This window comes from Meles meles, chromosome 2 (genome assembly GCF_922984935.1).
Source record: "Meles meles chromosome 2, mMelMel3.1 paternal haplotype, whole genome shotgun sequence".
Classification (NCBI taxonomy): domain Eukaryota; kingdom Metazoa; phylum Chordata; class Mammalia; order Carnivora; family Mustelidae; genus Meles; species Meles meles.
Genome location: NC_060067.1, coordinates 86,652,076 through 86,940,433, shown reverse-complemented (window position 1 = coordinate 86,940,433; position 288,358 = coordinate 86,652,076). Strand labels below are relative to the sequence as shown.

General features: G+C 35.3%; 1 protein-coding gene and 1 pseudogene across 1 annotated transcript; both read left to right on the top strand.

The window, feature by feature from the left end:
* The first annotated feature begins 2,153 nt into the window (after nt 1-2,153).
* Nucleotides 2,154-2,546, top strand: LOC123937126 (annotated as a pseudogene).
* An 85,322-nt stretch (nt 2,547-87,868) lies between these two features.
* FAT4 (FAT atypical cadherin 4) lies at nt 87,869-269,002 on the top strand. The gene is made up of 17 exons (XM_045997091.1): nt 87,869-93,047; nt 167,865-167,996; nt 182,842-183,103; nt 184,638-184,988; nt 190,800-191,722; nt 192,376-192,550; nt 213,225-213,405; nt 224,014-224,264; nt 226,295-230,644; nt 241,183-241,287; nt 245,848-246,155; nt 252,346-252,431; nt 253,424-253,603; nt 256,489-256,613; nt 258,594-258,811; nt 263,415-263,676; nt 265,998-269,002. The coding sequence occupies exons 1-17, from the start codon at nt 87,876-87,878 to the stop codon at nt 267,860-267,862; spliced, it is 14,946 nt and encodes a 4,981-aa protein (XP_045853047.1). The 5' UTR covers nt 87,869-87,875; the 3' UTR covers nt 267,863-269,002.
* The last annotated feature ends 19,356 nt before the right edge of the window (nt 269,003-288,358 follow it).

The following is a 288,358-nucleotide window of genomic DNA, read 5'->3' as shown; positions in this document are numbered from 1 at the left end:
TTTCCTTTACAGACCATGAGCTTCATCCTACTGTTGTAGTAAGCAGCTGCTCCATTCAGTGGGGTGCTATTTAGCACAAGAAAAGATGGAAATGTTAACAAACACCCTCCCTCTCAGAGCTTCTCAACTAACCACTGACTGCTTAGGAAAACACTAAACTCACTTCACATTAAATTCTTAGGTTCTGTTCATCAGATGAGAGAAAAATGCAACATCAAACAATGAGACTAACCCTTCCTAGTTGGCTATTCCACTTTCTAAAATGGAATGAGAATTTACAATTTTCTAAAATGAGAAATCAATGTGCTTACATAATTAAAATGTGTTGAACAGAAAATGTTGAAAGGCTCGCTAGACACATTAATCATTTTGAAGTAAGAATATTAACTTAAATTTTTGAAAACAAGATTAAGTGGTAGAATTAGTCCTTTTTAAAAAATTTCTCCATTATGAAATCAAAGGTGATCAAAGAGACTTAATTGATAAGCAAATAAACCTCAGTTCCTGTATAAGTTATGGAAGATTAAGTTCCTATAGAAGTTACAGAGATTACAGACTGTTTCTACATCCTCATGATCCTTGGATGTGGACTGCTATGGTCGGGAGTAAAGAGCTCTACAGTTGAACACCATGGGAGTCCACCAAAAGAAATGAAAAAATTCAGTTATCATGATCCCTGGATAATTGTTGAATAGCAGCTTGTCTCAAGGATGAAAAAGGCAAATGTTATGAGATTTTATGGCATTATGCAACTCTGTTTCCCTAATCAAATCCAGAAAGTTGAACTTCACTTTTCCAAGCTTTAATTTCTGTTTTTAATTAAATGGAAATGGAAATAATACTATAGTTAATGACAAAGAGCATCTAAAAGAGTTTCATACAGTGGCCGGAAGAGAATTCATACTACCTAAGAGGTTGTAGTAGTCACAAGAGTAATTAACGAGTTCTGCAAAAGACTATGCTCTTAAAAAAGTATCTATTTTAGGGGTGCCTGGGTGACTCAGTCAGTTAAGGATCAGATTCTTGACCTCAGCTCAGGTCTTGACCTTAGTGTCATGAGTTCAAGACCCATATTGGGCTCTATAGAGCCTATTTAAATCACAACAACAACAACAAAAACAACAAAAAAGAGGGACACCTGGGTGGCTCCATTGGTTAAGTGTCCAACTCTTGATTTAAGTTCAGGTTATGATCTTAGGGTTGTGAGATCAAGCCCCCCATCAAGTTGCATGTTGGGTGTGGAGCCTATTTAAGATTTTCTCTTTCGCTCTCCATCTGCCCTGCCCCCCCAAAATCTATTTTAAAAACCTGTATGTTGACCCATCAAACACCCCCTAATGTAGACCAAAGGAAATAAATTTGTTTTAAAGGTTATTTAATATTTATTGCATGACTTCTTTGTGCCAAGTAGTTTGCTTAGTAAGTAAAACAAATTCCCTTCTCATTTGGACCTTCCCATTCAATCAGGAATAAAACAGTATATCAATGGTAAATGCTTAAATACTGTGAAGGACAAAGATATCTTGAAAGAGAATAGAAGGAGGACATTTTTATCACAGAAGGTCAAAGGTGATATTTCACTTTAGTCCAGTTATTTGACAACTGTCCAACAAGAATTAAAAACGAAAGTTTTTATGAGAGCAAAAACTGTATTTTCAAATGCACCAACAGGAGAAATAGCACATTTTAAGAAGTAACCAATGTCCAGGTAGTTGGATTGTGGACAGAGGGAAAATAACATAAAGACTGAACAAGTAAAGATCAGCAAGATGATTTAGGGTCCTGTATGCCAATATTAGAAATTCAGGGGCACCTGGGTGGTTCAGTTGGTTAAAACTTCTGCCTTCAGCTCAGGTCATGATCCCAGGGTCCTGGGATCGAGTCCCACATCAGTATCTCTGCTCTACGGGGAGCTTCCCTCCCTCTCCCATCTGCCTCTCTGCCTACTTGTGATTTCTGTCTGTCGAATAAACAAATAAAATCCTTAAAAAAAAATTCAGATTTTCTCTAAGTGAAAATAAGAAGCTACTGGGAAATTTTACTAGGATATCATATGGCCCAATTTGTGTGCATGTGTTTTTTTAAAAAATATTATTCCAGAGCAGATAGTGGTTCTCTTTTCCTCTCCAGCTGTTTGAAGTTCAGCCACCATCATGAATGACACAGTAACTCTCTGGACCAGGAAGTTCATCAACAACTGACTACTTGAGCAAAAACAGATGGTCACTGATGTCCTTCACCCTGGAAAGGCAACAATACTTAAGACAGAAATTCAGGAAAAACTAGACATAATGTTCAAGACCACACCAGATGTCATATTTGTATTTGGATTCAGAACCCATTTTGGTGGTGGCAAGACAACTGGGTTTGGCATGATTTATGATTCCTTGGATTATGCAAAGAAAAAGGAACCTAAACATAGACTCACAAGACATAGACTATAGGAGAAGAAAAAGATATCAAGAAGACAGTGAAAGTAATGCAAGAATAGAATGAAGAAAGTCAAGGGGACTACAAAAGCCAGTTTGGGTGCTGGCAAAAAGTGAGTCAGAGATTGGACAAAGGAAAGAGTAAAGATGCTGCAGTGGTTTCCTTTGCAGTGATTGTGCAGATTTTTCATAAGAGGATTAATAAACTATTAATATCAATATTTAATACTAATATTTAATGTTAATATTAAATATATTATAAAATATTAAATATTAATATAATATTAAATATTATATATAATATAATATTAAATATTATATATAATATAATATTAAAGAATATTAAAGATATGTTGTTCCAAAATTGTTTGGAATGGAGTTGAATAAAAGTGATAGAGGAAGACTGTGGAAACATGAAGAGTTGACCAGGGGCATACTGGGGAAGATGGAAAGAAGGGTACAAATGTGAGAGATACTTTGGAGGAAGAATTGATGGATTGTATGTGGGGATTAAAGTAAAAGAAAGAAAGAAAAGAATAATTCTCAGGAATATATATATTGGAACTGACTGAATGATAATGCTACTTGTGAAAAACAGTAGATGAGGCTTAATGGGTAAAAGCAGACATTTTATTTTAGAATTTTAATTTTGAGACTCTAGTCCTACATCTGAGGAAGCTTTCTTTCTTTCTTTCTTTCTTTTTAAGATTTTATTTATTTATTTGTCAGAGAGAGAGCACAAGCAGGCAGAGTGGCAGACAGAGGCAGAGAGAGAAGCAGGCTGCCTGCTGGACAAGGAGCCAGATAAGGGACTTGATCCCAGGACCCTGGGATCATGACCTGAGCAGAAGGCAGCAGCTCAACTGACTGAGTCACCCAGGTGTCTCCTGAGGAAGTTTTTAAGGGTACCATTATCTGATTCTGGACTACAGATATAAATTTGGGATTCATCCAACTACAGATGGTCTCTAAAGCCACAGATTAGGAGAAGAGGTATGGAGGCAGAGAAGAGACCTAGTGACTACTGATCCTGAGAGACCATCAGGGAGAGGGGAAGAGCAGCCAGAGTTGGGAGAAAAACTAGAAGAAAATGGTGTGCTAGGAACTGATAGAGAATAGTGTTCCAGAAAGAGGGAGTGGTGAATCCTGCCAAATTCTGTCAGGAGATTAAGAAAGATGAGAACAGAAAGAGAAACAAACCACTGAATTTGGCAACAGGAAAAGCAGTGATGATGTATTCAAGTCTCAGATGACTGTTGTGTAGTTTAGGCTCACTTTAGAGATACAATTAAAAACACAGTCGGGGAGGGGAGGCGAACCATAAGAGACTATGGACTCTGAAAAACAACCTGAGGGTTTTGAAGGGTCAGGGGTGGGAGGTTGGGGGAAGAGGTGGTGGGTGATGGGGAGGGCACGTTTTGCATGGAGCACTGGGTGTTGTGCAAAAAGAATGAATACTGTTACGCTGAAAAAATTAATAAAAAGGGAAAAAAAAAACACAGTCAAGTTACCAACAATAATTAATTGAACATCTTGAAGTGTAGAGGGAACTGGGTGGCTCAGTCAGTTGGGGATCTGCCTTCGGCTCAAGTCATGATCCCAGGGTCCTGGGATCAAGTCCCTTATCTGGCTCCTTGTCCAGCAGGCAGCCTGCTTCTCTCTCTGCCTCTGTCTGCCACTCTGCCTGCTTGTGCTCTCTCTCTCTGACAAATAAATAAATAAAATCCTGGAGTCCTGGAATTGAGCTCAGCAGGGAGTCTGCTGCTTCTTCTCACTCTGTCCCTTCCCCTGCTTGCGCTCTTGTGCTCAAAATAAACAAATAAAATGTCAAATAAAATCTTTAAAAAAACTTGAAGTGAATTTATATAAAAATAGTAAAAGATATCTAACTCATAACCCAAAATGAAAGCTCTTATAATCCTATTTCTCTCCATCTATACTCTCTCACATACCTGAACTTTCTCACATCCTCAAAATTTTCACTTAATGCTGCTCACTTTTGGATACTCTCTGTCTCAGTTTTTTTGTTTTGTTTTGTGTTGTTTTTACTATAATAGATGAAGTTAACAATTTCTGGATTTTTGTTGATATTTTTGTGGTGGTTTTGTATGGTTTACTTTTTCTATTCTTTGTTTTGAAAGAACAAAACTTTACTCTCTCTTATTCCTCCGTTTTCTATTCCCATTTTCTACAATAAAGAAGGCCTGGGAAATATTCTAACAAATAATACTATTATAGTCTTTCCAACTCTTTCTTTGATCTGATCTTTTCCTGTTTACATTTTCTACTTTCTGTCACCAAAACCTTAGATGATAAGCTGGCAAGAGCAGACTTTCTCTTAGGGAACAATGGATGGATAGTCAAATGAAAAGCCAAAGGTGCAAAGATGAAATTCACATTGTTACATAGATGGAAAACTGTAAATTTGTATAAGTTAACACATGTTATCTCTCTTCACATGACAATCATGGAGATTTACCACTCTCAGTTGACCCAGCTAATAAGAAGCATCAATGTCAAATTTGTTTGCAGACCAAATCGTTGCCAAATTCAAGGGGAGTGGAGAGATATATGATCTTTCCTTATAGCTCATTCCAATATAGAACAGATAATGCCTTATTACAGGAATAATTGTACAGTTAATGACCATAAGATTGAGTGAAGGCCTAAGTTATTTAAGAAGAAACAAAGCAGGAGTGTTGTAAACAATTTATTGTCAGGAAAGTACAGTATAAAAAGTAAAAGGAGTATATTTAGAGGGTGTTGCCTTGACTCAAAATTTAGAAATACAGCATTTGAAATATATTCAACAACTAAAAGCATCCTGGGATTTAGTTTTGGTTTTAGGTGTGTATTCAGGAATGAGAAATTCTCAGAGCAATGAAACACCACACTCCCTTGGAATATGATCCACCATCATAATAATGAGATTTACCCCTAGGACTCCAGACCACTAACCTCTGGACACCAACTAATTATCAAAAATTGAATCAAAAATTCAAAAAATATTGAAGTTATCAAGTAGAGTAAGCTATGGGTAATTTTAAATTTAAGCCCGAGTCCTATCAAATATCCCATTTTAACACAACATTAGAAATAACATATTCTCGGGCACCTGGGTGGCTCAGTGGGTTAAGCTCTGCGTTCAGCTCGGGTCATGATCTCAGGTTGCTGGGATGGAGTCCCACATCGTGCTCTCTGCTCGGCAGGGAGCCTGCTTCCTCCTCTCTCTCTCTCTGCTTGCCTCTCTGCCTACTAGTGATCTCTCTCTGTCAAATAAATAAAAATCTTTAAAAAAAGAAAAAGGAAATAACATATTCTCCAAGCCAAAGACCTAAAATTTTTGTAGTTCGATTTTTTTTTCATGACACAGATAAGAAAACTAAGACACATTGAGGATCAGTGACTTGACTTAGAAAACATATTTATAAACAGGAAAAATGTTTAAAATATTCAACTATTTAAAAATTATTAATGAAACAAACAAAGAAATTTACATGATTATTGCATTCTTACAGTCCTTACAAAAGGGAAGGACGAAAACTTGAGAAACATGGGAGATCTAGATTTATGATCTTTACACAAGTGTTAAGCACATTTTTGCAGGTAACAAGATAACCCATTAGTGATGTTCCCAGATAGGTAACAGCTCTTGTCATAAGATATTTCTAAATATCTACTATTTCATTATCCTAGTAGGATCTGAAAAATAAGTGTCTCAATTTTTTATCTATAAATCTCTTCTTGATTAGAGTTTGAAGTTCCTTTGGTCTTCATTTTCTTCGGAAGGTTTAAAAAGCAAAATGACTAACACTGACAGTGGTATGGATTTTATACATTGTAACTGTGAGTTCGTTCATTTAACTCAGTGAACGTTTTATCACCTGTAGCCTGTCTTTTTCATATACAAGGAAGAAATAAGGTTTGACAGCAAAAGTCCTATTTTAGGAAATAAATTGCATGTCACTTGAAGATTTATAGTTCTTGTATCATTAATAAAAATTTGTGGAAATGTGAATACCTGGGGAAAAAAAGACTGATAATTAAAAAAAGTAGAAGCAGGTCCAGGAGTAATACAGGTTCTGCATTTAATAGTCAGATATCTTAAAAGAATTATGACTGACATATTTTTTAAAATAGAGGAAAAATATACAAAATTAATGGAAATATTGAGAATTTCAACAAAGAATTGAAATTTATATAAAAAAATAAAATTGAATGGACATCCTAGAACTAAAAATTACAGAACCTAAAATTAAGAGCTCAGAGGAAGGACTTCAAAGGAGACTAAACAAAACAGAAGATAGAATTAGTAAACATATTGAATGGTTATAAGAGTGTATTTCACATGAAACAGAGAAAAGGCTAGAAAGATCCAAGCCTAAGAGATATGGTACTGGACTCAGTCAAATGGTCTAACATGTATTTAATTGGAGTTCCAGAAGAAAAAAAGAGAGAAAATGGGACAGACGCAATATTTAAAGAAATATGCACAAGACTTTTTCAAAATTGATGGAAGGTATTTGTCAATCCAGGAATCCAGAAGTTCTGCAAACCTCAAGCAGAATAATTAGAAAGAAAGCAACCTTAGGTACATTATAGCTAGACTACTAAAGCCAACTGTAACAGGAAAAAAAAAAAATAGAGGGGTGCCTGGGTGGCTCAGTGGGTTGAATCCTCTGCCTTCAGCTCTGGTCGTGGTCCCAGGGTCCTGGGATCAAGCCCCGCATCGGGCTCTCTGCTTGGCAGGGGGCCTGCTTCCCCCTCTCTCTCTGCCTGCCTCTCTGCCTGTTTGTGATCTCTGTCTGTAAAATGGATAAACAAAAAAATCTTAAAAAAAATAGAGAAAAGAGAAATGTTAACCTCAAAGAATCAATACTATGTGATAAATGATTTTCAACAAACAGCATGAAAGCCTAAGAAAATATTAGCATTAGCATTCTAAAAAGAAAGAAAAATAAATTAGTAAACACAAATTCTACAGCTAGCAAAAACACCCTTCAAAAATTAAGGTAACACAAATATGTTTCTATGCAAACAAAAACTCAGAAAATTCATTATGGAAAGATCCACAGCAGAAGATACATTAAGGGAAGTTATTCAGGCTGAAGATAAATAAACTTGGAAGGAAACACAAAACTTAAAGATGGCCATGCTGAGTGGGTAAATAAGAGAAGTGACTGCAGAATGGTCAGAATTGTAAGGTTGCTCACTTTCAAGGGGAAAGAAGATGGCCATGAGCCCGGAATTTGCGTGTCTTCCAAAATCTGCAAAAGACTAAGAAATAGATTGTCCTCTGGATATTCCCTCAGGAAAGGAATGGAGCTGACAGTTTCACCTCAGCCTGGTAAGACCATGTCAGTGCCAACCTACAAAACTGCAAGATAATAAACTTGTGAGAGTTTTTTAAACTACTAATTGTATTGTAACTTATTTGAGCAGCAATAGAAAACTAATATAGAAACACAAATTGAAAATGCAATGAGGGGGGCGCCTGGGTGGCTCAGTGGGTTAAAGCCTCTGCCTTCAGCTCAGGTCAGGATCCCAGGGTCCTGGGATCGAGCCCCACGTCCGGCTCTCTGCTCAGTGGGGAGCCTGCTTCCTCCTCTCTCTCTCTCTGCCTGCCTCTCTGCCTAGTTGTGATTTCTCTCTGTCAAATAAATAAAAATAAAAATAAAAAAGAAATGCAATGAGGGGTGCCTGGGTGCCTCAGTAAGGTAAGCCTCTGCCTTTGTCTCAGGTCATGATCTCAGGGTCCCAGGATCGAGCCCCGCATCGGGCTCTCTGCTCAGCAGGGAGTCTGCTTCCCTCTCTCTCTCTCTGCCTGCCTCTCAGCCTACTTGTGATCTCTGTCTGTCAAATAAATAAAATCTTTTAAAAAATGCAATGAAATACTGTTATACACTCACCACAACTGCTAAAACCACATTACAGCAAGAATGTAGAAATAAAACTATCCTATTGCTGGTGTGAGCATATTGTATATACTATTAAAAAGTTTGCCATTTTTCTCCCCAAACTAAAGCACACCCATGTTATGATTTAGCAATTTCTGTTCTGAGCATATATCAATGAAAAAAAATGAGTAAATAAGTTCACAAAAAGACATGTATATAAATGCTATCAATTGTTTATAATAGACAAAAACTAAAAGCTCATTAACAAAAGAATGGATAAAAATCAAGATATATCTATACAGTGAAACACTTCACAGTGATTACAAAGAGTGAACTACTGATGTACGCTATAGCACCTCTCTCTCTATATATATACATATGTTATATGTTTATATAACATACATATATGTTATATGTTTATATAACATACATATATGTTATATACATGTATTTACCCCAAAGATACAGATGTAATGAAAAGAAGGGCCATCTGTACCCCAATGTTCATAGCAACAATGGCCACATTGGACCATTTCCACACTGTGGAAAGAGTCAAGATGCCTTTCAACAGATGAATGGATAAAGATATGGTCCATATACACAATGGAGTATTATGCCTCCATCAGAAAGGATGAATACCCAACTTTTGTATCAACATAGATGGGACTGGAGGAAATTATGCTGAGTGAAATAAGTCAAGCAGAGAGAGTCAATTATCATATGGTTTCATGTACTTGTGGAACATAAGGAATAACACAGAAGACAGTGGGAGAAGGTGAGGAGAAGTGAGTTGGGGGAAATCGGAGGGAGAGACAAACCACGAGAGACTGTGGACTCTGAGAAACAAACTGAGGGTTTTGGAGGGGTCGGGGTGGGGGTTTGGGTGAGCCTGGTGGTGGGTATTAAGGAGGGCACGTATTACATGGAGTACTGGGTGATGCATAAACAATGAATTTTGGAACACTGAAAAAAACAACAACAAGAATCACAAAAAAAGAAAAAAATGCTTGGTCACAAAAAAAATAAGATGTATATGTAACATATATATAATATATATGTGTGGGTGCACATGTGTATGTTTCTGTGTATAAAATCAAAGTGAAAACCTAAGATCAGAGCATCTTATTACACCCTTATGTATTTTATTCTTCAATAAAAAATATAATAGCACAATGTCCTGTGCAATTATAACTTACACAGCAATAAAATAAATGGTAATAACATCAAAAAGGACAAGAGAAAATGAATGAAATTAAGTCATGATAAGTTTCTTGCATTTTTCAGAAAGTGGTGAGAATATCTACATAGGGTAAATTATAATAGGTCAGGAAAGTATATTGTAATATAAATTACTTGAAGAATAATAAGAGAATAGATTACTAAAAGGTTAATTCAAGGAGAAAAATAGAATGAAAATATTGATGAATCCAAAATAAGTAAAAAAGGGTGAAATACAGAAAAAGGGAGGGGCACCTCAGTGGCTCAGTTGGTTAGCTTCTGCCTTCAGCTCAGGTCACCATCCCAGGGTCCTGGGATCCAGCCTCACATTAGGTTCCTTGCTTAGCAGGGAGGCTTCTTCTCCCTCTTCCTCTGCCCCCCACCCCTCATGTGGGCTTGTGTATGCTCTCTCTCTCTCTCCAATAAATAAGAAATAAATAAATTTCTTTAAAAAAATAAAGAACAAAAAACAAAGTAAAAACAAATTGCAAGTCGAAAGACGTGAATTATCACATTATTACACAGAATGTAAGGAACTAAACAATCCAATTAATATTGAATACTTTCAAATGAGTAGAAACTGAAAGATTAAAGTTGAGATATAAATACATAACACAAGAAAATTACTCATATCAAGAAAAAAATGACTATCATCATTGCAAAGTTGAAGACTAGGACATTATTTTAGTGGTTTAGCAGGATAAGTTAAATGGTATTCTCTTAGACAAAGAACACATAATTAAAACAAGAAGACATTAGAGTTTTCCTTCGAAAGGATCATTCAACTGGAAATCAAATTAAAGTGCTATGAAATGGTAATTGCAGCTAGGCATCCATTATAGTTCCATTTCTTAAAATAGTTTCAAATACCAGCTCCAGCTTTCAGAATTACTTTTGTTGGCCTATGTTTCTCAATATTGCCTTTTCAAGAATAAAATCTTATTAGTAATATGAAAAAAAAATTACCCTCCACCTTATTCCATATGTCTCTCTTGAATGGATATTACATTAATCATAAATTGCTTTGACAAATTTATACTTTTGACATCACAGAATAGGGTTCCATCCCCTGGCGATAAGTTAAGCTCTACCTTGAAGAGGATTATTCTTAAAGTCAGGCAACCAATGTCAAATATTATGACAGAAAATTGAAACATACAATTCAGGTCTTATATACATAGTGAATGGACTGTATTTCTCTTCCTGAGACCTTTCTCTTCTGTTTAGGTTTTGAGGAAATGGCTAAGTTTCAAATGTCTCATAAGACTTTGACCATACAAGGGTGGTTCCATCCTGTGGGAGCTGGGCAGGATAGTATCATATAGCAGAAACCACGTTTAAGATTATAAAGCTTTATATTTAAGCTAGTAATTTTATTGTATGTTGTGTTCTGTGTTCATTTTTTGGGAAGTTAACCCTGCTAATATTTAGTAATAACTATTTTCTTTTCCAATTATTAGTCTTGTGTCATTTATGTCTCTGTTAGTACTGGCGGGAAGCACTAGGGTAGTGGCAGAAAGCCACATGAAGACTGGGATTTGAAAGTCAAGAGTTGGCTCTAAATTACCTTCCTGATGTGAAAATTCTCTGCCCATCACCAGCCACAAAAGAAGAGGATTTAATTTCATGTTTTGTCTTTTGGGGTTTTGTTGTTGTTTTTTGCAGAATAGGAAAAAAAAGATTTTAATTAAAGATTTACTATTTAATGAATGATTCCACTTAGCCCAAATCGAAAATCATATTTTTGAAGGAAATAGAGCTCTTCCTCTGAGTCATCCTGCGTAAGATCTATAAAATTGTCATGGATATAAAAGAAAGAGAGACTCAAACATAAAATATGGAGTATCTGAGAGCGTTTAGATTTGGTTTCTGCCATATCTATGAAACAGCAGGCACTGATGAAGATGGATGAAAGCAGGATACTTAAACTGAATTGTGAGTAGGACTGACACCTGTGCTATGTGAAAGCTAGTGGTCAATGTTATACCATTCACTTAGACAGTTTTTGGTGAGGGGAGTTAAAATAATTTTACCTTAAAAACTAAACGTCTTGTCTGATCACACTCTCATGCAAAACAAAACAAAACAAAACAAAAACAAAAACAAAAAAAAAGCCCTGTATACTCTGTAAAATCCAGAAAATAAGTTTACTAACTAAATGCATCTTTATGTACTCTATTTTTTTCCCTAAATAAACAGACGTACTTTATTGAGAGTGCTTTTGTTGCTGTATATAAAAATGTGTCAATTACAGAAATTATTAAGTGTATTTTGTGATTTTATAAATGCAAGATTTTGTTCAAAATATATTGTAAATTATGGGAAGTCAAGGGTGTGTTGGTAGTTTAGTAAGTTAAAGGTCTGCCTTTGGCTCAGGTCAAGATCCCAGAGGCCTGGGATTGAGTCTCACACAGAAGCGGGGAGCCTGCTTCTCCCTCTGCATGCCACTCCCCCTGTTTGTGTTCTCTCTCTATATATCAAGTAAATAAATAAAGTTAAAAAAAATAAATTATGGGAAATCAATTCTTTTCAAAATGAACATCATAGGTCATTATAAGATAAGGGGATGACTTCTAGAATAAGACATAGGTTTCTAAATAACATAATATTTCATTTTAAAATAAGGGACCTAAGATCTAAATAAACTACATGATTCATGAAATAATCAGAAACTAAATAAACTGTAACCTATATCTCCTGAATCCCAAACCTGGGTTTTTTTAAAAAAAATACTATACTATGTTACTGTGGCAAATCACTGTATATAAGTAATGTCAAAATAAAAGCTTAGTCTCCAGACGATTCCTATCTATTTCTCCCCACAGCCCTTAAAGCCTGACTATTCCTCCTAAATATTATGCTCAGACCTCCCTGTAATATGTCTCAACAAACATTCCTACCCTCCCAACTGATATCATCCCAGCTTGCTTAAGCTCATTCTTCCTTCCCCAAAATCTGCACTCTAAAACCTAAATGTATTTGTCTTTAATCCCCTCTCCAGATGATTTTCTCCTGACACATTTGTTGGCATATGGATGTCATCTTTCTCCCAGCCTTCTTTGACTCACAGCTCAACTCTCACAGCGTTGTCTGTCTTGGTTTAGAGCTCCCAAGTTCAACCAATAACCTCCTATGGACTCAGATAAAGCTTCCAAATCTTGGAAGAAGAATGTTAATGATAGCAGCAAGTGACTATTTAATGATTTAATCTGGTGCCATGGTACCTTGATAATGTAGGAATTCCTTTTAGATAACTTGTCTTTTCCACTTCAATCGACTCTCTTCTGTGTTTTTGCTGTTTTACCCTCAGTTATTAAAACGGGGTCCGGTAAATGTTCAATAAAATCTTCGTTGACGTAAATCTTCAGGTGTTACCATCTCTCCTTTGCACTTATGAGCCATGGAGAAGTTAGGTAGCTCACTTGAGCTCTCAAAGCAGCATTCAAATTGCAAAGCTATGCTTTTCATTTATGGAGTAGATGCGACGTCCTTCCAGAGACGTCCTTCTGGTTCTAGAGACAAGCATACAGTGGAGAATGAGACAAAGGTTTTGTCCTTGGGACTTGTATAAAGCAGATCAATTTGTATATGAGAGGATGCCTGCTAGTCATATGTTAAACCAGGGAAAGATAATAATAGAATAAAGGGTGTCCACTATAAACAGGGTGGCCAGGGAAGCCATGGACATGGTACTCTATATGTGTTCCCAAAATGCCCAATTAGCCGTACTTGCCACCCATGTCAACCAGTTAATAATTTTTTTGAATGTTTGTAATTAGTCCAAAATACAAGGGTTCAGTTTAAGAATTCCATCCTACCTTAAAGCATATATCAAAATAACTTGTTTTTAGTTAATCTCATGGATTAAACATCTACATTTATATGAATAAAAGTTAGAAATAGTGATTAAGGAACTTTACCAAAACATATTCGTCATGTTTCCAAAGGATTGATTTATATACTCTTTTTATTTAAACTATAAGTGAATTCATTTTAGATCTGCAGCAACTGTATACACACAGGAATCACTATATTGTGAAAGGAAAACAGTGACTTTTCCTATCTTGAGTTGGCACAATAAAAACTACCTACTTTGGGGATGTTTTACAAATTTATGGGTAAGTAGCATAAAACTAATGACCCTACAGTTAAAAAAAAGACCTCAAAAAATCAACTAGCTTTTTGTTGTACAAGTGTGAAGGATTTTGTCACACATTTGAAGTGATAGTCATTCACCCGGGGATCATTGAAAGGAGAGGGATACAGAGCCCAAGTTTCCTCTCTTTTATTGCAGGGTCCCAGAACATGGGTTGTCCAGCGCCAGCTGCATCAATTGGCAAGAAATTCTCAGGAGATATAATGAAAATTACTGCAAAAAATTAAGGAAGATGCATCCCTAAAGGCTTTTTTTTTATTTGTTTTTTGTTGTTGTTTGTTTGTTTGTTTTAATCTTTTTGGTTGTGCTGTGTTTTTGTACTTTTTGGTTTGGGTTGAAAGATTATAAAAAATCCTATTTCTCCCTTTGTTCAAGGACATAATGTTCAGGTGGCGCCTGCTTTAGATTCACATCCTTTCTTCCTCCTCTGCATTGTTCAAATTCAAGTCAGCATGTTTTCATGCTTAAGCAGTCTACTTATCAAAATAGCTCAGTGCTCTACTCAGAAAATTCTAATGCACATTTCTCAGCATGAAAAATATTTTTATTGTTTTTAGGAATCACACTGATCTCTGAAAAGTAGGATACTAGTTTTTACTAAAAAAGGGGGGGATTTATGAATTAAAATGAAGCTAGACCATAATCTTGGGTTTTACCATGTTTTAATGGACATTCTCTTTTGTTCATAGGCGAACTTTTTTTCAGACAAAAATACTCTATTTTGTAGCCCATTTTGTGAAACTAACCTATCCAAATGCAGAAAAGCCTTCACTTATTTATGTTTTAGTGAATTTGTGAAAATTTACAGAATCTCTTAAGATGGCCATTAAATGAATACTATTAAAACAAAACAAAACAAAACCCAACGTTGCTTTGGCAGTGTATTTACACACTTTGTGGAACATTTCCTTTCCAGCTACTTTTACTGCAAATTCGGGAATCCTTTTTCTGTCTCTGTATGGAGTCAGCTTTGTGTTGCGCTGGCTGGCATGGGGAGAGGAGGGGTTTCAGAGGGAATGGCTGAGAAAGCAGCAGCTGCCCCCTGCACCAGTTCCATCCCTGAGTGTCACATGTCAGGGTCTTGAACAAATAATGCACCATTGTCCGCACTCACAAAGCTGAGGGTCTGGCCTTGCGAAGTAGCAGGGCATTAGAGTCTACAGTATTGTGCTCACAGACATCAGCCCCCCTATTCAGCACTTCACTGATGGCTTCAGGGAGGGCACTGGGAACGGTGGGGGGGGGGGTAGAACCCCTTCTGAAGGTCCATTCTTGAGTTTCTGTTGTTACTTTCTTTGTCATTTGGCATAGTAATACAACATATTTAATACCAAGGAAGGCAGCTAAGAAACATCTGTTTTAAAATTAGATGGATTTAAACATTTTTTCTAATATTTGCAGGGTATTTTAACAAGCACAAGCTTTAAGATTGATCCTAACTAACGACTTTGTTCATTCTTCTTTTATATAGCTGTGTTCCATACACACTCACCACCACATGCATAGCTAGAGGATTGCAACGTCTATCCTTTTAAGAGTGGAATGTTAGCTGTTGATAATTTAGCGAACAGACCTTACCAATTTGAACTAAAAGTATCCCTAACTACATGACAGGAACTCCTGCTGACTGACGCTATGGTTTTAGAAGCATGTGCCACAATTATTTCTTTTGTTTTCAGAAGCTCATGCAAAATTTGATATTCACAGCTGTTAGGCATCAACGTGGTTGAGAAACAATCTCACCACGAAAATACAAAAGTGACTGATTCCAGATTATTGCCAGATCATGCATTGTAGTGCTGGAGAGGATTCAAGTTTAAGGGCTACAAAAGTAGCCATGACCCAGGTGGGCTCTAAGGTTTCAGAGAACCAAGCCAGACTCCTGTCTGCTGATAGTGCTTGATAACATCTAGGAATTCCTAGTAGTGGAGTAAGTAGGGTAGCTGTATATATATATATATATTATTTTTTTTTCTTCCTCCTCAGAATGACTATACTGAGGCAGACAGCTGATAGAGGAATTACAAGACTGAAACTAATACATGTTTGCTTGCTGAGAAACTCAATCAAAATTCCTGTTTACAACAGAAATAAAACCAAAACTGTGTATTACAACATGAAACCTATACATAAGCACAGTTTTTAAAACCTGATTTGGGCTACATTAGAAAGCCATATATAAAGAGGACCTGGGTACAATGTAAGAGCATTTTTTTTTATTTTTTTATTTTTTTTTCCATTTTATTTATTTTTTCAGTGTAACAGTATTCATTCTTTTTGCACAACACCCAGTGCTCCATGCAAAACGTGCCCTCCCCATTACCCACCACCTGTTCCCCCAACCTCCCACCCCTGACCCTTCAAAACCCTCAGGTTGCCCCAACCTCCCACCCCTGACCCTTCAAAACCCTCAGGTTGTTTTTCAGAGTCCATAGTCTCTTATGGTTCGGCTAAGAGCATTTTTTTATTAACATATAATGTATTATTAGTCCCAGGGGTACAGGTCTGTGAAACGCCAGGTTTACACTTCACAGCACTCCCCATAGCACATACCTTCCCCAATGTCTATAACCCCACTCCCCCTCTCCCTAACCCCCACCCCCAGCAACCCTCAGTTTGTTTTGTGAGATTAAGAGTCTAAGAGCATTTTTTTAAAAAAACCATCTTTATCATAATTTTAGCTTCATCTCTTTAAATATTACTCATTGAGTATCAGGACGACATTTTTAAAAGAAACAATCATATGATAAAATCTTCCTAGCCACAGGAAAGGATGAAAAGTCATCATGACAAACAAGAAAAAGGAAGAAGAAAGTATTTGCTGCACTTTTGTATAATAGAAATTCTTGTCAGTAATTCTTCAAGAATTAGGTCCGTGTTGGAGATTCTCATCTCTGTCCACCTGTATGTGTGTCATGTTTGTGGTACAAAAGACTTATTGTTATAAGATAGATTAAACATGCTTAAAATAATCAATGTACCTTAAAACATCGCATCTTTTAAAACTTTAAAATAACCATGAATTTATTTTTTTTTAAGATCTTATTTATTTATTTGACAGAGATCACAAGTAGGCAGAGAGGCAGGCAGACAGAGAGGAGGAAGCAGGCTCCCTGCTGAGCAGAGTGCCCCATGCAGGGCTCGATCCCAGGAGCCTGGGACCACAACCAGAGCTGAAGGCAGTGGCTTTAACACACTGAGCCACCCAGGCGCCCCAATAACCATGAATTTAAATGAAAGAATTGCTGTAAAGATTTCTACATATATATGATTCTGCTTTTGTTCAGTACGTGTCCTGTGCTCTTAAGAGAAGAGATCTGCTTCTCCATTTTCTGTCCTTCTGTTGTTACACAGAGCTCTATGTGCTATCAGTACCCTTCCCACACATGTGTGGACATTACTCACATGTATTCCTTGTGCTTCCCCCCCATTTTGGAAATGCATGGTGATAGTTATGTATCAGTGTGAGCTTGTACCTGTGTATTCTCACCTCTGCCAAGCAAGTTTTCTGTTTTAGCTAAATGAATGTTTTCTAACTATATAGGCTTTCTTTGCTATCTGCCTACCAAATGCAGCTATAGTAAGAATATTCAGAATAAAAACTATTCACAAACCTCACTGAATCTAGACTCCCAGACTTTGCTATGTTATGAGCCCCTTGCTTTAAAGTCAGAGCATATTTATTTATTTATTTATTTATTTATTTATTTATTTGAAGAGTACATGGTTGGATTTGAAGGAACAAAGAATCAGGAGCCAAAATTACTGTATGTTTTAAGTAAGTTAGTTTCCTTACTCAATCTTATATAACTCATATGTAAAGTGAGGACGAAAAATGTTGGTCTCTAAAAGCCTTTCATAATCTAAGATGTTGGCTATCTTCAGTTCAAGAAACATCTTTAGGTAACAGCATTATTGTGAGTTATAGAATTCAAGGATGAAAAAGAGTTGGTCCTGCATTCACCAGGTTTTCTATAGGGATAGATAACACAGAGAGATACACATATAGAGATAAAGATCTATCTTGTTTTGCCTTTCCCTGCTACTTTCCTATTGAATTTCCAGTCTTCCTTTGTTCGTTATTAACAAGACACAGGATGGTATTCGGTGCTGCAGTAAAAAATTTTAATTCCCTAAGCTTCCTTGCTGCTAAGTATAGCTGGTATGATATGCCTCTGACCAATAAGATCCAAGTTGAAGTCTTGCCAGATGGATTTTTCTTGAAAGCACATTATATTTCATGTTAAGGTGAGAGGTTCAGCTAGTAAATGGCACCATTTGTGATCCACTTTCAAACTGAGATATGGAATCCATGTTTAGAGATAAAGCAGACATTTTGCACCCATTTGCAGGGAGTTCATAGAAGCTGTATCTCAGCTACTACACTGCGTGCTGCCTAGCCCCAAGCTACCTACAATTCAGACTTCTATGAAAATTAAATTTATGGTTAAGTTTAACTTAACTTGTGGGTAAGACATTGCAGTTTTTATTTCTGTTATTTGCCCATTAAGTCAACCTAATTGATATATTTGCTGTTAAATTTCTCAAGCAGTAGTTCATGTTCTGTGTACAAGCAACATATCAGAGACCAATAGATTAAAATCCAAATAAATACAGCACAATCTTTATGCTTTCATCGAGTTAATAGTTTTTTTATTCCTCTAGAATTTTTCCTGTTTTTATTGTTAGTTGCTCTTATATTATTTATTATATTATTCTTTCATTCAATATTCATTTTAAAATTTCTAATTATCTTACCAAAGAATTTTAGTAAGAGAATTGTTATTTCATTTACACGTTTGCCAAATATACTTGTTTCCTTGAGAAACAGATGGTACCATACTGGTTATATTTTCAGTTATCTAGCATTTTCTTATTCTATTGATTTAGTATTCTACCTCACAAATCCATTTACTATTGATCCTAATCAAGGAATTATTCATATACATTTTATTTTTATTTCCTTGTGATTTATTTCCAACAGTTACAATCTTTGGCTTGTATTGCCCTAAATTACTATTTCTGCCCCGTGTAACTGTCATCTGTGTTCTCATCTCCCTTTGAAATGATCTCTTTGTGACTCTGATCATCTGCATATATGGTCACAATTGTCAATTTAACATTTTGAGTCCAAAATCTTATTAAAAATCCTTGATATTTGAGTCCAATATCCTTATTACATGTATTGTGTTTTAAGGCAGAATGTATGTGAACATTCCCCGTGGCTTATGTACTAGTGTTACTGGACAGAGAACCAGTTCTGAATTCAGGTTCAGCTGCTCGAAGCTTGAAAATCAATATGAGAGACAAGTGATGGTGGGACAGGAAGGTTGATTTATTCGGAAAGCCGGCAACCTGGGATGATGGTGGACTAACAACCCAAAGACCAACTTCCAGGAGAAGCCAGAGGGTCTTAAAGGGGAAGGTGAGGGAAAGGGGAGATGGCTTACGTGCAGGAGAAGTTGGTGTCCAGTCCGTTAGTCAAATGTCCGCACGACCCTGAACAGACTTGCTGGTGCCAGGGGCAGCTGTTTTCAAATGTCATCAGGCCTTATCTTATATGATAGTCTCGTCCTTCACTCCTCAAAGCCAGTGGTCTGCAAATCTCAAGGAAAGTAGGTTAATTCGGCTGCAGACCAAGGGGCTTAGGTCAGCAAGCAAGGAGTGCATAAAGCTGAAGGGAGTTAACTCTTAGGACTGGTTGGAGTGCTATTACCTCAGGAGAATGTTCTTGTTCATTAAAGACCTTCGGTGGGTAACATACTTTAAAAAGATTTTTAGTTTTCTATCTTAGAGATACTCCTAAAAGCTGTTTATAAGAAAGACAGGATGATCTAAGGTATATACTGTCAATAGTCTAGAAATCATGTCAAAAGTTAGAAACTGTATCCCTATGAGAACTACAACAAAATTCCCTCAAATGTATTAGTATATTTCAAAAGCAGAGCTCTTGATACAAATCGAGTTGGTATGAAGTAACCATCTGGAAAATTATTAGAAATTATTTTATTGTGTATATACATATATATGTGTGTCTATGTATATATATATAAAATATAGTATTTACTTTTCAATTAAATAATTTGTATTCAAATTCTTTTTTTTTAAGATTTTATTTATTTATTTGACAGACAGAGATCACAAGTAGGCAGAGAGGCAGGTAGAGAGAGAGAAGGAAGCAGGCTCCCTGCTGAGCAGAAAGCCTGATGTGGGGCTCGATTCCAGGACCCTGGGATCATGACCTGAGCCTAAGGCAGAGGCTTTAACCCACTGAGCCACCCAGGTGCCCCTTAAATAATTTGTATTAACTCCCCCTGCCTTCCAGGTGCTGTGCAAAACTCTGAAGTCCAAAGGGTAAGCAGGACAGATGAGGTCTCTGCCCTAAAGACACTTCAGTTGGTGAGCATATGCTAAAATGCTGTGATTGGTTTGCAAACCACTGCTCACACTCCAAGTACAACCTGCTAACTAGTTTTTGGTAAATAACCAAATTACTGAAACACAGCCATGCCCATTAATTTACATATCTTCTCTGACTGTTCACATGTTACTGTGGTAGAGTTGACTACTTGGGACAGAGATCTTATGGCCCACAAAGCTAAAAATATGTGCTTTCTTCTCCGAATAGGAAAAACAACAACAAGAACAGCTGACATCTATTCTAATCATATCAGTAATTAAATAACACTAACTGGCTGTTTTAGTCAGTTGTTTAAAATATAATCTGCATGTGTGAAACCAATGGGAATTGACAGTTTTAGTTAAACCAAAAGTCTCACCTGTTTGTACAAGAGCTTTTATTCACTGCAACTATTGCTGCCTTAATTTGCTTATAATTCTCTCCCAAATACACCAGGTCATCAATCCTACATAAATCTATGATTTATCTTCATCAATTGTATGATCCTTCCGCTCAGGTACAGATACAAACCACAGCTAACCTGATAACTCGTACTTACAATCATTATACCGGTTTCTCCATGATAAATAAAAGGACAGTATTCCTGTGAAAATTTTCATTAACCAAATGGCTTAAAGCAAAGAAGTAATTACCATTTACATGGAAAAATTCTGAGTGTTCCCAGACCCAAAAAACTACTTCTCAGGCTTTTCTGATACCTTAGGATACATCTCGCTAATGGATGAGCAAATAACTTGAGATAAAGTGCAGATGCCCACAGACACAGCTCAAAGCTCTGGTGGCTTGCTGCTGGGATGATGAGCGTAGTTCCTGAGGAAGGAGTTTGGTGGTGCCACTCTCACTGATCCCGGACTGGGCTGCCTCTGTAACAGCTCACTGCAAAACAGATGCTGAATCCTTATTTTCACTTTTTGTCATTTTTCGTGAAAGTGAAAATCCTCTTTGGATTTTTCTTGGTTAACGAATACAAGCAAAAAAACAAAACAAAAACACACACAGAAAAACAAATACAGGCACCAACATAGATCTTTCACAAAAGCAAATTTGTTTAACAACAACTTTTAAAAAGTGGGGGTTACCTGTAATAAATATGCTGGAGAAATATTCAAACAGGTTAGTGTATCAGTAGAACACCTTAAAAGAATTCATTTCTCTTAAAACTTACAGTGGCTTTGAGGTGTCTTACCTATAAAGATAAATATACTTGAAGATCTAGTCAAATCTTTTTGGCGGAATAAATTCGGTCATATTAATGGGATCCTATAGATTCAAGTTGTCAAATATGACTGTCAGGAAATAGCCCTTTTATGAAATAAACTCAAAAATCCCCTCACATTCCCAGGAAGTCTATAGTCTAAAGCCTGTTTTTCTTCCTTTTCTTAGTAATTAGCTATTTGCATAACACTGATAAAGCCTTCCGGGTGTTCCATCAACCTCCTACTTAATTTTACGGCAGTGGTTTTTGATAAAAAGTGTCGAGGGAGACAAACCATAAATGACTCTTAATCTCACAAAACAAACTGGGGGTTGCTGGGGGGAGGTGGGATTGGGAGAGGGGGAGCGGGCTATGGACATTGGGGAGGGGAGGCGAACCATAAGAGACTATGGACTCTGAAAAACAACCTGAGGGTTTTGAAGGGTCAGGGGTGGGAGGTTGGGGGAACAGGTGGTGGGTGATGGGGAGGGCACGTTTTGCATGGAGCACTGGGTGTTGTGCAAAAAGAATGAATACTGTTACGCTGAAAAAATAAATAAAATGGAAAAAAAAAAGTGTCTAGAGAAAAATGAATCTCTTCTTCCTTTTCAAAGGAATGCATGTCTAGCATTATTTAATCTTATTTCATATCAGATTTCTAGAGAAATAAACTTATGCAATCGATAGAAAACTTACAAGGGATAAACATAGTTTCATCAACATTAAATAAGAGGTGAAAAATCCATGCCTGAGAAGCAATAGATCTGCAATTGACCCTCTGCTCTTTCAAAGAAAGAAATATCTGGTGAAATACTTTTGAATTATGTTTATTGACACACACAAAAATTAACTTTTCATGAATACTTTAGAATAGACTAATATGGTTATAATGGTTATATTTATTTCTTTCATCATTTAGACTGCTGATATTTATTTTCTTAAAGTCTATATGCTTTATATATGTAAGAGTGTGTAAGATTATGCTATCTAATTAGCCTGGGCTATAAAGACATAAAAATTAATATAAGGGGGATAGCAAAAAAGAAAAAAAAAGTAACCAACATTGACTGATTTCTAGGCAACTTTCTAGGTTCTCTACAGTTATATCAGGTGATGAAGACAATTTTATCTGCCACACACCTGCACTCTAACATTTTAAGAATGAGAAAAATGGAGACAACTGAGATTCAGAAGGAATAAATAGCAATATTTTGGGTTAGTAAATGGCAGAGCCAATGTTGCAATGTCTAATTCTAAGACCCAGATTTTTTTCTCCATAGCATGTTACTTACTTTAATTTAAAATATGTGAATGAACAGGTATTAGTATACTTGTATTATATCCAGAATAATTTTGGGTCCACGTATTTGTGTAAGTATATAGACAATGTTCATATGCAAAGGATGGATGGCTACCTCATACATATACTAGCAGGCAAATCCTCCTTTCCAATGACAGGACTAGTGGAAAAACAAATCATCAAGGTGTCTGCTAACTACAAAATTCTATGGTTCCTCAAAAAAGTTAAGTTCAAAAGTTGACATTGAAAAATAATTCAAGAAATGAAATATTGCAATTTTGATAAAAAGTAGAAGCTCTTTCACTGGATACATGCATATTGATAAAATTTTCATAATAAAGGATAAATTCTCTTTACCAATATGTGTTAATTATATTTTTAAAGTCCAAGAAAAAATTCTTAAGGAACATTTTTTAAACTTTTTCCAGAATGGATGAAGACAGGAAGCATGACATGAAAAACTCCATGTCATGTAACTAATATTTGAAATTTGGGATTAAATCCTAGCATCAAGCTCACCAGAAAAAAATGATCAATTAGTATGGATTTAATTAACATATGGGTGTTATCAATTCCAATGTTAAGTTGCCACCATCCAGAATTTATGTTTTAATTCTATTCAATGATTTTTGCATTTAGAGGTCATTTAGAAGTCTATTTGTGAAGTTGGCTTTTTTATTGTATGATTTTCAGTGAAGGGTGATGTTATAAATGCTAAGCAGAATGTATGATAGATAGTAATATATAAAGCATTCTTTCTTTTGCAAAATTATTATAAATAATGATTTCAAATTATTTTACATTGAAAAGCACTTTTTTAAATTATTGAGAATAAAGCTGTTTTAAGAAAATATTACTTTATTTCAACAAATGGATAGCTACAAAATTTGAAGATATTTTGCAAAATAAAAACTTTAGTGGTAGTATAGCTGCTGATATTCATCAAATCAAGGAAAGAGTTGGTAATACAGTTTGTCTTTGATACATGGTCCTTGGTGTAATGTTAAAAAGAAAAATATCATTACCTTCTCATATATTAGATTTTTAAGAAGACTACCACAACCTTAAGTAATTACAGCAAATAAAATTTTTATTTTCAGGTAATGAACATGTCTTGACTCAGAAATTTTCTCGATACAAAGTGGGTATTGAAAAAATAAGGTATTTTTATTAAATGAATGAGAATGTAACAAGATAATGGGGGAGGGGAGGTAAATAAGCTGGAACTGCCAAGTGAAATGAATACAAACTACAAAGAAGGGACAGAAATGCAACTGAGGGAAATAGATTTGTCTTTTTCTTGCTTTTACACCACTACATGTATCGTTCTTCCCTCTGTTCCTCCAGAATCAAGGAGAGAGTCACAAAAAGTAAGCTAAACTAAGCTAAGCTAAGCTAAGCTAAGCTAAGCTAAACTAAGCTAAGATGATGGTGCCTGTTTGGAGAGGAAATCAGCCGTTGGTGTTTGGATGTTCTTGTTGGATAGTCTAAGAATTCAGAACGCTAACAGCTCTTTCTCCTAGCAATTCCTCAAGGTGTGACTTCAGTGAACAACCCTGAGAGACAGGGTAGCAGCTCTCCCTGGACTGATGGCAGGTTTTTCTTGTTATAAAATTAGTAAATCCCCCAGTTGAGTGTCTCTCTGCTCTAAAGCATTCACTACACATGCAGGCATCCATGGGATCTCAAGGGCATGGGGGAACTGGCATAAATATGAACCTCTGGCTACTGTTTTTGTTGTGAGTAATAAAGTCATTTATCTCTGATCCAGGAGTTTTGTGTTCTCTGTCAGCATATATAAAACAGTAATATGTTGATTTTCTTGCAAGTAGAATAAAATCTCAACACTGCATAGCTCTAAACAATGGCATCACTATCAAGATTATAAGTGTGTGTGCATAATTTATAATTTTACACATATAACTTCATATACACTTACATACACATGCATCTATACCCATATCTACTTTATTCTTTCTGGTAGTCCTTATAACATACAGTTAATGGCATATAATCTTGGGGCACTTATTTAAATTCTCTGTCCCTTAGTTTCCACAACTATAATTTGAAAATACCACAGGCAGATAATACACAAGACTGTTACAAGAATCAATAAGGTGTGTAATGTTCTTAGAATAATGTTTGGCATTTGGTAACTTTAACCATTGTACTTTACCTGGAATGTTTATTAGTGTCTTTTAAAATCAATCATTTCTCAAAGATACTTCACTGGAAGTACATTTATGATGCTTCTATAACTATTGAGGAACATAAGAGTTGGGGAAAATCTATGCCATATAAGGAGTTACATCTATATTTTTATATATAACACATATATATAAATGTAGTGATGTGATTTTTTTTTTAAAGATTTTATTTATTTATTTGACAGAGAGATCACAAGTAGGCAGAGAGGCAGGAAGAGAGAGAGGAGGAAGCAGGCTCCCTTCGGAGCAGAGAGCCCGATGCGGGGCTCGATCCCAGGACCCTGAGACCATGACCTGAGCCGAAGGCAGTGGCTCAATCCACTGAGCCACCCAGGCGTCCCTGTAGTGATGTGATTTTTAAGTGAGAAGTTCACAGTTTGCTTTAAAAGTACCTAAAAATCATTTTTCTAATATTTCAAATAGTCTGACTGCATAAAAGATAATACAAGTTTTTTTCTATTTCTAAAATTGATAGAGTTTGAGATTATTTAACATACTATTTAAAGATTTTCGCTGCTGTGAAATATATCTAAAAGACAACAGTGGCCTCTAGTGATGCAGACACTAAAATAACAGGACGGAAATCTAAACCATTCAAAGGAAAATAAATTTAAATGACTTACTGAAATGTTTAGTCTAATCAATGAGGGATTAATACAGTCTTTCACAGAAACTCCTCTCCCTCAAAAAAATGACTCCGAACACACTGATAAACCAGTATACAGACTTTATAACTGAAATAAAAACTAGCATCTTCACTTCTACTATTTATAAGGTACTATAGATTTATAGACAAATCATACATAATCACAGGAATACTAATCTATTTTTCAAATACATTTAATTAGGAATGAATTAAAACTTGCTATAAATACCAGGGTCACACTAGGATTTGGAAATTCACCTAAACGCTGACCTATTAGATTTGTTCAGAAAAAAGCAATGTCATGGAGATCCATTCGTTGACTAAATAAAAGTTTAAATAGATTTTAGAGACAAAGAAAGAAAAGTATTATTATTTCATCATGGATGTTTATACCTACATGCATCATGCATGTGTACAAACAAGAATCAGATTCTACATACTGAGTACTGTATATGTGCTCACATATGTCATATCTATACATATCCCCACATGGGTAAAATTATTTCATAATAGCTATAAATTGCCTTGTGACAATTAAAAAAAGTACTTCCAAGTTTTCTAAGAATCATACCACAAGATAGCTGGAAGTTAGCATTCATTCCTTCAGCTGCAGTTTCTAAAGGAAAAAAATAAAAATAAAAACCTATAGAAGAAAATGAGTATTTTATTTTTATCTAGTCAACAACTTGACCAAAATAATCGTTAAATTAAACAATAAATCAGCATTATAAATGTTTTAAAATTTTCCTATCATCTATTCCTAACTTTGATTTCCATTTTCCATTTTGTTGGTTAATTCTTCACTTTTTGCCTTCATATATTTCTATTTGTAGTTGTATCCAATATTATTGAAATTCTCATGTATAAATTGTTTTATGTTTTTAACTATTATTGACTTTTTTTGTCTTTCAACCTTTCTTCTATTTTCTTCCCTCTTCTTTATACTGTGTTAGTGGATCAAAGTTCCTATTTTTAGCTATCAGATGTGTGAATTCTGACTTTCAAACATTTAATCCAATTGTTTTGTGGACTTAATTTATCAAAAAGTGTGAAGTAAGATGGGAATCTCTTTAATCCTCAGAATTGAAAAAAAATAAAAATAAGTCTAATTTACTTTTCAGAAAGGGAAATTCTTACCTAAGAAAGAAACTGGACTTCTTACAACTTGAAGAAATAAAACTTCCAATGCAGTAATGAGAAGTTGAAACAATTTTCTATCAATGATGTACAAATAACCATCACAGAATGTTACCATAAAAATTAATAGGAATCAGACAAACCATAAGTGACTCTTAATCTCACAAAACAAACTGAGGGTTGCTGGGGAGAGGGGGGTTGGGATGGGGGATGGGGTTATGGACATTGGGAAGGGTATGTGCTATTATGAGTGCTGTGAAGTGTGTAAACCTGGCGATTCACAGACCTGTACCCCTGGGGATAAAAATACATTATATGTTTATATATAAAAAATTAAAAATTAAAAAAATTAATAGGAATCACTATACAAATCCATTTAGGACTAGATAGTGACTTCTGAAGAGTATAAAATCTGAAAGCAATTTTGAAGAGCAGTTAGTTATCAGCATGTAAGCAATTTCGCATCAGTTAACACATACACTAAGGCAGCAAGAACTTAACTATTTGCTCTAAAAGACCATTTGTAGGGAAAGTTAGTGAACAGAAACTCTATAAAATTTAAGGATAAAGTTGAAGGGTACTGTAATTTTTGAATCATTTAAGAAATTTTTATGGACTAGAAAGGATTTGGAGCACCTGGGTGGCTCAGTCAGTTAAGCACCTGCCTTCAGCTCAGGTCATGATCCCAGGTCCTGGAATACAACTCCAAGTCTGGCTCCCTGCTCAGTGGGGAGTCTGCTTCTCCACCCTCCACCTCTGCTATTCCCCAAGGTCATGCGTTCTCTCTCTCTCTTTCTCTCTCAAATAAATTAATAAAATCTTTTAAAAAAAGGAAGAAAGGATTTCTAGAGACATTTTGAAAATAATCATCATATCGCTTAAAAAAAAAGCAATATAAGCACAGTGATTAGTATTAGTTGGGAGATGGACTCTGAACCTAGACTCCCTAATTTCAAGGCATTGTTCTGCCAAGTGGTAATTTTGTTATTTTACCTCTATTGCTTTACATTCTTCATCTATAAAACAAAGATAAAGGTAATGGGGATTTAGTGAGGATTAAAAGAGTTCATAAAGAATCAGCCTATGTAAATATTTGCTATGACTATGAATAAGAAGATTATGAGAAAAGATCAAAGGAACATATATCTACAATTTCTTAGGCAGATAATAATTAGACTAAACAATAAATTATCCTCATTGATAGTTTTATTTTCCGTTTATCTGTTACGAAATTTATTTTCCACTCACCGTTTTTTCAAAAACTATTTCTTCCATTTTGGGGTCATTCTTTATCTTTGAAAACAACAAAATGAAATTTATTGAATTTATTCGCTAGCTAGACACAAGAGGTTTAAATATATAACCTGAATTTCATTTTGATAATCAATACAATAAATGTTCATCAGACACATTATAGTGTTTTTTACTGTTTCAGGAGCTAAATAGGTAAATAAGAGATTAAATGGAATAAGATTAGTGCAGTGGATTTCAATCACCTGGATGCCAGAACACCAACCAGTACAGACTGCTGAGCACCAACCCCAGAATTCCTGATTCCAAAGGTATGGGGACCCACGATCCCTTATGCATTACTAACAAGTTCCCATGCAATGTTGAATTTATTATTCCTAGGAAAACATTTTGAAAATAACTGATTAAGTGCATTATACTGTTGAGGTTTAGGAAGGATGCTATAAAACAGACCTGAAGACCAAATCTTGAACAATGGCAAATAAAGTCCGGTGAAGCTATGCTAAATCTGGTGCAGAAGCCCTGTTGTTAGCTAATCTTTAATAGCCTATCAATCCAGACGAAACCAAGTCTTCCACTGAGCTGGGAATTTTATTCACTTAAAAATAATAGCATTTATGCTTTTCTGACAACAGTAGTTTTCAGTGAGGTAAAAGAATGCCTGAGAGACATAAACAAAAATCTGACCTCATAAACGTTAACTAAGCTGGGGTAATTTTGTTCTCAAGGAAAATTTAATATTTAACTTTTTCTGAGAACTATAGCCCCAAAGATTAAAAAGAAAAGACTAAACAAGACACTTACATAGAAATTTGACCTTAAAAGTGGATGCTTTTTTCTTTTAGCAATAATTTATTCTTTTCCCTTAAACAAAGACAATGATCAACATAGTATTATTAAATCAACCATTTTTCCATGTTTGAGTAACACAGTATGTAGAACGTATACAAGTCACTAAGGCAAAACAGGTAGGAGTTAATATAAAAGCAAATTCAAAAATATGTAAGAACCAGGAATAAAAGAGAAAAGAATCAAGATTGACAGAATTATTTAGTAAATTTCTTAAAAATCTGTTCCTGGATCAGTGCTCCTAAAACACTTAATTTCCCTTGCTGAGAACAGAAAATTATCTTGTTATGTTAATGAAGTGACTTTGGTTTGCACGTAAGGACAAGATGCTGATTTCCTAGAGAACCAACCTATGATTAGAGTGTTAAAACTTTTAGTTCCATCTCCTGACTTCTGCAGAACTGGAGGTTGAATCCATGGCCAATGGCCAACAATCTAATCAATCATATCTTTCTTTTTTTTTTTTATTTTTTTTTTAATTTTTTTCCCCTCCATATTGTTTTCTTTTTTTTTCTTTTTTTCATTTTATTTATTTTTTCAGTGTAACAGTATTCATTCTTTTTGCACCCCCACATCGGTCCCTGCTGCCACACACATATTTCAAATACCAATGGCAAGTCTAGTGTGTTATGTGTACTTCTGACGAACTGACGAAACTGACGAACTGACGAAAGATAGATTATCTTTCTAATAAAACATCCAAACCCAGAAGAATGAGGTTGGAAGAGCTTCTAGGCTGATGAACATCTGGAAATTTGGTGGAAATAGTGAGCTTCTAGAGGACATAGAAACCTTTCCCCATACCTTGTCCTATGCATCTCTTCCATCTGGAAGTTTCTTAGATACATCCTTTTATAATAAACCAATGATCTAGTAAGTAAAATACTTTTCTGAGTTGTGTGAGCCACTCTAGCAAATTCATTAAACCCAAGGAGTAGTTTGTGGGAATCTCTGATTTACAGCCAGTTCGTCAGAAGTACACATAACACACTAGACTTGCCATTGGTATTTGAAATATGTGTGTGGCAGCAGGGACCGATGTGGGGGAGCAGTCTTACAGGACTGAGCCCTTCACCCGTGGGATCTGAAGTCACCTCCAGGTAAATGGTGTCATAATTGAGCAAAACTGTTACCCAGCTAATGGCTGGAAGATTGCTTGGAGGTGTGGCAACCCCTTTCCCCACACATCAGAACTGGGGGTAGAATCCTTACTTGTCTTTCTTATTTACTCATACTATCTAATTCTGAGTTTCAGAACTACAACTTCCCAAAGACAAAGAAGGCCAGGCACTGAGTTTAAACAACAGTCCAGGGTATTCCTATGTCAGAGGAAACTTGGATTTACTCTTTAAGTTTTTATTCAACACAGAGTTTCTGATTCTATCAATCACAACTTTCATAATTTCTATAATCACACATTTTTATTCTTAAATTACTCATAACACTTCCCACATATTCTGTTGATATAACCCTTCTCTTTATTAATATAAGAGTATAATTATACAGAGGATATTAAAAGGAAAATATCCTCAACATCTCAAACTGATTTCTTAGGTAAAACTAAAGTTTCTCAATTATTGGAATGGTTCTAGACCAATTGCACCAAAGACAAACAAAAATGAAGTATTTCGGCATGGCATGAATTTTTTTTTCAGATTTGTTTATTTATTTGAGAGAGAGAGAGAGAGGACATGAGCTAGAGGGGCAGAGGGAGAAGGAGAGGAAATCTGAAGAAGACTCTATGCTGAGCTTTGAGTTTGACACAGAGCTTGATCTCACAACCCTAAGATAATGACCTGAGCTGAAACCAAGAGTTAGATGCTTAAGTGACTGAGCCACCCAGATGCCCCTGGGCACGAATTGCTTCTAAACCCAAACAAATGAGTGATTGAATAGGGTAACATGTTATATAAATACCCATGATTAACATCTGTTAATTAATATAAAATAATCCTTACTTCATTTGGTATTTTGAGATGCTTGATCTGTTGCATTTTTTAATCTTTATATAATAATTAGTCTAAAAAATAATTGGTCTAGAAATATCCACTTGCTCATTTAAGGTACATCTGGAATAAAAACGTTATGAAAAGAATATTCTCGAAAAAGGTAAAGCCTATATATTCCTTTTTTTTACTGAGCAAATCTAGTGTGATAGGAAAGTAACCTTCTTCCTAAAAGATTCTCTTGAGTATGCTACTACTACTACTTTACAACTTTATCATGTATTAACCTTTCTAAAATACCTAAATAATTAATCTAATGGAATTGAGAGTAGACAAAAATGCACACACGCATACACACATACATAAGACCAAAATATGGCCTGATTTGACTCATTGTTTTAAGACATGTGTTGTCTAGAAACTTGAGCAAGCAAGTGTTTAGTCATCATCCATAAACTCTTGTCTCAAAAATTGTTATAACCTTCTGTTCTAATCTCCATGAAGCACATTTCTCTTAATACTTAGGTGAAATAACTAACACTGATTTTTAAAAATCATATCTGCATGTGAATTCTTATCCATTAAAAATTAATAATGTTATTTTACACGTCATTATTATGAGAAAGGGAAATACTTTCTATTTTGAGTTACTTCAGGTCTTCAATTTAGACATGATATGCTAATATGGTTGCAATTAGTTTCTTTACAGAACAAAGGAAATCAACATGTACACAGCTTGGTCTAAAGAAAAATAAAGTTTTACTAAGGAAAATTTATATGGTTATTAAAATTATACTTTCTTAAGACTCTAAGGAAATATAACACACAGTAACATTTGTATATTTCACAGCAAACATCAAATTTGTAGAGTTGTAGTGATAGTTATTTACTTAGTGACTGTTTGTGGTACTCTCTTTTTTGTAACAATTTATTCTTTGCTGTATGGCAGCTTGATTTCTGAGCAGGTCTTCTTATTTCCCAGTATTTAAGAGAAATAAAAACTGTTTTGGATTCTTCAAAGTACATGCATTCCATTATTTATCTGTACAGTTACTGAAAGCCTCTCTTATGTAAAACACATAGTAGTAGGATAATGGAAGTTTGCAGATATAAATTCTGTGGCTAAGGAATTTGTTCATCTAAGAGGAAATGTAAGCTACATAAGTAATTTAATACTGTAAAAGGCAGAAAGTAATAAATGCCAAAATAGAAGTATTGATAAAACGCTGGGAGAATTTAGAGGAGGGACAGCTAATGTTCAGAGGAAGTATCAAGGACAAGTTCACAAAGGCCATGATATTTCAGTCTGAGTCTAAAAACGGTGGTATTTACATACAACCATGTAGCTGGAACAAAGAAATCTCCAGGTAAAATAACAATGTAAGGAATACCAAGGATGAAACTGTTAAACAATGAAAAGAGAGGAGAACTACAACCCCTGAGTACAGCATGGCAAAAGTTTTACGTTGAGCATTAGCTTGTAATGATACAGTTTCAGTGCTAATGGTGACAGCTCTATAAAAAGGATTTAAGTGATTGTCAAGAACTCCACATATTCCTGCAGAGAAAAATTTTCCCTTTGCCTACCCCCATTGCTGCTACAATTACAGCTACAACTTTCTGCTTTGGGACAATCTGCCTTGAGACCATCAAGACCATATCTTTTCTTTTCTCCTGTTGTTGTTACAGATATCCTCATAATTTGCAAGTCTGATGAGTAGGATAATCATTTAACAGAATTTTTCTGGGACAGTCCCAGTGTGCACCTTTTTTATCTTGGCTTAATTATTATTGGGGCCTTTTTTGAGATATTGATAATAATAAATTATACAGTCTTATAAGGCTCTATATATGACATTTCTGGCTTTATTTCCTATATGCCCCCCAATTCCCAAACCTCCCTTGATACCTTCTGGATTAACCAATGTCAGTTACCTGAAAAATCTCCTCAAAACTTTCTCTGAAAATTCCATTCCTTTCCTTGATCTATTGCAACAAGGCTCTCCCTGAGTATATATTTCCATTAAAGTTCTTGCAGGTAAGAGTTATTTTAAAATCCGCCCATACTTCTCTATTCATATGGTGTTGAAGGCATCCTTCTTGGTTCTCATTGATGTTTCCAGAGCCTTCTCCTTTATTCTTCCTTGAGAACAAACATCTGAGAATTGTATCATATGGGATTAATAAAACAAAACTATCCCTTCTCTTTGCAGTTATCTACCAGCTCCTAGTCCATTCTCCCACTTTTCTTAAAAATTTAGTATTTTGTTTCCTTCTGCATTCCAGAGTTATAATTCAGGTGGCTAATCCTCCAACACTAGATCTCTGATTTGCTGTCCTTTGTCCACTGAGGATCTTGCTCTCCAACCTTAGCCACATAATCTCTTAGTTATGACCAAGACCTTGTCATTTTTAGTAGCTCCAAATTCTCCATAGCCACAATTCCAAATATCCTAAACTTCCGTCCAAACTTCAGTTCATTTTTCACACTACCCTGACTCCAATAATTCATTAGCTCCCTGGGGCTTTGACATGACTGTCTTTCCCTGTTTCTGATCCTTTCATTTTTTTTTTATATACCCCTTTTCCCAGTTTAAGTCTCATGATCAAGTATTACAACAACTATCTTCCATATACCCAAATTCATACTCAGCTTACTCTATGACTGTTCCTACACCTATGATGTATGGGATAAAGGAAACACACCTGCATACACAAACATGCTGACCTTGCCCATTTCAAATTTATTTATTTATTTATTTATTTTAAAGATTGTGTTTATTTCTTTGAGACAGAATGAAAGCGAGAGAGATCATAGAGGGAGAGGGAGAACCAGACTCACTGCTGAGCAAAAAGCCTGATGCAGGGCTCGATCCCGGGATCCTCGGATCATGACCTGAGTCGGAGATGGACTCCTGACCAACTGAGCCATCCAGGTGTCCCCTCACTTCAAATTTATAATCACTAACTCAGATTTGTCCCCTAATATTATGGTAATCAAATTAAATTTTCCTAATCTCCTCACTTTCCTGCTCTCCTAAACAAGCATTTCATATTTACTCCCCATTTCTCAGTTTTACTTAATGACCTTGCTTTCAGTTTTGGTGAAACTATGTGAAACCTCAGAAGAGAATTACCGCCATCAATTCTCTCCACCTACCTACATTCAGCCACATACACTTGCCATTTCTCTTGTTGCTATATATGAACGACTGATATTCCAGTTACAGCAAAACCTCCTTAGGTAAACTCTGTTAACCCCCACCATTCAAGGACATTTCTTTTGAAAATCACACTTTCTCCTTCCATCATGAGTTTTCCTTCTCTTGAATCTCTGTAGTATGCCATAATTCCTGATACCTTTAAAAGAAGAAAACTAAACAAGCTAAAATCGAATCCTCTCAACTTTATTTCTGTTTTCAAAGACCATTTCAGGTCTTTCATTCCTTTTAATAAAATTCTTCGAAACTGATGTTTATGTTCATTGTTTCAATTCCTTTCCTCCCCTTCTTGAAACACTTGAGTCAGGCTTTCACCATTACCTCTCTTACAGAGCTGCCCTTGTCGAAGCCTGGAGTGACCCTCCACACTGCCAATCCTCCTGTCCCTTCTCTTCTGCATTTCTTCCAACTCTCAGCAGTATTTGGTCACTACCTTCTCTGAAACACTCTCTTCTCTGGTTTCTAGGACACAACCTCCTCATGAATTTTCTTTCATCTCTGGCTGTGTTTATTCCCTTCTAAGATAAATAACCTATCTCCTTCACCTGACAGTGTTGAAACGGTCCATGCCTTAGTCTTAGACCTCTTCTCTTCCATTTACACTCAGCCTCTTAGCAATCTCATCCTCTTTCTGTATGCAGTGACTCCCAACTCTGTATCTTTTAACTGAAACTTTTTGCTGAACTGCAGGCTCATGTATCCAACCACTTTGTCAGTATCTGCATTTGGACAGGCATCTCAAAAGTAACATGTCAAAAAGTGAGCTTCTGGTTGCTCTCACCTTAAAGATCTACTCCTTTTAATCTATCTCATTTCATTTAAAGTCAACCTACTCCTTCATTTTGCTCAGTCAAAATGGTAAAGTCATCTTTGACTCCTCTGCATTTTTCTCATGTAGCAAATGCATATTGTGCTCATTCTAAGCACTATGTATTCTACGTGCTGGAACTACAATAGTGAACAAATCAAGACCAAAAATCTTAGTCTTGTAGGTCTTATATACTAGTTGAGAAAGTCAGACAATAAACAAAATAAAATTATAAACTATATAGTATTTTATAATGTTATTAGTGGTATTATGAAAAATTATCAGGGATGGGAGATGAAGAGCACTATGGGTATAATCTGAAATTTTAAATCAGATACCATGGAAGTCTTTACTAAGAAGGTAATGACTTAGTAAAGACTTGAAATATGTGAAAGATTGGAACTTGCGGATTTTTAGGAGAAGAACATTCCATTTGGAATTAATACTGAGTGTAAACATTCTGAGTCAAGAGTGGGCCATATGTATTCTTTGAAACAGTAGGCAGGCCGGTATGGTTAGAGCAGTGGGAGCATGAGGAAATGAGGGGAGTGGATTAGGTGAGGTCCAGGTCATATAGGGACTTACAGATCATTGAGAATTCTTTCATTTTTACAGAGTGAGATAGGAAACCACTGGAGGGTTTGAGCAGAAGAAAACCATCATTTGACAGAATTACTCTGTATCATCTTTGAGAAGAACTTGTTAGGGCAACGATATAATCAGAAAGATGATTTGAAAACACTACAATGATCTAAACTTTACATAATTAATTTTACTCTCATAACAACTCTTGAAAGGGATATTATTTTTCAAGATCCTTGGTGAAGGAATACTCATCATATTTAATGATGAGTATGTCCCAGGCACTTGCTAATTGTAAGAGTCACCAGTCTTAATTACCTAATAGAGCCCTACCCATGGAAATGAAATAACACCAGCCCTGCTCGGCTGAGTAGGGACAGGTACAACGTATAAACTCCTCAGTCAAAGAGATTGCAGCTCCTATTCTGTAATACTTACTAAAATATTTTTCTTGTAGGACCTTATAATATACATAATCGACTTCAGTCCACTGCATAAAATTGAACTTCTGAAACCATTTTATAATCTCTATAAACTCTAGAAGTTTTATAATCTCTAAAAGCCCATAAATGCTAAAAAAACTAAATTCATAACACAGAAACAAGGCCTTTAGCAAAATTACTAATTTTTAAAATTTATTAGTCACTTAACAAAGTTGGGATCCTATACTAAATAATGATGTAATATTTAGCTTAATTTAATCTACTCTATGCTATTATATATTATACATATTATTAAATGTTTGATAATTTTAATACACCATGATTTAATGATTTTAGAGAAGGAAGATTGATTCCTTTTAGGTTACAATTTCCTTGACCTAACTATCATTTTCCCATTCAGTGAAAAGAACTGGTCTTATCAGGAAAATAGATGCATATTTCTTGTACATTTTAATTGTTCTCTGCATTGTTAATTGAGTTAATATATTTTTGCATCTAAATGTTAATCAGACATTGGTGATTTGCTTGCCTCATCAGACAATTTAAAGCAACACTATGTATACTTTTGCCTGAAAACTATAAATAGCCAAGTTGCTCCAAACCAAGAATGAGCTCATTTTATGATACACTCAGCAAGTTCTACTTTGTTTTGTAACTTTCCTAGTATTCTGTTGTATTTAAAGATGACCATTTCACACCATTCACTGTGAAAATATACTTCAATACTTTCCCCCATGCTTATTACAAAATACAAGTAAAAACACAGATGTGATAAGTGATTCTTTTCTTTTTTCTTTTTTCTTTTTTTTTTTTTTTTAAAAGAAATGGGATTATCTATCCACACTAATCTGGAAAACTGTTTTATCCCTTTTCCTAATTTATCAAAGTTGTTTTTCCAGGTCAACACTTACAAAGCTAACTTAATATTTTAAATAGAAGCATAACATTTTCTATTATTCTTTTTTTTAAAAAATAATTTCATTATAGATCTACAATATCTCATTTGCAATTCTAAAATTAATTTTTTCTCACTCAAATGGGAAATCTAACCTGAAGCAATATGAGATTTTTTTTTTAAAGATTTTATTTATTTATTTGACAGGCAGAGATCACAAGTAGGCAGAGAGGCAGGCAGAGAGACAGAGATGGTGAAGCAGGCTCCCCGCCAGGCAGAGAGCCCGATATAGGGCTCAATCCCAGGACCCCGGGCTCATAACCTGAGCGAAAGAGAGGCTTTAACCCACTGAGACCCAGGCGCCCCAATAAGAGATTATTTATAATCTTTCTTTAAACTACTTAATTTGAAAATTCATACATTTTGCTGCAGAAACAGGGATGTGCTTGAGGAGCTGCTCCTGGCCCCCTAGTGGTATTAAAAATATATGAGGTACACTTCATATTGTTTTAAGAATACCAAACCATCAGAATTTTTAAACATCTCTGCCCCAAAGTTTTGGTTAATGGTTTGTATATCTGTATAAAGAATGCTGCAGTAAATATCTTTTTACCCTTCAGTTAGAGACTGGGACTTAAGTTTTTATAAACTAGATTTCTAGAAGTGAAATTTGTAGGTCAGAGACTATTCACATCTTCAATTCTGTAATGCCTTAAATTGCTTTCAGGAAATTGTAATTCATGTTTTTAACAAATGTGTGTTTATATCTATCTTTCTATTTCTCATAGTTTCACCAGCAAAATATTTGGACAAACTTTTAGTATAATAACTACATTGACTATCTTAATTTTTTAAATTTATTTATTTGTTTTTGCAGCGTAGCAGTATTCATTGTTTTTGCACAACACCTAGTGCTCCATGCAATACGTGCCCTCCCTATTACCCACCACCTGTTCCCCCAACCTCCCACCCCCGCCCCTTCAAAACTCTCAGGTTGTTTTTCAGAGTCCATAGTCTCTTATGGTTCGCCTCCCCTTCCAATTTCCCTCAACTTCCTTCTCCTCTCCATCTCCCAATGTATTGACTATCTTAATTTTTATACTGATATTTCTCATAGTGAATCTGCCATACTAGGATTGCAATTCACAAAGTTTTATAAATAATCCTGATACCCAGCAGACGATTTCAAGGAGTGGCTCAGGATGTATAAAGCATAAAACGTCCCTTGTAGTAATTTTATTACAGAGAGCTTTCTTCCAATCATTTCCAACATCTACTTGTTACCTCATTTCATTTACCTTTATTTCCTAGATTGCCATCATTTTGATGCTGTTGTCTGTTAACTGTACTATTAACAATAACTCATGTTAGTCTATTGTTCTCTTTTCCCTCATACTTCTCTCCTTTCAGTTTCATTGGAAATTACTCTTATTCTAAGTGCACTTTAACTTTTGATAGTCCCTTTTGGCTTCCTTATTGTTTTTCCTCAGTGAGCATTTTCACCTACTATGGTATTGAGCTAACATTCCCACATGTATTTCTCCACACTAAAATAGTCCCCCGGTTTCACACACATATTGCTAGAGATTGTGAAGTATAATATGTGTGCTATATACTTTATTAGAATGTCCTATATGCATTTCATACCCCCCTTTCCCTCAGCATCTGCTTTCTCAAAATGCTTTTTTTTTAATTAAATTTAATTTTTTACATCTTATATACTCCAGGAGCTAGTGCCTGGCATTTAACAGACTCAAGAAATATTTGATAAGTTCACGAATACAAAACAATAGTGCTTTAAATGTCTATAAAAATATTTTCATAGTCATTATCCAACATACACAATATCCAACACTCACAATAATTCTTTGATAAGAGCAGGATAATTTCAAAGAAGTTAAGCAGCTTTGTAAAGGGCATAAGGCAGAATCAGGAATTAAATCAAGTTTTCTGATTTTAAACCAATATCTCTATTTCATCAGAGAGATTTTAATGGATGACCCCTCATTTTATTCACTTTTATAAAGTACATATTAATTTTTTGTACTGTAGCTTAAACATATTGTAAAAAATATAAAATCATGCTGAACACTAAATAGAGAATAGAGAGTGGACGATGAATGTGAAACACCTAACATTTTACATTATAATGTATACAGAGATAAATGTATGGCAGAGCCCTCTGAGTGAGAACATGATGCCTTTAGTGTTGGTCTGCCCATGTAGTAGCCAGTGATAATGTGTATGGAAGTAGATGGATATGATTTTTCCAAAAGAATTTTTTTACTGTATACAGCATGAGATTACAAAGAAATATTGCCTGATTTCATGACTAGTACACATGAATCATAATCACTTCTCTGCATTCTTTCAAGGAGACCAAAAATCAATCCAAGAATACAACCTTTTCCTATGTTGTAACATTCCTGGAAGTGTGTGAGCAACAGATATGACTGTGCCTCTTTCTACATGTGGGAACACTGTGGCATAACCATTACCTAGTCGTTCCTTCTGCTTCTACCCCGTGCTGGCAGAATAGCATTTTCCCATACTGGTTTTCTTCGGATGACTCAGTAAATCTTTCAGCTCCCGAGTTGAGCTCTCTGCACACCACCCCCTTCCCAGAGTGTACAGAATGCACGCCTGTGGAGCGTGCATGTCAGGATTTGATCAAGAAGTTGAATATGGCTCAGTGCCTGGTTTGCATTTTATGGCCACAAAAGACACAGGGCGAAACCGTCATTCTGCAGATCTTTTACTTGCCTGGAGCATCATGCCACTTCTGAGAACACCGGGTTCCAGAGAACTCTCTGGCCTTTTGAACCGGCTTCCTCTGTGCTTTGTCCGGACCGTCATTTCTCAGTGCATTTTTTAAAAAGTTATGTTGCTTATTGACAACCTTTTGAAAAGGCAGGGAATTTTAAAGACCCATAATCTCTTCTGCAAGATATTATGAACTTGCAAATCTAACATGAACTTTTTGGAGGTAAACCCTAACCTGACTAGACATGAGGTTTATCATCATCTTTATTTATCTTATTTAGTGTGACTATGCATTCAGGTCCCTGCAGAAATATTAATTTGTTTGATTATTGGGTGCCACTCAAGACATAATTCATCGGAAATGCTATAATAGTATACAGTTTGTGTACTGTATTACATCTCCAAAACTAAAAAAATGAAACTGAATTTCAAATCACATCTGGTTCCAAGGGTTTGAAGTAAGAGAGTGCAGTACTATAAATATATCCTAAGTTACATCTATGCACTAGCCTGGAAAGATTACTGTGATATATTAGGTCTTAAAGAAAATTTTAAAGCATGGCATAATTCAATTAAAAACAAATGCATATATGTCTGTGTGCATAGGATGTATGTTTACATAGAAGTATAAATATAGAAATGACTAAAAGTTTATGCTATTCTAGTATATATTCTATTTTATATTGTTTTATACAAGTCAGTGTCTCATGTACAAGTACATGAATTTTCCTTGAACAGTTGGATCAGATGGGGGCAGAGTGCATGAAGGAGGAGGCAGTTGCAAAATATTGTTTTACTCCAAATATAATTATTTCTCGTTCTGCTATGATTAGCAAAAATTTATGTTAAGCTCTTACTATATGGCAGATATTTAAATAAGCATTTGTATTATTTAATGTTTAATCAAATTCTTTGAGGTAATAATAATTTTGAAGGTATTGAGTAATATTCAAAGGTAATAATATTTAAATGTTTACATTTATCACATTTATTTAATTTAATACACTTTGGGGTAGGGGGACAGAAGGAAAGGTAAGCCTGATATACTGCATTTGTCTATTTACTTAGTATAAATACTCCCATCATTGTCGATTTCAAGCTATCCCAATACAACACCACTGAACATGGGGTTGCAATGAGGTATATGTAATTGCTCTTGGGATTCAGTGTAGGCTGGCTCTAGTGACCCTTGGAAGGATAACTCAGTAACCCCAGAGATAATGAAATACATTTTAGAACAGAAATATAAATGTCGGGGCGCCTGGGTGGCTCAGTGGGTTAAGCTGCTGCCTTCGGCTCGGGTCATGATCTCAGGGTCCTGGGATCGAGTCCCACATCGGGCTCTCTGCTCAGCAGGGAGCCTGCTTCCCTCTCTCTCTGCCTGCCTCTCTATCTACTTGTGATCTCTCTCTGTCAAATAAATAAAATCTTTAAAAAAAAAAAAAGAAAAGAAATATAAATGTCTATGCTAAAATGTTTTAGATGTGCTCGGGACACCTGGGTGGATCAGTCAGTTAAGCCTCTGCCTTCGACTCAGGTCATGATCCCAGGGTCCTGGGATTGAGTCCCGCGTCGGCCTCTCTGCTGAGCAGGGAGTCTGCTTTGTCCTCTCTCTCTGCCTGCTGCTCTGCCTACTTGTGATCTCTGTCTGTCAAATAAATAAATAAAATCTTAAAAAAATTAAAAAAAATGTTTTAGATGTGCTCTTAAAAGAGGAAAGAAAAATAAAAGCAAAACAAAACAAAGCAGATACAAGCAAGATTATTTTAATTATGTCCATTACATTTTTAATATACAAATATGATTTTTAGCCCAGAGTTTTTTTAAAAGACAAATAAATAGCTATAATTATCTAATATAATTGTGTCTATCTGAAAGGTCAGCATGATTAACTATGCTGAGGAGTTTTAAGAAGCAGGGTTTTTTTGTTTTGTTTTGTTTTGTTTTGAGGTAACATAATACACTTCAAGTCACAATATTCAAGGAGTGAACACATGGAGACCACATTATTTAAACAGCGTGTTTCAGACCTCTGATTTCTTAAGCTATTGTTTAGAAAGCTCTGAAGAATGTCACCTAGTTTCTTCCTAATGAATATTTAAAGTCTCCTTTAGTAGAGTGAATGAGAGATTAGGAAAGAAAAGAAATTCTGTCATGTGGACTATCTGAAGTAAAGGTAGAATTACTGGATCTTTAACGCAGCATAGGTAGAATCATGACTTTTAGAATCCAGGTAAATTTTTCAATATAATTGTTACATAATTGTTAATAATATGCACGAGAAATAGAATGCCTTTATCAGAAGTTACTTGTGAGGCGGTAAACTAGTACATGCTCATTTTTTCTAAATAATAATTTAGATATAGAAATATTCATAAGGAATAACACTCGTGATGATTAATTTTATGTGTCAACTTGACTGGTCCATGAGGTGCCCAGGCATTAGGTCAAACATTATTCTGGGTGTGTCTTTGAGGGTATTTCCGAATGAGGATAACATTTGAATCAGTTGACTGAATAAAGCAGAATGCCCACCCTAGTATAAGCAGACTTCATCCAATGAGTTGAAGATCTGAATAAAACGAAAAGCTGAGTAAAAGAGAATTCTTTTTGCCTAACTGTGTTAGAGCTGGGACATTGGTTTTTCCTGTCTTTGGCCTCAAATTGAAATATCAGGTTTCCTGGATCTCCAGTTTGCTTACAGAAAGTCTTTGAACTTGTCAGCTTCTGTAACCGCCTAAGACAATCCCTTATAATATGTATATATGTAATATATACATATGATTATACATTATATGCATATACACACACTGTTTCTCTCAAGAAACATAATATTTATAAAACCACATTGAGATACCACCTTACACAAGTTAGAATGGCCAAAATTAGCAAGACAGGAAACAACGTGTGTTAGAGAGGATGTGGAGGAAGGGGAACCCTCTTACATTGTTGGTGGGAATGCAGGTTGGTGCAGCCACTTTGGAGAACAGTGTGGAGATTCCTTAAGAAATTAAAAATAGAGCTTCCTTATGACCCTGCAATTGCACTATTGGGTATTTACCCCAAAGATACAGATGTAGTGAAAAGAAGAGCCATCTGTACCCCAATGTTTATAGCAGCAATGGCCACGGTCGCCAAACTGTGGAAAGAACCAAGATGCCCTTCAACGGATGAATGGATAAGGAAGATGTGGTCCATATACACTATGGAGTATTATGCCTCCACCAGAAAAGATGAATACCCAACTTTTGTATAGACTTGGACGGGACTGGAAGAGATTATGCTGAGTGAAATAAGTCAAGCAGAGAGAGTCAAGTATCATATGGTTTCACTTATTTGTGGAGCATAACAAATAACATGGAGGACATAGGCAGATGGAGAGGAGAAGGGAGTTGAGGGAAATTGGAAGGGGAGACGAACCATGAGAGACTGGACTCTGAAAAACAATCTGAGGGTTTTGAAGGGGCAGGGGGTGGGAGGGTGGGGGAGCCAGGTGGTGGGTATTAAGGAAGGCACATATTGCATGGAGCACTGGGTGTGGTGCATAAACAATGAATTCTGTTATGCTGAAAAGAAATAAAAAAAAAAAGAAACATAGTATTTAACTAATTTTGTCTGAAGAAAATGAATGCTAAAGATTAAAATGAAGATGAAATTCAAAGTCCTTCCTATGACCAAAATGATTCACCCGCAGAGCCCTGTTAGCTCTCTATCTCACTCTCTCTCTCTTTCTCTCTCTTTTTCTCATTTGTTTCACTCCATCCACCTCGGCTTTCTTGTTCCTTGAATATGCCAGAGACATTATTGTTTCAGGATCTTTGCATTTCCACCCGGTATTAACCATCAGGTATCTGATTTTCTGCTAAATATTCACAGGAGAAACTCCAAATGCTTCAGATTTTTATTCAAATATCTTTTGTTGTTGTTGTAAGATTCTCCCTCCTCCTTCTATTTAATATTCCAAGAGACTAACCAAGAATTGACTTAACTGTAACCCCCTACCTTTGCTGCTTTATTTTTTCTCCTTAATATTTAACAGTATATAATATACTATGTGTAATATGTGATAACATATATAATAAATATTAGGTAGATACATAGACACATAGATTTTAGTGGAGGAGAGACAATAAACTATATTTACATCTACCTCAATCTATTTTATTTTCTTTATTGCTATATGCCTAGTAATGAGAACGGTGACTGACACTGAGTAGACGCTAACAAATTGAATAAATGAATGACTCCTCCATGTTGCAGGTGAGCTGTATGTAGGAAACTATGTACAAAAACTATATACAACAAACAACAGACATTTCAATAATTAAGAAACTAAAAGAACAGTAATGATGATATTGATTGAAACCAATTAATGTAATCCCATACATAAACAGTCTAATTAAGAAATACTAAATGATAATATCAATAGATGAAGAAAAATCTTTTAATAAAATCCAACACCCATTCATGATAACAACTCTCAGAAAACTAAGAATGGAAGGCGACTTCCTCAACTTGATTCAAAAAAATTTGACTGAAAAATATACAGCTAATATCATACTTAAAGGAGACAAACATGAAGCTTTCCTGCTTTAAACAAAGAAGTTCAAGGTAATGCAATAAAACAAAGAAAGGAAACAAATGGCATACCAATTGGGAAGGAAGATATAAAATTGTCTTTGGGCACAGATGACATAATCATCTAAGTAGGAAATTCAAAAGAATCAACAAAAAAATTCTTAGAATTAATATATGATTATAACAAGGTTGCAGGATATAAGTTCAATACACAAAAAACAATGACTTCCTATATAACATCAATAAACACTGGAATTTGAAGTTAGAAACACATTTAATTTAATAACTAAGTTTAATTTAGTTAAATTAAAATAACTAAATTTAATAACCAAAGACAAATTACAGGAGGACTCAGTATGTAGATTCTGACCATTCTGAAGAATTAAATGCATAAGGAAAAGATTAGTTATGTCCAAGTAGCATGCAATAGAAATATTTTTAAACCAACATGGTTAAGTGTTAAGATTTTTAGAAATCAAAATATTTATTCACATAATTTTAAATTGAAGTCAAAGGTAATAAATCTTCTGTGTTAATGATTTATTACCACATGTGGGGCTATTTACATTAGCCCCATAGAAATGAAATATTTTGATATAAAACTAATGAAATGTGTACAAGAACTATGAGGAAAACTACAAAACTCTGATGAAAGATATCAAAGAAGAACTAAATAAATGGAGAGATAATTCAATGTGCAAAAATAGGAAGATGCAATACTGATTTTAAGGTTTTTATGGAAAGGCAATAGACTGAGAACATCCAACTCAGTGTTGAAGGAGAAAAAGAAAGTTGAAGGACTAATACTCCCCAACTTGATGATTCACTAGGAAGCTATAATAATCAAAAGTGTGATATTAACAGTAAATAAATAGACAAATTGGACAATGGAACAGAAAAGAAAATCCAGAAATACACCCACACAAATATAAACAACTGATCTTTGACAACAGAGTAAAGACAGTATTATGGAACAGAGATAGTCTTTTCAAAAAATAATGCTGAAAAACTAGACATTCACATGGGAAAAATGAGTCTAGACACAGACCTCGTATCCCTCACAAAAATTGACTCAAAATAGATTGTAGACCTAAATGTAAATACTAAGTTATATACTATTGAAGATAATGTAGGAGAAAACCCAGACAATTTTGGTAATGGTAATGACTTTTTAGATACAACACCAAAGTTCTGGTCAATGAAAGAAATAATTGATAAGCCATACCTTGTTAAAATGAAAAACTTCAGCTCTGTGACAGACAATGTCAAAAGATTGAAAAGACAAACCATAGACAGAGAAAAAATATTTGTAAAAGATGCATTTGTTAAATGACTGCTATTAAATATAGAAAGAAATCTTAAAATCCAATAATAAGAAAACAAATAACCCAATTAAAAAAAATGGACCAAAGACTTGAACAAACACTTTACTGAGGAAGATATGCAGATGGCAAGTAAGCATATAAAAAGATTTTCATCATCCTGTGTCATTAAGAAACTGCCAATTAAAACCACAATGAAGTACCACTACAAACCTATTATGGCTTAAATCCAGAATGGATTTAAGTTTAACCTCAATGGCTAAAATGCAGAATGCTGATAACACTAAATGCTGGTAAAGGTAAAAGCAACAGGAACTCTCAATCATTGCTGTTGGGAATATGAAATGATACACCCATTTTGGAAGACAGTTTGGCAGTTTCTTACAAAGCTTAACATACTCTCACTATGTGATCCAGCACATGCACTTCCTGATAATTTGTTAACTGCCAAAAATTAGAAGCAACCAAGATGTCCTTCAGTAAGTGAGTAGATAAATAAACTGATACATCTGGGCAATGGAATATCATTCAGCATTATAAAAAAATGAGCTATCAAGCCATGAGAGACATGAGGAATCTTAAAAACATATTACTAAGTGAAAAAAGCCAATCTAGAAAGTCTACATATTCCAACTACAGGACGATCTGGAAAAGACAAAACTATGGAGACTGTAAAAAGATCTATGGTTACCAGGGGCTGGTTATGAGGGAATAAGAGATGAATAAGCAGAGCACAGATGACCAAACTATTGTGTATGATACTACAGGAATGGATATATGTCATTGTACATTTGCCCAAACCCATAGAATATACACAATAGTGAACCTTAATATAAACTATGGACTTGGAACGATTATGATTTATCAATACAGGTTCATCTGTTGTAACAAATGAACTACTGCGGTGTGTAATGTTGATACTGAGGGAGGTTTTGCTTGTATGTGGGTGGAGAGTATCTGCCCTTCTCTCAATTTTGCTTTAGCCTAAAACTGCTCTACAGAATAAAGTTTATTCACTAAAAAAGAGAGAAAGAGAAGACAGAGAGACACTATTGAGAAGCCATCAACAGAGTATCATGATTTTAGTTTCAAATGGTGACTCTGCTTAAAAATTTTTCTCTCTCTGTTCTTTTATTCTTGTTTCCTCATTTTCCATTCCAAGTGATCAGAATTGTTTGTAAGTCTCTGATATAGAATTTTAGAATATTGATAAGACTCTTATATGTAGAATCAATCAATTCCCTCCAAACTTTTTCCCATTTTTTCACAAATTCATCTATGTTGTATATAGCCTAGTAATTTAAACACAGTCAATATTTATTAAACTGTTGATTGATTTTATAAGAGACTGATATACTTGATGTGTTCACTAATTCTATTGCTCGATACTAAATTGTAAGTTAATACCCACATGAATTCTTTACTGTGATGGTCTTATCTCACAAAGTACCTTTTAAAATATCAGATTTAAAAATAAATCTTCACCAGTACCATACTGTTATCCAAAGATTTTCTTATTTCTTTAAAACAATCTCAAAGGAGGTCTTTGTTTAAATTTTCTAGGTCTCATTTCTAGAATTTTACATCACCAACTCCAAGATTGCATTTCGTGCTTTTTAAAGATAACCCTAGTTCCATAATGATATATTATTATTGTTATAGAACAGTTCAGGATCATTTTATTTGCTTGTTTGTTTATTTATTTATTTTAACAAGTTTTATTTGTTTATTTGTGACAGAAAGAGCGGGGCAGGGGGTGGGGGGCAGGAGAGGAAGAGAGAGAATCTGAAGCAAGCTTCATGCTGCACACAGAGCCCAATCTGGGGCTCCATCCTAGCCCTGGGAGATCACGACCTGAGCTGAAACCAAAAGTCCGACCCTCAACTGACTGAGTCACCCAGATTCATTTTATTTTTAGTTAAACAACTGAGTAATAATGATTTACTTTACAGGGCACCATACCAAGCTGCTGGATGCATGAATTCAAAACCGGTTCTTCGGCATACTAGCTCTGTTGGCTTAGGTGAATCATTTTACTTACTTCAGTGTGAGGTCCCTCATGTGTTGGATTGGAATAGGTTATTTCCAAAGTTCCTCCCAATGCTAATGCTCAACTATTCCAGTTTAAGAGAACTGACATTTCTCGATACTAATCTTCAAACTATATCAAAATACCATCAACCCAACATCATAATGTGTATTCACTAGGTTTAAACATACCAAAGTTTTCACAAAAGCATTAACAAATTTGGCCTGCAGCAATGTAAAAAAAATACCAGAGAAACTAAAAGTGTGTTTTAATTGAGCAATTTTCTTCCTTGGCTTGTCTGTTTGTCTTTATTTGTCTTGTGAAGAGCCTCACTTTTCTATCTTATTATAGACAAATCCTCTGTCTTCTGTTCCTAGTTTAATATCTTTATCTGCTAAATGTTGTTTTTTAAAATGTTTGCTGGTTCATTTTGGGGCCCTAAGTTAAGTAAGAATTGGAGAACTACAAAGTGTGGTTTAAATAAAGATGACTTGCTCTTGTACAAAATATTTTAACCTAAACATCTATAAATATTGTGGGTCTATAAACAAATAGAAATAAATCCTTTTCAATGCAGTTAATTGTTTTACAAAAAATTCCATTTCTAATAGAGAATGTTGATTAACTGGTATAACTGAATGCTTATAAACAGCATCCACTATTAATATATTTCTTATTAAAAATATATAGTGAGTTACTTTTTGGGGCATAATGTTACTCGACAATGTGCTAAAGAAAAATAAAATGACATAAACTCTTCCCATAAAAAGATATAACCTGCTTGACTGATGACAATGGTAAAAAATAACAATACATATGAAATGACAGAAAATGATTAAGTGCTGAATGAATATTGTAGATATATAATTTTAGGCATTGGGAAAGGAACTTTTCACAATTGCCTTGGCCTAGGTCCTTTAGAAAGCAGACCCTGAATTTAGATTAAACAGTGACACTTTATTTGGGAGATATAAACTAGACTAGGATGATGAAAAAAAAAATAAGAAAAGAAAAGAAAACAAGACTCAGAAAGATGAAATGCTGTGTGTGTGATAAGAGCCATGATGGTACTGGCTCTTTCTTCAAAACAATCTCTGAGATACAGTAGGTCACTGGGAGCCATGTTTACACAGCACAGGCAACATTAGTCATTTGACAGTGAGGGGGAGCTACTCTCAGAGGGATCCATGAGAGAGAGAAAGGGGAAGGAATTTATCTCCTATTTCACATCAGTCAAGGTTCACCCCATGGGGACTCAACTCTTCACATTTCTGGCTTCCATAATGGCACCCCTGAAAGCCTGCTCAGTTCCCAGTATCCCAAGCTCCTAGGGGTCACCCATGTCTGCAAGAAAGAGCAACTTAGCTGGGATGGTGTGCCAACTAAGAGAAAGAGTAAGCCAATTTAGGAAATAAGTCCGAGAATATAACAGGTTTGAAAGGTCAGGGAAAACTTGTAAGCTTTGGGATAGGTAAAATCTGGACAGAATTTTTTTAAAAAAGAGAATGTTCTGACAGGGAAAACACTGTAGGTAAAGTAGGAAAGAGAAGAATGCACATAGAACATTACAAACAGACTGAGTAGCTAGAGAGAAAGCTTTGGATAAAGAAGTGACTCAAGGGGCGCCTGGGTGGCTCAGTGGTTTAAGCTGCTGCCTTCAGCTCAGGTCATGATCTCGGGGTCCTGGGATCGAGTCCCGCGTCGGGCTCTCTGCTTGGCGGGGAGCCTGCTTCCTCCTCTCTCTCTCTCTCTCTCTCTCTCTGCCTGCCTCTCTCCCTACTTGTGATCTCTATCTGTCAAATAAATAAATAAAAAATCCTTTAAAAAAAAAAAAAAGAAGTGACTCAACAAAGAGTTTGGTAAAGAGTTTGGATAGGATTGATTGTTCGGCCAAAACATTTACATTTGACTTCTGCCAGGGAAGCTCTGCTAATCTGTGAGTTAACTAGGCATGCAATTGGTGTGGGATATTTAGAGCATCAATCTGATAGTAGGATAAAGGGCCAATTTGAAGAGTGAGAGTGGAGATGTCTTAAAACCTACCATTTATTAAATTAGCTTAATAGGATAGAAACTTTGTTAAGCATTTTATGTGTTATCTTATTTAATTCTATACCATAACAATTGTTTTTATTCTCTCTTAAAGATGATGAAAAGGAGGCCCTGAAGTTAAGTAACTTCTCACAGGTAATAATAATCCCATCCTGCACTCAGATATAGACCAACTATGACGTTTATATTTTAACTACTAAACAACTCTCTAAAATTTTTAGTGCACACTGTTTTCAGTTTAATAAAATCCAAATAGGTATAGCATAAGATTTAAATGTGACATTTACATTGTATTAAAGACTTACAAAAATCCCATCTGCTGAGGTCGATATATGAAACCCTCAAAACCTTCATATTCTAAAGTGAGGTAATGGGCCACCTATTCAGAACACTGTGATTTTATTTCTGTTAGCATCAGCGCATCACCCATACCCAGGTTACAGAAGAGAAGACCAGGAGCAGATTTGAAGTTGAATTTTGAAAAGCTCACTTGTCATGCCTTTCCCAGTACCCAACCCCCTCCACAGTTGTGAGTAGGACTGTATGCCATTTCACCTTAGGTGAAGTCAGAGGGAGGGTTTGCTGTGTGTGCTCCAGAATAAATAAGAAAGAGACAGATCTAGAAAGTCTGAGATTAAAGGGTTATTTATAGAGTGAGCATTTCAGGAGAAGTCCCTCTGGGATTGATCTATACGTTCCCTGACAGAGAGCCAGAGGTGTGACGGTCATGTGTCGTTCGTGGACATCTGGATGAAAGCAAGTATGCTCGAATAGGATGCATTCAAAAAGTTTTCCTGAGAAGAGGAAGACGACTTCAGCAGAGAGATATGGACATTAAGTGTGGTAATGGAATGGGGGGTTGTAAGCGAGCAGCTGGTAAAGGCAGCACCCACAGAAAACTTCCGCTGGAGGACCACAGCACAGAGTCTCTAAGAAGACCTGAGAAGAGCTATGGACATCTGTCCCCTCTGATTGCAATTCTGCCACTTAAGAAGACAAAAGAAAGCAAAGAAAGAAAGAAAGAAAAGGAAAGAAAAAAAAAAGATGACTTCTTTTTAAAAAAAAGATTTATTTATTTGAGAGAGAGACATCACGTGTTGGGGAGGGGCAGAGGGAGAAAATCTCAAGCAGGCTCCTGACTAAACAGAGAGCTAGATGCGGGACTCGATCCCACAAGCCAGGAGATCATAACCTGAGCCAAAATCCCAAGTTGGACACTTAACTGATGGAGCCACTCAGGCACCCCAAGAAGAAAAAGACTTCTGCCCTTCACTGCTACTCCTCCTCCCTATTCCTCAGTCTGGAGATAGAACAGCACAAATAGAGTAGCATGAAGAAAAGAGAAATTGTCAACCACTACCTTCTCATCACATGGCCAATGTACATATTTGAGGCAGACACAAGGTAGGGCAGTAAGAAGTGCTATAAAATTGGCAGATAGTCTGAAGATTTTATACTAAATTGAACTGTTTTTGAAAATACCCGAAACACTGCAACTCATCAAGATTTTATTCAAAGGACTGGAGAGAGAAAGTAGACTGTAGATGGAGTCCAAGGAGGCAGTAGACATGGAAAAAAGTGAAGTTGTTTTCTGCTACCTCTCCTCAGAGACCAGAACTTTCAGTGACAACTAATATCCTAATTTACTTTTCTTATAGCTGCTTTTCTAGTACTTTTAAAACCATACTAACATATAAAATGCAAATAATATATATCTTCAATAAGATTGTAGATAAGATTAAAATTAATAGAAATCCTAACATTGTAATTTCACTTTGAAACTTAGTCTGCTGTATTAGTTCCCATATAAGACAATGAGTATATATTGACATATATACTGTACTGTAACAATTTCCGTGTAAGACAATGAGCATATTGTATATTTTGGTGGGGGCACTGATATGTAATAGGAGAGAGAGAGGGCTGTTTTATACATATGACATGAAGGAAAATGGTTAGGAAAATTACTTGGAGTAATTTTCAAATTACTTTGAGTAAAAGGTAAAATCTAGACTAGTGGTGGACTATTATAATACATTGTGATACACAATCATATGTGAATTCAGCTTTTGAAGAAACATTTAATAAAAAGGAGACAATTTTTTTCCAAAAATAGGTAATAGTGAGTTTTTAGCAAAATGAGTTAAGGGAAAGAAGGTAAATGTTATATACTCTAGACAATTTTTTTCTAGTTTTTCGTGTTCATTCATCAAATGCTTGTACCATGGAGAAAGTGTTATGCTCCTTATAAATGCAGCTTAATTCATCCTGTGCCACGTAATCAGTTTATGAATTTTTGACTATAGATAATCCTTTTTATTATTTTATATAATTGTTTCAATTAATAGGAATTTCTGTTCCTTGTTGTATTGTTTAGTAATTAATATACGCAATGTGTTCAATTAACTTTGACCCTATTTCAGTTTTCCATTCTCCTAGCTTTTCCAGTAGCTAAACCACCACACCCGTGTTTGGATCCAGCACTAAAGCATCGCATCCATGTTTGCTCAAACTGTACACACAGACATACACTCAGAGAACCCACTGGCTTCTAAGTCACAACAGGGTCTCATACATGCTTTTTGTATGAATAGACAGATAAGTAAATTAATGAAAGAAGGAAGAAATGAACGTGTTTATATTTTAACTCTATGATAATAAAAAGGCCATTCTAATTTAAATTCTTAGAGTCCATCTCAGGTGGGATAAGAAAAATGGGACAAATGTATAATTTCAACTGGCCATCTCTGTTCCTCAATGGCTATTTTTTTGGTGGCTTTTCTTCCCATAACTTCTGGGCCCAACAACTATCTTTTTTTTTACCAATTATAGTGAATTCTGGGAAAGACAGAAAATTCTAAGTTCCACATTGATGTATTTCTTTCCATTCTCTCCATGCTGAGAACACTGAGTAGAAGTTGAGAAAAGAGAAGATTTGCTATAGTGGCATTTTTTTTCAACTTTCTTTTATTTTTAGCTTAGACACATGATTCAGTATCTCTAATGGACAACTGTCTTTGTTTTTAAATTCTCACCATAGTATTCTTATTCTTTGATGTTTCCAGATGCAATGCCCTATATTATTCTTTTTTCCAGCTGTTGTGTGCATACATGTGTGTCTGTGTGTCCATGAAGGGAGTCATGGCTGGGTGGGGTGGGTATGAATGAGGAACAAAAGAGCAGAATAATAACTTGGGAAGGTAAAGGGGAAATGTGCTGGTGGGAGCTTTCCAGACACTAAGCTGTTCCAAAATTCTGCAAATCAACTGTTTTCTATGACATTTTCCTAATTTTCAGGTATACGTGGTAAGTCTAATAGACCTTCATTCCTTCCCATCTTTTCGTTAATGATAATAACAGCATGCATTGTGTGTTTGCTTTGTGCAAGTATTTACTAAGTGTTCTGCGTGCATATTCAATTCCCACAACAAACCTTTGAGGCAATTGCTCTGTTTTTTTTGTTGTTGTTGTTGTTCGTTTGTTTTTGTTTTTATTTTTTTAAATTAACATGTACTGTATTATATGCCCCAGGGGTATAGGTCTGTGAATCATCAGGCTTACACACTTCACAGCACTCACCATAACACATACCCTCCCCAATGTCCATAACCCAATCACCCTATCTCTATCCACCCACCCCCCTCAACCCTCAGTTTGTTTCGTGAGATTAAGAGTCTCTTGTGGTTTTATTTTCATTTTACAAATAAGAAAACCGAGGCAAGAAGCATTAACAAACTTGCCTGAGGTCACTCAAGAAAGTTTACTAAAGAGTAAAGCCCGAATGAGAACCTACTAATTTTTGTGATTTTGATTTTTTTTTAAAGATTTTATTTATTTATTTGACAGACAGAGATCTCAAGTAGGCAGAGAGGCAGGCAGAGAGAGAGAGAAGGAAGCCGACTCCCTGCTGAGCAGAGAGCCGATGAGGGGTTCAGATCCCAGGAGCCTGGGATCTTGACTTGAGCCGAAGGCAGAGGCTTTACCCCACTGAGCCACCCAGGCGCCCTATGATTTTGATTTTAATAATCATGTTCTTAAACACTTACAATACAATTGATTTTTTTCTGTTAGGCAGAACCTGTCTCCACTTGGTTAAAAAAAAAAAAAAAAGTTTTGGAGGAGGAAAACTATCCGGTGACAGGAAATGAGTATCTTCTACCCTCCCGAGCAAGCTCTGGAACACCGGGAAGAGCCCGCTTCCACACACAATCTGATACCAAAACAGAATTCTCCTTAATACTTGAAATTCTCTTTTTACATTTTTGAACTATAAAGATGAGTAAAGATATAGCGCATGTTCTGGGTTTAATTTTACGAACTTTCGGCTTTTACAAATGATCTAAAGAAAAAGATGATATTGCAAATGGCTTTTATAGAAATGTCGTCCCTTTTTGGTTGAAGTCTGCCACCGTGTGGCTACTTTGAAAAACACATTTTTAGACGTTCTTTTTTTTTAAGCATGTACATCTGTCTGGACAGGAAGACCACAGGGTGTTAATTTAAACAGCGTAGAGAGCCTGTTTGTGGGAACATTATTACTGTGCAAAGCACTATTTATTCCTTACTACCTGCTTTTGAGGTAGATACATAACTTGTCTATGGCTTGCATGCACTGTTTCCCCCATCCGTCATTGAGTACTGACTGACACAAGCCCTGGGCAGGGATCTTTAGATTCCAAATGGGTCTCTATGTCAAACAACTGTAGTATCTGTGATCTGTAGCATCACATGACCACTACATGTCAGAATTAGATTTTAACCCACTTCTGCCTCACACTGAAACTATATATACTAACCTTTTTTTCTCTCAGTGCCTTTAAGTTTCTAGACATTTTTTAGTATATTAATTATATTTATCACATAACCAAAATTAGTTGACATAAACTAATAGTAGTACTAGTTTTAGTATAGTATAGTATGAATAGTGGAAGGATAAATATTATCATCTTATTAAGAGCTAGTATCTAAGGATTTCAAAATTGTTTTTTTTTTCACATTATGTCACACCACATCAAAACCAAAAGAAAATAACACCCATTTACCATATGAACTTGGTATCAACAAATATATATATTGTGTTTGTGTTGAGAACTTCCTACTAAAATAAGAAGTCATTTTCACTACGTAAAATAGTATCAATAATACAATGTAAGAACAATCCACAGCAATCTACATTAATTAAGGATTGTTACTGATTGTTAAGATTTATGTTTTGGACCCCCAAAACAAATCTTGTAAGGTGTGGTTGCATATTTCTTATCCTCAGAATTATCTATACCATGAACCACAATGGTCCCTCACATTTCATAGAATGACATCATTGAAAGATTCTATTTCTATAAGATCTAATTATATATGTTTTACTTTTCACTGTAAACATTATTTTAATTGTTGAACAATTTAGGTAAAGGATCAGTCAAGGAACAGATAATGTACTTTACCTAAAACTTTTCCTTTTTCTCTTCTCTTTCTTTTCTGAGAAATCTGCGTACTTTGTTTTTATAAGTCACACCAAAAAAATTACCAAATCTGAGACTTGCTGTTCTGATTTGATCTTCCACACTTTTAAGCCCGTGCTTAAAAACTTAATGTATGATGCTCTTAGTATTTGCTACACTCAGAATTAAAGTTGATTTGACACCAAAAATATCAACTTCCCTTGTTTTCTGTAGTAAAAAAAATCCATTTTTGTTGTACCTTTCCTTGTATTCAATTTATACTACAATTTTCTATAACTGTCTACAACCATCATAGGAAAGTGATCTTGAAAGCTGCTTACATTGCAGGTAAAGAAGCTTCTCACAATTCAGGTGGGGAGGATAGAATTAGTAATAATATACTTTGTGCTTATTCACTTGACATACGTTTGCTAAATATTTACTTTCCAATGGTATTGATTGTTCTAAGTACTAGGGAGAGAGCTTCATTATGTTACGGTTTTCATCCATATGAAGCTGCTGTTTTAGTGGCACAAACAGATGGTCAACAAGTAAACAAATAGAATAACTTCAGGTAGTGACAAGTGCATTAAAGATTATTAAGCAAACACTCTAATAGTGAATGCCTGTTGGAAGGCAACGTTAATTATGGTAATTATATAAGGGATTTCTGACCTGCTGGAGGATTAAATGGTAGGAAAGAGTGAGTTACACAAGCATCTGAGAGGAGGGCATTAAGCTAGAAAGAATTAGACAGTTAAAAGGATCTAATTTGGTTTGGGGGGTAGGAAAGGAATAAATGAAAGAAGATGGGATTGGGAGGGAGACAAACTATAAGAGACTCTTAATCTCACAAAACAAACTGAGGGTTGCGGTGGGAGGGGAGTAGGGAGAGGGTGGTGGGGTTATGGACATTGGGGAGGGTATGTGCTATGGTGGGTGCTATGAAGTTGTAAACCTGGCGATTCACAGACTTGTGCCCCTGGGGCTAATAATACATTATATGTTAATAAAAAATATGATTAAAAAGGGATCTAATTTGGGGTGGTTAGGGTTGTGGGGAGACAGGGTAATTGTATCAAAGAAATGAATAGTGCATACATTGGCTTAACATGTGGTTTTTTATTTGCTTTACTAGTCACTTTGTCATTGTTTTAAGAAATTCAACATTGAAAGACTGGACTGTCATTAAGAATTATATAGACCAATATATTTCAAGGTACTTCTCGAAGTTTTTCTCATACATGAATGTACTAGGCATCATATAAAAATGTAGTTTTGATTCAGTAAGTTCTGGTACTCAATTAGTTGCTTCAGGATTGTTTTCTAATGAAACTCCTACTTGCCAGTGTTACCACTCAGTGGATCCTTTTTGACTGTAGGCTCTGTAGTTCTCCACCTTTTATGTGCATTTCTTAAAGGTGGAGATTTGGGTTTCTGAGTTCCTGTTTCCATCAGATACAGAAATATGTATTTTAACAAAGAATTCCCGGTAATTTTGATAAAGATGATCCAGTTGAGTGTTGTGGGAAGCACAGAATTGAACATCATAAACTCTAGCTTTCATTTTATCTCTGATATTTATTTTCAGAAACATTTAGCAATATCATAAAGAACCACTTTGTCCCGGCCTATACCAATGAATATTCATCCAAATAATATTTATTGAATATTTACTCAATAAATATTTCTAGGTGACTTTTGCCTTCAAGAACTACACAGTTGGAGATAAGTAGCTCCAAGAATACAGCAGAATTAATAAGAATATGGATTTTAGGGGTGTCTGGGTGGCTCAGTGGGTTAGGCCTCTACCTTCAGCTCAGGTCATGATCTCGGGGTCCTGGGATAGACCCCCACATCGAACTCTGCTCAGCAGGGGGCCTGCTTCCCCCTCCGCCTCTGCCTGCCTCTCTGCCTACTTTTGATCTATCTCTCTGTCAAATAAATAAATAAAATATTTAAAGAATATGGATTTTAGAAGCAGACAAACCTACTAGCCGTGTGAGGTATATGAAGGTTACTTAAACTCTCTGATTACTCTTTTGGTATTCTCATCAATAAAATGAGTATCAATATTATATAATCTTATGTAAGGATATCAAATGGCATGATCTAAGTGAAGTGATCAGTAAACTGTTTACCATAAAGTGAGTACAGAAATAATATTGGGTCATTGGGTATTGGGAATCTGAAGATACTAAAGATTATTTTAAATTTTGTTGAATGTGGTAATGACAACCTGGATATGTAAAACTCAATAGCCTTTAAGAGTTAGAGATTAGAGGGGTAAATGTGTTGAATCTTATGAATGGAATGATATGGTAGACATTTCTACCTGACAAAACTTGAAAGAATTTTTTTGAAGAGATAGACAAGATTAGCAAAATGTTGATGATTTTTTCAGCTGAGTGACAGGTAATATCTATATTTTTGTGTACCTTTTTAAAATTTCCATTAAAAATTAAGAAAAGCATATTCAGCAAGCCAAAGTTGAATATAATAATTCTAGTACTTATTCACTTCTGTGGAGAGTAATATCAGAATTGAAAACTCTGTAAGAGCAAAGATAATGTCCAAAAATGAAGTATTTAATATTAACTTAAATTTAATAAAAATTTATTTAAAGAGGCGAACCATAAGAGACTATGTACTCTGAAAAACAACCTGAGGGTTTTGAAGGGTCAGGGGTGGGAGGTTGGGGCAACCTGAGGGTTTTGAAGGGTCAGGGGTGGGAGGTTGGGGGAACAGGTGGTGGGTAATGGGGAGGGCACGTTTTGCATGGAGCACTGGGTGTTGTGCAAAAAGAATGAATACTGTTACACTGAAAAAATAAATAAAATGAAAAAAAAAATTTGATTATATATGTATATATATGGTTTCCTATCTTTGCTTATAAAGTTCTGTGGGTTTTTTTTAAGACTTTATTTATTTATTTGAAACAGAGAGAAAGTGAAATCACAAGTAGGCAGAGAGGCAGGCAGGGATTGGGAGGGAAGTAGGTTTCCTGCTGAGCAGAGAGCCCGATGTGGGGCTCTCGATCCCAGGAACCTGAGATCATGACCTGAACCGAAGGGAGAGGCTTAACTCACTGAGCCACACAGGTGCCCAAGTTCTATGTTTTTGATGAAAAATTTAATTCATTTTATTTTTTAATATACAGATTCTAAGGGTACCTGCGTGGCTCAGTGGGTTAAGTGGCTGACGGGTTCAGAGCATGGTCCTGGAGTTCTGGGATCAAGCCCCACATCAGTCTCCCTGCTGAGTAGAGAGCCTGCTTCTCCCTCTGCCTGCCGCTCCCCCTGCTCATGATCTCTCACTTTCATTCTATCTCAAATAAATAATAAAATCTTTAAAAAATGATAAAATAAAATACAGATTCTGAACCTGTCCATGGAAAGAGCCTGGAGACAGTAACACCCAGAAGCAATGAGCACATGTACACAGAAACCTTTATTTCTAAATACATTTCACATTAAAGGGAGCCAGAGTTCCATGGGGAAATGGCAGATTGGGTGTCAGGAGGGAAAGTGTAAAGTGAAACTTGACATCTTGAAGTACCAGAAACTAAGGAAGCACCAAAGGAAGAATGTCAAAAGGACAAAGAAACCAGTTTAATGGGCTCCCACTGCCCAAATTTGGGACATTTTAAGCATAGAAAATAATAGTGAGTGTATTTGATTATAAAATATTCTACTATTTAAATGCATATGTTCATAATGATACTTGTAGACAGAGGGGAATGTGAAAGGGGTTGGGGGAGGGGAAAGGAGGGAAGGGAAGAGAAATCTATTTTTCCACCACCTAAATGGACTATTATAATACCTTAATATAAAAATTCTTAATTAATGACTAAGTACTAGCACTTACTTTGCCTTTTGGAAAAAATGTAGTACATCTCAAGTTGGTGAAGGAAAGATTTTATTCTAGAAGTATTCTCAATAAAACTTCTAGAAGTATTAGAAGTATTGAAAAGAGCAATAGACTTAGAAAAATCACTTTTAGTGACACCCAGTGAAATAGTCAATTCAGACAAGGATCATCTGTGGATACTGAAGTAGTTCCAAAATATTACTTTAAAGATTGCATGCTAATTCAAAAGGATAATTAACATTTTTTATAATTAACTTTTATAATGGAGGAATCTGGTAGTCAAGACCTTAACTTACCAAATTTAGCATCATTAATACCAAGAAATATCTGCTATTATGTGACCCCCCTATTGTGATGCAATATGATGAAACAGTCTGGAAATAATGAAACCTTTAATCTATTTTCCAGTAGAGGTAAAATAAAGGGATAGAGAAATAAATATCAACAACATGACAACAAACAAATCAGAAAAATATTCTCATCTCATTAGTGGTCAACGACTTAAGACTTTTAGTTTGTAATCCAAGCATGTAAGGATCTTGGAAGTCGCAACTTTGTCTTAACAAAAAGCTGAACAAAATGAAAAATCAACATTTCCTCTTGGATCCATCAGAAGTGAGGTCACAGAGCAAATTGCTGGCCTCAAAAATGAAAAGACAGAAGGGCTTGCAGATACAAAGAATCATAACTTAACTGAGCAGAAACTTACCTAGGAACCAGTACCAGGTAAAAAAAAAAAAAACTAAACTCTAATTGAGGAATTGTTGGAGGCTCAGTGTGGACAAGTCTGAGAGTTAAAAACTCCAGGGATTCCCAGTCATAGGGAGGTCCCCACTCACTTATGAATTTTACCTTCAGGGCTTGACCTGGTTCTCACAGTGAATATTGAAGAAAAATCTCTTCACCTTTGGCCGGGGAAGTGGAAAAGCAACCAGTTTTGAAATACACCAGAGCATTCTGTTCTTCTTAACAAAGCTTGCCCTCAAGATAAACTATTTTACCAGATCCCAACCGCATCAATTTTTTCAGTGCCTAACTGACCAGGAAAAAGGGACATAACTCAACTCAAGCCCTTTCTGACTATCTGTAATGGACTTAATGGGGTTCTTCTAAAATTCATATATTGAAGCCCTAATCTCCAATGTGATTATATTTGGAAATAAGGCTTTCAGAAGGTAATTAGGCTAAATGAGGTCAGAAGGGTTAGGTCCTACTATAAACTGAATACTTATGTTCCCCCCAAATTCTTATCTTGAAACCTAATCCCCATTTGGAGAATTTGGAGGTGGGGCTTTTGGGAGATGATTAAGGCATGAAGATGGAGTCCTCATCAATAGGATTTAATGCCCTTATAAAGGAGGCCCAACGAAGCTCTTTTTATTTCTGTCATGTGAGGACACAGCAAAAAGGTGATTTGTCTACAAACCATGGCAAAGCCTCTCATCAGACATGGAATCTGTCAGCATTTTGATCTGGAAATTTCCAACCTCCAGATTGTGAGAAATGAATTTCTGCTTATGAGCCATCCAGTCTATGGTATTTTTGTTATAGCGGTCTTAACAGACTGAGGTGGGTTCTAATTCCAAAGGCTTTTTGGTCTTGTAGGGAGAGGAAGAAAGAAAGAGATCTCTCTCCATGTGCATGCACTGAGGAACGGACGAAGTTGAAGACAAATCTTGTTTTCAAAAGGCCAAATGGCCTTCACCTGAAACCTTGGGACAGGACCACTTTATGAGACTTGGAGGTAGGACTACCTTGTAGAAACATGGGGATGGAACAAACTGGAGTCATGGGGAAGGGACCACCCAACAGCGCCTTGGGAGCAGGATGGCCAGGCATAGCTGCAGTGGCAGAACCCTCTCTCTCTCAGAGCCATGAGGTAATCCTGCCATCCCAGCTGGCCTAGAGTGCAGAGCATCAAACACAGAGGATTATTCTCAATTCTTAAGATCTAATGAAATTTGTCAAAAAAAAAAAAAAGGAATTTGATTGCTAGGTTTTAGAGTTGCTTGTTAACTCATATTTCTCCCTTTTGAATGTATTTCTATTGAATGTCTATTTTTTATGAATGTCTATTTTATGCCTGTCCTATCCTTGTATTTTGACAACACGTAACTTGTTTTTTACTTTCACAGGTTCACACTTGGAGAGGAATTTTGCCTCAGGATAAATTGTACCTCAAGTCTCAGCCATGCCTGATTTAGATGATATTTAGACTAGATGATACGAGACTTCGGAGTTTAGGTTCTATTGTTGATGCGAGAATGAGCTAAGACTTTGAGGGTTGTTGAAATGGAATGAATGTAGTTTACATGTGATGAAGACATGAATTCTAGAAGACCAGGGACTGAATGTTGTGAACCGAATTTTGACCCCCCATTCATATGTTGAAGCTGTAATCCCCAATGGGATCTTATTTAGAAATAAGGATTTTAGAAGGTAATCAAGGTTAAATAAGGTTGGGATCTCATCCAACAGAATTGGTACCTTAAGAGTAAGAGTATTCTCTTTCACTCTCATGCTCTGTGAGATGTGTGTCTGTGTGTACATGCACCAAAAATAGGCCATGTGTGGACATAGAAGGCAGCTATCATTAGGAACCAAGTAAGCCAGAATCTTTAATAGATTTCTAAGGCTCCAGAATATCCAGGGAACCAGGTTCAACCAGGTACCAGGAAGCAGGTTCAACCAGGGAAGTTCACCTGATCCTTATGTCCAAGGATTTTGTGGGGAGGTAAGTCAAGCAGGCATGAAACACTGCATAACTGACCCTAGCTACTCAGTCTCCAGGACCCCAGATGTCAGTCTGATACAGCATGACCCATGACTTCTGGCACACAAAAACCCGAACTTACCGTAAATCATATTGTTAGCATAAACTGATCAAACTTACACAGTGTGGTCCTAGACTTATAGCATACAAAATCACTATCATCATATAGGATATTATAAGCTCTTGAAGGTTATCTCCCAGTGGTTGGGTAACAACCAGGCCTTCTGAAGACAAACCTTTCTTCGGAATGTGCAGGGTTTTTGAATGATCTTTGTCTGCTCAGTTAACTCTTTACTGCATGGTTATTAAGAAAATGCTGTCCTCATTGAATATGCTAAAATATGTTCCATCTGCTTTTATTTCTGGAAGATACTTTGTAGAATTAGTATCATCTCTTCCTTAAATGTTTGATAGAATTTACCAGTGAAAACATCTGGCTCTGGGGTTCTCTTTTGTGTAAAGTTATTCATTATTGATTCTTTTTTTTTTTAACAGATATAGGCCAATTTATTTATTTCTTTGTATGAATTCTGGTAATTGGTATCTTTTAATGAGTTGGTCCATTTTATCTACTAAATAAAATCATGGACATAAAATTATTTGGCATTCTTTCGTTGTATTTTTGTCACTCACAGAACCAGTAGTGATAACTCCTATTTCATTCCTAATATTGATAATTTGTGTCCTCCTTTTTCTCTTTTAGACTGGTTGAACGTTTATCAATTTCATGAATTTTTTCAGAGAACCGGCTTTTGGTTATGCTGATATTCCTTATTTTGTCTCTTTTCAGTTTCACTGATTTCTGTGTCAAATTGTATTAGTTTCTTCTGCCTCCTTCAGTCTTCAGTTGCTATTCTTCCCCTAGGTTCTTAGGGTGGAAATTTAGGTTATTGATCTTATATATTATTTTCTAGTACATGAATTTAATGTTACATTATTTGTTACATAATGCTACATAAATTTTCTTCTAAGCACTACATATTTTGATATTATATTTTCATTTACATTCATGTCAAAATAGTTTAAATTTCCCTTGAGACACTTCTATGACCTATGTATTACTTCGAAGTACTTGTTTAATTCCAAATATTTGATAATTTCCTAGCAATCTTTTTATTTTGATTCCTAGTTTAATTTCATAGTGGCCTGAGAAGGATGTATGATTTCTATTCTTTTAAATTTGTTAAGATGTGTTTTATGACTAAGAATATGGTATATTTTTTACAAATGCCGTGAGAGCTTGAGAAGGTTTTTCAGCTATCATTAAATAGAGCATTCTGTAAAGTTCAATTTGATCATGTTGACTGTTAGTGTTTTTCAGGTAAACTATAACATTAGTGTTTTTATGCTTCTGAGATCTATCAACACTGGGAGAGGTGTGTTGAAGTCTCCAACTATAGCACTTGTTTGTCTGTTATTCCTTTCAGTTATATCACTTGTTGCTCCACATCTTTTGATGTTTTATTGGTAAGTACACACATGTTTAAGACTGTGATATCTTCTTGAAGAATTAATTCCTTTATTAGTACACAGTGCCCCTTATCATCTATAATTTTCCTTGTCCTGAAGTCTGCTCTTTCTGAAAGTGATATATGTATTCCAGTTTTCTTTTAATCAAAGCTAACACTGTATATACTTTCCTCCTGTAATTTTAACCTCGCTGACTTTTTATATTTAGAATGGGTTTCCTGTAGACAATGTGTAGTTTCATTCACTCTGACAATCGATGTCTCTTAACTGGTGCCTTAGGACCACTATCACTTACATTGATTATTGATAGAGTTAGAGTAATATATACCTTGTATGTAAATTTTTAATATTTCTTACATTTGTTCTTTGCTTACTTTTCCCCATCTTTTTCTGCTTTCTCAGGATTTCATTGAGCTTGTTATATAATTTGAGTTTTCCCTCCTTTCTTGGCATATAAATTATGCTATTTAAAAAATGTTTAATTTTAGTTAACAAAACCAAAAGACAACTGACAGAATGGGAGAAGATATTTGCAAACAGCATATCAGATAAAGGGCTAGTATCCAAAATCTATAAAGAGCTTAGCAAACTCAACACCCAAAGAACAAATAATCCAATCAAGAAATGGGCAGAGGAGATGAACAGACATTTCTGCAAAGAAGACATCCAGATGGCCAACAGACACATGAAAAAATGCTCCACATCACTTGGCAATCAAGACCACAGTGAGATACCACCTCACACCAGTCAGAATGCCTAAAATTAACAAGTCAGGAAATGACAGATGCTGTCGAGGATGCAGAGAAAGGGGAACCCTCCTACACTGTTGGTGGGAATGCAAGCTGGTGCAACCACTCTGGAAAACAGCATGGAGGTTCCTCAAAAAGTTGAAAATGGAGCTACCCTATTACCCAGCAGTTGCACTACTGGGTATTTACCCTAAAGATACAAACGTAGTGATCCGAAGGGGCACATGCACCTGAAAGTTTATAGCAGCAATGTCCACAATAGCCAAACTATGGAAAGAACCTAGATAAATGGATAAAGAAGATGTGTTGTATATATACAATGGAATACTGTGCAGCCATCAAAAGAAATGAAATCTTGCCATTTGCGACGACATGGATGGAACTAGAGGGTATTATGATTAGCGAAATAAGTCAATTGGAGAAAGACAACTATCATATGATCTCCCTGATATGAGGAAGTGGAGATGCAATGTGGGAGGTTTGAGGGGTAGGAAAAGAATAAATGAAACAAGATGGGATCAGGAGGGAGACAAACCATAAGAGACTCTTAATCTCACAAAACAGGCTGAGGATTGCTGGGGGGAGGGGGATCGGGGTGGGGTGGGGTTATGGATATTAGGGAAGGTATGTGCTATGGTGAGTGCTGTGAGGTGTGTAAACCTGGTGATTCACAGGCCTGTACCCTTGGGGCTAAAAATACACTATATGTTTATAAAAAATTTTTTTAAAAATTAACAAAGTTTAATTTTCCTGAGAGTTTGAAATATATATTTAAATTATTCGATGTCACTTTCAAATTGTACTATACCACTTCATGTGTAGGATGGCTTATCCTATGAAGAGTATTCACAATTCTTCCATCCTTCCCTTCCCTTCCCATTTCTGTCACTCATTTCACTTATCTAAATGCTATAATCATCAAATACATTGTTACTACTATTCTTATAAACAGTTATATTTTAGATCTACTAAGAAAAATAGAATATTTTATTTTCATTCATTCATTCATTCATTCATCCTACAACCTTTTTCTTTATGTAGATCTCAGTTTCAGACTCACATTATTTTCCTCTCCTTAAAGAACTTCTTTTAAAATTTCCTTCAGGACAGGAGTTTCTGAGGGTGAATTCTCTTAGTTGTGGTTGTGTATACTTGTGGTGTGTATGTACATACACAAGACAAAGACACAGAAAGTCTTTATGTTCTTTGGAAGGACATCCTTCTGAAGGGTAATCTCATTGGATATAGAATTCTAGACATTTTTCTTCCTTTCAATAATTTGAGTATTTCATTCTCCTCTTCTTGATTGTATGACTTCTGATGTGATGTTCATAATGATTCTATTTTGTTGTTGTTTTGTTTGTTTAGTAGGTAGGATATTTCTTCTCTCTCCCTTCTGGCTTCTTTAAAGATTTGCTTCTTTTTTTTTTTTTGGTTTTCTATAGTGTGAATATATGCTTGGGTATAGTTTTAATTTGTTTATTTTTTTGTTTTATATTGATCCTGTCTTATTCTCTGAGATTCTTGGATCTGTAGTCTGGTGTCAGCTATTAATTTTGAAGCTGTTTTGTCTATTATTACTTCAAATATTTCTTATGATTCATATTGTCTCTCTTCTTCTGGTATTCCTAATACATATATGTTAATTTTTGAAATGTCCCAAGTTCTTGGAGTTTCTGTTCTCCTTCTTCTCCTCCCCCTCCTCCCCCTCCTCACTCCCTCCTCTCCCTCCCTCCCCTTCCCCCTCCCCCCACCCCTCCTCCTTCTCCTTCTCTTCTTCTTCTTTTTTCTTTCATTTTACTCTTTGCATTTCAGTTTGGGAAGTTCTATTTTCCTATCATGAAGCTCACTGAATCCTTCCTCAGTGTTTCCATACTGATGAGAGCTTTTAAGAATGAAGAAGATATTCTTCATTTGTGTTATAATGTTTTTGATTTCTAGCATTTCCTTTTGAACTTTCATAGAGTTTCCACATGTCTGCTCACATTAACCATCTCTTCTTCAATATGGACTAGTGTTTTCTATTGGAGCACTTAACCCACAATTCATAGTTATCTTAAGTTGTTTTTCTGATAATTCCAAAATTTGTGTCATATCTGAGTCTGGTACTAGTGTTTGCTTGTCTCTTCAGATTTTTTTTTCTTGCCTTTTGTCATCCTTATAGTTTTTTGTTCAACATGAGTCATGGTGTATTGGGGAATAGGAACTGAAGTAAAGAGGTCTTGGGGTGAGCATGTATGCTAATCTGGGTAGAAGCTGAGCAGTGATTAATGTTTGTTGTGACTGTACATGCCAGTGGCTTTAAATTATTTTTATTATGTTATTATTTTTGTCTCCCTCCTTCACTTTGGGCTTCCCTAGGTACTCCCTCCTCAGAGTATGTCTGCAGCTACAGATCTTTCTTTTTTTTTTTTTAATTTTATTTACTTATTTGACAGAGAGAGAGAGAGATCATAAGTAGGCAGAGAGGCAGGCATAGAGAGGGGGAAGCAGGCTCCCTGCTGAGCAGAGAGCCCAACACGGGACTCAATCCCAGAACCCTGAGATCATGACCTGAGCCAAAGACAGAGGCTTAACCCAGTGAGCCACCCAGGTGCTCCAGCTTGCAGCTCTTTCAAATGTATTCTGCTGTCTTTATACTGGAATCCAGTGTGTGGGGGGCTAGAATGTGAGACAAGAGAACCATCCTGTCATCTTATAATTAAATCTTGGTCTTTCAGTGAGCCTGTAACTCTGAGCTAAGACCTTGATGGTGCTTCTGAAGTTAGCTTCTCCCCCACCATCTTAAGTTAAACTGGAAGGCAAGAGATAGCGGAGTGGGAAAAATTCCCTTCCTTTATCCAGGATAAGGTTCTGGGTAGTCTTTTCCTCATGAAAAGTAGGCCTTTATTATGAAGAATACTCTCCGCAGACTTCACAATGATTATTCTTCCCCTCTTTCAGCTAAAGTCACAAGGTCAGAGAGCTCTTATGTTCACTGTGCCAACCCAGTGAAGCTCCTGGAAATAAAACCTGTGAAAGTATGGGGGTCATCCAAGACTGAAGCCCCCTTGAGCTTCTTACTCTCACACTACCCTCCCTTAGCCTCCAGCAATTCTTCAAAATTACCATCTTAGTTCCTTCTCAGTTAGGGCTTCAGCAGCTTCTGCTCCAGGTAAACAGATCTCAGAAGTGACTCCAGATTTGCCAGTCTCTCCAGTTTTCAGAGCAGCAAGTTTCCTGGTAATCTTGGTCTCTGATGTGTCCAAGAAAAGTCATGATTTTCAGTTTGTTCTCCCTTTTCTTGTAGTCATAGGACTGACAACTTACAAGTTCTTTATACATTGGAGTTTGGAGTGGAACTCTCACATGAGCACATTTATGGTGCTTCTTTTTATGAGACAGAAGCATTTCTGTGAGTTCATCACATATAGAAGATTTCCATGGAGAAAAGCTAATTGCCTAGGGTCTTCTAATTTAGGTTTATCAAACAAACAGTGTACATAGAAGTGTCGTCAAACATTTTACATTCAGAAAGCTGAATATCTCTTCATCTAGTACTATAGCTTCTGGGTTTAGGAACTGTGCTGTTTCAATTCTCCATGGATTAATAAATACTTAACAACTACGTTTATGGTTCCACTTGCGTTTTGCGAATGTTCACTGCATATCTAGTTCACCCAAGTTAGGATCAACCGGCTGTCAATGAAAGACAGAAATATCAAACCCCTTCATGAACAGTCACCATCTGGGTAGTTATCACATAAACAGTGTAAACCGAAATATACCATCTTGATAAAGCCTATATGAATGTTACTCCAAACTGCACTAATGAAGAGCTATAGAATGGCTACACGTAGATACCAGGTAACTTCTCTGCAAGAAGAGAGTATTTCAGATCCAAGTATCTGTAGAAGTGTGTGTGGCATTTGTTTACTGCTGGAGCAGAAGATATAGCTTTAGTTGGGAGGCAAGCAGTTTTGAGAATAGAAGGCAGCTGTATTTTTGGAGCTGTGTGTGAAGTTCTGGTTTTCATGTCCTGTTGTAGTATTTTGCTGACTGCCAGATCATTTGCACACAGAACTTGTAGGCAAGCTCCAGAAAATGGCTCAAAACATGTTTCAAATAAAGAAAGTAAATGATCTGTGTCACCAGTTTCATTCAAGCTCATCAACCATTTTTCCAGTTGACCTATGCTGCACTTCATCTTGATGCCTTCAATACAGTGCTCTTGGCACTTGACGGTCCTTCCTTATAGCTTATCTGATCATAGAGCAAACCTGGTTTCCACCCACTCCCTTACCACCATTCCATTTGATATGAATTACTTTTAATTAACAAAACTATTTAAAAGAATGGCCAAAGTTGGGGCGGGAACATTGAATATATCAAATAAACAGCAAATACTGTAATTAAGTATTTACTTGGAACTTAATTCTGTTAAAATATTGAAATTGATATCACTTCTACCTTCCATTTTCTAGTCTGAAATAATAATATCCATAAATATTAATTTATTATGAACTCTAAAGTGCCATGCAAACCAAGATATTCACTCTTTCCAATGCTTTAGTACTGAAAAAATTTTTACAATAGAACTTCTATCCCTTCAAATGTTTTAATTAGAAAGAAATATTTCTCATTTTGAAAGGGTAACAAGAAAGATATTAGTGAATTTAAACAATGAAATACAGCTACTGTTTTGTGATTTTTGTTCTTATGGAATGTTGTAGGTAGACTCTAGGGTGGCCCTCATTATCCATGCCCCCTGATGTTCTTGTTTTGTCTAGTACTTTTCCTTCTAGTGTGGGTGGGACTTTTGAATTGTTTCTAATTAATAAAATATGACAAAAGTGACACGATGTGCTTACTAGATTATGTGTATATATTATAAAATACTGTAACTCATTTTCCTAGAAGATTCTCTTTCTGGATTTGAAGCAAGCTGTCATATTGTGAACTACCATGTAAAGGAGATGTGGCAAGAAGTTAAGGATGACCTCTGGCCTACAGTCTGGCAAACTACAAGGAACTGAATTCTACCAAAAAGACTGTAAGTTAAAAAGTTGGGCCTCTCGCAGTCAAGTCTCAAATGAGATCATCAGGGGCGCCTGGGTGGCTCAGTGGGTTAAGCCGCTGCCTTTGGCTCAGGTCATGATCTTGGGGTCCTGGGATCGAGCCCCGCATCTGGCTCTCTGCTCAACAGGAAGCCTGCTTCCTCCTCTCTCTCTCTCTCTGCCTGCCTCTCTGCCTACTTGTGATCTCTCTCTGTGTGTCAAATAAATAAATTAAAAAAAAAATGAGATCAATCACTTGGCTGACACCTTGATCGCAGCTTTGTCACACCCTGAGCTAAGCTGTGCCCAGAATCCTGACCCAGAGAAATTGTGAGGCAATAAATGTGTGTTGTGGGAAGCCACTAAGTTTGAGTACTGTCATTAAATAGCAGCCGATAAATAATACACCGAGTTTTACAATGTTCTTTTTAAAGACTGAATATAACTTCTGTGGATGATTTTATTCATTTGCTCTAAATGAACACTCTTGTCAAATTTTGTCATATGAATGGGAATAATAACTAACATTTATTGAACTCTTCCTAGGTACCAGCATGCACTATCCACGTTATGGGTATTGTCTCCTTCGTTCTGTTTTCCAGCATGGAAGATCTTCCTCTCCATCATCATCTATTAAATCAACCAATCAATCTGAAAATCACAGCGTACCTCCAATACAGACAGAAAAGAAAACACTTAATTCTAAGAACTATCTGGTGGACTGTAAGGATTAGAATTCACTGAGACAAAACCAATAATACAGAATTATTGAAAATGAACAAAAGTATCCATAAACTCTGGCAAAATTATGAAAGACATAAACAATTGAATCAGCATGATACTTAGATCATCTCATTCATCCTTCTTAATAACATCAATTGAATATCTTGAGTTATGAAATTACATGATAAATCTAATCATCAAAAAGGGATGAAAAACAAAGAGGCAGACTTAGCATTTGCAAACCTTAGTCTCCAATAAGGCCATAATCCAACCACCAAGAGGAAAAGATGAACTACAAGTTATCAAAGATATTTATGTCAAATCATAGTGTTCTTTTAAGAAAATGCTTTAAAAAAGAAACAAATAACATGTCACAGACCTACTGGGGATCAGAAAGTGTTTGGACCATCCCCTTAACATGCTTGATACAAACTTATTACTACCAATCTTCTGACTAAAAAGCAACAAAACAGTTTCATAAAATATTTTTCAAATTTAATATATAGATTATAAAAAGAACCTGGTGATATAATCATGGAGTAGTATTTTGGTTATATTCAGTGACATACTTGCTTTTACCGAAAATATTAGCATATTAGAATTTCTTCAAATGTATTTTTTTATTTGGAGACAAAACTTTTAGTTTTTTTCTGAAATGTTTGTCATATATAGCCTTCTGTTCAACTTTATACAGTTATTGTTTTCTTTCAACTAAATTTTATTAACATGTTGTCCTGTCTGAATCTACTTCATTGAGATTTATTCAAATTCATTTTAAAACAAATACATTTAATAATTATATTTCCTTTAGTATTTCGTATTTCCTTTCTCACAACCATATTATCATACAATTTTATTTACCTATAAATATTTCAATGTATTTATTTTATTTTTCTCATTTTGCTCCAAGTTTATAGAAATTTACTATAAATTCTAAAAATCTATATGTGTACATATGTTACTGTTTTTAAATTAATAGAACTGTTTCCTTTCCATAAAAATTAGAATTATATTTCAACTTTTCCCTAATAAAGGTAAGATTAATCATCTAGAACTTTTTCTAATTAAACTTAGGTATATCTCACATTCTGGCTGATGGTAACTTACAGTGACCACATGAGCTGATTTCTCTCATTTTACAAATGAAGAAGTCAGCTGTGGAATATTCAAATGACTTATACTTGATCCAGTAGAGAGTAGGAAGCAGAGTTAGGATTAGATCCAATGATTGTGAGATTCTTAAAATTCATCTTGAATTAAGTGCAAAAGTTAAGAGTCTTGACTGCAATAGTATCTCATTTGTGTTTGTCTATATTATTTTGGCTCAACATTGTTTTATAAATATAAAACTGTCACTTTTTGTTTGTTTCTCCAGAAACATTTCTTTAGTTTAACCACATGTAAATATTACAACTGAGAAGTAATTTTTTTCCCAGGTCTTGTTTGTTTACTTTGTGTTTACAGTTTTCTTGCATCTTGTTATGAGTTCATGGGTAGAGTGGAAAGGAAGGGGTTAATATGTTCTGCTACTCCAAAATTACTATCCACAACCAAAATCATAGCTTAGTTTCTTCTCAAAACACATGTTTGCCATTTTTAATCACAGACTCAGTGATTAAGAATGGAATGAAAAAAAGACATGACTAAGGAGCAATTCAAATAAACAGAGAATTAAGATGTTGTGATATGTTTATAAAGACCAGAGACATCTGGAATATTCCAACTAAATAGTACAGATAACACACTCTTTCTTTTAATAAGAGCTTTGAGTACTATAAAGTATCAAATTGTTTAAGTATTCCTGAATTATTTTTCCTTTGTCTTCTAGTGTATTCCGAGTTCCAAGTTTCTTCTTTCTTCCATACGTATTGTGTTCATTACTTCTGATTCAGGAGACTTGAAACTTCTTTATTAAAAGAGTCTATATTGTGTTCAAACAATATTATATTAATCAAATATTGAATTAGATATCCTTGTTCTGTAGGAAGATTCATTTAGACCACTCTATTCAAAAGGAAGATAGGTGATGTAAATAGGAGGTAAACATCCCAATACCATAGAATTTCTCTTTCACTTGAAAGAGAAATGAAGGTGGAATAGCTTTTATCACCTGTGATGGTCTCAGTCAAGATCCAAGTGCAGGAATTCTGAGCCAGTTTAGCTGTTTCAGTAAAGACAATTAGGGAATGAGTGACTTTCCGAATTATTGTGATGGTGATAGAAACAGAAATGTCCCACCATGGGCACTGTGACTTCTGCCACATCAATCAAAAGGTAGAAAAACAGAGCGCCACGTGGAATAATTAACTTCAATAAAACACCAAAGTAAATGTGATCCAGAGGTTTGGAATTAGCTCCAGCTACAAATGACATAATTGTTGCTTCTCAATATGCACAAATTAGATCCTGGCACACCAGTGTGAACATGCATCCATGGTTGTGTTGGCTAACAGATTCGATGTGCATGCATTTAAATAAAGGAACACTGTGTGAAGCACCATGGATGAGAGAGGGTCTGAAAAAAGGCCACTAGAAATGCATACTAAAGGTAGGCTGGAAGGTTTGAATGGAAAGTGAATGTCAAGCTATAATACCCATGCTAGTGTTTTGGTATTTTTGTTTTTTCTCATTTGTTGTACAGTTTAATATCGTCTTCTTTTTTTTTTTAAGATTTTATTTATTTATTTGACAGGCAGAGATTACAAGTAGGCACAGAGGCAGGCAGAAAGAGAGAGAAGGAAGCAGGCTCCCTGCTGAGCAGAGAGCCTGATGCGGGGCTCGATTCCAGGACCCTGAGATCATGACCTGAGCCGAAGGCAGAGGCTTTAACCCACTGAGCCACCCAGGCGCCCCTCGTCTTCTGAGACCCTTAGATTTATCTGTGAGGACCAACCTTTACCACATTTTAGAAAACAATGTTTTAGACTGTAGCATTAAAACAATTTATTATTGCTTTTTAAATTTTTATTTTAAATTTTAGGCATCCTCTGTGGACTGAAATTTTATAGGCATTTGTTGGAAACTACCTGAATTCCAGGCATCATCCTAGGTTCAGAGAAAACAAAATTATTTATTTTCCGTGCCCTGCCGCTCGATACAACATAATAAAGACAAAAAAAGTAAAAGGAAGAACAGAAAGAGGAAACTAGAATTAAAGGTTCATGAGCATTTATTTAGTCTCTGAATAAGGGAGAGAATTATAAATTTTAAAAAGGTAGGTATTTATAAAGGAAAACAAATAGATTTAACAATAGCAGCAACGACAACAACAAAAAATCTGAGACCCCCACTGATTAGGGCAACAAGCATGGATGATTTCATTAAAAAGGGAAAACAAATAGATAATATATAAAAATAGAATAGAAATAGATGTTGAAGGAAACCACACATTTTTACCTCTTAAATGGTCAGGATTTAAGATGCTATATTCAAATATACTTGTTTTTGCTTTTGCTGGGAGAAGAACTCTGATATACTGTGGTTTTGAATATAAATTGGCATATCATTTTTGGAAAGTAACTTGGAAATAAGTATTAGGGGTCATTAAACGTTCAGATTCTTGGGATGCCTGGTTGGTTTGTTAGTTAAGCATTGTATTCTTGGTTTTAGCTCAGGTTGTCATCTCAGGGTGTTGAGATCCAGCGCAGGACTGGGCTCTGTCCTCTCCCTCTCCCTCTGCCCCTCCTCCCTATGTGCATGCGTGTGTGCTGTCTCTCTCTAAAATAAGTAAATCTTTTTAAAAAAAGTTTAGATTCTTTTTTTATAATTTGACTCAACATGGTAGAAATTGTATATATGTTTTCTCATCTCTGTATCTTGTCTAGCTTTTAAAGTACCTGACATGCAGTTATTTTTCAATAAATTTTGCTGGATGAATGAATGATGATTTAGCAAAGCATAAATTTCAATAATAAGATAACCTAAAGAATTTCTGATTGTCAACATTAAAGGAAAAATTAATTTTTGACCTATTCGTATGGCAAGATGTTATCCAGCCAATAAAATAATATGCATATAAAATTATTAAAATGCCAAGGGAATGCTCATTAAGCAATAATACAAAATAAAGTAGTCTTATAGTAATCTACATTTCTTTTTTTTTTTTAAGATTTTTTTTATTTATTTGACAGACAGATCACAAGTAGAGAGGCAGGCAGAGAGAGGAAGGGATGCAGGCTCCCTGCTGAGCAGAGAGCCAGATGCAGGGCTCGATCCCAGGACCTTGGGATCATGACCTGAGCTGACGGCAGAGGCTTTAACCCACTGAGCCACCCAGGCGCCCCGAGTAATCTATATTTCATTATCTCAAATAAATTTATAATAGAAAATATGATAACATTTTAGCTGTGGGCCAAGGTTACCTGTGTTCTTAGAATCAGCCCTTCTGGAGGGAATCTCCTAATTCTCCACTTCCCTGCTGATAATGGAAATTACAGTTCAAATTGCTTAGTATTTTCAAAATTTTTCATTCACTAAAAGTCTAGTAAACCTAGATTGATTATCATATGATTCTATTCAACATTTCTTTGACAAGACAAATATATATAAATTACCTATAAATCAAAGACATCCATTGTTTTAATTCTATTGTTCATTGTTTTTATTCTAGCATGAAATTCAATGTCAAATTCATTTTAATATTAAGGCAGTATTTTTTACTATTTCCCATATTAATATATTTTTAGTTTGAGATAAACTGGCAGTTATACCTGTAAAGAAAAAATATGACCAACACTTGACATATTACATATTTCAACAAAAGAGTAGATTGTCACAAGCAGTTGTTGGACTGAACATTTTCTCCAAATTATGGTATGTAATTACTAGTTTGTGGCAAATGCCACAATATTGAGAAAACTAGTCTCACATTTAGTATAAGCAATTTCCATTCCAGCGGGTTTGCTCACATTCTCACATGCACTATATTATGAAGGATTTTAAAGCTAACCCTTCATTTTGCTTCTCCCATAAGTGTGATGCTAAAAAATATGATTTTAGTTTCCATCATGTAGTTTCAGATTTATTTACATACACTGGTGGTTCCACATAATCTTTGGAAATTGAACACTGGCCAGAATTTTAAAAAATGAGCAAACATACATATTATATAATTGTGTGTGTGTGTGTATGTATGTGTTTGTAAAACACAGAGATATAGATAATGGGAAAAGAAAGCTAAGTACCAAATAATATAGGCCAAAAAATTTATGAAAGACTAGACAGGGTAAGTGTTTAGAAAAAAATAATTTTTGTCTCTACCCTATGTTGACTTGAGGCAATTACTGCCTGCTTCTTACAGAAATTGGCAGCAAAAGCCTAGACATCCATGTCCTCATGAAATAAGTACAGACTGACCAGTTGCCTCTAGGCACTGAATATCCCACTCTATTATCTAAAAATCCATAGTGCTGTGGGCTACAATTTAGGGAGATTGTTACTTCCCAATCATACTACACCTCACAGTTTAAAATTCAAGACTACAGAGGGTCAGAAGGTAAAAAGAAAAAAGTGCAATTGATGTAAAACAGATATCAAAATTTTGAATCATATTCAAAATATTGACTTTATACATATACACACATATATATGTTAAACAAAAGATTACAATTGGGAACAATTAACAACAGTCATCTGGTGGAGTTTTCAGTACAAGTCTTATCTCTCATGTCCTAAAACAGTGGCCAGTAAATGTCAGCCTGCAGGCCAAATTGGGTCTACATCTTGTTTTTGTAAATAAAGTTTTATTGGAACATAGCCATACCCAATAATTTCTAAATTATCTATAGCTGCTATCACATTACAAAGGCAAGGTTAATAAGTAGTGTGACAGAAATTGTCTGGCTCTCAAAACCTAAAATATTTACTATCTTGCTTTTATAGAAAACTTTTGCTAATCCCTGCCCTAAACTCACAGACTGAAGCCTGGCTTTTGATTCCTTCTCAGCAAACATTACATGTTACACACACAGTCAACACCTACCAGAGCAAGATCTCACAAGCCAAAATGACTAAACACATGAGAAAAAGCAGTACCTCAGAGAAAGTCAGACTGGACAAGACAGGCCATAAGAAGGAGAGAATTTTGATATACAGAACAAGAATCTAAAATTAGTACATTAAAAATAAAAAGATAATTGATGGATATTGTCAATACCAAACAAGAATTAAAATTATTTTAAAATGAAATAGACAAGGGTCCCTGGGTGACTCAGTTGGTTAAGTGACCAACTTTTGATCTCAGCTCAGGTCTTGATCTCAAGGTTGTGAGTTCAAGACCCCTGCTGGGCTCCAGACTGTGCATGGAACCTACTTAATAAAAATTAAATAAAAATAAGTAAATAAGTAAGTAAGTAAATAAATAAATAAAATGAAGTAGACGATATTAGGTATAAAAATATGAGTTGATATAAAGAGAACTGAAAGTTAAATAGTGGTAGATTAGAAGGCTATATTTGAATAGTGAAATAGTGAGTTGGAACATCAGATTGAGGAATTTTCCCAGAAGGCAGCAAGAAAAGTTAAAGCTGACTTATGGATAAGCACCAAGAAATAAGATTTTTCTGAAGGAGGAAAAAAGTGGAAAAGGAAAACCATTCTAAGAGATAAAGGGGTTTGAGGGCATCTGGACAGCTCTGTCAACTAAACATCTCACTCTTAAGTTCAGCTCAGGTCTTGATCTCAGGGTCTTGAGTTTAAGCCCTGCATTGGGCTCCATGCTGGGTGTGGAGCCTACTAAAAACAAACAAACAGACAAAAAACAAGACAAAAAAACGTTTTTTGTTTTTGTTTTTATTCTATAATATGCCAGGTTATTATTTACTACTAAAATTATTTTTTAAATTATTAAAATTATAATATAAATTAATAATAATATCAAAAATGATTATTTAATAATTATTATTAAAATAATAAATAAAATAAATTATTAAAATAAAAGTTCTCAGTTGAGATAACTAGATATCTATACCTAGTCACCCCACCTTCTCCAAAACACTGAAAATAAAGATGTCTTGGAACTGACTGGAATAGGCAATGGAGAGAGAAACATCCGTAAGAGTTGAAGTGACAAGGCATCTCTTAAAATCACATGGTAGCATAGGGAAAAAACAAAACAAAACCCCAGGCAAGCAAGCAAGCAAACAAACAAAAAAGAACAATGATACTCAAGTTACGAAGTAACTGTATGTGTTTGTTCCAAGATTCACCTTTTACTGTTAGTGGGAGGGCAATCCCATTTTAACATTTAGCAGTTAGGATGTATATTGTATTTGCTAAAGGCCCAGCAGCAATTGTGACTTAATTATCATCAACTGTATAAGAACATCAAATGTGCAGTGCCAGCATGTTAGGAAAAAAAAAAATCAAAACAAAATAATGGAGAATTTTTTTCAATAAATAATCACTTTGAGCTGATTTTGAATGTGAAAAAAATCTTAAATGTATTTTGTCTGGTTTATCTTGCTTATCGCTTCCTTTTGATACATATAAAAGATTGACATATAACAACAATCTAAATTAGTTTAAAAGATGTCTTTAAATAAAAACCCAGTTATGGGAAAGCATTTTTTGACAGTATTCCTTAGCGATTTATAAAATACTACTGCTTTTTATTGCTTTTATTGTTTTATTTTAATTTTTTTTTAACTTTAGCTTCAATGAAAACAGTAGTGGTTAAAGTCTAATAGTAACCAGTGGGTTTTTTTTTAACCAGTGCTTAAAGACTAATAATAATCCACATGTAACAAACAGAAGTATAATCAGATCTTTGTTATAGAAGCACACCTATCATAAGCCTCAAGAACATCACAGATAATTTGCCAATTATAATGAACAGTTAAGACCCGAACTTAACTAGTTAAATAAAGAAACAATTTACTATGAGCAAAAACTGCAATAACAATGGAAAACAGAATGATGATTACATATTTCTGATATTGAAATTGACACATATTTAAAACAGTATCAAAACTATTTTCAATATATTCAAATAAATAGAAAACAAGCTTGCAAATATCTGTGGGGTATATTGAACTACAAAACACAACAGGATTTTAAGGTGTAAGAATTCAGTAATTAAACTGAAAAACAAATGGATGAGTTTGGAAGTAGGTTAGACACAGGTGAAAAGAGAATTGGCGAATTGGAATACAAGTAAAAAAAAATCACTCAGAATTAAGCATAGAGTAAATGAAAGAGAAAAACATTAAACTGATATAAGACATAAAAGATATCATGAGAATTACTAATATCTGTCTAAGTAGAGTTACAGAAGGAAGAACAAGGAGAAAGAATCCCAGAGTAATAACTGAAACTATAATGGCTGACATTTTTCAGAAATAATGAAAGAAAGATCTGTATCATGTAGACTTCAATTTCCAAGCAGGATTACAAACCACTTTATATCTATATATACCAAAATAAAAGTGCGAAATACCAAAAATAAGGAGGCATTTTAACAGTTTTAAGTAAAAAATATCTCTTGAACAAGAGATAAAAAGAAATTGAAACAAGATTGACAGCAAAATAGAAGTCAAACTTCTGTATAATTGAACTGTGTTTATAAATATGAATAATGATGATTTTGAGAAAAGAAGATTCCTGTGAATTGAGTTACCAATGTATGGTATTAGAAATACTCTTAATTTCTTTTTCTTTCTTTCTTTCTTTCTTTTTTTTTTTTTTATTTTCACTAGAATGGCATATGACAAAAAAATCTTTGTCTAAATGACTTTAAAATAATTTTTAATTTTGAATTTTATTCTTAAAGAAAAAGTCTTCCAAGAACAGGGGCACTATAAAGTATTTGTACCAGAGGCTTCTATTTTAAAGGAGATTCAAAAAGATAGATTTCAAACAGAATGCAAATGGCCCAAGATAGAATGCTTGTGTTAGAAGACAGATTGAAAAGAAAGAAATGCATGAGCTACATTATTGTCTTTTTAAAAACAAAAATCCTGTGAAAGGTTAAAATAAAATGAAGAATTGAAAAGCAATACCAAATTAAGATGTAAAATGGAAAGTAAATGAATGTGTATAAAATGTATTGTTCAAGAAGAAGCCTCTTTTTTCCTTAAGGTATTGAATTATTATAAAATTTGAGAAAAATGTATTTTATAATTTCTATAGGTAAAACAAAAATAGACAGAACATATATCAACCATTGTAGTAGAGGAAAGTGAAAGAAATATCTAATTAATAAAAAGCAGATAAGAAACACAGAAATAAGCAAAAATATAAAATGTGAGAAAAAATAACAAAATTAGATGAGATAGAAATATAAGAGTAATTATATTAAATGTAAATAGATAAAATGCTCCAATAAAAAACAATGATATCTAGAACGTTGATTAAAAAATGAACATAATTTAAAAAATAATGTTGTGCCAAAAGACATGTTTAAAACATTAGGGTACAAACAATAGTTGGTGAAAGGATAGAAAAAAATTTGCCATGATGATACTAAAGAATACCAGTTACCAGGCACCTGGGTGGCTCAGTGGGTTAGGCCGCTGCCTTCGGCTCAGGTCATGATCTCAGGGTCCTGGGATCGAGTCCCGCGTCGGGTTCTCTGCTCAGCAGGGAGCCTGCTTCCCTCTCTCTCTCTCTCTCTGCCTGCCTCTCTGTCTACTTGTGATCTCTCTCTGTCAAATAAATCAAAAAAAAAAAAAATAAAAAAAAAAAAAAAAAAAGAATACCAGTTACCTGTTCATATATTAGGCAAAAGTAGACTTTTAAGAAAGTACATTATTTGGAATAAAGAATCACATTTGAATTAGAAAATGTTTAAGTCATAAAAAATACTTAAAATTTTTATATATAATATACATATATGATGTCTTAAAATGCAGAACAATTCTTGTTCTGTATAGCTGTATAGCCATAAGGAGATTAAATTTTCAATCCAAAATACAGATTTAACATTCCTCTTTTAGTAACAACACATGAAGCAAGCAGAAAATCAGTAATGATATACAAGCTTTGAATAGCATAACTAATAAACAACTTAATGGTTGTGGATGGAACATTGCACCTAAGAACTGCGGAATTCACATTCTTTTTGGAGTGTTACCAGTTTATTTGAAGTCTTGAGACAGGATGAGATCACCAAGGCATGAGAGCTTAGAAAAGAGAAGGGAACAACTTTTCTCTTCAACTCTGGGGTGCTAATACTAAAACATCTGAGACTGAAAACTAGTGGTCCATCAGGCAGGATGGTGTCCTGAAAGGCAAATGAGTAAAGTTAATCATAGAGGAATAAGTGCTCATCAACTGCTACCCTGATAGGAAAAAATTCAGTAGGGAGCTTGGGTGGCTCAGTCAGTTAAGTGTCTGCCTTCGGCTCAGGTCATGAGCCCAGGGTCCTGGGATCAAACCCCTCGTTGGCCTCCCTGCTCAGAGGGGACCCTGCTTCTCCCTCTCCCTCTACACCTCCCCTTCCACTTGCATTCTCTCTCTCTCTCTCAAATAAATGAATAAAATCTTTAAAAAATAGCAAAAGTTAAATATAAAAAGAGAATCTTAAAGACATCAGAAGAAAGACAAATAGTCATATATGAGAGAAACTCTATGACTGTCAGGTGATTATTTACCAGAAACATTACAGGCAAGAAGAAAGTGGCAGGGAATGCCTGAGTGGGTCAGTTGGTTAAGTGTCTGACTGTTGGTTTCTGCTCAGGTCTTGATCCCAGGGTTCTGTGATCTCAGGGTTGGGTGTTCAAGCCCCATGTTGGGTGTGGATCTTACTTAAACAAAACAAAAAAGCAGCGAGTGGCAGGATATATTCAAAGTGCTGAAAAAGAAAAAAAAATTACAACCAAGAATAATTTACTTGGCAAGATTATAATTCAAAAGTGAAGGAGAGATAGAGTTTCCTAGAAACCAAACCTAAGGGAGTTTAACACAACTAAACCAGCCTTATAAGAAATGTTAAAGGATCTTTTTTAAGCAGAAAAAAAAAGGGCCATAACTAAACATAGGAAAATAATATGAAAGAAAAAAATCTCACTGGTAAAGCAAGTCTATAGTAAAGGCAAAGAATCAGCCACTAAAGAAAAAGAAAAGAAAAAAGGTAAAGAAAAAAGAAAAATTTCAATAGATTGCTTTAAGTAGGTTAGAAAAATATGAGAGGAGGAAAATTAAAGATTTCTTTCTATTACGGAGTATCAATTTTGAATATAACACATTGAACAAACGGTAACAAAGGGATATAGTTTCTATGTACCAAGGAAGATGGTGAAAAGTAGCAGTGCTTGCTGAAGGAGAGAGCTCTTAATTAGTTCTCACATATTTGGAAATGTAATTATATATTAATATATAATCTTGTCCTACAGAGGAAACCATAAAATAAATTACCAAATATTTAAAGGTGAATGATAATGGAATCACTACACATAATATTTTTTTAAAGATTTTTTTTTAAAGATATTTATTTATTTGACAGAGAGAGATCACAAGTAGACAGAGAGGCAGGCAGAGAGAGAGAGGGAAGCAGGCTCACTGCAGAGCAGAGAGCCTGACCCGGGACTCGATCCCAGGACCCCGAGATCATGACCTGAGCCGAAGGCAGCGGCTTAACCCACTGAGCCACCCAGGCGCCCCTACACATAATATTTTATAGTTAAACTTTGTATGTGTGTTTGTGTGTGTGTGTGTGTGTGTGTGTGTGTGTGTGTGTGTAGTAAGACTAATTTAGTTCTTTGAGGGAACTTTATAGCTTTAAATATATTTATCAGGAATTTAAAAATCTAAAATACTGAATTAAACATTTAGTGCAAAAAATTGGAAAGCAACAGAACCAAACAAAGAAATAAGAATGAGACATAATACAGGTAAGGACAAAAATCTTATCCACCTGTGTCAATGTTATCAAGAATTGGTTTATAAGTACCAGTATTAAGCCCATCCCAAACCATTGTTAAATTCACAATTGTAACTGTACATCTGAAATTCAGCCTATTTGTGAAAACTATAGTCTAGTAACTTCAGTTCCACAGCTAAAAGTTAACCAGTCTCAAACTTCTCCCGTTTCTCAAAGTTTGTCATCTCTGATGGCCATGCTTTACCAAACCTCAGATCAGTTCTCTTCTTTGCTCAGAAATACTGTGTCCTAAAAATGCAGTTCTCACTTGTTCAGCAAGTAACCAGCTATATATTTCAGATATGGAGTAGAAGCTTCCTCTTTGACATTATGTATCCCAAAGATATTTATTTCCATATGGGGACAATTATAAGGGTATTCATTGCAGACTAATTTGTGATGTCAAGGAGTTGGAAGTAAACTGGATGTCTACAATTGTGTAAGTAGGTACAGGTTAAGGGTAATGGATGCATTCCTAATAGTAAAAGGCAAAAGTCAGAAACAATAGTTTAAATGTACGTGTACAATAACAACACATAGAAATCTTTAGAGTGTAGTGTTTGGCAAAAAAAGATAAGAAATAGGATAAGACACATACAAAATATAATACAAGTCATCTATCTCAGTCAAAAATACAGGATAATTATATAATACATATTTTTCAAAAATATGGAAACAAAAAGATACACTTTTCCCTCATAAGAATATTTGCCTCTGGGAGTCCTGTAATGAGAGTGAGAGTAAGGTAGAATAGAATAAAGTAAGCCAAGTAAAGTGAAAAGTAAAGGGAGGGAAACAAGAGGGAGAAGAAGGGAGAGGAGAGGAGAAAAGAAAGCCTAGGGGAGAAAACGGAAGGGAGGGGAGGCAATTAGAAGGGAAGAGAAAAGAGTGGAAGGGAGAGGAGCAGAAGCAAGAGAGGGAAAGAAAAGGGAAGAGAACAACAGGGTGAGAAGGACAAGGAAGAGAGCGGAAAGGTAAAGGAAAGGAATAGAAGAGAAGGGGGAAGAGAGAAGAAAAGGAGGAAGTAGGAAGGAGAATACTTTTCCAGACAGTGTTGCTAATGTGTTACAATTTTAAATTTTTTAAAATTTATTTGACAGAGAAAGAGATCACAAGTAGGCAGAGAGGAAGACAGAAAGGGAAGGGAGAAAGGGAAGCAGGCTCCCTGCTTAGCAGAGAGCCTGATGGGGGCTTGATTCCAGGACCCTGAGACCATGACCTGAGCTGAAGGCAGAGGCTTAATCCACTGAGCCACCTAGGCACCCCAATTGTAAACATATGACTAACCTAGCTTTTACTTGGAGTCCAAATCATGAAAAAAAAAAAAATGCAGACAATTAATGAAGTAATGATGGCAAATGTGTGCAGATCAGAGTAACAAATCACTATAAAACTATTTGTTTTAATATATGTTCTAAGACTCAAATAAGCTGCATTCTTTAGTTTCTTTCATGCCTGGACAAAAAATATAATTCCCCATAGAGTCTATTAAAATTGATGAATATTTTCTCTCTTAAAAGCATCTATTTTCAGCTCCCCTATGACCCAGTGATCGTACTACTGGGTATATACCCTAAAGATACAAACATGGTGCTCCGAAGGGGCACGTGCATCCAATGTTATAGCAGCAATGTCCACAAGAGCCAAACTATGGAAAGAACCTAGATGTCCATCAATAGATGAATGGATAAAGAAGATGTGGTATATATATACAATGGAATACTATGCAGCCATCAAAAGAAATGAAATCTTGCCATTTGCGACGACGTGGATGGAACTAGAGGGTATTATGCTTAGTGAAATAAGCCACTCAGAGAAAGATGACTATCATATGATCTCCCTGATATGAGGAAGTGGAGATGCAACATGGGGGTTTGGGGATAGGAAAAGAAAAAACGAAAGAAGATGGGATCCGGAGGGAGATAAACCATAAAAGACTCAATCTCACAAAACAGGCTGAAGGTTGCTGGGGGGAGGGGAATCGGGAGAGGGTGGCGAGGTTATGGACATTGGGGAGGGTATGTGCTATGGTGAGTGCTGTGAAATGTGTAAACCTGGCAATTCACAGACCTGTACCCCTGGAGATAAAAATACATTATATGTTTATAAAAAAATTTTAAAAATTAATAAAAAAGCATCTATTTTCATGTTTCTTGAAAAGTTTCACTAAGTAATTCTTCTCTTAAAATAAATGAACTTTTAGTGGAAAAGCCAAGATAAACTAAAATTTATTTTTTCATACATATAGTCTCTATATGTCTTTATTTTCTTTTATTTAACTTTTTTGGGGGGATCTTTACTTTTCATCATGCACTATATTGTAATTTTTGAAACCCATAAGAATAAAATAAAATAAAGGTTTCATCCCTTGTCTTTCAGTATAACATTTTTTCTATATTGTATACATAGACTGTAATTTTATGGATAGGTGTTATCTGTAAATGAATGTGTTACTTTAAAGTAATTATCATGGAAAAGTTCCACTTATTGATAATACTCTTTCAGAATTGTTCAAAAAGTTATTTTATAATACTGAATATATACACATCTACAGAAATATTACTTAATTGTGCCATATCTCATTTTTTTAAAATTAAAAACAATATATAATCCACAAAATGAACACCCCCCCATTCCACAAATGAATGATTTTAACCTGTTCTCCCAAATTAAATCCACTTATAAATGACTAAATTTAAAACTATGGAAACTAAATATGAAGATTACTCCACAGGTTCTACAAACAAACAAACAAAACCAAAGTACCTGTTCTCTCACAACAAGTATCTGAATGTTTTCTTCTTTCCTATCTGAGTGATTGAATTGTGGTGCATAAGCAGCAACAATAATCAAACAAACAAAAAAATCCTAATATTCTTTTAAAATCATGTATCATAGCCATGGCTTGGTCCCACAAAGAAAAAAAGAAGCAAACGATAAAACAGACTCTTAATGTAGAGAACAAACTGACGGTTGCTAGAGGGTCACTTGGTGGGGGGTGAGTGAAAAAGTTTTAGGGACTAAGAGTAAACTTACCATGATGAGCACAGAGCAATCTACAGACTTGTTGAACCATTATATAATACACCTGAAATTAATATAATACTGTATGTTAATTATACTTGAATTTTAAAAAAGGGAAGAAAAAAACTTTTAGTTCTGCTTCAATTTATCTACAAATCTTTGTTGGCTTAATTACACCAGAAAAGTGGTATTTAGATTGTAATATGTTGGCAAAGATATGGGTTTGAGAAAAGGCTTAAAAATGTCTCTCTTTTAAAAGAAAAGTTTCCAATATTTTAAAAAAGGTTTTAAATCCTAAAAATACAAAAAATGTTGAAATTTAACTTTCTTGTCAGAAATGTTGTAATTTAACATTCTTAAATGTTTTCAATTCACTCATCATATATGCTACATATGCCATTATATATGGTAGTGGAATATGCAAAAGTGAATTTTTTTTAATGTTCTAACCTAAACAAAGGAATTGGCGAAGGTATTTATAGTCTTCAGATTTCCATGTATCAATCTCCAATTAGAGACTGTCTACATCAGAGGACTTGAACTTGCTGTCTGCTCTATTGCTCTTAAACTTTTTTTTTTTACCTTTATAAGGAAAGGCACTAGGAGATTCCTAAAGATCCTTTTTTCTTTGCCACTATCCCTAGGCAAGAAGGAGGAATTAGCCTTGTAACCAGATCTTTTTAGTCTCTGTATTTAATTTTAAGCAAGAAACCAGATGACTAAAGGTGTAAGGCTGACACAGAACAGCAGAGGGCAGTATTTACTCATAGCTGAATCATGTCAGGTCTCAAAAAGTTTTAAATTTGGTAGGGTCATTGTGGCAGAAATGTATGACATATGCCCTACATTTGCATTCCTTGGCTTAAATTTGTATTTTCTAAATGGTTTCCCTTAAAGGGGAAATAATACTCACCTGATTCCCAGTAACTTTTTTTTCTTTAGTGAAGCAATGTATGCCACCACAAAAATTAGGTACAGTAAATAACAGAATTAACGCGAGTGCAGTACGTGGCATGTGGACATTGAAAAATTTTAAATTTCGTTTTATTTATTCCTATTTTTCTCGTATCTATCCTTTCCCCAGCCCAAAAAGAGAGGAGAGAGAGAGAGGAAAGAAAGAAAGAAACACAACTTCATCAGGATTCCTTTGGCTGCAATATGTCAAGGGGGAAATACGCCAACAGAGATCAAAATTCCAAACTTTGCGACAGGAAAAGATCTCCATCTTTCCAAAGGCCTATCATTGTTATTGTTGAAACTGTAAGGTTTAGCTACTGGCACCTGGGATCCATTTGGGAAGGGTAACAAAACAAACACTGAGTTCCCTTGGCTTTTCCTATAGGAAGTCCAAAGTGGAATTGGTACTGAGGCCTTGGTGCCCCTAGTCACCTGGAAGGGCGGGGAAGGGACAAGTGTGTGCAAGTTTAGAGTCTGGCTCACTCTGGGCTTCACGGAGCTCATTCTGTAGACAGAGGAGGAACGAGGACGATTTTGTTTGGATTCTGTCGGGTCGAATTGTACAGCAGCTCTCTCCCTCTCCTCCCATCGAAAGAGAGGAGGCAGGAAATGGTTAAAGCAAATCTGCACTGTGCATTCCCAGACAGGCTTTGCTTAATCCTTCCTCCCCGCTCTAACAGACCCTCACCCCCCGCCTTTCTTTTATTTCTCTCGACCCCCTTACCCCTGAGTTATTACTAGCATAACAACCTAACGTTCTTCCTTCAGACCTCGCCACTAAAATTACTTATCTGCAAACCTGACCCCACCCCCATCTATCCTGTGGCAGCTTTTTGCTGTTATTGCTCTGACGCCGGCCAAGATTTGACCAAAAAGAAAGAAAGAAAGAAAGATGGGGGAAAAAAAATCATCCCCCTTCTCAGCGCCTCCGACTCGCCGGGCTCCCACACCCGACCGCCTACAGTCCTCCGGGAGGCTGGAGTGATTAGCATCCCGAGAAGCCAGTCGGAGGCCCAAAGAGCCGGAGAGCGCTCGCGGTAGGAGCGCCAGGCGGGCCTGCCTCAGCTCCGGCCCAATGGGGCTGGGGAGAGGGAGGGGCGGTAGGTGACAGGACTAGGAGCTAGGGGGAGTCCGGGCGAACTAAAGTGCGGGGATCAATGAGCGGGGAGCAAAGTTTCTGAGTCCTGCTCCAGCTCGCGGTCTTCCCTCCCCCTCTGTTTGTGTTTCAGCGACGGTCGCTGTGTGTGCGTGCGTGCGTGCGTGTGTGTGTGTGTGTGTGTGTGTGTGTGTGTGTGTGCGCGCAGCGGGGAAGAGGCGGGGAGTGTGAGGGACCCGCCGGAGGTTGCGAGCGGCTCGCTTAGCTCCGGCTCCACAGCGGTACAACCTTCATCCCGGGCAGGCGAGAAGGAGAGCGCTGACAGGAGCCGTCCCGAGCTGCCGCGGGCGCCGCCACAGCCCCGCGCCGACTTCCCCGCCTCCACCGCCAACGGTGAAGGAGAAAGGGGGAGCAACCGCCCCCCGCCCCAAACAAAAAGGCTTGTGGATTACAAAGTGAAACTGACACGGGACAATAAAGGCAAAGATAACGGGGGCAGGGGCGAGGCGCACTGGAGCGGGCTTCTGACGGGGGCCGCCGGAGAACGATCCCCCTGGCATGGTGAGGGGAGGGGACTCGGGAACCGCGCGCCGTTCCTGCTCGACCCCTGCGAGGCCGAGAAGAAAGAGGGACGGAACTGCACTCGATTTGGATGTACAAATAATGAGACTGCAGGCACCTCGGCAGAGGTAAAAAACCAAAACCAAAACAAAAATGCTGAGGAGCCCTGGATGGTGCCTGTGCGCGACCACCAGCTCGAAGCCGCAGCAGGGGCGGCGGCGGCGGCGGCTGGAGGAGAAGGGACGAAGCTGAGCGCTCCCGGGTATCGGAGCCTTAGCTCCAACGCGAGCGCCTGGAACGCAATCGCTAGCGGCCAGCGCGCAGACGCCGGCGCCCGGGCCTCTGCGGCCACTTCTGCAGCAGTGTCGAAGGGGCCTCGCAGCCTTATTATTGAGGAGTGAGGACTCGAGGAGATCCCTAGTCTCCAGCTTTTGGGAAAGGAATTCTATAATCTCCCGGGTCCCACCGCCCCCTCCCCCGTGCGCAATTGTTCTTGCCACACATCTCTGCCGAGATTCGTTCTTCCCTCTTCAGTTTCTTCGCCGTGGGTAAGTTCTAAAGTTTCTGGAGACAATTGTTTGCAATGATTCCTCATATACCTTAAATACTGGCAACCTCTCCCAATCCACACCCACCCAGACGAAAACGCTCGGACTTTGGATTCTAAAAACAAAGTGAAGGGGGAAAATGTAGGAGGTTGGAGAAACTTTTCTGGGAATTCATCAGCGCACAGGAGTGTCCCGCGGAATTCCTTGTGGCTTTTCGCCCGGGCATCTCTCTCGTACTGTAAGTCCAAATGGCTACCTGGAGCCTTTCTCTGACGCGATTTGCTTCTGCTGGGCTGGAGGTTCTTTGAAATAGCAGAGCTCTCAGAGCCATAGGCTGCACTTTTTGCTGGGGCTACTTAATCCCTGCTGTTATTCTTTTTGCTTCACTCTTCCTTCTTTTTATCACACCGTTCCAGGGAGCCAGGAACATGGACTTAGTAGACAGGGCGCCTGGACGCCCATGGCTCCAGCTGCCCCCTCTATCAGTATTTCAGCTTCTCCGAGTCTTTTGGCTGCTATCACAGCTCCCGGGGCCGGCCCAGGTCAGCGGGGCCGAGCAGCGCCAGGTGTTCCAAGTGCTGGAGGAGCAACCTCCCGGCACGCTGGTGGGCACCATCCAGACGCGCCCCGGCTTCACCTACCGGCTCAGCGAAAGCCACGCCCTGTTTGCCATAAACAGCAGCACCGGGGCCCTCTACACCACCGCCACCATCGACCGCGAGAGCTTGCCCAGCGACGTGATCAACCTGGTGGTCCTTTCCAGCTCTCCCACCTACCCCACCGAAGTGCGAGTGCTTGTGCGGGACCTCAATGACAACGCCCCCGTCTTCCCCGATCCCTCCATCGTGGTCGCTTTCAAGGAGGACAGTAGCAGCGGGCGCCAAGTCATCTTGGATACGGCCACCGACTCGGACATCGGCTCCAATGGTGTGGACCATCGCTCTTACCGCATCATCCAGGGTAACGAGGCGGGTCGCTTCCGCCTGGATGTCACCCTGAACCCGAGCGGCGAGGGTGCGTTTCTGCATCTGGTGTCCAAGGGCGGGCTGGACCGCGAGGTCACACCGCAGTACCAACTATTGGTGGAAGTGGAGGACAAGGGTGAGCCGAAGCGGCGGGGCTACCTGCAGGTAAACGTGACTGTGCAAGACATAAATGACAACCCCCCAGTTTTTGGCAGTTCCCACTACCAGGCGGGGGTGCCTGAGGACGCAGCGGTGGGCTCCAGCGTCCTCCAGGTGGCGGCGGCGGACGCGGACGAGGGCACCAATGCGGACATCCGCTATAGACTGCAGGACGAGGGGACTCCCTTCCAAATGGACCCAGAAACGGGGCTTATCACCGTGCGGGAGCCCCTGGACTTTGAGGCCAGGCGTCAGTACTCGCTTACGGTGCAGGCTATGGACCGAGGCGTGCCTTCCCTCACGGGGCGTGCCGAGGCTCTCATTCAGCTTCTAGATGTCAACGACAATGACCCCGTGGTGAAATTCCGCTACTTCCCGGCCACCTCGCGCTATGCCTCTGTAGATGAGAACGCTCAAGTGGGCACTGTGGTGGCTCTGCTCACTGTGACGGACGCAGACTCACCCGCGGCCAACGGGAATATTTCTGTGCAGATTCTAGGGGGCAATGAGCAGCGCCACTTTGAGGTGCAGAGCAGCAAAGTGCCGAACCTGAGCCTCATCAAAGTGGCCAGCGCCCTAGACCGCGAGCGCATCCCTTCTTACAACCTCACAGTTTCGGTCTCTGATAACTACGGGGCGCCCCCTGGCGCAGCGGTCCAGGCGCGTTCTTCTGTGGCAAGCCTGGTGATTTTCGTAAATGACATCAATGACCACCCTCCTGTCTTTGCACAGCAAGTGTACAGAGTGAACCTGAGCGAGGAGGCGCCCCCGGGAAGCTATGTGAGTGGAGTGTCTGCCACTGATGGCGACTCTGGTCTCAATGCTAATCTGCGTTACAGCATCGTCTCTGGCAATGGACTAGGTTGGTTCCACATCAGTGAACATAGCGGCCTGGTGACCACAGGAGTTGCCGGGGGCTTGGACCGTGAACTGGCTTCTCAGATCGTATTGAACATCAGTGCCCGGGACCAGGGGGTTCACCCCAAGTTTTCCTATGCCCAGCTTGTAGTAACTCTCCTGGATGTGAATGATGAAAAGCCAGTATTTAGCCAGCCAGAAGGGTATGAGGTGTCTGTGGTTGAGAATGCCCCAACAGGGACAGAACTACTGGTGCTTGGGGCAACTGATAGAGACCTGGGTGACAATGGGACAGTGCGCTTCTCCCTGCAAGAGGCCGAGACTGACCAGAGATCCTTCCGGCTGGATCCTGTGTCTGGAAGATTGAGTACTATCGCCTCCTTGGACAGAGAGGAGCAAGCTTTCTATTCCCTGTTGGTTCTGGCCACAGATCTGGGCTCCCCTCCCCAGTCATCAATGGTTCGCATAAATGTGAGTCTCCTGGATGTGAATGACAACAGTCCTGTGTTTTACCCAATCCAATACTTTGCTCATATTCAGGAGAATGAGCCTGGAGGAAGTTACATCACTACAGTATCTGCCACTGACCCAGACTTGGGTCTCAATGGAACTATCAAATACAGTATATCCGCTGGGGACAGGTCTCGGTTTCAAGTCAATTCTCAAAGTGGGGTTCTGTCTACCAGAATGGCCCTAGACAGAGAAGAAAAAACAGCTTACCAGTTGCAAATAGTGGCTACTGATGGTGGCAATTTACAGTCTCCCAACCAGGCAATAGTAACCATCACTGTACTGGACACTCAAGACAACCCACCTGTATTCAGCCAGGCTGCCTACAGCTTCGTGGTCTTTGAGAATGTGGCTCTGGGATATCATGTGGGTAGTGTGTCTGCATCCACCATGGATCTCAATTCCAACATCAGTTATCTCATTACTACTGGGGACCAGAAAGGTATGTTTGCTATCAACCAGGTCACTGGGCACCTTACCACAGCGAGTGTGATTGACAGAGAAGAGCAATCCTTTTATCAGCTGAAAGTAGTGGCCAGTGGGGGCACAGTGACTGGAGACACTATGGTTAACATAACTGTTAAGGATTTGAATGACAACTCTCCCCATTTCCTTCAGGCTGTAGAGAGCGTAAACGTGGTGGAGAATTGGCAGGCCGGTCACAGCATTTTCCAAGCCAAAGCTGTGGACCCTGATGAAGGTGTCAATGGCATGGTACTCTATAGCCTGAAGCAAAACCCCAAGAACCTGTTTACTATTGATGAAAAGAATGGTACTATTAGTTTGCTAGGACCCCTGGATGTTCATGCTGGTTCCTACCAAATAGAGATCTTGGCAACTGATATGGGTGTCCCACAGCTCTCCTCTAGTTTCATCTTAACAGTTTATGTTCATGATGTAAATGACAACCCACCAGTGTTTGATCAACTTTCTTATGAGGTCACCCTTTCTGAGTCAGAACCCGTGAATTCTCGATTCTTTAAAGTGCAAGCTTTTGATAAGGATTCAGGAGCAAATGGTGAAATTGCATACAGCATTGCTGAAGGAAATACAGGGGATGCTTTTGGCATATTCCCAGATGGTCAATTGTACATAAAAAGTGAACTGGACCGTGAACTTCAAGACAGATATGTTTTACTGGTTGTTGCTTCTGACAGAGCAGTGGAACCCCTTAGTGCTACTGTGAATGTTACTGTAATTTTAGAAGATGTAAATGATAACAGGCCTCTTTTTAACAGTACCAATTACACGTTTTATTTTGAAGAGGAGCAGAAAGCTGGGTCATTGGTGGGCAAAGTAAATGCTATAGATAAAGACTTTGGGCCAAATGGAGAAGTAAGGTATTCTTTTGAAATGGTGCAGCCAGATTTTGAGTTGCATGCTGTTAGTGGGGAAATTACAAATACTCGTCAGTTTGACAGGGAGTCTCTTATGAGACAGAGAGGGACTGCAGTGTTTAGCTTTACAGTCATTGCAACAGATCAGGGGCTCCCTCAGCCTCTCAAGGATCAGGCCACAGTGCATGTTTACATGAAGGATATAAATGATAATGCTCCCAAATTTTTAAAAGACTTTTACCAAGCCACCATATCAGAGTCAGCAGCCAACCTGACACAAGTTTTAAGAGTATCTGCCTCAGATGTCGATGAAGGTAATAATGGACTTATTCATTATTCTGTAATGAAAGGAAATGAAGAAAGACAGTTTGCTATAGACAGTACCTCTGGTCAGGTGACACTAGTTGGCAAATTAGACTATGAAGCAACACCTGCCTATTCCCTTGTAATTCAAGCGGTGGATTCAGGTGCCGTCTCCCTCAACTCCACCTGTACCTTAAATATTGATATTTTAGATGAAAATGACAATACCCCTTCTTTCCCTAAATCAACACTATTTGTTGATGTTTTGGAAAACATGAGAATTGGTGAACTCGTGTCCTCTGTTACTGCAACCGATTCGGATTCAGGTGACAATGCTGATTTACATTATAGCATCACTGGAACTAACAACCATGGAACTTTTAGCATCAGCCCAAACACTGGGAGTATTTTCCTTGCCAAAAAATTGGACTTTGAGACACAGTCTTTGTACAAATTAAATATAACAGCAAAAGACCAAGGAAGGCCTCCTCGTTCGTCTACAATGTCTGTGGTTATACATGTGAGGGACTTTAATGACAATCCTCCTACCTTTCCTCCTGGGGATATTTTCAAGTCCATTGTTGAGAACATTCCCATTGGAACATCTGTCATTTCAGTGACTGCACATGACCCTGATGCAGACATTAATGGGCAACTCTCCTATGCAATCATTCAACAGATGCCCAGGGGCAACCACTTTGGCATAGATGAAGTCAAAGGCACTATATATACTAACGCTGAAATAGATCGGGAATTTGCCAATCTCTTTGAGTTAACCGTAAAAGCCAATGATCAAGCTGTGCCTATAGAAACGAGACGCTATGCTTTGAAAAATGTGACCATCTTGGTCACAGACCTCAATGACAATGTTCCAATGTTTATATCACAAAATGCCCTTGCTGCAGACCCTTCAGCTGTGATTGGTTCTGTTCTGACAACGATAATGGCTGCAGACCCAGACGAAGGGGCAAACGGAGAAGTGGAGTACGAGATCATCAATGGGGACACAGACACCTTCATTGTGGATCGTTATAGTGGAGACCTGAGAGTGGCTTCAGCACTGGTGCCTTCTCAGCTGATCTATAACCTCATAGTTTCAGCAACAGACCTTGGCCCTGAAAGGAGGAAATCAACCACTGAATTGACCATCATTCTTCAGGGCCTTGATGGACCTGTTTTTACTCAACCCAAATATATAACTATTTTAAAGGAAGGTGAACCCATTGGTACCAATGTAATATCCATAGAAGCAGCTAGCCCTAGAGGATCTGAAGCCCCAGTGGAGTATTATATTGTTTCAGTTCGTTGTGAAGAAAAAACAGTTGGACGCCTCTTTACTATTGGACGACAGACTGGCATAATTCAGACTGCAGCCATTCTGGACCGGGAGCAAGGAGCATGTCTTTACCTCGTGGATGTTTATGCCATAGAAAAATCAACCGCTTTTCCCAGAACCCAAAGAGCAGAGGTAATGATTTTGTAGTCATTTATGAATTATCTGTTGATGTGCCTTTTAGAAAGATTGTTCTCACATATTTACTTTCTATAATGATTTACCTTCATTGTTTCTATTACTGACAGGACCATATAAAATGTTCTGTCACAAAAAGAACAAGAATCACATAAAACTGAGCTTTCATTCTGGTCAAAACCAAACAACAAACAGCTTATATGCTTTATCTCATAGCAATCATATGTATAAGGTCAGGGAGAAATCTAGCCATTTCAGAAGTGGAAAAAAAAAATCCATTTGTCTAAGCTGAATCAGTGCACTAACTAGACACCTCTTAGTAAGGAAGTCTGCTAGAGAATGGGCAATTTGAGACTAAATTTCTGTTCCAAAACCAAAAACTCTGGTAGAAATCAGCATTAGAGCAAAGCTTTCTGGGAGGAGTGGCAAGACAGTACCGACTGGCAGTTTACATGAGGATAGTATTAACTTTCACATCCTCAGCAGTCTTGGCAGTTTCTTTATAGACAGTGACTAATTTTAATGTGCTGAGCCAAGTTTGGGGAGATTCCTGATTTCATCTGCTTTCACATTTGAGGCACCATCTTCTGACTTAGGGTAATCCTTTCTCTTCCCTCTTGAAGGAAAGCATGTAATGTGCTATGAATTATCAGAGATTAGAGGGTGCTTCTTGATACAAATCTGTATTCAGTGCTATGGTAGAGGCACATGTTGCTCTGTCTGCTGATGGGCAAGAGATTAGGGTTTCTAGCGTATGTCTGAAACATTCCAAGCCTGGCCTTCCCTGGGCTGTACTTTAGGCAACTACCTCTGTGTTGGCATTTTCAGTGAACTACTTCCGGTGTTGTTTTGATAATCAACTAGAAATCACACAGCTAGACTCTGGAGAGCTCTTGTTCTCTGTTTTCTGAGTTCCGTTCTCCCTCCTCCTCCCCTCAAAGACATTCTAGTGTCACTCAGCCAAAAACACAAAATATCAAATGTCATTTGGGTTACTTGGCAGTAACCCAGACACAATATACTAGTGAGATTGAGGCTTACGTATTTGTTTTCTTGCTTTCTTTATTTGGGGTCGGGGGGCGGTGGAGGGTGAGCAGTTTTCTTCATTTAAAATATTCACTTATTATTACCTTTTTGAATCCCTTGTGATTTTTTTTTTCATAATAGCTAGCTGTATCTATTCTTCAGATAGAGCAGCATATTCATGGCCTGGAGGATATTAGAGATATAATTCTTAATAGAGATATAATTCTTAGAGATATAATGCTAACTGGAATTCAGTTTTATCTTATATACATAGCCCTGAAGGGACTTGTAACCCAAATGTCCTCTTTCCCTAATTAGATTTTTAAAGATCTTAACATGGGTCTTACATGTTGAGCTCTTTGGTTTAACTTAGGCCATGATTTACATACATTTTTATATTGATTTCTGGTTGTCCCTCATGTTAACTGACCCCCTATTTTTACCTTCCTTCTCTGGGATTATTTATTAAATAAAGAGATTTAATTAGTTAGAAAACTGAAATATTTATTAAAGATAGGCAACTAAGTCTTTCTAGACTTTAGGTAAATTTGCTAAACAGTGAAACAAATTATGTTATTGGTTGTGGCTTGGTTCAGTGCATTATATTTTATTAGGGCAACATGAAGAATGAGAATAAATGCCCATTGGTATCATTAGATTTATTTTCTCTTGCTATTTAATCATTAAATATGCGAAGATTGGCTTGGCTTAAATTTATTAAATAGTGCTGGCTCTGCAATAGGCATGAGGATCAAAAAGTAATAATTGTAAGTCATTTTGCTGGTCATAGGGGATAGTATTCCTGTTGCTTTTTAAATATCAAATAACATCAATATAAAAAATTGTTCATATTTACTATACCCTAGTCATCTAAAAAATCTGGGGATAATTCATTATGGTGATTTTTTGTTAAGAAAAAAAAAAAAAAAACAAAACAAAACTGCCAGAGTATTTTCTGTGAACTAAAGTGCTGAAATTGTAAACCAAGTTTGAGTTTCCAAGATCCAACCACTCCTATAATTAAAAGCAAATGTGTTTCTCCAAAGAATATTGAAAGCAGTGGTTGGGAGCTAGAATTTCATATTATTATTGGTTGTATCTTTCAAGTATATACAGTAAAGTTTTTTTTTCTCCTCCTGCTCAAACAATTAATTTACTGTGATTGTGCAAAAATAAGTTATGTTACCTCTGGTTGTCAGAGGTGATTTTTCAGTTGTTTTCAAGTGCAAACTTTTTCCAATACTTTTTTTGTTGTTGTTGTTATTCATGTACACTGATAGGGCTCTGGGTTGCTTACTCAGGTTTCTGGCTAGAGTCATAGCTGATCATTCCATGGGCAAGCAGAAGGTCAGTGGGTAAAAGAGAAATGATTTAATCTGCATTCTTTTTCAAGCTCTGACGCGTGTGGAGAGAGCAGAGGCCGGTGGCTCTGATCTTGCTCATTCCAGAGATCTTTCCAATTGTATACCTTCACTCGCTTTCCTTATCATATCTAAACCTTTGGCATGAATAGGAATTCCTCAAGGATGGCTTCTGAGTTGCAGATGCAAGGTTTATTATAGTTTTGTGTCTTTGAATGCTTGGATGAATCTTGATTATGTTAGAACAGCTAGAAACTGTGGATTCTGAGAAAGAAACTGAGGGTTTTGGAGGGGAGGGAGTGGGGGGGGTTGGGTGAGCCTGGTGGTGGGTATTAAGGAGGGCACGTATTGCATAGAGCAGTAGATGTGGTGCATAAACAGTGAATCTTGGAACACTAATAAAATAAAATAAAATAACAAAAAATAAAATGGAGAAAAAAAAGAACAGCTCATATAAAGTTTGTACCATTTTTCTAGGTTCAAGAAAAAATAGGGATGTAGACCTTCCAAAGACATTTCTTTTTTAATATGTGTTGTATAGAAACATGCAACTTAGGGACTTGGTTATACCTCAACAAAGCCGGAGGTTTTGTCTCATTGATCTTTGTTATCTCAGAGTCTAGTATATACCTGTGGTATAGCAGGTGCTCAGTACATGTTTGTTAAATGAGATGGTAGAAGAGGCCAGAATATGTTTTCTTTTGTCTCAGGAATAACTCAACAGAGAGAAACGGAGAGAACAGAGCAAATTAGTAAACTTGATTTTGATCATGAATTGAACTAAGGACATAAAGACATGACAATTATCTCTGTTGTACAAGTGAATTGAGAATTGTCAGAAAATTCAAAGAGGATAGAGAAACTTAGGTGGGTGGTCTTACATGGAACTTAGGGTTTAAATAGAAGGACATACTATATATGTGTCCAGCTCACAGTTCTCAAATTTGTCAGTCTTAGGACTACTGTATGCTCTTAGAAATTGTTAAGGACTTCAAAGAGCTTTTGTTTAGATGTGTCTTCTCTATCAAAATTTGTCATTTTGATCATAAAACTGAGAAAAAATTAAATATTTATTAATTTGTTTAAAAATCATATTAAACACACATTTTTACTTTATTAGAAAACTTTATTTCCCCAAACTTAAAAAATAATGAAAAGATACATTATTTTATACTTTCATAAGCACCTTTAATAGATGGCTTAAGATAACATAGCTGAATTCTCAAATCTTCTCTGTCATTCCATTCCAATAAATTATTTCAGTTAAAGTAGATGAAAAGAATCTATCCTCACTCAGATCTATGAAATTGGATAAGGGAGATATACTTTGGTATTCTTTTCAGATAATTGTTGATTTTCTTTTTATACTACACCAGAACTCCACAAGTGGCACTTCCTTAAAATTTACTTGGAATGTGGAATTTGAAATCCTATCAGTGAACTTTTTATACTTTGTTACATAAATATACATTGATCTATCTTGCATTTTGAATGGATCTGTTTTTAACTATTCATGATTTAGAAATATCAAGAATTGATCATTTGGAAAATATTGTTATTAGCGCTCAGAATCTTATAAAAAAACTTTAAATATATATTGACTCTCAACTTCATGGCAACGGTTAGAAGTTTTTCAAAATTTGAACTTTTACTCAAAATCTCAAATTTCATTATCAGTAACATATATTATTGTTTTCCTTCAAGTGTCAGGTGCCCTTTGTTCATTTGATAACAAACAACTATCTGCCACATACTCAAATCTAAAAAAATATAGTTTCCCTGTCAGTTGTTCTTTCAAACAAAAACTGTATTCCATAAGGAAAACAGCTGGTTTAGCTCGCATTTCATTCACATGCATGCTTTTCTTTGAGACAACTGTAGTCCTTAGGTAAAAATTAGTGGTTTAGGTACATTCTACTGTTTGCCACACAAAATATTTAAAAAATTCAGATTTAAGTGCCTAGATTTAATAAATTTAGTAATTTTTCTATTTCTTCAAAAGATTTTCTTCAGTTTTTAAATGAAACTGGAATTTTATTCTTACTGTGAGTACTTAAGCAGTGAAGAATACAATTACTGCTAGAATACTGGAGAGCTACTGTTTTAATTTGTGCTAAGGCACCAGCAGTTTTACCCATCATTGTTTTTGCACCTCTAGTGTACATGTCAATACAGAGAAAAAGGCAAGTAATGTTGTGCATTATTATGAAGATGGTGTTGACTTCCCAGGCCTCTTTAATGGGTCCCTGGTATGCCTCAAGCCCCATGTTGCACTGAAGAGAACCATTGGTCTAGGTAATGAGATTTTTACATCTCAGTTTAAGAAAAGCCATTAGAAATAGTCTATTAGAAGTGTGTTTATAGTATTAGGTGCACAGACTATGACAGTAACGAAATGAATTTTAGCAAGTGGGTAATAAATTAATTTATTTTTCACAGTGAACACCATCAAGATTTCTAAGAGAAATGAGAGGACATTTGTAAGATTAGTGCTGAATACCAAGTTTAGAAATGATTGTCTTCTAGAGGGTTTAGAATCAGAGTTAGTGAACCTTAGATTAAACATCTCTGTATCTTGTGTATCATCCCTCACAGGCAAAAAATAAGCAACAGAACTCAGTAAGTAATAATAATAATAATAATAATTACAGTAACATTTATCAACTATTGCTATGTTCAGTCATTGAGTTAAGTGCTAAGTTCTTGGAGAGTTTACCCTTTGAGCCTTATAACACTGTTAATATCATTCCCACTTCTTGGCTGTGGAAACAGCCTCAGAAAAGTTAAATGATTTGCTTAAATTCAGATAGATAGAAAGGAAAATCACATCCAGTCTGCATATGTCCACTACTTATACTCATATCTACTATTCTAGAAAGCCAGGGAAATCTGCGGTTTCAGTGAAGAGAATGGCCCTTTACTCTGTAGATATGAGTATGTATGCATTTAATAATCCTGTTTTCAAGCCCTTATTTATTGTTAAAAATCTTTGAATTACATATTGTCTGAACTAAGGGAAATGGTTTTTGCTTGCCTCAATCCTTGGCATCAGCAGATGCTGTACATTTTTATGGGTCAGTTAGTGGTGGTAGCAGTCCCCAGTTGGGACATGTGGAAGTGTTTCTAGAGCAGGAACGAAGGGTCAGAATACAAGAGAGGGGCTGGAGACAAGTGAAGAGCCCAAGTATTGGCAATCCCTCTTCTAACCCACAGTACCGGACAATTTGGAAGTAGTTGCTGTAATTTATGAAGGTGGAGAATCCATTTTTAGATGAACAGATGATAAATCTTACTCTCCTAGGGAATATGATAAAGTTGGAGTGGATGGCGAATGAAGATTCTATTAAAGGAGGAAAAGATTTTATTGCTCTTTCTTCTTTTGATCTCCAGTGTTCTTTTTAAAAAGCAACCTGATTATTTTCTGATTTTATTTTGTCTTACTGATATGTTTCCAAATTTATTAAACAAGATATTATGTTTCCATTTTCAGGACATGTACAAATGTGTATTATAGACAGCAATATTGATGGCCAGTTAAGCTTATGCTCCATATTTATATATGGCTTCAGGATGCTTGATTTGGTCTCCCTGTTTTGGTAATAGATTTCCATGGACATAATTTATCTTCTGATTAATTTATTCTTTCTTTTTTAAAACACTAATCATTTTAATTCCTTGTTGTTCCAATAGATTTTGAGGCAACTACTCCAGGATTATTTTGGAAAAGTATATATGTACTTAGCATTTTGTGGAATCAATTCTTCCTTATATTGTTTACAGCTTGCACTTTGTCATCATTACAGTGAAAAACTGCCTAGGAACCTCATTAGTTGTGAGGAACTGTTGAATTAGTGACTATAAAGGATTTCACAGGCCTGAAGGTGTGTCCTGTATTCCAAGAATTAATAAATCTAAAGTTCAGCTCTTTATAATACCCTTGAAAGTAGGTAGTATTCAGAATTAGGAGCATGTGAGTGAAACTAGGAAAAGAATAACCGGCATAATTTGGGCCAAGATGAATTTTAAAGTACTTTAAAGTCACCTAGATATAAAATGTGGTAATTTTCTAGTATTTTCAGCCTTTAAGCAGTCTGTGACAACAGTGGCCAATTTTAGTAGAAGGAGGAGGAGAACATATAAAGAATGAAGACAAGTAAAAGCAATTCTATTAGACAAGTATTTTTTTGTAAAATACACATATACAATATATTATTTATTAATATATATATAAGATCATATGTTAGCATATATGCAACCATTATACAAAGACTGTTGGATTTTCTCTGGTGTTAAGATCTGAGACAAAATGAGACAATAAAGTCATGGAGAAGAAACATAATCTAATTGGCAGATAATTTATATGTGGTAATCAAGAATTGACTACAGCTCCAGTCTTTTTCAGTTTCCAGACATATATCCATATTTAAGAAGCAATCAGTGAGTAAAAACCAGATTTCAAGGAACATTACGAAACATTGAGGAGGGATGCCTGGGTGACTCAGTCGGTTAAGTGGCAGCCTTTGGCTCAAGTCCTGATTTCAGGGTCCTGGGATCAAGTCCAACATCAGGCTCCTTGCTCAGCAGGGAGAGCCTGCTTCTCTCTCTGCCTCTGCCTGCCACTCTGCCTGCTGTGCTCTCTCACTCTCTCGCTCTCTAACAAATGAATAAATTTAAAAAAGAAGAAAAGAAAAGAAACACTGAGGAAATTTTGATGGACATCGACAGACCCTGCTGGACAACTGATAGTTGGGAATCATGGTGTTGTTACTGGTTATTTATTTCAGACTATTTGATATTTTTCTGAAATATTTTGTCATTTACAGAGATATATAAAGTGCTTACATTATGTCAGATAGTGGTAAGTACTGGATATTATCTTGCCTTCACAATATTCTTGGAGGTATAACAACATCTCATTTTTCACCAAATGACAGTACTGAGTCTAGTGAAGGTTAAGTTTATGGAGCTGGTTTACAGTGAAAGTAAGGTTTAAACCCAGCGGTCTGAACCCGCAGTATGTACTTTTAATCCCCACACAGCACTGACTAACATTTTAAGAATGGTTGATACTTTCTGCAGTCTCATAGGCATGCAATTTTTGCTGGGTAAAAAGTTGTTTTCATATTTCGATACTTCTTCATACTGGTGACTTAAGAAATACCGGGTAAATTTTAATTTAGGTAATGATCAAGTAGTAGCATTACTTTAGCTCCTTATTAATCTTTATTTAGGTTAGGCTTCAATGAACGGACCTACAATTTGTAAGGTCCTTAAACTTGGGGTGGGAATATATTTCCATTTTGATTTCTTAAACTTGAGATGGGAATATATTTCCATTCTTCCAGTTAACTGCTTCACTTAAATTCTTCCTTTTACAGCAAAATTTCTTGGAAAAGTTGCATATACCTGCTTTCTTTCTTCTTATTATCTCTTAAATTTGTCTCATCAGACTTAACTTCTGCCACTCCAATGAACGTTGCTCTTGCCAAGGCCACCATGATAGCCACATTTCTACATCCAATGGTCAGTTCTCAGTGCTCATTGTATACTTACTTCTAAGTCATCATACTGTGGATTTTTCATCCTATTTTTTGGAACAATTTCTTCTCAGCCTCCTTTACCAGTTTCTCTCCATGTCCTTAAATTCTAAATGTTGTAATGTCCATGGAATCCTTGAAAATGCTTCTCTTTCAATGCACACTAATTTTCCTGAGAATCTCAATCTTATGATTTTAAGTAACATATACATGGATGACTCCAAAATTTTGTCTCTACCCTATGTATTTCCCCTCAATCCCATATTTATATAACCAACCACTTACTCATTATGTTTAATTAGTTTCTTAATAGATATTTTAAATTAACATTTCCAAATTTGAGCTTCTGTTATCTTCCCCTGTAGAGATCTATTGCACCCCTAGCCATCTCCTTCTCAATTGATGGCAGTTCCAATCTTTAATTGTTCAAGTCAGAAAACTTGGAATCATCTTTGACTCCTTACCATCCTATATACAATCTGATTAGCTAATCCTGGATATCTTAAAAATATATCCGGAAACTGGATCATTTCTCATCACTTCTACCATTACTATCTTTTTTTTTTTAAAAAGATTTTATTTATTTATTTGACAGACAGAGATCACAAGTAGGCAGAGAAGCAGGCAGAGAGAGAGAGAGAGAGGAGGAAGCAGGCTCCCCGCCCAGCAGAGAGCCTGATGCGGGCTCGATCCCAGGACCCTAGGATCATGACCTGAGCCGAAGGCATAGGCTTTAACCCACTGAGCCACCCAGGTGCCCCCTACCATTACTATCTTGATCTAAGACACTTTCATTCTTTCCTTAGATCATTGAAGACATTTTCTTATTGATTTCCAATATCCTTTCCTACTATTTTCTTCCCCTGCTTGTCTGCTTTACCCATACTGGTGTCTTGCAATTCCCAGAACTTGCTAGGAACATACCTGTCTTGGAGCCTTTCCTTCTGGCCCTTCCTTCTGTATAAAATGCTCTTTCCTCCAGATATCTATTTGGATAATTTTATCCCATTTACATAATTTCCTTCTTTCAAGTATCTCACACTGTAATTGAGAATTAATCTTCCTTTACTAACATCACTGTAGCACCATCTCATCCTGCCAGATCTCCATTTCTACGCTATAGTTTTTCATATTCTTCCATAGGATTTAGCAATCTCCTGAACCAGCCTCTTCTTATCTCCCAAATGCTAAATGTTGGAATACCTGTGGAATCAGTTCTTGAAATTCGTCCCTTTCTAATCTACACTATTCTGTTGAGGAGCTCAATCAATCTCATTAATTTCAAGAATCTATCTGTCTACCATCTACAATACATGTGTAAGTGTGTGTGATATAATTTACTGATCTATAATTTTCATTATGTTTTACCTGTCTTTCTCCCAGTAGATCGCCCTACGTGACCAGTTCTTGTCAGTTACTTTTGACTTTTTTTCCCTCCCATCTCTCCTTACTGCACTTGCTCAGCAACCACAGTGAGGGCCCCAGGTCCCAGCCTCTGGTGTTCCTGGCTCTGAGTCTTTGTGCTAGCTGTGCCCTCTGCCTGGAGTGCTTGCTTCTTGCTTCCCCTCCATCTTTTCTTGAAGTCATCTTGCCCAATTCTCCTTCCCTTAACCTTCCTTTTTCTCTTTCCTTCTTTTTGTTTCTACTTAGACTCTGTCATCATGCAACATAACACATATGTTACTTCTTTATTTTGTTTACGATATGTCTACTCTCTAAAATATATGTTCCACGAGGGGAAAGGTTTTCATCTGTTTATTACTGCTGTATTCCCAGTACCTACAGTAGGGCTGGCTCAATTCAGACATTCAGTAAATATTTGATAAACTAAGGAATTACTGTTGAACACATTGCAAATAAACTGCTTGATGGCTAGGAACTCAGTCAGAGATGCATGCTGAAGTAAAGGAGTCATTTTTCATAACTCAAGCCAAACTATGGAGCTTCTTCTGAAATTAGTGAAGCTAGCTAATTGGCAAGGACTGATTTTTCTGGATAAAATGACAGTGACTGCAGGAGTTGACTGGCTAAGAACCTTGTAACCCAATATTCAGAAATCATTAGTGTCTGAAGTACAGTGAGATCGCTAATGCTTATTTTAGAGATATGTCAGTGAAGTAGAACATTTTTGAATATATATCACAATGTAGCTACACTATTACCATGTCTTCTCATTTTCTTGGAACTCATCTAATTTTGCTTCAAAGGGAAAAATCTGAACTTATCATAAACCATGTCGCTCTTGAGCAAACGAATGAATACATAGACACTTTAAGAAATCTGTACTTTCAATATTAATACATTTAGGTACTGTTATTCTTTTTTTTTTTTTCAAATTTACCATCCCTGATCAACATTTGACATCAGCAATATTAGTAAATTTGATTAATAAAATACAGCAGAGAAAATGTTGCTTAATAATTCATCTTGGCTGAGGGTTAGTTGGCAGAATGTATGTTCTTTATTTGGAAGAATCTCGATTCTGTCACAGCTACTCTCATCTTCCTCACCCATATTTTTTTTTTTAAGATTTTATTTATTTATTTGACAGAGAGAGAGATCACAGGTAGGCAGAGGGGCAGGCAGAGAGAGAGGAGGAAGCAGGCTCCCTGCTGAACAGAGAGCCCGATGTGGAGCTCGATCCCAGGACCCTGGGATCATGACCTGAGCTGAAGGCAGAGGCTTTAACCCACTGAGCCACCCAGGCGCCCCTCTCACCCGTAAAATTTTAATGACAATACTAATTTCACAGATTATTGCAAGGAGGGGTGGAAGATGTACTCAGTGAAGTTTGTAAGTTTCCTCCCCTTTTCTCCAAAGTACAGATATTCACAGACCATTAACATTAAGAAAAAATACTTTTATTTCTAAAGTGTTTTGGGGTGCTCCACTTCTTTTTTCTTTATTTCCCTAACAAGTCTGTAAAGAGGTAATTCAGACATTCTCTCCATTAAGGAAAAGGCACAGAGAATTTCATGATTTGTGTGTGGTCACAAATCTAGACTACATCTGGGTTTTTCTAACTTTGGTCAAACATGCTTGACATTAAGCCACATTGTCCAGTCTATGGTTAAATTAATGTTATTTACCCATCCACCATCTTATTGTTGTTGGCATAATTCAGTAATAGTTATATTCCCTTAAGTGAAGTAATTTATTAATCCAGAAACAATCCAGAAGCTTAGTTGCTTAAGAAACATTAAAATATTAGATTGTTCATTGTCCTTTTCATTTTTGAAGCCTTATCTTTGATTTAGATGGAGAATGTTGTCTCTCCATTTTTCAGTGATGGTAGTGAAACATCAAGTACAATGAAATTGTGTGTTTATTTGTGAATCTATTTTCAAAATAATTATTTTAGTCAACTACCTAATGCAGTCCTCTTAACTGAAGTAAAATTATCTTCATCAAATGAAGGTTAAACTACCTTTTATTCAAAACTATTTTGATTTTTATGAGACATATAAATTCTGGTAACTTCCTAAGTGAGAGTTTTATAATTCATAGTTAAAACATTTCCCTGAAAAGAATAATATTTTGCTACTTACTGAAAATTTCAAAATAAGCACATGCCCAGAGACAATGGGCTTCCCTCTTGGTTGTTGCAGTATTCTATTGTATATAACTCTATGGTCAAAATAATTACAGTTTATATTTATGTTTACCTCCAATTTACTCTGCAATAGATTTGAAGCAGTTTGCAAAAAAAGAAAAAATAAGTTAATGAATCTCTTATTTATGTATACGTATTTTTTTTTTCTAAAACTAGGGGCCTAAGAGGAATTTGTCTCACATATACTCAAAAAAAACCTTTTTTAAGAGATGATTTTTTAAAAATGGAACCTCACTAGTACAATGACAGATTTTCAACATCTTTTTACTGTGATATCTATTACTGTGGGTTTATAGCAAATTGTAATAAAAGTGTGATTCTAACAAATTATTTACTTATGTATCAGAAGAGAGTCCCATTGGTAAAGCACTTATGTTTGGCTTTATTTCGTGTGGTGAGTTAATATTTTATAGCCATACAAAGAACATTGCTGTTGGGGTTTTCACATTAACATATCTGCAGCCCATTCACAGGGAAAACCTGACTTACAGGGTTTTCAGTACAATTTTAACTTAATTTATGAGGAGAAGTATTTTTAAAGGCAAAATTTGTTAATTTAAGGCAATCATTTAAAACACTGGGCAGAGACCTAGCAATCTGTTTCTTGGATTGTGTCTGTTTCTTAGAAACAGATTCAGAGTTACTAAATGTTACTTGAATTGACTATTGCTTTATTGTAGCATTTTCCCTCAGCAATAGCCACATGTCCTTTACTTGCTACAGAAAGTTAATTCATCCTCTATCTTCTAAGACGGTACATTAAATTCTCCACTAAGAAGATTAAAATACTAATTCATGTGTACAACTAAGTGGGACAGAACTGCTCATATTGCAATGCCAACTGAGTATTTTATGACTTTGCATAATAAAATCGGGAAAGTTATTTGTTTATCCATTGAGGTTGTAATTGGTTACAAGTAAATAATGAGTCCTTAGTATTTGAAGACCAGAGCCTGGCAGATTTAGTACACCACTTGACCTCTGACTTTCTAGAAAATGAAGGAAGTGGGAGTAAAATTTTTCTTTATAGGACAAGACGATTTGGGATGGGAGAGACAACACAAGCTTGCCAAAAATTTGGGTCAAACTGAACACAGATGGCTGTGGCTGATAGAGGTGTCTAGTATTGTATCTTCTTCTCAGCATGTTTCTTTGTGTCAGGGCATTTATACTGAGATGAAGAATATTTTGTTGCTCAGCAACCAAGGGAAAATTCATTCAGAGAATCCATTTTTGTTAAAAAAGAAAACAAACAAACAAAAAAGGTTGTGATAGAAATTAGAGAGTAGAAGATGGGGCAGTATTTCCAGGAGATTATTCTGGAGGGAAGTTTTTGTTACACATGTCGGAAATTAAATAAATCACTCTGTACATTTTACTTCTTAGCTTGTCTCTACCTTCTACCTCAAATACTATTTGGAAACAATGGCCTAAATAAATGCTTATATTAGTCAATAGTATAAGTTATAATGCGCAGGGTAAACATTTGAAGAAGTAAAACTACACTTAAATTTCACTTTCATAACTTCAATTTTTCTATTTTCTTTTCAAACTTTGATTAAGGGTTTTAATGTTTATTTCACTTTCTGGAGGAGTTTTATGTTGTTCTTAATAATTGAGTGCAGTTGTGCATACATGGTTAAACACTAAAATAAACATAAATTTGGGACTCAGAATAACTATGTTCAAATCTTGGTTTTATCCTTTAGTGCTGTGTGATCTTGAGGCAGAGGCTAAACTTCTCTGAGCCACAGTGCCCTTGTCTGTTAAAGGCAGGGAATTCTAACCACTTACCTTATAAAGGGTTGTGACAAAAATGTCCAGTACACATAGCAGTGCAGATTTTCCTGAAAGACTGTTTGGCTTACTTTTATTGATGCTACATTCAGTTATGCCTTGTGTGGTCCAGAAGGCAATGATTAAAAAAAAAAAAAAAAAAAAGATAAACAGCTACTGGTATGTAAATAGCTACTGTTTATTCAGGAATTAGGGTGACATTTCTAATGCTACCAAGCAGAAAGGAAACAAAACTAAACTTCTAAGTTCTATTTCCTAGTTTTAGGAAAATTAATAAAGAAGCCTATTAAAAATTACCTCTGTGGTAACTTTCTTCATGATAATATAACAGATTGAAAAATAATTTTTAAGTGGCAGTGGCTACTGAGCTGAAAGGCATAACTAAGGAAAGAATGATTATTAAGTAAGACAGGGGAGTGATATAGTTTTCAAAATATCAAGTTGGCCCATGATTTAGGTAAATTGCAGGATTCTTTTAAAAATTTAAATATAATACAAAGCCAGATAAGCATTATCCAATTTATACACTATGTTCTGATAAAAGTATCAAATATTAAAGTCATTTTCTCAATCTTTGGAGCTTTTCCAAGCAGCTCTGCAAAATAGATTTCACAAAAGAGGACACTGATGCTCTCATACCTATTTCACAGAACTGCTTTGAGAAATAAAATAAATAGATGTCCACAGCATATTCCCCCCAAATATGTATTAGGTCACTTTTTTCATCTCCACAGATGGTGATTTTGTCTTTGAGTAGCCAAGATATCAAGGATATAGCATTGAGGACTGCATGAATGGAAACTCGTCTTTTTATTCCTTCCTTTAAATGAGAACAAGTTTGAGAGTTTTCTTGCAGTTTTTCCCAATAGAGAATTCAACCTACTTAGGATTTCTAGTTTTCTTCTAAGATGGAATATGGGCATAGAAACAGAAGAGATATGAATCTTTTCCCCGGCGATTTGCCCTGATGTATATGTCCACCTTGCTAAATCTTTTTCTGCACATTGTCACTTTGGCACTAACCAAGGACCTCTAAATTAGGACGTTGTTCTTATTTTTTTTTAAGTTTTTATTTAAATTCCACTTACTTGACATACAGCGTAACATTAGCCTCAGTTGTACAATATAGTGATTCAATACTTCTGTATGTCACCTAGTGCTCATCACAAGTGCCCTCCTTAATCCCCAATCCCTATTTCACCATTCCCCTGTCCCCCTCCTTTGTGGTAACCATCAGTCTGTTCTCTGTACTTAAGAGTTTCTTGATTAGGACCTTGTTCTTATTTTTCATAGTAAACAATTTATTTGCCTTTGTATTGCCTTGTTATTCTTAACTTTCATTCCAGTGTTCAATATGCCAGACATCCTGTTCAGTACAGGAGATTCAAATTTGCATTTTCCAGATGCGTGCTTTTAAGAGACAACAGTGTAAGAGGTAGACGATCATCACATAAAGAAAATGCAGAAAACTGCTATGATGAAAAAAAGTCTTGCTGTTAATTGTAGTAACTTGCTCCATGCAATTGAGATTATTTATCCTACTTAACCATTCAATTTGTGTACTTCATAAGGGGTTGTCTGCATATTTTAAGCTAGTTGAAGTAAAATTATTTTCATGCTCCATGCTCTGAGAAAACATCTGTGAAACAGCACCTACCATTGTTATTTTCTCATTTAAAAAAATATTTGATATAACACTACTTAAGTAAATGGAGTTTGAGTTAACATAAGCCCACCATTGGGCTCATCCCAGAGATCCTGTAGTGTTCCTGGTCTCTGGCTACTTCTCAGTCCTAATGTGTGTCCCCTTCCTCACAGTTTGGACAAAGATCCGTTCTGTGCCGCTACCATCTCTGAACTTAAGAGCTACCTTTGCTCTAAGATGCCTCTGCACGTGTTTATATTTGATGACGTATTTTCTCAAGAATTATATTTAATCATCTGTCTTCCACATTATTTCCATCTCTGGTAATGATTATTAAACAATAACAACATGTTTATTAACTAACAATTCTTGAACAATAATAACAACTACCTCCTAAAACAATGTGAATTATTTATTAAGAACAGATGGCTATTCATGCTTTTTAATTCAAACCTCAAAATAATTCTGTGAAATAGATGCTGTTGCTATCATTTTACAGATGAGAAAACTCAGGCTTAGGAAGGACAAATTTACTCACTTTGGGCCATACAATTAGAAAGACAGAGAGCAGAGACTGCAACCCAGGCATTAACTCCAAAACTCATCCCTGCCAATATGCAATTCAACTGAAGTTGCTGACCAAGATATCAGTTTGGGAACTTAAAAAGTTTGGGAACTTAAACATATCTATATATATATCTGCATATAGATATAGATATAGATAGAGAGAGATGTGTGTGTGTGTGTGTGTGTGTGTGTGTGTGTGTGTGTGTGTGTGTAATAGCATGGATGCTTTTTAAGGTATCACTTTAAGTCTTTTTGGAATGAGTCATAGATTTAAACAATGTAGATGCAGGATTTTAAGCAAATAAATCTGGAAAATATTTTTTAAAATATCGCTGTTATCACTGGATACAGGAATATATAAAAATATTATTTCCTTCATCATGTTTTTTGAGACCTTTTATTGTTTCTATTTGGAAATACTCAACTGAAGCAAAATTTAAACTTTTAAAATATTTTAATTTTTGTATGGTGATGTCTTTTAGTTTGATTAGTTCTCAAAACTTAATGCACATAAGAATCCCTTATATGGATAATTATTTAAGATGCAGATTGTTTTTCAGAAGATTCAAGAAAGATCCTTGGAATCTGTCTTTTTTTTTTTTTTCCTCAGTTCTGCAAGTGATTCTGATGCAAATGGTCACAGAACTCATTGAAAAACACCATTATTCTTTACTAGGTTAGGTTTTACACAAGCAATTAATCACACTTTTGCAAATTTGGAAAACTCTTCTCTGAACCAGCAGTGGTAGTATTATTGTAGAATCAACACAGGAGCATTGGTGTATAGATACATTTTCTAATTTGATATCTACTGAAAAATAGTATGACAATATGACAATAGTTGACAAGATATAGCAAGTATGTATAACAACTAGTGAAATAATATAATGTAAATTGAAATAAAAATGTACACGCTCTTATTTATTAATTAAGCTCGTGTAAATGTGTTATAAATAGCTACATGACTTTCAGTATCCCCTTACTGTCTTCTCAGAAATTACTTTTAAAAATATAGCTTTTATCTATCTATCTACCTTTAAATTTGTTATACATTTAGAAACAAGATGAGAACAATAGATTTTTGTTAGAATATGTCAAGTTGTAAGTGGTTAAAACTTCTTAGGAAAACAATATTTCACAAAGATACACAAGGAGAACAACAATATGGAAGAACTATGTAGTATTCATGTGTCCATAGAGCCATTCCTAGGACAGTATATTTAAAAGGAACTGAAATAAAGATCTTTTGCTGAGAACAGAATGTATGAAGTGTATTTAAAAGAACATCAGGTGGCCTGAGGTGGTAGATATATAGGAATTTATGGTAATATTAGAGATTTAAACTTTAAAAGTTAATGATATATTATGAGCTTTACTAATTTGAAGATGACCTCTTTGTTTTCATATTATACTTCAATAATTGTTCTATTACTATTAGTGTAGAGTCTCAAAGTGTTCCTTCTTTCTGAAGTTTTCTGAAAAGTGAAGTCATGGGAGTATAGAAAATGTACTTACGAGAAAATTGATTAATCATTAATAAAACTATTAAAGAAATTTAGGATCCATCATGTTCTCAATTAAATCCATCATGCTCTCATTATATTTTTATATTCTGACTTTTATACTGTGTAATGCATTTTAATTTTATGTATATTCTCCCTTATCTAAAAACATTTATGTTTATGAATAAGAGTATTTTTACCTCCAGCAATCAAGATACAATCAGTAGCTATACATGTAACATTCTATATGTAACAGAGTAAGAGAACACTTGAAAAAAAAAAGTAATTTCACTTAATTGAAACATGTGCCCAGCCATCTGGAACACTTCTGCATAATATAGAGACATTTGGCATTTTAAAGAAAGGATTTTGAATTAAACCAGAAATCTTTTGTGTCTTCAAAAGACATTGATTTATTGAGACTATGTGTGGCTTTCCCTCATATACAAAAGATTAATGATTTCCTAAATGTCCTTTCATTCTTTCATTTTATGAAACGAATATGTACAGTTAAGCAAAATGACATCTTTGCGGTTCTGTGAACAAAGATGACAGGAAATATTCCAAAGTATTTTGTTTGAAAAATTCATCACATGGTAACAAAATATATTTTTCCCAAAATTAAAAAAAAATGATCTTGACATTATTGAATGATAGTTGAATGAATGAATGGATGAATAAGTAAATAGATGACTATCTTAATATTACACATGAGTGATTTATATGAAGCACATTAGAGATTACTATAAAATCATTCTACCGTGTGATCTATAAACATCTTAATTTTCAGCATGGTGATTGATGTTGATAAGCTTAAACATCAAGCATATCCTACCAGTATGAAGTAGTTTATAGGAGATGTTTTTGAGAATAAAATTTATTTAAGCTCAAATCAAAATCTTGTAATTCAAGTATTAAAAATAGCTTAATGTTATCAATTATGAAATTGAAATTTTTGCTACATTAGCTCTTGGTATTCAAATTTTTATATTATTTTTTATTTTTATTTAGATTCTGTAAATGAAGTTATGCATGTATTATTTACACTTAAGACTTGAGTCCCCTCTTCAGTGGTCTGTTTTAATATATAATGTTCATGTGGAATGGTTACCAGAGACATAGATTTTGGTTCTTTCTTGTCCAGGACACACACAAATCTTCATAATCAAGTAAATTAAAAGATTTTATATAATTACATATATACAGGGTTGGTGAAAAGGGTTATATCAACAAAAATAGGAAAATAAATCTTAGGATCACCAAAGAAACCCTGAAAACTCACTTGAACATGAATAAATTTAATCAATTAGCTCTTTATTGACTGATCAGAACTCTGTTTCATTGACCGACATTTATATATTCTGAATTTAAAATATAAAAAGAAATGCCTAATTATGTGTGCATAAAGCACATCTTATGGTGTCTAAAATTGTTAATAAGTAGTTTATCTTATAAAGGGATTAATTAAGTTTACCAATAATTATAATTGTAATGATTTTAGATTTTATAGTTTCTTGATTTATCATTTTAAGATTCTCTATGTGAGAATTGCTGATTATCTCTTTCACTATATGTTTGCATGAGAAACACATTAACTTTGTAGAAAAATTAATAACTAAATTATTTTTAAAGTAAATAACTAAAATATTTTACTGGTTCTTACCTAAAGTAAATGCAGTCTAAGAGTAGACATAATCAAATAATATTCAGGTAATTTATTAAAGTATTATATGATATTTTATTTAGTTTTACAGTGTGCTTTGGATACTAATATAAATATATCTAAATTAAAAAACAAACTAAAAATAGTATTTTTAATTTGAGAGCCTGAGGTATGTTATATACATCTAAAAAAGTATTTTGGTTAGCATATGAGTTTTTATTCAGTGTGCAAAAGGTTTCTCCTAGTTTTTTTTTTTCATATTAAGAAATTCAGATTTTTTGTGTTCTCACTTTTTAAGGCTCTTTTCTATTCAGACCGCTATTTCTGTATCCATTAGATTATTATTACTGAATGATGGCCATATTATCTTCTTTCGATTTTTACTTTCTATATTAGGCAATACATTTCAATCTGTATTATAAATCATCTAGTTACACTTGCAAAATACTTCTTTTCTTAAGAAATTTATTTAGGCTGCTACTACAGAGAGCAAGATCAATGGCCAAGACTTGTTAGTCAAACTTTTTCATAACTGTTTCATATATATACAGTTAATAACTATACTGTTATGTTTTATAATGTTTATACATATACATCTACTAACCTAAAAAATATTGATGAGTCATTTGTGCATAGTTCATATTCTAAGCCAAATAAGCGTGTGTTCGCCATTGTATTTTATTTTAATTTAGGCTTCTGAATTAAAAAGTTGTTTTTTAAAAGACTTTTTTCTTTATTTTCTTATTTACTATGAATATGCCCTTAAATATTAAAAAATTCCTTAAACAATGTTTTTGTTACAATTTAATGTGACCATGACTAGCACTTAAATATTTTGTAGATGTCATCATACCCATATAATTTTATTCTTTATAATAAAAACAGTTGGTTGAAGAGCAAGACAAAATGTTGTATTACTCCATACCTAGAATACTAAAATGAAATCTGAAATGCCACTGTGTAAAAAACTTTGTTCATTCATTTTAATACTCTTTTTATTTCTTGGTTATTAAATTAAATCAGAGTTTTTGGTTTTTGTTTTTTTTTTTTTTTTTTGACAGAGAGAAATCACAACTAGGCAGAGAGGCAGGCAGATAGAGAGGAGGAAGCAGGCTCCCTGAGGAGCAGAGAGCCCGATGTGGGGCTCAATCCCAGGACCCTGGGATCATGACCAGAGCCGAAGGCAGAGGCTTTAACCCACTGAGCCACCCAGGTGCCCCTAAATCAGAGTTTTTAAAGAGAGAATGTTTCACCTATGTACAACTCTTCTGAGTAAATATCTAAAGCAAAAGAATCAATGCTATATAATTTTGAAACTGTACATTGGGTTATAATGAACTATACCGACTAAAATTAATTTTATGTGTGCTTTAGTTATGAGATAGTAAATGTTCTGCAGCATTTTTATATAATTTCATGTAGAAGCTACATAAGTTTTTTAAGAAATCAATCATTTTGCAGTTTTAAATAATATCCAGTGAGTACTTTGAAAAGCACCTGTGGTTCTTATATTTAGGAGTGTATATTTTCCTGTAAAAGCTACGGTATGTCTTTTAAAATCTGCAAGCTCTCTTCTGCATATTGATAGCTTACTCTCCTTTGGTCAGTGCAAATATTTTCAGAAACAAGTCAGTATTTTACTCTAGGTATGTTGTCCTGTATCTTCACTGGTTTAAAAACAATGATGAATGAAGCAGCTTCAGTTCAGGCCACGTTTGCTTTTCAGTTTCCCGGGTCTGGGGCTGGAATTTACAGCCTTAGGACCAGACCCCTCCCACTTTTCCACTGTGTAGTAATCTGCTGACTGTTCTAATGGACACCCGTAGTCAATCAGGAACTTTTATCTAATTTAGAATTCCATTTAGTTAGAAGATGAAACTTCAATTTTATCTTTTAATATAGTATTACTAGCAGTTCTTAATGATTTTATTTATCTCAGACTTTTGAAGATATTTTTTAAAATTTGAGTTTGCATACCAACTACCTAATAGGTGAAGGACTTCACTGCTTAGAAAATTAAATAAAAAAAATAAATATTGGCCCTTCTCTGATAAAAAGTTTGAGATGCCACAATATAGAAAAAAAGGAATGTAGCAACAATTTTGTGAGAGCAGACAGAGTAAATTAGTTGACCACATTATTAGGTATGTTAATTTGGAAGGGCTTTCAGAAGAAAGGTTTGACCTTGGACTTACAGGAATTGCTAAATGCAAGTGGGGAGGGAGAAAACACCAGGCATTTTCCAAAGGCAAACCCAACCCAGAACTGTATAAAATGGGGATCAAGTACAGTTGCTGAGCTGGTTACAGAACCATGTTCTGTTGTAATAGATGAACAGATAGAGATTCGAGTTTTGATGGGAGTTGCAGGGAGTGAGCAGGAGAAGTGCATTAGGACAGAGAGATTTTCTTGACATGTTATACATTTTTTAAGTTTCCAAGGATCTCTTACGGCTCAATTACTGCAATGAAAAAAAGTTCCTTATGTCTCACATTCAGGTCTTTAATTATTTTTGTACTTATTTTTGTGTATGGGGTAAAAAAGTAATTATTCTTTTGTAATTAGCTGTCCAGTTTTCCTAACACCATTTATTCTTTTCCCCATTAAATATTCTTGCTTCTTCTGTCACAGATTAAGTGACCGTATATGAGCAAGTTTATTTTTGGGTTCTCAATCTTGTTCCATTGATTGTGTTTATTTTTATGACAGTACCATACTATTTTGATTAGTATAGCTTTGTGGTATATTTTGAAATCTGGGGTTGTGATGCCTCCAGCTTTGTTCTTTTTCAAGATTGCTTTGACTATTCAAGGTCTTTTGTAGTTCTACACAAATTTTAGGATTATTTGCTCTAGTTCTGTGAAAAATACTATTGGTATTTTGATAGGGATTGCATTAAATCTATAGTTTGCTTTGGGTAGTATGGATATTTTAACAATATTAACTCCAGACACATGAGTTTGTCTTTCCATTTATTATATGTGGAATCCAACAAAACAAAACAAACAAACAAACAAAAAACCAGACTTTTAAATACAGAAAATAAACTGGTGGTTGCTGAAGTGGGGATATGGGTGAAATAGGTGAAGGGGATTAAGAGGGATGAACTTCAAATTATAAAGTTGTCACAAAGGTGAAAACTACAGCATTAAGAGTATAAGCAATAATATTGTAATAATGTAGGTGACAGATGGTGATAGGCTTATTGTGGTGAGCACTGAGTAAAGTATAGAATTATTGAATCAATATGCTGTACACCTGAAACTAATATAACATTGTATGTCAGTTATAATCCAGTTTAAAAAAAAAGTTCCTGATAAATGTTGAACAGTGCTGTAAATTTTACCAGAGCATATCCAAGAGACATTAAGTGTGGAATTTGAATAAAATATCTTTAGTGTCTACAGTGGTGCCTGGTACAGGGCAATGATCAATAAATTTTAAAGAAATGAATTCATTGAAGTGAATTTTATGAATAACTGGGTTTAGCTTTTTTGGTGCTATTGTAGCTTCAGATTATTTTCTCTTCTAACTTTAGGAGGTACGTTTGTAATTTGGTCATATTTCAATTTCTAATAGAAACAAAAGATCATTCTCTAATCACAGTCCGAGAATTGCTGACACTTTCTTGTACACATTATAGGTGATCAAAAATTTTGTGAAATTGATGAACTAGGAGAATGTCCAGTGTCTCCTGGAGGGAATAGTGAATGGAGCAGGTCATTATCCTGCTTACACAATGTATTTTTACATTGGAGTAAGCAGTGGAAAATAAAAACTCTGTAAAAGAAGAAAATTGGGCAGAGAGGTTGCTGACTTTGCCTTCTCTGTGTTTTGGACTTGGAGATTCTAAGTTTGAAGTGATATCAGTAAAATTCAGGTTTCTTCTGCTACTAACCTTGTGCTTAAGGCCAAAGAGAATTTCTAAGGATCATTGGGGGAAAAAAAGGATAATAATAATAAATGTTATTTTCCTTTTTTTAAGTTATTTTCCTCTAATATTTTTCTGGGATTTTTGATCATGTTGTTTTTATAACCATTTACATATAGCTAATCTTAGAGGTTGCCTTTGATACCACAAAAAATGATACATAAAGTATGTGTTGGTTTCCTTCACTTTTTTTATTAGAAGAAAGTATAATATAGAAAAATCTTATCTTTCAAGCCTAATGCTAGTGTGTAGATTTTTTTAGTAGCACTTAATGATTTTCCTTTCTCCTAAATATTGTCTGGCATGCATTATTAATGAACTTTGATTTGCATTTGCATATTGGAATTTCTTATTGGTTTATAATTAGATTTGAGTGCACTCAGAGTTTCCAAGGGTTGTAGTTTACATATACATATTATTTATATTTTATAGTTTATAATTTATAATATACATATAGTCCTTTAAATGTTAATAGGTAGATTTTCCCAGCTTCCCAGCCAGAGAGCACAATACTCAGTATCACAGTTAAGCTAAGCTGCCTTATCTATATGAGATCAATCTTTTGGAGAAAGCAATAAAAGTTTCCTTATTTAATTTGCTTTCAACTAGACTTTTTTTCAGTTTTAAGTAATGCTCTTAGTAGGTCATTAGACTTTGAGAGTTATTCACTTTGTTAGGCCTAACACTAAAACTTTGTGTCTTTTAACTCTGATTAGTGACACTTTAATAAAGTCATTTGAAGTTCAGTGGACTGAATTTTCCAACTTTTCTGATGTTTCTATGGTCACCAAAAAGCAACCTGTATTGAAGCTGGTGTACAATCTTTTAAATGCAAATCTTGGAAAACTGTGTGTAATTTTGTGTATCTGACTTCAACACTGGCTGCAAAATGTGAAGGATTACAATAAAAGCAGTAGCAATGATCCTTCATTTTTGCATTTTAACTTGGGGTACAGTAAGTGGTGGGAAATAGAAAAGTTGTCACTTGGCTTCACTTGAATCTTTGAGGAGGAAAATGTGTGGGTAAACTTTTATGGCTACACTCTTTTTTTCTTTTCTTTTTTTTTTCTTAATAAATCAATAGCACAAAACCTCGTTTTCTTCCACATGATTAGGTAAGGGCAATGCAAAGCTATTGAATCAAAATTTTCTTAGAGATAGATCCTTGAGTTATTTTTTTCAGAAAAGTGAAGGAAAAGTATGTCCAATTGGCTATAATTAAATCATGCACGGTGAACTCACTTTGGAGGAATTAATGCATTTTTGTATTGGATTGTGGACTTGAGTGAACATTTACAACATGTGAGAATGGAAAGGATGAAAAATTATGGTTGTCTTTTAGTTCACAAGAAGCCAAGGAGGCAGATCATTGACTTGATTTTCATGGGAAGACCGACTCTAGCCTGCTCGCATATTCAGGGGCTGAACAACCTGGTATTGACAGCCCCAGTTTGGGAGGGGAACATGCAGGAGCATTGTGCCATGGTTTGTTGAGAAAAAACAAGGGAAGATTTAAAACAAAGCTGTGAAAGGAAACAGTAGTCCTTGTGTCTTGAAGCTGACTTTTCTCCTCAGTAGTGCTTCATGAAAGTGTTACCCTTTCTCTAAATAAGGTCTATACTGTGCTAAGAAAAATGTTTAAGTTGTAATTCAGTGACTCTCAAGAGTAGAAGCACGTACATACATTCTTGAAGGAAATAAGGTGGGGGGCTATTAATTGCAAATGCCATAAAAAAAAAAGGATGAGCCTGAGATGTAGGCTCAGGACTAGTCAAAAAATATGTAAATATACTGAGACTCATTTTTCCAAACCAAGTAGGCTTGCATTTTTTATATTTTTTATATTTCTAAATCTTGATATTAATAAATTTGTATATCTGTGGTTACCTATTCAATTATATAGGAAATATAGCTTAGCATTTAATTATTGCCTCAATGAATTTTTTCTTTTATATCAAATTAATTAATCCATGGGTATTTTCTATGAATTAATTTTATGGAAACAATAGAAATGTTATTATGTAGGTAGAATCTAACACCAGAGATATACATTTATTTGCTAGGGATTAATACATGCTTGCATTTAACAATGGAGAACATCAATAAATTATGAGAAAGTAATGGAGAAACTAGTGGCTAACAGTAAATATAGAGCTTTTTTGAATTTTTAGTGAGTAATAAAGTATATTGTGCAGTGTTGAAAATGAATATTGATTTGTAATGAAGCAGTCTTCTGAAGACTAATAAAAAAACAAAGGCTTTCTTTGAATTGGTATTTTGGGAGAATAACTGATATTTTGGTTATTTTGTTTCCTAAGCTTTAATTAACAAACATCAATCATAAAGAATATTGCCAATTATATATACAATACATAGTTTATATCTTATACATACATAATGCACATAATATGTAATATATATTATCTCTCTGTATAAATATTATAATCATTTGACTTACTTTATATGTAGAGATAAAGACACATAAGTAGAAAGACCAGCCCATTAATGGTGCTTATTAAAAATTATAAAATAAAAATAAAAGAAGAAAGATAAGCAAATACAGTATAGTAACATTTACAAATATTTTTAGAGGTACAAGTAAATGTTAGTTACACTTCCAGTGGAAAAGTAGTTTTCTATGACTACTTCTGTTACCAGTAACTCTTCAGTTTGTTGACTTAAAGAGATAACTGCTGACATTTAACTGAAACTGCTATTTGATATATAGGAATTTGAATGTTATATATAAAATCTGTAACATTACTAGTCCATAAATAACTACTACTAAATTACAATTTGTAAGAATTCTCACTTTGCTATATTGCCATTGTGGTTTGATCCATTGTTCGCTAGATTAAAATAATAATCAAATTTATTTTAAAAATTAATATATCTTACCTAAAATGTTCTGATTATTTTCATACGTATTTCCTAATGTTTTGAAGAGAGCCAAGACTTTATTTATATTCATTGAACCTGAAGGATACATGACTGAAAATGAATTGACTTTTGCACTTGGATATATAACCAATTCACTTAACCATTTTATTTATTTTTATTTATTTATATTTATTTATATTTTATTTATTTATTTTCAAAGATTTTATTTATTTATGTGAAAGAGAGAGAGCATGGGAGAGGGGATGGTCAGAGGGAGAAGGAGACTCTCCACTGAGCAGGGAGCCTGATGCCAGACTTGATCCTGGGACTCCTGGATCATGACCTGAGCCAAAGGCAGACACTTAAACAACTGAGCCAGCCAGGCATCCTCACTTAGACATTTTAAATTGTGTATACCAGTTGCTTAGAGTTAGCAATTTTATCATAATAATCATAGTGATGCCTAATAACATTTGCATCTACTACTTGGAACTTTCAGAGTTGAAAATAGTTAAACACAATATTAAGAGAGCTAGAAAGATAATAAATTGTGGAGTCAGGGGGCTCGGGGCTCAAAATTCACATCACTTAGCCCCTGAACTAGCTGTATGACATTGTGGAAATTATTTAAAAATTTCTGGCTCTCGGTTTTTTGATCCTAAAATCATTATGTTAGCACATACCTTAGTTAGTTACTGTGCATCTTAATTTATGAATAGAGCAGCACATCTAATATAGTAGTTTCTATACTGTAAGCAATATGCTTAAGGAAATAATTGTTTATCACATAAATTGGACATATCCTTTGATATTATCAGATGGTCCAATTAAAAAAAAAAGTCAAAGGTCAGAGAACATCACAACACAATGTCAAAGTACCCACACCTATAATGAAATGGAGCTCTCTATCTGGATGTACACTTTGGAAAGGTGAGGGGTCTTTTCTGTCCCCATTTTTATGCTCATCATTGTATCCCCTGCAGTGAGACAAATGCCTGACAGCTAAAGTGTTATCAATAATCATTGATTGAAGAAGTGAATAAACACCACAGGATTAGAGTGGGAGAAAATTAATTAATGTGAAAACTATATTCTTAACCTAGATTGCACACTGGAGGGGCTATTTTTTTTTTACTGTATGAATAAATAAAGTAATAATCCTGAAGAACATATATAAATAATTCAAGCAAATAATGAAACTTGGAACCATATAGTATTGACTCTATGGATAATATCAGCAAAAATGATTTGATAATGTTACATTTTACTTGTAACTGAAACAAGGCAATTTTTTCCCCTAAGATAGTGTGCAAAGTTTATTAGAAAATTGAGGATGGCTTGTATTAAAATGACCACATCCGAGACAAAACTGCAGACATTTTATGATGCTAAAGAATATAGAAGAATCTGGGAATTCTATATAGATAATTCTTGGAAAATTATAGTTGTTTTCCAAAACTCCAACCAATTTCAGGAAGAAGATCATACAGGAAATAAGCAATGTGCTGGGAATATTGTATATAGTTTTGGTTGCTACAATTGAGAGTGATGCAGCAAAGAGGACATAAATTATCCAGAGAGGATTAGAAGAGTATAATGAATATAGAGATAAGAGTTCCCAAGCCTAGGGAAGAAAATGTAAAAAAAGCAATTTTTTTGTTGAAATTTGTTAAGAATTTTACAGTATATTAAAGATAATGGCTAACATTTGTAGCTTGAAAGGGATGTATGTAGGGAAAGTAATATAATATCCAGTATTCTTTTATATATACTATATTAACACATATGTTATGGATTGAATTACACCAATATCACAAGAGATGAAGTCAGTTGAAAGTTTAAAAGAGGTTTAAATTAGTTTGTGAATGGTTTTCATACCCTTCCACAAATGGCCTGGTGCTTCCATAGTCTGAGATAGAATACTGGACCTAATGCACTGAAGTCTTTGCATTCCAGGTTAAAGGTCTCACTTAGAGAGATTTACAGGGACTTAAAAAGGCAAATAACACATGTAGATTTATATATGTGATATATGCCTGGTGTGATTTAATGTAATGCCTACTTTTAAACTTCTAAATATACCAGTAATACATTTTGGGAATATAATACTGAATTCACTTATAATATTTTGCTTGACATTTGTATGTCACAAACTAGTTTCAAATTATATAAAGATGTGCAAAGCCTTATTTGAAATAAACAAATAATTGTGATTAACTTATAAAGTGAAAGACAATAAAAACTGATTAAAAATCTGTTTTAGTACAATTCAGAGAGCTTTCATAGGCCCCTAACCTCAGTGAGAAATTTCAGACATGCATATTGAATTGACAATTACTGATTATACTAAATTTATTTTGTAACATCAGGTTTTCACATGTGAACCTATTACTTCCAATTAAATTTGGATTCCGTAAATTTCTATCCAGTAAACCTTGGTTGTTTGGATCTTCATAAAAATGCACATTTCACATGAGTGTATAATTTATATTATGATTTCTCTTGGGTAGGACAATTTCTTGAAGGAACACAAAGGAACAGTAAATTTTGATTCCAGCAATTCATGCACTTCAGAGCCAGTTGAATGTGGAAGTAACTTAGTTGTGTTTATCTTTGGTCACAGTCTTTCTGTCTTTCTTTCGTTCTTTCTTTCTTTCTTCCTTTCTCTCTCCCCAACAAGAAGAGAGACTTGAAGCTTTTTCTCTGCTTGGGCTATGTAAATTCAAAGAAATTGAGAAAACTGTAGATTTACGGACTGGCTCTGTATTTGCTGTAATTTTATCATTGTTTTTTCCAAATACAAAAGTCAAACCTCATCCTACTTTATTCAAATGCTCTTCCAAAGTCCTGTTCCTTAATGCTGATGATTTTTTAAATCAGTTTCAAAGACTTAGTTTCTTGTATGCAACAGAAAGCATCCAGTTTGGTCTTTGTAAGGAGTGAAAGACTAGGAAGGAAGTATGTGTTGTATAGCCAGTGTTTCGAATTAGTAGTTTTTGCTTTTGTTTACTGTGTTTCTCATTCAGCCCAAATGTCCCTATCTATAACAGCTTTGGAGAAGCACCTTTGTCACTAGGGCTGGCCTCCAGGAAGGCTTGGATCCTTGCAAGTTTGAAGAAATGGGTACTGGCTGTCATCCATAGGAAAACAGAACAAGTTTACAGAGCTCCTGCTGGTTTCCTTGAAAGTTCTCGCCCCTCCTGCACTGCAGTAAGCCATTTAATGTTACTAGGGATGGACACTAGGCAGAAAGATTTCTGAGTTATCTATTCATCTTTTCCAGTCAAGCAGTCCATTACATTTGAAGAAGAATGCCTGATAGTCTAAGGCAGGGTGGTTCATCATATTCCCTGTTCTGGCAATTTGTCATGAGAAGACTTCTTAAATTAGTATTTTTACTATCAGATTAGAGGCAGGGGAATGGTGACTGAGGTTTCTCCATGGTAGATTACTGACTTCAGGCATCACTCAGCAGCCCATCAGAGCCAATGCTTAGTGGGCTTGCATATGGCCATATGATGTGATTTTATGCAGGGCAAATAAGTATTCTGGAACATTTTGATTACCTAATGCAGTGATTTTCAAACTAGAATTGTAGAGGCCTAAGGGCCAGGAGAAACTTTTACAGGTGTTTCTCTCTCTTTTCAATATTTTAAGCAGAGCAGTTCCAAGTTTAACTATTTTAAATTTTTTCTTCCACCTCATATTCACTTTTAACATAACAATTAATTTTTCAAGACTAAAAAAAAATTATTTGAGCAGAATATCTAATTACTAAGTGTTTTATTTGAAAATTTACGAGCATGCAGGTTGCCAACAGATTTGGGAAATGCATCTCTTATGCTTGACTATTCCTCTTAGAGTTATTTTCTGGTTGTTTCTTTTCAAGCCTATTTGTCAGTATTTCCAAGTATACTGTACATATGAGAGTAAGGATGATTTTTAAAGTGGGACTTGGGGTCCCTGATATCAGAGTGGTTCTTCAGGTTGCCTCTCCATCTGGGTAACTGACAATATGGACACTATCCTCTGTGAATGCTGCCAGTTTTGTCCCTTGTAATTTCAACACATATGAGTTGTCCTTCAGTGGAATGAAATAGGGGCTTTCCTATGTTTCTCTAACACATGGCAATCTTGGCATTTGATGGAAAAAAAGCTAGCATCCACTGTATAGGCTGCAAGATTATATTGGATGCAGTGGTAGTAGTAGAAAAATGATGCATTTCCATATTGTTCTGTCTGCAGCAGAGTACTTTGCACTTAACAGGACCTTGATGAATGCGTTTCTAATTCATAATTATCCCTCTTCTGTACCATAATGTTAAAATATGATTCTACTCTAACTTGAAGATGTTTTTAAATCCTTCTGAAAATTTAGAAAGACACAAAAGGTGCATTCTTAAAAACTAATAAAGATTTTAAATGACCCAAACCAGATCTTATTTTTCAAGAAATGTTTGGCTCCATAGGAAGTTTGGCATTGAGTTAGAATGACTTCTTTATTCAAGCAGTTTTACAATAATTTGAAAATGAAAACCAGCCAGCTTTTAGTGATGATAGTCTACACAAGTTTCCCCAAAACATACTTCATCACAAACAAAGAAACTACTCATTGCCTGCTAGGCATCATCTCAACATCTGTCCACTATTGACTTATCAATTTTATATTGTTTAAGAATATGATGAAAATTCAAATTTTCATTGTTTTCTTTTTACTTTAAAATTGTATTTTGTCTCCTTGGAATTGGCCCAAAAGTGAGACAAATACATTTTAAAGTAAACACTTTTCAGAATATGTTTACTATTCTTTGTCAATCTATTAGTTGGTCTAAGACTAGATGTTATCTTTAAAAGCGTAAATGACTCTTTATCTTTAAAATAAATTAGTGCCTTAACAAAGGTTATGGTCACAAAGATTTGGAAGGATCATGGGTCTAGGCAAAAAGTTTCAGTGATTGTATTGTGTCATAAAACAAGTCTGCTCTTTTTGTAGTATGGATTACATATAGACAACTTTACTTTTAAATGAACATATGGTACATTTTACACCAAAGTAAATTATTTAGTGGCTGAGAAATTCCGAATGAACATTACATAGAGTATGCTTTGGTTGAGCGCTGTGGCATTTGAGAATTTGCAAAGTCATCATTACAGAATTGACCCAGAAGTCTCAGAAATGTTCTATAATCAATCATCCTTTCTCCAGATTAGATTTTAATCATCAGAGGAAGATAAATATCTATGCCATTACTAAACAAATATTTCCAAAGTGAGCGTAATTTGTAAGGTAAAAAGTAAATACTGAAAATACATTACATTAAAAAATAGGCTGTGTCTGTTACAAAACAAAGATCAGAAATTACATTGCATTTTACAATATTTTACAAAAATCCTATAAACCACTAAAGTGGTTTTGAAAAAACTTGCCCCATTTTTTCATAGGTTACTGTGGAAAAAATAAATTAACATTTTCTCAAATCAATTGTTGCTAAAATTAATGGATTTTTTAAAATTATAAGAGTTTTTTTAATAAAAATGTCTATTTGTAAACTTCAACATATATTTTATATGCTTTGGATATAGTTCTGATCCAAATGCATAAAGCAATAACTAAGATACTTTGGGGTTACACATAGATAGAGTCAACTTTCAAAATTCTACACATAGACTCTTTTTATTATGGTTTGCTGTAAGTGAACTTTTGATTATGAGTATGCTGGTGGAATGGTGAACAAATTATCTCTTCCTTTTCTTATGTATTGTATAGTAATAGTGCCTGCTAAGTAAGAAAAGAGAGTCTCAGGCCAATTTAAACAGGGATGAAATACACCGTTCTTAGTCCCAAGAAGCCAGTTCAGTTAATTTTTCCCAAGAAGAAAAATTCAACCACAGTTGAGAGGGTCATAGACTGTAACTAGGAAATAAATATCAAGCCTCAATTCTAACAGAAAAATAGAAATCAAGGAAGGGATAGTAGTGAACTAGCCATGCAGAGTTTAATGAAAGGAACTGACTGGAACAATTGGATAGGAGGGAAAATATATCTAAAGTTTAGTTTTTAAGTTGATTAGTCTTGGATCAAACATGATATCCTTAAAGAACTGTTCAAAGCAGTATTCTCAGAATTGTTTCTGAGACTTTTTGCATTTTTTTTATTCAGAAATATTGGAGAAAGTCATAATAGCTTTGCTTCAACTGTACCTTTATATCACGGCAGCCTTTCCCGTCATCCCACATGTTTTTTCATACAGATATGCATATAAAGAACTTTAGTATAGTCTCTACTTATTAATAATTTTGATACTTTACTTTTCTTAAAAATTTTTTGCGTGTCAATTATTTATATTTTTAGTCCATTTAGTTTTAGAGGACTTTCATATGTTATATTGATACTGATAAGAAAGTCAAAGATCTTTTTAGGAAAATCTTTATTTTCAAGCAAATGATTGATAAATACATTTATTAATTGTCTTTAATCTTAAAACATACTTCTCTACAGTAAAATTAAATAACCTCTAAGATACCAATTAGAATTATCTAGCTATAACAGAATATTTAAAGGGTACTCTTAGTAAATCAATAGCCTCTCTATATATTAACATAATGAGATATAACAAAAATAAATTCTTTTATACATCTCATTACAGAATACATTCCAGATCTGGTTCTAAATGCATTTAGGTATATGGAAAGGAAAAATAACCCTACAGTGATATGATGGAAAAATATCCACATGAGATGTGGTTTGAATCTCAGCACTTTTTACAGCTTTATGCTCTTGGTCAAGTTACTTAACTTTTGTGAAGTTCAATTTTCTTATCTGTGAAGTGGGAAAACACCTATCTTTAGGGTTTTGTAAATATTAAAGAAGGCAGTTTATGTATTGCACGTGTCACAGTGCTTTTTATGTTATTACAGGTAATATATTTTACATCTTTATCTCATTTGTTTCTGGTGATGTGGAGACAGTGATTCAGTCATTTTGTTTTGTTCCACATTGATCCATGCACTGAACTCAATTGGAATGGGTGGTGCTTTATGGAAGAGGGAAAAAAAAATGTGATAATAATGGTAATGATGATGAAACTGATTTCCAGGATCCTCTTCTTTTTTTTTTCCTTTCTTTTCTTTTCCTTTCCCTTTCTTTTCTTTCCTTTTCCTTTCTTTTTCTGTTCTTTTTTTCTTCCCTTTCCTTCCCTTTTCTCATTTTCTTTCTTTTTTTTTCTTTTCTCCTCTCCCTTCTTTTCCTTTCCTCTCCTCCCCTTTCCTTTCCTATTCTTTCTTTTCTTTTCTTTCTCTTTCTCTTTTCTTTTTTCATTTTTAACAGATCATCTTGCTATAGGGCCATTATCAATGTACCCAACACTCATGTGTACAAGCACAAATAGTCCTTCTTTCCCTCCCTCTAATATATTTGTGTTAGAAGATTTTCTCTATCACAGCTGCATCCCTTGATTGACATAATAATATCCTGTGAGTAGCAGCCTTGCTGTTTGGATCATGTTTTGTTTTCTGTCAGCAGTGTATCACAAGTATTTTCCTCAGTGGGCTAAATAGACCCCAAGTGGGAGGCCGATAAAAGCAGCCTCGTCTTCATGCATCACTTTGAATGATTTCAAAGAGAAAAGAAGCAGCTGTGACAGTGTTCACACGAGCCACTCAGGGTGGTCTTATCTTTGTAGTCTAACAATAATAGTACACCCTGGCTTGCATTCCTCAGCTTGAGCAGAGCAAAGTCGCCTAAGAGTCATACATTTTTATTCCTTGACATATCTTAAAATTGGATCTGTGATAAAGGGAATGACATCTTTACCTCCCTGGGTAATTTGTCTTCAAAGTAAATGTGGAGAAGTGCTTTATGGATTTATTGCATGTCTGAATCAATATTTATTTTATACAGATACTTGAACTAATATGTAACAGATTGGTTTATATATGCAGTTGGGAGGGTTTTTTTTTTATTTGATTAAGGGAATATGAAAGAAGCCTTCTATGTATGCAGGAGATTATTATAGTAATAACGTTTTGTCCTAAATTGTAGATCAAAGTTTTTGCTATTTTACAAATCATGAGTCATGTTTACATATTTGGAAATGTCCTATGAAAGAATTATTTTCATAAGTGACTATATAATACAAGTGCAAAGGTCAGCTAATGTAAGTAATTTATAGTTGAGTTGAAGAATGTTTTATACATTGTACATACAAATGGAAGTTATTCACCAATTGAGGTGGCATTGCATGAATGTTCTATGTGGAACATTCATGAACCTAAAGCAATGAAAATTAAATTCTCTGAGGGTGTCACTATGTCTTTAAATTTCTCCTATTTTATAATGTCACCACACTCCCCAATATCTCCCATTGCCTTTTATCATACAAAACACATGGCAGTAATGATGAATGAATAAAATAAAAGGTGAACACACCATATGATGTGCTATATAAAATTCAGTACAAAACAATATTCAAGTAGACAGTATAATTGATCATCATTGTGCTAATTTGTAAAAGTCTGTGTTTCTGAGCATCTGTAAATAAAAAGAAGCATTAATACTTCTCAGGTGTCACAAGTGATCATAGACTAAAATGTTAATTTGTTTCTAGTGGATAAATGTCTGACTAAGATAGTCTTGTTCCAGTTTTTATAATGAATTTAGGCTAGTATACAATCTCTTGATCTATAATAAACATTGTTACTTGCTCACTTACATTAATACAGATTCTTATAGAACATAAAGGACCTATAACACAAGATCAAGGATATATTTATGTTTTAATCCAGACAATTTCAGGCACTCAAGTAGTAATATCAAAAGAAATAAAATCAAATGGAATTTTGGTAGAAATGATATTAGTAAATATTCTCACTAGTATTAGTTAAACAAAATATATTTAGTATCCCAGCTATATTCACTAATATTAGCTTTTCACACAAAGACACAGGAAATTTCATTTTACTACTCCGTCTTGTGGTTTTTACTCCTTTCTCCAAAGAGAAACAAAATGTTTTCTCTCCTCATTGTGGCTCAGATTTAAAATGTAACAACTAAAGCATAAATTGCTGAACACTGCAGGCATGTGCTCCATGGATATGTTTGAATCAAGGGCTTTTATAAAGGGCTCAGACCTTCCTCCCAGGGGGCTGTCATTTGCCATAGACACTCTTTTTCATTGTGAGGGACTAGCCTTTGAGAACCTCTCAACATTGTTTGTCAAATCCTATAGATTAATGAACTGGGCCATATATCCCTTCCCCTTCACTTATGAAAGGAATAGCTAACTAATTCATAGAGCTGGAAGATTATATCCTTTTGCCCTTTGATATTAGTTTCTTTTGTAGTTTTGTAGTTATTTAATCTTTAAATACATAAATCCAACTGGAGTTCTTTTAAGTAAGTCAGCAAGGGAAGGGAAAAACACTATTATTATGAGTGTGTAGTTAGAAAAAAATGTAAATGGAATTTCATTTGACTGATACCAGCCTCTTTTTTCTTTAGAAGAATTATGTTTAATTTTAAGTGTCTATTTTTTAAATCATTGGGACTTATTATGAACAAATTTCCTGTTATGTTGTGAGGTTAAGTGATTTTCTGTTACTGTTTATGTCCACATTTTCTGTCTTTTGTGAGGATTTAGTGTGTGGTAATGGATTTTAAAGCCAAAAATTATATCTGTTAGAAGAAAGAATGCAACTGGAAGTGGAAAATACAACCCGTTACATTGTACTTTCTTTAGAACCCACATTCTAGGTATTATAAATTACAAACTTGTTTGCTGGATGAAGCATGACTGGGTATTTTACCATGGTTTATTTAAAAAGTAGTTAGTTGTGTGTGAGTCACCATTGTTGATTTGCCTATATTAAATTTATGATCAGACTTAGTAGCTAAATGTTCAACAATAATAGAAGCAGCAACACAAACATCTATGCAGCATTTACCAGATTTTGCCCTAGGATGTTGACACTTGGTTGCATATTTAAACCCGCAAAAGTCCTCTGCGGTAAGTGCTGCTACTCTCTCCATTTTGCCAAAGAGAAAATTGTCATTGACAGGTAGAGATAATTCACCCAAGGTCATTATGGCTAAATGAAAAAATCTTCTTACTACAGCTAATTAGGTTATTTGTTAAATATCCTTGATTTGGGGGATTTTTTTTTTAACATATAATGTATTATTGCCCCAGGGGTACAGGTCTGTGAATCAAGCTTACACATTTCACAGGCTTACACATTTCACAGCACTCACCATACCACATACCCTCCCCAATGTCCATAACCCAATCACCCTATCCCTACTCCCCTCTTCCCGGCAACCCTCATTTTGTTTTGTGAGATTAAGTCTCTTAGGGTTTGTCTCCCTCCTAATCCCATCTTGTTTCATTTTTTTTGCTCCATACCCCCCACAACCCCCACCTCCCTCTCAAATTCCTCATATCAGAAAGATCATACAATAATTATCTTTCTCTGATGGACTTATTTCACTTAGCATAATACCTTCTAGTTCCATCCATGTCAAGTTGCAAATGGCAAGATTTGGGGTTTTTTTTGTTGCTGTTGTTTTGTTTTTGTTTTATTGATGGGCATAGTATTCCATTGTATATATATAAACTCTTCTTTATCCATTCATCTGTTGATGGACATCTAGGTTCTTTCCTTAGTTTGGCTATTGTGGACATTGCTGCTATAAACATGTGGGTGCGCATGCTCCTTCAGATCACTGCATTTGTATCTTTAGGGTAAATACCCAGTAGTGTGATTTCTGGGTTTTAATGTAGCTCTATTTTCAACTTTTTGAGGAACCTCCCCAGTTTTCCAGAATGACTGCACCAGTTTGCATTCCCACCAACAATGTAGGAGGGTTCCCCTTTCCACACATCCTCACCAACATCTGTTGTTTCCTGACTTGCTCATTCTAGCCATTCTGACTGGTGTGAGGTGGTATCTCACCATGGTTTTGATTTGTATTTCCCTGATGCCGAGTGATGTTGAGCACTTTTCATGTGTCTGTTGGCCATGTGGATGTCTTCTTTGCAAAAATGTCTGTTCCTGTCTTTTGCCCATTTCTTGATTGGATTATTTGTTCTTTGGGTGTGGGGTTTGATAAGTTCTTTATAGATTTTGGATACCAGCCCCTTATATGTAATGTCATTTGGAAATATCTTCTCCCATTCTGTCAACTGTCTTTTGGTTTTGTTGACTGTTTCCTTTGCTGTGCAAAAGCTTTTAATCTTGATGAAGTCCCAATAGTTCATTTTTGCCCTTGCTTCCCTTGCTTTTGGTGATATTTCTAGAAAGAAGTTGCTGCAACTAAGGTCGAAGAGGTTGCTGCCTGTGTTCTCCTCAAGGATTTTGATGGATTCCTGTCTCACATTGAGGTCTTTCATCCATTTTTTATTTATTTATTTGACACAGAGTGAGATCACAAGCAGGTAGAGAGGTAGGCAGAGAGAGAGGGGGAAGCAGACTCCCTGCTGAGCTGAAAGCCCAATGCAGGGCTCAATCCCAGGACCCTGAGGTCATGACCTGAGCTGAAGGCAGAGGTCCAACCCACTGAGCCACCCAGGCGCCCCCTTTCATCCACTTTGATTCTATTTTTGTGTGTGGTGTAAGGAAGTGGTCCAGTTTCATTCTTCTGCATGTAGCTGTCCAATTTTCCCAACACCATTTGTTGAAGACTGTCTTTTTCCATTGGACATTCTTTCCTGCTTTGTCAAAGATTAGTTGACCATAGAGTTGAGGGGCCATTTCTGGGCTCTCTATTCTGTTCCACTGCTCTGTGTGTCTGTGTTTGTGCCAGTACCATACTATCTTGATAATTACAGCTTTGTAATAGAGTTTGAAGTCTGGAATTGTGATGCCACAAGCTTTGGTTTTCTTTTTCAACATTATTCTGGCTATTCGGATTCTTTTCTTGTTCCATATAAATTTTAGGGTTATTTGTCCCATTTCTTTGAAAAAAAAATGATGGTGTTTTGATAGAGATTGCATTAAATGTGTAGATTGCTTTAGGTAGCATAGACATTTTCACAATATTTGTTCTTCTAATCCATGAGCATTGAACATTTTTCAATTTCTTTGTGTCTTCTTCAATTTATTTCATGAATACTTTATAGTTTTCTGAGTACAGATTCTTTGCCTCTTTGGTTAGGTTTATCCCTAGGTGTCTTATGGTTTGGGGTGCAATTATAAATGGGATTGACTCCTTAATTTCTTTTTCTTCTGTCTTGCTGTTGGTATATAGAAATGCAACTGATTTCTATGCATTGATTTTATATCCTGACACTTTACTGAATTCCTGTATGAGTTCTTAGTAGTTTTGGAGTGGAGTCTTTTAGGTTTTCCATATAAAGTATCATATCATCTGCAAAGAGTAAGAGTTTGACTTCTTCTTTACTGATTCAGGTGCCTTTTATTTCTTTTTTGTTGTCTGATTGCTGAGGGTAGGACTCCTGGTACTATGTTGATTAGCAGTGGTGATAGTGGACAACCCTGCCATGTTCTTAAATTTACGGGAAAGTCTCAGTTTTTCTCCATTGAGAATGATATTCACTGTGGGTTTTCTGTAGATGGCTTTGATGATATTGAGGTATGTGTTGAGATCCATTATCAAAGGAATGAGATTGAGACAAAGTGAAAGTTATGCAAAGCTTTATTCTATGCCAAGCATTAGAAGTCAGACTGACTGGCCAGGGCTGCCTCCGAAGAGAGCGATCCCATCCCGATCTCACAGGCTGGTTTTATAGAGCATAACTTCAGACCTCAAGGTACGTGGCTTTTATTGTTAGGGCGTTTACTCCAGGAATCGATACCCAGAACCCATACCAGGAACTACTGCGGTGTTCATTCCCAGAATGAAGTCCGTGGATGTAAACAACAATATGGCTACCTAGGCAATATGGAGTCGCTCTGGCTAAGCAAGCCCTAATAGTTAAATAGGTTTTAACATTAAATCGGCCCTAACAGTATATACCCTTTCTCCCTACACTTTGAAGAGTTTTGATCAAGAAAGGATGCTGTACTTTGTCAAATGCTTTTTCAGCATCTATTGAACCATCATATGGTTCTTGTTCTTTCTTTTATTACTGTGTTGTATCACATTGATTGATTTATGGATGTTGAACCAACCTTGCAGCCCAGGAATAAATCTGAGTTGGTCATGGTGAATAATCCTTTTAATGTACTGTTGGATCCTATTGGCAAGTATTTTGGTGAGAATTTTCGCATCTGTGTTCATCAAGGATATTGGTCTGTAATTTTCCTTTTTGGTGGGGTCTTTGTCTGGTTTAGGAATCTAAGGTAATGCTGACCTCATAAAATGAGTTTGGAAGTTTTCCTTCCATTTCTATTTTTTGAAACAGTTTCAGGAGAACAGGTATTAACTCTTTACATGTTTGGTAGAATTCCCCTGGGAAGCCATCTGGCTCTGGTCTCTTATTTGTTTGGGAGATTTTTGGTGATTGCTTCAATCTCCTTACTGGTTATGTGTCCATTCAGGTTTTCTATTTCTTCTTGGTTCAGTTTTGGTAGTTTATATTCTCTAGGAATCCATCCATTTTCCCAGATTGTCCAATTTCCTGGTGTATAGTTGCTCACAGTATGTTCTTATAATTGTTTGTATTTCTTTGGTGTTGGTTGTGATCTCTCTTCCTTCATTCATAATTTTATTAATCTGGGTCGTTTTTCATTTCTTTTTTATAAATCTGGCCAGGGGTTGTCAATCTTATTAATTCTTTCAAAGAACCAACTCTTAGTTTTGTTTATTTGTTCTATTCTTCTTTCGGTTTCTATTTCATTGATTTCTGCTTTGATCTTTATTATTTCTCTTCTCCTGCTGGGTTCAGGCTTTCTTTGCTGTTCTTTCTCCACTCCTTTAGGTGTAGGGTTAGGCTGTATATTTAAGACCTTTCTTGTTTCTTGAGAAAGGCTTGTATTGCTGTATACTTTCCTCTCAGGACTGCCTTTGCTATGTCCCAGAGATTTGAACAGTTGTGTTTTCATTTTCATTTGTTTCCATGAATTTTTTTTTTTCAATTCTTCTTTAATTTCCTAGTTGCTCCATTCATTCTTTAGTAGGATGCTCTTTAGCCTCTATGTATTTAAGTTCTTTCCAACTTTCCACTTGTGACTGAAAATATGCAGGGAATGATCTTTTGGTACCGATTGAGACCTGATTTGTGACCCAGGATGTGATCTATTCTGGAGAATGTTCCATGTGCACTAGAGAAGAATGGGTATTCTAAATATTGTTCTAATATTTGGATGTTGTTCTAAATATTCTTATCCTACTGGTCCAGTATGTCATTAAAAGCCTTTATTTCCTTGCTTATCTTTTGCTTAGATGATCTGTCCATTTCGGTGAAGGGGTGTTAAAGTCCCTTACTATTACTGTATCATTATCAATGTGTTTCTTTGATTTTGTTATTAATTGGTTTCTATAATTGGCTGCTCCCGTGTTAGTGACATAGATATTTAAGATATTGTTAGATCTTGTTGGACAGACCCTTTAAGTATGATATAGTGTCCTTCCTCATCTCTCATTATGGTCTTTGGCTTAAAATCTAATTTATCTGATTTAAGGATTACCACCCCCGCTTTTTTTTTTTTTGATGTCCATTAACATGGTAAATTGTTTTCCACCCCCTCACTTTAAATCTGGAGGGAGCTTCGGGTCTAAAATGATTTTATAGACAACATATTTATGGGTCTTATTTTTCTTGTTTTGTTTTGTTTTTTGTTTGTTTGTTTGTTTTATCCATTCTGATACCTGTGTCTTTTGATTGGGGCATTTAGCACATTTACATTCAGGGTAACTATTGAAAGATATGAATTTAGTGTCATTGTATTGCCTGTACGGTGAGTGGTACTGTATTTTATCTCTGTTTCTTTCTGGTCTGTTACTTTTAGGTTCTCTCTTTGCTTAGAGGACCCCTTTCAATATTTTCTGTAGGGCTGGTTTGGTATTTGCAAATTCTTTTAGTTTTTCTTTGTCCTGGAAACTTTTTATCTCTATTACTATTTTCAGTGACAATCTAGCTGGATATAGTATTCTTGGCTGCATATATATATATATATATATGTATATATATATATATATTTTGTTGTTGTTGTTGTTGTTGTTGTTTAGTGCTCTGAATATATCATGCCTGTCCTTTCTGACCTGCTAGGTCTTTGTGGATAAGTCTGCTGCCAATCTAATATTTCTAACATCATATGTTATGGACCTATTGTTCCAAGCTGCTTTCAAGATTTTCCCTTTGTCACTGAGACTTGTAAGTTTTACTATCAGATGACAGGGTGTGGACCTATTTTGATTGATTTTGAGTAGTATTCTCTGTGCCTCCTGGATTTTGATGCTTGTTCCCTTTGCCAAATTAGGGAAATTCTCTATTATAATTTGTTCCAATATACCTTCTGCCCCTCACTCTTTCTTCTTCTTCTGTGATCCCAATTATTCTAATATTGTTTCATCTTGTAGTATTACTTATCTCTTGAATTCTCCCCTCGTGGTCCAGTAGTTGTTTGTCTCTCATTTTCTCAGCTTTATTCTTCATCATTTGGTCTTCTATATCACTAATTCTCTCTTCTGACTCATTTATCCTAGCAGTAAGAGCCTTCATTTTTGATTGCACCTTATCAATACCTTTTTAAATTTCATCTTGGTTAGGTTTTAGGTTTTTTTATTTATCCAGAATGGGATTTTATTTCTCGAGAAAAGATTCTCTAATATCTTCCATGATGTTTTTGAGCCCAGGTAGCACCTTGATAATCATCATTCTGAACTCTAGTTCTGACATATTACTAATGTCCACATTGATTAGCTCCCTATCCATCAGTACTGACTCTTGTTCTTTTTTTTTTTGTGGTGAGTTTTTCTTTGTCATTTTTTCCAGATAAGAATAGATGAATGAGAGAACAAAATACTAAAAAGGTAGCAACGACTTCAGAAAGATATATACTAACGAAATCAAAAGAGACCCAAAACTGGGGGGAGAAGGAAGGGAGAAGAAAAGAAAAAAGAAAAAAATATATATTAGACTGGTGAATAGAACAGAGCCACACACTTGATTTTGGATGTATTTTGGTCTATTAGAAGAAACTGCCTCCCAAAATTTTAAAGAAAGAAAAACATATACACAAAAATAAGGGGAAACATGATGAATGGAGAGAATATAACTGTAAAGATGAAAATTTTTAAAAAGATTCTAAAAAAGAAATTGGTAAGAAGTTGGTTGAAAAAAGAAAAGAAAAAAAGAGGAAAGAATGTGATCGGTCTGGAGACTAGATCAAAGCCGTGTGCTAGATTTAAGGTATATTTTGATCTACTAGAAGAAATTGAACCCCAAAATTGAAAGAAACAAAAGCCTATATGTATACCAAAAATAAGGTTAAATACAAGGAAGGGATACAATATGATTATAACAATGAAAATTGAAAAAAGATTTTTAAAAAAGTATTGATAAGATAAAATAGTTAAAAACATTAAAATAAGAAAGAGGAAAAATTAAAAAAATAGAATATGAAAAAAATAAAATTAAAAATATTTAACTTTGAAAGACCGAAGGATCATCGGAAAGAAGCCATGATTGTATGTGTTGCTTTCCCCTAGCTCTGGAGTTCCTTAATTCTTATTGATTGGTCTTAGCTTAATGTTCTTGCTGATCTTCTGGGAGATGGGCCTGTTGCAGTGATTCTCAAATGTCTTTACCCAGGCAGAATTGCACTGCTCTTGCCAAGGACCGAGCTAAGTAATCTGCTCAGTTTGGGTCTCTTGGGAGCTTTTGTTCCCTGAATGCTTTTCATACAACTTTGGAGGTTGGAAATGAAAATTGTACCCTCCCAATCTCTGGCCCCATAGGAGCCAAGAGCTCGGGGTCTCACTCCTCAGTGTGCTCTCAGAGAAAATCAGTCAATCTTTCCTGTCTCCTTGGTCTTTGGCCACACTCCATGTTCAGCCAGCCTGTGACCCAGTGTTTCTATCTCTGGTGCATGGCTTCCTTTGGAGTCTCCAAACCCAGCTGATTCCTGCAGTGTGCTCCCATGCCACTCCTCCTGGAGGAGGAAGGTGAGTCTCCCCTGGATCTGCTGCTTGTTGGGTCCCTGCCCAAAGAGCAGTGGTCTGATTTTGCCGCTGATCATGGCTTAAGGTAACCCTGAGCAGAGAGCCCACTCCTCAGCTCCGTCTCTGCAGCTGGCTTCCTTGCTCTGATAACTGGGAGCTCTGCCACGCTCAGACACTCCCAGTCTTTCTGTGACCCCAAGGGTCCTGAGACCACACTGTCCCTGTGAGAACTCCACCTCCACTTGCCTCTGGAGTGACATCCTTCAGTAGACTTCTAAAAGTTCCGATTTTGTGCTGCACTGCTCTACCACTTGCCAGGAGCCAGCCCTTACCTCTACGGTGTGTCTTCCTGAATGTTGCCTTGGTTTCACTACTCCACATGTCCTACCTTTGGAAAGTGGTCGATTTTCCCTTCCTAGAATTGTTGCTCTTTTTCTCTTCTCTCTCCTGCTGAGTCTGTAGCTGTTCAGAATAGTTTGATAACTATCTAGATGAACTCCTGGGAACTGATGCAATTTAGGTCTCCTAGTCCTCTGCCATCTTGCTCCTCCCTCCTTCTGATTTGGGGAATATTAATTGTTTTCTTAATAAATGAGTTCACTGTATTAGAATGCTTAACTGGCAATGCATGCTGACAATGGCAATATGTCCATCAAATACAGTAAGCTCATACATCTTTGCTAAATGGGATATTTTTAGACAATACACTGCTTATATATTCAAATGAAAATCATTTACTTTAGGGTGGCTTGCAAACTGCTACTCAAGAAATTGACTAATGGTTAGTAGTGTAAGATTTATCAGTCTTGAAAATATATTTATTTATAAGATCTTTATTTGTAATTCTATTATTATCTAATTTTAATTTTAAATTAAAAACATGTACCTTCTTGTTGGTATGAGTATAGTAACCCCAAAGAAAATAGAACCTTCAAAGAGAAAACTGAAATAGTGGAGGGTAACCATAAGAGGAAAATCATACTTGCATATAAATTCATATTGAAGGAGTAGTGCAGTACCAGCATTTAGGGTATGAAGGCCCTTATATTTTTCCCTGGTGTGTGTGTGTGTGTGTGTGTGTGTGTGTGTGTGTGTGTGTATGTGTGTGTTTGGCTATTTATTTTATTTCCCCCTGTTTCTCTTTTTTTATTTATAGGCTCTCACCTGAATCTCTGGGTAGAAATAATTCTAGTTTACACTACTTAACCTTACTTGAAAAACAGTACTTACTGACTTTCCACTGGTGTCTACTCACCCACATTTCCCTGGATGTGTGGTCCTTGTGACACAGCAACCTTAGTTGACGTGTTCTAAACTCCTCTTTCCTCCCTCCAGTCTTTGCCTTTCCCTCAGTTTCTTCACTTCACCTCAGCTCATCTTTTACTCTTTTCTCTTGACCCTCTGACATTCTGAAGCACTCATGTTCTTCCACAATGCTCCTCCCTCACACATTCATAGCACTAATAATTCTGTCAATGTGGGGATTATTTCCTTATTCCTTTTTCCAAAACGGTAAGATTCTGGAATCTGGATTCACATCCTGCATTTACAGTTTACTGGTTTCGTGACCTTAGCAAGTCAGTTTAATTTTATTAAGCTTCCATTTCTTCTTCATGAATAACAACATCCCCCTCTTAGGCTTTCAGGGAGGATAAAATTATGTAATGGATACAAAGTTCTTAGCAGCAAGCCTGGTGCTAGATTGCATATTAGCTATTATTATTGTTCCCACACTACAAACCCACTCTTAACTCCTTATTTCTTATATAATTAACTAACTCAGGTACTATTTAATCAAGCTGGTTACGTCCAAAGACCTGGGAAGACAGATATTGTCCTCAAGGAGCTCACAGTCTGGTAGGGAAGGCTTGACGAGATGAGGGATAATCATAATGGGCCTAATCCTATTTCCATTGAACTGCAGTATATATGCACTTAGGTGTAACTGTCCACCCCAATATTCTTATAAAACTTAACATACCTTTAGGGAGGAGTATGGATTACAGACCGAATATGGGATGCATAACCATCTTTACTTCATTAAAATTTTGATTTTCTAAAATAAAAATTATAAGCATGTAAAATACGGTTTTGCTTAATTCTGGGATAAATATGGATAGGAATACAGTAATATGTATTGTTTCAAATACTTTTTATTAAATTCAGTGTCAAATTACTAGTTACTTTATGGCTAAATATTACATTTTTTTTCCCTATAGGGCAAAGTTCAATTTAATTAGCCACAATGAATATTTATTAGATCTTAATTCTCTCAGAGAGGTACTGTGTTATGTGTTAGAGGTAAGTGAAGTAGAATAAAAAAGTGTCTGTTCTTTGGGATTGTTGGTAAATTATTAGCTAAGCATATAAAGCAGCTACATATATGAAGCAGTTCAGTATAACATATAAAAGGAAAAAATATAACAAGGTGTAGTGGGAATAAAGGGAATGTGATCCATCAGATTGCAGCAGTCTGAAAGGATTTGTGAGAGAGATAGCATTTGACAGAGTAAACAAGAGATGAAACATTTTTTATAGTGATGGAGTAGAGACCCCATGCCCATGAAAGGTTTGGGAAATACAGTTACTCTGTTTGAAATCTAGATTGGTGTGCAGGCAGTAATGTTGAGAGGTGAGCTAACAAGTGTTTGTTTAAAACTTGCTACCTTGAACAGGGACTATATGCAATGACAAAGACACAAATTTGCCCTAATAAGGAAGACAGGCAACTAAAAAATTTATTTTAAAGTTGTGATATTTGCAAACTTCTAAAAAATTTTTATTTTATTTAAATTCAATTAATTAACATACAGTGTTATTACATTCCGTACAGTATTATTAGTTTCAGAGGTAGAGTTCAGTGATTCATCAGTTGTATATAGCACCCAATGCTCATTGTATTACATGCCCTCCTTAATGTCCATCACCCATTACCCCATGCCCCCACCTACCTCCCCTCCAGCACCCCTCAGTTTGTTTCCTAGAGTTAAGAGTCTCTTACGTTTTGTCTCCCTCTCTGATTTCAGTCAAAAACCTAGGCACTTCAAGAATGTATTGTTGGAACTGACCCGAAACTAGACTGTGGATCTCTCAAGGAGTCACTATAGAAGTGATATTTAAACTCCAGCTTGAATGATCACTTGAAATTAATTAGGCAAAGTTCGGTGGTCAGGAGGCAGTGTTCCAAGCAGAAAGAATAGTATGCTAAATACCCTGAGGTGGGAAAGGATACGAATCAGAGAAACTGAAAAATGAGAAGTCTACTGAGCTGGCAGTTTGAGAGCTGAAATGAAAGAAGTGACAGGTGACCAGGAGGAGTGAGCAGCTCCAGAAGCCAGGTTAAAAATTTAATATTCCTCATGCCAAAAAGGGAAGCCACTAAAGAGTTTTCATCAACGTATCAATTTGATCATATTTGTGTTTTATAAAATGTCTTTTAGCTGAATGGAACCAGGCTAGTTAGATGTTGGAGATACTACATCTTAGTAGTTCAGCATAGAAAACATGGAGCTCTAGATTAGGAAGCAGCAGTGAGGTGGGTGGTCAGGCATTGATTTGAGATACATTGATGAGGTGGTAGTGAGTGGGTTTTGGCCATGAATTGATGTACTTGTGGAGGATGATGGAAGTGGCAAGATGGCAGATTCCTGCCTTGAACAGCTAAGTGGTTGGTGAGTTAGGGAGCACTGGGGGAGGGGCCATAACAGGAAGGCGATTCCTGTAGTTTGTTAAATGAGGCTATTCTGTGACACCCAGTGGAAATATCAGGCAGGTCACCATGTGAGCAGTCTAGGTTAAAATTTAGATCTGGAGTTTAGTATTCAGGAAAGTGACATGAGAGCAGATATGTTATCCAAAGGAGGCTGGGCTCTTATGATATTAAACATCATCATTACAAGCTCAAAACTTCAAATTTATGCTTTGACTCCTTGTTCCTCTTTCTTGCTCCCTGTATCTAAGGCAATTGTTGAGTCTTATCAGTTCAGGTTCCTATTTTCTTTCTCATTCATACTGCTGTTTCTATTTCCAATAGTCTAATTAGGTTCTTGTTATTTCTCACCAGAACTATTATATGTTTGAGGGTAGTAAGACTGGTTGCCAGGAGAGTAACAGAATATTACAGTAAACTAGGAGAGTTATGACTGTCATTTGTACAAGGGTATTAATCGTGGGGAAAGAGGAAAATGGATGGATTTAAGAAATGTAGGATATGGAAAGAAGGAATGGAAAATAAGTATTTGACTAAAACTAGGAGTTATAGAACATTAGAAACACCTCAGCATATATGCATACTAGAACTTTTCCCCTTCATTTTTAACAAAACAAATTTACATCACATCATATCAGTATATTTTATCATACTGCTCTACATAAGCCTTATCTAGCAATAACAATTCTTTCAGGTAAAATTGATTTGAAGTAAATTTTAGTAGAGCTAGGACCAAGTATTTGCTAGACAATTTTTCTAAATACTTCATATATATTAAACCATTTAATATTTATAAAAATTTTTGAGTGCCCGGGTGGCTCAGTGGTTTAAGCTGCTGCCTTCAGCTCAGGTCATGATCTCAGGGTCCTGGGATCGAGTCCCGCATCGGGCTCTCTGCTCGGCGGGGAGCCTGCTTCCCACTCACTCTCTCTGCCTGCCTCTCTGCCTACTTGTGATCTCTCTCTGTCAAATAAATAAATAAAATCTTAAAGAAAATATTTATAAAAATTTTTGAAACACTTATATTATCACATCTAACAAATAAGGAAATTGAGGAACAGAAAAGTTATGGTGTATCTATTCTTAGATCATACAATTTGTCACTATCAAAAATAGTTTTGAGTCTAGATGTTCTATTTCCAGAGAATGTACTGTTATCTGCAAAAACTGAGGGTTGCATATGTTTTAAGCACTTATTAATGTATGATGAACAATGAGGTTTATGAGAAATGCATGACTTAATATTTAAATGCACATAGATATATAAAAATCTATTAAATATCCATCAAAATACATATAATATTTAAAAACTCATTGGAACAAAGAGCAGAAGAGTGGTTGCCATGGGAACCACTGGTAATGGGGGAAATAGAAAGAGGTAACAGTAAAAACTTTCAGCTGTAAGATAAAAGTCTGAGGATCTAATGTAAAATATGGTGAGTATAGGGGTGCCTGGTGGCTAAGAAGGTTAAGCCTCTGCCTTTGGCTCAGGTCATGATCTCAGGGTCCTGGGATTGAGCCCTGCATTGGACTCTCTATCAGCAGGGAGCCTGCTTCCCCCCTCTCTCTGCCTGCTTCTCTGCTTACCTGTGTTCTCTGTCAAACAAATAAATAAAATCTTAGAAAACAACACAAAACATGGTGACTATAGTTGATAGCATTGTATAGTATAACTGAAATTTGCTAAGAGAGTACAACATATATGTTCTCATACACACAGAAAAAAAAAGAAGAAGAAAGAAAAATAAGTATGTGAAGTGATGGGTGTGTTAATTAACTAGATGGGGAGACTCCTTTCACAGTGTATATGTATATCAAATCACCATGATATACACTTTAAACATATCTTACAAATTTATATGTTAATTATGCCTCAATAAAGCTGAAATAAACTTACATACATACATAAGTCAATACATACTCGCAGCTTAATTGTCAGGTTGGGGGATAAAAGGACACACTGTAATTGGTTTTAAAACCACATATTATAGGAACTTAAGTCATTTAGTTGTTCAAAGTGAGTTGAGTTCAATAAGAGATGGTTGAAATGAAAAAAAAAAAAAAGGTTTTCTGTAGGGGAAATTCAAGGGTGATCCTTATCATTTATACTCAGACATCTAAAAACATTCACCTTTCTTAAGTAGCACGTAAGGAAATTACTGCAAACTGGAAAGTACAAAAATCGACTTTGGTGACTTGCCAACAAATCTACCATAGTTTTAAATCAGAAAGAAGAGTGCATGTCTGTGTGTGTGTGTGTGTGTGTGTGTGTGTGTTGTGTGTAGGGGTGTGTGTGTGTGTGTGTGTGTGTGTGTGTGTGTGTGTGTATAAATCCTACCCTGTCTCAGGTAGGTAGATACGCTGAACAAAAGGGAAAAAGGCAATTTCCTACCTGATGGTGTGGAACTCTCTAAATCTGCCAGTCCAGTTTTTTTTTTTTTTTTTTCTTTTCCGTTTTAGGTTTTATAGGACTTTCTAAATAGTCAGTTTAGTATTGTTACCAGTTTGGAAATTATTTTTCTGAAGCCAGTATGAAGTGTTAGGTATTTATAGACAGAAACTTTGGCAAAGAATCCAGAGAATCTTGAAATGGCCTTTCACTGTGGCAGAAGAGCTTGTACAGATTCAAGTGCAAATCCAGATTTGTAGAGAGTAAGTGAGAGTTTGTGGAAGTAAAATGTATGATTGGGAAAGCTGGTTTTTCCAGTGTGACTTAGTCATTATTAAATATCGGTGTGTTTTATACAAATTGCTTGTAGGGAAGCTCCATAACATTTAGTAGTAAACAATTTATGCAGTTAAAATATGAAAAAGACAAAGAAAAGCAAACTAAAAAGACGTTTTAGAATAGAATGGGAATTGAGCCAATAAACCCGACTGGTAGAGTCTTTGGAGGGAAGCCAGGAAGTCTGTGATATTTCTCTAGTTAGTATATATATATGGTATTGGATAAAAAAAAGTTAACTCTTTCTATTGAATTTGAGACTTTCCTGATTCTGAAACTCAAAACTGAATGCAAATTAAGGTTTTTTTTAAGAGCATGATTAAAAAAATACCAATGCATCCATGACATTTGGCAGTGCCTTAGACCTCTCTAAAATGTCAAGATAGGAAAATATCCAAAACCTTTTTTTTTTTTTTTTTTGAGAAAAAGAGAAAGTTGGCTTCTAGCCAAATGCCTGCTGAGGAATTCTTATGAGAATTTCTGGAAACTGTATTTTTTAAGGTAATCATGTTCTCCATGCTTGCATAGCCCCAAATGTTACTTGAGCGAATTTAAAGTCTCATCAATTTGTGCCTTATTGTTGTACATCCTTTAGACTTCAGTGGTCAAGTTTCACTTTGGCGAGGTGACAAAAAAAATATATTGTGTTTGGCACCACACAATCTAAGAAACTTGAAGAATAAATATGCCAAGAAAGAGTTATGTTTAGTAGCTTGAATTATATTTTTTATGTATGATATGTGTGTAACCTTATGTTAGACAAATCTTTATCAGCCTTTTGCTTTTCTCATTAAAATAAATAGACATCAGACACCTGATATACATATGAAATGGTTGGAGGGCAGAAGTGAGATATGATTCCAGGTAAATAATGTAAAATCAGCAGAGCTCTCACCTGAACTTAAAAGTTTTAAATCTTACCAACATAGCTTTAGAGGGACAGGGAATAACTGTCTATAATCAGAAATGGCCAAGAAGAAAGATGCCTAACTTTTCTGCAACAATTTGGGAGATCACTACTATTACTTGTATTAATTAATTCATTCTGTTATTTAATATAGATGGTACAGATGTGCCCATAGCATTGAGTTTTTTCAAGTTCTGGTAAATTATGCATAACATAAAATTTACCATTTTAACCACTTTTAGTGTGTAGGTCCTTTGCCACCATTCATTTCAGGAACTTATTCATCTTCCCAAACTGGAACTCTGTGTCCATAAGACACAAACTCTGTGTCCATAAGACACAAACACTCCATCTCCCCAACCCCCAGCTCCTGACAACTGGCATGCTGATTCTGTTCCTATGAATTTGATTACTTTAGAAGCCTCACATAATCATATGATATTTGTCTTTAATGACTGGATTATCTCACTTAATATAATGTCTTTAAGGTTCATGTGTTTTGTAGCATGTGTCAGAATTTCCTTTCTTTTTAAGGCTGAATACTACTTCATTGTATGTATTTACTACATTTTATTTATCTATTTGTTTGTCCAAAGGGCACTTGAGCTGCTTCCATCTTGTAGTACTGTGTGATTGCTTTATGTTATATGATCATTAAAAAGGGGGACTGGGAAGGAAGGAGTGAGGAAGGTGAACGATGTATCTCTTTTGGGAGGATCAACTGTGGAAAAAGATGGAAGATGTTGGACAAATTTATAAACCGAATAATTTTGCAGAGTGAAAGATCTTATGAATAAAACTAAACATAGTGATGAAATGGAGAAAATTTGAGGTATATGGAGAATACCCTTTTCACAGGGTCATTTAGAGAGTGCCTTTCTGAGAATGAGGCATCTTAAATGATGGTTGTTCAACTAGTCTGCTCCATCAGGATGAGGACCATGTTTTCCTCATTGGCTAGTATATCTGCAGTGCCTTGCCCAGAGCCTGACACTTGACAGCATTCACTATTTATTGAATGTAAGAAGAGTGAAGTGGAATGTCAGTAAATAGGTCTTCACCGTGTGAAGGAGCTGCCTCCACCTCCAATAGTTCTTTCTCTCATATCTCATCTGCCTTGTATGATCCTTTTCTACACCTCTCTAGGCAGCCCAGGGAGAGTGATTGGTCAGCATTTGACAGAGGGAAGACAAATAAATTATTAAGGGAAAAAAAATGATAACTTAACAAAAGTGATATCAATAGTAATGATACTGATACCAAAATATAGTATGATGATGGTTTATAAGTGTAAGTCACTTTTTAAAATATTTTACTAGGTATCATTTTATTTCATATTTATTTTTTAAAGATTTATTTATTTAATTTAGGGAGAGAGAGAGAGTGTGTGTGCACCAGTGGGGGGGGAGGCAGACTCCCAGATGAGCAGGGAGCCCCACCTGGGTCTCCATCTCAGGACCCTGAGATCATGACCTGAACCAAAACCAAGAGTCAGATGCTCAACAGACTGAGCCACCCAGGTACCCCTTATTTCATCTTTAGAACTACCAGAGACAGTGTGACAGGTATTATGTGACAAGTAACTTTTGATGAGTTGAGATACTTAGATTATGCAAACTAGTGAATGGAGGGCTGACTTTTAAAAAAGGAGGAGAGAGCTTCTCAAAGAGTCCTTATTTTACATATATGACACAATGACTCAAGATTAATTGTGTTATTGAGGTTGAGTTTGAAATTTTTACAAGAATGCCAATCACATTCATGTGCGTAATAGTAGTAGACTGAGTTCAAAGTGTTTTGATATATGCTTGTATTCTTCAGTGGTCCAATGAGAAAGACAATATTATCATATTCATGTCTATAAACATAGAGAAGTTGAGACAAATTGTCTTGATCAATGTCGTATATAGCAAGTGGAAAACCCATGCTTTTAATCTAAGAATCTATGTTCTTATGGATTTCTTTATCTGTTAGAAAATTTTTAAAAATCCTAAACCTAACATCTTTCTTTTTAAAAATAATATATATTACTTTTTCCTTTTTACAAAATGTTGGGGTTTTATTAGAATAAATTTAGAAAATACACAAAATAATGAAACAAGAATGATCACCATTAATAATCGTCAGAATAATTGAACTTCTTTCTTCCTAAAAATACTATATTTGAAATGTGTTATTCAATTTGTGCAGAAGTTTGAGGATGATTGGATTTAAATCTATTGTTTAAATTTATTTTAACAAAGGGCACCTGGGTGACTCAGTAAGTTAAGCCTCTGCCTTAGGCTCAGGTTCCTGGGATCAGCCCTGTGTCAGATCTCTGCTCAGCAGGGAATCTGCTTCTCCTTCTCCCTCTGCAGGGCCCACCCTTACACTCCCGTTCTCTCTCTCTCTCTCTCTCTCTTTCACTGCTACTTTCTTTCTCTCTCTCTCTCTCAAACAAATAAAATCTTTAAAAAATTATTTAGCGGGGGTGTCTGGGTGGCTCAGTGGTTTAAGCCTCTGCCTTCGGCTCAGGTCATGATCTCAGGGTCCTGGGATCAAGCCTCGCATCAGGCTCTCTGCTCAGTGGGGAGCCTGTTTCTCCCTCTCTCTCTGCCTGCCTCTCTGCCTACTTGTGACCTCTCTGTCAAATAAATAAATAAAATATTAAAAAAATTATTTAGCATAGTAATAGTAATTTATTAATGAATCATGTGAATCAGAATAGCCATGGGTATAGTTCCACATATATGAAGCAAATCAACATTAAGAACATTTCCTACATTTTCTTTTTTATCTTGATTTTATCTTAATTATTCTAAGAAAGATATTTTTTTTCCAAAAAGAGGTTTAGAGATGAGAATAAGTGTTATAGGTTAAAAAAAAAATTGACATTTATCACTGTGTGCCTAAAAAATGTTTCTTCTAATAAATGAAATTTTATTTCTAGAATCTCTATGTGTGTATATTGAATTTTTGTGTTCTGTTGCTTACAAAAGACACTTCAGCAGCACACCGTTCAATAATACTAGTATTAATATCAGCTCTCTTTTAATGGCACTGTGTGCCATCCAGAATTCCATATGTTTTATACCCTTTATCTCACCCTAACCATCACAACAACTATATGAATAAGGTACTTCTATTGTGTCAAGGTTACTAATGAAGAAACAGGGACATATGCAGGTTAAATAATTTTATAATATCATACATGTGAAAATGGCCAAGCCAGGATTTAAACCCACCAATAGGATTATAGCACCCATGCCTTCCTTTAGAAATTAATTGAGGGCAAGAAACAATCCTTGTTTAATATCTGACTTGATGTAGTATCTAGACGAAGATAACAAATCTATTGGAAAATAATGGGGACTGTACCCTTCCAGTTTTAAATTATTCCCACTTTAAATAAATTAGGGTAAATGGCATGTTTGTTAAAGGGTGAAGTGTTAGAAAAACCTCTAGTTCTAGTCATAGGCCTCTACTAACCCTGAAATTGGGGACACCACGTTAGCGCTTTGGCCTGAGGTTCTTTGTTCACAGGAAGCAGATGAGATGATCTCTGAATTCCTCGCCAACTCTGAAATTCTTTGTCACCTTCTGTGTTGTCACTTGGTTTGTGAGCCACATCGAGTAGTGATAGTTTCAGTTTCCTCCACGTTTCTCTTGCATCCTTACTTGTAAGAGTGAAACTGAGTGTAATGAAAAAATGTAAACCGTTGGTCGCATTTGGTTCTCGTTGAAGTTCTCTCAGCATTCCAGAAGTTTGGTGACAAGCTCCTGTTTTTAAAGCGATGAAACATCAGCTTAAATCCGTGGCTTGACAATATTCCGTAATAAATTTCTGAAGATAGTCTTCGGAAAAACTCACAAAAGGAGGTAATGTTTATAAGGAGCTGTCTTGGCTTCAGTTCAAATAAGTTGTATGAAATAAACATCACTTTCTTATTCTGTAGATTTACTGATTTCAAAAGGCCTGTTACCTATTTTTAAGGGATCTAACAAGATAAAATTCATATACCATAAAGTTCACCCTTTTAAAGGGTACAATTCAATGGTTTTTAGTATATTTACAGGACTGTTCACATTGATCCTTATTTTCTCTTTGCTTGTCCAGAGCATCTATCCCAGAAAAGTGTGCAGTGCTGGCATTCTATCAACGTTTGCTGAATGAACTGCTTAATGACTATAAGGGTATATACAACAGAATGGGGTAGATAATCCTAGCTAAACTCAGATGAAATCACTTGCAGAAACACAAGGAATGATTATGTGTTCAGATATAGATTCCCAGAAGCATGCAAATAAATGATTAAAAGACATGTTTATTTGTAGTATTAACACCTAGAGAAACAATGTAGGCTTGTTAGCATGAGATAAGTTGTCAAGTCTGACATTTGTCCCTCATATATCCGGAGTAATTTTATGTAGGACTTAAATTTACAGTTACATCTTGGCATCTTCAGAGCAAAATGAATGAACACTTTGGAATTTTTCTTGTTTTTTTAATAAATTATCACTTGAGAAAGGCAGTATCATGACATTCAGTGGAAACGTTTGGAATTTTCCTATGGGCCTTTGTGATTTAGCAATTCATAAAACCAATGAAAAAAAGTTTGATCACTATTTTATGTCCCTTCTTGGTTATTCTAAATTGAAGGTACAGCAAAAATCTTTTCTGTGGCAACCTCTTTTGTCTTAAGATTGAGTGGCATAACACATTTGCAAAGCAGCTAAATTATTATCATTATTATTATTAAAGATTTTATTTATTTATTTGTCAGAGAGAGCACGAGAGCACAGCAGGCAGAGAGAGAAATAGGCTCCCTGCCGAGGAAGGAGCTCGAAGTGGGACTTGATGCCAGGACCCAAGCAGCTTAATTATTGCACATACATGCTTGGTTGAGGTAATCATTACTACAGAGAAGGCAAAAAACCTTGAAGATTTTATTTACTTCCCTGTTTCACCTTTGTTGTGGTGGACATTACGGACATGTTCAAATCACTGAAATATTCCTTATATATCTGTTCAGGCCTTGGCAGCCTACTTGGCTGCCCTAATGAGCTGGGTTCTCTAATGTTTGGGCCTGGAAATGTGTAGTTAAAAACTATTACACTGGGAGGAACTAAGTTTGTTTTAGATCTCTGCTCTGGGTTTGGTTGTTTTCATCACCCAGTAACTATCTTTTGTAACTTGGCTCAAAAGATTTTCTTGACTTTGATGCTTCCTATAAAAGCATTTTAAGGAACTATTTAATTACTACTTTTAACTGATTAAAAAATTGTATAAGAAAACTTTTAATGTATGATAATTCTATAAACTTTTCATTTGGATAAGTAATTACTTAGACTTACAGTCACCTACACTACAATTAGACAAAACTTATTTTTATGATTATGTTATATTTACCTGACATCACACAAAACGTTATTCATTTTGCATCTGGGAGCCCCATTATATATATGAACAAATGAGGCTTAGAAAGGTGACAAGTGTTTGGATAAATAGAGTAAAAAATGTTGGCGAGTGCCAACAAACCAAAGTAAACTTAGGACATTTTACTTGATTTTAGTATAACTTTAGCAAAAACAAAAACAAAAAAAGTTGGGTGTTTTAAAAATACTTATTAAAAGTAGAGAAAACCTTGTTCATTTATTTACACAATTATTCTCTCTAGTAGGCAAGGGAGTGTAAGTTATATGTTGTTCGTTCTTTTAATAAACAGTTTACTCAAGCAGAAAACCTAAAAGAAATTGCAGGCATACACTGGTTTGGAACAGCTTACGGATACCTGCAGAACACGACACTCCTCTGTCAAACAGGATTTCCTTCCTGCCTGCTTGTCTGCGTACCTGCCTTCCTTCTTTCCTTCCTTCCCAACCTCCTTCCCTCCCTCCCTTTCTTTCTCACTTCCTCCCTTTCTTTCTCTCCTCTGTTTTCTTCCTTCCTTCCTTCCTTCCTTCTTTATTTTTCTTCCTTTTAGAAAATATATTTTTTTTCTCTCTCTCTTTCCTTTTCTTTTTTTCCCCAGATTTATTTATTTATTTATTTATTTGAGAGATGGAGAGAGAGACAGACAGACAGAGAGGGAATGTGGAATCAAGGAGAGGAGCAGAGGGAGAGGAAGAGAGAGAATTCTCAACAAAACTCCACCCTGGAGTGTGTAGCCCAAAGTAGGGCTCCATCCCAACACCCTGAAACCGTGACCGGACCCAAAATCAAGAGTCAGGTACTTAAGTGACTGATCCATCCAGGTGCCCCAAACATGATATTAAAAAATTCGTAGATATAAGAATAGCTGTTGTCAGATAAAAAGTATGCCGGCTCTATCCCATACTAATAGACCACTACTTGTTGCATATATTATATTGAGTTGAACATATAAAGGAATGCATTTAAGAATATAGTCTTTTAAAACCTAAACTGTTTATAGTAAAATGTAGTTGTAACAGCCCAATATGAAGGATAACTTGAAGAATGTCATTAGAAATTAAGGTCAAAAATGTGATACTTTTTATTTATTATTATACATCTACCACTTAGAACGGTACTTAATAGGCCCTAAATAAATATTTGTCATTCCTGCTTACCAAAATGTACAGTGGAATTCCTCAAATTGGTATGATCATGTCCTCTAACTTTAACAACATTCAAAATACTACCCAATAAATTAAGAGAAAAATTCTGTGCTCTATATTCACCATTGTTTTGTAACTTAAATAATTTTTCAATTGCTATCATGAAAATTTTAAATGTAAGAAGTGAACTGAACTGAAAAGATTAAGTTTTTCTAAAGGATAGTTTTGTTGGTTATGAAGTAAGTGAGAATTATATCCTCTATTATAAAATGCTTATGAAAACTGCTTGATTTGCAACTTCATTTGTTGTGTTGAGAGTTCATTCTGTACAAAAAAAAAAAGCATTTTCTTGTGAAAAGAAATGTATCTACATAATGGTAAAAAAAAACTTGATTAAGTGAAGTATAAAAAATGGCTGTAAGCTCATTCTAATTTCTGTGAGTTTGAAGTTATTTAAAAGCATAATGCTTGTGTCTTAGTTCTGACAAAGAATACACTTTCTGAAAATTGAGAACAAATTTTCTCTTATTTACATGGTTAAAAATGTGCTAGAGAGAATAAAAAAATATTACCATGCTAAACTAACTTTTGAGAAGTGAAAGTAATAGATTGTAAAACTCCTAAAGAAATGTCCATATTTCCTAGTAAGTAAGTTATATGATTTAATCTTTCTCTTCAAATTTTGAACTTATTTAATCTATTTTAAAGAACTAAATTTCTAACTTGTACTTCCCATGTTTTTATGGAAATTAAGTGGGTGAAGGTAATTATTAAGAAGACATAAATTAAAAGAGATAAACTTTGGTTGTTCTGAACACTATTAAGACAATCAAGTGATAGTGTTAACCTACAAAAGTCAGGTCATTTTTGTCACAATTGTCTACATTGAGGTGTTCTTCAGAAAATACTTTTGAAAAGAAAGACCTATACAATGTAATGTATAAATGTTTATGGTAGTTTAAGGGAAATTTTATGTGAAAATTTTCCCAATGTTTTTTCAGATATAATATATAGAATATTTAAAAATAATGTCAATAAAAACACTTTGACAATGCTTAATCACTCTTTAATAGTAGTAAAAACATTAATAATGACTACTAAAACTGACCTATTCTCTCATAAGAAACTATTCTCTGATTAACTGTACAAATAATCACAGGCTCTAATATATAAATACAATCACTAGAGGAAAGGGATAGATTTCCTGTAAACTTTTATTAACATATGCAGACTGTGAGAATTCTGTTAGTCTAGACAAGAGAACTGCCATATTTCTTTTGCCTTCCTTATTTTGACAGATTGAAGTGCTTGCAATTCTATACTACCAGGTTTCCATGAATCCCCTACTTAGATATAGTTTAATTTTTGCGTACTTATTGTTTAAAAACTGTGATTAGTTTCTTTTTTCTGCTTTTTTTAAAAATGACTTATTTATTTTAGAGAGAGAGAGGGAGGGAGAGAGAGAGAGAGATTGATTGCAGGAGTGGGAAGGGCAAAGAGAGAGGGAGAGAGAATTTCTAGCTGACTCCACACCATGTGTAGGGTGTGATATAGGGCTCCATCCCAGGACCCTGACCCAAAAGGAAATTGAGGGTCCAATGTGCAACCCACTGTGCTGCCCAGGCATCCCTCTTTTCTCTCTCTCTCTTTACTTTTGTTTGTTTGTTTCCGGTAGAGAGAGTATGCTTTGGTTTGAAAAATAAAATCAAAACATCTATGGATACCATACTACTCAGAGTTGTAGTGTCATGAATTGAGGAGTGAGAGTGTAGTGACGAAATAATTAAGCCATATTTCATGGAGATGGTTAGTGGTAGTCAGTACATATTCATAATTGGCATGTCTTTTTCATGACTCTTGAGTCTTATATCTTGCATAAGTGTACAGATATTTCCTTGTATTTTTCATGATTTTGCATTCTACTGGGAGAATACATTTCTGTAGCAATTTAAAGAGTTCTTCAGAGTGAAATATTTTTTAAAGTTTACTGAGTTTCTTTTGATATTGCTATTTTGTTAAAAAATCTTTGGTAACTTGGCTCAGATAAATAAATAAAATCTTAACAAAACACTGTTCTCTTCACTTGTGTGCATATAACAACAAAATATATTTCTGCAATGAGCATATGGGTTTACTTTTTTTACATTTTGTATTTTTTTAGAGTTTTTATTTAAATTCCAGTTAGTTAATGTATAGTATTGTATCAGTTTCTGTTATACAATGTATGATTCTACACTTAACATAACATTACCTGGTGCTCATCAGGACAACTACACTCCTTAGCCCCATCACCTATTTAATCCATCCTCCCAGCCCTTCTCCTCTGGTAACCATCAATGTGTTCTCTGTAATTAAGACTCTTTTTCTTGATTTATTTCTCTCTCTCTCTTCCTTATGGTTTTTTGTTTTTTTTTTTTCTTAAATTCTTAAATTCCACATGTGAGTGAAATCATGTGGTTTTGTCTTGCTCTGACTGACTTATTTTGCTTAGCATTATACTCTCTAGCACCATCCATGTCATTGCAAATGGCAAGATTTCATTCTTTTTATGGTTGAATAATATTCCATTGATGTGTATATGTATATGTGTATGTATATGTATATGTATGTATATATATATATATAGAGAGAGAGAGAGAGGAGATATATATAAATAGAGATGATACATATTTAAGATTCGAAATATATAAAAATGTCTATACAGATAGATAGATGGATAGAGAAGATGTGGGTCATATATCTCACATCTTTATCCATTCATCAATCAATGAGCACTTGGGCTGCTTTCATATCTTGGCTATTATAAATAATGCTGCTGTGAACACAGAGGTGCTTGTATCCCTTTAAATTATTTTGTATTCTTTGGGTAAATACCTATTACTGCAATTGCCAGATCATAGGGTAGTTCTATTTTTAACTTTTTGAGGACCCTCCATACTGTTTTCCACAGGGGCTACATTAGTTTGCATTCCCACCAACAGTGCCTGAGGGTTCCTTTTTCTCCACATCTTTGCCAACACTTACTATTTCTTGTGTTGCTGATTTTAGCCATTCTGATATATGCGATATGATATCTCACTGTAGTTTTTGATTTACATTTCCCTGATGCTAAGTTGATGAAATTCTTTTCAAGTGTCTGTTGGCCATATGTATGTATGTCTTTTTTGGAGAAATGTCTGGTCATGTCTTCTGTCCATTTTTTTAATTGGGGTGCTTTTGGGTGTTGAATATATAAGTTCTTTATATATTTTAGATACTAACACTTTATTGGCTGTATCATTTATAAATATCTTTTCAATAGGCTGCCTTTTAGTTTATTGATTGTTTCTTTCATTGCCTAGAAAAAGCTTTTGATGTCATGCCAATAGTTTATTTTTGCTTTTGTTTTCCTTGTCTCAGGGGACCTATCTAGAAAAAAGTCCTTACTACTGATGTCAAAGAAGTTACTGGCTGTGTTCTCTTCTAAGATTTTTATGGTTTCAGGAGTCTTTAATCCATTTTGAATTTATTTTTGTGTATGGTGTAAGGAAGTGGTCCAGTTTCTTTCTTTTTCATGTTGCTGTCCTCTTTTTCCAGCACTTTTTGTTGAAGAGACTATCTTTTAACCATTGGATATTCTTAATAGTTTTGTCAAAAATTAATTTACTACATAGTTGTGTATTTATTACCTAGTTTTCTGTTCTGTTCTGTTGATTTATGTGTCTATTTTTGTGCCACTACCATACTGATTTTATTACTATAGCACTGTAATATAACTTGAAGTTCAGAATCATGATGCCTCCAGCTATACTTTTCTTTTTCAAGATTGCTTGGTTATTTGAGGTCTTTTGTGGTTCATACAAATTTTAGGATTGTTTGTTCTAGTTCTGTGAAAAATGCTGTTGGTATTTTGATAGGGATGGGATTAAATGTGTAGATTTTTTTGGATAGTATAGACATTTTAAGAATATTTGTTCTTGCAGTCCATGAGTATGGAATGCCTTTCCATTTCTTTGTGTCATCTTGAATTTCTTTTATCAGTATTTTACAGTTTTTAGAGTACAGGTCTTTCACCTTTTGATTATGTTTATTCCTAGGTATCTCATTATTTTGAGTCCAATTATAAATCATATTGTTTTCTTAATTTCTGTTTCTGCTGCTTCATTATTGGTGTAGAGAAATGCAACAAATTTCTGTATCTTGATTTTGTTCCTGCGACTTGCATGAATTTGTTTATCAGTTCTAGCAGTTTTCTTGTCAAGTCTTTTGGATTTTCTATATATAGTATCATATCATCTGCAAAAAGTGAAAGTTTTACTTCTTCCTTACTGATTTGGATCCTTTATATTTCCTCTTGTTGTCTGATAGCTCTGGCTAGGACTTCCAGGACTATGTTGAATAAAAGTGAAGAGAGTGCACATCCCTGTCTTGTTTCTGATGTTAGAGGAAAACTCTCAGTTTTTCCACATTAAAGATGATGTTAGCTGATGGTTTTTCATATATAGCCTATATTATGTTGATGTATATTCTCTCTAAACCTACTTTGTTGAGGGTTTTTGTTTTTGTTTGTTGTGTGTATGTATGTGTGTGTGTGTGTGTGTGTTTTGCTTCTACTGAAATAATCTTGTGGTTCTTATCCTTTCATTTATTGATGTGACCTATAACATTGACTTACTTGAGAATACTGAATCACCATTGCAGCCCAAGAGTAAATCCCACTTGATCGTGGTGAGTGATTTTTATAATGTATTGTTGGATTCAGTTGAGTTTTACATCTACATTCTTAAGGATATTGGCCTGTAGTTCTCTTTTCTTTTCTTTTTTTTTTTAAAGATTTTATTTTTATTTATTTGACAGATAGAGATCACAAGTAGGCAGAGAGGCAGGCAGAGAGAGAGGGGGAAGCAGGCTCCCTACTGAGCAGAGAGCCTGATGCGGGGCTCGATGTCAGGACCCTGGGAGCCGAAGGCAGAGGCTTTAACCCACTGAGCCACCCAGGTGCCCCTGTAGTTCTCTTTTCTACTGGAGATTTTATTTGGTTTTTCTATCTGGGTAATGAGCATATTGTCTTTTAAGTCATTGAATAAGCATATATTAAGTGCCTCCTGTATGAAAGACACTATGGTGGAAACTAAACATTGCCATCAAAGCTTAGAAGAGAAACAGTATTTCTGAGTTCATTTAAAGGATTTTTAAATATAATTAAAGCACAGTACCCTGTAAAAAAATTGTTTTGACAGTGAGTTCAAGGTTTTCAGAAGCTATATATTATATTTCCCATTAAACAAAAACTATATTCATTCTTATGTATTGATGAGCTAATGCTGTTTCAAATAAATTAAAATTGTTATAGTTTTGAAGTAAAAAAATAATCCCACACAACTCTAAAATGGGTCTTTAAAAAATTTTATTTATTTATTTGAGTGAGAGAGAGTATGAACAGGGTAGAGGCAGAAGGAGGGGGGAAGCAGGCTCCCCACTGAGCAGGGAGTCAGATGTGAAGCTCAATCCCAGTACCTGAAGATTCCAGGACCTGAAGATCATGGCCTGAGCCTAAGGCAGATACCCAACCATCTGAACAACCCCTCTAAAATAGGGTTTTAATTTTATAGTTTGAGATAGTTGTTTAAGATCTGTAAGGAAGTATAACAAATATACTAATAAATTAAACAAGTAAAATAAAATAGATTGGCTGTAAGTCAAAGCTGTATGTCATTTATGTCAAGTAATAGAAATTTCTTCCACAGAAAAGACTAATGTGCAATTGACTGAAGGTGAAATTGAGCAGAGGGGTTATTTTGACATTGCAGTAATTCCGTTTAAAAAAAAGAGTGGGGGCGTCTGGGTGGCTCAGTGAGTTAAGCCTCTGCCTTCGGCTCAGGTCATGATCCCAGAGTCCTGGGATCAAGCCTGGCATCAGGCTCTCTGCTCAGTAGGAAGCCTGCTTCCTTCTCTATCTCTCTGCCTGCCTCTCTGCCTACTTGTGATCTCTATCTGCCAAATAAATAAAATAAAATAAAATAAAATAAAATAAAATAAAATCTTAAAAAAAATCAAAAAGTGTATTTTTATTTAAATTCAATTAGCCAACATATAGTACATCATTAGTTTTTGATGTAGTGTTCAATGATTCATCAGTTGTGCATAACACCCAATGCTCTTCACATCATGTGCCCTCTTTAATGCCCATTAAAAAGAGTGTAGTCAAGTCTAATGTGGGTACTAGAAAGCCACTAAAGATGGAGTGTATATATTCATGGGGATTACATTCTCTAACTCTACTTCTGCCATTATTGTTCTCTTACAGATTTTCCATTTTTTCATAATTTTCTACTCTTCCATAACATTCTACTCTTTCTTAAGGCAATCTGATTGACTCAATCCAGTCATAATTTGCTCCTCGTGAGTCAAGTAGTCCTATCTTCCTCCCCCAGTCTTTCGTTTGGGTGGGAGAAGATTTGAAGGTCACATCTTGTTTTGAGATTAGCTTCTAAAAGTTAGGGGTATGGTATGTGAAGTGAGAGTAGGAAGTTATACAGGTTAGGAAAATGTATTAATAGATTCATAGCAATAAAACTTAGCACACATTATAAGGTATATCACAGATCATAGATGTTAGTATATATAATTTATCTTTTCTGCCTATTAAAATAGTAATCTCTTATTTACAAATGGAGATTAAGTAAAATATTAATGTAGCCGTTGTTTGAATTGTGTATTTGTTAACTGTTGACACAATAATGTTGCATAATAACAAACTACAAAAGTCTCAAAGGGCTACAGGAATGCACATCCTTCTTGTGCACCTGCAGGTAGGGTGCATTTTGGCTGATCTAGGCTCGGTTCAACTGGGAGGCTCTGCTTCAAACCATACAAGTCTCTTAGCTGAGACTTGTCAACTCAATACCTGTTGTTTTCATCCTGATACTAGTGGACTAGGAGGGACATATTGTTCTAGTGACCATGACAGATGTTTAAGAGAGCAAGCATATTTCAAGTGCCCACCTGTGTCATATTTGTAAATATCTCTTTGACCAAAACAGTTGGCCATTGTGGATGAGTCCAAAGCCAAGGGGTAAAGAGAGAAAGCCCACCTTTAGTGAGAAGCTATAAAGTTGCTTATAGAGAGGGGTGAAGAATCAGAGTCAGTGATTCAGTCTGCCACAACTTGTAACTCGAATATAAATCAAACTACTTTTCTGATGTTCAGCAGTCTGAGTAGAAGAAGTCTTATACATTTTATAAAATCCCTTGCTATAGGGCAAAAATAAGTGTGAAAAGTGAAGAAATAAAAGGGTGGAATACTTTTATTTGTTTGTTTTATACTATGTTTTCCTTTTGATATATGTTTACCACATTCAGATTAACATCTTTTGAAAAGTATACTGCAGGATGCTTTTGCAGGGTATTTGTTTTGAAGAATAGTATAAAAATTTCCATAAGTTTCGTATGCAACCACACATATTTCAACTTGATCCTTTATTCTGCATTTACTTTTGGGCGTCCTTAAGAATCTGTTAAAAGTCTGAAATTATGCAGTATTGATTTCAGGAAAAGTTGAAGTGGTTACACATGATTGCCTCTGCCTTAAAAGAAATCCTTATTTGGTTCTAATTTGAACAATATTGAAAGCACAACAAAACTAGCTTTCTATTATGTCACCACACATTTAACGAGTTATGGAAAGCATTTTGTTTCAAGAATGGAGTTAACTATGTCTTGTCCGCACTTCTAGCCATTCTTGTCATTTCTGGCTACTCTCCAAGCCTGCCTGTTACTCATACAGATTTCTTTCCTAGTTAGAAATGCATTGAAATCCCAGGAACATATGCTGCTGACTGCTAGAAGACTTTTAGTGATGAGAGATTAATGTAATTCCTTTTGTTTGAGAAATATAATTGGTCACAGTTACATACATGTAGCTTATATGAGAAATATGTTTTGTTTTAAACCTCATTATGTTTATTTTTATTTTGCTTTTAAAATCAAACTAAAAAGAATCTGAAATGTGCATGCTTCCTTCTTTCCTCATATTCCAGAATATTTGGAATAGAAACAGTACAAGTTTGTGTGAAATAAACACACAGATATCTAAATATACACATAATTTAAAGTTAAGGTATAAAGTTTAAAATGACAAAATATTTGCTAGCCTAAGATTCCAAAAAGAGGAAATTACAATTCTCAAATTAAGTGTCATTTCCTTAAATATTATCATTATATCATGTTTACTTTACTAAATTGTTTTCTGTAAAGCAGCTTAATAAAATAGAATTTAGTGTACATATATATATATATATATATATATATATATGGCGTGTTAGTGCTCCTCTTCTAGTAAAATGCAATAATTTTCCAACTTTTTTGTCATTCTAAAGAAAAACTATACCCAAATACATAGATTTAATTTCTGATGATCTCTGAAACCTCAGCAAAGTTTGAGCCTGCAACAGACCTGTGTCCTCCAGAGTTCTGGTTTGCTTACACATACATAATGGTGGTGGCTCTTTCGGTTTTCCCGAATAGGTTCCACCTAGCCCCTGCCTGGCTTTCATAACGTGGAATCATAGATCTTTTCTCCAAAGTCGCATTTCTCCCTTTTCTTTGAAGATTTCCATTTCAAAAGTTCAGAAATACCACCAGGATGAGAGAGGATACTATTAATACAGCTATCACATACTCTTTTGAATTAGGTCGATTATACATTATAAATAAGTAACTACCTAAAAACATTGTTCACGGAATATGATTAGACCTTGCATACCTACATAGTTCAAACATTACATTCCTGACATTTAGGACTTTTAAATGTAAACTGTTCTTTGCTAAGGCCTTCTCATAACTAAAATATGAGTCAGTCACAAACCATAATAGAGTTTGGCTCGGCAGCATGATGAAGTGTTCTGGATGTAGTGAAATGTTTTGCCCAGACTCATGGCAGCAGAATTCCCAGTGGTCACCCAAAATAGGGAAAGAAATGAAGAACAAAATTAAAGGAACTATGCAAACCCTGGCACCAACCTTTCATGGCAATATAGCATTTTATTGTTGTTAAGAAATGAAAGTGCTTAAGAGACTAAACCCATAAATAATAGTACATGTTAAATTTTCTCTTTCCTAATGACTGAATTTAGCTCTCAACTTGAAATTTTGAAAAAGAGTATATATGCATGTTCTATCAAATGAAATGATATAGTTAGTTCAATAAGAAAACTAACATAGAAAGTCGGACTTTCTGTTGAAATTTAATTAGAACTTCTGCTATGTAATCTTAGTATATATAGGCTTTAGCATAAATTTACTAAATAAAACCTTGTTATTGGAAACCTGTATAGCACATAAAATGTGTCAATCTCATTGAATTAAATGAATCCTATAGTAGTCAACTTGTACTGAACAGTGACCATGTGAAACTATGGCCAAACATTTAAAATATAAATTCGATTGTTTATTTGAGCCGTGGTTTTGACATTTTGTCTCCTGATGTTTTTCTTTAATGAATGTTGTGCTCGAGTTTCAAATTTCATATCAAGTCCCAGAATATTCCTTTTTACACACCACCCGATGCGGTGACAGCAAGCTGTCCCCTAGCACGGAGCCTCTCACTGCACTGAGGGCAGACCTCTACTTCACACACAGTCTCCTCTCAGGCAGGAAAGGTGGGGTTTTCCTTTGCCAGGGTCAAAGGAAGTGACCGGCCAGGCGTGACGGTGTACTGGTCATCGTGGGGATCTCAGCTTGGTTAATTTGCTTTCAACTTCAAGCCCTCACTTGAGCGTGCATACAGAAAATGAAGTGGTAGGTCTCAGCATCTTGTTTTCACTCTGATGAATAAAAGTTGTTCTGAGTGTAAGATTAGACTTTTTCCCCCAGTGAATTTCAGTAGCACCTACACAGTATAAAGCAGAGCATCATGTAGTAGAGTGCTCTTTGAGTGACATCATAATGACCTATTAAGGGTAATGCACATTTGAAGGAGCTTAGTTATTCCTTCGGTTTACTCATGATTTGTGTGGTGTTTAGTGTAGCTGTTTCTGAAGTAGTGATGGGTGTTGATTAAATCTTACATTCCAGTCTCCCAAGTGGGAGATTTTCTGAACAAAACATACATGTTTGTCTGAAGATCTTTTAAGTTATCCTTGTGAGTATGAAGTTATTGAATTACCATCCAATAGGATTTCAGATCATAAAATTTACACATGATGGCATGAGAGGCAAACAAGAGCTAGGAAATCAATAGGATTTGGATTGATTCTAAATATCATTGTGATATAAGGCAACTTTGATCAATGCACTTTTTTTTTTTTTTTTTTTTTGGCCTGTTCTATTGCTTGGGGTCCTTTGTTTATTTTGGAATTATACACCAAAAAGCAATGATGTTACCTTCCAAAGCAATTGCTCTTATTGACAGGTCTATAAATTTTCATTTTCTTTTAAGAAGTATTATCATTGGGGCACCTGGGTGGCTCAGTGGGTTAAAACCTCTGCCTTCAGCTCAGGTCATGATCCCAGGGTCCTGGGATCGAGCCCCGCATCGGGTTCTCTGCTCAGCAGGGAGCCTGCTTCCTCCTCTCTCTGCCTGCCTCTCTGCTTACTTGAAATCTCTGTCTGTCAAATAAATAAATAAAATCTTTTAAAAAAAAAAGTATTATCATTAAAGAAGATTAATATGCAAAGGGAATTAAGGTGAGGTGAACTGATTAGCAGATTTTCTTTTCTTTTTTTTTTATTATGTTCAATTAGCCAACATATAATATATCATTAGTTTTTGATGTAATGTTCAGCAAGTCATTAGTTATGTATAACACCCAGCGCTCATCAAAACACATGATCAATGTACTCTTATATACTAGTAACATAGCTACTGTATTAAATTTGCTGAACTTATGACTCTGATAAAAATGCAAAAATAACCTGGGTTTGCTTTTTAAAATGGAAATCTCTCTAGGGTAAAAAGTATATGCTAGGCATGCATAAGTTGTAAGAATGGAAAAATGAGCAAGACGATTCTTGCTTTCAAAATCTCAGAGTTTAAAAGGCACTAATTTACTGAGCAGTATAAATAATATTTGGTAACATGAAGAGATTCTCACTGACCAATTCCTGTAATATATACATTTATTGAAGAAATCAGAGCAACAAAATACTGTTGTTGAAATAAATATTTTTTTGGCAGGACTGTTAGTTAAATAAGAGGTGTATTGAAAAGCAATCTTTATGGGATTGTCACATCTTTGGAAACCATATGTATGAACTCTAAGCATCATTTTTGGTGTAATGCTCTGTCACAGTTTACGTGGTCTAGGTAATAATATTACTTGAGAAACTTAATTTTGGGGTGTCAGTTTCACAAAAGTAAAAAGACAATAATGTAAGTATTTTGCCACTAAAAAAGCAACTAATCAAGTACTGTATGTCTTGATGCATCTTTTACTATTTTAGGATTTTGTGTACTTCATGTCTATCTCACCAACCATTTAGATTTTAGTCATTTCTGAAAAATGAATATTTATGATTGCATCTTTTAAGGAAAAGGAACAAATTCTTTGTAGACATTTTTTAAAGCAGTAACTTTTATTGATATCTATAGAGAATTTATCTAGTTCCCTTAATTGTTATATATTCCTACCACTTTCCTACTCAATGATTAGTAGTTTTTGGTGGCATTGATAAAGCAAACCTTCACAGATTATTTTCCTTTATTGTAAATAAGAAGAAACTTAAAAATGAGAAAAAATGTAGGTAAAATTGTATGTGTAGAGTAGACATCAAATCTAAATTTCTTCTAAGTCATTTTCTTATTGATATCAAATGCATATTTTGTTTCAAAGCTCATTGTCCTCATGCACAGATTAGAAGCTTTGGTCTAAGATATTCAGCTTGCACTCTAGCTCTGACTCTTGCTCTTTCCACACACAAGTCTCTGGAAAATCACTGGGCTTGAGATAGGAGGCTGACCATTGCTTTTCTTAGACAAATTACTTGACATTTCAGTGCCTTAATTTTGATTCTCTGTAAAATAAAGGAGATGGACTTGATGATATTTAATGTTCCTCCTAAAATTTTAATACACCTACCTGCGAATATATGGATTTCTGAGCTTTTAGTGTACTATAAACTCCACAGTTCCCAAAAGAAAAAAAAAAGATTGTTTTTAATTCTTATTTATTAAGAACCATTTTATTGGGACGCCTGGGTGGCTCAGTGGGTTAAAGCCTCTGCCTTCGGCTTGGGTCATGATCCCAGGGTCCTGGGATCGAGTCCCGCATCGGGCTCTCTGCTCAGCAGGGAGCCTGCTTTCCTCTCTCCCTCTCTCTCTGTCTACTTGTGATCTCTCTCTGTCAAAAAAATAAATAAAATCTTTAAAAAAAAAAGAACCATTTTATGTAGTTAGTAGGAAGGTTTTGAATTTAAAAGAATATGTTTTAGATATGTGTTCATCCTTATTCACTAAGAACCACTTTATTTAGCTTGCAGAGAGGTTATGAATTTAAGAACATGCTTTCAATTGTGGTTGATCTAGTGACCACAATGAAATTACTGATTTATTAACTGGGGGATCAGTTCATAATGGACCCTGATATTTTAGTCAATTCCTTAACCTTGACTATAACATATTGCCTTTGTAATTTCAATTTAAATCAGTGATATGCCATGTTTTATAGTTAGAGCTACATGTATGAATGATTTCATAATTGATATTGCTAATTAATGATTACTTATTGAGTATGCTGATTTATTCACTTAAAAATTAAAAATTAATTCCCAAGATATAATATCATTCTTGATTCACTGCAGAATAAAATGACAGACTACATATTACAGAAAAAGGTTGAGAGAAGCTTTGTATTCATTTCATAGCAACTATTTACACAGTTTATAAATAATGAAATTTTTTCTTTTTAATGATCTATTTAATGATTCAGCAGCCTGAATATCAAGTACTCTTCCTTCAGCATAAAAGGTTTGGTGACAATACTTAAAGCCAAAATTTTTTATTTAACTTTTACCTTTATTAAACCACCAAAAGACAGCCTGTTTTTAAATTAATTGGTCATTAGCCCCCTTAATCTCAATCATGTTTTTGTTTCTAAATATAATCATTCATTTAGCAGGGTTTCACTGCTAGGGATCAGGTGTCTCAGCCGCGAAAGTCATTATTCTGCAGGTCTTTAAATGGTGACAGAGGTGGTGGCAGTGGACAATACCTATGGCTCAACCATTAGCTGCGGCTGATGTTTTGTTATGAGTAAGTGAACCACAAAGTTACCAACTGCCCTTGTAATTGTAGCAGGTGAAACCACATATGTTTCTGAAGCATCAACTACCTAAACACAAAGGTCACTATTTGATAGGTGGCATAAAAGTGCAAGTGCCATTTCTTCATGGTGTAAGCTTTCTTTAATCTTTAAGAGTAAATTTTCACAACCTTTCAGAATAGATACCTTGAAAATGCCCCCCTGGCCTTAAAGTATGGAAGCTGTTGGCAGTTTTGTTTTTATTTTAAATATAGCCACTTGTGAAGAAATTTTTTGAGTTCAAAATGTGATTTTTATTTTATTTATTTTATTTTAATTTTGCAAGATGATTATTTTATTTTAATTTTGAAAGATGAATATTTTAATGCAATTATTTTATTTCAGGTCCAAACAATTGTAAAGATAAGCATAAAACACTGAGTGGTGATGCTAGGACTAAAAACTTAGCTGTGCAGCAGTTTTTGATTTGTCTTTTTAAGAGAAGAAATCATTTCTCAACATACACATTTTTTAGCTTAGGAACAATATTGTAGACTATTTTAAAATCTTGGAATTTTAAAACTTTAAAAATTTAAAACAGACTACTAATAATATATAAATATTACTAATTTTAGTATTTACTAATTACTAATTACTAATACTAATACTGTCTGTATTATGAAAGTGATCTCGTTTGTACAGAAAGAAGTCTTTAAAAATTATAGAGTCTTAATTCTTGTTTCCAGATATCTTTTCTAAACTATTAATGTTTCATTCCTATGTTTTATATTTATATGATATCATATACCATATGATAAATGATATGCAAGCAATTCATATCAAATCTTAGTCTGAAGAAAGCGTCATAATGGAATAAGACTTTTAGGTTAGTGGCAGATCTAAGAGTTAGCCAAGCACATGTTAGGCTCTGGAGTCATCGGGAAGGTGGTAACTGGCAAGGGCAAATGTAAGGCAGTTCAAAGAATGATCCATGGTGTGGGAGAGAAACTTTTTGAGATCAAGATGTTGACAATATTTCTATTATCAAACCCCATTCCTTTCCTGCAAGGGATGAGACCTGTCTTGTTTTCTTCTGTAGTTTCAGTGACTAATATATGCCTGTTGTGTGATAGGTTCTAAAATATTGAATGAATAAATACTGGAATCAGTGAGAACCTCATCACAAGCAGGGTCCATGGTCCTGAAATTCTTGGTAGGTAGAAACATGGCACAGAGGAGCAGGAGAAGTGAAGGGATTGCAGGATGACACCTACCTGTGCTAAGGAGTTCATATCCCCCTTTCTACATAATTCATTATCCCGGGCTATTGGGAGAACTGAGGAAAGTCATGCTAAAAACTTTTTAAGCATATCTGAGGAATTGTGGAATAAAAAAGAGATACAGGGCAGTTAAGAGAAATATCTATATTTCTGTCCCCCGAGAAAGGAATAGGAGTTCTTAACTTTTTAATTGGTAAGGTGACACTGATTTTAGGAAAAAGAATGGCCTGACATTAAATGAATGACATGGGGTATCTAAAAAATAACCTTTGCATATATCAGGTGCAATGATGAAATGTTCTAAATCTATTTTTATAATTGGTTGACTATAGATACAGTCAGAAATGTTTCATTTTGGACTCATTAATATTAAACTAAATTTATTCTTTCTAATAAAATAGGAAAGCTCAGGGGCACCTGGCTCATTTGGTTAAGTAAGTGTCTGCCTTCAGCTCAGGTCATGATCCCAGGGTCCTGGGATTAATTCCGGGGTCCAGCTCCCTGTTCAGCAGGAGTCTGTCCCTCCCTCTCCATCTGTCTCTCCCCCAGCTCATACTCTTTCTCACTCTCTTAAAGAAATAAATAAAATCTTTAAATAAAATAAAATAAAATAAGAAAACTATTTCTATACCTGAAATAATGAAATTAGCCAAAATCTCATAGAGCATAGATGATCAAAGACTTCTAGAGCTGTATCTAAGGATCAATAGAACAGTCTTCTTTTCTATTATTTCTATTTTTTCTTTTTTTAAAAAATATTTAATTTATTTATTTATTTGACAGAGAGAGAGGTCATGAGTAGGCAGAGAGGCAGACAGAGAGAGAGGGAGAAACAGGCTCCTCACTGAGCAGAGAGCCTAATGTGGGGCTCGATCCCAGGACCCTGAGATCATGACCTGAGCCGAAGGCAGAGGCTTAAACCACTGAGCCACCCAGGCGCCCCCTATTTCTATTTTTTCTTAAATTCTGACAGAGAGGGGCACCTGGGTGGCTCAGTTGGTTGAGCGATTGCCTTCGGCTCAGGTCATGATCCTGAGAGTCCCGGGATCAGGTCCCACATAGGGCTCCCTGCTCAACAGGAAGTCTGCTTCTCCTGCTGACCTTTCTCCACTCATGCGCTCTCCCTCTCTCTCTCTCTCTCTCTCTCTGTCTCATTCTCTCTCTCTCAAATAAATAAATGGCTCGTTAGTTCATATGTAAGTGATTCAGATTCCAGACAGAAATAATAAGCACATTTGGTTGTGACTTATTTTTCAAATATGATTCGTTGTGTTTATTGAAAATACACACTTCGACATGAGAGAGACAGGTTTGAATGGCAGTAGAGAAAACTTACTTTCCAGCTCTGCATCATTGGGCAATTATTTAACCTCTTTAATTTTGTTAACTAGTTTCTCTACTGGGAACATAACAGTATTTTCCTCATAGGGCTCTTTAGAGAACTTTTTAAAGTGTGTGTATGTGTATGTATGTATGTATGTACACACACATATAACCTAAAACTATGTCTAGCATTTAGCATATTAGTTACCTTATTATAACTATTAAAATACTGCACTCACCATTTTTAATGAGGTCACTTTCTGGAATACCCAGCATGTTTCTAGTGCATGGTACTGTTTCCCAATGCATCTTTTCTTTCTTTTTCTTTCTTTTTTTTTTAAATATTTTATTTATTTATTTGAGAGAGACAGTGAGAGAGAGCATGAGTGAGGAGAAGGTCAGAGGGAGAAACAGACTCCCCGTGGAGCTTGGAACCCGGTGTGGGACTCGATCCCGGGAGTCCGGGTTCATGACCTGAGCCGAAGGCAGTCGTCCAACCAACTGAGCCACCCAGGCGTCCCCCCAATGCATCTTTGATGTCATATTTAATTGGTGCCAATATGGATTTCCCCTATCCTCAATTAGTGTTCTTTCTTAAGGACATATACATGCACACACACTCCACACACTCATATACACTTTGATAAAGACACACATTCATACGCACATTCTCTCACAAATACACTTATAAAATATCTTTCTCTCTCTTTCACACACACACATGAGCATATACAAGGTTGGCATGCTGGTTTCCAATTAGACCAAATCATAAAATTACAGATGAAAGACAACTTAGAATTGAGAAAAAAAAATCTATTAAGCTAAAATGTCAGAGTTGAATAATGAGGTATTTCCATCCATTATCTCTTATTCTTCATTTATTTTTCTACTGTATTTTAAGGATTGTGCACACATATGTGGAAATTCAGACATCTATAATATGAAGATAATTATTAATTTCTAAAAACATTAATGGTTATATTTTTGGATGACCATTGGGTCATTGATTCTTAAATCCATATTTTTCAGGTTTTTGAAATATATATATATATTATATATATATATAATATATATTATATTAATATATAATATATATTATATATTATATATATATCTCAAAGCTCTTCCTACATGAAAACTTCATGTGTATTCAGTATGTTCCAGAGATGAAATTATAATTTTGACTTTGGGTTGTAGGACCTAGAATTCTGATTTATAAAATCCTTTTCCTCAAAGTCTCTCCCTGGCTCTAAGGAACTCCTAGGTCTGTGCTCACACCTTCAAATCCAAGATTAACTTTTTATCAAAGACTTCCCTACTATTAAGGGGTGGAATTAGAGGTATCATAATTCTTTAGTACTTAATTCTATATATTGTTTTCTAGGTTTTTCTTTTTATCATTTGCTCATCCATTTATGAGTCTAGCTATGTTATCATTCCCATTTATTCCCTGTCAGAGAATAATGACAGTCCTACCTCTTGCTTCCCCCTCAACCCCGACTCCACCTCCTCCCGGAAAAGAAGAAACCAGAATTCTTTTACTCTCTTCTCTTTCCTCATATTCGTCTGCATTGCTCTGAGATCTGATGGAGTTTTTACAGTTTAACTATAAAATATGACATTTCATCCCATGAGAAAAATGTCTTGGTTATATCCTAGCTAAATGGCTGGATGGTTTTTCCTCCATGACTTAATTTTGTGACCCAACTGGGGAAACTTGCAATTTTATTAGCAGCTGTCTTCCCTTTTCTGACCAGATATACAGTTTTTAGCACCTAGCTCAAAAGAGAAAACACATGGTTTGAAGTTCGTATTTAGACTTCACAAACCCTTTCTTCTAAACAATTTTTCTGAGGCAGAGAAGCAAACAAATAACTCTGACTAGGATCTTTCAAACAAAACTGTTAATATTTTCAGTCTATATAAACAGTACAGTTGAAAGGAATGATTATTTAGCTGTAGTCACATTTAGAAGTGCTGATAGGAGGGAACTCAACAGAAAAGAAGATGCACGTATTTTCCCCCATGAGTTGGGAGTGCACTTTAAGGGGGAAAATGGTGAGAGTCGCTTAAAACTAATTGTGAACGTCTTTATTTCTCCCAGACATTGCTAATATGTAAACATTTCAGGAAGAAATTCTACACCCCCTCATTTGTGTGTCTGGTGACATATAATGGTTGAATGGCAGGTGGTCCTAAGTCTGGACAGTTCCGCTGTGGTGCACAAATCTGAGGATTAAATCAACAGTTGATCTGTGGGCCCAAGTCGCTCCAAGGCGACCCTGTAAAGTCAGTTACTATCAATAAGTCAAATGATTTTTACTTGGATTTTATATTTTTTATGAAGATTTCCCAGCTTCCTTTAGAATATTTTCTGTTATTTGGATGTTATATAAAGTTTCTGATTACTTTTGGAAGGCTTAGCTGACCAGTGGGATGCTGGTATATGTCTTAACTGGTACCTTGCAGGCCTGTGGGACATTCCTCTGTTGTTTTTTTCTCTCCTGGTAGGTTGAAATAACACTTCAGGATATCAATGACAATCCGCCAGTATTTCCAACAGACATGCTGGATCTTACCGTGGAGGAGAACATTGGAGATGGCTCTAAGATTATGCAGCTGACAGCGATGGATGCTGATGAGGTAACTCAGAGCCTGAATTTGTTTTGAAACTTAACTTTCCAGGAATCTACCGAATTTCTACTATACGTTGACCACTTTTGGTATCCAATAATAGGTTAAGCATTGTATGCTCTTTTCCAAAGAATGTTAATTACTGAAATGTGATATAAGAAGGCTAAGATAGAGACTATCAAGAGGTAATTTTGCTTTGATCAGCAATTTATTCATTAATTGCTGGTTGCATTTAGACTTCTTAGTCAAATTATTTTAATTCTCAAATAATAAAAAAATTCTACAGCTATAACCATGTATTTATGTCTTTTTCATTCCAATTTGCTCTCATAGCAGCTAAAGATTGATGTTTTAATTTGCATTTGGAAAAAACAGGTTATTTAAAAATAAAATAGTTTAAAGTCTATCCTATAGTTTTTCCCTCAATTTGCATACATCTGTAAAACAAAATAAATGATTTAATAACAGCCTTATACATTTTAAGGAAATTATCTAGGCAATTAATAATTTTTCAAATCTGTTAATAAACAGAAATTTCTTGGGGTGCCTGGGCGGCTCAGTCAGTTAAGCATCTCACTCAGTTTGGGCTCAGGTCATGATCTCAGGGTCCTGAGATAAAGACCCACATTGGGCTCCATGCTCAGTGCAGAGTCTGCTTGAGATTCTCTCTCCCTTCCCTTCTACTCCTCCCCACCCCCTGCCTCAAATAAATATCTTTAAAAAAGGAAACAAATTTCTTACTAATGGTGAGTGTGAAATTTGGGGCACAATTTAGATTACTATCTTCTATATTTGTATTTCAAATTTAGCTATTTAATCAAAGTGTTCTAAATAGCTAAAGATTTATATTATTTGCATTTTATGATTTTTCTGTGAAAAAAAGCCCATTGCCTGTTTTTTTTTTTTCCTTCTTGCTAGGTAAAGGAATTAATTAATGTTATGTAATTATGGAAAGAAGGATAACTTTCCCTGACACCAGTATCTCCTTTTACCTTAAGCTAAGCCCAACACACATCAGAGGATTTAATTTTTTAAATTTCCCTCCCTTAACAGTGGTGTGGGAGATACTGATGATGGCATTATCTTTCCAGACAAATGCCAGAGTAAAGGGAAGAAAGAGAAGAAGAGAGGGTTTTATGTTTAGTTAGAGTGTGAAATCTTGATCTGGCACCTTAGGAAGAAGGTATCTGCCTTGATGTCTGCTACTTCTCTTTCTAGTCAGTTTGACTTGGAGGTTTCCAGCATTTGTACAAGAACAGATCTCAAATGGAGTTTTCTCTACCAGTGAGATGTTATTCCACAAGTCCCTGGAGTTTGGTTGCCATCTGAGAGTAGTGAGAAGGATGTGGTACAGTCTTTTCCAAGGAGATTGAAGGGACGTCTTTGTTTTTAGCAATCCTAAATCAGAGGCATGAGAGAAAATTGGAAATGTTACTTTGGTGAGTTGTGGTCAGATATTAGAGAAAGTTAGAATTCAAGATCTAGTCCTATGTATATGTATGTAACAAAACATGAAAGACAACAGGTTTAGGATCTAGTATCTAAAAAGGTACAAACATAATTCTTTCTACAATTACTCCCATTTTAAAAAGATAATTGTAGTATAACTAATTTGTTTGCATTATTTACAAAAGTCATTATTTACAATTTCTTATGTAAGTGTAATAAAAATAGTGACTGACTAAGGTTATAAGAACCTTGCTGAATCCTTAGAAACAAGGTTCCAGGCCAATTTTTCCAAGGGGCTTTTTTGGCTCCATAAAGTCAAACTTAGTTCCTTAAAATTGTTCAATCATATGTGAATCTACACAGATCTTTCTCAAATATGACATTTTAATCAAGTTTTGGTAATATAACCAGTATTTCCAATTGTCCTGTTGAAGGAGAATGGATTTTCATTGAATTTGTGCAAATGACTATATTGCCATGAAACAACTATATTGCCAGAAAAAATAGTTTCTGAATTCTGGAGGGATCAGGTAGGGAGAAAAAGCAAATGCTTTATCTTTGTTTACAAAGGTATACTTTACCAATCTTCTATAGGTCATAGCAAAAAGAAAAATAAAAGTAGAAAAGAAAAGAAAAAAAAAGGTTTCTTACATGTGGTAAAACAAAATATTAAAAACCAGCAGTGTTTTAAACAAAAGTCAAACAAAATTATAATCATCCTCCTTGGTTCAGTTAGTCGTATGTAATTAATACTTGTTCTACTTGTATCCACTTTTTTTCATTAGCTCTGGAAATTCTTACTCCATTCAGTTTTTTTTTTTTTTTAATATTTTATTTATTTATTTGACAGACAGAGATTTCAAGTAGGCAGAGAGGCAGGCAGAGAGAGAGAGGAGGAAGCAGGCTCCCTGCTGAGCAGAGAGCCCGATGCGGGGCTTGATGCCAGGACCCTGGGATCATGACCTGAGCTGAAGGCAGAGGCTTTAACCCACTGAGCCACCCAGGCGCCCCACTCCATTCAGTTTTGTTTCGTTTTGTTTAAAGATATTTATTTTTTTATTATTTATTTATTTATTTATTTGACACAGAGAGAGAAAGAGCACAAATGGAGGGAGCAGCAGGCAGAGGGAGAGGGAGAAGCAAGTTCCCCACTGAGCAGGGACTCTGATTATGCAGGGCTCAATCCCAGGAACCTGGGATCATGACCTGAGCCAAAGGCAGCGCTTAATAGACTGAGCCACTCAGGCATCCCTTGTTTTGTTTTTATTTTAAAGTTATCAGAAACCTGTATTTTGGAGTATTTTCCATGAGTCTTCTTGAAGATGAAACATTTTTGCCAAATATCAGAATGAAACATCTGCTATAAATGACAAAAGACTTAAAAATAGCCACAATTCTGGGGGGAGGTGGGATTGGGAGAGGGGGAGCGGGCTATGGACATTGGGGAGGGGAGGCGAACCATAAGAGACTATGGACTCTGAAAAACAACCTGAGGGTTTTGAAGGGTCAGGGGTGGGAGGTTGGGGGAACAGGTGGTGGGTGATGGGGAGGGCACGTTTTGCATGGAGCACTGGGTGTTGTGCAAAAAGAATGAATACTGTTACGCTGAAAAAAAAAATATTATTAGTACATTAAAAAAAAAATTCAAAAAAAAAATAGCCACAATTAAAAATCTGATGAGATTTCACAACAATTTGCAAGGAAATGTGTGTAAAATGTTACATACCATTTTAAGATAATAACTGGAATTATGACTGAAAACATTGTGCCACAACATATCAGATTTCCAGGAATTCTACACTATTTCTGGAACACTTATAACTTATACCTATACAACATAAAAATGCCTTAGTATTATTTCTTATTTGACAATATTTTCCACATAATTTAATATATCAAAAAACGTAATTATCTTTAATGACTTAATATTTTTATAAAGAGAAAGACCAAATCTTTTGAGATGTTTCAGGGACTCTCTTAAAATCAAAGTTAATTCAAGTAAAAAAAAACTTCATTTGGAATTTGGTTTTTAGGAAGGTTGTTAAAAAATATCAAAAGGCTTTAAGATCATAAGTCACTATAGGCATTTAAGACCATAAATCACTATGAAACAATATTCAGCTATCTATTTAACCAAAGTGACAATTTAAGACTTCATAGGCAAATATAGAAGACTTCGTAGTTCTGGGTAAAACTTAATTCTTGTAATATTGAGAGTCCTAGGCTTCAGTAATCAAAGATTTGATAAAAACAACACAGGAAATTATTTTGATGAAACAGAATTCTTGTTTTTTAGGTATATTACTTTGAAAGGTAAGTAAATCCTTTTATAATCTCCAGTGAGAGCAGACCAATGGACCAAGAAATTTTGTCCTTTTAACAGATAGAAAACAAAATTCTGATTTTTGCACCAGCTTACTTTGATATTAGGACTCATTTGTTTAATTAAATTCATTCTGATCTTAGCCAGGGTTGATCACACATAAAATTCCTTTTCCTCAATATCCTTAGTGCTTTTAGTTACACATATTAGAATTTTTCACCCTTAGAAGCCTTTGATTTCTAACAAAAGCTAAGAAGTAAGCAATTATAAACTGTCTTTTATGTTAGCATTCTGTGGACTGGCAGACCTATAAATTTTTTTTTGTAATTTCTAGAAACATGTACTTTCTTGTAGAAAATTTCTCAACATGGCATTAAACACCTTTATGAATGGACTATCTCTAGTTTCTCTGTAAAAGGAAGCTAAAAGTAGATAAACTTATGTTCAATAACATGTTTCAATATTTCATTTTATTTGGAAATGATCTGGATATTCAACGGATGTAACTTAACTCATCACTTAACATAACCTGACAAAACTTTAAGGCTTTAGTTTACCAAAAAGATTTGGGGAAACTAAAAAGTTTACCTAAAAGTTCATATACTAGTTATATTTATTTATTGTTGTTAACAATTATATTTGGATTACCTATGAAAATTTCAAAAGGACAAGTTATTTTATTGCTGACAAATTTTATAACAGGGATAACATAAACTTTATTTGATTAATAAATCCAGGTAAAATAAAAGTTGTATGACTGCATTATATTCAATGCTGAAAACTCTAAGGACATGTATATTTTAATTAGGACAAAAAAGTTGAATAGCTTTAATATTGAATATTTTCTCAGATTACATGAACCCAAAAACGATTTGGGTTAGTTTGCATTATATTTTTGAGAATTTTTATGAATATTAAATTTATATCAGTTCATATTTGTTTAAGCCAATTAAATATTGCTCTTCCACAAATTAATTTTAGTAATACCATCTGGAGGTAAAGGTGGTAGAAGTTTCTATGGCCAGATGGTATTATTAAAATTAATTTTTATATATATTATTAATATAATATATAATATACAATATATATTTTTTAAAAAATCTCTTTTTTTAAAGATTTTATTTATTTATTTGACAGAGAGAGATCACAAGTAGGAAGAGAGGCAGACAGAGAGAGAGAGGGAAGCAGGCTCCCTGCTGAGCAGAGAGCCCGATGTGGGGCTTGATCCCAAGACCCCAGGGTCATGACCTGAGCTGAAGGCAGAATTAACCCACTGAGCCAACCAGGCGCCCCTACAATATATTTTATATATAATATACATTGTATATAAAAAATATATTGTACATAACATATATAATAAACATATGTAACATATAAAACACATAAATATATATATACATAAATAAATACACTTACATAAATATGTATATATATGTATATATACATACACACACACACACAGACATACACACATACACACACACACTTACAGAAATATTTAGAAAGAGAGACATTGAGACACCTGGGTGACTTAGTCAGTTTAGAAACCGACTCTTGGTTTCAGCTCGGGTCATGATCTCAGGGTTGTGAGATTAAGCCCTGTGTCAGGCCTCATGTTCCATGTAGAGTCTGCTTGAGATTCTTTCCCTCTTACTCTCCCTGACTTTCTCCCCTGCCTCCCTCTCTAAAAGAAAGAAAGAAATCTTAAAAAGAAGAGAGACATTATACCTATTGTATACTCAAGGTTTCCGATTAGTGCAAATTCCAAATGACCTTCTTCCCCTCTTTTTTTTTTTCTCATAAGGATTACCTTCCCAAATTTCATACATTAACACTTCATCTCAAAGACACAGTGAAGAATACAAGTTATAAGCTTTTTAAGATAAATAGGAGATGCTTTGGGATTGGTAAAAAAAGAGTAAATGAACTTTCAACTGCTCTAGAGCTGGAATTTTAGTTTTGCAAAGATTTGTAAGATAAAGACAGTTGCTCTCAATTCCTCAAAGAATTGGGTTGCAACTTAAATGACATCATAGGTTGATTCGCCCATAAATCCTTTTACAAGGGCTTTAGAAGGTTTTTCTTTCCTTCTGGAGTCATAGTTTTATTTTAGCTTAAGGGAGACATCTTTAAAACAAAACAAAACAAAACAAAACTTTTAGGCTCTGCAATTTAGCCAATTTCTGACCACAGGGCTACTTTGTAGTTTTAGCTGGGACAAATAGTAAATATTTCTGGCAGTATTGAATAACCCCTTGGACTGAAGAGGTGCCCCCAAAGAGGATGCATAAGATATTTTGTTTACCTCCTTCTACTGGGCACTACAGACAGAGATCTAGGAGAGCTGACTCTGGCAAGAATTCTCACTCTTAGCTGGCTTCCACCGGTTTTTTCAGGATCCCATCTGTACCTCTGGTATTTACCAGAATTTGGCTAGGTTTTTCATTATTTTTAACTTTAGTTTTCCCTTGATTGTTTAAGAGAGTAACAGCAGTTTACCAGAAAATCCCTTAGAGTCCCATCAACTTTGGGAGATCCCCAACAGCAACGAGCCCTTCTTCAAGAGTAGACGTGTAGTGTATGTAAGACCATTAACTTGGCAGACTTTTTGCTTACAGTCATATAAAGGGAATTCAGACAGAGGATTACTAGGATAAGTACTCAAATAGAGGATAGAAGGAAGCAGTAAGACTTGCATCAGTCTTATGTTTTTGTTTGCTTGTTTGTTTTTAAGTGCCTTTTAAGCTTGAATTTTTCATTAGCTTTTTGAACAAATCTTTCATTGAAGGTTTTTTGGAATTTTGAAGACTCAGAGGTTTTTGTATGCCAGTTAAAATAGGTATTCCATTCTGTTTCTCTGATTTGAGGGTCCTTGCTTTTAAATGCACTTCTTACATGATCTTACCTTATTGGAACATTCCTCATAATGGCCACTGTAATTCTAGGTTATAATTACTTTGAAGGCTAGCAGCAGTTTGGGAGAACCCTAACCACAAATGAGGTTTAACCCACTTTTCTGTCCAGCCATATCTAGCTGCTAATTGAATGTGACTCACTTATCCTTAGCCATATTTTGGGCCCCCCAAGCTGACAGTTACCAAACCAAGTTCTCAGGACACAAAACAAGCTTAGGAAGATTTTCTATTTTTGTAAATATTTATTTCTTCCAGGACTATAATTCTTAGACATATAAAAACCAGGTATGTAGGAAGGTAGCAGAAATTCTCTAAATTTTAAGCAACCCATTTTTATTAAAATTACTTTTTTCAGCTAAGGCTTTGGGTCTTTTAGCACCAAACTAATACCTAGAAGGTATATGCATCTGGGTTGGTGATTGGACAGTGTATCACAGGCTACCTCACTGCATGGAAATTTGCTTGAGATTGGCAGGTGACCTACTGTTAGTTTCACTCATACCATGACCAATTTATTCTATTACAAGAGTCTTTGATTTAGGTGATAAGCATCACAACAGCTTTTAAGTGCTTGAGAAATGCCCAATTTGTGCAGCTTTTTGGCCCCTGAGATTTCTGTTAGCAATAGTCTTTATCTACATAAAACAAGACAAATATGTGCCTCTTAACATGCCAGCAGCAACCAGAAGATCTTATTGCAGACTGGCCAAGAGAAGGCTGTGTGCACCACCATTTCCCAGTGTAGATTAAAGCAACAGACTCCAGTAAATGGGCACTGCAGATTATAAGTGGGGTAAGGGATTCTAGTCTCCTGGGGGATTGAAGACTAAACCAAGAGCTAGGGACTGAGGTTCTGGATGGAAGCCTCTGCCTAGTTCAAACTGACTCAGTAAGTCTTAGAGTGGAAAAGTAATTAGGTTGGGAGCTCAATACAAAGGGAGTTGTGCTCAAAACCAAGAGTAACTTACCCACCATCCTCAGAAATAGCTAGAAAGACTGAACTCAGAGGAGTTCCTAGGGTCCTGCACTAGTGTTTCTTGTCCCTGAAGCTATTAGAAGTCTTTTTTTAGTCTTGCCACTGCCACCAAGTCTGTTAAACAACACATATTCAACTGAGTAAATTAACAAATTGGCTTTATTCAACAATTCATGAATCAGGTAGCATCCCATCTAGCAACAGAAAGGAGCTCTGCCAGTCTGTAGAAAAGCTAAAAGTGGGTAGAAAAGTAAATTATTAGCAAAATGTATTTTTTAGGTAAGGTCACCTTCCTAAGGGGAACAGAAAGGGTCTATTGAGTAGATTATCTCACTAATATTGACCAAGTAATTCTATGTTGACTGGTTAAAAGTTACATTCCTCAGAGTTCAAGCTGTAATTAAATTAGGTTTTAAATCTTGTTTTGTTGACATGGGGCTTAGCACAAGGGACTCCATTTTGGGCCAATCTCCTTTTTAACAATTGAGAATGCTCCACTAGGTATTTACCAAAAGAATACAAAAATACTATTCTGAAGGGACACATGCATCCCAATGTTTATAGCAACATTATCAACAATAGCCAAACTATGGAAAGAGCTCAAATATTCATTGACTGATGAATATCCATTGGCTGATGAATATATATATATATATTCATATATATGATGCATGAATATATGAAATATGTATATATTTATATATGTAGAGTATATTATTTTATATTACATACTATATATATTATATATAATATAATATATACAATATTATAAATATATTATATTTATATTATATATTATACCTACAACCTATATATATGAAATATATATAGTTCATATATATTCATGCATCATATATATATGATGAATGCATAAAGCAGTTGTGGCATATTCTATATAAGAATATATATATGTGGATATGTATGGATATATATGTATTTCTGTACATACATATATATATAATAGAATATTACTATATTATGTAGTATAATAGATATTATGTGTATAATAGCATATTATTACTCTATTTTATATATACACATATATATAAAATAGAATATTACTCAGCCATAAAAAATGAAGTCTTGCCATTTGTAATGACATGGATAGAGCTAGAGAATATTATGCTAAGCAAAATACGTCATTCAGAGAAAGACAAATACTTGGATTTCACTCATATGTGGAATGGAAGAAACAAAACAAATGGTCATAAAAGAAAGAGAGAATGGAAAACCAAAAAACAGCCCTTATCTTTAGAGAACAAACTGAAGGTTACCAGAGAGGAGGGAGTAAGTGGACAGTTAAATAAATAAAATAAGTATTAATTTTATGTTATGTTAATAAGTATGTTATGTTATGTAAAGTATGTATAAGTATAATAATAAAGTATAATAAAATAAGTATGTAGGGTATGTTAATAAGTATGTTAAATAAGTAAAATAAGGTGATAGGGATTAAGGAGCACACTTGTGATGAGCACTGGGCATTGTATAGAAGTGCTGAATCACTAGGTTGTATACCTGAAACTAATATTACACTGTATGTTAACTAACTGGAATTTAAATAAAAACCAAAAAAAGAAAAAAACAAAACAAAATGAAACAAAAAGTGAAAAGAGAAAAAAAAAAGGAAAAACAGTAAAAAAAAGATAGAAAGGGAAAAAAACACCTATTCAATTGGTATAAGACAATTCACATTAAAGAATTTTAACTGTAGTGACTCATTGGTTATACTTGCTATAGGAATAGGACAAATAAACCTCCTTTTTAAGTGGTTTATTCAGAGTGAAGCAATAATCATGTTAATTATAATAAATATATATTCTGATGGGATTTACTCTTCCTTTAGGAACTGATTATTTGAAAGTGATGCCAATACTATGATGTTGATATTGTTATAATTTTATATCCCTCTTGATTTTTCTCAAGTCATGACAAGTAAGGGTTACTACAAATACAGTGCTGCCTGCATGTTTATGTTTCTCTCTCTACTTTTTGTGTGTGTTGGTATGTGTGCACATAATTTCATTGCCTTCAAGTTTATCTTGTGAGATATATTTATCTTTACAATGAGATCTGAGGAAGGCTGGAAAGATCCTTATGTGTCTAAGTATTTATATCAACATTGTTTTAGTGCACTTTGTTTTATTTCTATTGAGCTTCATTTTATAAGTTTTAAAGTAAGTGTAAGTAACCATACAGGTGTTATCACTTAGACTTCCTAATATAAAAAACTACTGAAATGTAAGATGGTGATATCCAGGATATGCAAGAAGTGCATTTGGCATGAGACAAGGTGTGGAGTTAAAGGGGAAGGAAGTGTAAGGTTGTGCAGAAGAAATAGACCAGGGAAATGGAGGAAGGGTTGTCTGAAATTCAGGTGGAGGTGGGGATGCTGACAATTTGTAAAAAGTGTGACTGCCTGAAGGCATAAAAATCACTGAAAGGAGGACATTTTTATAAAACTGCTTTTGAATTATTTTTTTAAATTAAGCTCATGAGGTTGCTGTCCTTCTTGAATACACTGTCTCTTAAAAATTTAGTAGCTTTGGGGTGCCTGGGTGGTTTAGTGGGTTAAGGCCTCTGCCTTCTGCTTAGGTCATGATCCCAGGGTCCTAGGAAGGAGCCCCGCATGGGGCTCTCTGCTCAGCAGGGAGCCTGCTCACCCCTCTCTCTCTGCCTGCCTCTCTGCCTACTTGTGATCTCTGTCTGTCAGATAAATAAATAAAATATTAAAAAAAAATTTAGTAGCTTTTAAATGATCACAATTTCAACTCATGATGTGAGGAATCAACATTTCTTTGGCCCTATGCCCAATGAATGGATACCTCAGCTTTCTATGGCATTCAGAATCATTAGCTGTTTCCTTTTTTGAGTAGCTTACAATAAATTAATATTGATGCTTTTAGATAAACCTTCATCTTATTTTCTACTCTGTCTTCAGCTTTTTACCTTTTAGTTGATTTTTTTTTTTTTTTTTTTTTAAAGAAAGAGAAATGTGGGAGGGGAAGGAGAAGGAGAGAATCTCAAGCCGGCTGCATATCCAGGCCAGAGCCAATGTGGGGCTTGATCTCATGACCCTGAGATCATTACCTGAACTGAAATCAAGAGGCAGATGCTTAATGGACTGAGTCATCCAAGTGCCCCTCTTATTTGAATTTAGAAAAACAACAAATATATATATATATATAATATATATTTGTACGTACATATATGTATGTATATGTGTGTGTCTTCATCTATATATATACACATATATATATTTGTACATATATATATATGCATTTGAAATGTTTTCTCTCTTACTAAGTAAGTCATGGCTGTTTTCTTTCTTCATCTAATTTGAATAAGGAGCGGGGCTCCTTCCTAGGACCCTGGGATCATGACCTAAGCAGAAGGCAGAGGCCTTAACCCACTAAACCACCCAGGCACCCCAAAGCTACTAAATTTTTACTCAATATTAAATGCAAGTGTTTTCTTTTACTTTGCAGTCAGCATTAAATTTTTCCACAACTATCCAGTGGACTGGTTTTAAAAAATTAATAGAATTATTTAAAACACTAATAAATTGTGGTTATTAGTAAATTATGCATCAATACATTCTTTATTATTTATACTTTTTCTCAATTACTAAATCAAACATAAAAATATTAGTATGTTAGAGAAATTCTAGTAAGGCACTGGAGAATAATGCCTCAGTAAAGGAATCAGTTTTAGGAAGCAACGTGTACACGTTGAATTTAATTTAAATATCATTTGAAACATATGCTGGATCAAGGGACACATCTTTCAGAAGCACATGACTTTGTCAGTCTCTTGTTTCCTTTTATAAACAGAATTATTATGCTTGTAATGGGCCAGGATACTCAAGCTTTGTTTCATGGTACCATACTTGTTTTTGAAAATACTACTTAAGGTTATAAAATGCATTTGCAACTTATAGCTATTTACTTTCAGAATTCCTTCCATGTGCTTTTGTCTCTGTGGTTCCTCAGGAGAGTAGAATATTTTTAACCAGCATTATTTCCACCACACTGCAGCTGAAATACGATATTTGTTTCTTGTGGTATTGCTGATACTGCATATTTTGGATATTAAATAAATAGACTTTTCAAAAGACCTAATTAAATCATTACTCTTGGCCAGACATTTTCAGACATTCACTAGAACTGTTAACTCACTGCATCAGCTGATTTTGAATATAAAAAGATTGTTTTATCAACATAATTTGATGCCTTTGCTTCTGTTCAGAAGAATTATCATAACTTTAGGAGCATTAATTATGACAATTATTTTGTAGACAGGACATCTCTAAATTCCAAACTATTTGTGTAATAGCTTTAAATTTGTTTTTGTTTCTTTGCCTTCCCCTAATTTCCAAATACTTGCCATTTTAATAGGTCAAAATTGAATGTAGCTGTTTTCATACCTGGACTGCTTTACTAGAATAATGGAATGCTAGTGAAACAGAATAAATAGTACAGAATGTGGTCAGATTAGGAGTCTAAAATTCTTATTGAATGTTTTTGTTAAACCATACCATTACAATAAATATGTTAGCTACCCCATGTACACCTGAATATACAAAGTACATGTGGTATTGTGTTAAACTCAGCTATTCCCTTACTAAATTAAAAGGTGCTTTGAGGCATTCACTTTACTAAATTGTAAGATTGGCTCAGAGAATGCAATACAAAAATATAGCAAATGCCACTAAACATACATTTTGAAAGAGTGCTTTTGTCTTTGTCTGTTAGCAATTATACCCTTATGTGTTTGACCATGAAGGATAAAATATGCCTAATCTATGAAGGAAAAGTATGGAAACTGTGGGTGCCATAATCTCCTGGCATGCTAGTCTTATGGTCCTACACATCCTAAATTTATGTTCTTCCCAATATCTTTCTTGAGAGATCTTAGCCTGGATATGTTGATAAATAAATTTCTAGTCGTAAAAAGCACACTTACTTTATGTAAGTATATTTAAATCAAAAGGTAATTTTTGGAAGTCAACGATTCCAACACTAACACTATTATTCCAACACTATTATACCCAGTGCCAAAATGCAACAATGACGTACAATAAGAAATCAGAAAAAGTGTTTTTCCTGGGATATGTACCAACTCAGTTGTATTCTGTTTTAAAGTATTCATTTACAGGCATCTATCATCAAATGCACTTAACCCATTACTTAAAAGCAGGAATAAAAATAGCAGCTAACATTGTCTTATGCTTTCTGAAGGATCATTGTAGGTTTTTTATGCGTACAAACTCATTTAATCTTCACAATAGCTCTATGTGGCAGATAATGTTATTGTCCCCATTGCCCCGATAAAGAAACATCAGCTCATAGAGGCTAAGTATAAGGCCCAAGGACACACAATTAACAAGTGGTGGAGCAGAGATTCAAACCCAAAAGCATCAGATTTCAACCAGTGCAGTGTGTATTATTTAACTCAATATTTTAATTATAATATACATAATTAAAAAAATATAAATCAAACTGCTTGTAATTTCAACACTGGACTGTCAAGTTTATAATATATTTAATATATAATATATTTTAAAATACTACATTAGCAAATGTATTTTAAAATAAAAAAATATATATAATATGGACATTGGGGAGGGTATGTGCTATGGTGAGTGCTGTGAAGTGTGTAAACCTGGCGATTCACAGACCTGTACCCCTGGGGATAAAAATACATTATATGTTTATAAATTAAAAAATAAATAAATAAAAAGAAAAAGAAAAAAGAAAAAAGAAAAAATATATATAATATATTTTAAAATACTATGAGGTTAAAATTCTCTATCATCAAATCCAGATGGGTTCTTTACTTTTAATTTTTCTAAATTTCTTTTTCTTTTTCTTTTTTTTTGACTTTGCTAAGACCTACTTTTTCTTGAAACCTTCCCTTTAACCCCAATTAGTGCCCATGAAGTGATGCGCTTAGATAGTGTTGGGCACTTAGTAAAAACTTAAAGAATGTTCTGTTTTTCTCAACCTTTCTGTGTCCTCTGCTAACTTTCTAGTTTAGATTTCAAAGTTTTGAGGGCCACAACTCAAAGAGCTAAAAGAGCATAAGAAATCACTCCTGCTTCCATTTTACAGAACATGGACTTGGAACCTGCAAAGAATATAGACTGTAGAAAGTTTCACCTTGAGGAACTGAAGCCCCAGCTTCTTGGGGCCAAACTCTGTTCACTCTTGCCCTTCTCTGGCCTGTCCCCACTCTAGTTCTTCCTACGTTATCAAGAGCCTTGAGAAATTACTTCCAATTAAGAAAAGATTGGTATTTTCTTGGCCATAAAATTCAAGGCAGTTTGTGTTGCAGTTGAGATTCTCAAAAATAGACCCATAATCTAACATTTTAGTTTGACCTTCTATTCTTCATTTAAACTCCCACTCTAACTGTTTAACAGTGAGTAAGCCAGATGTATTCTCCTTCCCTCTGCATTTTTGCTTAAACGGAAATGTTTCCTTAGTCTTCCCTTAAAAAAAAAAAAAAAATCTACAAACCCCAATTCAGCTCCATATATACTGTCCTGTATTACCTTCCCTAAAGAAATCAACTCAAAACAATCCATCTCTCTTCTTGGTTCTTACAGTGCTTATTGCAAGCTTCTCCATTTAGCACAGGCCTCATTTAATTACCTTCTCATGCTGAATCAGAAGGACCACGAGCTCAGTCAGGCAGACTTGGGTTTGCAATCCACTCTAACACTTGCCGTGTGACCGTGTGTAAGTTAACTAGCACCTCGGAACCCAGTGTCTTCGTTTGTGAAATGGCACCTCATGAAGTTGTGAATTAAAGTGAGAAGATGCATACGTAGTGCTGTCACAGTGCCTGGCACAGAGCCACCCCTTCAGCAAATCTGGTTATGCGGTTAATAGTAGTAGTGTCATTTGTATTTTCTTTAGTGACAACTGGACTCCTTTCTACATGTACATTTTATGAGTTAAAAAATAGATAAAGCTCATACTGACAGCCGAGATTTTCTGTCTTATTTAATGGATGAGTGGTGCGAGATTATGTGATTGACTACTTTGGTCTGCTATCTTTTGAAATCTTTTAATATCTTATAAAGTAAAGCCAAAAAGCTCACTTTGTCAAATACATACTCAGCATAAGGAATGGTGCCCTTAACTGTTCTACTTCTAACAATTCAGATATGGGTCTTTTTCTCAGGGTGCAAATGCTCTGGTCACCTACACTATCATTAGTGGAGCTGATGACAGTTTCCGCATTGACCCTGAATCTGGAGATCTGATAGCGACCAAGCGGTTGGACAGGGAACGCCGTTCCAAATATTCTTTGCTGGTTCGGGCAGATGATGGTCTTCAGTCCTCTGATATGAGAATTAATATCACCGTCAGTGATGTGAATGACCACACACCCAAGTTCTCCAGACCTGTGTACTCTTTTGACATCCCTGAAGACACAACCCCAGGTAAGTGGGCACACCCTTAGGTATATTTCACAAAGATCACTTTTAACTACAATTACAGACTATGTTTTGGCTGCTCTTAATTAGCAACTAGTTTTACATAGAACATATGCTACTAGGTATAAAAATATATGTGCTAGGTATTTTAGTCTACTAATTAACCTTCTTAGATACAGTTCCCAAATGAATTGCTAGACTTCTCATAGCAAATGAAGTTAGCAATTCATCTGATTACCAATTACAAATATTTCTGTTTCTGAAAGTATTTGGGATGAATTGTTAATTTTTCTGGCAATAAGGGTTTTAATACTGTTTTCCACTTTATACTCTGTGATATCTTACAGCTCATTTAAACATTTTATGTATTAATATCATTTCTAAATGCTGACTTCTAAAAAACTGGTCACATAAAATGTTGTACTTTGCTACCTCTGCATCCATTCTGAATCAACGTACTTCAGAAATGCATTTGCAAACATGACTCCATCTCTATTTTTAACATATTTTAATTGGTTACAAAAGTTAAAAGTAAATGGATAATATAAAAATGTCTAATATGATTATAGTGCTATGTAGACAAAGCAGAAAGAAAAGCACATGAAAATCTGTGAATACTAGCTCTAACACATAGAACCTGTGTGGCCTGGAGAAAATTAATGCATTACTCTTAGTTTCAATTTTACCTTCTGTAAAGTGGAAACAAATACTTCCTGTTAGAATTAAGGTGCAGGTTAATTTATCATATATACTGTAGCTAACATGGGGCTTAGGAATTAGCATGTACTCAGTAAGTGTTAGTAGAATCTCAATCCTGAATTTTCAGCTTGCCTCTTTGAACATACTATGTTGTGATTGTTGAGTTTGAGTACCGAATACCATATTTCTGGTGTGTGTATGCTGCGTTTCCATTATTGGAAATTCTTGTCTAAAATTGAAATTTTATTCTGAATTACATTTGGAATGATTCTGTGTAATAAGACATATGTTACGGAAACTCGTTTGACAAAGAAATTAAATATTTATAAACTACTTCTCACTGCAGTTTTCCCTTCACTCCTTAACATGAGTTATGCCGGTTGTTCATGAAATTATTACCATATTTATTTCTTTCTTAATTATAGCAATGACCACATGAGCTGATATCTCCTGAGCATAAGTCTGCATTATTGCTGGGGACCCCTCGTTCCTGATGCTAGCAAAGGGCCCCAATATATGTTCACTGCAATCACCAATATGTTCAAGAATTGGTAGTGCCAGGCAGAAAAATAGTGTCAGAAGTATTATTTCTCCAGAACATTTCCACTGCAACATAAAACTTAATGAGTATTTAATATGCTGCATGTTTTGTTAATATTTGGGAAGGTTGGTATCAGTGTTAATATAGAAATCTGTAGAATGTTGTGTTCACTATATTTTCACAGTGATTATCTAATTAAAATATTTCACTGTACAAATAAAATTTGTTGGTGTCTGTATATATTCTCTTAGTGATACCTTTATCCCATTAATTTTAGACTATTAATTTATCTTTTGATAGGTTCTTTGGTAGCAGCTATTTTAGCCACAGATGATGACTCTGGTGTGAATGGAGAAATTACATATATTGTGAATGAAGATGATGAAGATGGCATATTTTTCCTGAATCCAGTTACTGGAGTCTTTAATTTGACTCGAGTATTAGATTATGAAGCACAGCAATATTATATCCTCACTGTTCGAGCAGAAGATGGTGGGGGACAATTTACTACCATTAGGGTTTATTTTAATGTACTAGATGTAAATGACAACCCACCTATTTTCAGCTTAAACTCATATAGCACATCTTTAATGGAGAATCTACCTCTAGGATCTACTGTTCTTGTGTTTAATGTTACCGATGCAGATGATGGTACGTACTTTATTTTATGCACTTACAAATTTATTAAAAATGTTTTCATATTTATGTTGTATTTATTTACTGTGTTCAGTTGTCACAAAGAAGGACAGATTAATGATTTAACTATAGAGGATTAAAATGAAGTGCTTTATCAGTTAAATTCATGTTTGTAATAGTTTTACAGCATGCACTGTTATTCTACAAACTCCATCTTCCTTTTTTACAGTATCACAGCTTAATAATGTAGAAGTCATAAAATAGCTTTTTACTAATTTTTTGTCACATTAATAAAAATATTTGTTTACATATATTATTTTAACCTAAAAAGGATAAAATTTGGAAGGAAAAGGAAAAACATCTTAAAAATACATAAGAATGCATTATTAATTTTATATTTCTGACTGAAAAGTTCTAATAATAGTCTAGCAAGTTTTCATACTTTGATTTAAAGACAGTCTCAGATCTCTTTAATTTATGCTATATAATCAAGTTGAGGTTTTTACTTAAATCTAGACTTCGTATGTGTTTGATTTTATTTATTGCAAAAGCATTTGACAAACTTTCTTTTAAAATATAACTCTCAAAAAATAGAATAAAATAAGATACAATATAACTTTCCTGGCCTTTCTTCTGAGATGTATTTGTAAATACACATATCGGATAATACAGCACTAGAGATAACATTGTGCAGATTATCAGTCTTTAACTGAACTGTTTGGAAAGTTAATACCTGTTTCCCCTTTTATTGGATGAGTTAAATGTCTATCGCTTGAGAAAACAAGGGACAGAGCTTTAAAGAGGAAATGGGTTTCTAGCCCGAGGATATGCCTAGTGACATAGGCTATCAACCTTAATTTAGAATTTCCTGATTCTTACTGACTTGGGTGAATGATTAAAGTAATTTTGGAATACCATCCTATCTCAACGTTCTCTTCTATACCTAGTTTCCTTTCAGGATTGTCTACAAGTGTCCCTGAGAAAGATATGAGAGGCAAAAAGCACAGTATTTTAAACATGTTTCAATTCACAGAATTGGAAATACTTTCTTCAGAATTCATTAAGTGCATGTTGAAGTTTTCCTTTTTTATGTTTACGTAGTTAATGCCAGTCACAGGAATATATCAAAAATAGAAGTATCTGTAATATTAAGACAACTACTGTTGCTTAATTTGGGGCCCATTTAGTGTGTAACCAGTCTTGGCGCAAGAACGTTGCTCACCCTGTTTCATGTACATCAGCCCAGCCCAGCTCAATTAGACTTTGTATACAATGGAGCTTAATCTCTATTTTGGAAGTTGAATTCTCTATTACAACCTTAATTAGTTTATCTGCTCCCTGGATATGAATATCTTATTTGTCCTTGTGACTCGTCCTGAGTTTTCTGTAGTGAAGAATTTCTGCCATGTTTCTTTGTAATTTATTTACAAATTTATTTGTAATTTATTCGGCATTAGAGAGACACAATTATTTTGTAGGATCGTGTGCTCCTCTGGACCAAACTTCATTTATCCTCATACCTTCAATTATTGGCAACTGAAAAATAGCAAATAAGAAACTCTTTATGAAAATCTGCTGGAATATTCCACACACACATACACACAGACATGCGCTAACCATTGACTTCTACTTACTTTTCATGCATTTTTTTTTTTCCTTTAATTGTGTTTGTCTTGGGTAAAAAGTGTCAAGCTACATTTTTCCATTGTTTTAGTTTTGAATACTTTTATCAGTGTAATTTCCTGTACCTTGACCTAAAATATAGGACATGGTTCCTATTCATTCTGAATTTCAAGGATAATGATAAGACTGTACAGGGGTAACCTTGTTTGTTTAAAGTTGCCAAGTTTGTCACACTGAATAGTTCTCAAAGTATTGCACAAACAGTAATATTTAGACAATTTTTTAAAATAGCAAATTCATCTTAATCTCTGATCAAAAGGTTCTTGCTGAGGGAATATTATCATCTGAAGAAATTTTATATAAAAATAAAGTTATTACTTTCTGTTCCCTATATCTAGATTCTTTCAGAGTTCAACATCAAACCTGAGCTTACAGAATCTTTTAATAAGAATAGGTCAAATATTTTAACTATTTTCACAAGATAAATAGTGTGTGTATTAATCTCAAGGCTTTCCTGTACAAAGTATAAAAAGTATTATAGTGAGGCAAACTGTTATAAACTGAACTTCATGGAAATATTCTGGTTTTTTAATTATTACATTATACTAGAAATAAATTCGTATGCTCTTCAAATACTGGGAGTCATAAGAGTGTTCTGAGAATAATGCAATGGTAATGATGCTGAATAAGTTCACCTGTCCATGCTTGGTACAATTGCAGGTCATTCAAATGAAAGGAGTTTCATATTCCAATGACTTGATGACCTTGGTGGAACTGCTTCATAAAGATGAATGCTGTCTGAAGCAGTTCCCTTGGTTACAGCTGTGTGATAAGTTGACAAATGCTAGCTCATCGTAGCATAATTAGACAGTGTTTACAGACTGTGAATAAATACACACATTTCATAACAAAACTATATACCTATAGTTATGTGCTATATTTCCTGGAACTAAATTATTCCTGAGACTGAAATTTAAAAAAACAAAAAACAAAAAACAAAAAACCCAACACAACCACACACACACAATAAAACTGCCAGAGGGAATCATGTGACTAAACCACTTTCAGAACATTGAACACAAATGGTTAGAAGTATGAAAAGTTTTAAGTTTAAAGACCTGGTGGGCTATAAAACACCACTAAACTCAAATCCCAATGCTTATGGGTAGATTACAGAATTTTAAAATACTGTAGGTCCTGTTTCATGATCGAATATTTGATTAAAGAGCAGAGAAAGACAAAAGTTCTGACCTATTTATTCGGATACTACAAATGTTTAGGGAGAATTTTGAGTTTCTATCTATTCACATCTCTTTTTTAGCTGTATAGCACATGCCCAAAGTCACTTAGATTTGTCAGAAACAAAAAGTCCTTTTCTTTACAGTAAAGTAAATATAGGTGGCTTTTGTGGCCTGTAATTGCAAAAGTAAGGATTCATGAAGCTCCTGAGATGAGAGCTGTTTCTTCGATGGTGTGGTAGTATTTTGTGCAAGAGTTGTTATATTTTTATGTTTATTTTCTCAAAGATGATTGTTATCGTGGTTCATTGTAATGGTATCTAATATCTATATCTGCCATTGAAATTTGAATATAAAATCAATTTTGTTTTCTTTTTCCATAATTCCTTTAAAAGTTTAATACTTATTACTTATCCCACCCACCTACCCTACCAAACTTTTTCCCTTAAAAAAGAGGTGGCTCTGCTGTTTACAAGAAGGCTATAAAGTCTTGGTATCATGTTCTCTTTTTGCCTCTGAAATTTAGTTGTTTACTCAGGAAGTAGCAAACACTGTGGACTGAGGGTGTTCAGATCCTTGCTTTAATTGCTTGCATTCCAAGTGATTTATGTAGAATGCTATGCTATCACTTTGTAACCATGTGCAATTTTGTCAGTTTTTCTAATTACTTTTGATCTTGGGCATGAAAGATTTTATATGCTTTCCTAGAACTAAATTTTATATCTCTTCTTGCTGGTATTATTTTATCCAGATGTTTCATAACTTTTTTTCAGTAATAATTAGATCTGAATTTGTGTCTCCAAGAATAGGAATTCAATATTTGCTGATGGATTTAGCCATAAAAAATGAAGAAAATTTCCTTAGTAATTTGACTTAAAAATGTATATAAAGTATAAGTTTAAATTAAATTTCTTTCTAGGAATATATGTATCTCTATATATCATCTATATAAAATTTCCATTAATTGAACCAATTGATGGAACTTTCCTTTGCACTAGATGATGGAATTTTTTCTTCCCTCATTCCTGTGGAATTTTAAGTCAAGGGTTGAAGTAGGCTATTGACCTTGCTCAATCCAGATCTTAAAATCCTCTTTATCTCCTACTGATAAATTGACCTGTGGCCTCCATTAGCTTTATTTATTCATATTTTTCCTTATCTTCAGAGTCCTAATTATCCTGAACTTCACACTGCTTTGTTCACTTGTGAATAGTTTTAAATAAACTATAAAGATTAAAAGCCACAACTCATAATGAGAGGGAAAACCAAGCTTTTCAAAGATCACCTCAATCCTTGTTTATTTTAGAAATTTTTGTGAAAAAACTAGTGTCTGAAGGTTATTTTCATAAATATTTCTTCTCTGTATCAACATATAGACAAAGAATATTAGATGGAGACCATAAAATCATAGGAAAAGAGTAATTCTAGCATTTTAAAAAAAAAAGACAGGCAAGACTTACCTGCTAGAAAAGAAAATCCCATTACTCTACTCAAATTTGCCTTTGTAAGGAAACTGACAAGTTTCAAGAAAAGGTAAAAGCTAACTCAAGTAGTCATAGAATCCTGAGAAAGGGTATTTTGCAAGGAAAAAAGAGAAAAAGAGTGACTAAATTGCTCTAGAAAACTCTTGGCACAGAATGGACATCGTTTCTGACACTTAAATAATTTACATAAAATTTTTTTTAAAGATTTTATTTTTAAGTAATCTTTACACTCAGAGTTGGGCTCAAACTCACAAATCCATAAGCAAGATTTGCATGCTCTACTAACTGAGCCAGCCAGGCGTCCCTGACACCTGAATAGTTTAACTTCAGAAATACAGGGGGCTATTTGTAAGCAATTAATGTAACTCAACTGATTATCCCTAGCATAAAATCTCAGAGTATAAAATCTTTATTAAGAATGAATTATTAGAGGCACCATATATTTCTTAGCAACACTTATAATATCCTACAGTGTCCCAACATCTTTAGGATAAGATATAAAAATGTACATAGCATTATGCACAAGTGAAGAAAACACTATTCTGAGATAAGAAATCAGTTTTCTTTCTGTTTTCACTGCTTATCTGACTTTTAAATTATTTAGTAAAAATGATTGGCCAATCCACTCTCCATTTTTTTTTAATATTCTCCACTCATTTTTTGAAATGAGAAATTGTATATATATATATATTTACAATTAAAAAGTGGCACATATTTCTAGGAAAAATAGATAAAGTAATATCTAAATATAGCTCAATAAAAGTGTGAGCATTTATATTTGCAGCCTTTTGTGTATAATTTTACTGCTAACATTTCCTTCAAAGAATACTTTTAAAACACATTAAATGTACATAATAAAATTTGAGAGAGAATTATTTTCACAAAGGTCATTAGCCAGATGCTTAATAAGAATTAAAAAGTATTTATTGGTTCTGACAAGAAATGTAAAAGTAGACTTAAACTATCCATGACTAATGCCATACATCAGAAAATTTTATTACCCTTCTCTGAAAATTGGTGTCAGCCTCAATAAATTACTGAAGTTCTAAATGTTTGGCTAACAGTATAGAGTGTGGCACTGTTAATGTTGAGCCCTCAGGAACTATGTGACAGAAATAAGGAAATGTATAAAAATAATCCACTCCCTGGAATATTTTTCTGCTCTTTATTTTTGTAATTTAACTTTTCAACATTGTAGTAAATAGCAAGTAGTATATAGATCATTTGTTCGCTAGTTGTAAACATCTTTTCACATCAAAAGTTAGCAGGCAAGGCATTATGTGTATGTATGACTTACAAAAAATTTACTGCAGCTAAATCATCCATAAGGTGTGTTTCGGGCATCATATATCAAGTATGCAAAGTTTTATGTCAGAATTTTTGGTGCACCTTGTTTATAATCATACATTCAAGAATATTTAATCAAGCATACATGCAAGAATATTTAATTTTTCTTTAATTTAATTTCCTTTCCATTTCAGGGATCAACTCCCAGTTGGCTTATAGCATTGCTTCAGGTGATAGCCTCGGTCAGTTTACAGTTGACAAGAGTGGTGTACTGAAAGTCCTTAAGAGTTTGGATCGGGAAAGTCAGTCCTTCTACAACCTGGCTGTTCAGGTGCATGACCTGCCACAGCTTCCAGCCTCCAGATTCACAAGCACTGCTCACGTCTCCATTATTTTGTTGGATGTAAATGATAACCCACCAGCATTTCTTTCCCCTAAATTGACATACATTCCAGAAAACACACCTATTGACACTATTGTTTTCAAAGCTCAAGCAACAGACCCAGACAGCGGCCCAAACAGCTATATTGAGTACACCCTACTGAACCCTTTGGGAAACAAGTTCACTATTGGGACCATTGATGGCGAAGTGAGGCTCACTGGAGAACTGGATAGAGAAGAGGTTTCTAATTACACTCTGACAGTGGTGGCTACAGACAAAGGTCAACCAGCTCTCTCTTCGTCTACGGAGGTTGTAGTTATGGTACTTGACATCAATGATAACAACCCTGTTTTTGTGCAGGCCTTGTATAAAGTGGAGATTAATGAGAACACACTTACTGGAACAGATATAATACAAGTGTATGCAACGGATGAAGATGAAGGTACAAATGGACAGGTTCGCTATGGCATTGTTGATGGTAATGCCAATCAGGAATTTCGGATCGACTCTGTCACAGGTGCCATCACTGTGGCTAAGCCTTTGGATAGAGAAAAAACTCCCACTTACTCCTTAACTGTTCAGGCAGCAGATCGGGGCAGTACCCCCAGAACTGACACCTCCACTGTCAGCATTGTTCTACTGGATATTAATGATTTTGTTCCCATGTTTGAGTTATCTCCATATTCTGTAAATGTCCCTGAGAATTTAGGGACACTGCCCAGAACAATTCTTCAGGTCAGTATATTTCAGTTAAACAAATATTGTGTTCACTATAAGGCATCTAATTTAAAAGTCCACCCTCTCCTACATCTGCCACTTCTTCATTCTTTTTATAAATGCTTAACTGCAGATAGAAAATTTTGAAAAAGTTTATGAAAATTATACTTAAGAATCTACTGATTTCCTGATAGTTTGAAATGTTGTATTTCAGTTATGTTCTTCTGTGTGTATTCATGTTGCACACATTTGCATATTTGTGCATTTTGAATTTTGTTTCAGTGTGATCATAATATCTAAACACAGTGAGAAAATAAAATTATGTAAAAGCTTGAAAACTTTATTACAAACATTGTTCTTACTTTCCTTTTTACAAATCCAACTACCTACATGAAACTGCTGTCAAAAATTTTGGTGAAACCTTCCAAAAATAATCTGATTCTATTTATTTATTTATTTATTTATATAAAATACTTTGATTTTATTCATATTTTTACATAAATAACATATATTTACCCTGTACCATTTTTATTTCTTACTTGAAACTTTAAAGAGTGTCTTTGGAGCCTTTTTAGGCCTCGACCTCATTATTTTTAATGGTACATTCTATTTTGTGGTAGACCGGTATTAGTTTTACTCACATTCCTGGGATGTCTTATTCTCTCTTATAGGTAGTGGCAAGAGATGATGATCAAGGTTCTAATAGCAAACTCTCGTATGTTCTGTTTGGTGGTAATGAAGACAATGCTTTTACTCTCTCAGCTAGTGGAGAACTTCGAGTAATACAGAGTTTGGATCGCGAAACAAAGGAGTACTTTGTCTTGATGATCACAGCTACAGATTCAGGTAAATCTTATCTGGTTGTGAAGAATCTATTCACAATATGATGAGTTTATTTGTCTACCATGAAATTAAATATTTATTGAATTGTGCTAATCCTTGGAACTCTGATTATATCCATATGATTTATAGCACGTGTATCACTTTGTCAAATTTGTGTATAAATAAGTAGTGGTAAGAACTTGAGTACAGAGCTCTATTCCTGTAAGACAAGATGCGTCCTTATTGGGAAAGCCATCTGAGTACCTTTGAGGATGACCTGATACTCTACCACTTGAGCTATAAGGCATTTCAAATATTTTAAGATTTGAAAATATCCAGATGGTTCTAACTGGTCATAAAGATAATAGGGTGAGTACAGAATTTTACATCATTAGTACTCTAGGTTTTGTAAGTAGCTATAATATGCATTGGATGAAGGTCCACAGAGCTCCAAAAAAGAATATCAATGAAAGCCCAACATTCTCATTCAGTTAGCAGTGTAATGGACTAGAAATAATGAAAAACAAGATATGTTAGTTAGCTTTTAGTGTCTAGAAGTAATAATTATGCAAATTTTCATAGTAGGTAGTACAAGATATAATCTATTAAAAAAGATTTATCATTATTTTGGTTTGCATACTGAAACTTCTAACTCAAAATTGAAATGATTAAAAATTTGTCCCAGAATATTTAGGCCTTGAAGAAAGTGTGTATTGCTTATCTGATGAATAAACAATTGAATGAATTAATTAGTCATTGATTTCCTGGAGTATCAATGAATTATGAAACGTCCTATAAAACATTCATTTATAAGAATAGTCACAACTTGGGGCACTTGAATGGCACAGTTGGTTAAATGTCCAACTCTTGCTTTTGGGATCATAAGATCAAGCTTCACATCAGGCTCCATGCTCAGCATGGGGTCTGCTTGGGTTTCTCTCTCCCTCTTTTTCTGCCTTCCCCCTCAAATAAATACATAAATCTTTAAAAAACATAGTCACAACTTATTATTGAAGTATTAAAGAATTTGATAATGTTGACATAGTATAAAAATTTGTTGAAGTTATTTTAAGCCAAGACACATTTGTTAAAACTTTAAATGCCTAAAATTATGTATAATAGTGTGTGTGTTTATATATGTATTCATGAATATTATATGTATTTATATAGTCATGTAGATGTGTGGATATTAATACAGAAGAACAATTGTGAGTTTACAAATGAGCTATTTTTTACTGTTGAAATATTTTTGATGAATATGATTTATTAATATTTTTGTTATATATGACCAATTCTGGAATATACAATATATTGTTTCATGTCATCACTTATAAGAAAGCCAGAGATTTTGAGATTATAAGTCGTAATAGATTTATGTTCAGTATTCAAATGATAGTGTTGCTGATTATTAATTGAGGGGCTCTTATATATTATTTGCTATTTGCTTTTGGGAATGTAATTATATGATACCTACAGAGAGAACAAAATTCTCTGTACTTTTTTTTTATATGTGTGAATGACCATGTTACATTTTATGTAAACTATAAAATTCTGAGGAATGATGAACAGAATATGGTGTGGTAACCACATAAAGCTTAAACCAAGTTTATCTTCAACCAAGTTTATTATGCGTGTAGTCAGTATTTTATGCTTCATGGTTAGTAGGCACAAAAGGTAAGCATCTCCATATTAAAAAAAAAATGCAGCCACTACCACATTGTTCATATCAATCCAGTATTTCAAGAGTTTTCCTGGAAAGAAGGGAGGATAAAACTGAGTAGAAACTGGTATTCAGATATTTAGAAGCAAGGTTTTGTTGCTAAAATATCCCAGTCTTAGCTTCCCTCTCCAGTTAGTACTGAAAATGGGTGGTCAATTCTAGGCATGCAGGAAAACATGGCTTTTGTGGAGGTGAAGTGGGGGAGGATAAACCAGGACCAGAATCTAGTCGGCTAAAGCATTAGTCATTATAAAACTTGCTGCACAGAGGTGTGATACACGGAGGTCATCCCCAGGTGGGAAGGAGGATGTGATTGTGAGAGTTAGCGCTGCAGTGCAGGGTGATTTGGGATGGACAGGGACAGCCCACAAGTTCTCCATCAGAAGATTTGTACTTTGGAACATTCTAAGTCAAAAGGCATGGGAGAGAAGGAATGTAATCATGTAGACAAGAGTGCCTGTTTTCAACCACATGATTCTGAGAATTTAAATTGTTTTTGTGTGTCTGTGCACTCAGGAGGTAGAAGATATTGTGAAGAGGAAAAGAATATTGTTTTTTGTTTTTGTTTTTGTTTTATTTTGATATATGGCCATCTATGTCATGCAGTATATCAGCTTTTATAGACATTAACTTATTTCTACACATCACTTTTCTTTATCGTCTCAAAGACTTAATGTGTTATTTTGAGTTTATTTAGAGTAAACTCAATCTCAGAGTGGTTAACTAATTTGTTAAGGGGGTGTCTCGGTGGTCAGTTGGTTAAGTGTCTGTCTGCCTTGGGCTTAGGTCATGCATGATCCCAGGGTCTGGGGACATAGGCCCACATCAGGCTCTTTGCTCAGCGGGGAATCTGCCTCTCCCTCTGCTTCTCTCTCTCTTTGACAAATAAATAAATAAAATCTTTAAAAAAATAATTTGCTCAGGATTACACAGCTTTGTGGCAGAGTATGGTTCAGACCTCAGTCAATGTAACTGACTTTCAAGTTCAGAATACACTGTGTTTCTAGTGTGTGGGTAAAGTAAAATTTGAAAAAGTAATATCGATTTCCAAAATTATTTTATTTGCTAGGCAAACCCAGTAATAATATATATGATATAATGATAAAAGCTTTTAATTTGAATTTATCTCTGTTTGAATTCTGGTTCTGTCATAATTTTCTTTGTGATTCAGGGCAAGATGGATCATCCGTCTCAATCTCAGTGTCTTCTTCAGTAACATGGGGATAATTAACTATAAAGTAGTCTATTATAAGGTTTGATTGATACAACATATGTTAAATCACTAAATATGTCTATCATAGTGTGTAGATGATGATTTTAATTAGAACTGTAATTCAGGGGCGCCTGGGTGGCTCAGTGGATTAAGCCGCTGCCTTCGGCTCGGGTCATGATCTCAGGGTCCTGGGATCGAGCCCCGCATCAGGCTCTCTGCTCCACAGGGAGCCTGCTTCCTCCTCTCTCTCTGCCTGCCTCTCTGCCTGCTTGTGATCTCTCTCTCCGTCAAATAAATAAATAAAATCTTTAAAAAAAAAAAAAAAAAAAAAAAAAAAGAACTGTAATTCATACACTTTAAGTACTTTAAAGTTATTAGAAATATTTACCTTGTCCCTTACTACATAACTATTCTTATTAAAAGATGTATGGATGCGTTAGTTTAAAAAACATTTTTTAGAAATTGCAGTTCATATTAAGGTTCATTTTATACTTTACTACTTTAGAAAGTTTTTTATTTGTAGCAGAGAGTTATTTTCAGGCTTCCAAAGACTATATTATATAGTAAGTGTTTCACCATTCAAGGAGACCACAGATTTTTAAAACTGTAGTTCAGCCAAATCATAGTCAAGGAGGATTTTGTGGACTGCGCAGCAAACTTAACCACTACTTGTAATGCTGTTTCTCCACCAAAATGACAGTATGGAAGAGACATTTCATGGGGGGGGGGGGGAGAAAGAAAGAAAGAAAGAAAAGAAAAAAGAAAAAGAAAACCTGAAATGATAGAGCTAAAGGTGTTTTCTTCTTTTTTTTTTTTTAATATTTTATTAATTTAACAGAGAGAAATCACAACTAGGCAGAGAGGCAGGCAGAGAGAGAGGAGGAAGCAGGCTCCCTGCAGAGCAGAGAGCCAGATGTGGGGCTTGATCCCAGGATCCTGGGATCATGACCTGAGCCGAAGGCAGAGGCTTTAACCCACTGAGCCACCCAGGCGCCCCTAAAGGTGTTTTCTTCTAATAGACATGCGTGAATGACCCTGTTAGGAGGAACTTTCACGAGGAAGAGATACAATAGAACATTGTTCTAAATGTACAGACTGTGCAGGAATCAAGCTGGTTCCAGGGAGCCAGATTATGTGAGTTCCTGGTGTCATGAGCCTTGAGCCTGAGGAAAGATAGGGACCTAGGATTTTTTTTTTTTTTTATAAAGATTTATTTATTTATTTGACAGACAGAGATCACAAGTAAGCAGAGAGGCAGGCAGAGAGAGAGAGAGAGAGAGGAGGAAGCAGGCTCCCTGCTGAGCAGAGAGCCCGATGCGGGGCTCGATCCCAGAACCCCGGGATCATGACCTGAGCCGAAGGCAGAGGCTTTAACTCACTGAGCCACCCAGGTGCCCCGGGACCTAGGATTCTTAATGTAAGGACAAATAATAGAAGTATAATTCTAATTTCTATGAAGGATTATTGCTATTATATGAGAAATGTGAAGACCAGGTGTGCATTGATTCTGCCCAATACTGAAATACAGAGTTATGAATTACAGAAATTCAGATTATCAGTAAAATTAAGGTATTTGAAATTTTGTTATTCAGACCCTTAAATATGGTGTTAGGGAGCATGATGGGAGCCACGAATGAGATCCAGTGTTTTGGCATCCCTAGAAATTAGAGAATTGATTGAACTTTGTCCTGAAGCATAGATTTTTTTATGAGAGTGCTTTTTTTTTCCCCTATTTTTTTTGAGCTGCTCTGCAATGAACTGATGCGTCTGAGGCTAATGGAGAAGTATTCAGTTAGGTATCTGAAGATCACTTAATACAGATTATGTAGAAAACAATCAGAAATTGTGTAGGAAAGGACTAAATTATTTTAAAGTCATTAAAGCTCATATGTGAATATGATTTTATGTTCTATTCATTTGCATACTTTAGGTATCAAAATAAACCACTTTTATGGAAGAATGTGAGTTTGAGATACCAGGCTTCAGAATCTGCCATTTAATCGTGTATTCCAACAATGAAGTTTCTAACACAGGGTTTAAAATACAGATTCACTGCTTTGATTTAAAAGTCAAATTGGTAGGTGACATGAGAAAATTCAGAAAAATATGGCAGATTTTAGATCCCAGATGCCATGTTATTCTCAAATTTGCAGCGTTCTAAGGACCAGGAAAATATCAAGGTATTCTAAATAAGAAAAAATGTTTGACAGCTTTATTCTAGGTCACAAATCACTTTTCCTTTGCTTTTTAAAAATTCTTACCTGATGGCAACCCAAAGATGGGTCAACTTTGGCAATATGGCAATAATTGAATAAGCAGGGTTTATTTATTCATTTTTATTTATTTATTTTTATCACCAAATTTTTAAATCTTTGAATATTTTTTGGAGAAAATATTAGCATTCCACTCCCATTATATTTTTATTTCCTGACAGCACAGTTATAAAGTAGCACATCTGGAAACTCTAACTACTTCTGTCTACTGCTTAAAATGAGCTACAACCACACTATCGTGGAGCTGAAGGTTACATTGCTAATTAACAAAACCAGAACAGAGTGTAATAATTTTACCTCATTTTTTCCTATAGGATTAAATTATTAAATGGTAGTTGAATGGGTTAAGACTATAACTTAATAAAAATAATATTGTATTTAACTATAATTAAACTATATATATAATTTTTTACTATAATTAAAAATGTAAATATCCCCCTTCATTCTGTATTCCTTCCTGTTATTTTTTTCCAGAAATATGTACTGTACCAAGTACTTTTTTTTTTAAAGATTTTATTAATATGTTTGAGAGACAGAGAGTATGAGCAGAGAGGAGAGGCTGAGGCAGAGGGTGAAGCTGATGCCCTGCTGAGGAGGGAGCCCATGTGGGGCTCGATCCCAGGACCCTGAGATCATGACCTGAGCTGAAGACAGATGCTTGACCAATTGAGCCATCCAGGTTCCTCTCAAGTACAAACTTTTTGAAGCTAAAATTTCAACTTTTTGAAGCTAAAATTTCAATTTTTCCTCCTCACAGTAATGAAGGTCCTACAGAGAACCCATCACTATGTGGTTCCTTCTAAGACGGCAGCTAGCTCTAAAGCAGTTAGTGTCCTTCACATGGTTTGGCATTCTATTCCCAAGTAGCCTTCCTTAGAAGAGTTTTCCTTTGTACATATTCAATAAATACAATAATATGATTTTAATATATAGCAAGTTTCACAGAAATATCAGGGAACTTAGAGCAATATACTTAAAACATTAAGTCAGAGAATTAATTTGCAAAACGGAAGTATATCCTAAGGTAAATTGATAGTTTTGTAGTTAAACTGGGGTTCAAATCTCACCTCTGCCATTTCCTAGCCATGTAAGCTTGCATAAGTTTACCTTTGTGTTCCTATCAATAAAATGAATGTGCTAATTTCTACACGAAAAGCTTATTGGCAGAAATAAATAAGAGAATGACTTACTTTAATGTTTACTATTAGTCAGCATGTTTGCTGGACATTTGCTGGACATTGCAAGCCCAAAAAAAGCCAAATAAAGCTTTTTGATTCTGATCACCTCTCTACCCTCCATAAATTGCTCCATATCCAGTTTCCCAATTGTTGTTATCATTCCTTGTTCCACTTTCTCTCTATCCCACACTGAACAAGTCCATTGACAAGTAGACTCTGCCCTAAAATATATCCAAAAATGTCCTAAATTTATCCACTTTTCTTCCTGTCCATTACCACCACTTTGGTCTAAGCCAGGGCTAATATAATAGCTCCCTAACTGCCTAACTTTCCTCCCCAAAGTACATTCCCTAACAAGCAGCTCATGAACTTTGAAAATATAAATTAGATCATCATGCCCCATTGCTTGCTTAAAAACCCTTCAGTGGTTTCTAAGAATAAAGCCCGAATTTCTCATCATTGACCCATGGCATTAAATGACCTGGCGTCTGTCCACCTATCTGACTTCATTCTTCTCTACCCACTGCCGCCTTCAGCAGGCGCTCAGCCCTGGGCAGACTCAGCCATGGTCACCTCCCAACTCTTCATTCAGTGTTGTCATGCTGATGGGTTGAAATCGGCCTGTGGGGAATATTTGCCACATAGAAATCAGCAAATGCTACCAGTCTGATGACATGCTACCAGTCTGGTGACGTGCTTCTGGAGAGTTCTTGTCAAACCTTTATTGAAAATTTAATGCCCGTTAATCTGACCTCTTTTAATTTATTAAAAATGCCAACCTTGTCTGCCTTCCCCCCTGTGCACATGTACTTCTCTTTATCTGGAGTGTTCTACTCTAAGCTAGCTTTTTTTTTTTTTTTCTTTTAAGGTCAGACACATTCACATCTTGGTCATTTTGTTGTTACATCTAGGTGAGACGTCAACTTCTCAGAAACAATTTATTTGCTCACCAATCTAATAATTCCCTTTCTCCAGTGTCACTGTCACTTAACCTTGTTGTGATTTTGTCTTAACGTTAATTATTGTCTGAAACTATATGCTTATATATGATACATGAGTAGGTGCCTTTTGTTTACCTCATCAATAGTTATCCTTCTTTCAGTAGAATGGAAATTTCCTAAGTCATGTTAAGAAATGAATTGTCAGAACCACCCAGGACAGAAGCTGTGACATAAATACTTAATAAAATTTGATGAATGAAAAACTAATTTAATGAGTAAAAAATGATGGTAATTAGTAAGCAATCACCATTCTGTTATTTTAACATGCAACTATTATTTCATGCTTATTCACCATATTTTTAGTTTATTCTTGTATATTTATTGCTTGCATATTTTTCAAAGGGCCTACCAAAAGGAAAAGCATCAGTCTTTTTAAACTCATGGCTGAAATTCCAGAAGTTTTTGCTACATTGGCTGTGGTCATTCAAATTGACCTCTTCTTTGAAAAACAGCACAAGTGTTTAAGGCTATGGAGTGTTTAGTGTGATGTGATAAATTGCAGTCATATGTAAGGACCCACTGAAGCATTTTATGGCTTTAATTCAGTTTCGAAAAGTTAAAATACTGTTTGAACTATGTTCTCATGACTTTCCCCTGAACCTTCTGGATCTTATTCAATTCTGTTATCTGTCAGATGTTTCTAGGTAGAACTTGTCCTACCCCGCGCCATGCCACCTACCTTTCCTTAATTTGATTCACTAATTCAAAATCTGCCTAAGAAGAAACCATGTGCTTTTGAAGTGTTACCATTTGGCAGTTCTTTTGTATGTGGGCTTCCCAAAACAAGAAAGGGTAAGCCTTCTGTATCTCTCAAATACTCAAAGCACCTTTTTAGCTACAAAAACTATATCACACATATGGTATTTAGCTTCACATGGCTTAATAATAAAAGCCTATGACTCTTCACATAAATGTAATATGAAAAAGTTCACTTTTTTGAGTTTTGTTATGGAAATTTTGGTGTTCAGGTAAACCATCCCAATAGATGTGCATTTATGCAAGTAATTTTTCCAGGTCTCTTTGAGATGCATATATATCTCAAATATGTATATATTTAATTCCAGATGATCTTCTGCCTTCACCTGTAAATTTTGAACCTGTGAATCATTAATATCTGCCACTACTCTTTCAGGGAACTGCATTAGTGTGTGAGAAGTCAGTAAAACAAGGTGATATGACAATAGGGGGATGTTAGTTACAATTCAGTGTGTAATATGGAAGGATTTTGAAAGAGAACTGCCTATGAAAAGCTTCCAGATTAGAGAAACCTAACCTAAAATGATAATTTCATAACCAAAAGACTTCTTGGAGATGAGTCAGTCCATTTTCTTTATATTTGAGGTAAGAAAATAGAGGCCTAGAAAAATAGGCAGTTTGCAAGAACTTGAAGACCAAGAGTGACAGAGTCAAGAACAGTATCAAGGATTTCTGCCTTTCAGCTGAGTTCTTGCTCACATCTACTGTGTATATGAAGCAGGACCTACTGACTCTCTGCATAACATAGATTTCCAAAAACACTATTTTAAGAAAGCTTCTCTTATATGCTGTTCACTGTATCCTCCTAATGTATAAAATGTTTAACTGTTTTTTTCCCAAATAAATTAATGTTCCAATTTATGTTTAAGTGAAGTCAGATAACCTAGAATCAGTAATTTCAATATTGATCTTTTGAAAATAGTCTTAAATTTAGTCATTGTTCAAATTAAATTGCTAAGTAGGATAAGATACAAGAAAAAATTCATTTGGCTTTCTAGGCAGAAGGTGATAATATTACCAATTATCCCTGTCAGTTGTCATTTTGCATTTATTAAAATCAAACCATGAGGCTGATTTAATAGACCTTATAAGTGAATTCTGAGTACAGTCGATGAGACACTTACGCTTTTATGGACTACAATTAATGTGTAACAAATATCTTGATATTATTTTGTCAGAAAATATTTGTGCAGCAGTCTCATCCAGCTCTTCTAACTACTGGAAATACAATGGTGAAAAGTGAAGATTTCAGTTCTCAAAGATAGACAAAAAACAAAGTGTAATAAATAGACCAGGAGTGATACGAGATGCTATGAAGTTAAATAGAGCAGGTTATGTGGCCAAAGAGTGAGGAACTGGAGGTACCATTTTTGGTTGTACAGTCAGGAAAGTGAAATGGAAGATCTAGGGAAATCATGGTGCTTGCAGATGAACTAACCCTGAGACAGGGATCAAATGACCACACCCAAGGAACAGCAGAAGGTCCTAGATGGCTGGACTGGAGTGAAAAAGAGAAAGTCTGGGAGGATGAGGTAGGTAGAAGCTAGATCCCGTGAACATTTTAGGGTAGGGTAAAGAACTTTAATTTTGTTCAAAAAGAGGGGTGAAGCCTTATTAGGGTTTTGAACAGGGAGTGATGGAGGGCTTTGGAAAGATCTGGCTTTGTGGAGAAGAGATCTGGCTTTGTGGTAGTGTGGTGCTGAAGAACAAGAGCAAAAGTAGAGACGGTGTTTAAAAGACCATGACAACAATCCTTGAGAGAGACAATAGTGCTTGAAATTAGGTGGCAATGTGGAGGTGGATGAAGGAATGAAATATCTTATCCATTTTAAAGATTGAGCCAGTTGCGGAGGGGTGTGCCTGGGTGGCTCAGTCATTAAGCATCTACCTTTGGCTCAAGTCATGATCCCAGGGTCCTGGGATCCAGCCCCATGTTGGGCTCCCTGCTTCTCCCTCTCTCGCTCCCCTGGCTTGTGTTCCCTCTCTCACTATATCTTTCTCTGTCAAATAAATAAATAAAATCTTAAAAAAAGAAAGAAAGAAAGAAAGATTGAGCCAGTGGTACTTGAAAATAAGATTGGAGGTATAGGAACTAAGGAAAAGAAAAGTCCAACAGGAGTCCTAGAATATTTGCCTTGGAAATTTGGAGATGGGCAGAGAGAAGAAATTTAGGATAAATTATCAAGAACTATTTTTTGGATATAGTATATCTTTGATATAAGATAAACAGTGGAGATGTCAGGTAGATAGATTCAGAAGTTTAGTTCTTAGGGAAACACTGGGGTAGAGACAACATGGAAAGTCGTAAACTTTAGGTGCGATCCGTTCTGTGCATACTGAGTGCTTGTATGTGCCAGAATTTGTACAATATCGTCTCATTTAATCTCTTACCAGCCCTGTAAATTAGATACTACTATTCCAATTTAAGAATTAAAAGAAAAACTAAAGTCCTGAGTATCAGAGAAGGTAAGCAACTTGGCTTACCTGTTACCAGCTGTTTTTCAGTGAAAACAGGATTCAAAACTGATAAACCTGGGCAGGGAGAACATTTCTAGTCCATTACTCGTTGCTTCCCACATATTAGCTTATTTATTTGTTATATGTTTTGTATAGACCATGTTCATAAGAATTTCTTCTCTTTGAATTAAATGTTATTTTAATATTAAAAATACACTTATTGGGGCACATGGGTGGTCAGTGAGTTGAGGCCTCTGCCTTCAGCTCGGGTCAGATCCCAGGGTCCTGGGATGGAGCCCCACATCAGGCTCTCTGTTTAGTAGGGAGCCTGCTTCCTCCTCTCTCTCTGCCTGCCTCTCTGCTTACTTGTGATCTCTACCTGTCAAATAAATAAATAAAATCTTTAAAAATAAATAAATAAAAATAATAAAAATTCACTTATTAAAAAAACTTGTGGTTTTCAGCCATTAAAACAGCTTGCAAAATAAGAATATTCATAAATTTGAAATCAAAGGATTGATATTCTCATCAAGTCAGGAAATGTGTATCTAAAGGTTTTATAAAGTGCAAAACAAATGTTATATATTTTACTAAGAATATATAATATCTATGATACACACGTACACATATATACAATGAGTCAGTTGGGCTGTGTGCGCATGTTTGCATTTAATTTGGGGGTGGTAAATTAATCAGAGCACAAATTAAATACATTATTCTTTCTCTGTTCTTAGTCTAATATATAAAAGAGATTCAGAGATATTGTGGATATAGATTTGGCCAAAAAGTTTTGTTACGAAGCATCTATGTGTCAGCATAACTAATAGGTCTGAGGAGAGAAGTTCAGTTATTAGCATTTCTAATTAAGGGCATTTATCATCTGACTGAAAGAAGGACTAAACTTCATTCTTATGCAGGGATAGAAAATTACTTTTTAATGGAGGGGAAACATGATGCTTTTGCGAAAGTTGATTCTGAAAGCTAAAAGGGCTAATTGCCATGCTTTATTTTCTTGGTGAAGGTAGGATGACATTTGAATTAATGCTATCTGTCATGTTGTTTAGTTGAGACGGTCATTGCGTTACAAATGGCTCTATAATCAAAAGAGAGGTCAGAAATGTGGAATATGACATATTACATCTGAAGATAGTTGTTTTTTAAATGTTCCAGAAAGATGGCATTTTGTCAGCATTATTTGTGGGAAAATGTTAGAAAAGAGCTTGCCTTGTCTGTTACAATGAACATTTTTAATAATGAAAATTGGTTGAAAATTGTCCAGAAGGCACCAGTGATTCCATAAAGCAGACAGAGCCAGGATTATCTTCAATTACTAAAAATGAATTACATTAACTTGCTTCTATATTTGAGTCCAAGGCAATTTTGGTTATTTCCACCTGGGTTATTGAAAGAAAATCTTTCCACAAACAGTTTACTGATCTAGTAAGCTTTTATTCAGCAATTCATGAATCAAAACAGTACCTAGTCTAATAGAAGGAAGCTTTACAGAGCTGTACAAGGCAAGAGACTCATATCGACTAGGTGAGCAGGAGCAAAGACATTATACTGGGCATTTGCTGACTGAGTACAGCAAGGGTATTTCCCCTATATGGAGCATAAGGAAGACCTGGAGTCAGTTGAGGCAATTTGTGCTGAAGAGGCAAATGCTGGTTTGTTGACATAGGCCTCTGTTTCTTGGGAGAACCCCCAAACAGAAACTTAGTTAAGTTCTGGTTTGCTGATGGTAGGCTTAGCATGAATGACTCCATCCGGGGCCAAATAAGGTTACTTTAACAAAATCTTTGTCCTAGGTGAGAATTTTACTTCCAAGGTTGATAACTGATGGCTATTTTACTTCCTCTTATTTCTAGTAAGAATCTGTACCATATCTGTTAGTGACATAGTATTATTATAAATTATTTATTTACATAATTTTCTTTAATCAGCTACTCTTTAATAGGAAAAATTCTTCCCATGTAGAATTTCATTTATATATCCATAGGTTATAAATACAAAACCAGATGATTTAACCTCCAAAACTCTGTTAAATAAGAGCTAGAATTTTCATTATGTTGCATAGAATTAAAATTTGATAAAATAATTTCAGTCTACATTTTATTTATTCATATAAGCCATAAATATAAGTAGACAAGGGACCCAACGTTGAAATGGAAATAAATTATTTGCAATATTAAGAAAAATGTTTGTATAACTTTAAAGATAAACACTAAGTATTGTAAAAACTAACTTGATCTCATTGTTAGTTTTTCTTTTCAATAGTTTTTTAATTTTATCCTGTTAAAATATAATCATTTTGTAGCCTATTTTGATAATTCTTTCATAAATATATAATTCAATATTTTCAATAAGTAGCAGAAGGAAGGTTGTGTTTAGCATTTAAGGCAGCCTTTGGTGTTTCAGAGTTTCAACAGGTGTTGACTTTTTTTTTTTTTTTGAGAATTTTTTTTAATATCCTCTAAAAAGTAATTCTGCAAAACCTACTCTTCATGCAGTAAAAACTATTTTTTAACATTTTTATTACTTTATAAAATTTTTAAATTATGGCAAAAATATATATAACATGATTACCATTTTAATTATTTTAAGTGTACATTTTGGCAGCATTAAGTATATTCACATGGTTGTACAATTTTTCCATGTCATTTTCATATCATTATTAAATAGTTGCTTTAGTTTTACTTGTCACCTCTATTTAGTATAAGAATTTATCAAGGAAATACAGTGTTTTTAATAAAGATTCCTGCAGAGATAACTTAAAAATCAGGTGTTATCTAAGCACATATATATAGATATATATATATATATATATATATATATATATACACACACACACATATATATATACCTAATTGATAAAATATATTTGTAGAATTAACAGTAATAAATTACATTATAAAATGTAATTTCTAAAATATTAAACTTCCAGTCATATTTAAATGTTCCATACTTAGTTGCTTTATACATTTGCTGAGTTCAAATTTAAATCTAACCATGTAAGTTCCAATGTTAATAAAGAATGGCTGAAATTCAGAACATTTTTTTAGTGGGTGGCTTACAAACTGTGAGAAAACTGTGTTTACTTCATGGGAAAGGAAAAAAAGCTAATACTTTACTAAAACAAACACACACCCAGTCAGAGGACCCATTCACCAAACGTTTGATGTCAAGAATGAAATAGGTTTTGTTGCAAAGCAACAGATTTCAGTTAAGCAAAAATTTGATTTCTGCAGAATAGTTTTTCATGTTTCATGAAAGTATCTTTCATTTATAAGGACTAACAAAAAATGTACTCTGCCTGCAGTTTGAACTTAATTGCTCATTTAGATTCATACTAAAGATGTATTTTCTGATAGAGCAGTTGCCTGAAACTTTTTTCTTTTCAAAATCTTTATTATAAATTTTCTTGAATTTTATCTTGATATATTTGAGCTTATTAAGCCACCGGTGTTAAACGGCTTAAAACTTACTTAATTTACTTAATAATTTCCCAAATTCAAAAATAGAGAATATGACTCAGACAAAGCATGGAACTATCCACAATAGCCTGGGTTATCAGATTAAGCTGTGAACATTCTTTCTCTGTGTGTGTGATTTACTTTCACGCATTTTTAAAAAATGCCTTAAAATGCTTTTCAAAATCATGTGCATTGTTTGCTATTTGCTCTAAAAATTCCAGGTTTCTATCAAATTACTCATGTCTACTTTACATTTATACATAAATGTACGTACACATATACATATGGATGCAGAAGAATGTGTATCTATACAATATACATAAAATTTTACAAAATGAAATTTGAAGTTCCCTTTATTTTCTGACTTATAATTTTATTTCAAATGTCCACTGCATCGCTCCTAGCCTCTACAGTTAAAAATTTCTGATAACTCTGCCTTCGGCTCAGGTCATGATCCCAGGTCCTGGGATTGAGCCCCACATCGGGCTCTCTGCTCAGCGGGGAGCCTTCTTCCTCCTCTCTCTCTGCCTGCCTCTCTGCTTACTTGTGATTTCTCTCTGTCAAATAAATTAAAAAAAAAATTCTGATAACTTAACTTTTTATCCCATTTGTATTTTTAACCCTTTTCATTGTCCCCCACCCCCATTAGCTACCAGGAGTCTGTATCATTACATCTTGCCTCTTCTTTTTGATTGCATCTGTTTTTCATAAATCAATCCCAGATGAAATTGAAAAATCTAGCCCTATTACACCACTGACTAAATAATTCATCATTATCAGATCTATTCAAACTAAACATTGGCCCCTGGTATTTGGATTCTTCTCCTGGGACTCAGGATTAATTGGGACCCTCTGTTTATAAGTAGTAGACTATCTCCAAAACTTTGACCTTTGTCTGCCGTCTTGTTCTCTGACCCCTGCCTTAGGCTAAGGCCTATACTCCCAGATGTACATTTCAAGAAGTATTCAGGTCGTTGAACTTACAGCCAGTCACTAGACCAGATTTTCATATAAAGAATCAAAGGAAGAAGACTACAGAACAAGGCCACGGCCTAATGAGTGCATTATAGGTTTATATAAAGATGAAGTAAATAATTTATTCCTTCTCTCAATTAGCTTATAAGTTAATAGAGGATATGGCAGAAGTACATCGATAGTAATAATAATATAGAGTAAAACATCTGAAATAAGAATGGCATAGTTTTATCTGAGCTCAATGAACTAAAAAAATATTTTTTTTAAGAATTCAAAATTGTGTTTCTCTTTCCACTGTGGCTGAATGTAAATCAACTGCTTAAATTCTTTGAGTCTAATTTTTAATAAAAAATTAAACAATACCTACTTCATGGAATCTGTATATTAAATGATTAATACATATGAAAGATTTGTGTGTGTATATATATATATATATATACACACACACACACACATACACACATATATATGGATTAAGATATACCATATATATCTGATTTCAAGTAAGTGTTGAATAATATCTATATACAAATATATGTATATATATATTTATATTTCCATTTATAGGTAAAAATATCGACTAATTTATACAGAATAAATGATATTTCCATTTTTGATAAGCTAATGTTGAAATTTTTTTGGCAACTTGCAAGAGGAAACAACAGGTAGTCAGTTGCATGTATCAGCAGGGAGTCAACAGAAAGTTCTGGACTAAAGATAAAGTAATAGTAAACATTGTGCAGCACTTCCCAAGGGATATAACAAAAAGATGTTAGGAAACAGGAACATAAGACCCTAGACCGCTTGTTCACACAGTTAAGAGGTAGAGTATAAAAACAAGCAAACACAGAAAAGCAACAATGAAAACATGACTTTATTATTCAATTAGCAGATAAGAAGACGTGCTAAGATTTGTTTGAGCTGATGACTGGGGAACTTGTGTCTTTCATCTGAGATAAATGATGTAAAAATGAAACTGATTTGAAATCAGAGGGGATTCCATATTTCTCTTTTGATTTCATCTTCCTGCTTAAAATTGAAAGGCAGGGACTTCCAGAGCTCACACTGTCAGTAGACAAGAATGAGGCAGGATCTGGGTTGGGTAGGCCCCATTCCCAAGAACAAAAGTAAAATATATTGGAGGCAGAATTCAAATTTAGGGTTAGTTAAATCTCAGTAAAAGACTTAGAAATTTAGAACAATGTGTTTATAAGGTTTCCTTGTAAAATTGGAAAAAGTAGATGAGACTTGCATGCACGCCCTTTGGGGCAACAAGAAAGGGAGACCACTGGAGAATCTGTGATTCATGCTATCAATTCATAAAGAAAATAAGAAGAGAACCCCATGTACTTATAAAGTGGGTTGTGGCAGCTACTAAGGGGAGAAAAAGGGAATCAGGATAATTCTTTGCTTGAGAAGAGTCCCCGTGTTGATATGATCTCTATTGTTTCTACTTAGAGAAAATAAAATTTGAAAAATGATTTTGAAAATGCATCTAAAGGCAGTTGATCTGACTTTTAGGTGTGGCACAACCCACAGAATCTAACCAAGTTAAACCACCTATGGGGCTATTTTCAAGCCAGAATCATCTTCTGTACCCTGTGTGCTTTTAAAATCTTTTGGAAATTACACCTTCTCTGGTATGAAGACAATGAGATTGAATTTGCTGAATTTTTTCCTGTGTAAACAATGTTTTTTTTTTTCTTTCTGCTTACTAATTCAGAAAATACATCAGCAACAATATTTATGCAGTTTTTAGACAAAGGAAGAAATCACATGTCTCTGACCAAATGAGTTAGTCATCATTTTATGTGGTTTTCCATGTGTGTGTCATCAGACACTTTAGAATACCAAAGATAAAACCTTTGGTTGGCAGTTACTGGGTTATTTCTTAACAAGTTTAAGTATTTATTGTTGATTAGATAGCCATGTGTATACCAGAAATATGTAGGTCTTCTTTAAACTCTGACTGTAAATTATCAAATTTCTTATTTTTAAATTTCCAAGCAACATGTCCTCTGCAAAACTATGTAAGTTTTAGGAGGTAAGTGTCTCATATTGTTAGTATGTTAGTAGTAACAAAGGAATCATTAAGAGGAAAGGATAACTTGGGGCGCCTGGGTGGCTCAGTGGGTTGAAGCCTCTGCCTTCCGCTCTGGTCATGATCTCAGGGTCCTGGGATTGAGCCCCGCATCAGGCTCTCTGCTCAGCAGGGAGCCTGCTTCCCCCTCTGCCTGCCTCTCTGCCTACTTGTGATCTCTGTCTGTCAAATAAATAAATAAAATCTTTAAAAAAAAAAAAAGAGGAAAGGATAACTTAAATTTGTTTTCCTAAATAATATTATTTTAGAACTGACTCAGAAGTTTTGTTGGGGAACACAAATCCTGAGAATTATGATATTTAAAATCTGTGAGATTTAAAAATGAACCTTCTATAAGTCAATTTTTCATTTTTCTTGTTTCTAAAGCAAGTACAAGAATAAGGAATAATAAAGAGTATATTTTAACCATGTGCCAGTCACTATGCTAATTATACATATTACATTTCCCTCAGTACTTCTTTGGGGTTGGGTCTATGCTTATTATTCCCATTTTACAGATAAGGAGACCAAAATTTAGGGAGTAGAGTTCAATGTCAGTAAAAGATATGAAAGAGCCCTCCATCTCCTCCTATCCTTTGCTTTTTAAGACCTTGATTTAGTTATTCCCTCTCTCAGTTCATCATAGTATACACACTTGCATTCCCATGACAGCCTATTTCACCTTCATAAAAGCATTGATATACTCTGTTTACATTTTTTTAATGTAACCAGTGAAAGAGATACTAACATGATGCAGATATTTAACTTCCATTTCACCAAATTATATATAATTAAACACACATAAGGATTTAGGCCAAACGCTGGCCATCAATAATACTGCTAAAGATGTTTAGTTAGCTTTAGCATAACCCTTGTGAGAAATTCAAAATCTCTGACAAGACTATTTTCTCCAAACGCTGCACAAATGTCAACTGACAAATAACTAAGGTCCTTCACAGATGGACCTTTTCCTCAAGTTTGTGTCTTGTGTTGTTCTCTGGGCCCAGATTGTCCAAAGTCCCAGCACATCTCACTGAGTGATACCTGTCCAACTATTAGCAACACCTTCCAGCTTTTCGCCAGTGGCAAACATCTTCACATCTAAGTCACGTGGATTAAATCCCAGCTTCCTCACTATAGCTATGGCCTTGAAAAGGTCACTTAACCTAATCTTCAGCTTATTTAAACATAAAACGGAGATAGAGAAGTACTATCTGATGAGGATTAGACAAGATAATCTATGTAAGCTCCTTAAACCAGTATTTGCATACCTAAGGGCTCAATAAGCATTTGATATAATCATTATTAATGTGTTAAGTGAGATTTTTTAAAAAAGTTTTATTTTGATATGCTTCTCCAGTGTTTATAATACCTCCAAATCTATCTTGTGTGTGAAATATTTGTGACACCATTTTACCATTATTTATATTAAGTGATTAGTAAAAATGCAACTATATTATTTTTGTAAGTTTGTAATTAGTTATACATATAAACAATAGTGAAGACTAATTTTCTTTCCTTTAACAGAAAATCAAACATCTAAAAGGTAAGACTTATGACGCCTGACTAAAATGAGTCAGTTAAGTTTCTGACTCGTGATTTTGGCTCAGGTCATGATCTTGGGGTCATGAGATCAAGCCCTGCATTGGGCTCTGTGCTCTATGGGGAGCCTGCTTAAGATTCTCTGTCTTCCTCTCCCTTGGCCTTTCCCTCCCTACGTGTGCACTCTCTCTCTCTTAAAATAAAAATTATAAAATGAAATAAAAGATAAGACATTGGCAGTCATGAATTTAAAAATATGTTGATGTAAATGAAATGCTTAATATAAACTTTCTTTCTGAGAAAGATATATATGGTGGTAATTATCACCGTGTAGCCTACATTTAATTGCATAGGTTTCTGCGAGTGATCATGCTTCATTACAGTGCCCAGCTCGACTGGTCATGCACATTTTCATCTAACAAAGAGTCTGAGCTTCCTTGTAGAGAGCACAAAAATAACAGATCATCAAACCCACTGGGGTCCATAATTTTCTAGTCTGCTGATTTGGGTTCCTATACATTTGAACATAAAATCTGCTTGGTATCGGGCCATTAGTATTTACAATCTAAGAACATAGCAAAGTTTAAATAGTAGGAAAGGAAATATTAGCTAATCACAAGATTACTAGAAAAAGAATACAGAAAATTGTGAATCACATCATTCTGTGAGAGTAAAAGTTCACACCATAAACATTTTACAGAGAAATGAATGAGTAAATGAATGGATGGTTTTTTAAAAAAACTGTTGAGTTCCAAAAATAAGTAGAATTTAAACTTCACATAAGGAGAAATAGTTTTATGGGGAAAAAGTTTTAACATTTTAAACAGAAAAAGAGAGTATTCAGGGCTTTATTTTAGATAAAGACAGTTAAAAGGAGATCTATTGTTTCTATTTAGAGAAATTAAAATTTGAAAAATGATTCTGAAAATGCATCTAAAGGCAGTTGATTTGACTTTGAGTTGTGGGACAACCCACAGGATCTAACCAAATATGACATTTGATCTTCCCACAAAGAGTCTGTTACTTTTGCATAGTACAGACAATGTATGCCAAGGTTTTGTTAAATGTTGGCTTTTCATTATATGCTGATAACAAAACTGGAACAAGAAATTACAAAGAATTGCTTCACATTTATATTAAATAGTAAATAAATGTAACAAAAGTAATTCTAAGTCAGCTAATTGACATAATGTTATTTCCAGCAAGAGGAAGATGGTGGTTTTGAGACATAACTTGAAGCTTTATCTATTTTCTTTCCAAACAAATATTAATACAGAAAAGGGGATCTAAAGACTTAGAAACCCAAATTTTTGATATTAACATTGATAGTCACAACTAGGAATTTCATTTTCTTGCCTTGTCAGTTGGCCAGCTATTCAATGCCCATGGGTATTCTCCAAATCTGAACTGAGCTATTTTAATGGAATTTCAGAGAAACCAGCAGTGCCTCTTTTGTGGTGTTTAAATGATATTGTTGTATTCTACATTGCCAAATCAACACCTTTAAAATAGAATTAGAGGTTGACATACTCTTTTTGTGCTGTATCACCAGAAAAGATTTGAAATACTAGTTCATAAATGAAAATACTTCTCTCTTTTTAAAATACCTTAATCATTTTTTATTATGTTCAGTTAGCCAACATATAGTACATAATTAGCTATTGATACTTCTCTTATAACAAAATTAAAAACACTCCATCACTTGTAGCACTTAGAAATTTCACTTTGAGATTTTTTTTAAAGGTTGCAAGTTTGCTTATTTTTTTAGTTAACATATAATGTATTATTTGTTGTAGGGGAACAGGTATGTGATTCATCAGTATTAGACAATTCACAGTGCTCACCATAGCACATACCCTCCCCACTGTCCATCACCAGTCAACCCATGCCTCCCACCTCCCTCCCCTTCAGCAACCCTCAGTTTGTTTCTAAAGTCTCTTCGGTAGTACTATCTACAACCAATTATTGTTAAATTTGCTGTTATCTTTGTTATTTATGAGCATTAAAAATTTGATTTTCTTTCCTTCTAGGATCCCCTGCCCTGACTGGAACTGGAACAATCAATGTTATAGTAGATGACGTCAATGACAATGTCCCCACTTTTGCCAGTAAAATGTATTTCACCACAATTCCTGAAGATGCACCAACTGGAACAGATGTTTTATTGGTAAATGCCTCAGATGCTGATGCTTCAACAAATGCAGTTATCAGGTCAGTACATTTCCTTTTGTAAATTTTGATTGTTTTTCTCATCAAGGATTAATCTTTGGACTAAATGAATATAATGCTTAATTTTGCTAGAAATTCTGTGACATTAACACATAGCCCTATTGTGACTACCTACTGTTAAATAACCAACTATGCCTAAAATGAGGATTCAAACAATAATGATTTAATTGTTCTAAAATTTTAATTAATTAATTAATTTTTAAAATATTTTTATCATATCTCATGATTTTGTAGGTCATGTATTTGTTTGTAAGGCAGAGTTCACAGGGAGAGTCTTCTGCTTCATGTGATTGACTGGTATCACTTAGTGGTATTTATCTGGTCACTGGGTGGTCTGGAGAGTTTAAGATGTCTTCACTCAAAGCCTGGTGTCTTGGGAGGGATGGCTCAGCTACGTCCCTGTCTCTGATCTTGTGGTCTCAGGGCTTCCCAGTGTGGTTCTTTAGCAGGTAGCTAAAATGGGCTACATGGTAGCTCTGGGTTTCAAGAACTTCAAGTGAAAGTTGTCAGTCCTCTAAAGAATAAGGCCTGGGGGCACCTGGGTGGCTCAGTGGTTTAAGCCTCTGCCTTCGGCTCAGGTCATGATCTCAGGGTCCTGGGATCGAGCCCCACATCGGGCTCTCTGCTCAGTGAGGAGCCTGTTTCTCCCTCTCTCTCTGCCTGCCTCTCTGCCTACTTGTGACCTCTCTCTCTGTCAAATAAATAAATAAAATATTCAAAAAAAAAAAAAAAGAATAAGGCCTGGGAGTAGCACAGCATCACTTCCATAATAGTCTATTTATTGAAAAAGCCATGATCTGCCCAGATTCACTGGAAGGAGAAATGTATATCACAGTTGATGAGAGGAGTATCGAAGGATTTTGGCCATTTTTAACCAAAATGCTAGTCTGGATAAGAATATTTATATTTTCAAAGTTTAAAAAGTTTATTTTACTCTACTTACATCTATTCAAAATGGAGAAAACAATATGGTAACTTGTTCAGAGAGCATGTAAAAGCAGTTGTGTTGTAACATTTGGTGGATCTAGCTGGGTCACATTCTTCCAGGCCTATTCTAAACTTTAAGAAATGAAGATTTCTAAATTTTCCAGATAAAGGTCTCAAGGACATAAATACTTCTTACCCACACATCACCCCCACCCTCTACAGGCTGATAATGGGTAAATGAGAGTGGATAATTTGAAAGTTCAGAGGAGTTATCAGTCAAGGGTGGCCTGTGCATGTTGCTATTGTGATAATTTGGTTAGGGATTTATTTTGTTTGTTACTGATTTCCTATTTACGAAATTACTTTGGGAAATGGCATTAGTCTCTTCCTGCTGGTAGAATGACTGTTATGTAGAAGGTCTCAAGTTATTTTTCATTTAATAAACATGCATTGAGTTGCTAGTATGAGTAACAAGGCAGCATTTCTACTTTCTTCAAGCCTGCATTCTTTTTGAGGTAGATAAACAATTTAATATGACATAAATAAGATTACTTCATATGGTGAATACAGCCTTGAAAAGCCAAGAGGCTTATATAACAAAGAATGACAATGGACTTTTAGGTATGGTTACTATGGGTGACCTCTCTAAGAAGGTGACATGTAGGCTGGAAGAACTGGCCTGTGGGATGGAAGTAAGCACTGTGTGTTTAGGAAGGTTTGTGAGTGTGGACCAAAGTGAGGAAGGGGCCAGAGAGGAAGGCTGGGGTCAGATCACATAGGCCATCTGAAGGCTCCTGGATCATGGTAAGAAACTGAGGTTTTTAATTTTATTTTTATGTGAGAAACTATTGGACTATTTCAAACACAGACCAATATAAACTGATCTGCTTGGATTGGATTGAAGGAGGCAGGACTATAGAAAGAAGCCATTGGGAGAGAAACCAGTAAGACCATTTAGGTGCTAATTAATATAGTGATTCAAACAAAAGATGGGAGTGTCCATGTACTAAGGTGGAGAAATGAAAATTGAACTAATAGATTTGGAAAAATATTTGAGATTGTAAGTGGGAATAAGAGAAAGAGAAATCAGACTCATCTACTAAGCTTTTGTTTTGAACACCTGGGCAAATGGTACCACTGAAGGTAGGGTTGGAGGAGTAACAGGTGTGAGAGAAACCAAGAGTTCTTACTTGAATACAACTTGACATGACTATTGGTCATTCACATAGAGATATCAGTTTGGGCATTGAAGATACCAGTGTGAATCTTAGGTTAGGGTCAGGGCTGGAGATACAGATTTGGAGTCATCAATACTTAGGGCACATTTAAAACCAAGAAAATGAGTAAGAATGCTTAAGGAGAGAGTATAGAGCAACAAAAGAAGGTCAGAAACTGGTTCTTTGGAATTCTCCCAATGTTTGAAAGGCAGGTGTGGAAGGAAGAGTCACCGAGGTAGCTTAGCAGCTCTGGCCAGAGTTACAGGAGGAAATCCAGAAGAAGATGGACACTGGCATGCACTGTAGGAGGGAAGGCTATGGATGAACTTCTTTCAGAAGCCTGGGACCTACTTTCAGTAAAATAAGTTTCTTCTTGAATTCCAGGAAGTTTATACAGTCAAATCATTAAGGATGGGGAAAATTTCTGCCCAACATCATAGCTATATGCCTCTTGGGTCCCTGCACTTAACACCACCTGAAGCAAGGCAGGTACCACTTACCTTCTTCCTGGTATGAGGTACTAAATGCCAGTAAATACCACCTCCTTTGCTTGTCCTACACCAAAGCACAGAAATCATGGAATCCATACCCTAAGAATTAAGTCTTAACTTAGTGTTGAGAGCACAACTAGGAATGAAGCTTACTCTATTATTAATTGTGGGGCAGCTTATTTAACATTTCTGGGGGGTCAGTTTTCTTATCAACAAAATAGATATTCTAAATAATAAAACTGACTTGATAGAATTATTGCAAAGACAAAGAAAACATGTAAGTGAACTGCTTAGAATAGTGCCTAGAACGAAAAATATCCATCCTAACCCTGCAAAGCCCTTTCCCTTTGCATGTCACCTGTTAGTGCTCAGTAAGTTTCTGACAATTTTGAAAGAGATATCCTATCCATTGTAGTGTTGTAGTCTAATAAATCTTTATCTGCATACCAAGGAGTCTTTCTCTAAAGATCTGTCACCAGTCAGTGGCAGAACAGTAACCTTGTCTGAGGTATTTCAATTTCTGAAACAACTGTGAAGCCTCATGCTTACAAAATCAATACAAGTACTAGAATAAAATGCTATGAGGATATACTGTTCTCTTCTGGAGTACGTCAGAGTTGCACTGCCAAATGTGACCCTACATTTGTGAGCAATGGTAACCAATGTAGAGCTGGTCTAGAAAATCCTGTCTGTTTTCCAGAATGTTTGACACAATTGTCCTGGTAGCTTTGAAATGATTGTTTTGATTTGATAGTATATATTTTGTTTGTTAGGTTGACTGGTTGAATTTTCTTCTTCCTTAAATATCAGAAAATTAACTTTATACTTGTACATTTGCTGAGATCTATAAAATACATCTGCAAAATCTTTAAATGACTACATTGACTGTCATACAGTGATATAGAAATTGAAGCTGTTTTTTTTTTGGAAAAATAATTAAATTCACTTACATTAGGACAGACAATTATTAAAACCTAGATTTAAAATACTTTCATAGATAAAGTTAAGTAGTTATGCCAGCCTAAATCTTATTTACCCTGGCCTGATATCTTTTTAACGGAATATTAACACTTTTATATTAGGTGTTAATCATGCCTTGGTAATCATGGAGTTGAGAGAAACCCATTCTCCTGGTTAATGAATCTATTTTATATTAATTTTATATTGCTTATTTAAGTATTATGTATGAAAGTCATTTACCCAACTACTGATGGGCTCTCTAACAGCATAATCCATTTCATGTCATATAATTTGTTAGTTTTCTCTTATGGTCTACTGTAATCTTGTACACAGCAGTCACCCAACAAATATTTATTTATATTTTTGTTTCTGCCCATTTGCTCAAGCTATACAATTTTTTAGATGGTGTACTGAATTTGAGTTATACGCTTTATTTCACTCATAGTATTCTCCCCTCTAGTAAACTCATCTGCATTAATTTATAATCTTTATCAACTTTATGCATCTGCATCCAGGACAGACACCCATTCCAGCAGTTAGCTTTGAAGCTTTTTTCTCTTGACTGGATCAACTCTCCATTTAAACCTCACTTCTAAATTTCATGTTATAACACTGGAGAAACTCATAGAACTATATTGACTATAAGGCAGGTCCCTTACTCTGTGTTCTTAATCCCATCCCATTTAGTGTCCTCCAAATCTTTAATTCAACAATTTTTTCATTTCTCCCTTGGATCTTCAAATCATCCCTCTTCCCTGGATCGTGCATTGATCTCTGTGGGAATGCTCAGAATATCTGGTATTGAATACTGGTTCCTTTATTTACCTGTACCATGACTTAGAAAAGTCATGTTTCTATCTCTAAGGCTCAGTATATCCATCAGTAAAAATGGAGATAGGAATTGTTAATTTACTATTTGTGAGAGTTAAGTATATATTGGTCACTACTATCTGCCAAGTAATATATATGTAATTTATTAAGATGCGTAAATGTCTCGAATACAATTATCAGGACACAAAAGTCACTAAATTGAAGTGAGTTTTTTTTCCTCTTTATTTTTCTTATATCTATTTTACTCCTAATATATTCTTCCTTGCATGATGTCTGCAATGTAGTAGTGACTGACAAATAAATGCATTGAATGAATGATTCCATTATTCTTAGAGCTGTTTTTACTCACCTTTTTTTACACCACATTTCTGAGAGAGTAGGTCACTTCTTCACAGTTTTCTCCAACCATTTATTCCTGAAAATTTTTCAATCTGATTTTCTCTTCCATTGCTTCATTAAAAAATAATTTATCAAAAGTTTTTGCTGAAATTTTTCAAGTCCAGTGATTTTTCTGAGTATTGTCCTTTACCATTGGCAATATTTGCACTACAGGTCATCCTTTCTCTTGGCATTTTTTTCCCCTCCTCAATGTCTATGTAAATGTTATCTCTATGTCTCACTCTGCATCTCTGACCACAATTTCCAATTTACCTTCTGATTTCCTCTCTCCAAAATAATTTGGATATTTCCTAAATATTTTTTCTCAGTCCTTTTTCCCCCTTTCTTTATGTGTGTGTGGGGGGGGGGTGAGAGAGCCAGAGTGAGAGAGAGAGAGAGAGAGAATAATTCATCCAGAAAACTACGCAGAAAACTCTGTATCTGTGCTACCCATTCTGACTCCACCCATGAGATCCTTGTCGGTATTTCTAACTCTGTAGTGGACAACCCAACCTGGAGATTCTGTTGGCATCAGAAGCACAATGTATCAGAAACTCTTTAAGTTTTCCTGTTTCTCCTTTTGGCATTCTGCTTTCTTTTAATGGTATTGTCTTGCTTTCTTCATCTCCGTGTGCTAGCCAAGAAGCATCCTCTCCCTCTATACTCAGTCAATGGACAAGTTCTCATGTTTCTTCTTTACTAATCCCTCTGGCACCCATTCTTTTCTGTACGATCTTCCTGCCAAGATTTTAGTTCAGCCCACAATTACATCATGCCTGCACTATTACAATAAAAATTAACTTTCTTCCCTTAATCTGGTTTCTAATCCCTCTAATCTTTATACCACACCATACTGTATGATTTTGGAGACTTCACTATGTCCCCGGCTCCCTAAGTCCTGAGGACTTGGGCTGTCTAGCTACCACAAAGAGAACAGTTCAGTATAGGAGAGAATTTTGTGATTTTGTAATTATAATATAGGGATAAGTATGTAGTTTAAGCACAGAAGGGGTGGAGAGAACGGCATACTCAAGGCTATCTGAAGAAATCAGTAGAAGCTTTGGGTAATTAATGATTTTTGGAAAGACTGAGAAGTAGCTTATCAACGAATAAGGGATGAAAGACCTTCTAGGCAAAGACAATAACAGGCATAAGGTCAGGGAACGCTGCAGAAGCATAGTGTCAGGGAAGCAAAGCTGTTCGGCATGGTTGGTGTGGGTGAGGAATGGGCCTCGTATACCACGTGAAAAATTCACACTCCTGCCTGTATCTAACGGGAGAAAAAACTGAAGTGTTTAAACGGGCAATAACATGACTAGTTTACATTTTATGGTAATTCATCACTCAGTGTTGTAGGAAGTGATCTGGAGGAAGCCAAGCCTGGGTCAGTGCGTGAAAGAGCAGTGGCAGTAATCTGAACCAGCTTGGGCATCCAGGGGCTCAGCTTTAACAGTGACACCCCCTTCCTCAGAATCTTTCAGCTTCCACTTTGCTATGGCATAATGCCCAGTCTCCATATTCCAGTCACTCCATAAAAGGCCCCAGTTTATTCTGCTCCAGTCCTCAGCACACGGCCTAACTTGCAGGCTCCCTGGATCACTTTCTGCTCCTGGGAAAAGGATCTGTGCTTTCCCAAGCCTTATGGCCTTGCTCAGGTTCTTCTGTGTCCTAGATCAGGGTTCTGTGAACTGGAGTCCGCAGGCTAGGTTTGGCCCAGTGCCTGCATTTGTATATAAAGTTGCACTGGAATAAAGCCATGCCCACTCATGTACGTCTTGTCCACGGCTGCTTTTGTACTTCAGTGGCAAGTTGAGTATTGTAGCAGAGCTCTTCTGGCCTCTAAAGCCATAGGCACTAACACTGGCCTTTTACAGAAAAAAATCTGCTGACTCCTGACCTGGAATAGCTTTCTCCCTTTTCACCACTATTGTAAGATGGGTAGCCCCTTGAAAATCCAGCTTCAATTTTGCCTTCCTCAAGGAAAGCTTTCTTTTAATCATTCCACTCAAAAGCAGTCTCTGCGGCTTTTGAAGACCTAGAGCCGTGCTTCTGGATAATTTCATAACACTCAAATGCATTGCCTGGTTTTGTACTTACTTTTCTTTCTCTCTTTCTTCTATCTAGGATGTAAGCTTGAGGGCAGGATTTTTGCCTTCTAATCCATATGTCTTTTAGTCTGCCTATCCATTTAACTATGTATGTAGGTGGATTATAATAGATTATATATGACAGATTATTAAATTATAACTACATATGTATATATGCTCTGTTATGTGTGTAATCCTAGACTTTTAATTCTCAGCATGTACCAATAACAATTCCAAATGCATTTCACATGATATTACATTCAATATTCAAGACTACGAAGTGAGGGGCGCCTGGGTGGCTCAGTGGATTAAGCCGCTGCCTTCGGCTCAGGTCATGATCTCAGGGTCCTGGGATGGAGCCCCGCATCGGGTTCTCTGCTCCGCAGCGAGCCTGCTTCCTCCTCTCTCTCTGCCTGCCTCTCTGCCTACTTGTGATCTCTCTCTCTGTCAAATAAATAAATAAAATCTTTAAAAAAAAAAAAGACTACGAAGTGAAAGGAATGTATATGTGATCCACACTTTATAGGTGGAAAGAAAAGGCTTAGCAAGGTTGAGGAATTTAATGAATTGAAGTGTTATGAGTGAGGTGAAAATTCATGCCCAAGTGAATTGTGTTTCAAAGTACAGTCTCTCTTTTTTTTTAAAGATTTTATTTATTTATTTGACAGAGAGAGATCACAAGTAGGCAGAGAGGCAGGCAGAGAGTGAGAGGGAAGCAGGCTCCCTGCCGAGCAGAGAGCCCGATGCGGGACTCGATCCCAGGACCCCGAGATCATGACCTGAACCGAAGGCAGCGGCTTAAACCACTGAGCCACCCAGGCGTCTCAAAGTACAGTCTCTTTAACTATTACTAAATTAGCATATTCTAGTAACATACTGTACAGTGTTGTATGATCCTAGTAGATCTGAGAAAGAGGCAAAAAAAGGTTAAAAAATCAAATTGGGGTATTTTAGCTTTACAAGTGCAAAAATTATTGATTTAGATTGTAGATAATAATGATGTCAGTTTACACCAATAATTTGAAATAACATTTCTTATTCTTTAATCAGTAAGTAACACATTTGTTGATTTGCATTGAATCAAATCAATGTAAACCAATGCTACATTGATATCCCTTAAACAGAGTCTCCTTTGGCCTTAGCCAGCAGTAATTTCTTGTCTCCACTGGGTCTGCTCAGGCTGCTTTTTACCTCGTTTATACTGTGGTCCAATGGAGCAGGTGTGTGTTGACATCATTAAGACAGAAGTTCCAACTCTAGATTTACCATTTTTAGGTGGTATGCTTTGTTGTGCAACTATATGAGTCTCTCTTAGACTCAGATTCCTCATCTATAAAAAATCCAAACAAAACCGAAGTGTCAGGATTGTTTTGAAGTTAAATGAGAGCATATATAAAATGCCTTGTAGTGTGCTCAGTACACACTAAGAACACAGTAAGAGGCTGCAAATCTTTAAAGACTAACATAGGTGTTTAGATATTAAAAAGATAGCACAAAACCCAATCTAATAGAGTTTATTCCTTAGAAGAAATTCATGTGGACCAGAGAAGAAGGAAAGATCTCCATGTAGGGATGAGAACCAAACCAAGACTGAAGTGATAGAGGGAAGGCAAACCTGGGCATTTATCTTGGCCATCTATCCATTGTGTCCTTTCTGTGTGTGTGTGTGTGTGTGTGTGTGTGTGTGTGATGTGCGTGTGTGTGGATGTGTGCGTGTGTTTTAACTTATAAGTACAAATTGCATGAAACTGGTATTACAGATATTATGAAACATTACAGAACATTTCATATTTAAAATCAACTTTTGATATACTTCAGAATCAGGTAGTCTAGAAAAAAGTCACATTTTAACATGCCAATTTCTTCTTTAATGTTCAATAATAGTAAAGATGCTAATTACTTTTACACAAATAATCATATGCTCCATAGTGTTATAATAGCATAAAATAAAGAATAAGAATTTATAGTACACGATTTCATTATGCATTATTTCATTAAACCTGGACAAGAGCTCACATCATTTACCTTTTAGCATATTGCTCTTTCTTTATACACCATGGTCTTGTCATATACAAAAATCCAAATGAATGCATTTTTCATTACTCTAATTTTATTTTTATTTGTGAATGATTGAAGGGATATTTAATTGACCCTGATCTTTGCTGTCAAAGAGCCTTAAAAAAGTTTATGATGCTGTGAATTACTCTTTTTACCCTGTGAAGTTATTTGGCAATTTCTACATCCACTGATGTAGGGAAACAGGATTCCCCAGAATAAAATCACTCAATTCTCATAATTCAGATTCTTACAGAATTTATTGAAGAGGTAGAACAATTTGGTTACCTCATGAGTCCTGAATTTCTAACTTTAAGGATTCAATTATAAGCCTCAGATATTTTTATTTTGACAAAGGAACTAGATGTCTAGTGCAGAAGGGCAGTAATTATACTGTATAAAGAGTCACTTCTGGTCCAGGAAAAGCTGTTCTCATTTACCCTTGATCCTGGCATGTGGGTGTGCCAAAAAGTGTTAAAAATCTGAGTGATATCAAGTACTTTATAAATACTGAACTCATTTCTCAGCCAAAACTCCCTTTCTACTTTTTCTTTTCCCATTTTGCTACCATTTTATAGGACTTCTATATTTTAAAAAATATCAGCTCCCCAACAGTTCATTATTTCTCTAAAAAAGGATGAAAATGCTGAAATGTTTGTTTTAAACTGTGAGCTTAATGGAAGGAATGTACACTCTACTTGCTGCAATGTAGGTCTTTTTTTTACCGTCTCTGTTAGATACTTACTGTTGCTATGTTTTCATGGGCACAGACCAAACTATAGAAACATGCAGTCGATTCCAACAAGGGCATTTCTTTGTTGGCATCAAGGAGAAAACTTTTCAAGACATCCATTTCCTTGCCACTCTCCAACCTTAAAAACAATGGGCCACAGCCAGCTTCTGAACTTTCAAGCTTGGCTACTTCATTTCTAGCTTCTTCTTTATGAAGAAGAGGGAAGCTATTCTCAGTGGAAACTCTTGCCTGTTAACCAGTGTGGTTAGCATCAGAATATCCATGAAAATGTCATACCTCTCCTGACAACAGGAAAGAAAAGCATAGCCATATGAGGAATGACAAATGAGAGAATTAGTAAGTAGGATGACAAATGAGAGAATTAGTACGTAGGAATGTCTTTGTATAAATAATCTGTTCTTTAGTTGTTCTGGGTAGTCAATGGATGTCAAATACAGTGTTTTGTCTTTAAAATAACATCTTCAACTGATCTCTGGTTTATTATGGTACACAGCAGAAAAATAATTTTTAGATTAATTTAACAGATGTTCATTTGTGATCCTGGCCACTAACCACAATATTAGAGCAAGGCCCTGGTTTATGCTTTCAGTTTCACTTATTTATAACACCCAATAGTCTTCTGGGTATATTTTGGGGTCTTGCATGATCCAAGAAATTTATAGAACTTGTGAGGACCTGCTTGAGCTCACTAGACATTTCACAGTAAAGATTGTCAATTAGATGTTCACATAAAATTTGAAATATTTATCTTCTAGCCATATTCTTTAACTGTTGTGTGATCATACATCTAGTGATTATTTTTTACATTTCTGTCTCAGTTTTTAAATTTTAGTGAATAGATGCTACAACATAATAACCAGAAAAAATCCACCCATCTCTGCTCTCTTTAGTTATAGGATCATTGGTGGAAACTCTCAGTTCACCATCAACCCATCCACGGGACAAATCATCACAAGTGCATTGCTAGACAGGGAAACAAAAGAGAATTATACTTTAGTTGTGATTTCCAGTGATGCTGGATCCCCAGAACCTCTTTCCAGTTCTACCAGTGTGCTCGTCACTGTGACTGATGTCAATGACAATCCACCAAGATTTCAGCATCATCCTTATGTTACACACATCCCGTCTCCTACTCCTGCAGGTAATGAAGCCAACTCTGAGGTCTCATGGATTAATGCAAACTATATACATTGGGCATTTTCTATAAATGTATTTCTGTTACTTTTACATGAATATTTCTGATATAGCCTAGGTTTGGAAATCCTCTGAAATTCAGCTTGTTTTGACTAATGAAATTGAAGGAACGTTGAATCTCAAATTAATTCTTTTATCCTACACTGGTTGTGTTTTAAGATTTTATAATTGCTACATCTTTCCTGGTACTTATTTTTGATATTACTTGAATATTTTCAAATGACTTAAATAGCCACTTTGTAGTCAAGAAGAGTTCTGCCCTGAGATATCGTTTGTTTGTAAATTCCCTGAAAGAAGGTATATTGTTTCATTTTGTTTTCTTTCTTTCTTTCTTTCTTTCTTTCTTTCTTTCTTTCTTTCTTTCCTTTTTCCATATACTAGCACTTGAAACATCTGGGAAATAGTAAGCATTCAACTATATTTGTTGATAGAAAATAAATATTTTACATCAATCCTTCATAGATAGGTTTTCAAAAATATTTAATAAGTGGATACTTCTAATGAGTTATTCTTATTAATATTTTATTGCAGTTTAGGTGGATGAAGGTTTTATGTTAGTAAGTTTGTGAAGATATTAATGATCACTTTCATATGATAATATGCATTTCTCTTTCTTCATTTAAATTCAGTTTGGTTTCATTTGCTTGTTTGTAAAGAATGGCAAGCTCTCTTAAGGACTGCATAAATAATCTGCCATTTGTAATATTTGAGATGCTTTTCCAATAGAAAAATATACAAATATAGGTCAAAATTAATTTGATCTGCCTTGCTTTAAAATATTTTTAATTAGAAGGAAAAATAAATGGATCCAGGATTTCTCCTCTCATTGATCTTTGATCTTATATTCACTTGAGAATGTCAAATTGATATCAATTCAAAGTATGAAATGCATAAATTTTTGTGCCAGTTTTTATCAAAAGGAAATGTCAGTATCAAAGTCATATATGCTTGATGAAGGCCTTTAGCTGAAATGATGCTGGCAGGCATGATTCTAATTACTTCTAATGTGTGGTGATGCAATGTAACATCCCCTATAAAGACTGTGTATGTAAAGCTGAAGCATCCTTTCCTCCTTAGACTTATTATAATTAATCAGAATCGCTAACCTTAATAAAAGTCTTTTCACTTTGGTCATAAACCTTACTGTAGGGGTATGAGTGCAGGTTTGGAAAAGGTTTCTGAATGAGTATATCAAAAACATGTCCTTATGGCAGTTTTTCTGCATATTCCAGTTATAATCCTCCTGTTACAATCTGTTCTTTTGGCATTTGTCCCAAACACTAACTTTTGGAATCCAAATTGAGTCCATTCTTCCTCAGTTCTTATTTCATACTACTTTATAATTGTTCTAATTGATTTCTGGATATATATATATATATATATATATATATATACACATTTATATACATATATAAAATCTCCATGTGATAATAGCTCACAGATAAAAGAATGCTACTAAGAAACAGTGGATATAAAGAATCAAGATAATTTTCTAAAACAAATTAAACATTTTGTTGACATGATTACCTATATGGCAATTCAAAGATGTTTTAAGACATAACAGAGCAATTATCTTTTCTCATTGGGTAGAAACAGAGCTTTTAACAGAGCTCCTCTAGTATCATGTTTGTTGGAAGATGTGTTATATACAGATTTCCCTCCTAGGAACTATAATTCTGAATGATTAGCCATTGCTCTTCCCTGTGCTTCTCTCAAAGGCATACTGAAAAATATTAAATCCAGTAGACCATATGGGTTTTAGTTAGAAAATGGCAGGTCAGTCCCTAAAGACTACCATTAAATAGATTTGACTTGGGAACTTCAGAGATAATATAGGAGTTACTGTTCTCCCCCAGTAATCATGAGAAAGTAAAGTGATATTAGGGAGCAATATAATATTTTGTATACATTAATCTACTAGCAAATGTTTTATTTGGGTTTCGTGTGATTGTAACTGCACACTTCCTCTTTTCATAGGTTCCTTCGTCTTTGCAGTTACAGTCACAGATGCTGATATTGGACCCAATTCTGAACTGCATTATTCTCTTTCGGGTAGAAACTCTGAAAAATTTCACATTGACCCACTGAGAGGAGCTATTATGGCAGCTGGACCACTAAATGGGGCTTCAGAAGTGACATTTTCTGTACATGTAAAAGACGGTGGCTCGTTTCCAAAGACAGATTCTACAACAGTGACTGTTAGATTTGTGAACAAGGCAGATTTCCCTAAAGTCAGAGCCAAAGAACAGACTTTCATGTTTCCTGAAAACCAGCCAGTCGGCACTCTTGTCACCACCATTACGGGGTCCTCCTTGAGAGGAGAACCTTTGTCCTATTATATTGCAAGTGGAAACCTTGGCAATACATTCCAAATCGATCAATTAACAGGGCAGGTGTCCATTAGTCAACCTCTGGATTTCGAAAAGATACAAAAATATGTCATATGGATAGAAGCCAGGGATGGAGGCTTCCCTCCTTTATCCTCTTATGAGAAACTTGACTTAACAGTCTTAGATGTCAATGATAATTCCCCGGTTTTTAAGGAAGATCCATTTGTATCTGAAATATTGGAAAATCTTTCTCCTCGCAAAATACTTACCGTTTCAGCAATGGATAAGGACAGTGGACCCAATGGACAGTTAGATTATGAAATTGTTAGTGGTAACAAAGAACACAGTTTCACTATTAACCATGCCACTGGTGAAATTAGAAGCATTCGGCCATTAGACAGGGAAAAAATATCACAGTATGTGCTTACCATAAAGTCTTCAGACAAAGGCTCCCCTTCTCAGAGTACCTCAGTAAAAGTCATTATTAACATCTTGGATGAAAATGATAATGCCCCTAGGTTTTCTCAGATATTCAGTGCCTATATTCCTGAAAATTCCCCTTTAGGATACACAGTTACACGAGTCACAACTTCTGATGAAGACATTGGTATAAATGCAATCAGTAGATATTCTATAACAGACACAAGTCTTCCATTTACAATTAATCCCAGCACAGGAGATATTGTAATTAGTAGACCTTTAAATAGAGAAGATACGGACCGTTACAGAATCCGAGTTTCTGCACACGATTCTGGGTGGACCGTAAGTACAGATGTGACAATATTTGTGACGGACATCAATGACAACGCTCCAAGATTTAGCAGACCCTCTTACTACTTAGATTGCCCTGAACTTCCTGAAATTGGCTCCAAAGTGACTCAGGTATCTGCAACAGATCCTGATGAGGGATCAAATGGACAAGTGTTTTATTTTATAAAATCTCAGTCAGAGTATTTTAGGATTAATGCCACCACCGGGGAGATTTTTAATAAGCAGGTCTTAAAATACCAGAACATCAGTGGCTTCAGTAATGTGAACATCAACAGACATAGTTTTATAGTGACATCTTCAGATCGAGGTAATCCCTCGTTACTTAGTGAGACAACAGTTACCATCAACACAGTGGACAGTAATGACAATGCACCACAATTTCTTAAACCTAAATATTTTACTCCAGTCACCAAAACCGTTAAAGTTGGTACTAAGTTAATCAAAGTTACTGCAGTAGATGACAGAGATTTTGGTGTGAATTCTGAGGTGGAATATTTGATTTCCAATGGAAATCAGTTTGGAAAATTTAAGTTGGACAATAGTACAGGGTGGATTTCGGTGGCATCTTCGCTCATTTCTGACTTGAATCAAAACTTTCTGATCACTGTCACTGCAAGAGATAAAGGAAACCCTCCACTTTCATCCCAAGCCACTGTTCAAATAATTGTCACTGAGGAAAACTACCATACACCTGAATTCTCTCAAAGTCACATGAGTGCAACCATCCCAGAAAGCCACAGTATCGGGGCCGTCGTCAGAACTGTTTCTGCAAGAGACAGAGATGCAGCCATGAATGGCTTGATTAGGTACAGTATTTCTTCAGGAAATGAAGAAGGCATTTTTGCCATCAATTCCTCCACAGGTGTATTAACACTAGCCAAAGCTCTTGATTATGAGTTATGCCAGAAACATGAAATGACGGTTAGTGCAACAGATGGAGGATGGGTTGCAAGAACTGGTTACTGCAGTGTGACTGTAAATGTGATTGATGTGAACGACAATTCTCCGGTATTCTTCCCTGATGAATACTTCCCTACTGTTTTGGAAAATGCCCCAAGTGGAACAACAGTCATCCACTTAAATGCAACAGATGCTGACTCTGGAACCAACGCTGTGATTGCATACACTGTACAGTCGTCTGACAGTGACCTGTTTGTCATTGACCCTAACACAGGAGTCATCACCACTCAAGGCTTCTTGGATTTTGAAACCAAACAGAGCTACCATCTTACTGTGAAAGCCTTCAATGTCCCTGATGAGGAAAGGTGCAGTTTTGCCACTGTTAATATACAATTAAAAGGGACGAATGAATATGTGCCTCGCTTTGTTTCCAAACTTTACTATTTTGAAATCTCAGAAGCAGCTCCTAAAGGTACTATTGTTGGAGAAGTGTTTGCCAGTGACCGTGATTTGGGCACTGATGGGGAGGTACACTATTTGATTTTTGGTAACAGTCGAAAGAAGGGTTTCCAGATCAATAAGAAGACTGGACAGATTTATGTTTCTGGACTTCTTGATAGGGAAAGAGAAGAAAGGGTATCTTTGAAGGTGTTGGCCAAGAATTTTGGTAGCATCAGGGGTGCAGATATCGATGAGGTCACTGTAAACATCACTGTGCTCGATGCCAATGACCCACCCATTTTTAGTTTAAATATCTACAGTGTTCAGATCAGTGAAGGGGTCCCCACCGGGACTCATGTGACATTTGTCAGTGCCTTTGACTCAGACTCTGTCCCCAGCTGGAGCAGGTTCTCTTACTTCATTGGATCAGGGAATGAAAATGGTGCCTTTTCCATTAATCCACAGACAGGACAGATCACTGTCACTGCGGAATTAGATAGAGAAACCCTACCTATCTATAATCTCACGGTTTTGGCTGTTGATTCAGGGACCCCCTCAGCTACAGGAAGCGCCTCCCTGCTAGTTACCCTCGAAGATATAAATGATAATGGACCTATGTTGACCATCAGCGAAGGTGAAGTTATGGAAAACAAACGGCCAGGAACCCTGGTGATGACCCTTCAGTCCACTGATCCCGATCTCCCTCCCAATCAAGGTCCCTTTACCTATTACTTGCTGAGCACAGGTCCTGCTACCAATTATTTTAGTCTGAACACTGCTGGAATTTTGAGCACAACCAGAGAGATTGACAGAGAACAGATTGCAGACTTCTATCTGTCTGTGATTACTAGGGATTCTGGTGTTCCCCAAATGTCTTCCACAGGAACCGTGCATATCACCGTTATAGACCAAAATGATAATCCTTCCCAGTCTCGGACCGTGGAGATATTTGTTAATTATTATGGCAATTTGTTTCCTGGTGGGATTTTAGGTTCTGTGAAGCCACAGGATCCGGATGTGTTAGACACCTTCCACTGCTCCCTTACTTCGGGAGTTACAAGCCTGTTCAGTATTCCAAGGGGTACATGTGATCTAAATTCACAGCCGAGGTCAACAGATGGCACATTTGATCTTACTGTCCTTAGCAATGATGGCGTTCACAGCACAGTCACAAGCAATATCCGAGTTTTCTTTGCTGGATTTTCTAACTCTACAGTGGATAACAGCATCCTACTGCGTCTCAGTGTTCCAACAGTAAAGGACTTCCTGACTAACCACTACCTTCATTTTCTACGCATTGCTGGCTCCCAACTGACAGGCCTAGGGACTGCTGTGCAACTTTATGGTGCATATGAGGAGAACAATAAAACGTTTCTTTTAGCAGCCGTGAAGCGGAACAATAATCAGTATGTGAATCCCAGTGGTGTAGCCACCTTCTTTGAAAGCATCAAAGAGATCCTTCTCCGGCAGAGTGGAGTAAAGGTAGAATCTGTGGACCATGACTCATGTATTCGTGGCCCATGCCAGAACGGAGGGAGCTGTATAAGAAGACTGGCTGTGAGCTCTGTATTAAAGAGCCATGAGAGTCTTCCTGTCATCATTGTGGCAAATGAACCTCTGCAGCCTTTCTTATGCAAGTGTCTGCCAGGTTACGCTGGTAGCTGGTGTGAAATAGATATAGACGAATGCCTTCCATCACCTTGCCACAATGGTGGGACCTGTCACAATTTAGTAGGAGGATTTTCCTGCGGCTGCCCAGATGGCTTCACTGGCAGGGCCTGTGAGAGAGACATCAACGAGTGCCTGTCGGGTCCGTGCAAGAACAGTGCTGTCTGCCAAAATGTTCCAGGAAGCTTCAGCTGTGTTTGCAAAACTGGATACACAGGTATGACGGTGTTTGGCTCTTTCCCTAAGACTTTAGCCATGTCAAGTATAACAGAAAGCAGTGGATTTTGTCATTTTTTAATGATTTTCTCTAACAACAGGCATAATCGTAGCTAATGTTTCAAACACTTACTACTGGCCGACGCTGTTGTAGGCACTTTATCTGTATTTATTTTATTTACTTCTTACAAGAAACCTATGAGGTTAGGATAATTATTTTCCAGTTTGTACAGAAAAGAAGCTGAAGCAGAGGGAAGGTAAGTCAGTTTTCTGAGCGACCCAGATTTGCCACAGTGTCAGGTGGTAAGCCTACACAGTTATTTCCAGAGTTTGAGCACTTAGTCAATCTGGTAAGTGTCTTGTACAAGAGCAAAAAGGGTATAATATCTTCAAATGGGAATGTTCCAAAGTTTAAAGGATATACTATGCTTAAAGCCCAAGACCCAGACTAATTTATGTCCTAAATAACTGTCAAAAATTAGTGCTGTTTGAGTCTTCTATCATCACCACTTTTATGATCTTTTAAGATCATGTCATCATTATTACTGAAATATGATCCACACTGTCACAATAGAGCAAAAGCAATGTTTTAAGATTGAAATTAAAACGCCTTGTTATTTCTACTGTCAGGTAGAAAGCATCATAATAGCCGACTTCTTTGGTAAGCCACAACAAAACTGAAGCAAAATTTGCGTTGGCATTTTAGAAGCATAATAAAATATAGGACAGCAAATACATTTCACTTTGGCATCTTTGGCATCTTAATAAGATATGGTGTACAAATTACAAATATCTCTATTGGTTTCTATATCTATCATCTATCTACCTATCTACCTATTATCTATCTATCTATCTATCTATCTAGCTATCTATCTACCATCTATCTATCCAAAATCTATCTGTTAGCTGATCAGTTGTTGGTACACCTTCAAATATGTATAAATATTATGCTGTTAATAAGCTTGGGGAGAGAGAAAGTTTCTTCTGTAATTTGCGCACTCTACAGTATTAGGCCATATATATTAGATTAGATTGTTCTGCAGTGTTTACAAACACAATTTAAAAATACCAATGAGATAGGTAAAAGTAGGACGTATTTTTAAAAATTTGGTAAATAGTTCACAGAATAATACTCAAAAAAAGTTTTTATAAAAAAAGACATTTGGCAGGATGCCTGGGTGGCTCGGTTGGTTAAGTGTCTGCCTTGGGGTCAGGTCATGATTCCAGGGTTCTGGGATCGAGTTCTGCATTGGGCTCCTTGCTCAGAAGGGTGCCTGCTTCACCCTCTGCCTCCTGCTCCCCCTGCTTGGGATCTCTCTTTCTGACAAATAAATGAAAAAAATTTTTTAAGAATATATATTTAGCTATTTTATTTTTTAAATATTTCTTTATGTATTTGAGAGAGAGAGCATGTGTACATGATGTGGGGAGGGGCACAAGGTGAGAATCTTCAAGCTGACTCCCAACTGAGCATGGACCCCAACCAAGCTCCGTCAGATAACCCATGAGATCATGACCTGAGCTGAAACCAAGACTTGGACACTTAACTGCCTGAGACACCCAGGTGGCCCATTATATTTTTAAAAAGGTGCCCATCATGTATATACTTATGGTTTCATATTTGAAGAATCGAATTGCTTGATGGTGACATAAAGCAAGTTTGAATAAGTCAAAGCAGAACATACAAGTTTTGCCTACTAATAAAATAATATCTTTGAAATATAAGTGAGGAAAAGGAGCAGCAATAATATGTAATGAAAAGAATAAAAGGATTTTATGGTGTTTGATTTAGCTACAGCTTTTGGGAAGTCATTTAACCTTGCTAACCTTCAATTTCCCCATCTGCAAAATGAAAATAATTATACTTACTTATCTTTTAAGTTTGTTGTAATAAATAAAGATAATGCTTGTAAAACACCTACCAGAGTGTTCAGCATTCAATAAGTTGCAATGAAATTTAGTAGTATTAGTAGTCATGCTACATAATGGTAATAATATAGGTGTAGCACAGAATTTCTACAAAGACAAGAAACCTCAGTGGCACAAGGTGTGAATCTTACCCTAGCTGTATTCTTAGCATCCTGAATTATAGGGCTGAATCCATGTAATCAGTTCAGAATTTCTAGAAAATTATCCTTAGTCTTTCCCGCTCCAACCCAAAAAATTCTTGAGAATTGCTGAGAATTCAGCAATAAAGATTATTTCTTTGTCCATTTTAGTACAATACACCCATTCACGCTTAGATTTAAAATGAGTTTTTACTTAGTCCTAGAATGAAAAATGTGTGAAGGCATTTGGTAGTAGACAGAGAATAGGGGAACTACCAATGTGTGAGCAAAGGCCCCATATGCTGATTTCAGCGTAGATATTGTTTTGTGATTGGGCATTGAACAAATTCGTCAACATAACTTCCCTCTAGTTTGTTTCTTTCTTTGATTTGTTACATTTAAATGTACATTGCATACTTTTCTAAATGTAGTAATTGAAACTTTTAGGAATTCCCCTCTTCTCATTATGAAATATGCATAACATTTACAAAGTTGCTATTTAAAGCCCTGCTTAAAGTTCTTTACATCATAGACATTATTATTCATTTAGTAATTCATTTAGTTCTTCTCAAAATTCAATGAAACTGTATTATTATTATTAAGGCACAAAATATTGTGTCTCTGATGGGTTAAAAGAGATTAAATAACTTGCCTCCAGTATGGCAGAGAACGTGGTCTAAATAGGTTTTCACTATAGAGCTTGGCTCTATACGCATGTGATTCTTGATCACACATTGGTTTGTATTTGCTATGGAGTATTATGGCAAGCCCATGATATCTTTTAAGAACTTTTGTCCACTATCTTACTGGATATGCACAAAAAGCATATGAGATAGTGTATTGGTATGAGATTGGTCAAGAACTGAAATTACTTCCAGACTTCCAGGTAGGAAGGTACTTAATGCTAAGAAATAGCTTGCAAAACCTTTAAACTGACTAAGAATGAAGTTTGGGAAAATTCACCAATAAGCTCAGCGATAAGAACACTGTAGGTATTTCAAGAAACCACTGCTGATCATCGTGTCTACCTGCAGTCCTGCAACGAGCGAGTTCCAGAACAGTCCCTGCTTTGTCTTCACTCTTCAAAGGTCATTTAGCTCTCACCCACTAGCAGAATCTAAGCCTGAGCCCTCCTGCAAAAGATAGTTTTGTGACTTCCAGGTCATGCAATACAGGATAAGAATGATGTTGAGTGTCAAGAGATAATATCTGGCATAGAAAAAATGTAGAAAATTCAGCTTACATTCTGTGACTCTAGAGCCAGAGCAGACAAACAAAGATTGTAGATTGTAACCTCTTTCTGTTAGGAAAGTTATTTCAAGTTACAAAAGTAAGTTGAAATTACTATGGTAATTTTACATACTGCCCCTCTTCAGAGCTCATTTTAGTCTTCATTCACATAGTTGGAGATAATCCAGCTGATCAAGAAAGATGTAAACAAAGTTGAATGATTAATACAAATCTATTTTTTGAATTCATGTAATTCATAGTTTTAAATTCTATGTGCATAGTCCATCCAGTAAAACTAGCAGATAATTCAAGTCTGATAGTTTTATTTCTTCATTTTGTTTTATAGAAACAGTATAACAAGAAGCATAGTGACAAAATCTTAATCCATACTTAATGTATTGTTCAAACGTCTTTATCTGTTTAATGTTCTTTGTAAAGGTAATCCCTGAAGAATCATTTTGAGTTAATCCTCCCAGGTAGTCTTAACCAGCTGACCTCACTCAGGAAGATAGAGTAAGTGCTCGCTTCGGCAGCACATATACTAAAAATAGGAAGATAGAGTAAATGCGTCAAGACATCTTAAAGTGGCTAATCAGAGCTAACGAACAATAAAACAAAACTCTTACTTAAGCATACGTGTACCTCATAGAATGAATTTTTTTAAATATTCAGTCTAGTTAGCTTTACTTTTATTAATGCCAATTAAGTGCTAATGCTTTGGTTAAGCCTGTATATACTGAAATGTTTTTTGGACATCAGAACTATTTCCAATAATCTACCTTCTATTTACCTTTTTGAACTTTTACCTGTACTTCTTCAAGGATTTTTAAAGTCTGTGGCATCACAAACTGGAACTGTGAGATTTTTCTTAACTTTATGTTTAAAATAATTCTTAGATATTACCCCATAACCCACACACAACCACCACTACCACCACTGCATATTTCACATAAAGTTAGAAACTGCTCGAAAGAATTGGAAGAGTGAGTGGCTTATGCACTGATGAAAACCAAAAATTCTATCCTAAGAATCCTACAGGGAGTGATTGTTAGCGGAACAGAGATTTTAGTGGGAACATCCTCTAAGGGCATAAGTACAAAAATGAATATTACAGAACCACAATAAAAAGATATGAAGGGATATAGTTATTACCACATTGCCACCAGTATATTCCTGAAATATGAATTTACCATATACATTTTTTAAATTTTATTTTAAGTTGGTAACCATAGGATCACATAATACACGTGAAATAAGGAGTTTTTTAAATGAATGAGTGATTTAGAAAGGACGAATTTGTTTGTATAACTTGTGTTTCTGATCTCTTCTTCTTAATTAATGGAAAAATAACCAAAAGGAAATTGAAAAAAAAAAATACTGAGACTTCACATTCAGTAACAATCACTTATGTTTCATTATTAAAAAACTGTTCTATGATTTAATTTTATATCATAAATGGAGCTTTGATTCACTCTAATACAGCATGTTAGAAAGAATGAATTGATTTAATATACTATAGGGCATGTGAAAAATTACTTTTGAGATTTTCACAAGGTTTAATAATACCAGAAATTACATTATTGTCAACATACCTTAGTAAATCAAAAGAAAATATCTTTCATATTATTCATGCCTCAGAAGATCAGGGGATTCTGGAGAAAATTAGCAGCTTAATAACTACAAATTCAGTATTTCTTTTCCTATACAAATGACATTTCTTGCCCTTAATAGAACACTAATTAGAAAGCACAATTATAGTCAGTAACCACTTATCATTTGTCTTCCTGCTCCATGTATCCACTGCTTGTAGCACAATCCTGCATTAAGTCTTTCAAAGGAATAGATGGTGTTGTAAAATGCAGCATGTAGATAGAGCTTATTTTCAAATCTGTGTCTCTCCTAACAGAATTGGTTTATAGCCCCTTTAACCTTTCCCATTCACTTTCACACATCTGGATGCATTTTAGGTGTGTCATTTGGAGTAATGCCAGGGTTTATTACCATATGGCGAAGTTTTCCTATGGTCTCAAGTAAGTCCTGATATTTCAGGGGAGGATGAGATTTGTCCATTCATCACTTTTATGACATTTGACAGTATAAATAGGAATTTTTTTCCAGACATATAAAGTTATATACAGGTTGTGCATAGTAATTTTACTGAGAAACTTGGCAAGGATTTGCTTTCGTGAAGTTGGGAGTCATAACTGAGTCATTCTTTTAAAATCACAAGCTGTATGTGAATGTTGTCCGTGATCATGTGATCAGAACACCATAGAATATAAACAAAATCTAGTGAATAGATAGGAAATGAAATTTTCTGTGAAATACAAAAGAGCGGCTCATTTCTTATATTCATTCCTTTTCTTTAAAATACAATTTTCAATTTATGAAAATATTAATAAGAGGCTTCCAGAAGCTTAAATTCTTTTTTCTGCAGAAAACAAACATATTTGTAAGCTTATCATGGATTGTATGAATGTCATTATACATCATCATCTACAATATCATTGAAATTGTATTTGTACATGTTTTAAAATACAAAAGGAAAACTGCTTTATTTCCCTTTTGTTTTTCTTACTAGCACCTCTTAAACATGATATTTTTGCTTTCTTTTGCTGTAAAAAACATAATGCTATTCGATTAGGATCTTTAGATGAGCTATCTTCATAGTTCTTGGCACAATAATAGGAAACATTAACAGTGTGAGAAAAGCTACTTTCTGCTAAAATAATAAAAAAGGTTGTAAGCATAAATATTCAGAATAAATAACATAAATGTTAGGAAATCATATTTATTAATAATATAATCAACTTAGGTATAAATTGAACTTTGATAGTTTCAGTTTCCCTTCTATCTATGTATAAATACAATAGATCCAAAATAGTCATTCTTGTGATCTAGTATATGTAATATAGTCTAAGAATTATATGTAATATATGTAATATAACCTAAGAAATCATCATATTCTCATAGGTGTTCAAATTTAACAGGTGAGAATAAATTTAGCTCTGCTCTACATAATCAGCATTAAAATGTTCTGTTGGAATGAAGGGAATTCAAATGTAGAGCCTTGTTGCAAAGACCACAGGTGATCACAACAGATTCAGTTTATGAACTCAGCATACCTTCTGCCCCAAACATGAAGATAATATGCTAAATTTCTTTTGTAAATTTAAACTATAACCTTCAAAAATCTGTGGATACACTGGCCTCCCATGATCCGTTCATTTTCTTTGTCAGTCCAAGTTCTAAGAGCTTATACTTCTCGAAGCACATCTCCTTCTATCTATGATAAAAAATTTATATCAACACATTAATTGATGAATATCAGAGCAATGAGACCAGTTTATTCTTGTAAACACCTGCTATTACAACATATCTTAATAGAACAAGGCTTTTTGTGTTCCAGAGATATGGTTGCATTTCATTGTGCAAGCCCTATCAGTATACTTGCAAGCCTCAAGGCTCTGACAAATATTGTTAATTGACTTGCAGTATCAATTAAGTTAATGAGCTAATTTTGGCTTCATGGTGCACCAACACATCAGATTTTTTTGTAGTAGAAGCATGTGAGAGTAATTCAAACTGCTGCATTCTCTGATAAGTATTATGCGATTAACGTGAGACTTTAAGTAGATAGATATGTGGAGAACAATACAGAATTTGCTGCTGACTTCTTACTGAATAATAGAGCATGAACTTTCCAAATCCTAAAAATTTGCATTTCAAGGCTGTCCTTTAATTCTTTGTAAAATTATGACATCTTTCACATATGACATATGTTTTCACATAAAACAGTCTTTTTAATAATAACTTAAAATACAAGACTGGATTTTCAAACTGTGTCTTTGAATCTGGTATGGCAACCTCTTTGAAATTCACTAATTAAAAAAAAAATACTCATCAAACGGAATACTGAAACCAAATTTTTGAGTGGTAAATAATTTATATACTCTAACACCAGCATATAAATATGACTATTTTTCTCAAACCCAACAATAAATTGATTTATTTAACTCCTAGAAGAGTCTTTTTTTTTTTTAACATTTTTTTTTTATATCTATCTTCTAGAGAAAAGTAAGAAAATAAAGCCCTGGCTTAAATTAAAATGCAAAATGGAAGGTTGATTTTTTTCCCTCTCACTAATGTCTATTTATATTGTATACAAGAATCGGATTCCATTGAGAATTTATTTTAATTTTTGAAAGAAATTCATTCTCAAACTAATATTTTCTTAGTTTTTAGCTTCTTCTGCCATTTCCATAGTTCCATACAAGAAAGTCTTACTTAATTTGGGTTTCTTTCTATCCTTAATTTTGGACTAATTGAAATAGCCTATAGTCTATATTTACATTAAACTCAGATGCCTATGTTAAATTCTAATTTTGGAAGAGTATGATAACCAATTTATACAAATTACACAAAACTTCCACCTAATGTTCTTTTGTTGTTATTGTTTAAAACAAAATTTTAAAAGGCAGTCTTTTCCAACAGGATTCAAAAGAAGATATATTTGAGATTTATGGTATCAAAGGCTTGTGATTTTATACACATATATTTTTTTCTTAGCGAACATGTATGTCCAAATATTTGCGTGACTGTTCATGGCAGTGAGCCTTGAATTGGTTACTCTCTGTTCCCCATTTCAGTCTTCTGGAAGTAAAGTTGTAATTTTTCAACCCACTAACTTGTTTTCATAATATTAGACTAACCACATATAAAGTATATTAATCTATGTCCAGCTGATCCTTGAACAACACAGGTTTGAACTGTGCAGGTCCAGTTATATGTATATTTTTTTGATAAATACAGTGCTTCAGATGTATTTTCTCTTCCTTATCATTTTCTTAATAGCATTTTATTTTCTCTAGCTTACCTTATTGTAAGAAGACAGTATTTAATACATATAACATACAAAATATGTGTTAATCAACTATTTATGTTGTTGGTAAGCGTTCTAGTCAAAGCAGGCTATTTGTAGTTAACTCTTGGGGGAGTCAAAAGTTATATTTGGATTTTTAACTACAGGGGTTGACTTCTTTAAAAACTCATCATTGTTCAAGGACAACTGTACTCAATACATGCTACTTTTAATATAATTCTAAAAGAAATTTCCAAAATAGAAAAATGAAACCTTAGTCCAATAGCACATGTGAATGCTCTTATAGTGGAAAAAAAAATGCAAGGACTGGATGTGACTTTCTTGATAGCAAATAAGTAACTAAAAGTACAGCCAATAGGTCTTATTTATTCTCCATTGGGCAATACTAGTACTAATGAAAAACTCCACTTCTCTAGAGGGATCTGTCAGAAATCCAGTTGGAAAACAACATAGGAGAGAGTTCTATGACAGAACATCTCTCTGGTGTGATACTGTACAGGCTTATAATAAAGTTGTTCTTCCTGTTTCTCAAATGTAACTCATTGCTACAATACTTAAAACCTAATTTCTGTGCCTCTAGATTGGTAACTTGTTGATTTTCGTTATTTCCCCCTAGAATGGAAAGGTATTCTAAATATGTTACCATTTTGCCTTGTAAGGAAGTTCCCAATTTTATTTATAAAGAAAAAAATGTTGTTTATGACACTGTGATGTAGAGAAACGTGTTTAGTTAACAGTGTCATGAGATCTGACTCACGCTTATAATTTTAAAATAGAACAACTGTGGCTACATAATCAAGCCACAAAAACATAACTGAATTAAACAAAACTGACTATGTTTTAAGCATAGTAATCATGATGAAATGGATTATCTATACTCAATATATGCACATAAAACATATGTTTTCATAAGATATTTAATAAAGGCATTAGTGCAATCATGCTAAGAAATAGAAAATAGCTTTACAGAAACAAACTATTTAATTAAACAATTAACCCCCATATCAATTAATAGAAATAAAGAACTCTATAATGTCTCACTGTTTCTGGTATATGTGCTGCCGAAGCGAGCACTGTCTCACTGTTTCTGGGATTTGGAAAACTAGTAACTATTCTAACAAATAAATTACTGAAATAATCTAAAATTTATAGAAAAATGGCATTAGAACACATTTAGATTTACATTAAAAAATTACCACCACCACCACCACCACAGAAACAAATAGGACTGGCCGTATACTCTACATTGACCTACCTAGAGGTTAACTATTCAGTTACAGCTTTGCAAAGCCTGGATATGGGAGCAGACCTACACTGGTCTGTGCCATAATTTTATAATTTCTTTGGCAAAATATTAGCCTTCAAAAGACTTTTCTTCATCTATGAAATGTAAACGTTTTCTGTTGCTTGGATTAATCTCCCCCACCAAAATGGAAATGCGATGTTCTGACACTTACCTGGTGTGTGTGTGTGTGTGTGTGTGTGTGTGTGTGTGTGTGTTGACTGCCATACCCCATCTTCTAGCCTTCCTGGCCAGTAATAGGCACTCAGTCAATATTAGTTGACTCAAGTTGAGTGATCTATGAGAAGTCCTTATAAACTGAAAAAATATGCTGGTTAGGTATTAATGTTTTAGGAAAAAGACGAGGTATACATAACCTGTAGCCAAGAATAAACCTTAAGAATTTGAAATATATGATGTGTTTCCTGATTTCTTACTCTGTTTTATAACAGATATGTGTCAGTGAAGTGATATTTCTTGAGAGTGAAAGTATTTTAGTTTGACAGGCTAAATGAGGCTGTTGCTTACCTTTAAAAAATCTGAAATGAGGAAATCTCTACAGTGAGAATTTTACTATAAAATTTCAAATCTCATTATAGAATTGAAAAAAGGAAGTAACATTGACAAGAGAAAATAAATTCAGTGAAAACATTTAAATATGTTCACCATTTGTGATTTTCCTGAAAATAGTAGTTCCTTCCAAGATGTAAATTTCCTAACTATTTTATGTAAATTATGTAAATTATTATAATTATGTAAATTGTTTCCTAACTATTTTAATGCACATCTTTACAATAGGATAACTAAATAAGATTTTGAACTGAGAGGTATTCCAATTTTCTCATGTCAAGTTAAATATTCTTACATTTCTTTTCTCCAAGATATGATCTCTCAGAATAGATTTTTTAAATTTTTTATTTTTTAAATTCTTTTCAGTGTACCAGAATTCTTTGTTTATGCACCACACCCAGTGCTCCATGCAATACGTGCCCTCCATAATACCCACCTCCAGGCTCACCCTTTTACATATGGTTATGAAGTAATGGTATTAATATGTTTATGCATAAGATTTTTTTAACGAGTTTGATATTTTTCAGGTAAAACGTGTGAATCTTCCGTCAACTACTGTGAATGTAACCCCTGCTTTAATGGAGGTTCCTGCCAAAGTGGTGTGGAGTCATATTATTGTCATTGTCCATTTGGTGAGTACAGTTTAGTGTTGAGACAAAATATCAATCTGTTTTGGCACATGGTTTAGCAATATTATTTTATCGTGGCCATGAGTGATTAAGAAAATATTAGTTGTTTTACCCAGGAGGTTTTAGCAAAATAAAATTACAAATGTTTAATATTGTTTAAAAAGTTTACTATGGAAATGCCATTGAATATATTGCTTCAGTTACTACTAGAAAAGTAATCAACTCAAGATAATTGAATTTGATGTTGTCTCCTCAGGACATTTCCCCTCAAATATTTATGGATGACTTCTTTTTAGCCTGGAACCTATCAAAGAAAAAAATCTTTTAAGCATTATCTGACATCACTCTCTATTTAAAATCTTTGAGGATAATTAACCAAAGTGTTTTCTGTTTTGTTTTGCTGCTTTTCGTTTTTACATTAATTCAACCACTTCTAATAGAAGGATTCAGTAACTAGACGTGCAGTTTTCATGATATGCTTTTTCTAGATACTACCAAATAACTAATCACAATTCAGACTAATGTGTTCTTTTGAGAAAGAGAGTTATTAGAATTTTTCTGTACACATTTATATTTATCCACCATCATATAATGGACTAAAAGATTCCTTTCAGATCTCACTTAGATGTTACCCAGCACTGGGACAACCAAGGACTCTGAGAACAGCTTTGGACAGAGCTTTTATTTTAACTTGGATTGTTTCATCAGTTTGTGATTACTGCACTACAGTTTGAAGGATACTTTACCCTACAATATATTATTCATCTCCAGATGTCCTACAGTAATTGGAGACCATATCTCTCTCCATAAACAAGAGAGGAGAAAGATGTTTTTCTAGTCTTTCCTTGAGCCATCACTGAGCTAAACGGACTCTCAATGTACAGTTGCAAATAGATCTTAAAAAGAATCTGAGGTTTCTAGTAATAGTAAAATGTAGTGTTAATTCATTTTGAAATAATTCCGTGACTCTACCTGGTTTTATTTTTATAAAGCACAACATCAATAGAATGATAAAGAAAAACAGAATATATGTATCTAATTGTGACCAATGCATTTTAGCAATGGTTCTGAGGCCCAGAGATAGAGAGCTTTGTCTAAAGTCAAAAAATGAAAACAAAGCAAAACCACCCCACGATGATATAGTGACTAGAACACAATTTTATTTTCAGTCCAGTCTGGCATTTACAGTATCCTGCTTTTTGAAATTTCTCTGAGACTCTCACCAACAATGCCTCTGAAGCAGTGAAAAGCAGATTAAGGTCAAAATAAGCACAACTTTAGATCTCCCAAAACTTCTTTCACTAATCTCTTACAATCCTAAAAGGTGCTGCTTTCGACAGATAACCACAAGCAGGTTTCATGGTTTAACTTGTGTTTGGAATGAAAGATAAAGGGATTGGAATAGAAAGTGGTCAAAATTAATTTTAAGTGAATGAGGAAAGGTTTTTACATTTTTAGAGAGTCCTTTACATTGCAGTTGCAAATATGAGGATTTAAGATAATTGTTATCAAATAGAAACCAATCATTGTTACAGTGTAGCTGATGCAACAATCATTGCTCATTGGGCAAAAGTATTTTGGGGTCACCCTACCAGAAACCCCCAAGGGACCAGCTCAGCAATATAAATTAGAGACAGATTGCATGCGGCTGGCAGTGCAAAATTCTCCCTCCGTTTCTTCCAGTGGCAAAAAGCAAAAAACAAAAAACCCATGATTTAAACTTTTACATTGTCAGTTGGCAACAGAAGATTTATAAAAGAAAAGAAAACAGAAAACCTTGCAACAATAATACATGACTTGAGACCAGAGAGATAGAATTAAAAGGACAAAGTATTTTCCTTTTCAAATTGAATGTGGGTGAAACATGCAAATACAAATGACAGCTGGAATGCCTCAAACAAATAGCTTGAGGTACTTACACATGCATCCTATAAAACAACATCTTAACTATAATTCTGAAGTTGGAAAAAAAAATTTGCACTGTTTACTTTCTCATCAGTGGAAGATTTGTTGTTTGGATTTTTAAAATTTTTTTAGATTTTTATTTTTTTAGATTGTAATTTAGAAAAACATAAAGTACTTAAGATTTTATAAAGGGAGCCTGTATAATGATAACTTCCTATGAGTGTGTGTGTGTATATACATATATATATGTGTGTAACTATACAGAATATTCCTTATTAGAGTAATTTTAATAGTTTCTACTGATCTTTATGTAGTTTTATTTCCTGGCATTTCATTTGAAGGCTATTTTAAAATCTTCCTTAGTTTTTATTTTATTTCAAAAACAAAAATCTACCTTTCTCTAGAAATAATAACAAAACTCTTTAAGAAGAAAAATATTCCATAAACAAATACTTTCATGTTTGAAATCTCTGAATCAATTTGTATCAAGAATCAATCTGAATAAAAATAGAGGACATCTTGGGTGCCTGGGTGGCTCAGTGGTTTAAGCTGCTGCCTTCGGCTCAGGTCATGATCTCAGGGTCCTGGGACCGAGTCCTGCCTGGGGCTCTCTCCTCAGTGGGGAATCTGCTTTCCTCTCTCTCTCTCTCTGCCTGCCTCTCTGCCTACTTGTGATCTCTCTCTGTCAAATGAATAAATAAAATCTTTCAAAAAAAAAATAGAGGACATCTTGACAGGATCTATATTCTTTCTACATGTATTTATGTTCAATTTTTTTAAAAGATTTTATTTATTTATTTGAGAGAGAGCACAAGCAGGGGGAGGGGCAGAAGGAGAAGCGACTTCACTCTGAGCAGGGAGCCCAATGCGGGTCTCCATCCCAGGACCCTGAGATCATGACCTGAGCTGAAGGCAGATGCTTAACTGAATGAGCCACCCAAAGGTCTTATATTCAATTTTTTAAAGGATATATCTGTTTATGAGAAAGAGAGAGTGAGAATGAGCCAGGAAGGGGTAGAGGGAGAGAGAGAAAGAAATTTTAGCGGACTCTGCACTCAGCACAGAGCCCGATGGCGGGCTCTGTCTCACGACCCTGAGATCACCACCTAAGCTGGAACCAAGAGTCAGTTGTTTAACCTACTGGGCCACACAGAAATCCCTATATTTAATTTTTAAGCCCATGTTCATATTTTTATTAAAACTTAACCAGGAGAGGCCTGAGAGAACACATAGTACAATTTTTTTTTCCCTCAATAATCTGTTTCTTTGTATAATTTATCTTTGCTCTTTCTTTAGCTTTGGTTACTCTTTCTGTATATATAAGTAAGGTATATATGACATGGCAAATACATATTTAATAAAAATAAACTTTTAAATTTTGTTGTATATATGTTTTATACATTATATAAATTAGAAATGTAATACTATATGATATATAATATATATTTATGATATACTATATAAATAAATTTATGACATTTGATATATATAATATATATAATTTCTGTAATTTCTTTGCTTTTTCACTTAGTTAATATTTAAAAATAAATAATATGCATATTTCCTACGCATTTATAATGAATATTATCCCAGCCTTAACAAAACAGGAAAAGACAGAAAACACACGAGGCCTCTTTAATTTAAAGAATATTCGGATATAAGATGTGGTGCAGTCAAAACAACTACACAATCAGTAGATCTGGCCTCAAATTTTGGCTCTGTCTCCTACAGTTCTATGACCTCAGGCAAGTTTTAAATATTCTGTAAAATGATGGTATTAGTTTCTTCTAGCTGAACAATTCCCTGACTCTAAATTTAACGCATTTAAGAGAGATGTACAGCCAAAATTAAGGAATGGAACCTTTGCAAGTTAATAAGAATCGTACTGTATTGGCATGGGTTAATTTTCCAATCATTTGCTACAGTCGACTAATATTTGTGGGAAAAGAATTTTGGCATAGCACTGTAACATCAATAAAACTCATTTTTCAAGTAAAAGAGGAACCAACCCAAATAAGTGGGAATGCTGGATTTCAGAAAAAAGCAGAAGGCTATTTTAAAGTAGCCTGTTGTAAATCATACCCAAAGAAGGTAAAAAACAAGAAAGAGATAAAAACTTGAGACAGTTATTTCCTTCCCTAACAACAGTGATTCCCTTCCCTGATCTTGCAGTTCTTGAAAATACCACGAAGACAGGGACTGATATTTTTTAAGGTCAAAATAAAATTTGCTATCCTCAATTGAATTGAAATTGTTTTTGAGAATTATATATTATAAAGGAAGTATCCGTTGAAAATTACAGCATGTTAAAATTTTGAAAAGTTTGACAAACTAATTTTGAAAGGTTTCCAGGAAAGACATCTCTTCAGACATAATCCATTCCACTAATTCTAATTTTTACAAATAGGGCCTACTTAGACATGTTTCCTAGTTGGCCAAAGAAAAACAAATACAGCAGTTCTCACCTCCTATGTGCTTTAAAGATCATTAATTTGTTCTATTTCAATTTAATTTAGACAGTTTTCTTTGGTGCATAATATTAAAAAAATTTGTTAAAAGCATGATTCATTATTGTAACTTGAGATTATCCTAATCAAAGTCATTTACTAACATTTCACGGAATTTCATGTGTCAATTTATCAATTCTCCCATCTACAGGTGTCTTTGGAAAACACTGTGAGTTGAATAGCTACGGATTTGAGGAGTTATCATACATGGAATTTCCCAGCTTGGACCCCAATAACAACTATATATATGTCAAATTTGCAACTATTAAAAGTCATGCTTTATTGCTTTACAACTATGACAATCAGACAGGGGACCGGGCTGAATTTTTGGCCCTTGAAATTGCTGAAGAAAGATTAAGATTCTCTTACAATCTAGGCAGTGGTACATATAAACTCACCACCATGAAGAAGGTGTCAGATGGACATTTTCACACTGTGATCGCCCGGAGAGCAGGAATGGTAAGACATTTCATTCTGTATTAAAACTTGTTTAATTGTTGTACATCCGGTCAGTCAAGCCTTCAAGTTAAAGCCTTCAAGAATTGAGGTGCAAATTTGACCAGTTTTATTATGAACTATAGCAGCAAAGAGGTAATGTCTTGCTTTTGCTCATGACAACTATTTGTCACACAAAACAACTTGTCTCAAAAGCAACAGAAGGTAGAAAAATAAAGAAAACATCTTATTGCATAAACATTTCATTTTATACATTTCCTATATATGTTTAAGGCCACATCAGAACTGTACTTAAAAAGGCTACTTTTCTAAGTATCCCAGCCCTAACTGAAGAAACAATTTAAAAACAAATGAAAAAACTTTTGTACAAATAAATGATTGCAAAAGATGATGCTAACACATATTCCAATATAGTAGTTAGCAATCCTTATTGTACCAGGACTTCAATGTGCTGTCATCTGTGAGGTCTATGACATGGTATGAAAACGAAATTTTGTTTGTTGATTATCTAAGGTATTTTCAGAACTATAAACTCAATAATATTAAAGATTTCCATATTATATGCTATTTAATTATATGGCTCTCATATTACAAAAGATGGTTCATATTTACTTTGTATTTATGTTCATTAAACAAGTATTTTCCTTTATAAAGGAAAATGCATAATGTATTTTCCCTATTAGTGTTTGAAAACATTTGATATAGAACAATGGATTGGAAAGACTTTCTTATTTATGTATTCATTTATTTACCTTCCCAACTATCTCTTCATGGATTCCTCCTGTTTTCAACAATAATCAAGGGTTTTTGAAAAAGTAAATGCAAACAAAACTATTATAAAATATTCCTGGATTTTATATCCAGCTTTTAAAATTATAACTGCTCTTTAAAATTTACATTTTGGGGTGCCTGGGTGGCTCAGTGGGTTAAGCCTCTGCAGTTGGCTCAGGTCATGATCCCAGGGTCCTGGGACCGAGTCCTGCCTGGGGCTCTCTCCTCAGTAGGGAATCTGCTTTCCTCTCTCTCTCTCTCTGCCTGCCTCTCTGCCTACTTGTGATCTCTCTCTGTCAAATAAATAAATAAAATATTTTTTTAAAATTATTAAAAAAATAAAAAAAAATACATTTCACCCTTCAAAAGAAATAGAATTAAAAAGCATGAAGTCATGTGTTAAAATAAAAATTAGCCAAAAGAACAAAATAAATGCTCTGAAATAATTTTTAAATGAAGACACATGGGATCTAAATGACTATAGTTTTATCTCTTAGCTTTGTGGCAATCCTGAAAAACATAAAAAATATGATGAGTTATGTAGTTCTGAAACTGCTCAAATGAATCATATATTTGTCTAATGATATAAGTATTTTTAACACTAAATTTTGAGAACACTATGTTATTGGACTACAGATAAGCAACTTGCAGAAAGAACATAGAAAATGTTTTTCTTTTTCTTTTTTTTTCAAATATTTTATTTAATTTATTTGACAGACAGAGATCACAAGTAGGCAAAGAGGCAGGCAGAGAGAGAGGAGGAAGCAGGCTGTCCTCGGAGCAGAGAGCCCAATGCAGGGCTCGATGCCAGGACCCTGGGATCATGACCTGAGTCAAAGGCAGAGGCTTTAACCCACTGAGCCACCCAGGCGCCCCAGAAAATATTTTTTTTAACCATGTTTTTGTTATTTTTTCTGTGATCCATAGTTTTAAAAGAATAGTTTTTGTGTTCTTTATAAGGATAAATTTCATAAAGACATAAGACTTAAGCAATCTTATTATGTTATTTTTTTCTGACAAATATAGATAACAGTCTTTATCAAAAGACAAAATTCTCTATTTGTTTTTAGGAGTACTTTAAATCCATGCGTTTTGGGACTTTTTTAAATGACATCAAATACAATGGCTTTTCTCTCCTCTAATATAAAGTAGGAAAGAAGATTTAAACAATGTTTTAAATACAGAAATATTTTCATATAAGGAAAGAAAAAGAATAGTGATGGGTCTAAAGATGACCAGATGATTGTATCATCACCGTCAAGGTGAGATGTTTGGATATTCATCCACGGATATCCCCATATCTGTTGTGTTGCTTTCAGGGTTCTACCAGGTTGTTAGATGAGTCTATTGAAACATGTGAGAAAACAATAAAAGTATTAGTGAAAATTCAGGAATCATTTTCAATATGTGTTGTCTTCCTTTTTCTTATGAACTTGGTGTTAATGTTCTATAACTATAACTTTTTTCTAATATATTTAATTTATAAAATGTTTACTTAACAAATTACCCCTAACCATCTGAAAATGAGATAAAAACAAGAGTAAAATTTAGTAATAATAATTACAATATAAAGCTGTGATATATGAAAAATAATTTATTTTTAAAAATCTACTTGGAAAGTACTCATATGGAGCCTTGATTTGATAGTAATTCAAGGAGGCTTTGTTTATTGAAAAGGGGTTGAGCAGAAAATAAAAACTTGGTTTATAGATGGGAATAATATCTCTACCTTTTTATATTAATGCAAAGATTAATATAAATCATATCTAAAATTTTATGTATTTGATATTAAATAAGTGTTTGATAAATGTTAGTCATCCCAAATTTCCAACAGCACTGACTCATACAGCCTTTTGTGGTTAAAAAAATGTTTTACTTAATCTCAATAAAGTTTTAATTATGAGTAGTGCCTAAAAAGTCACACTGAATTCAATGAATCTTAATAGGGGTATAACAAACAAAACTTGGAAATAATACTTTTTTAGACTAGTATTAAGTCAGTATGCTCATTTCTGTCTGAGATTTTTTAAAACCAGTCTAATACCAAACTAGGTTGCTCAGAGAAGCACCTCTATCATATGATCTCCCTGATATGAGGACATGGAGAAGCAACATGGGGGGTTAGGGGGATAGGAGAAGAATAAATGAAACAAGATGGGATTGGGAGGGAGACAAACCATAAATGACTCTTAATCTCACAAAACAAACTGGGGGTTGCTGGGGGGAGGTGGGATTGGGAGAGGGGGAGAGGGCTATGGACATTGGGGAGGGTATGTGCTATTGTGAGTGCTGTGAAGTGTGTAAACCTGGCGATTCACAGACCGGTACCCCTGGGGATAAAAATACATTATATGTTTATAAAAAAAAAAAAAAATTGGAAGGGGAGGTGAACCATAAGAGACTATGGACTCTGAAAAACAACCTGAGGGTTTTGAAGGGTCAGGGGTGGGAGGTTGGGGAACAGGTGGTGGGTAATAGGGAGAGCACGTTTTGCATGGAGCACTGGGTGTTGTGCAAAAACAATGAATACTGTTACGCTGAAAAAATAAATAAAATGGAAAAAAAAATTAAAAAAAAAAGAAAAAAAAGAAAATTCCAAAGCTCCTGATTATCAATTTACCCCAGCATTATCGAACCTGACAGAATTAGAACAAACGTGAGGTCTGAATCTGTGTTGTGTGTTAGGTCTTCATGAGCTATAATGATTTCCTAATAATGACAGGACCCTAATGGGGAGCAGGCACCTTACCCCAATTCTCTAAGCATATGTGAGATAACCATTTTGCTAAGATGTTGTCAACAGACTTTTATGTAGAATAGATGATTTTATCTGATGACTTTCCAGGTCCCTTTCAATTTCATGAAGATTTAATTCTATCGAGCTAGACTTTGGGAGCAAGAGGGAGAGCAAAGAAAGAGGTACTGTGTGTCTGCCAGAAAGGATAGAGAACAAATGCTTTCCGTTCATTTGCACTATGTGGCCATAGTCATCCAGTTTTAAAGGATACCAAATGTGGAAAAAAATACCTTTGTCATTAGTTCTTCGGTGAGAGGAAAAAAAAATGTTTTCCTTTTTAAAGAACATCCAAAATAAGGCCCCTACTGGATTTTGAATCTGTCGTTTTCTGCAGTTCAAAGGGATTTTGTTAGAAACTGGCAAAATCATTAACTTCTCAGCTTTGAATCATTGAGTAGACAGGATAGAAACATCTCAACTTACAGCAGTACTGGTAGAAAAATTCAACAGTAACAGAAAGCGCATTTAACTCTGAAGATTAAATTGCACAAGTTGCTATTCAAATAAAACTTCCCCTCCAGCAGTCTTTCTTTGTACCGTATCATGAATCTTTTAGAAAATGGGAAAAATATATTAACTATTAAGATTGACCAAAATATTATGCCATTATGTAAGGTTTTTTTTTTCCTACTTGAGACATTCATAAATATCTATGTGATATTCAGTAGTTTGTGATAGCTTTCAGGATCTCTAGAATGGAGGGACACTTTGCATGGTATACAGGGATATGTTTTAGAAATAAAGGGAATTGTGCTTGAGTCAAATACTCAACCTAAGCAACACAAGTTGTATCACAAAAACCCAATATTGCTTTTGGGATCAAATGCCACTCAATTATTATAGAACACTGGAAAAAAATAACTATTGAAAGACTTAACTAAATAGGGCATGAATTCTTGACACAGGATTGAAAGAGTAAATGTTTCCTAAAAATGTTAGTATTTATTATAATTGCCTTGAGTATGTGGCCAGAAAAAGATTTACATGGCTCATGAGAATTTATTATATGGAGTTTATAGTTGGTTCTAATAATTAACTGATAAAAGTATTTTTGAATATTTTATTCAGTAGTATTTGATGCACAAGCACTATAAATTGACCCCATTCTTTATTTCTGAAATGCAAGATATTTAAAATATACTTTTACAAGTCTCCCATCCAAATATAAATTGTTATGGAAAATCTCTAAAAGTAATACCCACCATTGATAAACATCTAAACATCGGGTGTAAAGGAAATGAATCATTCCCTTATGAAATAAGTCAAGAGAGCAGAAAACCTGATGCTTTCATATGTAATTCAGGTGTAGTGTTAGTCAACTTGCTTAACCTCCCTGGGCTGTTTTGGACATTTGCTTTGCTTTCATTACAATTAACCTCAAATGAAAACCATTCTTATAAATTAATACTTACATAGTATTTATGTTTTTATTATAATGGACAAAGTGGGATTAGCCCTGCTCTATGGCATTCAAGTAAATTTAAGTAGAACCCTTTACTGTCTGCCTTGGGAGAAACCCTTAGTCCTTCTGTACTTCTGGATTTGGGGTTAAGCATTCTCCTGTGATTTACTGGCCATGTTCTGAAATACCACATTGTGAATATCATTCTTATAATTTCACCAACTAAATTTTGCAAAGTTTTGTCAGTTGCAGAATTTTACTGCAGTTTCGGGAATGAAGGAGGGGCATCACAATAGCATTGCAGAGCACAGAATAATGTGAATATGCAACAACCTTGGTCTTAAACCGGACCACAGCCATCTTTAGCGACCATTGTTCAATATAGACAACCCTGACTTCTGTCATATTCCTGAACCTTGTGATCATGATTTGATGACTCCACTTACTGATCAAATAGAATATTCAGCATTCATTTATTCTAGTGAACAGAAGTCTTTTGTCTCAAGGATATGCATCCCTTGGAATGCAAAAACAGTTGCTGTTAGTTGTAATTTAAAGATTATTGAGGAGTTTCTACTATATCATAATAGATGATAATGCATTCTGATAATGCATAAATATACTGTAATATACTTTTTATAAATAAAGATTCTTATCATAAGTGGAAGGGGCATCTAACTGACTTGTTTACTTTGTCTCAAACTTTATCTTTAGTACAAGAACAACAATTTTCATAGATTGCTGTAATATTCTATGCTTTGAAGATATTTTTGTATATATGACTAAAATATAATTGAAATAAGACTTCTGAAAAATCAGATATCTAATGTCTTTTCATTTGTTAGAATAGCTGGATAATACCTTAAGCACATTTCTTAAGATTGTAATCCCAAGAAGCTATCCTCTATGTCCCATAAGTTTCCTGTACGATATTGTAAGAGACATTAATGGCATTTATAGGTTTTCATTTGTGAAACAAAGGGGCTGGAGAAGATTTTTCAAAGAATGTTCCCATCTCTTATATGTAATGATTTCATAATTTTAGACATGTAAAAGAAATATGTGCTCCAAATTTGATATTATAATTGTATTATGTCATAATATACTAATTGTTATCACAATTTCAAAAAGATGTCCATGTAGAGACAAGTGCTAGGTAATGTTGGCTGAAAGGACAATAGGGATGGCAGAACTCAAGATGAATATTTCCTTCTACTTTATAGGCAGCTTCCTTAACCGTGGACTCTTGTACTGAGAACCAAGAACCAGGGTATTGCACTGTCAGTAATGTGGCAGTTTCAGATGACTGGTGAGTAAAATTATTAGCTTGATCTTTATTATTAATTGACATTAAAAAGGAAATTATACGAGGGTGACTGAGTGACTCAGTCATTTGAGCGCCTGACTCAGACAAACTCCAGTCTTGATCTCAGGATCATGAGTTTGAGCCCTGTGATAGGTTTTTTTTTGTTGTTGTTTTTTTTTAAGAAATCGTACATTTAAAGATAATTGTATTATGCTGAGTATTACAAAGTTTACAATAGTTTATCCTCTCCAAAGGAATTTTCATGTCGTAAAATAAAAAGTTAATAATTTGTATACAGAATATATAAAAATGGTGTGAAATGGAGTGGTAGAGGGGAGGATAAAGCGAGAGGAAGGAAAGAGTAACATAGGCCGTACTCTTTGAGATGATTCGTGAAATCGTTGCCTGTGACCTGGGTCCTGCAAGGTTAGGCAAGGGACTGAATTAATTTTCAATACCTTCTCTGAAAGTTGCATGTGACAGTTATTCACAGATACTTTTCAACAATGCCTCAAGCTGACACACAGCATTATTCCATCTCAAACATAAGTGATTTTAATAGAAATAGCAACAGAGAAAAATAAATGTCAACACATCATCCATGGCATTAATTAACTCATTGGTATCATTATGATCTTGTAGTGAAGAAAAACTATAAACTAACATTAATATTAGAGTTGTCACTATTTATACGGCATGGTATCTTCTTTCTGATAGTATGCTTCCTCTTGCTAACTCAACATTGTTTTATACATCCCATTTGACTAACTGAAAATGTCATTTCCATAAGTTTTATTATTTTTCATGCCTTGAAAACCTAATAATCCTTTAGAAATCTGTCAGAAGATATGCACCAATAGGTAATATTTTCCATTCAAATTTACCACGCTATAACACATGCCAGAAAATGTTATGTTCACTCTTTTTAAAACTAAACATTCTACTGAAATCTATCGTGTTGGAACTAATATACTTATCTTTGCTTTCTTATGTAGGACTCTTGATGTTCAGCCAAATCGAGTCACAGTTGGAGGTATCAGATCGCTAGAACCGATCCTTCAGAGGAGAGGACATGTGGAAAGCCATGATTTTGTCGGGTGTATAATGGAATTTGCAGTCAACGGAAGGCCTCTGGAGCCCAGCCAAGCTTTGGCAGCACAAGGCATCCTAGATCAGTATGGCAATTTTACTTCTTACTATTTTAAAGAAAAAATGCACAAAATTTACATAATTGAGCATTCAAAGACGAAATTATTGTTCCCAAAGCCCTAAAAGCATCAAGTGTTTTACATTGTTTTGAATTTTAAATATTTATTTATAGTTGCAAAATTTTGTTTGGCATAAATGTGATATTTAGTTGGAAAGTTAACGCTTATTGTCTGAAGTCTAAGAAAGAATATATGTATGCATGTATGGTTGTATATGCTTCACGTTACCTTAAGTGGTTGTTGGGAAGATTATAATGACTAAAGCAGGGTAAATCTCACAGGAAAGAGACTGATACATAATAATATATAAATGTTAGTGATAATGTATGCAAAAAACCATTTGATATTACATAGCTTTATATACAAATGTATATTTTCAAAACTTGATACATCTTTAACAAGCAATAATTTGATTAATTGTAAGACATTTGATTTTCCCATGTAATTATTGGTTAGGTTCCCAGCAATGATTTAGGAACTGTGAAAATAACATTATTTATTGTAAAACTTATTATTCTCATTCATAATGAAAATTGGAAAATTCAGAAAAATAGGAAGTATCCTATAACCTAATTACATAGAGACAAACACTCTTATCTTATTGTCCCATTCATAACTGTCTACTCTTCCATAGTATGAATGTGCCCTACTTTAACTATGAATATACACTTTACTTGTTTCCAATTTTATTGATATTTTAATAGCCCTGTGCTTAATGCTATTCTTAGTATTTTACTGTATTCTATTTTAACCTTTACAACCATTTTATTAGATAGATATTATTATTTTCTGAGTTCTTTGGCGTTTTTAAAAACTTGCTTAAAATCAACCAGCTTGTGAGCAGCAAAGCTAAATCATGAAGTAGGTGCTTGGTCAAGGACAAGGCAGATCCTTGCTTTTGAGAAGTTCACAGTCCCTTTAAATTCATCATTACTAACCTTTTCTGTGGCCATGATTTTGCCTGGTGACATATTCTATTCCCTAATTTAACCGTTTTCCCACTTTTCTCAATGACAATCCTGCCTCCACTTTTCACAGACTTCAAGCATGGTCTCCTGTATCATCTTTCCCAGCTAATGAATTTGCTTTGTAAGTTGCTCAGAAAATTGAAGCAATCAAAAGAAAACTCCCAAAGACTTCTCCTGCCACATTTGCCTATGAACACATGCATCCCAAAGTATACCTTATATCCTGTTACTATGAATGAACTGCTCCTATTTCCACAAAGACCAACCTTTTTTATGTAATGGGTTCAATCGCCAACACCTTCTAAAAACAACTGTTCAGCTGTCTCATCAGTGTTTTCGTTCCTCATTTCAATCCATGCTGTTATTTCTCCCTTTTTATTTTTTTAAAACCTTTATAAATCCCACTTCCTCCCCATCTTTTCTCTTTTTGAAAAATTATTCTATCATTGTCAAAGTGATCAATAAGCTTTACGTTGCTGAAATCAATGGTCAGTTCTCCTCTTATTTGAACTTAGATATTCATCTATCCCTCCCACTAAAAATATTAGTTTGTCCACCAGCACATGGTACACCCCTGGTTTTCTACTCTGATTCTTTGTCTCATCTGCTTGATCTTATCATCTTGATCTTTTATATCTATATTCATTCTTTAAATTACGTGTTGTAGTCCTTAGTTTTAAGTACTGTCTCTAAAACTGGTGACTCTTCAGTATTTATCTTCAACTTGGCCTCTCTGAACTGTAGACCCTGATATCCCACTGCCTACTCAATATCCCACCTATCTTTCCAATAAATATCTCAGACTGAAATTTAAAACTGAGCTCCAGGCCTGCCTTCCTGACTTCTTCCAAATCTACTTGTTCCACAGATTTCCCTATCTTAGAAACTGATCTCAGTCCACCCACCTGTTCAGCCAAACATTTTAGGCTTACCTTTGACTCTTCCCTTCCTGACATACCTCACTTCCATTGCACCAGCATCCAGAATGACATTGAAAAACGGATGTAAATTCTAAGCCTAACTTAGAGGCCTTCATGATACAGCCTCTCTCTTAATTTTCTCACCATATTTATATATACTTCTTTTTTTTGTTCACTCTGCTCCAACCATATTGGGTCCCTCAGTGTTCTTTGAACATATTAGGTACAGTTTCTCTTCAAGGCTTTCTTACTGTTTCCTCTGCTTGGAATGATCTTCTACCAAATATGCTTTTTTCTCTCAGTTTGTTTAGGTCTTTACAAAGGTGGGTCCTTCTTTTACTGATGAATCTAGAGGATCCAGCAACACTGCCCCTCCCCCAAAGCTCGCAATAGTCTTTGTCTATGTTAATTTTCCCATAGAACTTTCTTCATTCTAACATATTACACATTTACCTAATTTTTGTTTTATTTTGTTTTTTGACTGCTTCCTCCACAAAAAGAAATAACTACTCCATGAATATATGGATGTTTTTCGTCACTTTACTCCCATGCTTAGAATAGTATGCTTATAATTGGCATATAGTAAGCAGTCAATAAGTATTTGTTGAATGTGTTACTGGGGAGGAGATGTGTAAACAAATAAATAGGTGGTCCATTAGGTAACATTAACCAAAGATGTCCAACTCAAATGAAAATTAATTGAAAGAAGAAATTTTCACCTCTTTTTCTGTATTGTGTAAGATGTCATTTGTTTCATTTTCTCCTTTATGAATGAGGCAGAGAATGTGTTACAGAACAGCTCCTTGTTGGATTAGATGCTCCAAACGTAGTTGTGACTTGAGTTTCAAAGAAGTGAGTTCATGAAACTCAGCAAGCTAATAAAAGCTTATACCTAATTTTAACAAGTGCTCCCCCTCATACTTTATTTTGTGCCTTACGGTTCTTTATTTTGATTTCGTTTTAGATGTCCTAGACTGGAAGGTGCTTGTACTCACAGCCCCTGCCAGCATGGCGGCACGTGTACAGACTACTGGTCATGGCAGCAGTGTCATTGCAAAGAAGGACTAACTGGAAAATACTGTGAGAAATGTATGCAAGCTTTTGTTTTATCTTCCACTGGAAATTGTCATCATCATGAGAAGTATAGATATAGGCCCTTAAATAAGTAACTGTATTCAAAGAATTATTTTCATTCTAGATGCTGTAAATATTAAATGGTAATAATAAGTAAAAATGTAGTGACGTTTTCTACTTATTTTTTAACTTGAAGAAGAGTGATGTTCTTCTAGAATTATTTACTAAATTTTTCATTTCCATTTTATGACTTTATTAATTTTGGGAACCTAATTTATAGGAATGTTACACAGTTTACAAGATTGAGGACTATACCAGGTTTTGGCTTATTATCTGCCTTTAGGGGATATTTCTCCAATAAATATTTTGTATGTGGCAGAAAGCATAGATACTAAATGACTGAACACTGATGTCATAAAATGTCAGTATAATCTATTATAGTTAAGAGTGCTACTTGTATTTTATTTTATTATTTCGTTTTTTTAAGATTTTATTCATTTATTTTGAGAGAGAGAATGGAGGGGCAGAGGCTGAGGGAGAGAGAGAATATCAAGCAGACTGCCCACTGAGCACAGAGCCCATCACAGGGATCTATTTCATGACTTTGAGGTCATGACAGCAGAAATCAAGAACCAGGCACTTGGGTGCTTGCGTGGCTCAGCTGGTTAAGTGTCTGCCTTAGGCTCAGGTTGTAATCCTGGAGTTCCAGGATCTTTCTCTCAAATAAATTAAAAAAAAAAAAAAAAGGATCAGACACTTAACTGACTGAACCACCCAGACACTCAATATTTGCATTTGCATTTTAATTTACAGTTATTGTATTTGGTTTTGAGTCTTTTTAAATCTTTTTAGTAGTTATTTGCTTTTAAACACTAATACTGCTTTTCATAAGACATTGGTGACATTCAAGCCATCTTTAGAATATGACATTCTATAATTTTAAGCTGTATATTTCCCTAACTAACCCTAATGGGGTTTCTTTTGTAAAATTTGCTTTATTTTCAAATATGTGGTTACTATACTTTCAATTATGTGATTACTACTTAAATCATTGCAGTTATTTGACCACTTCTTAAGAAGTCTTGATTCTATTAAAGTATGAGAATGAATAGAAATTCATGATCACATTAAAGATATAATATACTCAAAAAGATCTCACTAGCAGAAGGTATAATTACATTTAATTTTTAAGATAAAATCAAAACAAAAAGTATGCTGTCACATAATATTTGCTATAGTAGTAGGTATTTTATAAGTAGGAACCCAATTATATCTGGAATATTAAATAAGTCATTGGCTTGAGAAATGCCCGAGGTTCTTTTTTTAAATTGAGATATTACATATACTATAAAATTTACCTTTATAAAGTATACTGTTCAATGCTGTAACCCTTTTGAGTTCATTTGCTTTATGTCCTTTCTTTAGCTACATTCACCATTACTATAACAAACTTCTAAAGTTCAGTGATATGAATATTTTATCACATTATGATAAATTTTAATTATACATGACAATTACATATAATGATAAATTCTATGTGATCATATGATTACTACTACTAAAGTTGCTACAAATACAAATATTTGATTGTGCACTTCTTTGTCCAAATTTGTAATGTGCTACAGGTTTAAGAATATAAATCACTTAATTAGGAAAACATATTCATTTATGAATTTTGGAAGCACAATAAAACTTATTATGACCACATTTTTCAACTCCATATTTTTAACAGGTGATATCTCTGCAGGTATTCATGATTTATATCATATATCAAATATGTTAATGAATATTTCCCAAATGATTAACGTTTCTGAATTGGATTTAAGCATTTGAAATGAACTTACACAATAATTCACAAGTGGAAATATTTTTTTTTCCCCAAGGAGAGGATTGGAGAATATTGATTCTGAAATTTTTTATAATGTTTGTCACCTCTCAACACTATTTAAGAAGCCAAATAGACATTCATTTTTCTCTTTCTTCATTGGCTTTCAGCTATTACTCCTGACACTGCCTTATCATTAGAAGGCAAAGGGCGCTTGGATTACCACATGAGTCAGAATGAGAAGCGGGAATATTTGTTAAGACAGAGCATACGAGGTGCCATGTTGGAGCCTTTTGGTGTGAACAGTCTGGAAATAAAATTCAGAACAAGAAGCGAGAATGGCATTTTAATCCATATCCAAGAAAGCAGCAATTACACTACTGTGAAGGTAGGATAAAAGCTAATGGTGACTTCATTTGACTAGACCGCCTGCTGTGCCATGGTTTAAATCACTTTGCCCATAATTTCTGTCCTTTTCTTTACAATCCATTAGAGTTCCGACTAATGCTGGGCACTCTTCCAATATCATCTATCTTAACTATTCCCCAGGCATTGGCCAGAGTAACAAAGATCTGAATGGTCTGGTTTCTAAACATCTTTGTCTTGGTTTCGAGTAAAGACCACTGCTAGGTAGGCCAGCATAGAAAGAGTTTGTTGCAATTTACTTTGTCAAATAAAAATTCATATTTCTGTTATTTCTCTATTTTTAAACAAAGTAAAACAAAAAGACAATGTGTCTTTGAAGTTTAAAAAAAATTCTCCAAAAATTATTCCAAAGACTAATATGTTTATATTAACTGGTGGGACTAGACTAAGGAAAATCATTTTTAAATTATCTGGCTTTATTCTGGAGCATATAGCCAATTCACTAATTTCACAGGGTATACCGTATGAAATTAAGTATCTTTGGAATTATTGTCAGTTAAATCACAGCTGAGTTCTCCAAATAATTTCTAAATAAGTTACTTTTAAACATTCTATTTCATGAAAACAATGTACTGATTTATCGTTAGGATTTTACATAATAGTTTCACTATAAATGAGATGTTAAACTGGTGAATAATTTCCTTAGATATGCACGTTCCTTCAGCTCTTAGATTTCTTAATTTCTAAGACTATTGTCTGCTTTCTTTCCCACAAATAAGACTTCATCTTTTAAATCATCAGTTTCTTCAGTTTAGGTATCTTAAATGATTTCTATTAACATCACTTTGCTATTATAATCTATTCATAATTTTACATGAATTTTGTTAAATTCTGAAGGACATACACCCAGATTTTCTATATTATTTTCACCTAAAAATTAATATTTTGAAAATTACTGAAAGCTTTGTTCATGAAGACAAAAGGCAATATACATAGCAAATTACTAGGTTTAATTCACATAAAATACTACTAATAAAAGCAGACGCTTGCCTCTAAACTTCAGCCTCTTTTTTCTTAAAATTTCTCTCCATCCAAGTCAACTCTGGTTGTTATGGTGCATGCATATATCTTTAATAAGTAGTACAAAAACTCTTTCTAGAATTTTCACAATCCTCGTAGTTCAATAATTCTCAGTTGGGGTTCAGGTTTACCTGCCCCCGGCCCAGGGGATGTCTGACAATGTCTGGAGGCCATTTTTTCTTGATGGAATGGTTTATTAAAATGCTAAAAACTTTTTTTTCCTTCCTTTTTCAATCTGGAGGCATTTTTATTGTTGCGGTGGGGAGGGGTGCTACCAGCATCTAGTAGGGAGAGGTCAGTCATGTCACTGAACATCCTACATAGCACAACACAGCACCCCACAACAAAGAAATTTCTAGTCCAAAATGTCAAGAGTAATGAGGTTGAGAAACTCTGCTCTAATCCAGTACAAAAGAACATCTTCAGGTTATAACTTTACCTCAATTATGGAAACAAAGAGCCCGGTTCAGGATTAATAAAGCTACAGCAAAACAAAACACACATGTCACTGTATTGTGTTATTATTTAGTGTTTATAATTCGCACTGGAAAGTGTATCAGAACCAAAGAAAGTAATGATGTCCAGAAAGAAGTAAACCTTTACAGTCTAGGAGAAACACGTTTTTGTATGCGTTGAGAGGCTTTGACATTGAGGTCTGTGCATTTTCTGTTAAGCTGCTTCCAAGGCCTCGTGCCATTTAAATGACATATGAAATATTTCTGTACATTATCTCTTTAAGCCAAGAGATACAAAATACAATGTGGTTGAAGAAATCAGAGACAGAACTTTTTTTTTCCCCTTAAGGAAGAAGCTGAATGTCAGAATCCATTTTTGTCACCATAAAATCTTGCATTTCCAACAGGACAGCCGCATGTGACTTCTCCAGATTTTCTTACACTGGTAGCAAGCACTTAGAAAGAGATTTTTTTTTTTTTCCTGGAGAAAAGTAAATGCTAATGAATAAAAATAATGACTAATGCAGACCAAAATGCACATTTCTTTTGTATGAATATTTTGAAAAGCAGCTTTTCAGAGATCAAAGGGCTTGGCAAGTAAAATAAGTAGATTAAAAAACCAGTGAATAAGGAGAACAAAATAGACAGGAAGTGAATGGCTGTTGTAAGTAAGCAGGCAAGTTATTTGGATGACAGGAATACGATCTACTTACACAGGCTAGGAAGCTGGTCAGGAGGGACTGTTACTTTTCATTTAGCTTATCGGTGACTAAGGCCCCTGGTTTTCTTCTTTCTTTCTTTTGGCTCACTTTTGACAGTTTCTTTCTCTCTCTCTCTCTCTTTTTTTTTCCCCTTCTTTTTCTTTCTCTTTCTTTTTCTTTCTCTTCCTCTTTCTCTCTCTTTGTCTGTTCTTTCTTTCTTTCTTTTCCTTCCTTCCTTGAATCAATCCATCTCTCCTTCTCCCTCTCTCTCTTACACAAAAGGCAGTTAGATGATATTTTTGAAGATAAAGGGGAGTTGGGTTTGAGGAACTTCAAGGTTTGAGGGGAGAGTATCAGGAGAGGTTGGCAATAACAATGTGAGGAGAGAGGCGATTATGCAGAATAGATAGACTCTGTTCAGATAAAAAAGAAGTAGGTAGAGAGCATTTTAGATAGAAAAACAGAAGGAAGCATACTTATGTATAATTGTGTTGATGGTATATTTAAAGTGTTTCACAAATCTCCCTTCTTCTACTGCATATTGTGTATCTCCATATTTGGAGTTCTGTGATAATGTCAGATGGACTTTATTTTTGTTCCAAATCAATTCTGTTGTTCTGGCATATAGGTCTTGTTTTTGTTTTTGTTTTTGTTTTTTTGAGTGAAGCCCAAAGTACAGAGTTGGGATGAGGGACACAGAGCTCTAGTTTAAAAAGGAAGTAAGGAAGTAAATAAATGAATAAATAAATCTGTAGGTAAATAAACCAAGCAAAAATTAGCATAAAAATGAACATGATGCTTTCAAAGTTAGAAAGGATAAAAGAGCCAGGTACAGTATTGGGGGGGTGGCGCAAAACATTACAAATGTTGCAATGGGAACTTGTGTTCTCATTCACCAGAGTCCATGTGTATTCTAAAGACTCTCATGTCAGAGCGGTTGAGTAAAATGATGGCATAGTTTGATCAGGTAGGAGGAAAACTCAGAGCGGGAAGAAGACTCTTCCCAAGGCTTCTTTCCAAAAGGACTCTGGCTCTCACCAAAGAGAGATTGCTGTTTTTACTGTGTGTTTCATGAGACATTGCCCATTTGATGAAGTGTTATTGTCATTTAACCACAACCTTCTTTTCTTTTCCCATCCGAGTTTGGTACTAAAATATACTATTATCTAGAGAGTCTGCTTTAATAAAATGTTACAGTATGAATAATGTATGTAAATGTGTTAGGCATATTTTCCACAAAGCAAAAATGAACGGATTTTTAGCTCTACCAGATGTGTTTGTTGCATGTAGAAATAACATTTGATCCGAGTGACAAAATAACTGATCCGCCCTTTCATCCCTGTCATCTGATACACGGTGCCACTTCATCCCCTGGCCCAGGCACCAGCTCTGTCTGGCAGCATGGTGGGATTATGCTCTCTGAACCAAATGTTCATCTTTCCTCATAAATTATTTCGTTTTCTAAAGTACTCAGAATACTGGAAACTTGGTAGCTGGAAACTGGAGCAGGAGCATCCTGTTACCCAATGTTCTACTGGGCAAAGTCAAAGAAACCAAATATCCCTTAGATAAATTATAAAAGGCAGCCAAAGTGAAGACTTGCCCAGACACCTCATTATTAAGAACTCACTCGTTATTCATCATGGTTTTCATCTCAATAAATGATATAAACAATAGGCATGCTTTCTTCTAAAATTCCAGTGTGTTACAGATGACAGATGAAAGAATTTCTGTCTATTTTCCCAACTATGTTTCATTTTTCCCTGAGCATTGATGTTTCTTTTTGCAAGTAGTTTTAACCTTTTTTGATCACCCTGGACCTTTTACTAAACTGACAGATTTTTTTTTACACCTGCCATTGTGATGAAATGATAAGTAATTACAAAAAAGGTGTACTTTACTTAAAATGGGTTTTCACTCCATCATTACCTCAGATTCTGGAAAATAATGTTATGCATCTTGAAAAATTAGGTATGACTATAATAGCACCTTGAAAACTATTGAAACAATCAAATGTGAAGGTATCTGTTGCTTAAATTTATAGAACCAGTAGGGATAAGTATACTCTGATTCAGCCGGACTCTTCAGCTAGTCTCTTGGATTGATTGATTTGAGACAGAGAGAATGAGTGAGAGCACAAGCCAGGGGGAAAGGCAGGGGAGGGAAGCAGACTTCCTGTTAAGCGAGGAGCCCGACGTGGGACTCGATCCCAGGACCCTGGGATTATGACCTGAGTCCAAGGCAGATATGTAACCATCTGAGCCAGAGAGGCGCCCTAGTCTTTTGGCTTTAAATTGATCAATATTTTAAGGCTTCATTTCATTTTTGATTCTGTTTTATTCAGGCACACCATAGTTTAATTATACATTATTTTTAATACATTTTACAGATTAAAAATGGCAAAGTCCATTTTACATCAGATGCAGGAATTGCTGGGAAAGTGGAAAGAAATATTCCTGAAGTGTATGTTGCAGATGGCCACTGGCATACTTTTCTAATCGGAAAAAATGGAACAGCCACAGTATTATCCATCGACAGAATATATAACAGAGATATTATCCACCCTACCCAGGATTTCGGTGGCCTCGATGTGCTCACTATATCTCTTGGAGGAATTCCACCTAATCAAGCTCATCGAGATTCTCAAACAGGTAAATGCTTATGTTGAGCAAAGGAACGGTAAAATTGTTCTTATCAAAGTAGTTGGACTTCTGATAATACCCATTATGCGTATTCTGAGACTCTCATAACTGTCCTTAGGAAGCCTGTAATGAATTATTGGCTGTCACTTACTTTAGCCATTTGGATTTATTCTAGCAAGTTCATAATTCAGCCCATGGTGCTTCCCTTGTCCACCAAATATTTACTTATTCATTAATTCACTTACTCATTCATTTTTTAACTCACATGACAGATATTTACTGAGCCCCACCCTTGGCACTGGGAGTACAATGGTGGATTAAATAAATAGCTACTCTCATATGACAATGAAGACAAACATCAATGAAATCATTATACAAGTGAATATATTATTTTAGAATATGATAAATGATTTGAAGAAGGAATGTAGAATTCTAAGTGATTTTCAAAAAAGGAGAGAGGGAAACCTCCCTGGGAAATTGACACTGGTACTTCAAACTGAACTACGAAAATGAAGATGGGAGAGTATGAAAGCCTAATTTATATTGTTAGGAACTAAACAAAAGTAGGAAGTTAGTTCCTAAGTAGTTCCTACAAAAGTAGGAACTTAACAAAAAGTAGATTGAGTCAAGGTCACAGAATCTGGCCTATTGGCTTATTGGAGACTGCTGTCACAGGTAAAGCATGAAATTGAAGAATGAAGCAGGGCCTTCTAGACGTGTCATGTTTTTGCTCTTACTCTCAGGACAATGGGAAGTCACCAAAAAGTTTCTCTTAGAGGAGTCTCAAGATTAGATATGCAGTGATATTAAATATCTTTCAGGTTACAACATGGAGAATGCATCGGAGGAGGACAAGAGGACACTTGCATAATTTAGCTGGGATGATATTGTTGTGATCTAGGCAAGGTATTGTGTGAGTCTTAGCTAGTGTGGTGGTAAAGGAGTTAGTAAGAAGTAGATAGGGAAGGAATACTTCAGAAATTAAGATAAACTAAACTGTTGATGCTTTGAGTGAAATTCAGGAAGGTTTCTGACCTATCAACTAGAAGAAGGGGAGTGCCACTGAAAGAAGAAACTGCAGAGAAGTGCAGGAAAAAGTGTGTCTATGGGAAATAGCAAGACGGTGGTGTGGGACCTCTGGGGTTAGGCCCACCTTTGCAAAAGACTTTTGGATGGGTGGACTACAGTCAGGAGTGGACACCAGCTAGAAATGCATATGAGGAGTTAGCTGAGTCAAGCAGGTGACTGAAGTCCTGAGTAGAGTAGTAGTGTGGAGTAGAAAGAAAGCCTAGAGCCTTAACTTACGCAACCCTGGGAGTCAGTGGCTGTTTAGAGGAAAATGAAACGTAAAAGAGACTAAGTCACTGAAAGAAAATCTGGAAAGTAGGAACAAAAGCAGATGTTACAGAAGCTCATGGAAAAAGAGTGTATCAGGGATGGAAATACCGCTACAATGGAAAGATACCAGGAAAACTGAAAAATGCAGGGAGAGGGATAGGCTTAAGGCACAAGAGTAAAAAGTCCAGGTCATAACTAGTTCTTATATACTTAACTTCTTTGAGAATATGGACGCTAATTCTTTTGGATGCTGTAGGAAACAAACCAATGTAAATCATAGTCTTGTATTAGTCAAAATGGATTCTTGGGCTCTGTGACAGGAACCTTAGCAATATTAGCACATTCAAGTCCAACAAAGAGTTTCTCAACTTCAAAAAAATAATAATGATTAGCCTCTAAGGAGCCATTTTAGATGTTTTTTTCTAACTTCTGCCGTTCCCACCTCATGAAGTGTTCATGCTGTAGTTATATTCGATATCCGTCCTCTAGGGGACCACAAAGCTTTGTAATAGCCGGTGTTCAACTCCTTAAGAGCAATATCGCCTCCATGGAGAATGTATGATATCTAATGATTAAAGCTGTTAGTCTATTTTTTTTTTCTGTTTGCTGTTGTTGTTCTTTGTAAGTATTTTTAAATACCTTTTATTTCTATGTATGCAATTCTTGTTATGCAGACTATAAAAATAAGACAAATAGATAAATAACTAAAAAGAGGAAGGAAAAGAAAATACAGCCTGAGTCATTCATAAATCTTCAGAAAGAGCAATATCTGAGCAATTCTCTCCATACTTTTGTCATGGAAATCTTCTAGATCTTAAGTTACATTGTAAGATGCACAGAGTTACCATCTTTGGACTGGGCAATGGTACTGAGAATGTGGCTTCTTTTTACCAAACGTGATCGCGCAGCTTCTTTTTACCAGAGTCCCCCAGTGCAGCATTGTAAGTCTTGGTTTCCTCTAGATGCCTCACTGCTCCTTCTTCCCGCTGCAGGTTTTGACGGCTGCATTGCTTCTATGCTATATGGTGGTGAAAGTCTTCCTTTCAGTGGGAAGCATAGCTTGGCCTCCATCTCTAAGACAGATCCCTCCGTGAAGATTGGCTGTCGTGGCCCCAACATTTGTGCCAGCAACCCCTGCTGGGGTGACTTACTGTGCATTAATCAGTGGTATGCCTACAAGTGTGTTCCTCCCGGAGACTGTGCATCACACCCATGTCAGAATGGGGGCAGCTGCGAGCCAGGCCTGCACTCTGGCTTCACATGTAGCTGCCCGGAGTCCCACACCGGGAGGACCTGTGAGACAGTGGTGGCCTGCCTCGGTGTCCTCTGTCCTCAGGGGAAAGTGTGCAAAGCTGGAAGTCCTGGAGGCCATGTCTGTGTTCTGAGCCAGGGTCCTGAAGAGATCTCCCTGCCCTTGTGGGCTGTGCCAGCCATCGTGGGCAGCTGTGCCACAGTCCTGGCCCTCCTGGTCCTCAGCCTGATTCTGTGTAACCAGTGCAGGGGGAAGAAGACCAAAAACCCCAAAGAGGAGAAGAAACCGAAGGAGAAGAAGAAGAAGGGAAGTGAGAACGTTGCTTTTGATGACCCAGACAATATCCCCCCCTATGGGGATGATATGACTGTGAGGAAGCAGCCCGAGGGGAACCCGAAGCCAGATATCATTGAGCGGGAGAACCCCTACCTCATCTATGATGAGACCGACATTCCCCACAGTTCAGAAACCATTCCCAGCGCCCCCTTGGCCTCTCCAGAGCAAGAGATAGAGCATTACGACATCGACAACGCTAGCAGCATCGCCCCTTCGGATGCAGACATCATCCAACACTACAAGCAGTTCCGCAGCCACACGCCGAAATTTTCTATCCAGAGGCACAGCCCCCTAGGCTTTGCGAGGCAGTCCCCCATGCCTTTAGGAGCGAGCAGTTTGACTTACCAGCCTTCATACAGCCAGGGTTTGAGAACCAGCTCCCTGAGCCACTCCGCTTGCCCAACCCCCAACCCCCTGTCTCGCCACAGCCCAGCCCCATTCTCGAAGTCCTCTACTTTCTACAGGAACAGCCCGGCCAGGGAATTGCATCTGCCTATGAGAGACGGAAATACATTGGAAATGCACGGGGATGCCTGCCAACCTGGCATTTTCAACTATGCCACAAGGCTGGGAAGGAGAAGTAAGAGCCCTCAGGCCATGGCCTCTCATGGTTCTAGACCAGGGAGTCGCTTAAAGCAGCCAATTGGGCAGATTCCTCTGGAATCTTCTCCTCCGGTAGGACTGTCAATTGAAGAGGTGGAGAGGCTAAACACCCCTCGCCCTAGAAACCCGAGTATCTGCAGTGCAGATCACGGAAGGTCTTCTTCAGAAGAGGACTGCAGGAGGCCATTGTCCAGAACAAGGAACCCAGCGGATGGCATCCCAGCTCCAGAATCTTCTTCTGATAGTGACTCACATGAGTCTTTCACTTGCTCAGAGATGGAATATGACAGGGAAAAGCCAATGGTGTATACTTCCAGGATGCCTAAATTATCTCAAGTCAATGAATCTGATGCAGATGACGAAGATAATTATGGAGCCAGACTGAAGCCTAGAAGATACCATGGCCGCAGGGCGGAAGGAGGACCTGTGGGCACACAGGCGGCAGCCCCAGGGGTTGCTGACAACACACTGCCCTTGAAGCTTGGGCAGCAAGCAGGGAATTTCAACTGGGACAACCTTTTGAACTGGGGCCCTGGCTTTGGCCATTATGTAGATGTTTTTAAGGATTTGGCATCTCTCCCAGAAAAAGCAGCAGCAAACGAAGAAGGCAAGAGTGGGACAACGAAGCCGGTCCCCAAAGATGGGGAAGCAGAGCAGTATGTGTGAACTTTATGTACTGGCATTATAAAAATCAGAAAACAAGGGACACTCAAACCATTGTAAGGTTGTCGACTAAGGTGGGTTCCATTTGCAAAACAGGCCAGTATGGACTGGTGTTGGAGGGAAACTTTAAAAAATAATAACCACAATGCTGCTGAAACAGACTCAACGCAAGTCTTTAATTTAAATATGCTTGGCTGAATTTATTTTTCTGCATGCATCGTATTTTGTAACTAGTTATGTGGCATGCAGCGTTTGGAAAGTTTTTCCTTATTTACCAATGTTTGAGTTGTGATTTTTTAAAATTAATACCGTTGCCATTGCAGAAATGAATTTGTGCTTTCACAGTGGGGTATGTGTATCGTTTCCATTGTATTATCATTGTTACGTTTTGCATCACAAGATCCTTGAGGTTTAAGCAATCCTTGTAAAGTGTAGGAAGAGCCCTCCTATCCTTGAACGAAAGACTAAGTATTAACACTTTCCAGAATTATAGATTCCATATTAGATGTTGCTCAGAAATGTCTGATATTTGAGTTAAGTTTTACATGACAGTGGGTACTAAAGTTAAGTCATTTTGTTCAGCACTTTAGAATTTTCCTACAAAATTGTGTTAAAACTTTTGAATCTCTCTTTTTTTTTTAATAAACCGTTCCAGTCTTCTGACCTTCATCAGGCTTCCACTAGGAACAAAATGACTGTATGTTTTCCTTAGAACACTGCTCCCTTCTTACTGTGGAATGATGTTCTCAGCAGCACTTCTCAGAGACACTTTTGGAAGTTATTTATTGAAAAATGTTCTATGCTTTTAAAATTTTAAAGAATCAACCTAAAGAAAGCCTATAATTGGACTTGTTTTTCAACCATTTAACATCTATCCCAAGTACCCAGTTTTTATAATTTATATAAAGTCGAATTTCAACTCTCCTTTCTTTCCACCATTTTGTAGATCATGTTTTAATACAGTGTAAAAACTTTTTTTTTTACACCTAAGCTGTGTTTTTGATACTGATATTTTCCTATGCTGAAAAGTTTTCTTACTTTCAGGGAAGGTAAGAAAATACTTTTTTTACATTTGTTACTTATGTAACGTTCATATTTTTCACATTTTGATATTTGTAACATACTGTATGCTTTCTACTTGTAAATGCGAACAATAGAATTAAAATATTTATTTAAAATACTTTGCATTCATCGTGTGATGTTAAATTTTCATCGTTCTACACTCTTTTTATGCCCAACTTGAATAATCTCTACTTGTCAATAGACAAGGTGAACTATGAGTGGACGACATCATTTTCTTCTAAAAAACCTCAGTGTGGATAATTGCCAGGACAGATATTTTAAGGTCACTTTAGTACATTTCTATCTGTCAGAGTTCTTGAAATTCCCTAGGGCATAATGAGTCTAGACGAGATTTCGTCTTTGGGGATTAACTTTGTTATGAACCTGGTTTAAGCCTTCTGGCAGTAAAAGTTTAGAAGTTCCCAGCAGAGTATGTTCACTGAAGGCCAGCTTTAGACCAGGCTTATAGCTATAGGAACAGCAATGAATTAAACCTAATTATGGAAAAATGTCTGGGTCTCATTTTCTCCAAGGACCCAGCCCAAAATGTTCTAAGTCAGATGGTAGATAGGAAGAATGACAGTGAAGTCTCCGCTACACATACCTGTCTTTAATTTATTGATCACTCTGCTGCATAAATTCTAAACACATTTTACATGCTATCCTAGCCAAGACAAACCTCTATTTTCAACTAGTCACCCAAGAATGAAACAATTCAGAAGAGACTAGTCCAGAATAAGATTCATTTGTGCATAAAAAGTTACAACTGAAATAGGATTTCTGCAAATTATCTCACAATCTCAGAACTTTTTAAAATTAAATATCTGCCCCGTAACTAATATTTCTTCAGAATATTATCCTCTAATATTGACTGTGCCATATTGAATAGGGATTTTAACAATACGTAGAAGTTTTGGGTACAGAAAATATGTAAGTGTTTTTAGTAAATACAGTATTTTTAAATTAATACCAACAGATTGACATACATGTCAGAATTATTTGTCATTTAATAAAGATGAGGGGGTTTTTTTGTTGTTTCAGAACAGGAAATAAAATGTGGATTTAATCTAAATTGTAACATTCCTACAGTGTAGTTTAGAGACTGAACGTAAGATACTAATCTGATTTTTGTCACCTGTGATGAGCCAACATGTTTTAGTATTTCCCTATGAATTTAAGTATTATGAATTTATGTGCCAAATATGGGAACATGCTGATTGCTTTGCATAACTCAAAACAGAATACTTTTTTCTCAGAATCTCTGAAGCAGCTCAAGATGTCTTCAAGGATATAAATTCTGTAATTGAGAACAGAGCTAAAAGTAAAAATGATAACCATGATTATGGCTAAGGGTTAAGAGGGCCAAACCTGATGCCAAGATCCTGTATGCTATTTCTCTAAGAATTCTTTGTGAGATAGAGAATTATTATCCCCTTGATTAATCAATCCCAATTTAGGAATATGATAGGAGTTTCATAGGAAATTTTCTAGTCTTTGGTTCTTCTTAGAAATCTTTTCCATTGAAGCGAGAACAATACTTGTAGCAAAACAAATTGGAAATGTGTGGAATGCAAGTCTCGCTTCAAATGGAGACTCACATTTAGTTTACTGAAATAGAGAAGTGACAAAGCCTGCACCATGGTGGAAGTAGGGGAGGGGTCATAGGTAAATTGATAAGGTGACACTCTCCAAAATTAACAGTGAGTAGTGACCTGCATGTTCACATTTAAAATCATGACCTTTTAATTCAGCCCCTGCTAGTGTTTGTTGGATTGCCTGGAATACAGTCACTCTGGGGCTTTCTCCCATGTGCACACCGAAGATGCCTCAGTGAGCCCGTTGTTAGGAATGGTGTGTAACCACGCCCACAAGGAACCCTTAGGGTTAGAGTAGCAACATTTTCCAGGTTTCTGATCACTTAGTTCTTGCTGTTGGTCTTGTCTTCAGGGTTGTTTCTCGAAATTTCTAAGTTGGTTGATCTAGTCAGTGGTTCATTCAGACATATTAAAGTCATTGTAAGGAAATGAAGATCAAAATGAAAAATAGAGAAAACTTCTCTCTTCCTTGTTGCTATCACAACGTTTGCCAACATCGAGGTCAGTGAGAAATATAACTGGCCAAAACGATTGGGAGTTATGCCCCTTATAAATATTTTATTTACAGTAGAAGATAAAACATATCACCATGCAACTTTATTACCTCCAAACTTTCCATCTAAGAACAAAACACTATTTTAATGAAAATGCATTTTTATTTATTTGGATTCAACATTATGGTAAAATTAATCTGTAAAAGGTGAAAATGGCTTTAAAATTTTGAATCAGGGGGCACCTGGGTGGCTCAGTGGGCTAAGCCTCTGCCTTCGGCTCGGGTCATGGTCTCAGGGTCCTGGGATCAAGCCCCACATCGGGCTCTCTGCTCAGCAGGGAGCCTGCTTCCCCCTCTCTCTCTACTTGCCTCTCCATCTACTTGTGATCTCTCTATATATACCAAATAAATAAAATCTTTAAAAAAATTTTTTTTGAATCAGGAACTCAGCAATGTGATTTTTTCCTAATTTATTTTATGTTGTGTATTTAATTTAAAAGGACTAGCATTTTAAGAGGACTAAATTTGCCTTTCCCTAGGAAAAATGAGACTGCAGATGAAATATATTTTAGCACACATTTATTAGAGCTTTCAGTGTGAAATAAAATATTAAAGTCTATAATGAACCTAGTAAATATTCCTTAAAGATACTTTGAGTGAAATGTCACAACATTAATAATGTATATCATTACTACTACTGAGCCAAGCCAGTAGTTTGAACAGTTTATCACTCACAAAAGTTATAAGCCAATGTTATAATGAATTCAACATTTTCATTTATTGTTAATGAGGGAAAAGGCATTAGGTTCTAATAAACATTGGTGTGAACCAATGAATACCAATAATCCAATCCTAACATCATCTATGTATCTCTGAAAATCATTGCCAATAAATATATGCTGGATTTAAGACCATGAAATACAATATTCTCCTTCAACAGAGAAATAAACTGAGATATAAAGGTCAGTGTCCTGTGTAAATCCATTTAATCACAAACAATAATTCGTGACCTTTTCATGCCAGACCCTTTTCTAAATCACGGGATATGATAGTGAAGAAAACAAAGCACTTCCCTTGGTGGAACTTACATAGGAGTAAAGGAAAGAGACAATCAATATAGAAATGCAGTAATAATTTTTCAGTGTGTTATCTAGTGGAAATAAATGCTAGCAGGCCAACTAAAGCAGGGGAAGGGCTAGATACTGATTTGGGAATGTGTATGCTATTTTATTTTATTATTATTTTTTAAAATTTATTTGGTTGATTTTTTTTATTATTATGTTCAGTTAGCCAGCATGTAGCACATCATAGTGTAACATCATAGGGTAACACCCAGTGCTCATCCCAACACATGCCCTCTTTAATACCTAGCACCCAGCTACCCTATATGTGTATGCTCTTTGAGACGGGTTGGTCAAGGAAGACCTTTCTGGAAAGGTGACGTTGGAACTCTCATGGATAATGGTGCTCTAGGCAGGGCAGTGGCATGAGGAAGCCCAGAGGAGGAGAACATTCTATGTTGGAGGAACAATCAGAGATTGAAAGGCCAAATCTTTGTCTACATATCAGCAAAGGCTGCACTACAAGAATCTTAGGGATGAATGGTGAAAAGTAAGACTGTAATTCAGAACAGGCCCAGAAAGAATTATTGTGGAAGCAAAACTTCATGTATGTCTATTACCAGATGAAATAAGAGCATCTTTAAATGCAAGGGGAATCCTGAGAAGGCGGCTATGCACTCTCTCTGCACTGGCGTCCAAGATCCAGAAGACAAAAGGAGAGATGTGTATAATGGAAGTAAATGTTTATGCTAACATGGATTGATTGATGCTATCCTGGATGACAGAGCCAAGCCTGTAGGCATATTCACAGGAAGCATGTTAAGATGTATGAAATAAGGCAGTTGGTTTCCTTATTGCTGAGACATTAACATGTCCAAAATAACAGATATCTACGATTAGAAAGTTGCAGAAATTTGTGTTTTAAAAAATAAACTTCTATTTTTATGAAGTGGATCTTTTGCAAGAAATTTTTTTCAAACAGAATGAGATTTATATTGCTGGAATGAGTGATGGTGAGCAAAATATCTCTAAAACACAATGATAAGTCTATGTCTGAATTTAAGGTAACTAAGACTTGTCCAAATGTCTCTTACTGAGTCCATAATCATTGAAGTTCACCTTCATCTTTGCAATGCTAATAAACCTTTTTCAAATCCAAGCGAAGTGTGATGAAGTAGGATTAAGATTTAAAGACATACTTTTGGCATTTACCATAAAAACTCTTGGAGGGAGCCTTTTTATGTATTCTACAGGGTGCATATGTCAGACTCATAATTATGTTAAGATTCATGTAGGCAATTCTGATGAAAGTGACTTTATATAGGTAACCTAAGGACTCTTTGCACTTATTAATGGAATATGCTGAGTGAATAACAGACTCTTCAAATCTTCCTATAATGTGTGAATCTGTCAAGGTAGATACACTGAAAACATTTGTGAGAGACTCTCCATATCTGAAGATACATAATTAAAATAAAAAGTCCCATAGAATGCCTAAAAATGCACTGCATAAAAGCAGATAATTTCCAGGTCACCCATTTGGATGATTTTAATTTTATTAGTTTATGAATCAATTTACCAAACTCCTAAATCAGGTTGCAAACTATAAAGTATAGTCACCATGGTATTCTGGCAAAAAGTTAGGATCTTAGTCTGTGTACCATTTTAGTCCAAATAAAATAACCAATGATGTACTTAGTTCTTTGGCAATGTCACGGAGTTCCCTATTTCAGATTGAAACCATATTGTGTACTATACAGACGTTGATCGAAATAAGACTCCATTTTGCTAGAGAAGTCTGCTCACTCAGCCATCCTTTTCTTACTCTATTCACATAGTCTTAAGGCAGTTTGCTGCCAAAAAGAGAGTTACTGATACTTGACTTTGAAGTCTAAAGTAATACATTGAGGGAAATCTCTTTTTAGAAAAGTAATATGAATAAGACAATGAGGGCAGCATCACCTACCCCAGAAATGGGATAATTCTTTTGCAGCTATGAGTCTGAAGGAAAGAAAGTTATCATGTATTAAATCTGAGGTAATTCTAGTCAGAAAGTCAAATGATGAGATGGACTCTCCGTGGGAAACTGATAAATTTGGGAAATGGCTTTGGGTAGAAAAGAAAATAGAAAAAAAGAGCCTGCCCTCTTTTGCCATGGCAGACTGTCATCAAGAAACTTGCGTCAGGATGCCTGGGTGGCTCAGCTGCTTGGCTGAGCATCTGATTCTTGGTTTCCGTTCAGGTCATAATCTCAAGGTTGTGAGATGAAGCCTTGCTCAGGCTCTGTGCTGGGGGTGAAGCCTGCTTGAGATTCTCTCTTTTCCTCTCCCAGTGCCCCTCCACCCATGCATGTGCACCCTCTTTCTCTCTCTCTCTCTCTTTCTGTCTTATTCTCTCTCAGTGTCCCTAAAAATATATAAATCTTAAAAAAAAAGAAACATGAGTTGTCAATCATATGTTATTCAATAGACAACCATTAATGCCTGAAAAGCATTTCTTCTAATCCGTGAGAAAAGCTTATGACAGCAGATGCCGCATATAGTGATACAGGGATCCTAAAGGGAATCAAAATCAGATTTTTGCTTTGTTTTGTTTTAGGTTTTTAGGCAGTAAGTAAATAGTAGTGTTCTCTAATAGAGGATGGTTTGGACTGTCAGTATTAAATACAGAAAGTAAGTACATTTGCATTTGAAATCTTCTTAATTCATACAACTTCAGATCAGAAACAGAATGAGTCCAAGAAATGCTCAACAGATTATAAAGTGGCAAAGTCAATTATCTACCATTTATAGGCAGATTTCTGTCCAAATTAAGGCACAATCCCTGGCCGCTCTGCGTTTAATGTGCTTATAAAATAGATATTTACAAATCGAATGCATAACTGTTCCCTATAAATTAGCCTGTAAGTGATTGATAATATATACAGTTTTTAATTTGCTCAGCACTGTGTGTCAAGTACTGGGAAGAACTAAGCAAATAAGATGATTTTGTCTTCAAGAAACTTGTGAACATTGGTGACTAAACTCTCCCTTTTCCAAAACACAAATTTGCATAGCTCTGTTTTCAGAGAATAATTTCAGTATTTCCAAAGAAATTTCTTTTTTAAAAAGAAATATTTTATTTGTTTATTTAAGAGATACAGAGAAAGAGCATGAGCTGAGAGAGAGGGAAGAAGAAACCCCCTGCTGAGCAGGGACCCTGATGCAGTACTCGATCCCAGGACCCTGAGATCATGACCTGAGCCAAAGGGAGACTAACTGACTGAGCCAGGGAGTCTCCCTAAGATTTCTGTTTGTACTCATGTGGGCTCCATGTGCAGTCTCCTGGACATTGACTATACTCAATAACCTCCTGAACTTTGAAAAGCCACTGCATTTTCAAGATTAACAAACTAATAGGTTTAGTGACTTTTTTTTTTTAAGATTTCATTTATTTATTTATTTGACAGAGAGAGATCACAAGTAGGCAGAGAGGCAGGCAGAGAGACAGGAGGAAGCAGGATCCCCGCCTAGCAGAGAGCCCAATGCGGGACTCGATCCCAGGACCCTGAGATAATAACCTGAGCTAAAGGCAGAGACTTAACCCACTGAACCACCCAGGCGCCCCGGTTTAGCGACCTTTAAAGAAAATGGGATTGAATATTAAATACTAAAATCGTTTGAAAAATCAGTACACAAATAAGATTAGTTTTAAAAGGAAGTAAGAGCAGTAACCCTAACAATTTACATATACCTTATGAGTACCACTCTTCGCTATCACATACAGACACATATTTCTACATACCTAAGCAGAGTGAATTGTGACCTTTTTCAAAATTGAGACTTCTTGAGTATTCTTGAGAATTTAATACTGTTGAAACTTGGGGAAATGTTCTAATCTTCTTGAAGTAAGGATTTAAAGGGAATGAATTTGCAGTCCGTATGCTGAGTGTTCTCTTAGTTCTAAGAGGATGTGATGTGACTGGGAAGTCCCTGTTGTGATGTCTGGCCATTGGAACAGAGACTGAGATAGTGAACAGCTGGAGGACAGAGTCTCACATGGGGGGAGACAAAGGACCAAGTCCTTCACCATGGGCAGAGTCCTGTGTCGGAGCTGAAAATTGCCAGTGTGTGCACTGTGGTGAGGGAATGCAGAGGGCCTCAAAGGGAGGGAAGAAAAGTAATGCTGAATGCTGGTAGGACCATTTAATCTCACCTGTAACTTTAGTTGCTCAAAGTAACACTTTCAAGGTTGACAAGACCATTTACTCTGTTCTGTAAATTTAGTTGCTCAAAGTAACTTTTTTTTTTTAATCTTAGAAGATACTTAAAATGTTCTGATGACACAGATTTATGGCATTAGGCTTACAGCAAACAAGCAAAGGATTCATGAATCTGTTATTTATGTATATCTTTTTTGAAGAATGAGCACTAGGAACCCTAACCGCAAGCATGTCTCTTCCACACTCATTACATATTCATTGCGCGTTCGACCTTTGTAGTTACAGCACCACAAAATCTTACAGTCTTAATAAAGATGTATTATCTGACACCTGATTCCTATTGCAAAATTCCTAAGATGCATGAAATTAAAGTATACCTATGAAATTATACTCAATGATTAATTTGCTTTATAATTTAGTTTGTTCAATAGTTGAGATAAATCTCTTCCCAGTAATTGCAATAGACGCACCGATATCATTATAGTTATGTAAGTAGCACTGACCCACGGTTTACTCTACGATGTTTCTCTGCTCTGCAATTGTAAGCCATTACTCTTCAATCTGTCCTATTACTGTCATTTTCATCATCATTTGTGACCCCGTCTTTTACATTCAGCATCATTTTGGATCCTTTGGTTTAAAGTGGTGAACTAATGTCTTCCTGCTTCAAACCAGCCTGGCTTGTGAGCTCTTTTTATTTCTCTGAAGTCCACAGCCAGGCTAGCATTTGCTGCTTGCCCTCATGGCTGGCAGCCCACCTGTTTCATCCCAGCTTGTGAAAGCTGCCTGGACCTTGCTGTCATCCATTATTTACACAATTGTAACGCAGTGACATTGTGTCATGGTAAATGAATTTTCATTTTTCATAATTGTGCTACATAATTAAATCATCATGGACTACCAAAGTATCTCCCTTCATTCTGATTTTAAGACTCCAATGAATTTCCTTCCCTTAGCATCAGGAACCTATTATAATCAGGGTAGATAGTGACAAAAAGTTTGGAGAACAGTGCTACCTGGTTTTATTTCATTTTGATTGTTACCATTTTTGTTTTTGTTCTTCATTTACTGTATGTTGGTTTGTGTTGGTCATAGTGGAACATATGAGGTTGCCACAAAGAACATCCAAGTCCTAGGGACAGCTTGATTTATAGGTAGGTTATACTTCTGTCAAAATTAAAAATTATACATTTGGCAGTAAGATTTAGTAAAACTAGCTATTATTCTTCCCAAATTTAGTTATAAATGCTGAGGATCAAAGGGTTACATGACTCCCAATTGTCACAGACTGATAAGACCCAGAGCTAGGACTTGAGCTTGGTTTGAATAAGATTTTGAAATTCACTCTTTTTTTCCTACTATCTCATATGTATATATGCCTTTTCAGATTTCAAAAGATCTTCCAGTGAGTTTCCTAATTTGAACATTATAACACACCTGTGGGGTTGATCAAGAAAGTCATACTTTACCAAGAGGAATTTGGAGAGAATGAGACTTGCTCAAAGTCACAGTTAATAACTGGTGGAGTTAATGCTTCTCTCTAAATAGACTTATTAACCCCATTTGTTTTCCTACAGTTTATAATGATAACATGTGGAAAGGTGAAATGCCAGAGTGTTATCTTTGGCATTAAACTTCAGTCATTTTAGAAATGTTGAGCCAGGAATTGTCATGCCAAAGCTAATGATGTTGGAATTTGAATCTGACAATAGTAAACATTACTGGAAATGAGGAACCCATATTAAAGAAGTTGTAAAGAAAACATGACACCAAAAAGCTAAAAATAAAGAGCAATGTATAGAGAAGTCCATCAGAAAAAAAATGGGATGTCTGGGTGGCTCAGTCTGTTGAGCATCTGACTCCTGGTTTCTGCTCAGGTCATGAACTCAGGGTTGTGGAATCGGGTCCCGCCTTGGGCTCTGTGCTCAGCAGGGGTCTGCTGGAGATTCTTTCTTGGCCCTCTCCCTCTACCTCTCCCCCTGTTCACGCTCTTTCTTAAATAAATAAATCTTTTTTAAAAACCCACAAAAATTGCTAAGCAACTTATGTACATTATTTAATTTAATTATTTGTTTTCATTTATCCACAACTACCATAATTTTATTTTCTGATTTGCATATGAATAAAGGGAGGGTTAGGGCTTTGTTCAAAGTCATGTACCTGATAAATAGTAAAACTGAAATTTAAATCCAGGTTTCTCTGAGTTAAAAGTCAACTTTAGGGGCACCTGGGTGGCTCAGTAGGTTAAGCATCTGCCTTCAGCTCAGGTCATGATCCTGAGGTCCTGGGATTGAGCCCCACATCAGGGTCCCTGCTTCTCCCTCTTCCTCTGTCTGCAGCTCTGCCTACTTGTGTTCTCTCTCTCTCGGTCAAATAGATAAATAAAATCTTAAAAAAAAAAGTCAACTTTACTACTAAATATGCCAATCACTTTCCGTTAGTAGAGGCTTCCTCCTTGTTAGTATACTTTCACTTTTGCCCACCATTCTTTTTTTAAGATTTTATTCACTGATTTGACAGAAAGAGCTAGTGCACAAGCAGAGGGAGAAGCAGACAGAGGGAGAGGGAGAAGCAGGCTCCCCGTGGAGCAAGGCACATGATAGGGGACTCAATCCCAGGACCCGAGATCATGACCTGAGCTGAAGGCAGCTGCTTAACCCACTGTGCCACCCAGGCACCCTTGCCCACCATTCATAACATGGTGTGCCTTTGCCATGTTTTCCCACAACATGGCTTGTTGTCTTTTTCCCTTATTTCTTTTTGCTTGAGATTCTGATCCTGAACCAATGTGCTTCTGCCATTACTTCTTCTGCGCTATTCTTCTATGTGTATAAGGATGATAGTTATACTTACTCATGAGGTGGTGCCAAGATTAAATGGATTAATTTATGTAAAGTGCTTACAACATAAAGTACTCACGCATAATCAGAACCCTGTTGATAATGAGGATGAAGCACATCATTTTTCTCCAAACTTTTAGTGAGCACCATAAAGATTTTAATCCTGAGGGTGGGGTTTCTGTTGTCAGAATGGCAGAATCTGATCCAACCTCTAGTCAAATGAGTAGAAAATAAAGCAAACTAATCTTTTAACATTTTTGATATAAACGTAGAAGCTCTTTACTTCACAGAAGAGGCAAACAAATTTGAAAGACCTTTCTGATATCATTATGAGCCTCCAAAGACAAGGTTCTAGGTAGATAGTCTTAAGGGTTTGTAATCCAGAATCCAAAATGGCCAACTATGATATATCATGGTCAATACTCTTAATTAGACTAGACATAATGTGTTCCAATTTTTAAATATTTCTTGTCAAAAGTCTATTCTCTTCAGAAAGTCATTGTGGATACATTGTTTTACCTTTCTAAATCTAAGGTTTCTCTTATATTGAAATAAGTTGGTTTTTCCTTGCAGTTTGCAGCCAGAAAATTTGCAGTCGAGGCATAAATGAGAAGCCAGTTCAGTTAACATAATGATTTCTAGAGCAGCCAATTTAGCATCTTTCTCAAGTACCAGGGTTATAAATCATCATATGGTCTCCGGGTGAATCATTGGTCTTGTGAGGAAGAACTGCACATATAAGGTTATTGCTCATCAATTATTATTGTGAAATAATAGAATACTAAAAAAGCTTCAAGTGAAATAAGTCAGACAGAGAAAGACAAATACTGCATGATCTCATTTATATGTGGAACTGAAAAAAAAAATGGAATCAGAATAGTGGTGTTTGCCAGAAACAAGGGCCAGGGGGTAGGAGAAATGAGGGAAGGGTGTCAAAACTTACAAACTTCCAGTTATAAAGTAAATGAGTCCAGGGGAAGTAAGGTACAGCATGGGGACTATAGTTACAGATACTGGGTCTATTTGAAAGTTGCTAAGAGAATATATCTTAAAAATTCTGGACACCAGGAAAAAAATGTGTAAATATGTGAAGTGATGGATGTTAACTAAGCTTACTGTGGTAAGCTTTTACATTTTAAAGTATATATATGTATCAAAGTATTACACTGTACAACACAAACTAAGGCAATATTATATGTTAATTATATCTGAATAAAATGGGGACAGAAGGAAATACTGTAATGCCTACTTAAACAAAAACCAGAGCACTCAGGTGACTCAGCTGGTTAGGTGTCTGACTCATGATTTTAGCTCACATCATGCTCTTGTGGGTCCTGGGATCAAGCCCCCGGTCAGGCTCTGGGCTCAGCAAGGAGTTTGCTTCAGATTCTCTCTCTCCCTGTGCTCCTCCCACCAGCTTGCATGCTCTCTCCCTCTCAAATAAATAATCTTAAAAATAAACCCTACAGATGAATCTTCTCTGAAATTTAAAGTCTCAAATGGATTATAAGACCTTTTCTAAATAGTAAAAAAATACAAAGTAATGAATTATTCATACATTTATAATGTCTTTTCTTTGAGGTATTTTATGTAAACATGGTCATCACTTAAAAATGTAGCTTAACTTAACCTTTAAAATTGAAGAAGCCTGATTTTTAATAAGCATGGCTATCAGAATATATTATAAAAACAAGGTAGTGGCACTCTGAAGGCCAAAAAGTCTTCTTAAAGTTTTTCATGATAATTGGGCAAATAAAAACGCCTTAGAAAAGTTCATTTTAATTTTCTAAAATGGTTTTCCTTTTATAATATTCCAGATTTTATAAATACGTTCTAAGGAAATAGAAATGTACTGAAGAAAGAAAAGGAAGATTTCAGGCAAGTCACAAAAGGAAAAATTAATAAGAGGTACACATTTTTCATACTTAGAAGTACTTATTTTGATTGAGTTCCCATTTAAGTAATGCTAGATGACACTACGAAGTCCACATTAGTAACTCCACTTCAGAAGCCACATTATTCAGGACTACTGGGATCAAATACTAAAATAGCATTAGCTGGTTTCTGTTTATATTTTTTTTTCCTGTTTCTGTGAGTTACCTTGTATTGTCTTCTTCCTTTTAAAAAAGAAAAGCTATTTCAGTGAAATTTCTGTGGCCTAGAAACAAAGAAACAAATAAAACTTTATTTATTATAGAGCACACTCATTGAGGGATCTGTGTTGTTATAAAATCCTGGGTATTCTTATAACCAATGTCTACAAATTTAAAATGGCACCATATATTAACATCATTGGAAGTCAGGTTTCTAAATAGAAAGCAGCATTTATCTTCTATGACTTTTAGAATGAAACTACAGTGTTGAACTGAAATGCTCATCCCTCTCTCCCCTGTTTGATTACATGCATACTTGTATTGATTTATTTTGTTCTCATTTCCTCCTGGGTACAGTTTAGTTCACTGATGTTTCTCAGCAATTACAGCTACACCTAAAAAGTCCATCAATGGAGAAGAGAGAAAGAAGACACTTGGTTCAAATGATTTTTGAAGCACAATGCACGGAACACATCAACAGAAAATGCCTGGGCTCCTCCTGCTGAAGCTTCTGTCTTGGATGTGACTAATGGCGTAGGAGGGCAGCAGAGGCTGGAGGTGTGTGGGAGGTGCATTCCCTGTACACTGTCCACTAAAGCCCTGTTACACCCAACACAGCTTCTTAAGGGTTGGGGTTTGGGGACAAACCCTCAACTCGAACTTTGATCTCATCTCACATCTTTTAAAAATTATATTGACACCATATCATATTGCTCAAGTTTTCTGAATGACAGTGTCTTCAATCCTCCCGATGACTGAGAGATTTCATATAACAGAATGTGGGAAACTACATATGCAGACTGTAAAGCAAAATGCAAATACGTTCAGGATCGCTGTACAGGCATGTTCTTTTCAGCACTCCATGTTTGCGTGTGTGCATTCTTTCTTCTGCATCTTTCTGAGGACTAGATAAATCACTCTTAATGGAAAAGAGAATAATGTAAGAAGTCTAATTAGAATTTTCTCTAAAATAACAAATGATATTTTTTGTTTTGATTCCTTGGTGTTAGGAATAGAGGCTAATACAAAAATGTATGAACAACATAATTCTTACTGAATTCTACTTTTCAAGTTATATAATACGTGGTCTGGACATGCCAGGAGAAGATATTCTGAGGTAGACTTACCATATGTTTTTTTTTCTTTTTCTTTCTGTTTTTGGCTAGAGAATATAATTAAGGTCTAGTATCCTCAGAGAAGAAATAAAGCAGATGGAGATTGGACATAATATCAAAAACAAGACTTACTGGGGTAGTAAAATGATTTTTGTATATGATGTGATATTAGTTAAAAGTTTAATAAATTTTACTCTTCTTGTGAGTGTAAGGAGTCAGAAAACATCTCTCAGGCATTGGGAGTTACCTTCTGGGGTCGTGTTCTGACTTAAGCAACAACTGGTTGCCAACTCCACTTCTTTGGCTTGGAGCTAGTCTTGATTGTGTTGGGTGATGAGTAGGTGAGCTCTATGGATGATTTCATTGCTGGAGCACTATCTTTCTGCTCTAACATTGCTTTGGTATTTAGTAAACTGTGAGCTGTTCTTAAAATATTGCCAGTGATTCTAAAGGAGCCCACTCCTAGGGTGGAAATTTGGGTTTAATATAAAGATTTCTTATCGCTATCTCTATTTGTGCAATAATGGGCAGCCATATTAGTGACCTTATTTCCAAAACTTTTCATCCCCTTGATACATGACACATAAATTTACTTGTATATTTATCAACGCATTTCTCTATGTTACTGATGAAACATTCAGAATAGAATGTGAACGAATTCTCTCTACAATCTTTTTGATACAGCCTATAAGTTTTGATAAGAAAAAGAAGAAAAATCTAATAAAAAACCCACCTTTTATGAAAGATATTTAAGTGATAATGTCAGATTGTTCTGACTTTTAGCTAGACTAAGAAACACGTAACTATGTGGCAGCATGTTTTATAATCAGTTGTAATATTTCCTCATTTATCTGTCATGTCTCCTCAAAGTCTTTCAGCAAAGTCTGAAGAACTTGATTTCAGGGCTTTTTCAGGCACTTATAAATCAATCTCATAAACTGATTTTAGAAAAAGAATTCTGGTATTTATTACATTATCAACAAAGTTTTTACTGCATCTCCTTATAGGAAAGTTTGATTTCTCATCTTATTGACATCAGGCTCTGCCAGGTAAATTACGTTTGCCAAAGAAAGGTAAATGCCTAATATATGACACTTCTAAGCAAATGTACAAGCAGCTTATGTGAGATGAGGTTGCCCCTTCCACCTGGAAATTGGTACAGTGAGCACATGGAGAAAAGCTGCGATGAACATTCACATGAACTAGAAATAAATGTTTTTTTGTTGAGAGCCATTGAAATACAGGGCGATTTTTCACTGTAGCATAGCCTACTGAAACCTGACTGATGCAGAGAAGCTCATGAAACAAAGACTTGAGTAATTGTGAACTTCAGTTTAATAGTGTGAAATATCTTTGGAAGTAAATTGCAATGAACATATTAATTGTTGTAGAAATTGCAGACAATCCTTTAAACTCTCTTATTACTTGTATCGGATTATTTCACTAAAATATTTGGCACATAATAATATAAATATTTTAAGATAGAAAGTCATAATTCTGCTTCTATCTCCCAGGAGATGAGAGCAAGTGAGAATTAATTTGTCTGTGTTTTTCAGAGGTACACTTAGCCATCTGTTGATTGAATTATTAATACTCCCTCTGAATTCATGTGTTGTTGTTACTTTTCCTTTGGTAACAATTAAAAAGCACCAGTTTGTAGATTCTCCTTCTTCCTGTAATACAAGTTTAATTTATTCTCTATCATTAAAAATTGTATTACAGAGGAACATATTAAAATATTCAACAGAGGGTGATTAGCTGTCTATGTTGTATATGCAGTAATAATGCTTGAAACTCCTAAATTTAGTAAGTAAACTCAAGCTGAAGCAAAACAAACTGCTTGTCTGAGGTTAACAGTTAATTCAGACAAACCAAGAGACTTAAGGTTCCCTGTAGACATTTCTGCTTTCCCCTAATTCTCATATTGCTCAGTTCTCTAATCAATAACAGAGTCAAAATTACAGAATTTTCTTTCCCTGAGATATGAATTTCCCCGGTGACTCTCACTGAAAGGTGGAAGAATCAGCAATGGTCCAGAAAATCTGATAGTAGATACTGGGGTTTCAATAAAATAGACTTTAAATTTGTGAATTAATTTTATTATTTAAAATTAAAATTAAAAATTAATTTTGTTATTTCAAGGCAGCTCTTTCTGCCCATGGGTCCTGTCCCCATGCTTTAATAAAACCACTTTTTTGGCACCAAATAAAATAAAATAAAAGGTCAGGGACATTAAGGCGCCAAAAAAGGCTTGGAACAAAACTTCTCCAAAAGAGTGACTTCAGGATATTTGATTAACCTATCTCTGCTTGCTTTTTAAAAACTTGGAGGGGCAGGGTTACCTGGGTGGCACAATCGGTTATGCCTCTGACTCTTGGTCTTGGCTCAGGTAATTATCTCAGGGTCATGAGATTGAGCCCCAAGTCAGGCTCTGTGCTCAGCCCAGAGTCTGTTTCAGATTCTCTTTCCCTCTCCTTCTGCTCCGCCTGCTTTTGCTCTCCCTCTTTCTCTCAAATAAATAAGTCTAAAAACTTGGGGGAGAGGATACAATTTAATGCTGAGGCCAGCTGATCTTCCTTTCCCCTTCATTTAGCAGCAAATGAATCTCGTATTTTATTTCCAAGGTATAGATATAATTTGAGTTAGTGAAGTTGTATAGCTTAACTAGATAACTTTTAAATGAATGGCTGTGCATTTAGTACAATCTTTGCAGGTTTTGGATTTAAGTATCTTCAACTAAACTAGACTTCTTGTAGAGAGACCTAATATTTTCTTCTTCTGAACAATTTAGAAAGTTCCAAGGGCTTTTAAGGAAAAAGAAAATAAAGGTGAAGGAAACCTAACATTTTGCATAATGCTGATAGAATATAGAAAAAAGTTTAGAACAGCACTGAAAATCCATTAAATGTTCTGTATTCCAGGGATAACCATTGCTAATCTTGAATGATCAGCAAAAGTTTTTCTATTATAAGCTTTGGAGAAATGAGTATTTTTTCTTTAACAGTAAAATGGTTCTCTGTGCTCCTGTGACTCTCATTAAGCTACTCAAAGAAAACACTAGTTCACTGTCCTTTATCATTACCCTTCTTAGGTAGAAAAGTCTAGGTTTGAGTTGTTTGCTACTTATTTTTGTATTGTGGTTTTATAGTCATTTTCTTTATCAAAATATCAATATGAAATATCCATGATCTCTTTAATAGTATGTATCTAAGAAGATTACAGTATCTTCTTTTTAAATGGGGAATTTCTGTAAAAATACTATTTTTGTAAGACTGAACCAAGCAAAGAGAGGTTCTGGAGTTTTCTAATAATGTTATGACAATGTCCATAAATAATCATGAACAAATTGAGTCCTAAAATTTAGTTCATTAATTAGTAATGGTATAATATAACTTTAATAAATATAAAATATTGTCAAACTAGATAAAAACAATATTTTTTCAGGGTGCCTGGGTGGCTCAGTGGGTTAAGCCTCTGCCTTTGGCTCAGGTCATGATCTCAGGGTCCTGGGATCAAGCCCCGCATCGGGCTCTCTCCTTGGCGGGGAGCCTGCTTCCTCCTCTCTCTCTGCCTGTCTCTCTGACTACTTGTGATCTCTCTCTCTGTCAAATAAATTAATAAAATCTTTAAAAAAAACAATGTTTTTTCATAAAAATTTAAGTTGATATAAAAGCATTCTTTTCAAAAGAAGAAATATGGCAAAATTGTGAAAGAAAAAAAATTCTACATTTTAAAATCTGGCATAGGTACTACTCATCAAATAAAATGATATGGCTTAACCAGTCAAACATTGTTCAAAAATGTATTTAAATATTAAAATTGCTTCTTTGCACAGAGTATAATTCACCTTTTAAAAATAATCAAGTGGATCTTTAACATAGCTGTTCAAAAACAATAGTAAATGAAAGCTATTTGTCAAGATATTTAATCAGAAATAGTCAAGATCCAAAAGCTTGGCTCTTCCTAATATATTACACAGGAAGGAATAGCACATGCATTTTTATGTAGGCATTCATACTTGGATATGTTAAAATATGGTTTGTAAACTGAGACAAGCTCAAATTCATCACCTTCTGATAGTGATAGCATAAGCTAGCAAATTTTCCACAAAGAATGTTGCATGAAAAATTAATAAAGAAGGCTAATGTGTTGTCTGATGGAACTGATTGAGCAACAGGAATTTATTTATCAAATATGATAAGATTATAGGAGTAGGTGTAAGAGAAGACCCATGGGACAAGTTGGTTAGTTGGTCATAAAACCAATGGGGATCAATTTGTGGCATTTTTGAAAAACATGAAGTAATTCCTCTGTGTAATATTTTCCCTTGTCAAAGCTATAGCTGATAGAATAATGACCACTCCAATCCTCTGAGAGCTCAGCAGCTGGTGATATCACGGTTAGTAGTATGGGTGGGTGGCTCATGTTTGCAGTGATCAGGATCTAAATCAGCACTTTTGGAGAAAGAGGGATGATTCATCTCCCATTGCTTTCATTTTCCTTTCTATATGTGTTCAGTAAAGAACATTCTGTATGGAAACAAAGTGAGGAGAAAAAGGCTGAGAAAACGCCCAGCAACTTCTATAACCTGGGTACATAGTAGTTCGTTGCTTATACTTTTCCAATCAGTCCTGTGTGGAACAAGAAAAACCACACTGCTGAACCAGTTCCAAGTCAGTATATTTACCTTCGGATATTCTCATCCAATCATTCATTTATATAACAAATATATACTCAGTGCCTTGTTTATTCAGGAGACAAAGATGCAGAGATGGAAACTCTCCTTGATACAGCTTAGAGTCTAGAGAAACTGCAAATCTGAGTCAGGAAGTTTTGTGTTTGTTAGAAAATGACAGTAGGCAACATGCCTGTATTCATTTCCTATTACTGCTATAACGAATTACCATGCAGGTAGGGGCTCAATACACCATAAGCTTATTAGCATACATTTCTGGAAGTCAGAAGTACAAAACCAGTTTCACTGGGGTAAAATCTGGCCTGAGTTCTCTAAGGGAGAACTCATGTTCTTGCCTTTCCCAGCATTTGGAGGCCTTTTGTCATTCTTGGCTTGTGGTCCCTTCCTCCACCTTCAAAACCAGCATCACAGCATCCTCTCCACTCGCTGAAATCGGCTTCTGTCCTTACATGTCTCTCCAACTCTGTTCCTTGCCCTTTCCTCTTCTAGAAATATATGTGATTGTATGGAGCCCACCCAGATAATCCAGGGTAACCATCCATCTCAAGATCCTGAATTTTATCACATTTTCAAAGTTCCTTCTACATGTCTGCTGATAGCCTCAAAAATTCCTGGCATCAGGATGTGGACGTTGGGGACCATTATTCAGCCAATAATCTGAGACTGAGACTTGAACAGTGGCACAAGCAGGGATTGACAATAAGGTAGAGATCAGTTCTTCTCAGCTGTTTAGGCTTCTGTATAAAGTGTGGATTTATTATTAACATGATGAAGAATTCTTTCATTTTTCTTTTCTTATTTTTCTTTTTATTCATTTCAGAGGTATATAGAGTTCAGTGATCTATCAGTTGTATATAAAACCTAATGCTCATGACATCATGTGCCCTCCTGAATGCCCATCACCCAATTATCCTTCCCCCCAACCCCCTCTCCTCCATCAAGCCTCAGTTTGTCTCCTAGAGTTGAGTCTCTAATGATTTGTTTTTCTCTCTGATTCCATATTTCATTTTTCTTTCCCTACCCCTATAATCCTCTGTTTTGTTTCTTAAATTTCACATATGAGTGAAATCAATATGACATTTGTCTTTCTCTGACTGACTTATTTTGCTTATTCTAATATCCTCTATTTCAGTCTGCATTGTTGCAGATGGCAAGATTTCACTTTTTCTTTCTTTTTTTTTTTAAGATTTTATTTATTTATTTATTTTGAGAAAGAGAGCACAGGTGAGAGGGGGCAGAGGGAGAGGGAGAAGCAGACTCCCCACTGAGCAAGGAGCCAGATGCAGGACTCGATTCCAGGACCCTGGGATCATGACCTGAGCCAAAGGCAGATGATTAACAGA

Bases quoted from the DNA above. Each gene is read 5' to 3' on its own strand.
- FAT4 (XM_045997091.1), top strand. From the start codon at position 87,876: ATGGACTTAGTAGACAGGGCGCCTGGACGCCCATGGCTCCAGCTGCCC. The intron at 253,604-256,488 runs GTATGGCAATTT...ATTTCGTTTTAG, and splicing joins GCACAAGGCATCCTAGATCA to ATGTCCTAGACTGGAAGGTG. The intron at 263,677-265,997 runs GTAAATGCTTAT...TTCCCGCTGCAG, and splicing joins TCATCGAGATTCTCAAACAG to GTTTTGACGGCTGCATTGCT.